At 39.4% G+C, this 252,821-nt stretch overlaps 1 protein-coding gene across 1 annotated transcript; it reads left to right on the top strand.

The window, feature by feature from the left end:
- The first annotated feature begins 34,158 nt into the window (after positions 1-34,158).
- On the top strand, positions 34,159-239,181 carry LOC127569064 (glutamate receptor ionotropic, kainate 1). The gene is made up of 16 exons (XM_052013359.1): positions 34,159-34,231; positions 155,608-155,775; positions 156,580-156,837; positions 160,516-160,697; positions 166,534-166,587; positions 172,347-172,520; positions 184,360-184,503; positions 186,448-186,555; positions 192,876-192,989; positions 193,373-193,576; positions 198,800-199,023; positions 206,443-206,561; positions 211,062-211,279; positions 222,625-222,850; positions 229,119-229,369; positions 238,915-239,181. Exons 2-16 carry the CDS (start codon positions 155,655-155,657, stop codon positions 239,068-239,070), a joined length of 2,553 nt encoding a protein of 850 aa, XP_051869319.1. The 5' UTR covers positions 34,159-34,231; positions 155,608-155,654; the 3' UTR covers positions 239,071-239,181.
- Positions 239,182-252,821: the final 13,640 nt, after the last annotated feature.

The raw sequence follows: 252,821 nt of genomic DNA, 5'->3' as shown, positions 1-252,821 counted from the left end.
CTTAATAAACACAGCACCTTGCCACAATACGATTTCCTCTATTTGCAGTGCTATGTTTTAAGACATCAGCAATACCAAGTATAGTAGCTCAGACATTCATAATGTGGGGCATGTTTAAATGCACTTTAGGATTGAATTGAGGTGTAAACTTGGATGCAGAATGCACATTGAAACTGTGGTTAGATTGTGTGCAGGACATCCTATGCACAAAAGATGCCAGGCAATTAACAGTGACGTGAATCAACGTACAAGGCACTTTTGATATCACCACTGCCACATTGGGTGATGGTTACATGGTGAAGAAACACTGCAGGCTATGAATAGAAAAGTAAACCCTTTTTGATAAAGTAGGCCCATTTTTTAAAGGAATACAGCTCACCTGCCATTTTTGTTGAGGGGACAGAAAAAATGGATATGAGGGATGGTGGGGGGGGGGAGGGGAGAGGGGGGAGTGATGCCCTTATAGATCTGATTTCTGATCATTATATGAAGTCATTTTTTTTTGGAAGTGGTTGTGGCACTAGGTGCTCCAATCCTTTGCTCATCTCCCACGGACTCATCCACTGTGCACACCACTGTCACCACAATCCCAAATGCAACATCGGAGAAGTGGGGAGCCCGTTCCATCTTGACATTTTTCCTGGTAATTTACCCCAACATGCTCTGCTACTTATAGAAGAGATCCTTGTTGCAATTGATAGGAGAATTTCAGTCACAATAGGATACAGTGTTGGTGAGTTTACAGTCACAGTTAATCGCCATTCTGCAAAAGAAAAATCACAAAAGCACCACGTACATGCAGAACTCCTTGCACAGAGTGTGCACATGAAGAACATTCCCTAGAGACGAACAAACAAGCTGGCACAGGTCCTGAGTACTGCACCATTTTGCAGTACGTTTCTACAAATGTGAATTTGTAGAAAATTATGTGGAACACTGCAGGGATCACATTATATAATCACTGAAAAATATAAATATATTATATTTATAATTGTGTAAGGAGAGAATAATTCAGTCAGAGTTGTGAATTTAAAATTAGTGTGGTTGCTGCATGTCAGCAATAAATGAGATGTCAAGATTTGTAGTGTGTTTTACTTTGGAAGCAAGTTAAGAGTTCAAGTCCCACATGGGGAAACTGAAGTTGATACTGATTCCTCAGTGGAATAAGCCACGGTCAGAGCAGTGTCTTCAGTAACGAGGCTTTCAGGAGTATTGCAAAAAGTGCAGTGAAATAGAATTTGGTGCCAAAGGGCACCAATCTCAAAATGAAGCAAGAGAAAACTGCATACACGGAGGTCATGAAGCAGCTGCAAGTCCCTGAGGTCGGTTGTATTCAGGAATTAATGAAAGCAAATTCAATGGGATTGGAAATACCAAGGTGAGTGCAGGCACCTTTGTGTACCTGGTTAATCAGCAATGCTCTTTTGCTGCAGGTATAGCAAGATGATTGGCAATGCATTTATGCAGGATTGAAATAAAATAAAATTGCAAGAAATATCCAGTGGGGCAGCATTTGTGCAGGGGGGAAATGCGTTAACATATCCAATTATTGATTGTTCAACCAAAAGGTCAGGGACTTCAAACATTAATTGAAGCAAGTGACTTTAGATGCTGTCTGACCTATTGAGTTTTATCAGCCTTTTCTTGTTTTATTTCACACTTCCAGCAGTTTGCTTTTATCTTACAAAATTGAATCCCTTTTAAAATTCACATTAACACTGCAGAGGTTGCCTTGGACATTCCAAGCTGGAGACAATAGAAGCCTTAACAGAACTCCTCACCGTTTGCTTGCGGAAGAGCACAAGCAAAAAAGCGCAGTGCAGTTTCTATAACAGGGGTATTAAATCCTGCAGCTCTAAGCAACGTTCTGTCACAAAAAAGTCCAATCAAAGCTGCTTTCTTTCGACTACATCCATTTGTATGTGCATCAATTGGAAAATCTAGGTTTTAGGTTCATATTATTGACAATGTTGGCATTAACACTATTGAACTGCAGATTTACCACTGCTGCTGGCCTCTGACGAATATACAGGCAGTCCCCAGGTTGACAGGGTTCTGTTCCTGGAGCAGATCACAGAATCAGGCACGGAAAGAGTGGCCGCCAGCCGGCCTCACTGACTCAGTGAGTGAGTGAATGAGTCTGCTCAGCATTCCAGCTCTGCTCGGCTCGACCCAGCCCCGATTGTTATGGTGCCTGGGGAGGCGGGTGTGGGAGAGAGAAGGCCCTGTTCCCACCCAGCAGAAGATGCCTGCAGCCCCGCAGCAGTCGGCAAATCCATCCCCATCCATCCCGTCAGTCTCCCAAATGCTCATTTGTATGTACAGGTTGGCCATAAATCAGGCTTTTGTAAGCTGGGGAGGATCTGTATGTGGAACGAGGGCAGGATGTATCTTGCAAGACATGGATTGCTCGATCCAACTCCAGAGGAACCCAGCTCTATTCCATTTTTTCCAGGAACATTGAGATTATACCCAGTGAGCTAAACTTAATACACATAAAGGCTGAAGTAGGACACACCTGACCTTTTAATGTTTACTTTCATGATTTTTTTTTACTGCTTCCCCTTTACCTCTTCCTGGTTCTTTCCTAACGTCATCACTCTGACCCCTTCACTGGACACAGCCAGAGACACAGATTTTATGTTCTGGAATTGCTCTTTTAAAATTTCCTTGCCCTTTAGAAATAGGTAAAGTAGGATGGAGTATCAGTCTCGTTATCACAAATAAGTAATTTTCACAAATGCTTCTTAATAGTTAATAGCTATAACTTGTACTGCTCCTTAGAAACCAAGAAGTCATATTAATTGTAGAAACCAATTGGTGGCATGATTGCACGAAGTTACAGATTTTTAAAGGTTAATGCAATTTGGTTCAGTTAACCGGAGGCATCAATAGAGATGCTAACAGGACAGCTGAATTTCGCCTTCAGGACTTGAGCACAAAATCTAAGGAAATTTCACTGCAATCATGAGGGAGCGCTTCATTTCAGATGTGTCATGATAGATTGGAAATCTGTTTGTATTTGAAGGTTGGAACCTGAGACCATAGCTGTGGCATCTTTGCGATCAATATTTGTTTGACAGTCTCTAGCCAGAAGCGACTTATATGGAAATGTGACATGCTTTTTCCCCAGATTTTGCTGTGCTACACTTTGAATCTTCCTTCAGTTGTTGAATATTAAAACAATAACGCCTAACATTCTACCAATCTACAAATTTTCCCTGACCTGTTGAGTTTTTCCAGCATTTTCTGTATTATTTCATATTTTAGCATTTTGCTTTTGTTTTACGTAACTGAATCTTTTTAAAATTTGCATTAATACTACAGACGTTGCATTGGAAATTTTAAGCAGCGCATCTAGAAACTTTCAGGCAACTCTTGACAGTTTACTGGCAAAAGAGCATGAGCAGAATGCAGATTCTATAAGGGGGTATTTAAATCTCCTCGAGGCAAAAGAGGATTTTGAGTTTGCCTTTCTTACCTAAGAAGTCTTCCATTATGGACTTTAACTATTTGAAGGACAACATAGTGCTGGAAATTGATTCTTGACATTAAGGCCAGGAGGGTTCTTGACTTTAAGGCCAAGAGGGTTCTGTGACCCTATACAGAACTCAAAATATTTGCAGGGTGAAATTCCTAATATTCTGTGCCTACTCCTGGTAGCATTCAGGCTTGTGTTGTTGAGCTCTTTTTGGAATGATGCAGAATATGGCTACAACAGGGCCTGCTTTCTCTGGGGAGCTCTGCAAAGAATGGGCTGAGGTTGCAATCAAAAGTTTTGTCCAAAGTTGCCATGGTGATAATGATGATAAGTATATACAGCGAGAACATACAATTGTGATCTTATTATTTGGTTTTGGCAGCACTTTCTTTGGACAGCTGGATTCCATGCTCACAGTCATGTCGACATAATATTGTGAGTCAGCAGTCAATTGCCAGTGGAATGGCTCCCGACAATTTTCCTCTTTACCCCTCCCTGGATTATCCTGAAACCAATAATGTTGAGGAGTTGATTCAGGGGATTATGCTTTTGCACTGGCATTAATGCTGATTTTGTGCAATGCTGTAAAAAGAGCAATATTATATCACATGCATGTTGTTTGTCTTTCTTAACATCCGTTTCCATTTATTTTTCGGGTGAAGTCTCCTACCTGCTTTCACTTCTGGATCAGCTTGCTGTAATAGAGACTAAATGTAGGCTTTGACCTGGCTTCATCAGAGAAGTATGGTAACTATTTGCATTTATATAGCTCCTTTAATATAGAGAAATGCCCCTAGGGCTTCACAAGATCATATTTGAGTTAAAATGACTGATAAACCAATTAAGTAGGTATGACTAAAAGCTTTGGGAATGAGGCATTTTGAGGAGCCAGTGTTATATTCTTCAGCTATCATGAAAGCTGTCATGAATTTCTCGCTCTCCTCTTTTACTCTGGGAAATGAAACGTAATACGACTGCCTTTGTCTGGTATTATAAGCTAATACACTAGTGACCAATAGCTTCATACATTACCTCCAGAGGACTTAGTGTTCTCAGTTCTCCATTAATAATTGACTGGTGAGCTACCGTAAATTGAAAGCCCTCATACTAGTGTTAATATAATTTAGTCCCAATGAATAGCTTTTACTCTAGATTGGTATTAGAGTTGTCACTTGCATTAGCAAGTTGCATATTTTAATAAAACTCTCCTACTAAACAGAATGAAGAAGGTATTGTTGAGATGAGCATCAATTGACACAGAGAAAGTGAAAAGCATTGAAGTGAATGCAATTAGTAACTTATTTATGTTTGACCAGAAGTGTGTGACCTTGAGGCTGAATGTTCTTCAGTTTCCCAAATTTCTGAGGTAGTGCAAAGAAAGAGAAAATGAGAAATATGCAGTAATCATTTCAACAGTTTACAGAAAAAATTACAATGGTTCCCAAATAGCACTTAAGCTTCAGCAAACCCCAAATAATGAAGAAAGTAAAAGTAACATTTTACAATTTTAACAGCACATTTGCAGCCAAATTGGACTTTCTTAAAACGTAAACTGATGTCAAAGATTTGAAATTATAGCTTTGACTTCTATTGAAGGATTTGCTCTACCGTTGAAGTACATATTGAAATGTAATGAGAAAGAGAACAGACTGCTGATGTTCTTTTCTTCATTATCCTGCAATTTAAGGCTTATTACAATGTTATATATAATATTCTACAGGTTTCTCCTTACATCAAGCAGGAACAAGATGAGGTCAAGATATATCTACATTGTATATTGTACAATGTATAAGGACTAACTTGTGAAGTTAACTTTTCAATTAAACCTATGTGTGTCTAAATTGGGTTCAACAAATCTAAGGATTTTATTTTCCAGAATCAATAGGTCCATCATAACAAAGTCTTCACAAAGGCAAATGTGCAGAAATATGGGTCCAGAGCAATGAAAGTAATTTCTTTAAATTCCTGGCATTTTTTTTGTTTATTTAAACCTAAAGTAACTGCATAAATAGTACTTGGTAACAGCTTTTATATCCAAGGTAGCACAAAAGAAGCTAGCTATGTCTTTTTTAACTCCATGGAACTGTCAGTTTGAAAAATATTGCAAGGTATAGTTTTGTTATAGTTCGAGGTACAGTGGGGTGAGGTGCTGCAAACAATGATGGTAAAATAACCCCCAGGCATAGCTGAAGTTGACATGGTGACACCTTGATTATTCCTTATATAAACACTGAAATGTGCTCAATACGTGCTGGCTGCTATGTTTCAGCAATACTAGGAAGAGTAGTTCTGGTTTGAACATTGTTGACTATTTTGATCCAATTGGAATTTCTATTCTTTATTAAATGTTCTTTGAAAGCATTGCACAAGTTAGACTATTAACAATAGGGAATTGTGAATAAGAATACAGTATTTCAACTACAGATGCACACATGAAGTAGGTAAGGTATATGAAACCCATGTTGTGGCAAAATTATGATTTATAATTAAGGGTGCAGGAAAATACCAGAGTTCTGAATTAATAAGAAGAGGTAGTTTAGAATGTCTGGACAGTGGCCTAACAGTGCAAAAATAAGTCAGGAAGAGAAAGATAGGTGGACACAGAGTCACAGACCCAGAGTACCATTTGGGATCTTTTCCTGCTGGGGGGAGCTGTAATCTAGTTTGCATTAATAAGGGTGAGAGATCATAACAGTTTTACATAGACTACCGATGTGCCAACAAATACATTAGGAATGAATATTCACGCTGTGTTGAATATAACAGTTTTCTTTACTGCACAGAGTCTGACATTTATCTTTGGCAGACACAAGAGCCTGCAGATGCTGGAATTCAGAGCAACAAACAATCTGCTCCCCACCTGGCTCGATCTGCCCTTCATCCTTCAACATTGCCTCCACTCCCTCGGTTAAGCAATTACCTCCCACCTCTTGTCTCACCACTCCCCCCACCCCCCCCCCCCCATACTGCTGCTTGAACCGCTGAGTTCCTGCAGATTGTTTCGTGGTTCCATTTTTCTTTGGCAAGCAGAAGTGAAGAGAATGTGCCAATAATTTCAAAATCACTAGGTTTCTGGACTACATGGGAGTTGAAGTTAAGAAGGATCAGGCAGGAAAGTGAAGTTGTGGAGTCATGGAGAGACACCACATGGAAACAGGCTCTTTGGCCCATCGAGTGGACACTGTCCATCACGAACCCATATCTACACAAATTGTACCCTTATTCATTTTATTCTCCTCACATTGCCATCATCTCCCCAGATTCTACCACTCACTTACACACTAAGATCAATTTACAATGGCTAATTACCTGCCAACCTGCCACATCTTTGGCTGTGGGAGGAAACCAGAAGCACCCAGAGGAAACTCACACGGCCACTGAGTGAACGTGCAAATATACAGACAGCACTGGAGGTCAGGATTAACCCCAGGTCGCTGAGTCAGCAACTCTACTAGACACACCACTGTGCTGCCCCTGAGTTGGGGCTAATGATCAGATTACTGAAAAGTAGATCAGGCTCAAGGGACTGGATGACTTGCTGCAGTCCGTATTCCTCATGCTGGATGATTTTCTGTTTTATTATGCAAGGGGACTAAAGATGAACTGTAACCTTTAGGAAAAGTGGGCTTCAAATAAGGCAAAAAAGAAAGGCAAAGGGGATGGCATGAAGGAAAGTCTGGTGCACAGACTGTTTGAAGGCATTGGATATCTCAAGCAGCCTTATTTAGAGCTATAAGTATACACAGATGCTTCACCACCCCGCGCCCCCGCCCCCCCACCCCCCCCGCCCCCAGATCACACCAGGAAACAGTGGAATGGTAAGTGAAAATCAAAAAAAATGCAGATGCTGGAAATGAAATAAAACCAGAAAATTCTGGTAAAGCTCAGCAGGTCAGTCAGCATCTGCGGAGAGAGAAACAGTTAATGTTTCAGGCTGACGACCTTTTGTCTGACCACCGGGTTCTTTGACCTGAAATATCAACTGTTTATCTTTCCCCAGATGCTGCCTGACCTGCTGAATTTTTTCCATCATTTTCTGTTTTTACTTCAGTGGCACGGTGAGGGCTGGTTCCAGGCCAGGTAGGAGGAAGAAGGATCCCATTGGAAGGCCACAGGAAGTCAGTGGAAACCATTCTCAGGGCTAAAATGTGACCTGAAATAGGAAACAAGTTTATAGCATTAAATGTTTTACCTTAGGCTGATTCTGCTGGAGATCGAGGGGTCAGCTAATTAGTGTAAAGCTGGTGGAAGAGATATGGCTCCAATAGCTTGGAAACCCTTCAAGAGATTTAGAAAATTGATGGGGATGCAGTGGAAAGTGGAATGTGTTGCCATTTCCATTTGAGCAGTAATTAAAGTTGTTGATTGTTAAATCAAACAAAACACCCAAATTGGTTGCAATCAGACAGATATCTTGTTTTCAGCCCGTATGGAATATTTCCATCATAGAACACTTGAAGATATCTTGCTAACTCCCATCAGGAGTCCACCTTTTGCACACTTAATGACACATGAGTAGTGTGCACATTATCTGTAGACAGTGAGAGGAGATGGCAGCGGTGATCAAGAGGTAAAGAGCTGCCAGCTTTACTAAGTGGAGCATTTCTTAAATGAAGTAAGCTGAACGAAGGGTGCACAATTTGGTTAAAAAAATCCTGCTTGCTGCACTGCACAAGCTATTTGTAAGGAAGTAGCATGAGCAATAAGTTGAATATCTTTAATCAGAAGGTCATACCCACATCCTTGCTGAAAGTTCAGTGTTCTAACAGCAGTAACAAGGGTGGCTTTTATAGCCAAATGTCAAGACTAATTAGTATGTTCACACCACAGAGACAAGTACTGTGCACTGCACGCCATAACTAACATAGCAGCAGATACTCTACCACCTGGTTCCCTGGATAACCTGCTCAATTATCAACACATGCCTGCCTTCTCATCAGCTTTCACATCACCATTCCCTAACCACTGGAAATTTTCCATTCCGAAAGTGAATGACCTCTGAAATTATGAAGGAGCGAACAACAAAGTTTTAACTCAGTTGACAAAATTGCTTAAAGTGGAAGTGAATATCAGGTGACAGACAAAGACTTTACCCTCTACAGTGGGAGAACACTGAGGCACTGACAGCTAAGAGTGTGTAACGCTGATGGAAAGGAGATATCCAGATAGTTCATAAGGCCTTTCCCACACCATGATAGCCGGAGAGTTCTGATGAACCACTTCCACACACTTCTCTCCACTCCCTGCAACCAAGTCAGGTTTTCAGTCACCAAACCATTCTCATTGTCCATTTGCAGTTTTTATTACCCTGAACTCTGTAGGCAATTCATCAAAGATTTGTGACATAGATTGTGGTTTGCTGTGATTTACAGTTTGGCCTGTCATGAAGACCCCAGTGGTGGTCACACCACCAGAGAACTCTGCTGAATTGGTTTTGCACAGAGCAAGACCCGTGTGTCCTCTGTGTAGAACCCATTCAGCAGGGTTTACTGTCGATGAGGAGGTGTGCAGACTATAGGCTGTGTGACAAGAACTTGTTTGGTGATGTCAACCTTCATTCCTCAGGCCAGGACTTCACTGTGTGGTCCTGAAGTAAATCACAGTCGGTGTGGTGATGGTGGATGTACAGCAGGTGGATTTAAAAGATTGTCATGCTGCAGTGGGCTGGAATAGGATTGGATCTACCCTAATAACTTTCTAGTGGCAACTTCCTGTCAGATATCAGGAAGAAAAGTGGAAGCCATTGTAGAAGGTTTGGTTGAAGAGTTCCTGAGATGATTCACATCACAGAAGGTAACTACACACAGAAGGCCCAGTCACTTGTCTGGAGGTTCATGTCTTGCAGTTTTCTTCTTATTGTATGGCATTAGTAGCAACTTATATATTAATGTACAGGTGTTGGGGAAAATTATGGCAATTGGCGTGGCGATGTGAAAATCAGGCATTGGAGGGACCAGTCTTTGTTCTGGTTCCATTGCTTAACTTTCATTGCTGCATTGTAATGAGAACTTGACTTCCATCAGTGTAAGAGATCGATAATGTCTGCCTCATCTAGTCTGCATTCATTTCAGGCATGCCCAAATACTGCATGGAAGGTCTAGTTCGTATACTGTTTTTGCAGGGTTTTTAATGAGATTCAGGCTGTTCTCACTTTACTGAGATTGCCATTATTCCTCTTCATTAAAAAACATGTTTTGTTAGAGCCTATTCCACGGTAGTGTCCTTGATTTGAACTATGGCCTTAGCATCCTGCAGGAGATCAGGTGTGATGCATTCACTATTTCTTGAAATGGTAAGCCAATTTTTTGACGTTACTATTTTGAGAGTATTCAAGCTTAGAGTAAATCCAGGGCAGGAATCCTCAGCAGCTTTCTTCAGATCATTGCTTGAAAAGTTTTTCACAAGGTCAAGAGTAAGTGCAAATCCTTGAGACAATCCATTTGTCTATCTTCAGGTACTTGTCTCCTCACTCATGTGCACCCTGAATTGTCTGTTGTGGAGGAGAGATTTGGCAGCATTGGTTGGCCATGCAGGTGGAACTCTTACTTTCTTCACAAGTAGCCTGATCCGTTAGTTGGTGTTAGGAGTTGCTGTGAGATCCAAACATACCTGTCCTGTGATTCCTTTGAAAACCATTTCCAGTGAATGTTGTAGGCACAAAAACTTGGTTGCACATCAACCAGATCAGAAACCTGCTTAATTAATTTACAGGATGTTGCCAATGTAACTACATAATTTCCTGTGAGAGACAAACAGGCAAAAAAATAGTTATTGAGTTAAAAATATATCCTGTACAACTCCTCTCTGACCTCCTCCTTGATGATCAAGACCACTCCAGGGGCTCAAAAGGACAGGTGTTATTTATAAAGATGGTCTCTTAATGATGCAGTCTTTTTGCAACTGGCAAAATCTGATGCATTGTTCTCTAGAAGATGGTCATTCAGCCAAAATAATAGATGCTTTGGAGAATAAATTTGTTAGTCAAGGCCTCAGAATAATGGTGCCTGTTTAAATAGTGCACCTTGATTTTGATGGAGCCAAGATTCAATTTTTTTGCTGTCTGCTTATTTGCATGATAGCTATGTGCAGCTCGAGCTAACTGTGCTGTTGCTTGGCTGGATGCACCAGCAGAGGAGGTTAATAACAGGCAAATCCAGTCTGTATGGCTTGGAGGTAGCTTGCATCACTTAAAGGGAAGTGCCAGTGGTCATTCAGGAATTAAATCTGATTGGGAAAGAGCAAGGAATGCCACAATGTGGAAGAATGTGAACCCAAGGTTTTTGGATGATGAAATAGAGGATTTGGTGGAGGAGGTGTAAGGCAGGAGAAATATCCTGCAGAAACAAGGGGCCAGAACAGCTTCCAGGCACAGCTACAGAAGACAATGGGGGTGGAGGTCAATGGAACATCACAGCAAGATCTGTGACCTTCCAGACAGGTTGTCAAGCTCAGTGAATGCATCTTCCTGTGCCGTATCCTATCCTCAGCACCAATAGTCGCAGACACAGGTCAACTCAATGAACCCCAAATACTTAACACTAGCAATTGGAATTTAGGTGAACTTTTCAAGAGCGGATCCAATATAATGTCTCATTAGTTGATAGCAATGGAAAGTGCACTCATAGCACTGGTGGGAACAGGGGAATGGGGAGAGCAGCACAGGCAGTGGAATGGGTGGTCTGAAGGATTGTGACAAAGAAGATGGTTATTACAATAAAGGAACAGACAGGGAAGAAGGAGGTAAGAAGTTGTTGGGGGACGGGAAAAGATGGGATAAACTCAAGTCAATACCACAGGCACTTTAGGAAGCAAGATGTGGTACCATGCTAGTGGGAGAGGGAGTGAGGATTTCACAGGGAACAGAGTAAAAGCAGAAGAGCTAAGGATTATTGTGGTGCATGGCCAAAGGTTGGGTAATGGAGTAAGCTGAGGGAGAGTGTTTTTTCTTGTTCCACAAATGATAAAAGGATTTCCTGGTAACTACAGGCTCTCAGTCTAACATCGATGGTGGGTAAGCTGTTAGGAAAGCTAATCAAGGGTAAAAATGAAGCACTTGGAGAAGGTTGACTTATTTAAGAAGAGAAAGCACAGATTTGTAAAAGGCAGATCATGTTTGATGAATCTGATGAAATTTTTTTATGAAGTAGCAGAGAAGGCTATGGAAGTGGATGTTGTCTATATGGATTTTAAGAAAGCTGTTGATAAAGTACTGCATGAAAGACGGGTTAACAAAACTGAGGTGAGTGAAATAGAAGGGTCAATGTCATCCTAGGTAAAAAAAATGGCCTAATGATAGCAAGAAGAGAGTTGTGGTGAATGATAATTTTTTGAACAGAGATGGTACACAGTTGTATTCCCCAAGAGTTCATGTGCAAACATCTTTGACAGAGAAGAACATATTAAGAGAATTGTTAGTAAAGGATGTGGAATCTTAAGCTTCATAAATAGAGATTAGTATTGGTATTGGTTTATTATTATCACTGGTATTGAGGTACAGTGAAAAACTTGTCTTGCATATCGTTTGTACAGATCAATTCATTACAGAGTGCATTGAGGTAGTACAGGGTAAAAACAATAACTGAATGCAGAGTAAAGTTTCACAGCTACAGGAAAGTGCATTGCAGGTAGACAATAAGGTGTAAGGTCATAACAAGGTAGATTGTGAGGTCAAGAGTCCATCTCATTGTATAAGGGAACCGTTCAATCGTCTTATAGAAGCTGTCCTTGAGCCTGGTAGTATGTTCCTCAGGCTCCTGTATCTTCTGCGTGATGGGAGAGGGGAGAAGAGAGAATGACCCAGGTGGGTGGGGTCTTTAATTATGCTGGCTGTTTCACCAAGGCAGCGAGAAGTATTGACAGAATCCATGAAGGAGAGGCTGGTTTCCGTGATGTGCCGGGCTGTGTCCACAACTCTCTGCGGTTTCTTGTGGTCCCAGGCAGAGCAGTTGCAATACCAAGCCATGATGCATCCAGATAGGATGTTTTCTGTGGTGCATCGATAAAAGTTGGTGAATGTCAAAGCAGACATACTAAATTTCTTTAGCCTCCTGAGGAAGCAGAGGCATTGGTGAGCTTTCTTGGCCGTGATGTCTAGATGGTTGGACCAGGACAGGCTATTGTTGATGTTCACTCCAAGGAACTTGAAGCTCTCAACCCTCTTGACCTCAGCACCATTGATGTAGACAGGTGCATGTACACCACCCCCTTTCCTGAAGTCAATGACCAGCTCTTTTGTTTTGTTGACATTGAGGGAAAGCTTGTTATCATGACACCATTCACTAAGCTATCTCCTTCCTGTACTCCGACTCATTGTTATTTGAGATACGGCCTCCTGCGATGGTATCATCTGCAAACTTGTAGCTGGAGCTGGAGCAGAATCTGTCCACGCAGTCATGAGTATATAGGGACACCAGTGTTGAGAATAATCCTGCTGGAGGTGTCGCCGCCTATCCTCACTGATTGCGGTCTGTCGGTCAGAAAGTCAAGAATCCAGTTGCAGAGGGAGGTGTTGAGTCCCAGGTCTCAGAGTTTGGTGATGAGTTTCCTTGGAATTATACTATTGAAGCTGGAGCTGTAGTTAATAAACAGTAGTCTAATGTAGGTGTCTTTACTGTCCAGATGCTCCAGAGATGAGTGTAGGACCAGGGAGATGCGGTCCGCCGTAGACCTGCTTCAGCGGTAGGTGAGTTGCAGTGTGTCAAGGTTGTCTGGGAGGCTGGAGTTAATGCGTGCCATGACCAGCCTCTTGAAGCACTTCATGATGGTGGACTCATCAAGGTTGGCAGCTGAGTCTTTGAACATGGACCAGTCCACTGACTCAAAGCAGTCGCATAGAAGCTCATCTATTTCCTCAGACCGGCACTGCATGACTCTCTGTAATGGATCCTCCCATTTCAGTTTCTGTTTGTATGCAGGGAGGAGGATACTGAGATACTGAATACAAAAATACAAAAGTCATGCTGAACCTTTATTAGCCTTTATAATCTGGTTGCTTAGGCTATAGATAGATTATTACCTCCAATTCAGGTCACCATACTTCAGGAAGAACATGAACATCCTTGAGAGGGTGCAGAGGAGACTGACCAGAATAGTTCTAGGAATGAGGGATTTTAACTACAAAGTTAGGTTGAAAAGCTGGTCTCTTTCTCCTCGGAGCAGTGGAGGTTGAGGGGGCATTTAATAGAAATACATTAAAGATGATGAGAGGTTCAGATAAGCAAGGATGGTACAATAGGGGAGACAGCTTGAAGAGAAAAAGGAGAAAATTAGGAAGAACTTTTTTATACAGCAAGTAATAAGGATCTGCCTGAGAAGGTTGTAGACATGGAGTTGATCAATGATTTCAAAAGGAAATTGGAAAGGGACTTAGGGGAAGCTAATTTGTGAGTCTATGGGGATAAAGCATGGGAGTGAATTGCTAATGAGCCACATGGCCTTCTCCTGTGCCACAATGGCTATGAATCTGGATGTAGAGGTGGAGTCAGTAGAGAATGAAGATTTCAATTGAAAAGTTAAAAGATTGGAATGAGGTCAGATATTTGAAGAAGGATATATATTCAGAGCTGTTGGGGAGCAGGAGGGAGATCCAGATGTGGCATGGTAATGAGGAGCATGCTGTACAGTTTGGTCAAGATGGTTGGTGGAGAGTCAGACCAGGAGGCTTCCTGAGGGGAAAATATGGGCCACTCATGAACCAAGGATCAGTCATTGAAGAGACATGTTTTACTTAATATAAAAGCAATATGTTAACCCTTTGAATTTCTAAAAAGATATTCATTTTATGTCTTCATTTTAAAATGCTTTTGTTTAGTAACTTAGATTTAGGATTTAGTCCAATAAACACACTGTGAAGGAACTAGCCTGGGGTAATTGCTTTTGTCTGTTCTGTTTATTTTGCTACAGTGAAACAGGGCCAAGTTTGTCATCTTGCAACTACACTATTGTGTGCTGGCATGTTTATAAAGGGCTGAGTCGAAATAAAAGCAAAACAAAAACAAAGCCGCTGGAAGTGCAAAGTGTATCAGTCAGCTTCTGAGAAGGAAGGTTAGGTTAACCTTTTTAGTGAACAATGTGTGAAAGTATCCCTTTAAATTATTGTTGGAAGGCATGCACTCACTTCTGAGGTGTTAGAAATGGCAGTACATGCTTAGCAATTGACAACTCCCTTTAGATGTCCCATGGTCTTTTGGTGTCCTAGTTAACTTTGCAATGATTGAACACAGTTATATCCTCTGGATGGGAGTTCTTAAAGTACACCATGAAGTTCAGTCAATTCATCTTTAACTATGGCAGCAATGAAGCAGAATAGCAAACTGGAAGATAGAAAATATGTAAGTTAGTCAGCATGTAAAATGGAAAGGTATGTAGATATCACTGTTAAAATATTTCACCATTACTGTTTGGAATCAGTTTACATTAGTTGAGGCTGTGATCATAGTGATGTTCTGAAACTTTTTTTTTCATTAAGAAGAATTGTCCCAAAAGAATATAGTGTGCAAAAAAATCCCAGGACTAGTAAAAAGTGTAATATCTTATGGAAGTGCACATCTTAAAACTTCATATTTCAAACTTAGTATATTTTTGTTGACATGCAACCCTGTCATGTGCAATTGTGTCCTTTTGTTTCCTGCACTATAGTAGTGATTACACTAAAATGCTCAGTAATATCCTGGGTCATGTAAGGTGCTAAGTAAGAGCAAGTTGTTAAATTTAATAGATGGGGGGTTATGGGTCAGATACCTGTGATTTCCCAAGATGCAATCTCTGTTAGCACAGTCCCATTTGGCATCAGATCTCAGGGTCACCCCTTTTATTCATGACATAATTAATATCACAGCCTCGAAACATGAACGAGAAAAATAGTTCCTCAGAAACCATGGGGATAGGAGATGCCTTTCAGAAAAAATAAGAATGTCATAAATTAGGCCAGTCCTGTTACCCTGAGGCTGCTGGAAGCCTGAGATACTAACTTGCGATTGGTGAAAGGTGACTGCTGGCTTTGTGGACTTAATATAACAATTTTATCTGGAAATTATATTTGGAATAAGTTCATTTCTGGAAAAAAACAAGGTTCTCTAATAACAGACAAAGCAATTGCAGTGAAGAAGATGGGAAGAAAAATTGAGCATTGTAGTAGTGCAAATCAACAAAACCTTTCTAACATTTAAAGAAAATCCTTTAAATGCACAGGAAAATGGTATCACCGAGGAGAAATAAAATTATTCCAAATTTGCTGATGGTCTGTTAATCACTCAGGCATCTCATCGACATCACTACACTACTGTCAGCTCCAACTTCAGTAACTTGTGGCAGGAAAATTTCATAAAAGATGAAGTAAGATGTCATGGGGCACGATACCTATCCCCTGGCATGTTCTGGGTCTATAAGACTTTTGGCTTTGTAACCCTTTATCAGGTGAGATGTTGCATGAAATTTAGAGAGTCTTTAGAAGAACAAATGGACATACCTGGGTAATTTTTAGGGCTAAATTTTTGTTATCAGTGATATTAAAGCTAGCTGCCCACTACGATGTAGCAATCTATGTGACATGCAACCCATGTATCTTGACATTAAATTCATGCTTGCATAAACTGTAGTATCTCTGCAATTCAGCAGCAGTAATCAAGCAAGCGGAGGAGTTAATCACATTGAAGAATTCTCACAGAAAGTAAATGAGATTAAATTGAAAGTTGAAATACTATAAACCAACTTTTAAAAATGACCATCACTTTTCTTATTTCATTATTTGTTTTATTTTTAAAATGAAGCAAATTTGGAAATAATTTCTCTGAGAGCATTAGACTCCACACATAAAATTAGCTTTTTGGGGCCAGAGAGGTAGTTCAAGAGTAATTATGACTTGGTATGCCACTTAAAAATTCAATTACATCTCATTGGTTTTAAAAGTTTGAATATTTGGTAGAGTGAACTTCTTATTTAATTAAAACTTTCCAATTAATTCTATCTATGAGTAATGCAACAGTGCATCTTTTGGGAAAGTATGGTATCATTGACAATAACTTCTGGATTGGGATGTTTAATTGTGGTAAATTGGTAAACTGGTAAATTGGTTTATTATTGTCACATGTACTGAGGTGCAGTGAAAAACTTGTCTTGCATACTATTCATACAGATCAATTCATTACACAGTGCATTGAGGTAGGACACCGTAAAACAATAACAGAGTGCAGAATAAAGTGTTACAACTACAGAGAAAGTGCAGTGCTGGTAGACAATAAGGTGCATGATCATAACGAGGTAGATTGTGAGGCCAAGAGTCCACTAGGCAACCTTTCAATAGCCTTATAACAGCGGGATAGAAGCTGGGCTTGAGCATGGTGGTTCGTGCTGTCAGGATTTTGTATCTTTTGCCTGATGGGAGGGGGGAGAAGAGAGAACGTCTGGGGTGGGTGGGGTCTTTGATTATGGTGGCTGCTTTACTGAGGCAGCAAGAAGTGTCTGCCGTGATGCCAGAATCTAAGAGATGCCGTCAGTCCTGCAGAGTGAAAATAACAAATGCTGACACTTTTTCCATTCTGAAATCTACAAAGTCAGGATCCAGTTAATGTTGTCAAGTCAGTTTGTTGAGTTAGGCAATCTCGGTGGAGATTGGATGCTGACTTCAACCTCCATAGTCTAAAGAAGGAAAATCCATCAAAATTCATGTTCGTTTTTTTACTGTCCTGTTAATTTTGTAGCATCTGTGATGTTTGTTTGCATCCAGATGGAATAATACTGGGTTAGGTTTGATTCAGTCTGTGTTAAAGTAACCTGCATATTAACTATAACATCCACGTGTCCACCAATTCACCTTGTTTGTACTATGTTGATCCTCAGCTGATAATTAATATATTCTTTAAATGGCTTAGAACACAAGCATATAAGAAACAGGAGCAGGCCAGTCAGCCTATCGTGCTTGCCCTTTCATTCAATAAGGTAACAGATGATTCACTCTTGACAAAGTCATTTTCCTGCTCTTTCTCTATGCCTCTTGAGTGGCGGGTATTTTAAATGTCTGTCAATTTCTGCTTTGAATCCACTTTTATTTCTGGGCTAGAGAATTCCAAAGATTCCTGATCCTCTGAGAGAAGAAATTTCTTCTCGCCTCCATGTGAAATAGGTGACATCATTATTCTGAAACTAATCCTCTAGTGCCAGATAACCCCAGTAGAGGAAACATGCTCTCAGTATCTACACTGTCAATCTCCCTCAGAAACCTATGACCACCTCTTATTTTAATAAACTCCAATGAGCATAGACCCAACCTGTTCAACCTTTCTTCCTGCGTCAACCCCTTCATCCCAGGAATTAACCTAGTGAAGCTTCTCTGTACTGCCTCCAGCACAGGCACAATTTTCCTTAAATATGGAGAGCACAAATGTCTGCAGTGCTCCATGTGTGATCTTACTCAAGATCTGTAAATATGCATCAAAAATTCCCAATTATTACAGCCCAAGCCCTTTGCAAATAAAGACTAATATTCCATTAGCCTCTCTAGTTAGTTGATACACCTGCACACTAACTTTTTGTGTTCCATTTTCCAGGACCTCTAGATCCTTTGGTTGCATGACATTTTGTAGCCTCGCTCCACTCAAGTATTAATTGGCCTTTTCATTTCTCCTTCCAAAGGGGAGAGCTTCACATTTTCCCACATCATGCTCCATCTGCCAACTTCTTGCCCACTCACTTTATCTATATCTCATTGCCTGCTCCTTGTGTCCACCTCATAACATGCTAAACCATTTATTTTTTTGTATCAGCAGCAGCTTTGACTACAGTACATTTAATCGCTTCATCCAAGTCAAATATATAGATTATAAATGGTTGAGGCCCCAGCATTTCTACTCAATGGCAGCCCATTAGTTATTGATTGCCAACCCATATCCGACCTACTTATCCCAGTTACGTTAGTTGCAAGCACAAAAGTAGGAACCAAAGGTTGTCAAAGGAATTCTAAATTATTTACCTATATTGCCGGAATTTAAATATATTTGAATGAAACAACCTGTAAATGAAGAACCAACAAACTTGTGCTTGTCCATGCACTAAGAAAACAAGACACTGTGCAAAAATAAATTACATAAGAATAGAGCACGAGTCTTCTCTCAACACTGTAATTCAGTTTGAGAACTGCACTGTAAATTGCAGGAGTCTTTTTCCCTGAAATACTGCACTGCCCTTCAATTTTTATTTTCCAGCTATCTTCATGAAACTCTGCAGTTAGCTAAAAGATGGACATTGAAGAGGCAACCTTTATGATTTCCTGTAACATCAGGAGAGAAAGCTGCTATAGTTACACAATGATAAAAATAAACTTTTTTTAACAATCGAATATGGAGAGTAGAGCACGTAAAAATGTTTTCAATTTCTTTATCCTCTTAAACATTATTAATATTCCATTTAAAATTCTACCAGTGGATATCTCTTTGTAGTTCTTTTTGCTTCTATTATACTATCCAAGTAGATGTATTTTAATCTATTAATACAATAAAACATAGAACACAGAACAGTACAGCACAAGGACAGGCCCTTCAGCCCACAATGCTGTGCTGAACTATTTAAACTAGTAATTAAATGCCAAACTAAACTAATCCCTTCTGCTGAACGCATCATCCATATCCCAATCCAAAATACTTCTTTTGTACCGGAATTGCAGTTCAGATTTCACAGTGGAAGAAACTAAAGGTAAACCAATGAGTAATTTGAGGATGAAGTTCTAAAAATCCTAACTCTTCTTAGGTAGCTTGTGGCACTATCTTAATGTTCAGTGTAATTTCTCCCTATTTTTAATCCTGTATTATCCAGCACAAGGTTCAGATGTAGGAACCAGTTTTCCTTGCCTTTTTTTTTGTACTGACTGTTTGGGAATAGCAAAGTATTTTTCTTTTGGTGAGAAAATTAAGGTGGGCACCCTTCACTTTTAGAATGTTTTCCCTAAATTTCCTTATCCTCAAAGTCACCATTGGTCTCAATTTCATTTGCCAGGAGCTGGTGTAATTAGAATATGTGAGGTTTCCGAAACTGCGGAACAGAACTGGATGTGGCTGTGTTCATCTGTCCCAGGGTGAGTAGCCTGCCAACAGTCTTTGCTGATACCAGCGCATGGAGGAGAAAACTTGGTTATGAAATTAGTAGGTGGTAGGTGCCAAAACATCGTACCCAAATAGCAGCCAGTAACTTTAGGATTAGAAAGGAGAGAACATTTCCAGTGATTATGCAGAGAATAATGACTAATCCTACAATTTTAATTAAGCGTGATTTGAATCTAATTTAAGGAGTTACATTTAATTTTGAAATGATTTATTCACATTCATTTTCAGTTCCAATTTTGCCCATGTCAGCAGTTTGATAAAAGGATGGGTTTCTGAGGGAACCTCAGGGCTGTACTCATTCTTTCACTCTTTTTATCTATCAGAATTTCAGCTTGGTGTTAAATTGTTTAAGGGGAATTTGTTACCTGTGTGTATTTTTTAAGTTCAGAATAGATTTGCTGTTCAACATATAAATCTTTAAAAATGCGTGAAAACTAAATATATGAATCCTTGTGTAAAGCTTTCAAATGTAAAAGGGAATGGTGTAAGATGGAAACTCGAGCCAATCTGGTTATTATGTAACCCTTGTAGTCTATGATAAAGTGTGTAAGCCCTTCAGTTCTTTTGTAAAATGGATGGAAATATTTATCAGGGCAATACTGTGTAAATTTGGATGAGAGCAAAATGGTACCCACTTAAAACAAAGCCACATGAAAACACAAGAAAACAGACAGGTTCAGATATGCATGTCACTCTGGCAGACCTTCTGGCACCATGAAAGACAATAAAAGTCTTGTTTGATGAAGTAGAGAAAGATTACAAAATCATTTTAGTCCAGCTGATTTGTAGGTCATAGAAAATTACAGATTCTGCCTCAGGAACCAAAGGTCGGGAGAGACCATTACTAATTATATAGTGGTGTTGGTGATTCTATTGCAGCATTGTAATTTTGGCACATTCTGTACTGGGAATTTGGGAACATGTTTGTATGCTGTTTTAAAAGGCAAGTAAATTCAATTAAAATCATTGAATTTGTGATATTTAACATTTGTGCAAGCAAAAACTAGCCACATTGATGGAGGTGGCTTCTAAAAATACCACAGGATTTCAAGTCTATGCATAATGTTAATGTTAAAGCAATGTATGTCCAAATCGCAGTGACAATGGTAGGTGCTTCAACACTAAGTCTGAGCAATGAGAGAAAATGTGGCATAAGAAGCAAGAAGAAGCTGATATCATTGCAATAGAGATCAACCATCAGCCAGAGTGTATGGTATAGCCTCAGTGTGTATGGCTAGGCTTAGGATGACAAGCCTTGTAAGTTTACATGATGTCAGCCATGTAAGTTTACAGCATAAGGGCAGCACTGATAACAGAAAGCCACAAAGGTTAGGCTCTATAACACTGAAGCTGATTAACAGCTTGAAGAATGAAACTTAAACAGCATATATGTCACTACTGACAAAAATAAAAAATGCAATGATTTTAGAAATAAGAAGAAAGTTAATTATCAGTATATATTTATATGAACATCAATACAGCTGCTGTCTGTTTGTGTACATCAAAGTGCCATTAATGCAAAGTATGGTTTTTCCTATTCTGGTGACACACCCTTAAGTGTGCTCTGAAGTGCAGTTTCCCATAATGGTCAAAAATTAAGCTACCAATCACAGACCAATTTTGTAAGGAAAAGAATGGCTGAAAGAATTAAAAGTGGATTGGAAGAATGCATTCAGTGTGTGAGCACTTTGCAAACACTTCTATATAAGCTTCTAGATCAATCTGCAGAAACATTCAAGGATAGACCAAAATGCAGGGACAAAAAGCCTCCACGTACATTAAGACTGACAATTTACTGTTGACTTAAACCAGTACCTTACACTGAAGGCTCAAGAACAGGAGGAGCTAAACAACCAAGGACACCACGCTAATGGCACCCGATGCTGCAGTGAACAAAGCTGACAAATTATCTAACCCTAACCCTCAACCAAGCCATGAAAGATGAAAAAGACCCTTTGCCACACTGTGGGATCTTTATATATAGGGTGGCCACAGGGTGGTGATGGGTAGATGCAGGTAAGAGATAGTGATAGGCAGATGCGGGGGAGGAGGGGAGAGCAGATCCACTGGGGGATGGGTCAAAGGTAAGGAGAAAGAGGGAAAAAAGGTAGAAAAAAAGAGGCTGGGAAAGGGAAGCAGAGAAGAAGCATGGTGGGGGGGTGGGGGGGTGTTTGTGGGGAAGTGGGGGTGGGGATTACCTAAAGTGGAAGAATTCAATATTCATGCCGTTAGGCTGCAAGGTTTCAAGATGCTTCCATAGAAGGTTCCATCTATGTCAGATGTTTTGATATCAGTTCCATAGCAGGAACCGTCTCTGAGTACCTGAGTACCTGAAGAGATGTTCAGAATGTTTCATGAACATGGCACGGTAGTGTAGCAGTTAGCATAACTCTATTACAGCACCAGTGACCCGGGTTCAATTCCCGCCGCTATCTGTAAGGAGTTTGTACGTTCTCTCCGTGTGTCTGTGTGGGTTTCCTCCAGGTGCTCCAGTTTCCTCCCACATTCTAAAGACGTACAGGTTAGGAGCTGTGGGCATGCTATGTTAGCGCTGGAAGAGTGGCAACATCTGCGGGCTGCCCCCAGCACATTCTCAGTAATGCAAAAAGATGCATTTTACTGTGTGTTTTGATGTACATGTGACAAATAAATATCAATCTATGAGCAAAACATTCAGCTCCAGAAGAGTAAAAGTCTTAGTAGCTAATCCTTTCTGGTGCACCATGATACCACTTGTACACTGACGCCCACGTGATGTCTCTATGGATATTTATAAGCCATATCACTAACAATAGCCAGAAAAATCCATTGCCTTTCTTTTGTGCACACAAAGAAAGAGCAAGAACAACTTTCATCTAGAAAAAAGGGTACTGGCAGTTACATCTGGCCTCAAAACATTTCACCAATCCTTGTTAGGTTGATAATTCACCTTGATCACTGACCACGATGTTGTTGCCCATTCTTGGACCCAAGTCCACAACTCCCACAATGGTGACATTGGATATTAATCATCCAAACACAATGGCAGAGCAGATGCATTTTCAAGATTGCCAAATGAAGATACTGATACAAGCATAGAAAGTGCAATGTGTGCTATACAGTAGAGGATGACTTTCCTATAGTAGTGGTGGGATAGCAAAATTATTGCAGTTGGATCCACTATTAAAGGAAGTTTATGAACATACTTTGAGTGGATGGGCTGATTCAGACACAGGTTTAGATGAGACTAAAAAAAACCTTTCAGTTATAGATGTTATAAGCTGTCTTCAAATCACATCTTCCTCAAATGGGGTCATGGAGTACAACAAAGGTAAAAAAATGGAAGAATTTCACTCCAAAACATTTGGTATTGTTAACACAAAGACTAAAGCTTGTACTTCTTTCTATTCATCTATCACAGACCTGGAAGAGCTTGCAAGCAAATCTACTGTCGCAAAAACTGCGGATCACAGTCACTGAGAGAACCACTCCAATTGTGGAAATGGTCCAAGAAGGCATATGGTGGCCTATGTAGACTACTGTGAGAAATGGGTGGACAGCCTCCTGTCATTGGACAGCAACTCAAAATGGATTGAGATAAAACATACACTAATGTTGAATGCACTATAGAAGAACCCTGATCCATTTTACTGACACGTGGCCTTTCTGAGGAGATTGTATCAAATAATGGTTTGCAACTTCAGCCATTTCAGTTTGAGCAGTGAAATTAACTGGCATCTAATCTCTTCTTATCATCCGGTCTCAAACAGAGAAGCTGAGAGATCAGTAGGTACTGTGAAAATGGCAATAAAGTAGCAAATGATGCAAGGCAGATCATATCTTACTATGAAGCATTAACTTGTAGATTTTTTTTTCTGAGCTTTATCAGTATCTGTCTCCATGACAGATATACTTTTGCAGAAATGTTGATGCAGAGATGACTTAGGACATGTTTGATACTGTTACAGCCAAATTGAGAAGGAAATGTAGAAGAAAGGCTGTTGAAACAAAGCAAACATTGAGATATGTGCTATAAAGCAAGGATGGTTCAGATGACATGATATGTGCTAAGACCACTGGATAGGTTGGAGATGAGAAAATAGTATATTCAAGAGATATTCCGTTCCAAGAATTATTTTGTAAAGGATGTGCGAGTTTCAGGAAAGTTCACGTAGACCACTTGATCTTAGTGCAAGAATCCCGAGAGAGTAATGAAGGTACAGTATATCCCAAAAGTGAGTCCTACAATTGTTGAAGAAGAGTTAACAAAGGTCATGATCAATGAGTGTCAAGAAGTGACAGCTTCAATGAGTCCAGAGATAGTTGTTGCATCACCTAACAACTGTTGAGACTCCAAGATCCACAAGAGTAACACCATTTGAAAAGCAAAAGTAACTTAAAACTCAATGAATATGTTCACAATTTAAATGTAGATATTGTTAAATTAGTTGTACTCTAAAAAGGGAGAGGCAGTGTAGTATATGTAATATACAGTAATGTTGCTCCATAACAAATGTGATCATTGTGTATAATTGTACACATGTACACAGGCTAACAAGAACCTTGAAAAGACTAGGCACATGTTTAAGAGCTCCCTGAGCTTTCCACATAGTAATCTGTACAGTCTGCTGTTTACTTCACTCAGGATCCACAAGGGAACATATATTGCAAGATTGAGAATAGAAGGTGAAATATTATTAATAAATTAGACGTAAGTAGATCTTTTGTTTTAAAATTTGTTAAAATTAGAAATATAATTAGTTTTTTTTAGGGCTAGAGTGTTTCCACTTGAGAAGAATGTAAAAGGCACAACCTGTGGAGGATTGAAAAATTACCAACAGCAATTTTGGGATGCGCACCTTAAGTGAAATATGCAAAGAGATTTCAAAGTTGCGATCAGTTTCATGGTGTAATGATGCCAGACATCACTAGTTTTGTTAGATACAGCTAGTTCCTTGGGGAATAACAAGATCTTTGGAACTCTTTCATTATTTGTGAGGCAATAGAAGTGAAATAGATAATTTTCGTTTAACGTTACTGTTGCCGCCACTTTTAGCTTAGCTTAGAAAGAAAGGCAGTCCAAAATATATTTACTAGGTTCATTCTTGGGATGAGAGGATTGTCCCATAAAAACAGGCTAAACAGGTTGGGTCTGTATTCTTTGGAGTTCAGGAGAATGAAGGGTGATCTCACTGAAAAATATAAGATCCTTAGGGGGAATTGAGGTTGATATGTTTTCACTTATAGAGGATCTTGAATGAGAGGACATCATTCCAAGGTAAGGGGCTGTACATTTAAAATATGTTTTGGAAGCAAAAATAATTGCTGGAAGCAATAGAATTTCTTCTCTAAACTTTCCAACTTGTTGCCTCTCATTCCGCTTTTAGAACACAACACGAATCTCAAATCTACTTCTGACCATCTGCTTCTTTTTGGTTTGGTGGTAAGTCTATGAAGTCCTTTGGGACTTTTTTGGTAAATGGAAGCTGTTATTGATGTCATTGTAAGTTGCAACGAGTGTAACTCAATTCTCTGAAATTCTAAGTTGGTTTAGAATTAATTTCACTTGGCCAGGCATGCTTACAAAAGATGTCATCACAAACCCTGCAACCCCCACAGACCTTTTCCACCTTGCCCCCAAACAAACAAACAAACAAACACACACACACACACACACACACACACACACACACACACACACACACACACACACACACACACACACACACGTCAAAGTAACTACTTTTGGCAATCGCACCTCTTTGGGAGTGTTGAAGGAGATTGTTTCTTGCAAGCATAGACAACACCAAGCACACCTTAGAATTTTTTATATATCTAAAAACAATTTTCTGGTAAATAAATTAATGTATCACAATGCAATTACTGTTTCAAATGAGCTTGGTTTTTAAGCTAAACAAAATATTAAAATAACTGCAGATCTGGAAGTCTGAAGTAAAACAGAAAATGCTGGACAAACTCAGCAGGTTAGGCAGCATCTGGGGAGAGAGAAGCAGTTAACGCTTCAGGTCTGGGACTCCTCATCAGAAATGAGAAAGAGAGAAATAATTTAGAATAGGTAGCGGAGAAGGTGGGGGAGTGGGATGGGTGGAAGAGATGGAATTTCTCCAATAGGGTGAATTAAAGTGGCAGTTAAGGGGTATTTAAGTTTCTTTGTGTAATGCGTTGCTAGTATTATATAGTCTGTGTGATGTTGTATAGCCTGGCCTACTGGGACATACCCAACAAGCCAGACAACACAAATCAAAGTAAAAGGAAAAAAATGGATGGCAGGCAAAAATGGCCAGTCCTCATACAGACAGAATGAAAGAGCAAGTTCTCTAAAGTTGGAGAGTTTGATACTGTGTCCTGTCGACTGCAATGTGCCCAGGCAAAAGATGAGGTGTTGCTACTTGGAGCTTGTGTTGGGGCTTGTTTTAACAGTGCAGGAGGCCACAGGCAGAAAGATCAGAGTGGGAGTGGGTTGGTGAGTTAAAGTGACAGACAATGACCATCTGGGTCACTGCTGTGGACTGAGCTCTGCAAAACGATTGCCTCATCTGTGTTTGGTTTCTCCAATGCAGTGGAGGCCACATTGTGCAACAGAAGTGCCAGGCAATGACCATTTTCAACAAATGGGAATATAATCATATATCAACGGTGTTACCATCACAGAGTCTCCTGCCATCAGTATCCTCTGGGGGATTGCAATTGCCCACAAACTGAACTGAACCAGCCACATAATACTGTGGTTACAAGAAAAGGTCAGAAGCAGAGTATCCTGCAGTGAGTGGTTCACCTCCTGACACCCCAAGTCCTTTCCACTATCTACAAGAGTTGGGTAAGGAGAGTGATGGATTATACTCCCAGTGCCTAGAGAGCAGATCCAACAAGTCTCAAGAAGCTTGATACCATTCCAGGAGAAAGCAGCCCACTTGACTGGCATTCCATCCACCACCCTGAACATTCATGCTCTTCACCACCAGCACACCTTGGCTGCGGTGTGTATCATTGACAAAATACACTGCTGTTACTCACCCAGGCTACTCCAACTGCATGTCACAAACTCGTGACCCCAAGAAGGAGAAGGGTAACAGGTGCATGCAAACACCACCATCCGCAGACCTTCCTCCAAGTTGCACACCATCCTGACTTGGAAATTTATCACTGGTCCTTCATCATTGCTGGGTCTAAATCCTGGAACTCCCTACCCAATAACACTGTGAGACTTCCTTCACCACAAAGGCTGCAGTGGTTCCAGAAGGTTACTCGACACAAACTTCTCAAGAAGATTAGGCAATAAATGCTGACCTTGAAAGTGATGCCCTAATTCCGGAAATGAATTATAGAATGTTGAGTGACTGATGCTGATGCTGAACACTCAGCTGTTTCCTGTGGTCCATCCAGCTGCAACACTCATGGTCACATCAAACTGAAAGCATTGTGGGAACCTCTTAGGAAGTTTGCATTAATTGCATTGTTTTCTAGCAGGAATTGTGTGCTATTTGCAATTTTATGGGGTAACAATATCTTCTATTTAGTTATGCAATAAGATTATTTGTTGCTGCATGAATCCCATATGAAAGTTGTAATGATGCCCTTAAGAAAGCCAACAAGTTGGGTGGTTGAGTTAATTGTCCCTAATGTGTCGGTAGAATCTGGATAGTCGATGTTAATATAGGGAGAATAAGATAGAATTTGTATAGGATCAAATATGTAGATGTAAATAGGTGCCTGATGGTCAGCACAGACTTAACGGGCCTAAGGACCTGTTTCCATGCTGTATGATTCTATGACTCTGTGCTCACATTGAAAATAGTTTTAGCTGCGACTTGCATTGTTGGTATGCATGGATCAATGTCCATAGTAAGAGATTTGTGTTATGGAAAAGAAACCAAGTCCTGGAATGCCTCGATCAATATGGGGAGTAGAAGCTGAGTGGAAGGGTGCCTTCATTGCAATAGATTGTGCAGTGAAGATGGTGTAATGTCCCTATAGAACTTATTTTCAAATTAGTATTTTATAATTCTGTTTGTGTCTGTCCAGGCAGCTGATTTAGTCTGTCTGCTGAACAATGGGATACTTTGAGATAACGACCATCATCCTGCCTTGGGACAAAAAGTTCTGTACATTACTCACTTCTCTCATTATTGTGCTGGTCCAAAAGATTTTGCCTTGATTAAGTTTTTTAATAACATGATTGTCCTCGAACAAATATAACTTTTTGATTACCTTTCACAGATCATAATCCCGCAGATATTTTTAAAAGAATTGCTTGTTAGCTAAGAGTAAGAATAAAAAGATGATTTTAGCTAATCAATATTTATGAAGTAATTTTGGATTAATCCTGTATGTCCCATTAGGTGCCCATTAAAGATTCTATGGCACTTGTTAAAGTTAGAGGAAATGTCTTGCTCAATTTAGCCAACACAAGAACAGTGGACTAGCCAAAGATTCCCCTTCTGTTCAATAGATCTTTCTGGACACAAATTGTCTGACATGTCTGATATTTTACAATTGTGATTACATTTCAAGCATGCTTGTTTGGCACTCAGGGACATCTGAGAGTGTGATAAGAGCTAAATATTGGATACAAAATTTACAGGGCTTTTGGGAATAAGCAAAGGAGTGGAATTAATCAGGTAGTAAAGGGCAGCCACAGGCACAGCAGGCCAAAAGGCATTTTTCTGTGATTCTGTAATATAAATTCTTTCCTTACTTTTGGTCAATGCATTTCAATATGAGACAAATCATCTTCTCCATTTTGGATCATTGCAGAATTTTTGAAACTATACAGTCATTTTTTTCTGTATTATGTATAAGTTGTCTCTTTATTTAGTTTAATGATCAATTTTTTCTCTAGGACATCTCTCTAAGATTTTCTGGATTTCCTAACAATATCACCTCTATCACTGATTCTGCAGGGCACAGCTTTGGAAGTTATCACTTTCCATTATCCTTGTTGGTGGAATCGCTGTCATTTCTGTCTGGATGTATTAAGCATAAACTTATCTCTAATCTGTTTGTCATTTCATTCATATCTAACGTTGAAAGGTTGATACCTTGAAAAACCTCAAGTTACTTGGACTTGAAGGAAGCCCTGAAGTTAGGTTGTTGAGGTTATTTCTTCATTTCCATGGGATTAATATACTGGACAGAACTGGTTTCATCTTATAATTGTAATGTTGTATAGCTTGGAGAGAACACTTTGGAAAGAATGGTGAAAGAGACAAGGGATAGGCCAGCTAGCTTCTTCAGTACCAATCACTAGAACCTCACTGAGGAGGTGGACACTTTGAGAGAAACCCTTCCAGTTAAAAATAAGGAGGGAATGGGAGGAATCTGCCTGGGAGGTCAATGTATGGTGTGATGCCCCCCGAAAGTAGTTTCAGTGCCGAGTGAAATTTAATGTCCTCACATGTACAGTTAATCTCAGTAAACATAAAGTCCTTCTACCAACAACTATATCAATAAATATACAGCTCCATGCACCACACCTCCAATCGCATCTAACATCAATCTCTATCAATCAACATTCCCACCTAACATTCAATACATCAATACACATTGACACACTCCACACTACTTCAAAACATATACTTGCCACACAGATTACACAAACTCCTGACTTTTCAACAATGGCAGGAATATCATGCAGACACATGGTAGCAAATACATTTCCCTTTCTCTTGTACGACAAGGTGGTGAGTAATCATAGACTGGTGTGGGACTCTGTGGACCCAGGTTGCATTGTTTCGAAGAAATGATTTTGAGAGTCACGGGGTTGGAGCCACACCACCCACGTCAGCAGTGAATCCTAGATCGCGGAAAGGGATGATATATCTGTATCTAGTTTTCCTTCTCGCACTTCATAGCTCTTGTGACGCTTCTGGTCCACTTTTGTCCCTTCTCACAATATAGTTGTGACTATTTTCTTTCACGTATCCAATAAATCCCATCTGGCATGACCCTAGCTAATTGGCCTCAAAGTTGAAGAAGAAAGCATGTTTCAGACAGCCTGACATTTGCTGCTACCAGTGAGATGGGCACTCCATTGGAGAGTATAGGGTAACTTAGAGATCTGAAGCTGGTCCTAAAGTTCTAGAGGTGCTCACAACCATCCTTCTCACACATCTAAAGCTATCCCGTGGCCTGATTGCATCCAGTGAGGGAACACTGTGTAGGAGTAACTGGATAGGCACTCGGAATGCACAAGGTGATAATTCAACAAGCGCAAAGTTTTGGTTTCGATTAGATGCATAAGCTAGTTTACTCAATTCTTACATTCATGACTAAAGCTCATGAATGCTGCAATGGTGTGCAATAACTGATAATAATATGCAAATTCTGTCAAGCTAAGGATTTGTATTTCTCTTTATTCATAATCTCTTGCTGAGAGGTCAGCATATATTGAGTGACCCTAATTATTGGGCAGTTCTGACATCATGAATGTGAGAGCACACCATAATATCTGACCTCATGTCTTCCTCTTCTCACTTTGATATATACTTCCATGTGAGAATGGTATATGACTTGGAAGTCCACCTTCCAATAGTATCCATCCAATAGCCACTCTAGTTCTCCTGGGTGTTAGGCTTTTTCTAGGTTGGTTAGCAAGCCTTGATAAATTGTCACCATCCATTTTATACATAGTGCACATTAGCGTTACATCATTGTTAGACTTAAATTAACATTCAAAGTGGTTGATGGAGATGGCAGAGGAACAGACTGCTTTCTGACGAATGATCTAAAACTTCTGCCCATCCAGGCAAACAGAGAGCATTGTTTTATGCTGCTAACTTGTACTTTGCAGATGGTGGAAAGTCTTTGAAGTTCAGAGTCTAATCCCTAACTAAAAAACAGAGTTTAGAAGAGTATATTGGTTTCCTCCAATATACTCTTCTAGCCGCAATAGTTAAGTGCTTATCCATGTTACTTTCGAGCAATGGTAGCCCGCAGGATTTGATGGGTGTTGGGATAGGTGGTAATTCTGGTGAATGCCAAAAGGAACTTCCTTTTGCTGCTTATTGCCATTGTCAGGCATTTATCTGAACAGTGAAAACTTGACACTTATCATTATCACTATCATTGTTGGAAATGTCCTCATAGATGTGGTAGAGACTGCCTGCTGGTAATTTCTGGAGGAGGAGATAGTGATTCCCCGCCTCCTTAAGAAGAGGGCTTTTGTGAAGATGCAGTGGAGAGGTGGAAACTGCAGATGTGGCATATGTCAGGCTTTATTTCAGCTGTGGCAGCTGGGTTCAGGACCACTGAGATCTTCACCATCACAGGCAGAGCAGTCTAGGTACCAATCTGTTGCCAGAGCTCCATCAATTGGAGGCAGATCTCAGACAACACTTTTTATCAAATCTTCAGACACAATTACAGATAGAAGAGCTGCTCCCTTCATGGGAGCATGATGTGCCTTCATGGCAGACCCCTTCCCCTCTTTAGCCTTCTCTGGCAAGGAGTTCTGGAGCTTGAACTGTCTCCTCTTCCTCCTGTTCACCTTCCCTGAAATCCACTGCACCCATATTCAACCAAGATATCATATCTTTCGCCTCACTGTTAAACCATTATAAAAACCTTGGCAGCACCAAAGAATGGGCCAGTAGAGTACTACAAACTCTCTCTCCTAAGTCACTCCACAACAAACCTGTTAATAATTAATGATTCTCTTAATTAGTGCATGTATGAGAATTCCACCAAGTGGTTAGACTGGATTTCTTGTGCGTGACCCACACCACATGTTATTTGTTTATGAGATGCAAATTTGATAGAACATGTCTCAAATGAACATTGCACCAGGATTGACTTCTCTCCTAATCAAGCTGTGTGCTTCAGGCACATGCACACAATCTACATGGAACCATGAAATTCAGCCTTACAAGTTCCACAAAGTACCCATTAAAATGGTGATCATAAATTATGATCATATTAAACACCAATGAGGACCTGTATTACACAACAAACATGTGCTATTTACATATACAAACATGTTTAAAATTTTACCCTATTTTGTCTCCAGTGTCTAATGGTGTCCTCTCTTTATTTCTCAGGGATCATACAAAAATGAGACAAGCATTCTATGATTTCCTTAACCTCCTACCGAAACATTCTAGAACAGAGTTTAGAAATTTGGGAATTTCATCTTATTCCCCTCTTCAATTTCCTGAAGTGGCCATGCAAAATTGCACCCGAAATTGAACACGTTCTGTCAATCTTAAATTACTCTCAAATATCCTGCCAATTTCATTAGCATGCTAATTCATGCCCATAAATGGGCATGAATTAGCATGAATATTTGACATCCAAGGGAAGAAGTGAATTCACTCCAGATTTCTGCTTTAAGTATGAAAACTAAAGTTTCAATTTGTCTGCCCGTTATTTATGCACATTTAGCACAGCATGTTTAAATACTTGCTATCAGGGAAGCTTTTCACTTCTTAATGTCAAGTATGATTTCATTGTTTAATATACAAAGAAACAGAAAATGCAGACTCGCTTGTCATGAGGATAAATTTTAAGAAAATACCATAAAAAAACTCCGATAAAAACATCAGCAACATGACTTGTGCCCTGCTTGTCTGGAAATCTGATATAATTTGAAGAACCTTTGAGGTACGAATTTGTACTCCACTGCAGCAGTTAAATGTGTAATATATCTGAGGAAACAAGGTGGGGGAGGTAAAGCTGAATACCACTGGCTGCGTGTTACGCTCCACTTTTGAAATTTGCTTTCTATGGTTTCAATTGAACCAAATTTGAAAAGCAGATTACAAGGCACAGGACCTACCATATTGGATATTTGGGACCACTGTCCAAAGATGAATTTCTTCTCCTGTGTATAATTACAGTCATCCAGTCCATACATATCGGACTTGGTAACTTCGGGGATGAACCCTTTGAAATGGAAAGAGAGACCTTTATCTGAATAGATAATTAAGATAAGATACCTTTATTAGTCACATGTACATCGAAACACGATTGTAAAAGCATTGGGAAATTCTACTTGCACATCTATCTCAGGGCCAAACCAGCAGCCTGCAAAATTTTTGAAGGGAAGAGAGGTAACATATGGATCATGAAATCAGATCATATAGCCAGAAATACTTCTTGGTACCGGCATGAGCGGAAGTTAGATTATTTTCATGTTGCTTACTTGAAGAGGCAACTAGAATATGATACAGAATTTATTAAGGTCAACTGTTGGAAGAAATACTTGACATAACGTGATTAATTATAAAACATATCCTCGTAGCTATAAGTACTGGCTTGTTGCTTAACAATTGGGGGAACCAGTGATGGGCTATTTTTTCCCAGGAATATGTACGTTCGCTTGCTGCAGAATCCCGCATACTCAGCATTCGGTAAAAAGAACAAGTTATTAGAGTAGTTCGTAAACAAAATATAACACAATGAAGCTGTAACTTCTTAAAAAAAAGACTGGAACGTGTTATCCAGCACACCGATTTCAGTCCAAATGTGGAGGAAGCCCATTCCTGGGTTTAGATTGACTCTCACCCTACACCGACTAATTACCGAACTTCGGGAATACTTTTGGAATCGTTACCTACATATAAAAAGCTCAAATCAGTGGTGCAGAGCTTGATGCTGCAGGGATACATTATCATTTCTGGAGTTTAGTGCGGCTAGCTATGTTCTCCAAACGCACACTTCATATTATAAAACAGTGAACTTTAGCATCCCGTTTAAACAAAGTATGTGAAATTGAAGATAATGGGGTATTTGACATAGGTGGACGAGAAAGGAACAGAGGTATCGCCACTTCAGCATAAGGTTCCGAGTGTTGCAGACGCTCGGTTCATTCAGTTGGTTCAAAGACCAGTGCAATGATTTGGAACCCTTTCCCTTCCCTCAAAGACCCCGGGAAATCCAAGGAGTTCAGCTGGGGAACTAGTAAAGATCACAGTAAAATCAACTTCATAAAAAGGGTAATGATTTTTTAATACAAAACAAATAAAGCTGAGTATTTTCAGCATTTTCTGATCTTATTGCAAAGTTCACATCGCCAGTTTATAACATCATTACCGACGGGAGATGTGAAAGCCGTGGCGTCGCCAGTGGGAATAAGGATTAGACGTGAGGTTGGGATTTATCTCTCTCCCGCTGGCTGCTTTCTTCGTATTGCTGCTGCACGAGTCGAAGGCTGCTGAGCGTGGACGCAGCGACGAGACGAGTGCTCTCCGACCGTGTGCGGTTTCTCTGCCTCTCACACACACACACACACTGACAGAGTCAGCTACCGATTCGTGACGCTAGCCAGAAGTCAGCTCTAACCCAGCGGGATACGGCGCAGTCCAACACCCAACCCAGGAGAAGCACAGCGCTGGTCCGTGTCTATTTTAATTCTGCCGACTCGGACTGAATGTGTTGTGTTTGGCGCATTAAGGAGGAGGCAGGCGACAAAAAAGGCTGGGATTGCTCGACTGGGTACTCGGCACTGTAACCTGCTATGGAATGGGGAAAGAGCCGCCGAGTGCTGGATCCCAACAAGCGCCGTCACTTGATTTAGTGGGAAAGAGAGAGAGCGTGAAGGCGCTGGGAGCCACCATGTGCTGCGACTCGACCGCGTTACCGAGGGATAGGAAGCCTGCACTTTGGCTCCTGTTGTATATATTCATCGTGACCTCGCAGAGTTCTCAACAAGTCCTCAGGATCGGTAAGTTTCTTCCAACTTGTATTCACTGACCGTCGGTGGCTCCTCGTGATCGTTGCGCCCCGCGTCAATGCCCGCAGAGCGGCTTTCTGTAATTTAAATGTTTTTTGTTGTGTGTGTGCTGGATGGAAACCAACATAAAGTGGGAGCTGTGTCTGTGTGTTGGTGAAGCCCCGAGAGCGGGAATTGAACGCACAGGATGGGCGGCAAAGCGCTGACTCAGAGCTCGAGTGTGCTTCTTGGAAAGTTGGGATCAGAACAATAGATTTGACTAGATTTTGTTTTCGGACTTGGTTCCGAAACCACCTCTTACAAATGCAAAATACTGAGAAACCTGGAAATCGGAAATCCAACCAGAAAATGTAAGTAGAACCTGAAATAGGCAGCATCCGGACAGAGAGTTAAAGTTTCAAGTCGATGACCTCTCAATAGAACTAGGACCACTTATTTTAAGCCCAGTTCTGGTGAATGGTCTTCGGACTGAAATGTTAATCGCCTATGCCTCTCAACTCCTGTTGAGTGTTTCTGGTCTGTTGTTCTAGCTACTTCATCCCATGAGAATGTAAATCACGGAAAGGACATCTCCGATGCATTGACCGGAGCTTGTATTCGTTCCAGAATACAAGACTTCCACTGTGAGAACAGGCGGGCATTGGCCGCATTTCATAGTAGTCCTGCTTTATTTTTAAGCAGGAGTGTGTTTCTGTGCGTGACAGCAGAATGCTGTTTCTCCACCGAGTTATTTATAAAGATCTGCGATATTCCACACGCCGTAGTTGTACTGAAGCCAGAATTTAGCGGTTTTTGTTTAAATTAGCAGGTGTCTTTTAGGAGCTGTGCATTCCAGAGATTAAGAAATTAGTGCATGCGTACGAATCACCAGTCAACGTGGCCACACATTTCAATTAAGCGATTGAAGCCGCAATATTTACTGCTCGAGCGACTCGCTCAGGTGGTATCTCTCTCGCACCTCACCTGTTACGGATATTGGCAGCCGCCAGAAAAGATTGCCGAGAATGTGTCTCAATTAAAGCTCAATGTTTTCTTAATCATTTCCCCGCCCGGATTTCCCATTAGTAAAATCTGTTAAATATGTCACCTCTCCTGAATCGTGTCCCGTAATCTAAATCTGCATCCCAGATGGCTCTGACTCGAATTGACATGCCCCACTTATTGATTTCGGACTCTGCTTTTTGATCTCGGTTGATAACACGTTTAAATCTTTTGCCAAGCTGTTGGAGCAGTGCATGTCATCTCCTTTCCCCAAATGCCTGGTGTGACCAGAAACTCTTGATGTGACTACCTGTCTTCTAATTTTGTCATGAAACGAGAGTCCATCCACACGCCGGACCAGGAGGATTATTTCCATTCAGTTCAAGGCATCTGCGACCTCTTAGCCAATGAAATCGAACACCCAAGCGTTCAATTGAGACAGTTCTGTTTTCTCTGAGCTCGTTTATTCAGCGCTTATTTAGTAATAAAGGTCAGGAGAAACTGCAACTTTTGTGCCGCTCTGCAATGGAATGGAAAATGTTGAAGCGGCGGACTGAGGCAGTGTGACCTTATCAAACTCAATACAGGGATTTCACTGAAGACTGTCGATCAGTACTCAACCCTTAAGTGTATGTAATGGGCAACCGTTGATGCGGAGGAGGAACTTCTATTTTATGCTTATTTGCATCATAATGTTTTTTTCCAAAGAGTTAACACATTGGAAGGATGTGAATTTTCCATTCATGAAGCTCATGTTAAATGTGATACCTAAAGAAGATAGAAATAACACTATGATGCTGGAGGAACCCAGCAGGCCAGGCAGCATCCTCCAGCATCATAGTGTTTTTCATCTAGATATTTAACATCTGCAGTCCTCTGTTTCTCTAAGATGGAACAAATATCACTGGGTTGTCTTTAAGTTAGAATTTTGAGTGTTGCTGCCACTATTTTAATTTAAGATCTAAAAGTACATTGGCAATCAAATCTAATTCCCATGGAAAGGTTGTTCATTTAAAAATACATATCAGATTTATGGACCCATTCCTGAGTTAGTTCACTTCTGATGTTCTCACATCGACATTCAGCTAAATTGGCAGGTCCATTATTTTACCTGTTTGCTATTCAGGGGAGCGACATTATTAATGGCAGAATGGCTGGGTAGTAGTGAGCTATCTGGCTCAGCTTTTGAAAAGAGGGTCGTGATTAATGGTATTGAATAAAGCCCTCTAAATTTGCATTGTTTATAAGAGAAACACCACAGTACTAGTAGTAGGCTGCAGGTCTTTCCTGCCTGCAGAGCTGCTGATCTTTGCTGAACTGTGTGGAAGATGCTTACCTAGGCATAGGTTAGGGGAATAACAAACCCAGTGCTGCCATTGTGATGAACCCAGCAGATGGAGCTCCTGACCTCAATGGAGCTGGGGGAGGGGGGGGCGGGGGGAAGGTGGTTGGGAGTGTAGTTGTTGGTGGGTGGGGAAAGGAGTGAAAGGGGGAGGTAAATGGGGGTGCTTCCTTGGGTCTGGGGAAGGTGGTGGTGAGATATGATGGTTTGGGATAGGGATGGTAAAGGAATCCTGGGGTAGTAATTTCCCAGCTGATGATGCAAAAAGATTGCACCAGACATCTGCAGGAAGATCAGCTTAATTTGCAGAACAACCGAAGATCAGGAGGAGGAATGAAACAAAAATATGTTGGGGAATGTTGCAGATGCACGTAGCTGATTGGAGATAGAACGATTGTGCAGGTGGAATGGAGGGCTACAACCGAGGGAACCACAATCAGTTTTGTAACCACGCTGCAGTGGGAAGCATCTGGTGGAGGAAAGTCCTTCCCCACTGAGATAGCAAAGAGACTTAGTGGGAAGCTGAGCAGCAGTGCTACTGGAAACCTAGGTTTAGCAGGTTAATCATATGCTGGAGGCAGAATATGGAAGTAGGAAATAATGGAGGGAATAATCTTTGAAAAATAAACTTTCAGGTACAGTTGGATGTTAATGGAATAGCCTGTAATTAATCCTCAACAAATAGTTCTCCAGGAAATTGTAAAATATTTCTTTCAATAAAGGTGACTGATGTGATCAATTTGCTCTTTCAATGAGGTAAGTTTTAAGTCTCATCCTTTCACTGTTTAATTGTAAAATGTAACAAAGAAACCAGAGTCACCTTCTGTTATATTTTATCCCCCTTTTCATTTCTTGTTTGCCTTTATTCTTACAGGCAAAGGCAGATGGTTGATAGTCATGAATCAAAATTCTGGACAATAGCTCAGAATTCATAATGCATTTAATTATATTTCTATCTTTCCTTTCTTGTGTTACCACTAACCAGTGAAAGGCAGTTCAGAAAAGGACACTTACTGATTTTAACAATAAATTTTTATCCTGCCAGAATGAAATATTATTCCCATTTACACCTCCTCTGGACCCATTTTTTTATTTCTTTACTTTACCACCCACTTCTACCTTGCAACATCATTCGTTCTGTGAATAAATATTTCCTGCCTTTCACCATAGTGCAGGCCTCAGTTTTCTTTGCTTGCATTCTCCATTTCCCTTCATCTGAAAGTTTGTTTCATCTCCAACTTTCTCCATTTCTGATGAGAACCTTTTTCCTGCTGTACTGTGTATTTTCAGCTTTTACTGTTTTGATTTCAGATTTTCAGCAGCAGCCACATGATTCTGCTTTTGGGGGAAATTTTACTGAATCATTTCTGGCATAAAGCTGGATGTTTTTTTTCACTTAGTCTGATTTTGCTATCCTGCCCATTTAAAGCTCCGTTACCTCCAAGCTTCCCCAATTCAGTCCCCTATGCCCTCAAGTTGCTGCCTTATTTGATGATTGTGTCTTCTTGGTGGCGATCAGTTCTGTTTTTGCCAGATTTTGCGTTTGTGGCTAATCATAATGAATGTTAATTTCAATCTGTTCTTGCTTGTAATGGCAAAAACTGAGAGATAAAATAGAAGAAACATGTAGACTAAAATTAGCTTTGTACACACACTAGACAGAAGGATGAGCAGAAAGGAATATCTTAAATATTTTTAAAACAAAAATGATTTTTTTTTGCCACCTGTGCTGCTTGTACATTTTGATTTGAAAAGGGGAATTTGATTCCTCTTAAAACAAGGTAAATGCATTAGACTGAGTCAAATTAAGTTTTGGGTATTCTCTTGATTGAATTAGATTACATTGATATTCAGCTTTCATGGTTAAATTGCAAAGTGACTGATTAAATGTGGTAGATTTTATGTATTCATTGTCTTAAATGGATATCATGTCATTAATTAGAATTTTTAAAATGAAATTTGGGTAAGACAGTTCCTCATACTAAACAATCATTTTAAGTAACTGGATTAATTTGCCTCCTTTCCCTTCAAAGAAAAACAGCGGAGAATAGATTGTGTTTCACCAGCTTGGTATGATTAGAGTTCAGTAGTATTTCACTGCACATTGAAAGAATCGCTAACTAAGTTCCAACTTTTCAGCACTCGTTACATTTCTAACAGAGACAGGAGAAAGCTACTTATCCCAACCTTTTGAAAGATTTCAGAGATCCAGTTTAGAAAAATTTCTGTGCTATGTATGCAGAAGTAACTTGGTATTTATTAAGCTGATTATTTTTCTACTGAAAGTGGGGAAGAGTGGTTTCCCCTTCTTCATTTTCATCCAATGCTTTGATAGCAATGCAACTGATGTAAGCTGGGGACTTAGGCCTCTAGCCCTGGGAGTAGGGTGACACTGAGACAGTTCCCAGGTCGGGAACAGGGTGGCAGTGAGTTGATCCCAAACTGGGAGTAGGGTAACATTGAACTGGGCATAAACACTACCCTTGGGAGCCAGGCTTTCAGCCCTGTGAGTGGAGTGACATTGAGCCAAACACCAGGCCTCTGTCACTGGGAGGGGTGACATAGAGCTGTCTACCAGGCCTTTCAGTGGATGGTGCTAGGAAGAGACTAACTGCTCCACTCTCCCCTTTGTTCAGAGAATGCGGTAAACTCTGCATTGAAAAATAACACACAATGTAACATTTAAAAACACGTCATTTCTGAAACCTCTGATTCTGTGATGGTGTTTGATATAAAAACATGATTTTTTTTAATGGTTAGTGTGATCTCTGGGATTGACCCCACTTTGCCATCTACTATCTTCTCATTTTGGCCCTTAAACTTTATTCTCCCTTCTAAGAATTTATCTTGTTGTCACAGGCTAGAATTCAGGATATTTCCAGGTATAGTTAGTTGACATCTATGAGGGAACAAAGAAATTATTTTTATTAAAAATTATCTGCCACCAAAACGTGAACCCACGCTTTGTGCAACTATTAAATGAGTCATTTTTGGGAGACTCCTGATCAGAAAAATAACATTGTGCATGGTTACAATGAAATCAGTTGCATGGATGAATATTAATCTGAAAGCTTTTTTTTCTGTTGTTCCTCATCATACGGGTTTACCGGCAAGATCAACACTTCTTGTCCATCCCCTAATGAAGGTGGAGGTGAACAATCTTTAACTGCTTCAGACGTTGTGGTGAAGGTACTTGGCAGAGCTGTTGGGCCACATTGACCTGACTGACAGCCAGCAGTTCCATGGGAAATAGCTTGTTGTCTGCGGGTCGTCCATAGCACGTCTCCACCTTCTGCACTTACTGGACCAAATGTGGAAGTCTGAGGTGAGCTGGAGGTCTGATGTTGGTGTTTCTGAATTTGTGCTCTACCAGGGAACTTGCCATCCACTTAGTGTACAAATAGTGATCCCATTTAATTGAACAGGATTGACAATCCTTGGAAAGGGTTGATTCAAGCAAGACTTTGGGTTCTTTTAGTTTAATTTTATTATATTTTAATGTTTTTATTATGATTTTTGTTTAAATGTTTTAATTATTTTATAAATCTAATTTGGTAATTGGTTTATTATTGTCACATGAACTGAGGTATGGTGGAAAAACTTTGTTTTGCATGCCATCCACACAGATCATTTCATCACATCTGTACGTTGAGGGAGTACAAGGGAAAAGCAATAACAGAATGCAGAATGAAGTGTTATAGTTGCAGAGAAAGTGCAGTGCAGGCAGATAATAAGGTGCAAGGCCATGACAAGGTAGATTGTGAGGTCTGGAGTCCATCTTATTGTACAAGAGGTCCATTCAATAGTCTTACAACAGCAGGATAGAAGCTGTCCTTGGGTCTGGCAGTACATACTTGCAGACTTTTCTATCTTCTGCTTGATGGGAGAGGGGAGAAGAGAGAATGTCTGGGGTGGGAGGGGTCTTTGATTATGTTGGCTTCTTTACCAAGACAGTAAAGTATACACAGAGCCCTTGGAGAGGAAGCTGGTTTTCATGACATGGCCACAACTCAGCACAGCTCTCTGCAGTTTCTTGTGGTTTGGGCACAGCAGTTGCCATAATAAGCTGTGATGCATATGGATAGGATACACAGTCCTACTTCCAGCTCTGTGGTACACCTATTAAAATCGGTGAGGGTCAACAGAGATGTGCCGAATTTCTTTATACTCCTGAGGAAGTAAAGATGCTGGAGCGCTTTCCTTGGCCATGGTGTCTACGTGGTTGGACCAGGATGAGCTATAGGTGATGTTTACATCTAGGAACCTGAAGCTCTCAACCATCTGTACCTCAGCGCTATTGATGTAAACAGGAGTATGTGCACGGCCCCCACCCACCACCACCAATTCTTGATGTCAATGGCCAGCTCTTTTGTTTTTCTGACATTGAGGGAAAGGTTGTTGTCATGACACCATGTCACTAGGCTCTCTATCTCCTTCCTGTACTCTGACACATCATTATTAAGATTTGGCCCTGAACTTGATATAAATATTGGGAAGAGGTAATTAAAGTAAATAACTTGAGTTAACTCAATAAAATTTTTCAGTTTGACTTGTCATATATATCATGTAATAGTGATTCTGCTTTAAGAAATTATTTGTTATTTCCTGAGAAGTTCTGTTTAGACACCGTAACAGCCACCGTATGGATTTTGTTTGGATTTTTTGATACTCATTAACACTGGGTATGAAGAGAATACTTCATGTTCTTCCATGTTCTATAGGTTGGATATCAATGAAAGTTTAATGTAAATGGTTCTCATAATCTTGAACCATTTTAATATTAAGAACCCTAGGTTTGTACACATGGAGTAGACCATTCAGTTCCTTGAGCTTGTTCTGCAATTTCAGTGGCGCTTGTCTGATCTGTTGCTGCATGGCAGGTCCAATGATGAGGAGGATCACTAAGGTTAAAAAGATTCAGAGAAAAGCTGAATAAATGGGGAAGGCAACCAGATTGAGCTTTGATTTTGACATTCCATTGAGAGCACTTTTGGAGCTCAGCAAGAACAAGAGGAAAAAATTTTAAAGCATATTAACTTTGTAACTGTAGAGACATAGCTTTTAAACAAAATGTAGTTGGATTGGAGCTGGAAGTAGGACTGTGTACTGAATAACAATAATATTATATATTTTATCCATGATTGTGAGAGAGGAGTTTAGTTTCCCTTGACATAAAAACAGCACTTAACTCTTGAATAGTATTTAGAATTTAGTTCTGAAGTGCAAAATGCATTTTGCTGTGAAAGTGGAAACTTCACTGAAGATGAGTTTCAGGTTAAATCAATAGAGACTGAGAGGCCAAATTTGTCACTTGATCAGTAAGGAGGTGCTATCAAAGGTGAGATGTGTTACTTATTGAATGAACTTGAGAAATGGCAACTGTTTATTTGAAGCATTAGTTGGCAAAGTGGCCGTGTTAATTACTAATAATCCAGACAACTTAAATTCAAATAACACTTCATCAATTTCATTCTTACTTATTATGGAACCACAATGTTGTGATTCACTCTTTATTGCCTCTGTAATGGTCTACTAAACCATTCTGAGTACAGATGGCAATAAATGTCAGCCTTGCCAGCAACTGTTACATCCCAGGAATGAATTAAACTTTTATTTAATGATTTTTTTGTTCTTTGAACTTGGTATAAATATTGGAAAGAGGTAATTAAAGTAAATAACTTGATTTAATTCATTAAAAATTTCTAGTTTGACTGTTGTCATATTTTATAGTAGTGATTCTGCTTTCAGAAATTACTTTCTGAGAATTATGTTTAAACACTGTAACACCTACCTTATGGATCTTGTTTGTATCTTTTGATGCTCATTGACACATGATATGAAGAGAATATATCATCAAGCTCTTCCATGTTCTATAGGTTGGATATCAATGAACGTTTAATGTACATTGTTCCCATAATCTTGAACTATTTTAATATTAATGACCCTAAGTCTGTAGACCAAGATGTTTACTCCCTAGTCAAGGAAACAGAAAGTGGGGGATAAAAATACTGTGAATTGAACTATGCCATTGAGTTCAAAACAAAGAGAAATGCTTTTCTCTAAAGCTGGCATTGCCATTTCCCAAACCAGTTTGGTTCTTGAGAGTAATTGAAACATGATGAATGTAACTGTTTAATTTGACATTTACTTTAAAGAACGTGTTGCTTTTAGAAACGTAGTCAAGTAGAAAATTTTTTAGATAAAGCTCAAAACAGCATATAAAATTCAAATTAAGTTGAAATTGGATTATCTAACATTTGGGAGAGGGAAGTAAAAAAAACAACCAGTCCTATTTAACCTTAAAGTTGTTCTCCCAAGTTGTTCCATATATATCTGATGCCATCACAACAATCCATGAGTGTACCATCAATCTTTTGATTCTGCTGAAAGAAATTATGCGATTTGAATGATTTATGCTGTTTTTGATGAGCAAGTCAGTCAGGAACTTGTTTTGAAGAAGAGGTGCTCTGTGAACTGTGAATCACCACAAATGAGTTGTTGATTTGTGTGCCTCCACGGTTGGCTTTACCGAAACAGCATTTCACATTGTACCCTCCCATGATTTTCATGAAGTTGTTCAATTTGTGCATTAATAGCCATTAAACACAATACAGAAACTTAACTCTAGTAATTATCAGCATAAGTACCCTTTGAATGATGTGAAAATTGTTAATGACTAGCAATCAACCTCTCTTACCCAGAAAGTGAATGATTATTGTTGTCATTCATTCAGTTGCAAGTTGTTTTAAAATTATATTATCAACTTCTAGATTCTCTCTTTTTCTATTTCATCCCTTTTGTTTTAACATTAAATGTCTCAGTCATTGTTCACCAAATCTCAGGTGCTCTGTTGCTAATTAAAGAACTATTTTGTGGGAAAGATTTAAGCATCTAAATATGCAAATATAAGTTTAATGGCGAATGGATTCCCCATGCCATCCAAATCTGGAGGCTTTTGTTTTACAGTGTAACAACATGAGAAGTTTAAGACTATCAGGCAAAGATACTCAAATCTAATTTACCAGATCTTCATAGTGGTGTGAATTCTATGATTCTAATTTGCATGATCCCTCAACAATCATTAAAAACTTTTTTATTGCAAATAAGCAAAACAATGTCATGGAAGTTAGTGTTGGTGATGATGGCTGATGCACTTGGAGTACTCGGGTGCTGTTAATTCTTTTAATTTCTGAGTTAATGCTACCAACTATGTGTTTCAAGATTGAGAGTACGTTCTGGGTTCAAACCCCACCCAGAAACTTGAGCACAAATATCTTCACTGATACTTCAGTGCGATACTGAAGGAATGCTGCACTTTTGGAGGAGTTGTTTTTCGGATGAGATCTTAAATAAGACTCCATCTGCTCTTTCAAAAGATCGCTGGTATTGCTTTTGGAATGACTGTGTGCATGTTCATCTTCTAATCCAAAAAACGCAGAGTATGTAGAGAAACATGAAGAGACCTGGGGTGCTGCTAGAACTGGTGCAACTATCATACTCCATGTGTTATTCACATATGACTTGCATATGCTACAAAACTTTCCATACTTATTCACCTCCAACAAACTTTCCATACTTATTCACCTCCAACAAACTTACCATGGGAGTGGAGTTAATCCTCAGAATTGATGGGGAAACTAATCGATCACTGGTGACTAAGGTCCAGAAACAGAGCTGCGGAATGTACACAATGCTGGTGCTTGTGTGTGCTTGGAGGCCAAGCTCCATGGCTTGTTCACAAAAGCACATGAAAGAATGGTTGTTGCACCCAACCTCTGCAAGACCAATTTGCATCTGCTGCACCATACTGTCCTCCTATAATAGAGATTCCTGGTAGGAGCCTGGAAAACATGTACTATTCCCATACTTTGGGAGGCATCTCCTGGCTAAGGCAAATATTGATGATGACATTCACCGCTGTCTTCAATGGACCAGCACTATTGTTGGTCAATGAGAAAAAGGGTATTTGAAGATCAAGACCTTGGACCTAGTACAAAACGTATGGTCTACTGGGTAGCAGTATTCCTACCCTTATAAATGTTTACGAGACCTGGACTACCTATAGTTGGCATCTCAAGGCATTGGTATAATACCACCAATAAGCCATCTGCAAAATACTCCAAATTCACTGGAAGGATGAGCAAACCAATGGATGCATTCTCTCCCAAGTCAACATCCCCACCATTGAAACTGCAGTTATACTCAATAGATTACACGTGAATCCGCTGTTCTGAGTTCTATGGGAAGCAATTAATAAACAGAGAGAGAGAGGAAAAAAATGCAAGGATGTGCTCAAAACTTCCCTTATGAAATGCATCATCCCCACTAACTCCTAGAAAGGGTATTCAGAATAGTATGGAGAACCTTGAAGTCGTACATGGAGAGCACACAGAAATCCTGAACAAGCAATAGAAGGAGCACACCACCTCGCAAACTAACATCTGCCCGCTCTGTCAGCCATCTCCTGTCCTGTCATGGGAGGAGTCTGCATTTCCATATTGGCCGCATTAGTTACCTCAGAACCCACAAAACCAGACTGGAAGCAAATCATCTTTGATTCTGAGGGACTGCTGAAGAAAAGGAGAAGACGTAGATTTCTCCTTTTTGACGAGTGATTGAACTCATTGACAAATTTATTGAAGCACCTTGATCTACTCAGGAGCTTGTGTTGTATCCACCTCTTGTCCAGAAGAAAGTATCTTAATTCAGTAGAATCATGTGTCACTTCCAGTAGATCAATGTTTGGAATACGCTCATGACCATTTAACCTTTTTATCTTCTTTTGAGCATCTCTTGATTTATGTGCACACTTCAAATTCAATCTCCTGTTTTTATTATAATCAATGTATATCCTTTGGAAAGATCTCATCGGCCATTTCAAACACTATAAAGGTGGTCTTCTTTAGCTGCAAGCTCAACAGTATGCCTATCCACTCATTCTTCAAGACTTTTCATTAAACCTAGCCAGAATCAAAACTTCTAACTATTTTCTTAATGCTCGTGATATCAGAATGTTCAATCTCAAGTTCTTCCAAAACTGATCTTCTCAGTTCATTCAGTAAGACAACTCTGTCCACCTACTCCCCATCTAATGCAATTTTGTTCTGTTGACAATTCACACTTTTGGTTGTAGAACAGTTTGTCATTTTTTAAAAAATATGGACATTTCTGATTCAACCCAGCTTTTTAAAGTTTTTCAAAAACTTGTTTTAGAACAACTTGTGTCCTTTCAGTTATTTCATTGCTATAATTGGAAAATAATTATTTTGAGATTCTCTATATCTGAATTCTTATGGTATTGGTTCATTATTGTCACTTCTACCACGGTACAGTGGAAAAACTTGTCTTGCTTATCATTGGTACAGATCAATTCATTACACAGTGCAGTGAGGTAGTACAGGGTAAAAACAATAATGGAATACAGAGTAAAGTGTCACAGCTACAGAGGAAGTGCAGTCAGGTTTCAAGGTCATAACAAGGTAGATTGTGAGGTCAAGAGTCCATCTCATCGTATAAGGGAACTGTTCAATAGTCCTATCACAGTGGGATAGAAGCTGTCCTTGAGCCTGGTGGTATTATGTGCCCTCAGGCTCCTGTATCAGCCCCTTATGCAGTTACTAGGACAAAATATTTGCAATAGCATGTAATTGTAAGCTTTTATATGGCCCATCTTTGCATTCTCAATGCAGCCATTGTCAGTACTGCAAATTAGGACCACGAATTCCAAAGGCGTATGGTTTGTGACTGCAATAAAATGTCTGCCTGATGGAATTGATGAAACTTTTCTTCAATCCAAAGATAATTCCTGATTGAGCATATTTTCCTTTTATTCTTCGTCAAATATACAATGTGCAAATGTAATTATTTTTTTTCTTGTCAATCATTAGAGCTTAAAGCTCCCATTCAATTTAAAGCATCACGTGCAAGTTTTAATGTACATGTTCTTTTGTGGTGAACTAAAAAAGATTCATTTTCCAGACTTTCTCATTTGCCATTTGCTTTCCTTTGCCCTAATTCACTTTTTCACCTTTCAGTAATTAATATAATGACATCAGTACTATTGCCAAATCTGGCAAAAATCTTGTATAAAACTGTTCCATGCCTCAGAATGACCTTAGTTCTGCAATGTTTTCCTGTTTTCATGCCTTCTCAATTGAGTTCACCTTTGCTTTGATTGGTTGCCATCCATTTGCATCTACTTTTAGCCCAGGATAACTGCTTCTTTCTGCATAAATGCACACTTCTTTTGAGCTTTACATTGTGCTTGTGTAGCCACCCGAACACTTCTATTATTTGAAGATTTTCTTCTTTAATACTTGTGGCTATTAGTGTATCATATTGATTGCACGGACAATGATCTATATCCTGTAATATCTAGTCCATGGTAGCTTGAAAGTTGTTCAGTGATGATTTCACCAAAAGATAGCTTTGCGTAGGCCTTTGTGTGTATTGGTTGTCAAATGTTACTGCCTTTCCTTATACTTATTAGAATATGTATATATGTGTGATGGATCAAGCCTGTAGAAAACTTCTGAAAGCTTTGCAGACAGATCCTGTGAGTGGACAATGGTTACCTGCTCTCCCTTTGAACTCCTGGTTCACTGGAAAATTCATTGCACTGCTGTGTAACATTTAAAAAAAATGAAGTGAATTAAAAGTGTATTTTTGTATTAGTAGGAGCAATAGCTAATAGTCTGGAAAATCTGCTGATCTGGCACCACAAAAATCCTGAGATTGCCATATTATTGGAGTTTGACTGTACTTTCCCAAAAGACTAATAAAACCTCCATTTTTGAAGCACCCATGCTGAACACATCTTTCTAGTCCAGCTTCAATGTTCTTTGTTCATCAATGTAGCTCAATCAATTTAATCAGCTGCAACCACTGGTAGTTCTATAACAAACATTTCATCTAGATTAAAGTCTTTTTAAAATTCATCTAAGTATATTTTCAAGTTCATATCCTCTTCTGCAGTGGAACTCAGCTGAATTTACTTAGATATGCATCTTTGCCAGTAATCAATGTACGTACTGCTGTGATATCGATGAACTGATTACATCTTTTTAAACTGAAGCTATTCTGCTTGCCACCATTGCTGGTGGTGTAAATGCTGCCCAAGCCCAATACTAAGACACAAGAGATTCTGCAAGCCAAATACTCCATTGTTCACCCTTGATTTGCTCCCTGTGGCTTCTTGCTGTGTAAACATTTTTTTGTGTAGAAATCACACTACTAGAAATGCTTTGATACAATAGCTTGGCTTTGCATTTGCATTGCTGAGAATATGCACTCTTCTGATATATATAAAACATTTCCTATTTTAAATTGACATGCATGCAGGTGGATGACTTCCATTGCATCTATGACAGCAGTTCATGTCCATTTCACCCACGTACTTCAGAACTACCAGTCTATAATAATAAGCTGCCATCACATTGGTATTTTGCATTGCATAGCATTCCTCAATATCATCTCCATATATATTACAATTTTGCACCCAATCTCTAATTTTAACTTCTCTGCTTGATAACTTTTATTGCTTTTGCTAACTGATTAAATTACAAACAGGCTTCTCATGCATCCCATGGTCCAAGAAGGAGCTAAAGTTGGACTATCTGGACATTTCCTTCAATGAGACATTATTTTTCTTGACAATCTCACATTGCTTCCGATTCCTAGTTCCAAATGTAATTCTCCATAATTTCTGATGCTTTAGGACTAAAATGATCCTGTAACATTGGTGTAGAAAATCTTTTCTTTCCAATGTGTGAAAAGATTTGCTCATGTAGTATAGAGGCATGGATCATTCGCAATATTGTGTGTTTTTTTTAGCAGACACATATCACCATCAACTGTTACCATCAATTTCCACTGTGGTATCTACATAAAGAAAATTTCCATGCACTCTTTCTATGAACTGGAAGATTCATGCACCCAATCACTGCACTTCCAATGTGACTAGTCTTAATCTTGGCAGTATTTGACCTGTTCTCACTCTTACAGTTGCACTGTTTCTACTTAAGGACTGTTTTGCATTACGTTGCTATTTTTCCTGTGCTTTTTATCCAATTGCCTCACAGTGGGATACAGGCTTCCAGGCTCATCCCACAATTCCTTTGCTCCCACTTGTTGACTGAGAAAGATGTTGTCTCATTTTGTTGATCATCTGTTCTCGTCACCAACTTGGGGATATGTTTCTTCAAACCTGAGCAATGCAGAGTATACAAAGAAATATGAAGAGACATGGAGGACTGCTAGAACATGTGCAATTGGTTTATTCAGTTCTCTTACTACATGTATGTACATGTTGTACATATGCCAGGTATTCACGTAAACTACAGTTTTGAGGAGTGGAAGGGTTACCCTGGTGTCCTGATATTTATTCCTGTAGTTGTCATAGTCAACAGATTATCTGGTCATTATCAACTTGTTATTTGTGGGAGCTTTCTGTGTGTAAATTGATTGCTACAATTACTACAACAGTGACTGTACTTCAATATATGTCATTGGCTGGAAAGCACTTTCAGATATCCTAAAAAGAACATGAAAGACATTATATAAGTACAAGTTTTCATTAATATTTTAACTTTACATTTAACGATAGGCAAGTTGCTGCTGCACAGCTGCTGTTTGCCAATTATCAGTTCTATGAGGTAGGAACCTGGACCACTGTTTTTCAGGAGGGTGTCATGTTTCACTGAGAGTGAAATTGTGCCCTTGGTTCATCATATTCAAAAGACAGCACCTCAGTAATGGCTGGTGAGCTCAAATCTCTGGAATAAACTTGTTTGTGGTTTATTCAGAGGCAGGATTACTGCCACTGGCCCACAATTGCAACTTTGAATCTAACTGTGCCTAGCTCCATTATTAAGGGAAATCTTTGGATTGATATATCACTACATCTCCTTCAGAGCAAAAATATTTAACTTTCCATCACCTGCAAGTCATGCTCCATTTCCATTTGCTTAGTTGGGTGCCACTGCAACAAAACTCAGGGAAAATCAACATATTGGACAAGCATTTTGAAACTCCATATCTAATCGTGATGTGAATCTTCTCTACTGCACAAAATGAAGACTTGAAGCTTTCACCTTCTCAAGGGCTGTTGGGTTTAGAAGTAAATGCTGTCCTGGCCAATTAGCCTATTTCCAAGAGTTAACCAAAAAAACAATCTACTTGATAGTCCTGTAATATATCTATATCATTATAAAGGACATCGCATTACTTAGTGAAATAAATTATTTACATAGTGTTGTATCCAAAATTGCAACTGTTTGCTCATCTCGCTCTCTCTCACTCTCTCTCATTGTTGCCTTTGTAGTTTATTCTATTTCACTTGGCTGTAAATAGGGTTTTAAATCTGTTGATCTCTGATGTATGAAAGAGGAGAGTGTTTAGTCAGACATTGATTTCTTAATTTTGTTTTCTTTTAATTCTCTAATCTGGTGCTCACTCTGCTAGTTGGTACAGCATTCATCTTTGAACGAGAAGGTTGTAGGTTCAAGACTTGCTCAGTAGACTTGAGCACTTAACTCTATGCTGGAGCTGGAGGGATATACTGAGGGAGTGCTGCACTGTTTAGGATGGTGACTTTTAGATCAGACCATTAAATAAGCATCTGTCGTCATGTGTGAACGTGACACTTCTACCCAGTAACCTGGCTCATATTTATCCCACAGTCAGCATTTTAATAGTAATTGCTTTGTATTGTATGGGAACATGCTCTGTGGAAATTACTTACTGTACCTCTGACAGTGATTACATTTCAACAGTACTTGAGTTTTTTTTAAGTAATTTGGGATCATGAAAAATGGAGATTCTAGATCTTTTTGTCTGGTTTATTTTGAAATATGCAGTTTTTATCAAGTTAATTATTGATGATAGTATAAAATTTACGGTTGGCATAAAAAAATTTTTTATTGGCCATCATTCACACAAACACAGTAGTAAAGTTTTTCCAAATTTAACGGGGCACACATTTCCAGTTGATCAGTCACTACAAGCCATAAGGAGGAAAATATCTGAATTGTAATATGTTATACCCATTTAGCTTTGGTCATGGTTCATTATTTAGAAGTCTATATACAATGTAAGAAAAAAGACAGGCCTAGGGATATCCACAAATGTTCACATTCTGCTTAAGTATTGATATATGTCAGGTCCCCAATGAAAATCAACTTGCAAGAATGAATTGAAGGGTAGGGAGAAACAATCTTGTTGGAACAGGTTCAGTGAAATGAACTTTTAAAGAAAAATATAAACTAGACAAACTTCCTAACTTGATAGCCAGGGAGGGGTGGGTTTTGTTTCTTTACATGTGCAGTAGAAAAGTCTTAATGTTGCCTACAGGTATTTAAATTGAGTCCTTTCTTTAAATACAAGAAGTTAGAATCCCTATTTATGAGCAGAATGAAGATGTTACTTAAATGAATAGATAAGTTCAATCACAATAAAGTAGAAGTTTCAGAGTGTTGAAAATCTGAGCCATTTATATTTAGAGTTTGGGGAATAAAGGTGAATATGTTCTTCATAAATTGTATTGTAGTATTAGAAAATGGACAGTCTTTGAAACACATAATTCATTCTGAAATATTGCTTTGTATTCATCAGAGTGTAAAATGAAAAGTGTTGAATTTCTGCTTTTAATCTCCAATTACTGTCATAATTCCAACAGAATTGGTGAAACCCCAGAAAAATGGCACAAGTAGGAGAGATGGAATTTTTTTAAGAGACCTGAGAAATCCCCAACAGTCACATCTACAGTAAATGTGTGTGTCTTAAACAACTTCAGCTCAGAGTAATTAACTTGAGTGTGAACTGCAGACATTTATGTAGCACCAGGGAGGGTTCCTGGCACACTTAAATTCAGGAGATGGTCACACCCCTTTAGTGGCTTGGATTTGGTCAAAGGGCAGGGAATGTAATTATGATTCAGGTGAGTAAGGCGACCCAGGATGTGGTAATGAAGGAATTTTTTGACCTTGTCTCCTTATGCAGATGGAAATAAGGACTACGGAAAGAATGGGGTAAATGAGCATAGCAATCAGGACTGGATATGATACAGATAGGTTGTATGAGCAGCTCTTGTTCTCTGCTCCCTCACTGATTATCCCTTCCCAATGAGCTTAATGAAATCTGTGCATGTTTTGAACAGAAGGGGATTGGAATGTCACCACCCACCCCAACAGCCTCCAATGCACTTGAATCCACAGTCACCGTTGTGGACGTAAGATCAGTCTTCCGGAGAGTGAACCCATGGAAAGCAACTGGCCCAATGGTGTCCTTGGCTGTCCTCAGATCCTGCGCAGATCAGCTGGCGGGGGTATTTGCAGACACATTTAACCTCTCCCTGCTTCAATTTGAGGTTGCCACCTGCCTTAAGAAGACTACTATCATCCTGGTACTTAAGAAAAACAAGGTAACATGCCTTAATGACTACCACCCGGTGGCTCTGACCTCCACCATCATGAAGTGCTTCAAGAGGCTGGTCATGGCACGCATTAGCTCCAGTCTATCAGACAACCTCGACCCACTGCAATTTGCCTGCTGCCAAAACAGGTCTACGGCAGATGCCATCTCCCTGGCCCTACACTCATCTCTGGTGCATCTGGACAGTAAAGACACCTATGTTAGACTATTGTTTATTGACTACAACTCAGTCTTCAATACTATAATTCCAAGCAAACTCGTCTCCAAACTCCTAGACCTGGGACTCAATACCTCCCTCTGCAACTGGATCCTTTGACTTCCTGACCAACAGACCACAATCAGTAAGGCTAGGCAGCTACACTTCCGCCATGATTATTATCAACGCTAGCACCCCACAAGGCTGTGTCCTCAGCCCCCTACACACTCATGACTGCATGGCCAGATTCTGCTCTAACTCCATCAACAAGTTTGCAGATGATACCACCGTAGAGGGCCGTATCTCAAATAATGATGAGTTGGAGTACAGGAAGGAGATGGAGAGTAGAGTGACATGCCGTCATGACAACAACCTTTCTCTCAATGTCAGCAATGCAAAAGAGCCAGTCATTGACTTCATAAAGGAGGGCGGTACACATGATCCTCTTTATATCAATGGTGCTGAGGTCGAGAGGGTAGAGAATTTCAAGTTTCTAGGAGTGAACATCACCAGTAGCCTGTCCTGGTCCAACCACATTGACACCACACCCAAGAAAGCTCACCAGCGCTTCTACTTCCTCAAGAGGCTAAAGAAATTTGGCATGTTCCCTTTGACCCTCACCAATTTTTACCAATGCATCATTAGAAAGCATCACTGGATGCATCACCACTTGGTATGACAGCTGCTCTGCCTATGACCTCAAGAAACTGCAGAGAGTTGTGGACGCAGTTTAGTACATCACGGAAACCAGCCTTCCCTCCATGGACTCTGTCTACACTTCTCACTGCCTCAGTAAAGCAGCCAGCATAATAAAAGACCCCACCTACCCAGGACATTCTCTCTTCACCCCCTTCCCATCAGGCAGAAGATACAAAAGCCTGAAAGCTCATACCACCAGGCTGGAGGACAGCTTCTTGACTATTATAAGATTATTGAACAGTTCTCTATACGATAAGATGGACTCTTGACATCTCAATCTACCTCATCGTGACCTGGCACCTTACTGTCTATCTGCACTGCCCTTTCTCTGTACTGTAACACTTTATTCTGCACTCTTATTGTTTTACCTTGTACTACCTCAATGCACTGTTGTAATGAACTGATCTGTATGAACAGTATGCAAGACAAGTTTTTCACTCAGTACATGTTATGTTTGTTCTTCATCACGAGACGAACTTGGTGTGGGTTTGACATCGGAACATTTATTAAAACAACGAAACAACAGACTGCACGGACTTACAACACCAGGCTGGCTGGCTTTTCCCGCTCTTTCCAGCCACCTCCTGTTTCCCCATGTGACCCCTTGCATTGCCTACTGGGAGCTGTAGTTTTTTATTATAACTACATTAATAACACATAATAACACATCTTCCCCCTTTTTTAAAAAAAAAACAAACTCAATACTTTGTCCTTATAAACCTGCCAAGAACCCTTGTCCACTCAGCAGCTTTCAATCAGTCTCTGAGGTGGTTTTATGGCCCTTTTTGGTCTGGTACTTGTTTCCACAGGTGTGTTGCTTTCATTTGCTGCATTGGTGTTTCCTGGGAACTCTGATCCACATGTTCATTTTCTCCATATGCTGGCCCCTTTGGTGTACTGACAGGAGACAGGTCACAGCCATGGGTTGGAGCTTGTGGTTGTAGATCCATGCGGTTCCTCCTCAGTGGTGTCCCTCGCTCCATCTGGATCTGGTTATGAATGTGGATTTACTTCCTCTTGCACAACTCCTTGCATGGATCATGTGTCAGAATTGTGATCTCGGATTCGCACTTGATCCCCAGGCTTCAGGACTGGTAGGATTTTTGCTGTTTTGTCGTGATTTCGTTTCTGTTTCTCTTTCCCTTCCTCTTTAGCCTGTTTGACCTTGTGTGCTCCCCAGGTGTCAACAGGTTTTCATGTATTGGAAGGTTAGTGTGTATGCATCGACCCATCAGCATTTGGGCTGGTGAAAGGCTGTTCTGCAGTGGTGCACTTCTGTAAATCATTAGACTTGTATGGAAATCCTCTTGTCCATCTTGCGCTTTCTTCATGAGGCCCTTCACCACCTTACCTGAACTCTCTGTTAGGCCATTAGATTTTGGGTGATGTGGGCTTGAGGCTATATGTTGAAACCGCCCAAATAGCGGCAAAGGATTCGAATTCACTACTCAAATTGTGGACCATTGTCTGATGCTACTTCACATTGGAACTCCATGCCTCACAAACACAGCTTTCAGGAATGTGATAACTGCTTTGCTGGACGTTGATTGCAGTGTTTCAACCTCTGGGTAATCGGAAAAGTAGTCTGTTACAACAATATGGCTCTTCTCATTACAGTCAAACAAATCCACTCCAACTCTAAAATACGGCCTGTCTGCTACAGGGTGTGGTGTAAGTGGTTCTGCTTGCTGCTTTGGTCTGTAGGCAAGGCATATTTCACATGAAGCAGTAGTCCGGCTGATGTCTTGGTTCATTCTTGGCCAGTACATCACTTCATGTGCTCTACGTTTACATTTTTCCTCCCCAGGATGCCTTTGTGTATCTTCTGGAGCATCTCCTTGCGTAGTGACACTGGAATCACAGACCTGTTCCCTTTGAAAACCATACCTTTCACTACTGACAGTTCAGCTCTGTATGCCCAATAATCCCGAATACACATTGGACAGTCATCCTTTGCTGCTGGCCAACCTTTCCATATCGTATCCTTGAGTACTTTCATTGTTTCCTCTGCCTCTACTGCTTTCCTAATCTGCTCTGTTCTATCCAGAGATACTGGAAGAGAGGTGACAATCATGTCAACATAGGCCTGTATATCTGCATTAACCTGTTGGTCTCTTTTTTCTGTCTTGTTGACTGCTCGAGACAGAGCATCAGCAGCAAACATATATTTTCCTGGTGTGTAGATCATCTTCACATCATATTTCTGCAGCCTTATCAACATGCGCTGTATCCTCATGGGACAGTCATTCAGTGGTTTGGAGTGGCGAGAAGCTCTTTCTCTATTTGTGCATAGTTGGCTTCCGCACTTGTTAAAGCCCTTGATGCATAGGCCACAGGTTGCCATTTGCCATCATGCTGCTGCAGTAGTACCGATCCAAGGCCCTGCTGGGACACATCAGCTGATATCCTGATTCACCTTTCTGGATCATAAAACTTCAGCACAGGGTCTTCAGTTAGGACCCTTTTCAACATCTGAAAACACTCTTCTTGCTCATGAGACCAAATGCATTCATTTTGTTGCTCAAGAAGTGACCTAAGTAGTGCTGACACTGTTGACAGTCGAGGGATGAACTTGGCCAGGTAAGTCACCATCCCTAAGAAATGTCTCACCTCCTCTTTGTTTTGAGGCCTCTCCATGTTTTTAATGGCTGACAACTTTCTTGGGTCAGGCTTCACTCCCTCTTCAGATATGACATCTCCTATGAAGGTCAGTGGTTTCACACCAAACTCGCATTTCTCTTTAGTTAATTTCAAATTGACATTCCTTGTCACGTCAAGCACTTGTCTCAGTTGAATATCGTGTTCCTCCTTGGTGGACCCCCAGACGATGATGTCATCCATCATGGTCTCAACACCAGGTATGCCCTCGAAAATCACGTGGATGGTTTTATGGTAGATTTCTGGTGCGGACAGGATCCGATATGGCAGCTGAAGATAGCGAAATCTTCCCTGTGGTGTGTTAAAAGTACACAGTCTCGAACTTGCTTCATCTGCCAAAATCCAGATGATGCATCGAGCTTGCTAAACCACTTGGCACCTGAAAACCGGGACATGATCTCCTCCTGTGTTGGCAATTTAAGATGCTCTCTCTTGATGGCTTTATTGAGATCTCTTGGGTCTAGACATATCTGCAATGCTCCACTTTTCTTTTGCACAATAACCAGTGAACTCACCCAATCTGTCGGTTCTTCAATTTTTTGTATGACAATCATTCGTTCCATGCGTGCTAGTTCTTGTTTATCTCTAAGTTGAAACGGAACTTTCCTGGATACATGGACAACAGGAGCCACTGCCTCATCTATGTGAATTTTGTGTACACCAGGTAAGCATCCGAGCCCCTCAAAGACATCTGCATACTCTTCCATGAGTGTTGTGAGGTCATCTTTGGTATGTGAAGCTACTATGAAAACTTTTTTCATGAGGTTGAGCTTTTCACATGTGCTCAGACCTAATATTGGCTGCACTGTCTTTTCTACAATCAGTAGATGTGATTTTAAGTGCTGCCCTTTGTGCTTAAAGGTCACCATACAGCCCCCTTTTACTGGAACTTTCTCTCCAGTGTAGCCTGTCACTTCTAACTTCACAGGGTAAATCTTACTCTTTACTGTGAGAGTCTTATAATCATCCATGGATAACAGATTCACCTGAGCTCCGGTGTCAAGCTTGAATGGAATTACTGTCTCATTCACAATCCATTCTGTTTTACCAGCAGCCACAGTCTGTACAGAATCCACACAGAATTCCTCCATTTTCTCATCAACTGTGTGCACTTCTCTTGTTAACCCCAGCTTTGCAGCACCTCGCAAAGTGATTCTTCTTCCCACAGCCATTGTAGGACTTCCCATAAGCAGGGCACAACTTTGGAATGTGTTTACCTCCACATTTGCTGTTTGAGCCTTCCTCTTTGATTTGCTGTTGCTTTCGGAAATGCCTTGGGAGCTACTTCTCTGTTTTCACAGCATGTACTGTTGTGTCTGCTCTGTACAGCTTCTTAGCTTGTGCTCGTGTGGTTTCTGCTGACCTACACATATTCACCGCCTTTTCCAGGGTCAAATCTTTTTCACGCAACAGTCTTTCTCTGAGTCCATTATCTGGAATTCCACAAACTATTCTGTCTTTAACTAGTGAGTTTCTCAAATCTCCAAATTCACAAGACTTAGTGTGTGAAGCTCAGCTAAGTATTGGTCAAAGCTAACACCTTGTTTCTGGTCACAGGAAAAGAATTTATCTCTCTCAAATGTGATGTTTTTACTTGGGATAAAATACTCAAATTTTTCCATCAATGTGCCCAACTCAAAAGCTTTCTCATCAATTTGAAAGCTGTTATAAATGTCCAAAGCATCTTCGCCAATCACGTGCAGAAAAATAGAAGCTTTCAATTTTTCATCGTTCCTTCCCACTCCACTAGCATCTAAATATGTGTTGAATCGCTGTTTGAAGCATTTCCAATTATTGGTTAGATTGCCAGTAAACTGCATCGGCTAGGGAGGACTTAGCTTATCCATAATGGGAACTCTCGGCCTCTCACCTGAATCTCTCTTGGCAAATCCAGTGACTGCTGAACTTCAGGAACAATGTGCTCCTTCGCCACGCTGGCCAGCTTTTTCTCCGTCTTTTTACAGCTTTTCTTTCGTATTCACTGAGTCTCTTTCTCAATTGCACACAGTGTTTGTTTACTTTCCTTGTTCAGACTTCACACCAACTTCTGACACCATGTTGTGTTTGTTCTTCATCACGAGACAAACTTGGTGTGGGTTTAACATCGGAACATTTATTAAAACAACAAAACAACAGACTGCACAGACTTACAACACCAGGCTGGCTGGCTTTTCCCGCTCTTTCCAGCCACCTCCTGTTCCCCCATGTGACCCCCTTGCATTGCCTACTGGGAACTGTAGTTCTTTATTATAACTACATAACAACACATAATAACACGTGACAATAATAAACCAATTTACCAGTTAAGTCCAGACTTCTCTGCAATCATTTCCACAGACTGCCTCGTAATCTCCTCCTGTGAATGAGCTCAGAACAAAGTTGTGTTCTTATCCTTGGTGAATTACTGAAGAGTGTTTATATCCATATCATTTGTGAAACAGGATATTATAAAACTGAGAATATTTTGCTTATCTAACTTTATTGTCCATATTTCGCTGCAATAAGAATGGTCAGTTGATTAAAGCTTTAACTTCAATCGTGTTATCACTCTTGATTTCTGGATGCTATCGGGTCATTTTCCATTAAATAATTTAATCTCTATGAGCATCCTTGAGTTTTTGTAATGATTCCATCTAAATTGACTTATGATCATTGTAAACCTGATGTCCATTTCTGTTTCTCTGGTGATGGACATGATCTTAAAGGGGTCCTGAAGAAGGGTTTTGGCCCGAAACATTGACTGTTCATTTCCCTCCATAGATGCTGCCTGACCTGCTGAGTTCCTGCAGCATTTTGTGTGTGTGTTGCTCCAGATTTCCAGCATCTGCACTCTCTCTTGTGTCTCCATCTTAAAGTTTCTAGTGTTATACAAAGTTTGCAATTTCTTTTTGTGACATGACCTTGCTATTGTTATGATCTTCCAGGTCACCACCATTTCTACTCCAAGTGATTTCATTGAGAAAATAGAGGTTGTTACTCATTTTGCTTCAGGCATTGCCATCATGATCTCTTCTACTTATTTCTATCCCAAATACCACTCAAATAAATAAAATAATGGATGTTTCAGATATTCTCCTGGATTCAGTCCATGAATTTATCTTTATGTAATGATTTGTGAAGGTGTGCAGTTGTCAGTTGGGCAGAGAAATCTTCATGATTTGTCAGTTCTTATTATTGAAAACATTTTCAGTGCAATCACTTCTGTGAAGAAAATGGAAATGTCACAGGTCTGCAGTCCCAATTGATCTACTGCGGTTAAAGTAAAAACAGAAACTGCTGAAAACACTAAGCGGATCCACAAAAACAAGCTGTATTAATGTGCCACCTTTGACATAATAAAATATCTTGAGGAGCTTCTCATTAATGTTATCAAACCAAATTTGACACCAAATCATGTAGGAGATATCCAGCGATGTAACCAAGGGAGGAAGCTTTAGGGGGCGTCCTAAAGGAGGAGAGGGAGAAGCTGCACAGAGAGGCTTGGAAGAGGAATGCTAGAGCCAACCATCCAAAGGTATGGCTGCCAGAATAAGCCTACTAAATTCAGGTCATGGATGCAAAAGCAGAGAGAAAAGAAGTCAGATATGGCAGAAATCTGAAATAAAAACAAAAAAATCTTGGAAACATTCAGCTGGTTTGGCAGCACTCATGGAGAGAGAAACAGAGTTAATGGTTCAAATACATGATATTTCAAAAGTGCAAAGAGTTCTCTATCCTACTCTTTCCCCCACCCCACCCCCTCTGCCCTTTCTTCATCTTTAAACATGCTCATCTCTAACTTTTCCCAGTTCAATACCCAATACCCAGACCGTATAAGGCACGGAAACGAATTGCATGGATCTGATGAAATGTCAACCAGAAAAGTTAACTCTGATTCTCTTTCTGTAGATTCTGCCTCGCTTGTTGAATATTTCCAGAATGTTATTATTTGAACTAAACTTGGGGATGATCAAGAGGCCAGAATTAGAGTAGTGAGTTGGGAAAGAGAGGTTTTTATTTGCAGAGAATGAATAGAGGAAAGTTCTGTGATCAGGTGGAGGCAAGAGGGATTGAATGTCAATAATTTCTTATGGAACTTGCACTGAGCAAATGCGTTCTTAGCTGCTGAATCTCAAACTGAACCAGGTAGCTTCTGACATCTCGGTACAGAACTGATCTGGCAGTGATGGTAGTTTCAGACTGTAGCTGGAGCAATCCACATTTGGTTTAATGCTGAACTCATTAGCATCCATTAACATTTGGATATTCAAGGCTCAGATGACATAGGTTATGGCCCATATTTACCCCTGCTCAAAGGAGAGCATTCAACGATACAGGTCATAAAATATATTCTTTTCCCAAACTCAAAAATCCCAATGCCAGAAATTTTGTTCAAAATGAAATCAAGTAACATTTAAGATTTAGTAACATTTAAGTAATATTTGTTTATAACTATTAAGAATTTAAATTGTTAAAAAATGCATTCTTTTCTCTAATTTTAAATAGTTATATTCAAATGTTACTTAAGTTTAGAACTGGATGATGCAGTGAAGTATTCTTTCAGATGCTTGGGTCCTGAATATCTCCATTCAGCCTGCATATGTGACCTTTGAGATTCTAGTTGCCTGTCACTTGAATTCTCCATCCCACTTCCACACTGACTGCTGAATCCTCTGCCTAAAAGACTGCTCCACTGAAGGTCAGTGTAAGAACATGGGACAGTATAGCACAGGAACAGGCCCTTCAGCCCACAACGTTGTGCCGATCTAATTAAAATAGTAATCAAATGCCCAACTAAACTAATCATTTCCTGCGTGTTCATGAGCCTATCTAAGAGCCTCTTGAACATTTGTATCGTATGTGCCTCCACCACCACTCAAGGCAGTGCATTCCAGGCACCCACCACTCTCTGTAAAAACAAACTTTCCTCACACATCTCCTTTGAACTTGCTCCCTCTCACCTTGAATGCATGCTCTCTGGTATTAGACAAAGATATGGAAAAAGATTCAGGCTGTCTCCTCTATCCATGCCTCTCATAATCCTATAAACGTCTATCAGATCTCCCCTCCACCTCCGCCGTTCCAGAAAAAACAACCCAAGTTTGTCCAACCTTTCCTTATAGCATATGCCTTCTAATCCAGGCAGCATCCTAGCAAATCTCTTCCGCACCCTCTCCAAAACCTCGACATCCTTCCTATAATGGGGTGACCAGAACTGAATGCAATACTCCAGATGCGGAATAACCAGAGTTTTATAAAGCTGCAACATAAGCTCCAGACTCTTGAAAATTCCTCAACTAATAAAGGCAAGCATGTCATATGCCTTCTTTACCATCCTTTCAATCTGTGTAGCCACTTTCAGGGAGCTATGGACTTGAAGATCCCTCTGCACATCAACACTGTTAAGGGTCTTGCCATTAACAATATACTGTTTCTTTACATTTGATCTCCTAAAGTGCAACAATTCACATCTGGCTAGATTAAACTCCATCTGCCATTTCCCTGCCCTTACCTGCAACTGATCTATATCTCGCTGCATCCTTTGCCAGTCTTCCATGCTATCCACAGCACCACCAATCTTTGCATTGTCTGTAAACTTACTCCAGCCAGAATAAGTCCCATTGACCACTACCCTCTGTCTTCTATGGGAAAGCCAATTCTGAATCCAAACGGCCAATTCACTGTGGATCCCATGCATCTTAATCTTCTGGATGAGACTCCCGTGAGGGACCTTGTCAGACGCCCCACTAAAATCCATGTAGACAACATCCACAGCTCTACCTTCATCAATCACCTTTGTCGCCTCCTCGAAAAACTCAGACAAGATAGTAACACATGACTTGCCCACACAAAGCCATGCTGACTGTCCCTAATTTGGCCATGGTTTTCTAATTGCTCATAAATCCTATCCCTATGAATTCTCTCCAGAAACTTCCCTGCCACTAACGTGAGATTCACAAGTATATAGTTTCCAGGATCATCCCTATTTCCTTTCTTGAATAATGGAAGGACATTAGCTACTCCTTAGTCCTCCGGGACCTTGCCTATAGCTAGAGATGACACTAAGATATTGGTCAAGGCCCTAGAAATCTCATCTCCTGCCTCTCTCAATAACCTGGGGACTTATCCACTTTAATGTTCCTTAAGAGACCCAACACGATCTCCTTCTTGATCTCAAAATGCCCAAGCAAATTAGTATGCTCCACACTGATGTTACTATCCTCCATGTCCTTTTTCTTGGTAAATACTGATAAAAAGTACTCAGTAAGGACCTCACCCACATCCTCTGCCTCTGAGGATATGTTCCCTCCTTTATCCTTGAGTGGTTATACCCGCTCCCTCGTTATTCTCTTGCTCTTGGTGTTTGTATAGGATGTCTTGGGATTCGCTTTAATCCTACTTGCCAAGGACTTTTCCTGGCCCCTCATGGCTTTCTTAATTCCCTTCTTGAGTTCTTCTCTGGCTTCTTTATAATCCTCAATGGCTCTGTTTGATTTTAGCTTCCTAAACCTTACATGCTTCTTCTTTCGACATCCAAGGTTATCTTACCTTGCCATCCTTGTCCTTTCCTCTTACTGGAACACACCTGTCCTGTATTCTGTGCAGATGGTCTTTAAACACCCTCCACAAGTCAGATGCAGACTTGCCCAAAAACAGCTGTTCCTAATTAACTCTCCTTAGTTCCTGCCTAATACTCTCGTAATTTTCCCTGCTCCAATTCAATACTCTCCCGCAAGGTCCATACTTATCCTTATCTATAGCTATCTTCAAACTTGAGTTGTGATTACTGTTCTCCCACTGAAAAGTTAGTCACCCAGCCAGGCTCATTACCCAACACCAGATCCAGGACAACCCCTACTCTTGTTGGACTATCTTCATATAGATTTAAGAAACCCTCCTGGATGCACCTAACAAGCTAAGGAGCAGCACCTCATCTTCTGCCTTGTGGAATCAACATCCGGATGATCCAGAATAATTTCATTCAGAGAGCCAGCATTCACATCTTTTTCTTCTTCAGCTAATTTCAAATAATTATTCTTTCCCCTATTTGCACTCCTTTCAGAATGACCTTGTCATTTCCTTGTTTTACTACTACTTTTTCACTTTGCACTATCACTTCACCTCTTTGCCTTTTACATCATAGACATTTTTTTATTCTCTTCCCCCCCCTTCTCCCCCACTCATGCAATTTTTATCTGCATTTTAAAACCAGCTTACTTCTAACTTTTTTCTTGTTCTGCTGAAACGTTATTTGTGTTTCTTTTTGCAGAAATCTGCTTCGTTTACCAAGTGTTTGCGGTACTTTCAGTTTATAGTTCAGGTTTTTCAGTACCCACAGCATTTTGCTTTTGTAACCTTTTTGATACACCTGTTTTTCATTCATTGACAGTTATCTAAGAAGTGTTATTATAAAGCAATTATTAGTTAAAGACATCCAAAACTGACACACAATGTGATTGTATTCCTATGAAAGAAATTATTTGAATTATGTACCTGCCATGTGTGGTCAAAATGTTGTTATTATTTTTGTCTATCAGAGTATAAAGTTGTAAATCGAAATGCTTTGGGTTTAAAAAGCATCTGCCCTTTGAAAAAGATGAAATAAATCAAGAATATAAATAATTGGTTGGAGTAGTTATAACCTTGTCTGACTAATGAGCAAGTTTTCGACTACAGATTGTTCTAAGGTTCTAGTGTGAAATGCAATTCAAAGTGGTGTCATTTAGGATGTCAATACTTGTCCTGAGAATAGTGATTGTGTGAAATGGAAATCGTCAAACAATTGCAGAAGGACAAATTGTGTTGAGAGTGGGATTCTAGCATATTCTTAGGAAAGAGCAGAAGAACTTTTATTGCTGAATCACAGACCCGAGAGTGCAAATTGTTGCCAAGAATAGACCAGTTTTCTGTAAGCAGCATTTAATTTTCCAACCTTAACAATAAAACAATTCATCCAAAGTATAAATTTGGAATTAATTATTTCTAAGTTTTATCACAAACTCTCTACCTAAGCAGCAATTAACTAAGCTACTCTGGGGAAATCATGACAGTTTAAATATTCATTATTAATCTGTCATCATAATAAATTAATGATAAAATGATTACATTATTTTCTATTACATTACTTAACTAAGGATCATAGCCAAACTGTATTTTTGCATGAAACTGAAAAGAAAACTGCAGATGCTGGGAATCTGAAATAAAAACAAAAAATGCTGGAAACACTCAACAGGTCAGGCAGCATACATGGAAAGTGAATCAGAGGTAATGTTTCAGGTCAAAGACCCCTTCATCAGAACCAAGAACAAGTTTGTTTTAAGTTGCAGAGAAATACAGATCAGTGCTGTAGGACATCCCTAGCAGATCAGGCAGTTTCAGTGATACAAGCTGAGAAACAGATCAGTTTGATATTGATTCTGGAAAGTTGCAACATGCTCAAATGGAAGATGAGATGCTATTCCTTGAGTTTATGTTGGGCCTAATTTGAATAGTGCAGTGGATCACCAACAGACAGATGCAAGTGGGATGGAGAATTAAAGTGACAAGCAACTAGAAGCTCAGAGTCACCCTTGCAGACAGGTGCTCTGCGTAATTCCTAGCTGCAGTTTTGTTCCTGTTCAAGAATTTTGAATCTGATGGAGCTGACCCTCATACAAAGCAGCTCCTTTCTAACGCTTACTAACTTTTGGCTGAGAGGAGATTTGATTATACAAGAATCAATTGTTCTTGGCTTTTGTGACTAATAGTTCATTGTGGGTATTTATTTTACAAACCACTTAACACAATATTGTAGCCTGTTATTTTGGTAAAATACAGGCCAATATTTTTATTACTGAAAATGTGAAGTATGGACGAAGCACTGGGAAATTGCACATTAATGCAACATTCAATGGCAGCTTCATAATATTTCCCTACATGTCACTTAGTGTACATCAAATGAACAGATAAGGATGAGGAAAGAATGATGACTTTCAGTCATGGGTACAAAATGCATGGACTGAAAAGGTGTGGGATTTTAGTTTAGGATTTCCATAGATAAAGTGGGTACACCAATGGCATTGACAATACATTGCTATGAAACCATTTGTTGGGGTGCTCAAAAAATTCTCTTGATTTTTTTTCCATAAGGCCAGCTGTCCTGCAAGTACATATTTATTTGTATATAATTGGCTGTTAATAGTGAAACAAAAGGCATTCACCATTATTTATTTATAGACACTGGTGTAACTTTAGGTGAGGACAGATGCACAACACAAATATCCAAATGGGGGTCCCAAATGCACTACTTTCTAATTGGTTTCACGAGAAAGAAACCTCCCTTTTTTGGTTCATTGTTGAAATGCACTGAATGGAGACAAATTGTTGCACTTGCATTGCACTGATCCCACCACACGCACACGTGTATTTGAAAGGGAATTCTTGATTCGGAGATAGGGAGGAAAAAGGTGAACTAAATTATCTTTACTTAAGGTTTTGAGTTAATTTCTCAATATTTAATGTTTTGAATCAAGGTGTCCCTGGGATGAGGGTACTGTTTGGTCTCACTGTCGAACTGAAGAGACACCCACTCCTCCCTCCCCTCCCCCCCCCCCCCCAACCCCTCAACCTTCCCTAAGGGGGAAGTAAGACCCGGGGGGGGGGGGGGGTGGGGCGGGGGGGCAGCTGAACCATGGCACGAGTCCGTGCAGCGGTCTAATTCAACTCCATTCGGCGGAATGTCTGTTTCAGTCCATGCCCTTTAGATAGCGTGAGTGGTTTTCTGGCAGTAATTATCACCTACCTGGCAAAGAAAATGAGTGCATCTGTGGAGTCTCAGCTCTTCAGGTTTGATGTAATTTTTAAAAGAAAAACTTAATGATTTTATTTCTCACTTGCTTGATCTTTAATAACTTTTTTTGTGGCCATTGTGAGATTGCACTAATTTATACAGCAAAATGATTTAGAAAATAAGTTGCACATTTCTTCAATGTTTTTTTGAGGAATGCTCAAAAGAATAGGAGCAGGAAAGGTTACTTGGCTCCTCAAACCTGTCCTGCCATTTCAATGGCTGATCTGCCCCCTGGCCAAAACGCCTTGTTTGAGCCAATTCCACACTGTCCTCAACTCTCAATCTTTCTTTCAACGAATAACCAACCCCCTCTTTAAGATGTGTTCTAGCCTTCACAACCTTTGGAGTCGAGAATCCCAGAGATTCACCAGTCGTCATCATGTTCGCTAAGGATCTTGAGGCTTGGTTTTCCTTGCCATAATGTTATTATTTCGTACTTCCAGCATTAACCATGCAAACATCTTAGAAATTTAAGTGTGCAAAGGCGTAGTTTGGTGATACAGAGTATCAAATGGTAACTCTTATTACTGAAACTATGAGACAACAGATTCACGAAAACTCTTTTTGTACCATTGGTGACGGGGAAGGAAAACCATTTTCTGGACCAGTCAGTAATAGCCACTGGTAAACTGGGTGATTACCATACATTATACTAAAGGATTTTTTTCCCAGTATTCCTACAGTTAACATATTATCTCTGCTCATATGGGATTAATGCTACATTCTGACTTTAGTGCCATTTGGTGACTATAATGCAGTTTGTGCCTTGCAATATACTCCATACTCCAGGGAGTGAATATTTCATTAATACATTGATTATCCTGTGGCAGGCAAAAAGGCCAGGAACACTTTGTTTTTTGGATTAGCTCCTCCTCAACATTGAGGCAGAGAGACTGCCAGTAGACAAGAGACTGCCAGCAACTAATGTATGCATGGGGAATAGTTCCAGATGATGACAGTATTTCCATATGAATGCAGGATTAACAACTGGTTCATTCATTGAGACCACGAATAAGAATCTCATAAACTGTTCAAACTACTTGCAATTCAATATTAGTACATTTTCCTTTGAAATTGTGTCCATTGTTTGTAGGCTGTTTAGAGTTGTTGCTTATTATGGCAACTAACGAGTTATCAACAAAATATTATTTATTGAAGGTAGCAAACAAAAACAACAGTGTCAGGTACAACAATGTATCAAAAGTCATACCATGCACTTAAAAACACACAAACTCATACTTTACTGGATATTTAGTGCTACGATATGGAAACTTGTCTTTACATTGACCAGTATTACTACACAGCTGTGTTTGCAACAAATAGAGCCATAGAGCAATACAGCAAGGACCAACGAGTCCATGCTGACCACAGTGCCCACACAACTAGTCCCAATTTCCTGCTTTTGGCCCATATCCCTCTAAGCCCTGCCCCTCCATGTACCTATCCAATTGTTTCTTAAATGGCACGATTGTACCCGTCTCAATTACTTCCTCTGGCAGCTCGTTCCATATACTCACCACCCTCTGCATGAAAAAGTTGTCCCTTCCTCACCCTAAATCTATGCCCTGCTAGTTTCAGACTCCCCTCCCTTGGGGAAAAGACTGTTACCATCCACTTTATCTATGCCTCGTATAATTTTAAACATTTCTCTAAGGTCACCCCTCATTCTCCTACGTTCTAAGGAATAAAGACCTAGCCTGGCTGACCTCTCCCTATAACTCAGGCCCTCTAGTCCTGGCAACATCCTCTTAAATCTTTTCTGCACTCTTTCCAGTTTAACCATGTCTTTTGTATAACAGGGTGATCGAGACTGTACACAATACTCCAAGTGTGGCCTCACCAACGACTTGTACAACTGCAACATAATGTCCCAACTCCTATACATAATGCCCTGACTGATGAAGGCCAACGTGCTAAGTGCCTTTTTCACCGCCCTGTCTACCTGTGATGTGGCTTTCAGTGAACTACGCACTTGTTCTCCTTGGTCCCTCTGTTCCATTACAATCCCAAGTGCCCTACCGTTCACAGTACAAGTCCTACGCTGGTTTGACTTTCCAAAATGCATCACCTCACATTTATCTGTATCGAAATCCATTTGCCACTCCTGGGCCCACTTCCCTAACTGATCAAGATCCCCCTGTAATCTATCACTATCAACAACGCCTCCTAATTTCATATCATCCGTAGACTTACAGATCAATCCTTGTGCATTTGCATTCATATCATTTATATAAGTAACTAATAACAAGAGTCCCAACACCGACCCCTGCAGTACACCACCGGTCACCGGCCTCCATTCTGAGAAACAACCTTCAACCACTGCTCTCTGCTTTCTACCTCTGAGCCAATTTTGAATCCACCTAAGTAGCTCTCCCTGGATTCCATGGGACCTAACCTTCCAGACCAGCCTACCATGCAGAACCTTGCTGAAGGCCTTGCTGAAGCCCAAATAGACAACATCCACTGCCTTACCCTCATCTACCTTTTTGGTTACCTCTTCAAAAAACTCTGAAAGGTTTGTCAAGCACGACTTTCTATGCATAAAGCCATACTGACTCCTCCTAATGAAACTCTGTCAATCCAAAGGCTAGTGGACCCTGTCCTTCAGAATTCCCTCCAGTAATTTCCCCACTAGTGATGTCAGGCTGACCAGCCTGTAGTTCACTGGCATGTCTTTGCTACCCTTCTTAAACAACAGAACGACATTAGCCACCTTCCAGTCTTCAGGAGCTTCACCAGTGGCCAATGATAAAGCAAATATCTCCACAAGGACCTCCGCAATATCTTCGCCAGCCTCCCACAAAGTCCTAGGATGCACTCGGTCAGGTCCTGGGGTTTATCCACCTTAACATGCTGTAAGGCTGCAAATACCTTTTCCCTGGTAATACGAACATCCTCCAAAACATCACCACTTGTTTCCCTTATCTCTTGTGCAACAATGATTTTTCTCCTCAGTAAACACCAAGGAGAAATATCCATTTAAAAATCCCACCCATTTCCTGTGGCTGGAGACATAAGTGGCCCTGCTGATCTCTGAGGGGACCCATTCTCTCCCTAGCCACCTTTGTAATATTAGCTATAGAAGCTCTTGGGATTTTCCTTAACCCTACCTGCCAGATCTGACTCATACCCACTCTTTGCCCTCCTGATTTCCCTCTTAAGAGTATTCTTAATCTTTTAATAGTCATCAAGGGATTCACTCGTCCCTGACCTCCGAAACCTAATGTATGCTTCCTTCTTTTTCTTCACTGGAGCCTCAGTATCTCTTGTCAGCGAAGGTTCCCTAAACTTACCAGGTCTACCCTTCACCCTAACAGGAACATGCTACTCCTGGACTCCTGATATCACACTCTTAAAAGCCTCCCATTTGCTATTTGTTCCTTCAAACAGGCTCACCCAATAAATCTTTGCTAGATCCCCCAAAATTAGCTCTGCTCCAGTTTAGGACCCTAACCTGTGGGCCTGTCCTATCCTTTTCCATCACTACCTTAAAACTAATAGAATTATGGTCACTAGAGCCGAAGTGCTCCCTGACTGCCACTTCAGTTACTTGTCCTGCCTCGTTCTTTAAGAGAAGGTCCACTATTGCACCGTCCCGATTAGGGCCCTCTATATATTGACTCAGGAAACTTTCCTGGACCCATTTCACAAATTCCACCCCTTCCAGCCACTTAACACTCTGGGTAGTCTAGTCAATACTTGGAAAATTAAAATCTTCCACTAATACAACCCTATTATCCTTACAACTATAAGCAATTTCTCTGCACACCTGTTTCAAGTTCCTGGTGCCTACTGGGGGTCCATAATACAGTCCCACTAGAGTGACTCTCCCCTTTTTGTTTCTAAGTTCTACCCATATGGCCTCACTGGACAATCCCCCAAGAAAGTCATCTCTAAGTACTGCTGCTATGTCCTCCCTTGTCAAAAATACAACACCCCCTCCTTGCTTACCTGTACTTCTGTCATTCCTGAAGCATCTGTATCCTGGAATATTGAGCTGTCAATCCTGACCTCTCAGCCATGTTTCGTTTATGGCTATAACATCCCAGTACTCAGAGCCAATCCACGCTCTGTGTTCGTCCACCTTCCCTGTCAAATCTCGTGCATTGAAATAAATGCACTTTGAGTATTCCTTTCCCTGCCTTTTTATTTCAGAAGAGTTGTTACTATTTTATATATGATGTACTGAATCTTAAAGCTACCTTAAGTTTCTTGATCTTTGTGGCATTTTTCAAGTTATTTGAGATTTGTTCTTTTTCAGTTCTGGTGGAAAAACTGAAAAACATTGGAAAATTGTTCACACTTGGTCCTATGTCAATTAGTAAAACAAATAATGGGCAGCAAGAATATTTAATAATTTAAAGAACTCTCACATGCAATATCTCCCTCTAATTTGATTAAATACCACTTAGACCCATTATGGCCTCCAAAAAGGAACAATTTTGAGCTTCTGGAATATGATAGGTTCAAGAAATAAGTTTATCTGGTATCCTTTCCAAAAGAATTGTTCTTGCTTAGAAATACAACTGATAATAACTGGCCATTCACATTGATTCAAGTATATTTTCTACCTCTAAAATAACATATAATTTTCTTGCAATTCAGATGGACTGCTTTAATTAAGAGGTTTATTGTGGGATTTCAGCGACATCAGAAACTTGGGGTGGATGCAGTGCTGCTGGTTGGAATTATAGCAGCGAGACATTTCTTATGCACTCGCTACTTTGGCAGTCCTTTGGGACTGAGAATGACTTCCATTCCAGTTCTTATCTAAGCTGATGAGGCCACCTGCAGACTGTGCTGCAAGAGGTGCTTGACGGAACAGGTGGGTGTTAGTTTGTGAAATGATGTGCTACTTCCGCTGGGCTTCCGTGTACTAGATACCTTTGCCGAATTACCATCTTCGACACTGAGAAGCATTGTCCTGTTAGTGTGAAATTCAAAATGCCTTGATCAAGGTTGTGGAGCCAATGCCATCTCTGAACCTGGAAGCAAATGCACTTCAGGTGGAATGGAAGAGGTATTAGATTTGGTGCGATATACCATCTGATGTTTTCTTTACAGTTATCATCTACTTTTTAACCTGGTATATTCAAAAAGAAGGTAGCACAAGAATCATTTGTGACCTTTTATCTTACGTGAATTCAGGATAATGCTATAGGACTGGCTTTATGTCTATCATCATAAATATTAGAATCTGAACCAACATGATTAGCAGAAGATTTGTGCATGTACTATGAGCATTCTAATGAAGAATGTAGGCTTGATCCAGTCGGAGTCTGATATTTGGATGTTAGATGCAAATCTAATATCCAAATATCAACATTTCTTTATGGTCTTGGGATGAGGCAGAATATAATCATTCAGAAAGAATAGACTGGAGACGCAGTCCTCTTAAGGCCTGGTTCTGCAATGAGGACAGTGACTTTGAAATTTCTCCATAGCTCTCTAATGAGGGGAAGTTTTTGCATGTTCTATCAACAAACTGCTTGTGTTTTATCTTTATTGGTCACATTGTTTCACTCATTCAGTAACAGAATATAGTTCTCTAAATCAGATGGCAGGCCAGGTTAGATGCTGTCATCTGAAACAAATCCCAGTACAGATGCAAACCCTGTTAAGCATTTAGATAGTGAGTTCAATGAATTTTAATGTTTTATATCTGTGCATTCTTGTCATTAAACCTATAGAGAATAGTTTATATGCGACAGTATATCTGGTCTGAGCCAACATTGTTCGCAGAAGCACTTGAGGGAGGAGGGTTAAGCACAAATCACAAGTAAGTGGAGTTGACAGCAAAGGGATGGGAGGTAGCTGGTACAGTGCCACTTGCATGTGGGACTGCAGCCCAAATATATCTGTATTCAAAAGGAGTTAACAGGTGAGCACAACCAATTTGTGATATCTACTTGGGTTGTGTGGAGCACTCTCCAGGGCTTGTTGACTGTAGCATCCCTACAGCATCATGTAGCACAAATTTATAAAACAGCTGTGTATCTGAATTATGGTAACTCCATAACCTCCTGCGGGGTCATCTCCAAGGGTAGAGAAATTCAAGGCTTTGTTGATTTTCTTGTTTAAAGGAGGCTTCGTTTCTGAGATTTAGCATGTTATTGGCTTGTTTAATTGTGTCCATATGTATGAAGTGTTAAAATAGCTAAGCACAGAAAGCATGCATCTCAATTCAATGATAAATGACTGCAGATTTTAATTTGTTGCTTGAGGAAAGGCTGTTCATTTGCAGTAAAGGCATCTTACGAGATGTTTAAATGTATGCTTGGCAGCTTTTTTTTAAACTTAAAAATTTGCTGAATTCTTTTCATATATTTGATGTTATTCATCAATATCATGATCAAATCAGAATGTACCTCCAGACCGAAATAATCAGGTCAAGTAGCTTCTGTAGAGAGGCAGTAAAGGAAGGTAGTTGGTGTGTAACTAATATTCTGAAACATTCTTCAGTAGGACATTTGAAAGTGATTTACAATTTTAATGCTACAAAAGTAGTTTGTTGGATTTGAAAACTGCAAAATGTGTTGCTCCCGCAGGTCCTTTTCTTTTTGCTGTTTAATAAATTACATTGGATAGCTAAAGCCAAAGTTGCATTCTGGTGTAGAGTTCTGTCTTTGCAGAACAGAAGGATCACCTGAGGTTGGTACCCCAATAGAAATTCTCTGTTTCTTGACAACTTGCACATTTACCCAGAAGTGTGGCCAAGTGCAAAAATATTCTGTGGATCACAGAAAGCTTGGGCTGCCTTCCAAGATTAATTAGAAAATGCGGAAGCAAAAGTGACTTGAGTAAAGAATGTCTCCAGAACAGTTCTGACTCCTTTGGGGTTGATTTTCACCTTCTGCTTTCCTGAGGCTGACGGGAAGAGACTGATTGATTGAAATATGGTTCCCCATTTTGATTGTGTTGATGAGCTGGCTAAAGCATTTTTTTTGGAGGTTTTCAGATGCCTGTTGCTTTGGTAGAGTGAGAAATCTGTTGGAGCAGCAACAAGTGGTCCAGGTTGAGGGGAAGTGGCTGGACCAATTTCAAGGGGGTGGGGGGAGGGGAAGGCATTTGGCCGTGGCTTCAGGGTTGAGGAAGTGGTAATGCATTAGTATAGTGGAGGGGGATAATGAGCAAGAAAACGTACAAATGGTTAAACCTATGCCACCAAGTTGTTTCATTTTTAACACTGCTGGGTTAATGTTGCTTGGCAAGCTTTGTGATGCTTATCCTGTCTATTTCCTGCTCCATGTGGGTACAGCATGTTTTGGCTCAAGGCACAGTACAGTATATAGAAAAGTTAGAAAATGCATGAATAACTGAAAAGGTGTTTGTGTTCTCCCACTCTAATGCCAGTGAAACGCAGTTCTCGTGTAATGTAAGCACATTGCTGACATGGCCAAGTTTTGCACTTAACAATAGCTACAATGTAAAGCTGCAAGAAGGGGCTTGGAAAAACCCACTCATTCACCTTCTTTCTCTCTGTCTTCCCCTCAACCTTGCTGTTTGCTCTCACCTCAAAAATGAGTTACTTCACAACATCCTACAGCAGAATATTGGATGAATCATCCTTGGACTTGTAATGCTCCTGACATACCTGGATAATATTCATTCCCATCTAAAGAGCAGAGCTGAGAGTGAAGTCAGGTGCACTACAGGTGCACATTGTGTCCAAAGAACAGTGGCTCAGATGGTGCTGAGTGTGGCTTATTTTGATGGACAATAGAACTGGTACTAGAATTATTCCAGTGTTTTACAATAATCACTGCTGATGTCCAATTGGATCCCTGCTCAAAATTGTAAAATTGACCAAAAATGTTTTTAACAACAGCGATCTATAGCTTGGCACCTTGAACTATCTGCTGAAACACAATTGTTCCCACAGGGAGCTCCATGCAAAGCTTGGACCTTGCCAGGAAGGTTGTTATACTAATGATGGCTATGGAAGTGAGGGAAAATGTTGGGGAGGGGACTCGTAGTCATCTCTTTCTGTGGGAATCCCTCATGCAGCCATCTTCCTTGATCGAGTCCCAGGTTGAAAGTGGCCTCACAACACTGGAGGGGATGGGTTAATCAAGGGTTTGGGGAGTATGGAAATTATAGCATGCAGCTCTAAAGAGAAATGTATGAAAAGGCTACGCTGAGCAAGCAGTGAGGAGATTTCCATTATCCTGAGCATTGGAGCTGTACATTCTGGCTTTAAAGATGTCAAAGCCAGAGGGGAGACCTTTTTATTGATGCCTTATGAGCAATCTTAACAGGATAGGCTCTGAGGTTTTTTTGTAAATGTTCAAAGAAGGTCACAGATTGGAATTTCTGGGTGCAATTTATGCTGTAAAGGAAGAAAAGTGCAGCATGCAATGCATGAGTGAGGTGTGTGAATGATGCCAAGAAAACATCCGATGTACTAAGCTAAATTGCTCATGACACTGCCCAGGACATTTTTCCTGACGCGCTCAATTGCATCAGGATTAATTGTTAGTGTGATCTAACCTGGATGGAATCAGTTTTATGGTCTATTCGAGCATTAAAAAAAACTGGGGAAAAATAATCCAATTTCTGGTCTAAATTGTATCAACAGAAGCAAAAGGAACCTTCACAACTAAACCGTTATTTTGTCGGTCTACAAGACATTTTGCATCCTGCAGAGCTTGCAGATCACAGAAGCATCACTGGGAAGGCACTGTATTGTTACTTGAAGGGTCTTTAATTTTGTATTTGCGTCCTCTTTCCTTAAATTTAGGTTGCAGATTAAATAGCTTGCAATTATCTCAGCAATTTAACCCAGGATGTGGTGATGCAGTTTCACCACCGCTGCAGTGATCCATTGGCTAAACCGTCCTGCTGGATTAAGCAGTTGAACTGCTGCTGCTGTATTGTGATTGGCACATTTTTGTTACTGTTTGCATTTCAGTCCAGTGGATTAGTTGATGTTTGAAGGCAGTTTAATTGATTTTTTTTTTAGTTGAAGATGTGACAGCACTGACAAGTAGAGTATTTCTTGAGATAGATTGAATGCATTTTGGGGAGGTTTGGGGAACATAATTTAGTAGCCAAGAATAATACATTGATCACTCAGTGCAGGCTGCACCTCGCGTTTCAATTTAATTCAAAGTTTACTGGTCCAAGACATTGTAACTAAATCTGCAAATCTGTTCGATAATTCAGTTTTTGGTTTGTGCTGCTTGATGCTGACAGTTATGTCAGATTACTAGCAAAATCATGAAATAGAGACGAAAAATGGTAACTATTTATTTCTCCAAGCTGCAAAACTGTTCACTGGGTTATGAAGAATCATGTCCTGAATGTAACCCAGTGGACTCTAATTCCTGTTTAAATGTGCCATGTTGCTATTTCAATTATGACAGGATTTTCAGAGGGAAAGTTATGTATCCAGTAGAGTAGACTATTCAGCCCATCAACCTCTCTCCAGTGATTGATAGCAACAATAGCATTTTAATCCTCCAATTTCCCGCTCTTGCTCGTCACAATAACCTCCTAATCCCATTAATGCACAAACATCAATCACTCAATAAACATCCCCATTGATTCTTTAATGGTCCTCTGGGACAGTGTTTCAGCCCTAGATACCAGAACCTGCCAGCTCTTCTATATCAACTGCAGGTTTATCTTCTCTGGATTCACAGATGTTTTCCAAAACGTGTTCAGATCCAAAATGTGAGGCATTGCCTTGTGTGTCTTAATGCCTTTTGTGCATGAATGGTGGGGTTGCAGGACAAGACGATGAAGTAATTGAAAAGACTTTGAGAGACTGTAAGCCACCCTCTCACCAGTTTTGCTGTCTTTCAAACCTGTCAAGGACTTTAGGTCTTTCTAACATTTGGAAGCATTTGAAACTAAAATTAAATGATTAAAAAGTATTAAAAAATAACTTTTGAAGCAAACCCAATCGGTGTCAGTGAACTTGTACTTGTTCCTGCAATCTGGCATGGATACAGCACACAGATTCACACATTGAGCTATTGAAGAGTCAATGTCAGAGCATGGTCAGGAACTTGCCAGCAAGCAAAGTTGAAATGTCCCGCATTTGTGTTGAAATTTTGAACATGGTGGCACATGGTGATGCCCACAGTTCCTAGCTCATTATGGGCAATCACACTACTGGTAATATACTGTGATGATCACAAGGAGACAGCAGAGGAAATATTTGGGTTAATTTCTGAAGCAAGAAATTAAGTGGAGCAGTTGTAGCATTCAGCTACCCTAATAATAACTAGGAGAGAATTGGTGTCAAAAGTTATAGAATTGTTGAAATTAAGTCAGGCAAACATTCAAAATGTAGGAATGTAATGAGGTGGTGGGGTGGGGAGCAGCACTTAACTTGGTCATGGAGTCTTCCAGCATGGAAACAGGCTCTTCGGCTCACATAGTTCCTGTGGATCATCAGGCACCCATTTTGTATTAATCCTACACTAATTGGTATTGATTTATTATTGTCACATGTGCTGATATGCAGTGAAAAACTTATGTTTGCATGTCATCCAGACAGATCATGCCATGCATAAGTACATCGAGGTATCAAAAAGAAAAACAGAATACAAAATATAGTTTTGCAGTTACAGAGAAAAGTGCAGTGCAGGTAAACAAATAAAGTGTTAGGGCCATGACGAGGTAGTTTGGGAGATTAAGAGTTCACCTTTTAGGATATGAGAGGTCTGTTAACAGCGGATAGAAGCTGTCCTTGAGTCTGGTGGTACATGCTCTCAAGCTTTTGTATCTTCTGCACGATGGGAGAGGGGAGAAGAGAGAACAATCTGGGTGGGAGAGAATCATGTTGGCTGCTTTCCCAAGGTAGTGGAGACGGAGTTGATGGAGGGGAGGCTGGTTTGCGCGATGGACTGGGCTATGATTTCTTGCAGTTTTGGGCAGAGCAGTTGCCATACCAAGCTGTGGTGCATCTGGAGGATCCCATTTTTATTCTCTCCACACTGCCTTCAATTCCCTCCAGATTCTACCACTCACCTACACACCAGGGGCAATTTACACTGGCAAGTTAACCTATCAATACACACATCTTTGGCACATGATCACAAGGAGAATGTACAAACTTCACATAGACAGCACTGATGGTCAGGATTGAAGCTGGTTTTCTGGTGCTATTAGGCAGCAACTTTCTTTCTTCAATCTTTTTATTAGTTTTCAAATTAATACATATTAATATATCAATGCTTATACATGTAATGCAAAGAGATCAGGAGAACAATCATGACATGGATAATCATAAAGAACAATAAAGTATAAAAAAATCTGTAGATCCAACAATCTGTTAGTGAATGAATATAATATAAAAGAAAAAGATTTATTATAAAATATAAAAGAAAGAAAAAAAAATCCCCAAAACAAAAAGAAAAATTATAAACAATATATCAAACCAAACTAAGCTAAAGAAAAAAAACCAAAAAAAAACAGAAAAAAAAACTGGACTAAAATTTCTCAATAGAAACAGAGCAGGCAGCAGCTTTACTATGTCACTGTGCCACCCATAACATCATTATCGTAATGAATCCTGAAAATAGGGAATGAAATAAATAGGAGGAGGATTGATCAGAGAGGCTTTGGGTTGTAGCAGTTCTAAACCATATCATGCTTACGGAAAAGGACAAAGATAAAACAGAAATAAAAGTTCCTGTACATGGTCAATATCCCTCAATTCCCCATCTGTTCATGTGCCTGTCTAAGTGCCTCTTAAGCATTGCTATCATATTTTGTTTCTACCACCTCCCCTGGCAGTGCATTCTAGGTACCTACCAGTCTCTGCAAATTCAAAACTTGTCTCACAAATCTCCTTTAAACTCTTCCCCTCTCACCTTAAAGCTATGCCCATTTCCAACCTGGGAAAAAGACTCTGACTATCAACCCTATATATACCTCTCATAGTTTTACATACTTCTATCATGGAACATAGAACAGTACAGCACAGTATGGGTCCTTCAGCCCACGATGTTGTGCCGACCTATATAAACCTACTCCATGATCAATCTAACCCTTCCCTCCTAAACAGCCCATAACCCTCCATTTTTCTCATCCATGTGCCTATCTAAGAGTCTTTTAAATATCCCTATTGAATCCACCTCTACCACCACCCCTGACAGTGCATTCCAGGCACCCACCACTCTCTGTTGCCCCCTCAGCCTCCGATGCTCTAGAGAAGAAAATTCAAGTTTATCCAACTTCTCCTATAGCTAATACTCTCTAATCCAGGCAACATCCTGGTGAACTTCTTTTGTACCCTTTCCAAAGCCTCCACATCCATCCTGTAACAGGATGACCAGAACTGCACACAATACTCCATGTATGGCCCAACCCAAGTTTGACACAGCTGCAACATGATTTGCCAACTTTTATCCTCAATGCCTGACCAATGAAGGCAAGTATGCTGTCTGCCGTCTTTACCACCCAACCTACTTTTGTTGCCACTTTCATGGAGCTACGATGTACCTCTATACATCAATGCTCCCAAGGGCCCTGCCATTTACTATATACTTTCTCCTCTTACATTTGACCTCCCAAAATGCAATATCTCATGCTTGTCTGGATTAAACTTCATAGTGAGCAAGAAAACATTAATATTTAGCATTGCTCAGAGCAGATAAATCATTGGATCTGGAAGAAATGTATTCCATGCTGTTAATAGAAGCAAGGGATCAAATAAGATGTTCTGACTCTCCTTTTCTAATCATCTCTGAATATAAGAATCATGCTAGAGAACTGCAGATCTGCTAGCTTTATACTGCTGTTTAAAAATAGGGGAAGGATGACCAGGCCAAATAGCCTCATCCAAGCCGTAAATTTTTGTGATTGGATGATTAATTAAAGGGGTTCCTTGTAACAAACCATCAAAAACATTTCACAGGTTTTTGTACAGTATGCAGTAATTAAGTTCCATTTAAATTTTAATAAAAGAGTAGGTAAAGTCTGGAGTCATATACTTATAAGGGAAACAGCAATTAAGCTAAATAATAAATAGGGATTTAAATATTTTTCTACTTGAATTCCAGTCAAAGTTCTTTTAATTATACAGTAAAACCATGTCTCTAAACTAAAATTTCTATATCCCAATGATGCTCAACTACCAGCAGTTAAGAGATTTTGAGAGGTGATCAACGTTCTCTCAAAGTTCAAATGATCTTGTTGCCACTTCTGAATTAAGTAATTTTCCACCAATTTTCTCCTTGCCTTTCCTGGTAGCTTTTGTTTGAATGGGTCCTGTTGTCACCAGCATCTTCAAGTGAGGTACTGAAGAGCTTTTGTCTGTGGAATGCGTTGGACCCTACAAAATAAGTTTTCACAGGGTACTTCATTGGAGGATATCAATAAATTGCCTAATCTACACTTAAATGTACAAATCACTAAAGACCAGAAGTTGGAATCTTAAAAAATTTATTGGCTTGACCATGCTGAAGTTTTGACTGCAATCAATTAAGTGAGAACTGACTGAGAATCAAACGTGGCAAACTGGTGAATGATTATTTTAAGGAGAAAAAAAATGAAACTGGACACAAAATCAATAACTAAAGTAACAGATATCTTGTAGAATTTGTATTATCCATGTCCTATGAACAAAACTGAACACATTGATGCTCTGAAAATGTAAATAAACACTATATTTTGAAATAAACCAGCTTTTTGCTGATATTTTCAACATTACAACAGTGACCATTTCACATTTACTAAGACTGTAAAGTGTATTGGGGCATCTAATAATCATGAAAAGTGATTTATAAATGCAAGTCTTTTGTTTAAATCTCATCTCTTCATATTGCAGTTACTTACTCAAGTTTTATTAACCTGACAATGTCCTAACCTGCTGTGGTTATTGTATTTTTCTCTGCTGTGCTGTTTTCTCCCAGCCTACATGCATAGTGATGGATGGAACGCAGATGACTGTTGTTTAGGTGAACTTTGTGGAAAAGGCTTCTTGTGCATTGTTGGTCAGCATTATAATAGGAGGAGATTTCCCACTGAACAGCTTGAATGTAGACTTATTTTTATTATTTTAATTTCACTCATAAACTTTAAAGTTTGGATGCATGGTATTTTTTCTGTGGAGCAGCAGTTTCCTGAATTTTGCACTAGAAATAATATTGAGGCTATCTGCATTTACTATAATCAAATCTAAGTGGCAATTTCTGGCATCCATAAGTGCATCTAAACATGGAAATCAGGAAATTCCCTGATTCTCAACAGTTTTTACTGCACAGGTGCCTTGTCAAGAGACTCAGCACCCTCACAAATGGAGGAGAACAAAGATGTGGTTCTTAATTGATAAATGTCCACTTAACATATCTGGAAAGGTTTCTTCATTTTTGATGTGTGGGATGTCTTAATTACTGCCAAATCTTTCTGGCACTAAGTATTCACTTGCAATTATCCTTTGGGTTAGTACTATTAGAGGTTTAATTTCTTTTTTGCTTTTATTTCTTTTCTCTCCGTCAGTCTAATCTTTCCCTCTTTTTGCATTCTGTTCATGATTTGGCATTGAAATAATCATCTTGTGTTTCCTGATTTAGACTCTGTGTCAGAATTCTTCAATCCATTTGGTTAAGAGGATACACAGTGCTTTTCTTTCCCTGCCACATAGACCCTGATCACGTTCCACTTCTGAGTTCCATGCAAAAGGCAAGTGAAATTGTACGTGCCTTTTTATTCACTACAGTTGAATCTGGGATTTTATATCACTCGTGGCCAAATTACGTGGTTAAAAAAGTTGTCTTATAAATAAAGATATGTATAAGGCTAGATAAAAACCTAAATCAGACATTCCTACTGCATTAGTACAGTTCTCACACTTTTATTTTTGCCACTTAAGTCTTAAAACCTTCTGCATCAATTCTGCGTAGAGACCATTCTCTTAACTCATTACAAAACCACAAACTAGAAATTGAAAACAAGATTAGAAACAAATTTGCACCAATTTGTTTGAAACTGGCAAATGTATTATAATTGTTGTTGAGAGATAGCAAACCTAGGAATAGATTATAAATAAGTTATGGTAAGAAAGTATCATGTTTGCATGCCAAAACTCAAGCAGGAATTGATATGACTGTCAATTTATGGGGATAAAAGGATATTAGGTGTAAGCCTTAAAAAGATGCAGCTTTCTGCATCCATTACTTTATCTCATATTTAACTAACTCTGTTTGACTTCTGTAAACATTGAGGGTTTCTTTGACATTTCTCTCCCTGCATGAAGAAGGTTGCACTGAGTTTCCTGAAAATACTTCTATTTGAACTGGCTCTTGTTCATATGTAAATACAAATGCATTCCAGGACTTGATAAGTGATCTCCTTTCCCAATCAGTAAATAAGGTTGGAGCTGCCAAGGCCAGCTAGTTCATTAATGGGCTAAGCATTCAAATAAATTGGTAAGTCTGTGAGTTCTTGCAACTTGGTATGAGACTTTGAAATACAGCAGAACTGCCTCTGCATTTATATCACAGTGGCACATTTAGAGCCAGCACTGGGGGAAGCATATCATTGCTGAGTAGTATTACTGTTATTGCTTTTGAGAATAAAAATTACATCCCTCTAATCTGTAAAGATAGCCTCAAATCATAGTATAAACTTCACACAGCATGGTTCTTTATTTCAGTAGTCAGTCAAATGTACTGCCTTATTAGAGCTATTTTAAAGCAACACTGGAAATGCTGGAAACAGTCAGCATGTCAGGCAGCATCTTTGGAAAGAGAAGCTGAGTTAATGTTCAGGTTGATTTTTAAATTACTGCCTTATTAAGGATATGTTAGTTTCTGCATTTTCTTTTTTCTTATGCATGATTATAATTCCCTGCTGAAACCCAATCTAATGATTGTAATTTTAGGTGATGCTGGAGGGACATAACTAATGTCAGATTTAACTGTGATAGATATCACTGGTTAAAGTGATATCTTGACTTATTGACTTTAAGACTGAAGTTGCTCTGAACTGTTTCAAAAGCATGTCAAAAGTTGCATGTGTTTGGTTGTGAGTAATCCTTTTAAAATATCAGTTGATCCCTTGCATGTGAATAGCATTTGTATTGCTCAGCAGTCAAGCAGGTATATGGGAATAGAGGGAGGGAAAGAGTATTGAAGATGTATGGAAGAGCAGAGTGGACCAGTTGGATAAAATGGTCTGCTTCTGGGCTGGGGATTCAGTAGGCTGAATTTTAAGATCTAGAAGTGGGTGAGGGTTGAGAAATGAGCGAAGGCAATTTTTAAAAAAAAGTTGGAAATTGACAGTACTTAGAGTAGCCAGCTCAAAGCTACACTCTTCTGTATTTGACTGGCTTTTCATGGGGCTCTGTGCCAGCTACTTCTCAGAGAGGTGGTTTGTCACAGCTTTGGTGGTCTGGTTTTTACCTTCAAAGAAATGCTCTCGGTTCTGCCTGGAATTGTTAACAATTGCCCATGTCGGTGGCACCAAATTCCTGCACTTGAAAATGCAGAAGTTCCAAATCTGCTGTGTTGTGCCGGGGAATCTGATTGTAAAACAAGTTAGACATTTGGGGTCTGGGCAGTATCTCCAGTCGTTTGTATGGCCAGGAACAGCAGCAAGGGAAAGGTAAGTATTAACGATTTACATTTTTTGAATCAAGTTAAGTTAAATTTTCTTTTTTTTTAACAACGCACAGGATACTGATAAATATCCTTAAGTGTTCTGAATGTTTTAGTTTTTGGTTTAGAAATGATTGGTGTTACAATTAAAATTTAATTTTAAAAATGTATTTGTATGTTGTCATTTTGGAACCAGTATTTCAGGAGGTTTAGGGACTTGTGTCAGAAGAACCACTGCCAAAAAGACTCGGTGACCCTTCTTTGACCACTGGTTATGACAATCACTATTGCACTTTATTTCTTGGCATTCACCAGAGACCAATATAGGATTGCATTATTAGTAACCTACATCTACATCTGAATGGTGATTGAGAGCTTGTTTAATCTGGGCAGGCTGTGATGCACAGTTTCTCTGCAATGACACTAGTCAAAATGAGCGAGTGCTCCGGTTTCCATTTCTGGCAGCTGCAGAGCACTATTGACTGTAAGGATGTGATCAATCACAAGAGCTTACTCTCCGTCAATGTGCAGACGGTATGAGTACACATCCCTGCCTTGCAACATTCACTATAAACAACCAATTATCCCTTTTCACAGCTCTCATCAATTCACCATTCATCACATGACACATTTGCTTGCCAGCCAGCTACCAAAAAGAGAAAGGGGGTACAATTGAATAATATTTATGTGGCTTGAGAATATAATAGAAATTTGACAAGGTAATATTGTGACTATCTTGAATGACTTCCAAGGACTGCCCTCTGGCTTCAGAGCTTGAAGCAGACAACCCCTGCCTATTCCAACTGCTGAGATGTTCTTGGCCATCATTCTCTGTGTCTGAGCCCTTGAAGAGGCCACAGAAACCTGCTCCCTCTGCGCTTGTGCACAAATAGACCTGGACATCAAGACGTGGGATTTGATGAATTGAGAGGGATGGCAAAATGGAAGGTGTAGAAGTACTCACTTTTTGCCTTGCACTATCACTGCTCTCATGATCCACCTTCGGTCTCCTGGCAACAATGGCTGCAAATTGCAGGGTGATATTTGTTTGACTGATGCTTGGGTATCCAGGTTATGGTGGCAATTATAGTGTGCAAGTACTTGTTGGAAGCCTGAATCAAATCCATTTGATTCACGTATTTGATACTTCATGCAGTGAGCTAATCTTTCCTTGAACCATAGAACCATGGAGACATAATTGCAAAGGCCCTTGACATGATGGTAATTGTGCTCAAGACGGACTCCAGTCCCTCCGCAAGAGTGCAGTGTGTTTGGAATGTTTGCCGTACATCACACTTTCTTTGCTGCTGCTCCTCTGTATCCTTTTGGTGATTGGGAGTACAAGTTCTACATTTAGCTTAGTAGGGCTTGGGGCATGTTGTGCCTTTTAGACACTGTCTCCATTGTACTTCTAATCTTAGTTACAGTAAAAGTAAATCTTCTCGATTAGTCACCTGGTTGCTGGTGTCCTGAAGGGAAGGAAGTCTACCATCCTTACTTGGTTGAGCTTGCACAGATCCAAACCCACTAATGAGGTTGACTCTGAACAGCCTCCCGGGGGTAAGTAAGGATGTATGGTATGAACTCTTGAGCATTGTGTATCTGCAAATTCTTTCTGCCCAGATGTACCACCTTGGTTTTACCAGAGAGTTTAATCCTCCCATTCCCAGGGAGCAGTATCTCTTTATGAGACTTGAGAATTTCCAGCTTCAGAGTTGCAACATGACCTGTTTCTCAGTCTGCAGATTTTGCCTGAACTGCTGAGCATTCCCAGCACACTCTGATTTATTTCAGGTTTCCAGCATCTGTAGCATTCTATTTTTGCTTGGTCTACTTTCATTTCAATGGAGCATAATAATATGACTACATATCGTGTTGTCTTTAATCAGGTGGAGCAGAGATGATTGGGTAATTTCCAAGTCAATCAAGCTTGTTGACTAATTGAGATTGGTTTTGTGTGCATGATTTATATGCAATAGTCCTCTCCTTGCTACTTTATTTATTGGAAGAAATCACTGCAGTTCCTGTTTCCATTGCTCAGAGACTCGGTTTTCTTAGTAAATTGACTTTTGTCTGGTGTACAATGGACTGTTTATTGTGAGGAGAACACTGTGTCTCACCTCCAACTCATTGGTTGGCACAGTGTTGTCAAGATTTACTATGCAAACGCATTTAATAGCTTCTTGACATTTGAAGGAATTCACTGCACATGTCTGTAAATAATGTTTGCTCAGAATTTGTTTCATCTCACCAGCAAGTTACTTAAAACTCCAGCTACAAATTGGTACTGCTGGGTTTTAATGGCCTAAAAACTCATGTCAAAAAAGGAATTTACAAAACAGTAAAGGAAACCAAAGAGAAAACAAATAATGTTTGCTTTGAGTTTTCATTACACTTTATAGGTTCCAAAACACAAATGATATTTGTGCTTGTTACATTATTTAAAAGGAAGGTGAAGGAAAAAAGGCTTTGAAAGAAGTATGAATTGCACATTGAAGGCCCAACCTCCCCAAGGGATTTTATTGCTGTCTTATAACTGTCCTTGTAAATAAATTAGTCTTTCAACCACTTTTAGAACTTACAGCAGCTTCTTTTATTCTTTGTGTTCTCTGGTGACTCCTTTTAGGTTTTAAGAGGTAATTGGGTTTGGGCAGTGAGCCGTTGACATGCAGTGCTTTATGGAACAGGACAAATTTATCAAGGAACCCAATAGTATGCAACTCCCCTCATCTTGAGCAGGTTTATTGCAAGTACCAATGCACCTACTCTTTATTATGTCTACTGGCTGCCAAATGTTCCTTCTGCAGTAATATACATCTAAATAATCTGTGTGTAGGCAAACAAACAATGCAAGTTGTTTAGGGTTTGTGGAGCATTTGACACAGAAGTGCCATTCTGTAGTGAGCAGTCATATTTTGTTTGTCTCGGTGGATATTTATGGTCTCTTTCATTTGCAATGGAATATAAATTTTTGTTCCCTGATTGTTCAGTCAATTTGCTGAGTTTTTGCATGCGACTTACAATGGCAGGAACGCCCCTGAGTTTGGTCACCATCAGGGTAAATTGAAGAGAGCCCTAAGAATAGACATGAGTATCCTGAGCAAAAAGCAAACTGCTGATGGAACTCAACAGGTCGAGCAGTGTGTGTGTGGGTGGGTGGGTGGGGTGGGGTGGGGTGCGGGTGGGGAGGTAGAATTGTCAACGTTTCGGGTCGATCCTGCATCAGGACTGAGAGTGGAGAGGGAAGACGGCCAATATAAAGAGGAGAGAGGGAGGGTTGAGACAGGTGATAGGTGGACCAAGGTGGGGTGAAGGATGCTGGGCAGATGGAGCTGGGAAGAGGAGGTGTGGAGCCAGAAGACAGAGGCGGGTAGGTGACAGGTGGAAGCAGCTGGATATGCAGTTAACCACTGCTCATTAGACTTGATTCAGTTAGCACACAAAATTATTGCTGCCTACCTTTTGTAATAATTTTGAAGTCTCACCAATACTATTTGCTCTGTTCATTGGCTTATAGCCTCAGTAGGAGACTGATCCTGGACATAACTAGCAACAGTTATTCTTCTCTACTTTGAGATGTAGATGCGGTTTAAGGGGAAGTACAAAGGGCTGCAGCATCTGCTGGCAAGTAGTCTGGAATTGAAACCGCCCTGGGATGATGCTACATAAGGGAGAGCTGGCTCTATGGTTCTCCAATGCTGCACTGGAGACCTTGGTGCAAGGTGCAGACAGGAGAAGAGCTGCCTTATTTCTGCAGGGACTTTGTGACCCTCCAGTCACAAAGAGGAGACAGCTGTTACAGTCAGTGTGAGCAGTTGAGCCCCATGGATATGCCAGGAAGTACAGTTACCTCACACACTGTCATTGATCAGTGAATGCATCTTCCAATGCAATATCCCATTAACTGCACCAGTAACATCAACCATACTCAATGCACCACTTGCAATCAGCCCTACCAAACCATATCAAACTCTCTATGACTCCAAGCCAAACACCTACATCTCACGACCTGCGTACACCACTGGTATTCAGTCACAGATATATATTTGGCTGATGGGAAAAATTAGAGTTGTACTACTATCATTTTTCTCCAGGGTGCTCTGGAGTTTCTTGACGTCAAGAAGAGTAGATGAAATTGGTTGAAGTTTGGAGTTTTGAGACACTGGTTTTCAATTTCTTACTATGCTAACATAATTTAACCTTGTTCCAGAAAATAAAAATGGTATAAATATCAGTATCTGTCGTATTTGCCAAATCTTCTATGATCTCAAATTGGTGCCATTGAATTCTATTGCTGGCCATGTCTGTAGATGGTTAGCCTTTATTTTTGAGTGCACTCAGTGACACTGCTGTGGTCAGCCAGAGTGGAGATGAGTAATTTCTTTCATGACTCAAGCTTAGTGAGCACACTGCTTTAAGTGACTGAGACTGATTTTAAGCACACAATTTATAAGTAATTACACTTAATTTTTTTTCTGGAGAAATTTCTGTTTTAATTGGGAAAAGTTGCTGCAGTTTCTACTTCATTGACACTTTAATAGACTTTTGTCTACTGAATGAATTGATTTTGTTTGCCATACCATCGGCTGTTTCTTTGAGTCATATATGCAACACACCTCCATCTCGTTGGCTGATGCAATCTTGTCAATCTATACTGAGTTTATTTTCTTCATACTTAAAATAAGCAGAGACTTTGTGTAAAAAGTCACCATGAAATGTTTGAGTTAGCATGAAGATCCAAATCAAAAACTCATAGTATTTTCGAATTGGATTTCTAAAGCTATGAAATTTAAAGAGTTTATTTGTTTTTGGTAATATAAAATATTTTTTCAGTTTATCTGCCTGAGGTCCTTCTTCCATTCATCTGAGCAACAAATCCATAATGGAAAAAAATCAATTACATCTTATTCGATCTGAGAACAAAAAAAAACTGCAGATGCTGGAAATCTGAAATAAAAGCAGAAAATGCTGGAAACACTCACTCCAGCAGGTCTGGCAGCATCTGTGGAAAGAGAAACAGTTAATGTTTCAGGCCTGGGACACTTCATCAGAACTGAGAAAGGGAAACAAGCTGGTCTAGTACCAGAGAAGGTGGAGGGAGGATGATGGGTGAAATAATGTGTCAGTTAAAGGCAGTTGAGATCAAATAAAGTTTCTTTGTCTTTGTAATGTGTTTCTGATATTGGATTGTCTGGCTGCCTTGGACATGCCCAGCAGGCCTGTCCATTACAAAAGAGAAAAAGGGAAAAAAATTAGCAGGCAAAAGTGATCAGTTTTCATAAAAAGAGAAAGAGGGAATTATCTAAAGCTGGAAAATTTGATACTGAGTCCTACAGGCTGCAGTGTGCCCAGACAGAAGATGAGGTATTCTTTCCCTGAGCTTGGGTTGGGCCTTGTTGTAACAGTGGAGGAAGCCACAGACAGAAAGGTCAGAGTGGGATGATGAACTAAAATCCATCACATTTTAAAGTAATCTTTATGCAAAAATATTGTCATAAAAGATTTATAAAGATCACAGGCAGAAATTTTTATGTAAGATATTTATTAGTCACATGTACATCAAAACACACAGTGAAATGCGTCTTTTTGCGTTACTGAGAATGTGCTGGGGGCAGCCCGCAAGTGTCGCCGCTCTTCTGGCGCCAACATAACATGCCCACAGTTCTTAACCTGTATGTCTTTGGAATGTGGGAGGAAACTGGAGCACCTGGAGGAAACCCACACAGACATGGGGAGAACGTACAAACTCCTTACAGACTGCAGCAGGAATTGAATCTGGGTCAATGGCACTGTAATAGTGTTACATTAACCGCAACACTATTGTGCCGTTTGTGTTTTAGATGATGACAAATTTGTTCCTGTCCATAACTGGGTGTCACTTAAGGAATCTGACCAAGCTGTGAGGCAGTGGTGGAACTCTGGAGCTTTGGAGTGTGTGCATGGAAACTGATCTTGTATGTGTGTAGAGCTACACTTGGAACACATCATCTGGTCAGCAAGAGGAAGGTTGTGTCTTTGGTTTAATTCAATGATAATGGTGCAAGGGTGGAAGGAAGGTCTATTTTTTAGAAATGCTTTGCCCAAGACGGAATAAGTAATAGTGGAAGTTTGTGATGACAGTCTCACTGTCCTAGAAAACAGAAGAGCCATTGAAGGAAAGGGTGGTCAACTATATCTTATGTGATAAGACAGGCATTGCAGCCCAGAAGTTAGTGCAGCTCCATCATGGTTCCAGGGTCCTGGGTTCAATTCTGACCTTGGATCCTGCCCCTATGACCAGTGTGGATTTCCCCCAGGTGCTCCAGTTTCCCACATCCCAGAGGTTAGCAGATTAATTGACCACTGTAAGTAGCTCCCAGTGCAGGTGGGTAGCAAGAAAATCAGAAGGGAGTTGATGAATGTGTGAATGAGAGCAGGTTAGTTGGAGGTAATTGGATGAGTGGAATTTATGGGATTGCTCTGAGAGCCAGCATAGATTCAATGAGCTGAATGGCCTCCTATGGCATGAGAAATGTGAAGTTTCAGGGAAATGAAGCAATTGCAGTCATATCGGGTACAACGTGTAACTATGACGAGGGCTTTTTCATTGTTTTGCCAGAGATAGAACCTCACCAATCATATTTCTGTTGGTGTTTTGCAGGAAAGGTGGGTGTAGATTTGGGTGACAACAACACATTCAAGAACTCTGAAGAGGGAAAAAAGGTTGACAATGTTAGAATGGTGTTATCTGATTATTCCCCCAGGAGTATGGAAGAAGGCAGCATCAGTAGAGAGGAAGATAATCTGCCACTAAACCAATTTGTACAACAAAATATGATACACTTTGATCTAATGACATGATAAATCTCATATTGATGAGATTTGTCACCAGGCTTGAGGTGATAAAATTATGTGCATGGATTATACATAAAAATTCATTAAATGAGGCTGAATCATGCTGGCTTGGGCTAGCAGCTGGGGTTCATCCACTGGATGACAGATGCTGCCGCACTTGTCACTCTGCTCCAAATGTGTATTTAATTTTATATTCAAAACGTTTCAAATGTTTTTTCAGTTATTTAAATGGATCTTAATAGTATATAAATGTTCTGACATTAGAGACATTTAAATGTCATTGCAACTCCTGGACTGCTTTAACAAAAGGCGAGGTTGTGCCCTCCTCCATGCCTCCTGACAAAGGCTTTTACAGTGTTCTGGGTCCTTGGATGTTGCAGAATGCTGCCTGAGGCCTGTTTGCAATTGATGCCTCATTACGTGTCCCAGAATGAACCCCCTCCGCCCCCGCCAATCTTGCCAGATGCAGCTTGAGCAAGTGGATCTGCAGGTATGATGGGTCAGCTCATTTGACCTATCACATCAAGCCCAGGTAAGCATGAGCAAGTGGGTTTGCAGGTATAAGACTGAATCCTGCTCTTTCAGCTCATTGGTAATTTAACAAGAAAGAAGAAAGGTGTTTCATCTTGTTTTGAAATGTAAAAAAATTATATAATAAACTTAAGTTGTTTTATATGTTTATGCTTGAACCTTTAGACAAATTATGGACACCCAGTAGCTTTGGTGTTCTGCATTAATTAAATTCTGTTGCTGTTTCTATAACTCTATGTGGTGATTCATCCTTGAAACAAATGTTGAATGGGTCCTTGTGGTCACTTCGCGTTGATGCTGATATGAGGCTCATTCGTGTAGAATGGAATTTGACTGTGCTGCTGAAAGTTGGGTGATGTCCATGGAATTGTACAAATATCCATTACAAGTTCAAAATTTTCTGTTCTGGGAAAAAAAATAATTGAGATGTTCTAGTTTTAAATAAGTGTTGAATTCTGCGTAATTAAAGGGATAACATATTGAATCAAGTGTGAAACCCCCAACAAACTGCAAAAATGGTGTTGGTTTGGGGGGGTTGGGGAAGGAAGGGAACTGTGTAGTGATCTGCAGAAATATTGTCACATTTTGGGGATCCCAGCAAATGGAAAGTAAAACTTAACTGGTTCGGTGAATGCAGCCATTACCATCTTTAGTAGAGAAGTGGGTAAAATGTAAACAAGACTGAAACATTTTTTTGACAAACTGAGATTCTTTGCAGGATATTTCTCTTAAAATTACTTAAAAGCGCTCAACACTATTTTGCTGTGTACATCTTCTATTACTGCTATGATTTGTGGACATCAATTTGCAGTCAGGAGTGAGCTGCCCACACTGATCTCTGATTGAAGTTCCCTCTGTTGTTTTTCACATCATTTTGAGAGCTTGCTGGACAAAGATGGCTCCTGCCTCTTCAGTGAGATCCTGTTGTGTGGTGTGTGGGAGCCCGGACAGAGGATAAACCTGGGCTGTGAAACTGCCAGGAAAGCTGACAGCCAGCTCTGGCACCTATGCAACTTGGTTAAAGTTGTTGATAAACTGAATGTTTCTGCCACTTGGAATGTTCAGAATCTTTCCAAAATATTGAATAAAATCATAAGATTGAAAAAAAATTAAGAAAACTAAACTTCAAAGCACAAAGATATTAAAATAATTCAAAACATCTAAAAATCCCAACATCTTAATCTCTTGTGCTGGCTGCTTGAACCAGTTCCTCTGTGCCCATGCTGGGAAATTGATGTATAAAGCATCCAGTAGCAGAATGTAATATACAATTGCTGGTAAATGGCTGCAGAGGAGCCCTTACTTCTCCATTTGCATCCAAATGTGCAGGTATCTTGAAATGCTAGCACTTATGTACTGACATGCTTGCAGTTCTGTACATAACCATGCCTTTTCCCTGCAAATCTGACACATCATCTTCCACAAGGGTTTGATTTAATTTTGAATGTAGAATTGTGGAATTGCAAATTTTTATTTTATGCTTGCTGTTACGAACTAGGTTACTATTGGTGAATGTCCCTTTAAGATAGAGCATAGTGGTGTGTGTGTGTGTGTTGGCGTGCTTACGACAACAGAAGATAAAGAACGTAATGATGTTTTTGAAGCAGTCAGTCTGGAGAGAGAGAGAGAGAGAGAGAGAGACACCAGCTTGCTAGTCTCTATCGATGGATGAAAAACAGTAACTGTGCCTGTCACTAGGACCCACGTATGGATTTTTGGAGTAATCCGGTAGAGTCCACTTTGTCGTTAACCTGTGGAGGGAAACAGGTATTTGTGTGGACGGCCACATCTCGGATGCTCTTCGGGGTGGCAGATACTTCGGAACGAAGCAGTGGAGTTCACTTTGTTGTTGACCTGTAGAAGGAAACAGGTATTTGTGTGGATGGCCACGATTCGAGAGCCTTTCGGGGGGAGGAAAATCCGGTGGAGTGGTCACTGCTGAGTAAATACTGAGGTGTCGTTTGGGTTCCATCGTGGAACATTTGAATTTCGTAATTACTCTCCATTTTCTCTCTACATTTCCTCTTCAGTCAACGGTGGTTGTTGAAGAAGCCTTTGCTCATGTTTCACCTTACTGCTTGCTGAACTGAACTTTAAGAAGCATTCCTGGACTTGGAGTTTGGGAATTTGCCACACACACACTATGAGTTTAGTTTTTGGGGTTAATGCTTAAGATTTAACATTTTTACTTATAACATTCTAACATTTTTACTTTTATTTTTTCTTATTATCATAAGTAGTTATTAATAAAATAGTTTTTAACACTTATACATATTTTGGAGTGTTTCTTTTGTTGCTGGTTCATGATACTTGCCCACATGAAAAAATAAACAACACATTGAATAACAAACTTTTCCTGGCAATCTGTTTGTGAGTGCTTATCAGAAGCTGTAAAAGGAACCGTAATTATAGGATCTCCCTCTGATATGAGGCATCTGCAAAAATGGGTGCAGTGTGAAGGCATCATAAAGCATCCCTTTTCCATTTTACCTAACAGCTTTAAAAGAGAAATACTTATTTGTGCAGTCAGACATTTTATCAAACTAATTAATTCCACTGATTTTGTTCATGCATTCTTCCAAGAAGTTCTGTGGAAGTTTTTCACATTCAAAAAAATTCTTAAGCATCCTGCTCAGAGTGAACAGTAGAAAGGCAGATTTTTGCCACGATGTGGTTTGGATCTATGTATGTCAACATCTTGCACCAGATCTTTACTAATGATTTACAAATTATCAAGAGATGTATTGTTCCTTTTTTTCATGGAGTGCACCAAATCTTGCCCTGCTTAAGGTACATAAATCTATTGGTTTTCTCTTTCTATTTTATTCAAAGTTCTTTTCTCCTTCAAAGCATGACTCCTGCTAAAGTTTGATTTCTTGAGCCTCCTTCACTCCCCCTGGTATGTTCAGTTGTCTTTAATGATCGGATGTTAATGAACTGCTTAACTGTGGGGAATATCATGGCTTTCTATTCTGACGCTGTGTCCACATTTTTGTTTTGAAAAGCTGATAACAAACAGTATGGAGAAACCTTGTTAATATTTGTTTCCTCTAGTACAGAATTTATCAGGCTAATTTTGGGTCTAGCAGGCCACTTGTGATAAAAGTTGGGGCACCTGATCTGAATTGTTAGAATGCTCAAAACTTAACCAGTCGTTCAGCTGGGGAGCCTGGCTGATTCTTCAGCAGTGGGTTTAAATTTAGTATTTGTTTCATGAGACCTATTTATATTAAGGCATTGGTGTTGAGATGTGGTGTTGCCCAAATGCTAATGACTAACGAGAGAGACTCCTTTGCTCTTTGAATGAAAGTAAAGGGCTTGCATCTATATGTAGCCTTTGTGATGAGCAAATAATTGGATAATCTGCATTAGTGTTGCTGATTGAGGGATGAATTTTGACGAGGATATCTCCCCTAGTGGTGTTTGAGATGGCGACATAGGATCTTTTCCACACACCTGCGAGGGCAAATGGGGCATAGGTTGAATGTCATAGCTGAAAGATAGAATCTCCAAAAGAGCAGCACTTGCTTGTAACTGCACTGCATTGTCAGTTTTGATTGTTGTGTTCAAGCACGACCTCCTAGTTCGGAGTGGGGTGCTATCTGCTGAGCCACAGTTGCCCCAGACAGCCAGTCGATTATTGCCATGGATTAACATGTCTGCTTGAAAGGACATAGTACCTTAACCTAACCAAATATCCTGGGATGATTACAAATTTGCTTCAGCATGTATCATAATTTTGGAATTACATTAATATCCAAATCTGAGCCTGACTTCATGTTCAAAGCAGAAATGTAAGGAAAGCATATTTATTCTTGTAACTTCAAATTCAAACATGGATAAAATTGCAGGCTTGAAATTTTCATCTTCCAAACAGAATTTTATCTGAGAAATTATCAGTTTCCAAACAGTAAATTTCACATGCAATTTTGGAAATTGTAATCTGATCCTCCTTGTGACTTCATTCAGTACACAACAGATCACTGAGGATGCTGCTTGTAACATTCTAGCAGGCAATCAAACACTGCAAATGGCACAGGGCCAAATGGGAGGGTGAAGTTGGCTTCACTGCCCTCTGCCACCCTAGCCTCTGTTACAGATTCTAACACTGAGGCAATGATGATTCAGTCTGGATGGCCCTGAGATTGTCCTCCTTGTCAACAGAGCACTATAACCAGAAATAGCAGTTGCTGCCTGGTGTACCCCTCTGACAACATGATGTCCCATTGTCGAGCAGAGACATTTAATGTCTAATTTCATCATTCATCTGTTAGGCATGGATTAAACTGCCCAAAAGAGCCACTATAGCAAGAGTTCAAGCAGCAACATCTGCACTTCTGATGCAACTTTGATACTGATGTGTGCTTTGTCAGTGACTACATATAGAACCATAGGACGATACAGGCCCTTCGGCCCACCATGTTGTGCCGACCTTCTAACCACACCTAAGACTATCTAACCCCTTCTTCCCACATATCCCTCTATCTTAAATTCCTCCATATGCTTATCTAACAATCTCTTGAACTTGACCAACGTATCAGCCTCCACCACCACCCCAGGCAGCGCATTCCATGCACCAACTACTCTCTGGGTGAAAAACCTCCCTCTGACATCTCCCTTGAACTTCCCACCCATTACCTTAAAGCCATATCCTCTTGTTTTGAGCATTGACGTCCTGGGAAAGAGGCACTGGCCGTCCACTGTATCTATTCCTCTTAATATTTTATATACCTCTATCATGTCTCCTCTTATCCTCTTTCTCTCCAATGAGTAAAGCCATAGCTCCCTTAGTCTCTCCTCATATTCCATACTCTCTAATCCAGGCAACATCCTGGTAAATCTCCTCTGCACCCTCTCCAGCACTTCCACATCCTTCCTATAATGAGGCGACCAGAACTGGACACAGTACTTTAAGTGTGGTCTAACCAGAGTTTTGTAAAGCTGCATCATTACTTTGTGGCTCTTAAACTCGATCCCACAACTTATGAAAGCTAACATCCCATAAGCTTTCTTAACTACCCTATCCACCTGTGAGGCAACTTTGGTGATCTGTGGATATGAACCCCCAGATCCCTCTGCTCCTCTACACTGCCCAGAATTCTGCCATTTACCTTGTACTCTGCCCTGGAGTTAGTCCTTCCAAAGTGTACCACCTCACACTTCTCCAGATTGAACTCCATCTGCCACTTGTCAGCCCAGCTCTGCATCCTATCAATATCCCTCTGTAAGCTTCGACAGCCCTCCACACTATCCACAACACCACTGATCTTTGTGTCATCTGCAAACTTGCTACCCAGCCTTCCACCCCCCTCATCTAAGTCATTAATAAATATCACAAGAAGTAGAGGTCCCAGAACCGATCCCTGTGGGACACCACTAGTCACAGCCCTCTTGGCATTGCACATCATGTGCTTTATAATATTGATCCCTAGACCAGTGCTGCTTTAACATGAACAATTTTCTTCAATCAGTGGAGTCGGATTTTTAGCTTCAGAGCAATGTTTTGCATGCTAATTTATGATTTCCCAGCTCTCACTATTTAGCTGGTAAATATTCTCCCTATGTATCACAAAGGAAGTGAAAACAAGATACAAAGAAAGAGAAAATGAGATCATAATAGACGCTAGACAATTTAACAATTCCAATAAAAATGGTCCCAGAGCAAATGTTTGTAAATCACTCTATCTGTTCATAGTAAATTGTTTTCTGTGAACACATTCAGTTCAAATAAAAGGTGGACTGATAGGTGCAATCCGAGGCAGGCTCTATTTTGGACTTCTGGTTAATGAATTAGGAAGTGCTCCGAGGAAATAGTGGTTGTTTTGCTGAATAGATGTATTTGTTAAATGTGCTACTGTAAAGCGCTATGCAGCTTTTATTTTGTTCCCTCTAAGCGGTGTCAATTTCCTTGAATTATTATCACAACTTATATTTTTCATAAATAAAAAAATAAACTTGCCATTTCTTCCAACAATAGGGCAAAGTAATCAAGTTATGCTTCCATTTAGATATTCAGATTATAAATTTGTCCTGTAACCTTACCCAGATTCTCAGTGAAATTGTAAATTCTCAACACAGTGAGAAAAAGAGAAAATAAAAATTTTAGATTTCAATTACAAATAAATTTAACTACATTTTTTCATGATGAAAATTACAACTGCTTCAGCCTCTCTTGTCATGGTTGATGGCTGATCTGTAGTTCAACTCCATTTACCTGCCTTTGCACCATATCCCTTGATACCATAATCTATTAATCTGAGTCTTGAAAGCTCTAATTGATCTTGCATCCAAACTTATTTTATCTTTCACTGAAGAAAGTGATTTCACTGCTATTATATGGGTTAGCTCAATTTCGAAGTTTGTTCAGGAATCGCCCACCAAATGAAATTGTTTATTTGTATTTTTCTAATTAATCTTGCCCAGCTTTCCATTTAGCTGGTAAATGTTCTTTTGCATACTTAAAGACAGTGATTATTTTAACCTGCACTATGCTATCAAATTCATGATACAACCACGTCTATTTGACATATTATTCCTGAGCCATTTAAAATGTCTCCATGGAGGAGGCAAAATGATCCAAGGAATTTGTGTGAAACCAGGAGAAATGTACATCTCTTTAGAAATATTATAATTGGCAGGACCCTTTGTGGCTGTTTTATGTGTGATTTGTAATAGCCCTTCTGAGGGTCTTTACTTAGGCCACTGAAGATGTAATTCAACCTTGTGGACATTGATCTGCTTGTTTGAGTCTGAATTTTGCAGTAGAGTCATGCCCAGTGTTTCTGGTGCAAGGGTACTTGCCCATCTACAGATCTTTTGGAATATGACATCTTTATTGACCTTGGTTCACAATCAGGGTTGCCATCTCCAATTGGAGGCATTCCTAGAGATCTGATCAAGTTGAGAGTCTGATGAGATTGTTCCTATAAATCTTCTTGCACTTACAAAAGCTAGTTCCCTTGCCATTGAGTACTTGGGGGATGTCCACACCATCGGCAGTTGTGCGAGATGTTCCAAGATCCAGGAGGCCACTTATTGGTAGACAAATTGGATCAGAGGCAAAACCCAATAAGTGAGGAACTTTGATTCTACTGGTAATTAATGGTGTCCCACTGTAGTTTCATTGATGACAAATAGCAGTACAGTTAAGATTTTGATTTATTCTCTTAAATGACACTAATACAATAAGAAACAGATGTGATGTAAAATAATCCAGTGAATGTTTCCTTTGTTCTACCCACCCACCTTCTCAGCTACCTAAAACCAACATGTTTCCTCTCTTAGTACTGTTGAAGGGTCCAAGACATGAAAGATTTCACTGTTTCTCTTTCCACAGATGCTGCCTGACCATCTGAGTGTTTCCAGCATTTTCTGTTTTTATTTCAAATAGCCTAGTATCCTACCTGAAGCCATGATGTGCAGTCATTCAACATGAAGCAGTAGTGAGAACAATTTCCCTCTCGTATGTTACCATATCAAAAGTTGAAGTGCAAAAACACTAGCCAGGAACCCAAACCATCTTGACTCTTTCCATTTTGGAATAAAGAGTGAGAGTGGTCTATTTAGACGTATTCCACTATTAAATGTGGTCATTGTTAAACTGTGACCTAACTTCATAAGCCTGCCTTTTCCTCAATTAATTTGATAATTAATTTTCCAGTGCTTGAGCATGTAACCCCTTGATCTCGTTTTAAAGAGTCTGCACTTGCATAATCTTTCATGACAGATGCAAAATTGCTGTTTTAATATCATTTTATTAAATTAATTTGCACTTTTCCTGGTGCTCATACTGTATGTCCTTTTTATAGAATACAAAGACCAGAACTGTCCGGACAGCCAATTGTGATTTAACAAGGTTCTGTTTTTTGCTTTTCAATTGTATCAGTCTCAGGTGAACTCCAAATATCTGTGAGCTTTAGTTTTGTTACATTATGAACTGTTTTCAGTAATTTGTGTATCTGTAACCCTAGATCTCTGTTTCTCTACCCCATTTTAGATACTCTTTGAAAGAATGGAGTCATTGACTTAACACAAAATATGCCACCCTTAGATTATTTATATTGAAGATCTTTAGCTAATTACACACCCACTCAGCAAGTTTGCCTTCCTTTATTTTAGTTTAATTTTCCTCTGCATTACCTACACCCATCCACTCAACCCCAGAACAATGGGATATTTACAAATTTGTAATTTATCCTTCAGATAGCTGAGTCTAAATTGTTTATATATATATATATATATATATATATATATATATATATATATATATATACACACACACACACACATATATGGAGAAAGCAGTGGTCCCAGCACTAATTTTAGTGGATCACCTCATCCCATCATTTTCCAGACTAAGTAACTAACTTTTTCTGTATCCATCCTGTTACCTGTCTCCTAACTTGGAGATGAACCTTATTGAGGTGAGAACCTTGCCATATGATGTCTAAAATATATGTGACCATTGCAACTACTTCAGGGAATGGGTTTTAAATATTATGGCACCTGCCATGCTGCATGATGAAGGGGCTTTTGTGATCTAAGTGCCATTTCTTTTTATTCCACAGCAATCACAGCCTCGTTGTTACATAACGTCATTCCCAATTTAAATGGATGAATTTTGGTGTTTGATACATGCTATTAAGTCACAAGAATGATACTATGTACCAGATTTTGGCTTGCATAGGTTTTGAAGATAGATTTGGTGATTGTTGCTTGTGGATTCATTTGGCATGATTGCAGCCATTTATATGAAAGGGCAAAGAATATTGAAAGATTATTGGCAGTGGAATCATTTAAATTGAATAATAGAGTCATACAGCACAGAACCAGGCCCTTCAGCCCACTATGTCCATGTTGTCCATCAAGTCCTATCGATACTAATCTCATTGCAGGCACTTGGTCCATAGCCTACTGCATCTTGGTGATTCAAGTGCTCATCCAGATGCTTCTTAGCATTTTTGAAAGTATCTGTCTCCACCACCTTCTCGGATCCATTTCCCTCTATGGCTCTGAAGCACAAATTGTCAACTTGATTGCCAGAATTATGGTTTTTTGTTTCCCAGTGTATATAAAATTTGAAGATATTGGAATTTAATATTTTATTTTCCATTTTGCTTTGTATTTTATATTCCTTTTTTTGCGATTGTAGGTGTCGCAAGCAAGGCCAGTATTTTTGTCCCAAATCTAATTACCCTTGAAGTTGTTGGTGAGCCACTTCCCAGAACTGTTGAGTCTTTCTGGTGAAGGTTCTCCCATAATACTGATGGGTTAAGAATTCCAAAATGTAGACCCAGCCATGGTGAAAGAACACCATAGATTTCCAAATCAGTATGATACAAGTGGTGGTGTTCTGCACATCTGCTGTCCTTCTCCCTGTTATGATAAATGCCACAGATTTGGGAAGTGTTTTTGGAATAACCTAGGCGAGTACTGTAATCATACTGCATTTTATAAATGCTACACAATGCAGTCCTAGAACATAGAACATTACAGCACAGTACAGGCCCTTTGGCCCATGATGTTGTGCCGACATTTTATCCTGCTCTAAGGTATATCTAACCCCTCCCTCCCACATAGCCCTCCATTTTTCTATCATTCATGTTGCTATCTAAGAGTCTCTTAAATGTGCCTAATGTATCTGCCTCCACAATCTCTGCCGGCAGTGCGTTCCATGCACCCACCACTCTCTGTGTGTAAAAAAAAAAATTACCCCTGACATCTCCCCTATACCTTCCTCCAATCACCTTAAAATTATACTCCTCGTGTTAGCCATTTTCTCCCTGGGGGAAAAAAATCTCTGACTGTCCACTCCATCTATGCCTCTTATCATCACTGTGTACTAATAACATTCTTTGATCATGATCACACTATTCCATGTGGGAGCTTGCTGTGTTCAATTTTGGTTCCTGTTCTTCCAACAATACAACAGTAGATTTATTTCAAAAGTCATGAATTGGTTGTAAAACATTTTTGGACATCTGAGGTAGTGGAAGTGTAATAAAAATGCAAGTCTTCCTTTCTAAGACTGCTTCTGCAAACACGATGGAAGAGTCATGAACCAATGGCAACGTGCTTTACTAATTCTTCCACTGTACATGAAAAGTGTTCTCCCATGAGGATCACCAAACTGATTGTAACAGGTTGTTACATTGAATGCTGGACTTGGGCGAAATTGATTATGTTTATTTTACAGGCTTCGACGTTACTAATTCTTTTAAAAAAAAATATATATACTGAACTTCAGAAAAGTCATCAAGTGATGCAAGCTGTTAGGTATGTGTGATCCAGTGGCCATAGGAGTCATTGATGGAGTCTACATTGCATGAGCAAGGGACCAAAGCCCTGTGGTATGGTGGTAGTTGCACAACACGAAGTAGACCTTGCACCGTAACTTGAGGTCAGCAAACTTAAATAGAAAGATTGGTGCTTGCAGTCTATTTCCAGATATAGAAATAATATGATGGAATGATAGAGTCATGAGATATACCTCCACTGCAACTTCCAGGAATTGGAAGGTTTAACATGTCTTTAGTGCTTACCCTTTATAAATAAACCATCATTTCTTGATCCATCATGCACAGCTGGAGTCTCAATTCCATCATAAGCTGCCCTTGACGTGTCTGCAGTGAGGATGAGACTGTCCTCCATCTCCTTTAGGGGTGTGTGTTTGCCAAGAGGGTCTGGAAAGGGATCCATTTGTCTGCATTGAAGTTCATCTCAAATGGCTGCGTGACATGCGACTCTCTACTCCGTAGACTGTCCCCATGGGTGCCTACTGAGAAAAACATCGACTGATACTGGACAATCATCAACTTGGTGAAAGACCCTCTTTGGTCTGCCCAGTGCTTGCTGGTCTTCCAATGCAAGAGGTGTCTGCAGCCAAATGCAGCAGATTAACCCACTCCAAGTTGCAGGGCCACATGCTAAGGGACACAGTGGAGCTTGGTCCAGCCACTGCAAAGTCCCTGGGGGAGAAAGCCACCTTATGAAGTCCTCCCGACCCACTCCTGTCTGAACCCCTGGGTCCTGTGCAATAACTACTTGAGTTTATTGCTGATGGAATGTTTGGGAATGAAAAAAAAATGCCATGTTGGAATAATATAAGAATTATAAGAAAATGCAATGATATGCTAGGTAGAGTGAATAAAGGCAATGTAATGTCCCATATTGTATAACTGTAAATTTATTGAATAAAGTATATTTTTGAAAAATAAATTGCTTCTTTTGGTATTCATCTTAAGGCCAAGTGTATTTGTTGAGAGACTACAGCTCGTGAGTTCACGATGCACTGGGAGAACACAGGGATCAGTGGGAGAGGAGAGGATTCCATGGCAACACAAAGCGCGCTGTATTGGCACAACAGTACCATTCCAACATGCTGGTTTGAGAAAACACAGGGAAGAGTTTTTTTTTAAGAGTGGTGTAGAGGGAGTGAGGGGACCAAAACTCTATCATTCAGAACAAATTATCCAGGAATTTTCTGGTCTATAGATATTGTGAAAAGATGATATTTACACGTGTGACAGATGCATATGAGTTAAACACAGGAGTTTTGATTCTGGACACAGCTGTTTTGTGTAAGTGATGCAGTCACATTTTGACCTGCTAGAATAATTCATATAATGTAATCATATATGGCTCATTAATGGTATTATATCCTTAAGCTTAAAATATTTGCTAATTTAATGCCAATAATCCTTTAAAGCTCAGTGTTGTAAATTCAGTATATTAGCTAAAGTTTCTGCAAAAAGTAATTGAACTTAGTGAAATCTTATAAAATGCTTCAATTTGCCAAGGAAGTTTAAATTTGCAAAGTAGCTTCATTTAATGGGGTTGTTAATGGATAATTTAATGCAGCCTTATGTTTCAAAGAATGTTCAGTAGCAGCTGTGGGCTCCGTGGAAATCTCAACAGTTTCTTGGCAAATGCACACAACGTAATATTTTTCAGTTGCTGTTCTGATGGTTAGTGAAATTTGTCGTAAAGACCACCTGCCAATGATATGATAATTGTCAGTCTTGACAATTGATCACCCAACCTGGTGAGATTAAATGACATAAACAAAGAAGGAGGCTTGATATCAAAGCCACTTCTTCTCCAGGATCATTATGGATGTATTTCACTGTCTGTGTCAGATAGGTTGTGGCAAATGATCCATGACTTATCATGGTGAGGTTGTTTCTCCCTGTGAACTATATACTTTTAATTCAACATTAAATTGTAAAATACCATAAATTAGACCAAAGGTGTGAGTATTTTATCCATACAAGATTTGCTGTTTTGGTTGCTTTTGGTTTGCGTTTTCTACTTGTTAGCAAAATGTTATTGAATGACAAGTAATAGAACCAGCTATCAAAGCAATGTTTCAATATCACTGTTTGCTTTTGTAATATATATATATTTCAGGCCCTAAAGCGATTTAATTCTTCCTGCAACAAATGAACTGGATTTCATTATTGGTTGCATGCAGTGAACTCTAACTGCTGGTAAGCCAGATTCACTGCAGATTCAGAAACTGATTAATTAAGAACACATAAAGCATAAGAAATAGAAGGAGGAATATGATCACTCGAGCCTGTTCCACTATTCAAAAGACAGTAGCTGATCTGATCTTGGCATGAGTTCCACTTTCCTGCCTATTCTCCACTGACCAAAAATCTGGCTATCTCAACCTTGTACAACTGCAACATAACACCCTAATTTCTATACTCGTTGCCTTGACTGATGAAGGCCAGCATGCCAAAAGCCTTCTTCACCACCCTGTCTACCTGTGACACCACTTTCAGGGAACCATTTACTTGTACTCCTTGGTCCCTTTGCTCTACAATGCTCCCCAGGGCCCTGACATTCACTGTGAAAGTCCTATCCTCATTTGTTTCACCAAAATGCAGCGCCTCACGCTTAAATGAATTAAAATCCATTTGCCATTCCTCGACCTACTTACTCAGCTGATCAAGATCCCTCTGTAATTCTTGATAACCATTTTTGCTGTGTACAACACCACCTGTTTTAGTGTCACCTGCAAACTTAATAACCATGCCTTGTACATTCTCATCCAAATCATTTGATATAGATGACAAATAGCAATGGTCCCGGCACTGACTCCTGATGTCCACTAGACACAGACCTCCAGTCCAAAAAAACAGCCTACCACCAGCTCCCTCTATTTATTTCATATTATATTTCTTCTTTCCTTATGACATAGAAGGAGATCAGTCAGTCCATTGAATTAATGCCAGCTCTCAGAGCAATCCCATCTGTCCCATTCCCCTGTAAACTATTCTTTCTTGCATGCCCAAGAAGCCCTCTTTACACTGCCCCCCCCCCACTTCCCACACCCATCTCACAGGTAGGTGGGTGGCTGGAGATATTTATAGTAACTAGTTAATCTGACAATCCGCACATGTTTGGGATATAGGAGAAACCTGGAGCACCCAGGGGAAATCCACACAGTCAGGGACAGAGGTCGGATTTGAATCCAGGTTGCTGGAGCAGTGATGTTGTGCCAAACTAATTAAACGAGTAATTAAAAACCTATTAAGTCCCTTCTACCTACACAAGTCCATATCCCTCTATTCTCTGCATCTTCATGTGTGCCTATCTAAGAGCCACTTAAATATCTCTATCATATTTGCCTCCACTACCACCCATGGCAGCACATTCCAGGCACCCACAACTCTCTGTGTAGAAAAAAATCTTGCCCCGCAGATCTCCTTTGAATTGCCCCATGTCACCTTAAATGCATGCCCTCTAGTATTAGATATTTCGACCACGGGGGAAAGAGATACTAACTGTGTATCTTTGCCCCTCATAATCTTATAAACTTCTATCAGGTCTCCCCTCAGCCTTTGCCACTCCAGAGAAAACAACCTAAGTTTGTCCAACCTCTCCTCATAGCACATGGCCTCTAATCCAGGCAGGATCCTGGTAAACCTCTTCTACACTCTCTCCAAAGACTCCACTTCCTTTTAATGGGATGACCAGAATTGAATGCAATACTCTAGATGCAGCTGAACCAGAGTTTTATAAAGCTGCAGCATAACTTCCTGACTCTTGAACTCAATACCTTGACTAATAAAGACAAGGATGCCATATGCTGCATTTACTACCCTATCAACCTGTGCAGCTACTTTCAGGGAGCTATGGACTTCGACCCCAAGATTGCTCTGTAGATCAACACTGGTGAGGGTCCTGCCATTAACTGTGCACTGCCCCTTTTACATTTGTTCTCCCAAAGTGCACCACCTCACACTTGTCTGGATTAAACTCCATTGCTCTTTCTCAGCCAATACCTGAAACTGATCTACGTCCTGCTATATCCTTTGGCAATCTTCTACACTATCTAAAACACCACCAATCTTTGTATCGTCTGCAAACTTACTAACTGACCCATCCAGGTTTTCATCCAAGTTATTTATATCTATCACAAACAGCAGAGATCCTAATACAGATCCTTGCGGAACACCATTAGTCACAGACCTCCAGCCAGAATATGTCCCATCAACCACTACCGTCTGGCTTCTATGGAAAAACCAATTCCGAATCCAAGTCACCATGGATCCCATGCATCTTAGTCTTCTGGATGAGTCTACCATGTGGGACCTTGTCAAACGCCTCACTGAAATCCATGTAGACAACATCCACAGCTCTACCCTCATCAATCACCTTCATCATCTCCTCAAAAAAACTCAATCAAGTCAGCAAGATGAGGCTTACCCTGCACAAAGCCATGCTGACTGTCCCTAATTAAGCCATGGCTCTCCTAATGCTCATAAATTGCATCCCCAAGAACCCTTTCCAATAGCTTCTCTACCACTAACATGAGACTCACCAGTCTATAGTTACCAGGTTTATCCCTATTTCCTCCTCTCAAACAATGGAACAACATTAACTACTTGCCAGTACTCCGGGATCTCAACTGTAGCTAGGGAGGACTCAAAGATCTTAGTTAAGGCTTCAGCAATCTCATCTCTTGCCTCTCTCAATAACCTGGGATATATTCCATCAAGCCCTAGGGACTTATCCACCTTAATGTTCTTCAAGAGACCCAACATTACCTCTTCCTTAATCTCAAAATGCCCTAGCATATCAGCACACACCACACAGATCTCGCTATCCTCCACTTCATTCTCCTTGGTAAATATTGACGCAAAGTACTCATTTAGGACCTTGCCCACATCTTCTACCTCCAAGATGTTCCCTCCTTTATCTTTGAATGATCCTACCCTTTCCCTAGTTATCCACTTGCTCTAAATGTCGCTGTAGAATGTCTTCAGATTCCCTTGCTCCTACTTGCCAAGGACTTTTCATGGCCCCTCCTGGCTCTCCTAATTCCCTTCTTGAATTCTTTTCTAGCTTCTTTATAATCCTCAAGCGCCCTGTTTGAACTTAGCTTTCTAAACCTTGTATAGGCTTCCTCTTTCGTCTTGACTAAATTCACCACCTCTCTTGTAATCCAAAGATCCCTTTCCTTGCCATCCTTATCCTTACTTACTGTAACATTACCTGTCCTGTACTCTGTGCAGTTGGTCTTTAAACACCTTCCACATGTCAGATGTGGACTTGCCCAAAAACACCTGTTCCCAATTAACTCTCAGTAGTTCCTGCCTAATACTTTTGTAGTTTGCCCTGCTCCGTACTTGCCTCAAGGACCATACTTATCCTTATCTATAGCTATCTTCAAACTTAAGGAGTTGTGGTCACTGTTCCTTAAATGTTCTCCCACTGAAAGGTCAGTCACCTGGCCAGGCTCATTTCCCAATACCAACTCCAGTATGGCCCCTCCTCTAGTTAGACTACCTACATACTGACTAAACCCTTTTGGGTGCATCTAACAAATACTTCCCTGTCTAAACCTCTTGCACTAAGGAGGTCCCAATCTATATTGGGGAATTTGAAGTCACCCACAACAACAACCTTGTTGTTTTTGCACCTTTCCCTAATCTGCCTGCACATCTGTTCCTCAATGTCCTGGTGGCTATCAGGGGGTCTGTAGTATAATCCCATCGGAGTGATTGCACTTTACTTATTTTTGAGTTCTACCCATAGAGACTCAATGGATGAGCCCTGCACCATGTCCCCACTGAGTGCAGCTGTGATGTTGTCCCTTATTAATAGTGTAACTCACCCACCTCCCTCTCTATCTTTTCTAAAACATCAAAACCCTGGAACATTAAGCATCCAATCCTGTCCCTCTCTCAAAGAAGTCTCTGCAATGGCCACATTTCTCTTTGCAGAATCTTTTTGTTACACAACTTGCCACCTATGTTGGTATTGGCAGCAAAATTGGCGACAATATGTTTGGTCTCTTTATCTAACTCATTCATATATTGTAAGTGGTTGAGGGTCCAGCACTGATCCCCATGATGCTCCACAAGTTATAGCTTGCCAGCCTGAAAATGATCCATTTATTTTGGATCTTCATTTTCAGTTAGTTAGCCAATGCACTATCCAGGTTAATATCCAGATTAATCCCCATGGACTGGGCTCTTACATTATACATTATACTGTTCATCTTGTGGAAGTGTTAGAATGTGGTTTCTGCATTGATGAGCAAGATAATTGCTGGTGGAAGGTGTCCAATTTTCAATTTTGTTTGCAGAATACAAGGTCCATCTTGAAGCAGTAATCATGTAAGACTTGTAATTTGGACTCAAGACAATATGCGGTTTAAAAAAAGTTGTGTAGTTCCAAGATACATGAAAACTATCACTGAACACTGAAGCCTCCCCAATTCCTTTAAACCCTTTTTGCCTCTGCAAACAGACTGTTTCTCAACCTGCACCAGGCCCTTACTTGGCTCACAAATGTGGCTATCATCTAACTTAACAATATGACCAAAATTTTAGGCAGTATAGCAATGTAGTCTTTTTTTGGAAATTAAAACAAAAATTCTTTCTACTAACTTGATTTCACTGAGACTGCTTCTTTGTGGCATAAAAACTTGAAAATCTGGCTTGGTTAAACAAGTTGTGGAAAAATCCATCCTTGACCCCCTGATGTTAAAGGCATGCACAGACCCTCCATTTTACTCAGTTTGTTAGGTTGCATGGACTTCAATTGATTAATTGACTTAGGTTAGCCTTGATGGAGCTTTCTGTTGAAAGTGCAGTCTCGGAACTTAAGTGGCTCCTGCCTGACTGCTGTTTTAGTACTTTTCTACCACTTAAGCTCAACAAAACTCTGCACTTAACGTAGTTGCCTCTTGCATTTCATTTCAACCCTGCCACACTATTACTGTGTTATGTGTGTGGATCATGTGCTTAAACAGAGAAGCAAGTCTTTTTAAGGCACAGTGACCCCTGCAGGATTGTTTCTACAATGTTTCCCATCTGGTATTGCCACCATTTACCTGTGCTGTAAAGGAATTAACGTGAAATGAAATTAAATTCTCCCAGGCTGGAGTTACACTGAAAATTGTTGAGAATTTAAGGACCGTTTGTTCAATTGGGAGGAACTTTGATTTGGATTCATTCATTGGAACCATAAGAATCTGTTGGGATTCCATTTTAGTTTCCTGCCACTGGCATTAGTGTTGATAGCCCAGCTGCTTCGCTTGTGTCACAGGCCATGCTTGAAGGATTGATCAAACGTTACAAGTGGAATGGCTGATAAGAGGCAAATTCAAAGTGGACTGGGAAGGGGAGGCTGAACTGTAAATCTTCTTATAACAAATTCTGCATTAATCATCTATACATTTTGTAGATGGATATTATCCAGGTTGAGCAGAAGCCCCAAAAAATAACCTATACAGTTCCCTCGATGATTACAAGGATTATCTTCAAGTGTGATGAAAAAGAAGTTGCATCCTAGAAAATGATGGAAGTCAACAGAAAAATTGGAGGAAGTAGCTCTCCTCCTGAGGTTGAGGATCTGAAAACTCTGATCATTCTGAAAGGATTTGTCTATTTTTAAGTATTTCTGAGTTCTGTTTAGCAACAAGACAAAGTTGCTTAATATAAACTGGAAATGGAATATCTGGATTAATAAAAAAAATCTCCTTCAACAGTGCATCGTGTTCTTTTGTAATTTTCCCTTCTTATTGCATAAAGGTCATCTTTCAGTTCTTTCTGCTTTAATTAAAAAATAAAAAATAAAGTTATTTTTGAGTCGGAGGGAGGTGAGGTCATAGCACCTATTCTTCAGGCTTCTGTTGTCACCTGGTAGTTATGATTTGTGTTTTGCAGAGATAGGAGAGATTTTTGATGTGTTGAACGAAAACATCCACAAGAATTTGGCCTAATTTCAAATGAGGTAGAAAGGGAAATGCAATTATTTATACATTGTGAAATGTGCAAATCCAAAAATTGTTGTGGGTGTTGTCCCACTCCATTGTTTACTTTGCAGGAATGGAAGTATTTACTCAGGAGGTTTGAACTAACTACAGCTAGTTAAATCTTGCCCATTTCTTTATGAATACCCTTTTAAGAGCAATTTATTTTAATTACTGCCAACCACCTCTAGCACTGACAATAAAATACTATAAGGATGCAAGTCTAGTTCCAGATTCAAGTCAGATTTTGATTGAACGTTTAAAAGATAAGATGTTTTTGCTAATTTTCTTTTCTGCCTTCTCTTTCTCTCTCTGCCCAGTCTTTCTTTCTTCTCTCTAAATTTAATCGCCAATCAGGTACTGAAAAAAGATGCACTCCCTCTGCATGGCATTTCCTTCTCAGTCCTTGCACCATTTACAGGCTGTACCCGGGTAACCAATGGGTTCCATTTTTACAGAAATCTGTAAGTCGATTTTGTCCATAAATCAGAAAATACACAAATTTCATTCAACAAGGTAACCATACTTCCACAGTATTATAATGAATGGCATCAAAAGCATGTAAGACTGATAAGAAAGAATGCTCACTAAAAGTGGAGAGAAGGGGAAACTAGTTCTGCCACTCGTAGGAATGAACATATGCTCATACGTCAGACTTTTGAATTTAATAATATTATGGGAGCTCATTCATAGGTAAGGGTGTTCGTAAGTCAGGTGTTCTTAACCTGAGGTTAGCCTGCATTGCACAGTCCTTTAATCAGATTGATTTAAGGAGAATTCCAGTTGCTTGTCTATTCAGTCAGATGCTTGATTTCCCTTGATGTGACATCATTAACTCACGTTTCTGGCAACTTGCAGAGCAAAATATAATTCTAAATAAATAGGCAGGACAGGTTTGCCTCAAGACAGATACCGTTTATTGCCCTCCCTAAGTAAATTATTGACCGTTGGTTAAGGCTAGTAAGGTATCCCAGCAACAATGAGGGGAGGTGGCTCTGAGAACTAATTCTCAGGTGATCAGCATGTAATCGGAAACAGATCACCATGGAACAGTTTTGAAGAGAGAACGAAATACTTTACTGTTTGTAGCCAAGTGCTGTAATGGGATTACTGTCAGACCTCGGGGGAATGCAAGAACTGAACATCTAATGTCATCACGGACGCTTGTAAATCCACCTGAAGGGGTAGACAGCAGGTCAATGCAAGATTTCATCTGAATGATCATCCTTAGCCTAATATTTCACCCTGGGTTAAATGCTCGGTTTGGGACCTCCGACTCTTTGTCTCAGAAATGCAAAATGTGACCACTGACGTTTGAGAGGAGATTTCTCTATCACAACAGTGACTAGTTATGGTTGCAAAGATCTTTGGGATAAGCTGAGGCTGTAAACTGTGCTTTATAAATGCAATTGCTATTTTCTTCAAAACGATTATAGCAGTAGTTTATTGGATTGTACTGTTTTTATATATTCTGCTTTTACAATTTACAAAATACAAAGGCTTCATTTAGTCATTTAAACAAGTTAGGAATTTTTTAGGCTGTTGATAAACATTTTGGCTTTTTAATGTGGTCCACATGTATTTACCTCAATATATAAATTGTCTGCCTTATTCATCAGTAATAGTTTTATCTGATAGATGGTTAAGGTGGGAATTGTTGAATTTGAGATTCCCAATGTATGCCAATGTTATTGTATGCAAAGTGTGGTATAATTTGAAATAAGCAGATTTAATAGCTAGTGTACCTATCCCAGTTGTGATAAGTAATTGTAAGATATAACTCTTTGCCTGTGATGTGTTTATGCTCTCCAAAGTACATAACAAAGAAGAATGATACCGAATGAGTTTAATGATGCCAATGAATTAGTCAACTGTTCATCATTGAGAACAGTTTCTGTTAGCACAGAGCCATTTATTTAATTTTTATTGCTGTCTAGTACTTTAATCACATTGGGTTGTATCTTAATTCAAAAAGAGGTGGTTTGAGGTCATGCTTGAAGTGCAAAATATCTGAAACAAGAACATAGCTTGGCAGATTTTAACAAATGGGTTGAGGGGAGGGCAGCTCTGGTCTTGTGTATTTGCCAATGTAGCTACCACTTCACTGACTCATTGGAATCATTCTGACCAGAGATGCAGCAGAAACTACTGAAGTTGTCATGTACTTTATCCAGAATCTTATTTCAAATGATTGGTAATGGAGAACCAGAAAGCCCCGGTGGCTGGTGTCACCATCTGCTCATCATTGTCAACATCAACATCAGCATAGTGCCCTCGATGTCAGCGGGAGATGGGAGAGGTGGGCGTAGAAGGGCAAAGCGCCTTTTCCAGCTCTTGCTCCCCTTGGAATTTCCCCATGCTTAAAAACAATTGAGGAGGTCTGCAGGAATCAGGACATAACATTGAATTTTGGCCGGCTTAATTTACCCCAGGAATTTATGAGCAATCTTGTTGGAAAAATTCAGTCTAGTTTCAAATGCACAATGTCTGCTTGATAGAATTGTGTGAAGTTCACAGGAAATATTATTCAGATATCCCAAGGAGTTAATAGATTATATCCAATTCATCAGCACAAGTTATCCTAACATAATACTGTGTTCAAAATGGAAGAAATTGAGAGAAACTTTTGAAGTTTTGATGTACAGATACTCGCAGACAGTAGCCAGCATTTAGTCTATATATCTGACGTACTTCCTTCACCTTGTTGAAGTAAAAGTTATCTGGATGGACTGGAACAGCCAAGGTTGTGTGGAGATCTGATAGAAGTATATAAAATTGTGATGGGTATGGACACAGTAGATAAAACAAACTCTTTCCATTGGCGGATTTTTCAAGAACCAGGGGATGAAAATTGGCAAAAGAACTAAATGTGATAAAGAGGGTAAAAAAAAATTATGCAGCTAATGGTTGGGGTCTAAAATACACTGTGAGGGACAGTCGTGGAGATCTATTCAACAAGTGTTCAGAAGGGAGTTGGATAAATATCTGAAAGAAAAGAACTTGTGGACCTATGGGAAAAGGGCAGTTTGGATCAGCTGGATCCTCTTGCATAGAGCTAGTTTGGACATGGTCGCTGGATGGCCTCATTCTGTGCTGTAACCATTCTGTGATTCTGGAAGATCTTTCACTGGTGCCTTGTGCTATACAGCAGTCTTAACCAGCATGGATTCTTTGGGCCAAATGGCAGCTTCCAGTTCTGTAAATTCCCAAAATTCTGGGAAGTCAGATTATGTCATGACTATGAACACAGACTTCAAGCAAATATTATATGAAGCGTGTTCTTTCCTGTTGCAAATATTGCTTGAATTTTGATTTTGTTTCATTTTAAACTTCGAGTGCTTTTATAGACAAGTTAGTCAAGGAACAATGTTAATGCAGCATTGGGATTTTTAAAAAATTGGTTACTTGTTTATTTTAAATACTGGGAAATGCTCACTCAATTTGCAACTTAATTTGAACATGTAAATGAGCTAATTATTTGAATTTACTAAGATATCACCCTGGTCCCTTGAGTAAATTTTACTTTTGTTTACTTACTCTGAAATAAAATAATTTTAGCCAAAGACCAATCATCATTGCTTCCAACTAGAATATGCCCATAGGCATGATGTAAAGAAGAATGCATGGAGGATGGAGTGAAATGTACCTTTAATCAGCAGCGAGCATCATATCCAGTTGCACCCTGAAAATAATGGTGTTAAATAATACATTTACAGATGTGCAAATTAATCCTGATGTGTGATTAACCAAGTTCATTTCACATAAATGTTACTAACTTTTATTGCATCATTTGTAATACTGCTTTACAAAAGAGATGCTATTTAAAATATTTTTCCCCTCAAAGAAATGTTACATTTTCATATTTTGTCAAACTACAGCCGTGCATTTTGCGAGCATGGCATGAAATTTTGTATTGTTTCTGAAAAATGCTTATTTGTGCATGAAATTCAGATGATTGGGATTTGAAGTTCTTTTCAGTCCTAGCTTCTTCCTCATTAAGTCTAATTGGCACCACTCATTAATTGGTTTATGTGTATTTTAGTGTGTAATCATGAAGTCGATAGTATTTTTTACATTTTACAAGTCTATTGGAGCAAAAATTAAGCATTTAATCTTTTCAGTATATATTGTTCTGATAACAATTTAAATTGATCTCAACAATTCTGGGACAGTTTTTGCAATCTGTCTGCTGAAATCCTATTTTAAATATAAAAGGAAATAAAATGTAATTCATATTCTGTGCATTTTGAATGTATAATTTTTATTTCTTTAATGCAAAGATTTGCCAAAAATGTAACCTTTTATGTTTAAAGGAAATTTATTTAATATTATTCGAATCCTGTCTGACTGATGGGATGAAACTCTCAATCTTGGTCCTCAGGATTATTCTCTACAGTTTTAATCCTGTTCGTGCAGTAATGGATCACGTGGTCGAGAACTAGATGATGAGTCCTTTGTAATCTCACCCTTGGTCCCTTGAGTAAATTTTACTTCTGTTTATTTACTCTGAAATAAAATAATTTTAGCCAAAGACCAATCATCATTGCTTCCAACTAGAATATGTCCCATAGGTATGATGTAAAGAAGAATGCATAGAGGATGGAGTGAAATGTACTTTTAATCAGCAGTGAGCACCAGATCCAGTTGTGTGCTGTGTTAATGTTTCTGTTGTATAACTTGCTTGGCTGAACTACAATCCAAAATCAAGGCTTGAAATTGATCTTCATAGCACAGTGACATCCAGTTAGAGCCTCATGAAAATCTTGCTCCAGAGAGGATTGGAGCCTCAGCAAACTCATTCATTCCTAGCAGTCAAGACACTTCTCATAAGTAAGAATACAAGCAAAATGTTCAAAAATGTCATGCTGTATTCTATAAATTAATATCGTATATCAACATAATGTTAACTTAAAATCTAACTTGAAGAGAAAATTCTATCTGCTTGTTTGCAGATAAGATATTGAAGGGAGGGACGATCTTGGCATGCAATGTGATGACTTCACATTTAACAGTTGTGTTACAGAGCGCTTGATGGCGAGTTTAGACTTGTGGCTGGCCACACTTCAAGTCACTAATCGGGTCTGAGCCAGCTGTGCGGAGAAACTAACCTGCAACACCTGTGGGAGAAACTGTGGAGTTAATCAAGATGGCATAGTTTTTCTGAACAGCTATGAAAAGAATGGCTTTGGGCCAGACCTGAAGAAGCCAGCTGTTCACCCTTCAGATCAGGGACTGTTTGTAACGAGAGAGACCAAGTCCAAATAAAATCAAAGTAATTAATTAATGTTTTTTTTAAATAGAAAAACTAGGTTGTCTGTAATGGGAGAAGTATATAAAGTATTAAAAGATAATGAAATTATTGATAATGCATTAGCACACTGCACAGCATGTTTAAATAGACAATGTCCATAATTTTTTTTAAAGAATCAATATTTATTCTGTTAACTTTATACTGTTATAACAGATGATGGAAGGTTCCATATTTTAAGCTGCCTCTTCCATTGCAATTCAAGGGGAATGAAGTATTTATTTTAGATCTGAAATTTTATTGGTTATACAGTCTTGAAATGAAATTACTGCTGATCTCTGGCAATCTTGTTCTTGGCCTGATCTAATTTCAAGGGTAAGCTGATGTTATTGAAAACTTCTCCCATATTGTTCCTGGGTACGGTTCAAATTGTAGAATTGCAGCTTAAACATCTTGGGTGGGTAAACCTCCAAGTGTGACTCTGGAAATTTTAATCTACATAATGATTAGATGAACCAAACTGGTAAGGATATCATAAAAGAATTTGAGGACTGTATTAGGGATTGCTTCTTAGAATACTATGTTATGGAACTTACCTGGGAATAGACTATTTTAGATTTGGTCATGAGTAATGAAGTAGGATTAGTAAGAGATCTCGTATTTTAAAGATTCCTGAGGAGGTAGTGACCCACAATATGATAGAATTCCAGATACAGCTTAAGGGTGAACACCACTGGTCCAAAACACTGTCTTCAACTTAAATAAGGGCAGTAGTGATGGTGTGAGGGTGGAGTTGTCAAAGGTGGACTGGGAAAATAAGCTAAGAGACATGTCAGTAGATGAACTGTGGCAGATATTTAAAACAGCTGGTCCATAATGCTCAGCAGGAATTTATCCCATTTAGAAAGAGGGACTTCATGAAAAAGATGCTTACACCCAAAGGTTTTAAAGGAAGTGGCTGCAGAGATAGTGGACCCATTGGTTGAAATTTTTCACAATGTGCTAAATTCCGCGAGGGTATCAGAAGATTGGAAAACAGCGAATGTGACTCCCTTGTTCAAAAAGGGAGGAAGACAGAAAGTAGAGAACTAAAGGGCAGTTAGTTTAACATCTATTGTTGGCAAGATGCTAGAGTCAATAATCAAAGATAAAATAACTAATCATTAAGGAAAGTTGAATATAATCAAACCTAGTCAACATGGATTTGTGAAAGGTAAATCATGTTTGACAACTTTGCTCAAATTCTTTGATGGTGTGATGGGGGGAATTGATAGAGGGGTATCTCTAGATGTAATGGGTTTAGATTTCCAAAAGGCATTTGCAAGGTGACACTTAAGAGGCTGGAGCATAAATTAAGAACCCAGGGTACTGGAGGAAATATGTTAGCATGGGTTGAAAACTGGCTGTCACATAGAAAACAAAGAGTTGGAATAAATGGATCCTTTTCAGGCTGGAAGAATTTAACTAGTGGAGTTCCCCAGGGATTGGTTCTTGGCTCTCAGTTGTTATTATTTACATTAATGATTTAGAAGATTTTCATTTTGTCAATGGTCCTAAAATAGGTGGAAGGGTATGTTGGGATAAGGAAATTGTAATTCTACAATGCGATTATAGATAGATTAAGTGGGTAAAAACCTGGTGAATGGAATTTAATGTGGGGAAATGTGAGGTCATGCATTTTGGTAAGGGGAAATCAAAAGGCAGATTACTATCTAAGTGGAGAGAGACTGCAAATGATCCTTTCAGAGGGATCTAAGTGTTCTAGTGCATTAATCATAAAATGTTGGCAGGCAGGTTCGACAAGGCAAATGGCATATTGGCCTTTATTGCAAAGGGGTTGGAGTTTAAGAGGGAGGGTTTGTTACAGTTATATAAAGTGTTTATGAAGCCACAGCTGGAATACGGTGACCACTTTTGGTCCCCTTACCTAAAAAAATGGATATAGTAACATTGCAGGCAGTCCAAAGGAGATTCACCAGGCTAATTCCTGGGATGAGAGGGTTGACCTGCCAGAAGAGGGTGGACAGGTTGGGTCAGTATTCCTTGGAGTTTAGAAGAATAAGGGATGATCTTATTCAAACATTAAAGATGCTAAGAGGGCATGACAGGATAGATGTTGAGATATTTTCACTTGTGGGAAAGTTACAAACAAGGGAACGTAACTGCAGGATAAGGGGTTGGTCTTTTAAAATTGAGGTGCATAGAAATTTCTTCTCTTGGCAGGTAGTGAATCTCTGGAATTCTCTGCCACCAAGGGTGGTGGAGGCCAGATCATTAGATATATTTAGGATGGAGATAGATAAATATTTGGAAGATCGAGGAATTAAGGTTTATGGGGAACTGGCATAAAAGAGGCCAGCATAGGTCAGCCATGATCATGTTGAAAGGTGGGACAGGTTTGAGGGGTCTAGTGGCCTATTCCTGCTCCTATTTTCCTGTGTTATGATGGGAATTCATTGATGAAGTGTATGAAAATGGTTGGGCCTGGGACACTGCCCTGAGTAGCTCCTGCAATGATGTCCTGAGGCTGGGATGATTAACCTTCGATAACCACAACCATCTTGTTTGTGAGATATGACTCTAACCATTCGTTGGAGTGTTTTTTTTCCCTTAATGCCCATTGACTCCTATTTTACTTGGGCTCCTTGATGCCACAATTCGTCAAATGCCGACTTAGTGTTAAGAGCAGTGACTCTCTGTTCACATTTAGCATTAAGCTCTTTGGTCCACCATTTGAATGAGGTCTGGGGCCATGTAATCCTGGCAAAATCTAAACTGGATATCTGTTATGACATATCTGAATCATTCCTGGGGATGGAAATTTCAGCTGCATGCTTGAGGGATTACATGAGATATTACTTGGCCTAAGACTCGAGCTCAAAGAAAAGTGGTAAATTGTATATGTCATGTGGACCTGCACTTTGATGTTCATTCATCACAAATAGATTTGCTGTCTGTCACTATTTGTATTCTTTGCATTGTTGTTTTTTAAAGCCAGGCATTATGTCTTTTGGTGAGCAGTGGAAGAGGCGCAGTGTCAATGGGAGGGTGGAACTCAGTATTTATGTGTGCATATCTGCATATAACAGTCTTAAGTACCCTCAGAGGGTGGATGTTTTACCTTTTATGTTTGGGCATTAAATATTTCCTGACAGAGTGAAGACAAAAGTAGTGTAGCAAGGATTCAATTCCATTTGCAGAGCCTGATTGATTTTGCTTCCCTTTTAATTTGGAGGACTCCATTACTATTGTGTGCGCTCATTCACTTGATTGTTCTGCCCAAGTGTTTGCTTAAGATCCATTTGAAAATGAATGTTTAATTTTCTTTTTTGATTTCCCTTTACCAACATTCAGTGTCTCTGTTTTACCATTTTTACATATTAGCTGTTAATCCCATCTAGGAAACATAGTGAAGCCTATATTATTAAATTATCTTGTGGCTTGAGTTCATGATAGTCTTTGCTGGTTATTTGTATTTTCCTAGTTATTTACACAACATTGTTTGTCACTGAGACCTCTAGAAATCAAAAGCAGACCACATTTGAAAATAATGAACAGATTATGCTTTTCATGTTCTCCCTGAATAGAAGCTGTGCCCTTTGTTAGATGATTGAAAGTCATTAAAGCTTTGAAGCATGTGCAGAATTTAAATTGGTTCTTTCTTTTTAACCAGTTGTGGGTTATTCACACTTATGATTTGTGGATGAATAATCGAAATTGTAAGCAAGCAAGGTGTTTCCTTTGAAAGTTTGCTGTTCCTTTGGTGGAGGTTTCCACCCACAGATTAACTTGTTAAATAGGGAATTTAATAATCTGCCATGGTCTGGATAGCCTGCATCTGAATTGGAGCCAGAAGCTAAAATGTGGTGAGTTTGAGGTTCCATTTAAAGTGCTTTCATTGTTCATGTTACAGTTCACAAAATCAAGGGGCTAAAATGGCAGGCTTAAAATAATGACTTGGCTGATGCATTGACAGTAATAGCAGTTTCATCTCTGAAGAGAAATAAATTAGCTTGATTTTAAATATGAAATGAAAGGCTCCCAAGTGTGGTTCAGTCATGAATGACCACGACATTCTTAGTTACAAGGCTAATATGGAAAAATTCAGCATGGCAAGGTACTTTTTCCTTACCATTTAATGTTAATTTGCTGCTTAGTGTCACATGACGTTTCATATTACTTATTTCCTTATGACATGGTTGAGGCCATTCAGCTCATTAAGTCTATGCTAGCTCTCAGAGCATTACCTCAATTCCATTTTGGAATTGATGGAATCTTCAATGGTTCTTCAATTCTAGAAGACCTGGTTGGGGTTTGGGAGGGTGGTTGGAATCATAGGGAGACCATATATCAGTATTGGAAGTCAGAATTGTGTCACTGGGGCTGTAAGACAGCTGCAGGACCTGTAATGCCATTATACCACCCATCAGGCAAGTAACTCTCAAGGCAATCTGGTTCTCATGGATATGTGAAAAAGAACTTGAATTTTAGTTCTTTCAAAACCTCAATGTATCTTAAAGTTGTTTTGTACTTTTGCATAACAGTACTTGTTACCAATAATATTACATTGATGTGAAAGCTAAACTTTATCAAAATATTGAGAAGAAGAGGATCAGCTTATTAGGTATGTGGTTCTGGAGAAGTCTGAATCAACCATTCAGCCCTGAGCCAAATAAAGCTCATTGGTTCCTTAGAGGTCAGATGAAAATGACATTTTGGACATAAAAGAAGACATTAATATATTCTTGCAGCATCTTCAAAACATGGTTGGTCATAGATTGTCTTGGAGAGGGTTGGACCATTGGGCCACCAAGAGTTGTCACTGACTTGTTAGTACTTGATTGACTAATGTTAAAGTGGAGTTACAGTTGTTTGAAGCGAAACTCAGGGGCCATTCTCCATGTAGTAGAGCCCCACAAAGAGCAACAGGAACTACCCAGATAACCCGTTTTATAATGCTGGTCCAGTGATGAACATCAGCAAGGAAATTAATAGGAATTCCTCTGATTTTCTTCAAAGTAATGCCATGTGAAGTTTTATGCCCAGCAGAGAGAGCAAATAGATTTCTTTTTAATGCCTTATCTGTTAAATCTCAGTATGATTGAATAAACAGCAATCCATGGCCTATCTAAATCGCATCAAGCAAGTGCGGCATTATAGACTATAGATGACATCTTGACTAATATCATTAGCCAAGCTAGCAAGAGATTTCAGTTGAATTTGAAGGGCTTTTATCCTTGCACACTATTACACACTTTGTTAAGCACTTGTTGAAAGATCTATGGTTCAAATCAATTTTGCCACTAGCAAAAACTGTTGCATGTGGATTGTCTAATGCACATATTGCATACTACACTAACAGAGGGGTCTCTCTAACATCCTTAGATAGTTATGTAATGTGGAAGACTCTACATGAATATTAAACTTGCATGAGGTCATAAAGGGGATTTTAATTTGTGCTGATGCTGAACTTAAGTTAATGCCTAAACTGACTCTGAAGTGCATTGAGATTTTCACTCTGGTTTGTTCTACTTCACGATTGAGTCTGCATTTACACTTAAGTTGAGGCTTGGTGTAAAGGAAAAACATTTAACATAGATTCTGCAGCTGTAATGAAAATAATTCCTTCCACAATTGGAAAAGCTAATTTACAATGTAAAATTAATTTCTTCAGTATGTATTGCTGTTACCTTCTAGTCATGTAAATTGAAAAAGGAAATTTTGGATCTTTAATGTGGCATAACACAAGGTACAACTACAATGATGTTGTTTATAATATAGAATTCACCATATACTGTATATTCTCATCACAAAAACCATCCTAAAATATTTTAAGGATGAGATTGATGAAATCCCACTTTTTCCATTCAACAGGGTGTCTTCTAATCCTACCTTGGATTGATTTCTTGAGGTTATAAAAGTTGATGAAGTTCAGTTAAATACATTTTGTATGTAACAAATCCATTCGTAGTAAGTTGAAAGTTGTAAGTTGCAACTTGTGCTTATTGTCCGAATGCATTGTGGATCCATCAAATATCTAACCCAGTCTAGTAATGTAAATAATTTTATTTTTTTTGGTAAGGCTTGAGCTGCAGTAACAAAAAGGGGATTAGGATCTGCAACAGGCTATGGGAAATTTGTGACCACATTCTGCAAGTGCTTCTGTGCTCTGAGTCAAATTCATACCTTGGGATTTTGTTTTTATTCTCTCCACTTGCAAAAACTAAGCAGGGGTACAATTAACATTCCTCATCCCTGAAATGAGGGAATGACTGATTGCAATTTTAACCTGTTCTACGACAATGTTGGCTGCAGTTTTTTTTCAGGCATCTGAAGGATTAAATGACTGAGTTTCTCATCAGGTCAACCCAGCAGCGATGCAGGTTAGAATTGGAAAAGTTCCAAAAAAAATTGAGCAGGGAGACAAGCCCAGCAAACAATTATGTCACTTCCTTGCTGTTATTAGGCAATTTCCAAGCTTTGGCATTTTCTGCCACCTTCTCTCATGGAATGGATGGCAAGTTGCCAGATGTAATTTGTAGGGCCCAGCCAGTGAAGTCAACACTCTTAATTATTCGCACTGGATTGGTGGATAGGAAGTTATTTTAGTAGTCCAAGTTCCTGCTAGAAGCAGTTAAGCAGATAAAATCCAGAATCTGCTGTCTGTAATGGCAAAACCAAAAAAAAACTTTTTAAATTTTCTTCTTATGTAAAAATATTTTGAGGATGTGCCTGGACTGGGGAATAGACTATCTCTATTCATTTGCGAATGAAAGTGGTGTTTTCTATACAGCTGGCCCACAGCAACTTTGGAAATGAGTTATCCCATCTTAGACCTGTCAACCCTCAAGTATCCGAGTGAATGACACAAATCAATAAATGTCTGTTTGACCTGTCAAAAGCTCATGGGAGTGGAAAGGTGGCCTGAGGTGGTGGTGGCATCTGTCTGTTCTCAGGCTGTGCTATGGAAGAAAAATTTTGTGATCTTGCAGAGATGAACTAATCCAGAGGCAGGTGCTCTCAAGGGAAATGCATCAGTAACTAGTGTCAGTTTGACATCTCTCTGATGTCTGCTGACACAGGAGAGTATGGAACAGTGATTTCATGTGCTTTCATGAATAAACACACAGACTCCTTCTTTCTCTCTCACTCTTACATTACAACATAGAATGGGGCCATTTGGCCCATCGGCAATATGCCAGTTCCCAGTAGAGTAATTCCTTCAGTCTCACTCCCCCTGATTTTTCCCTGTAGCTCTGCTATTTTATTCTATAACTGCCTATCAACTCCCCTTTTTGACTCTTTTACCACTTATCCATGCAAAGGAATCATTTACAGTAGTCAGTAAAACTACTGCTTTCTCTCACTCTGGCATTCACTTTCCTTTGCACACTTGGTCTTGCTTATACTCGCTGGCTCTTTCTTTCATTTGCTCTTTCTTTCCTACACCTTGAATTATGAAGTTTTACATCAAATTAGCCTGAATTCTCTCTACTGTGGGGGGGGGGGGGGGGAGACCAGTATCCATCAGTACTGCCATTTAAGTTGAATGTCAGAAGTTATAACAATTACAAAAGACATTCGTATATTTCCTACACATTTGCATTCAGCATGGTGATAAATTGCTTTCAAAGTGCTTATAATCCTTGACAATGTTCTCCAAATTTGTCATCAGTATTTAGTAATATTTAATCTGAAAAATTAGTGTTTGTTTTCCTGAAATGTACAACATGTGTAGTTGTCATGAGAGGAAGTAAAATGTACACATTGAATTTCTAATCAATTTTAAATGTATCTAAAAACATGTTAAAGTTATTGACATTAGAGTTTGTGGTTCTGTTCTCATGACATTTCATGTTCTGCAGGATGAATAATGTCCAGACTGGAAGATAGAGTATTTTTCTTTTCACAGTCAATAATAGCACCATAAATCCCAAGGAAAGTCAGGAATATTTATTCAGTGTTAAATACAGAAATATATATGTTGCTCCCAACGTGGCTTAATTTTTTCTGAATCGAAATCTAACCAGTTGCCTAATTAGAACAATGATACTGTTGCATCATCTCTCTCAATAGGCTGACTGCACGCTGGACCTTCCACTCCAGCACTAGACTTGCTTGATTATGCTCCATCTGAACAGCTGCCAACAATCATCCATCCACAACACTAAACCAACAGCTGCACTTGCCTGTAGCAGTGTCCTGGGATCCACTCTAGTGGAGGTCTCCCCTCTGTGGCCCTTCAGCGAGGCAGAGGGGGCCACATGGTAACTAGGCTTTGGGCCACAGAACCTGAAGTTCTGCCCCAGTATCACATTGATGGCTTTAGAAAGCTTGCTGCTGCAGATGGCATCTTCCACTGTTTATTAAAATGTCTGATACTTAGAGAATCTAAGCACAGTTTTAATCAATTAATAAATTGAAAAAAGTAAACGTATAAAAGTACTGTAAATAAAGTACAAGTTTAAATAAAAATAAACATAAAAACAAAATGAGCTTTGCTTTTTAATGGAAGTTGGTGAGCTCATTCAGATGAATGGGATTGTTACTCATAAATTGGCAATGCCTGTATTGTGTGAAAAGGTTCTTTTGGAGTCCTAAAGATTAAGGGCTCTGGACACAGGCTTTGGATTTTAAAAATAGTTTAATCGCAAAGGCAAACACAGGGACAGAATGAATGGGACCAGATGCGTTCTCGCGCACACACACGCAGGAGACTGCGAACATGAGGGGGGAATCGCAATGAGGATGAGATGCGCGCACACACACTAACCCACAATAAACAAGGTACAGCTTATCAAGGGATATACACTTCAATGCCTGAATACCTTGACCCAAATAAGCATTGGCCCTAACACTCCCTGGAATCTGACTAAGATGCTCCCAAACCACATGGTAGTGCACACTCTTACCAGTGGTCTCTGCAGTGTTGTCTCACTATTCCTGGGGAAGTTGAAAGAGGCAGACCAGGGGATTGCAACACTCTTTATAGTGCTGGAAGGGTGGGTGGAGCCTGGCCAGGTGATTTAGACAGGCCAATGGTTTGGATGCCAAGGACAAAGGTGCCTGCCATGGCCAATGGTCAGACAGGTTCAGGGGCAAAGGTGCCTCTCCAAAGCCAATCCCTATGCCCACACCTGATGGGTGGGGTGGAGCCACACCTTGATTTGACAGTGGTGTTTCTTCTGACCTGAGGAGCAATGCTGTCCTCCGACCAGCCATGTGCTCTCCTACTACAGCCTGGTATAAAGTTAAGAGACTGGATATGAAGTACATCTGTTCCCCTTGGCTCAGAATAATCCAAGACCACCATTGGATTCAAAGGTGGCATCCAACCTTCAGTGTGCCCTCTGCACCTGTGTGCACTGACATAAAAATCAAAGTAAAAGATACAATGGAGGTGGCAGGGTGGGCAGGTGGTGGTTCCTCATCACAGTTCAATTCAGCCTTTTGAGTTCAGTGACAGAAATAATTTGCTTGAGAGAGTCTGGATGCATTTTGCATCAGGCATGGTAGTGTAGCGGTTAGCGTAATGCTATTACAGCGCCAGCGACCCAGGTTCAATTCCAGCTGCTGTCTGTAAGGAGTTTGTACGTCCTCCCTGTGACTGCGTGGGTTTCCACCAGGTGCTCCGGTTTCCTCCCATATTCCAAAAGACATACAGGTTAGGAAGTTGTGGGCATGCTATGTTGGCACCGGAAGCATGGCGACACTTGCAGGCTGCCCCCAGAACATTCTACGCAAAAAGATGTATTTCACTGTGTGTTTCGATGTACATGTGACTAATAAATATCTCTCTCATCTGGCCCCTCAGCTCTATTCCAGTGAGGGCTGACTTATGGACGGTGGTCTCACATATTCGAGAGGTATAGTGTATAAAAGTAAGGAAGTGTTGATGAGGCTCTACGGGGCACTAGTGAGGCCTCATTTGGAATATTGTGTGCAGTTTTGGGCCCCACATCTTAGGAAGGATGTGTTGACATTGGAGAGGGTTCAGAGGAGATTTATGAGGATGATTCCAGGAATGAAAGGGCTTATGTATGAGGAGCGTTTGTCGGCTCTTGGACTGTACTCACTGGAGTACAGAAGAATGAGAGGGGACCTCATAGCGACATTTAAAATATTGATAGGAAAGGACAGAGTAAATGTTGCTAGGCTGTTTCCCTTGGTGGGTGAGTCCAGGACCAGAGGGCACAATCTTAGAATTAGAGGGTACAGTTTCAAAACAGAGATGAGGAAAAATTTCTTTAGCCAGAGGGTGGTGAATTTGTGGAACTCCTTGCCACGTACGGCAGTGGAGGCCAGATAGATAGATATCTAAATAGTCAGGATATCAAGGGATATGGGGATAAGGCCGGTAATTGGGATTAGAATAGTTTTTTTTCTTCCCCCATTCCTCATTTCTCATTTCTATTTCCCTTTCCTTGGAGCAGACTCGATGGGCCAAATGGCCTGCTTCTGCTCCCTTGTCTTGTGATCTTGTGAATGGGATTGCTGACCTTGTGAGGAAATAGTTATTTTACTCTGTTAATTTTAAAAATTACTTTTAGATATGTTAAAGGAAATGTATTCATTTTTAAAATATTTGAATTATTTCAATTTGTATTAATTATTATAAAATATTGGAATATTTTTTGAAGTCTCTGCCTAACAAATTTAAATTGAGCAAAAGCCTTTGACAGCTGGCAAGCCTGGGGGCAGGATCTCAAGGATATGAATGCTGAGGCCTAGTTGCATCTGGGTTCCTGCTTCATCCCTCTGTCTGAGTCCAGGCTCAGGAGATTGGATCCATATAATCCATACCAAATTAGCACCGGCATGGTGAGACTAATGAACGAGTAGGAACCCATTAGCTTCAGGCTCAAGCCATGGATCTTCATTGAATGAGAAGATCACATGGATTGTTATTTTCAGTTTACCACTTTCGTCCTCACCAGATGATGTATAAGCACAAGTTAATCATTAGAAACTGCTTGTGGGAGAAATAAAATTAAATGTTTAATGCATTGAAACAAAGCAATCTGCTAGTGTCTTGGGAAGCTCAGCAAGGACTGAGGCAGTGTAGTGTTGTTTTATCAATACAAGTTCAACACTTTGATTTATTTTCTTCAATTCACAAAAGGAATAAGCATCAATAAATTTACCATTTACATTACCACTTCTGGTAATGTTTCACTGCCGGAAATCCTTTTGAACTGTCATGGAGATTTTCCTCTCTACTTGGAATGGACAGCCATTAATTGAAAATGGTTCTCCAATCAATCAGAAATGAGACTTGCCTAAACCTAAATTTTATACTTAAAGATATTCACTAGTTGCTATTGTTCCAAAAATTTACCACAAATAATTGCTTTGAATCCGATGCATATGCAGTGGAGAATAATCTTTCTTAGAGCAATAAGTTAAATAGAAGGGAATTTTGGCCATCTCTCAGTAGCTACTGAGAATACACAAATGGCATGTTTTTGAAGAATCTTGAAAAGGACTTGAAGTGCATCCTGGTTCAGAGGACCTGCATGTTCACTCCATTCATGGAGGAGAGGAGGGAGAAAGGGAATCACGTAGGCTTGTATTAGACAATCTACTTCCTGCCTGTGACTCTATTTACTTTCTTTTTAGGACATCAGGGACAATCCTGCATTAACATTATATTCTTCATCATCTTCTCCCACGTTTTCTGAAAGATGTCTTTTTCTTTGAGCTCTGATCTTGGACAATTATCATTTCCTTTGGCTGATCATTGAAGATCAAATCCATTATGTATGTCACCTAGTTTACAAACTACAGACTCTTCCCACTGGTTCCATTACAATTCCCAGCCACACTCTGAACTATAGTGATTACAACCTTTGCAACCAGTTGATGTCACAATGAGTTGCTGACCCCAGCTTCTTAACATGTACTATTTTTATCTGGAGTGTTGCTTTCAGACCTTGGTGTTGTAGTTCAACAAAATATATTGGCCTTGGAGAGAGGTGCAGGGCAGGTTCATCAGAATGATGCCAGGGGGAAAAAAAATTAATATGTCAGTTGCTTAATAAGTATAACAAAATATGTGGTGATCTAATTGAGATTTTTTTCAGATGTTTTAAAAGGTCTCATAGGCTAAAGATAGGTAAACTATTTCCTTTGCTGGGGGAGTGTTGTATGAAGGGCATAACCTTGAAACTGGAGTTTGATTATTTGGAAATTCACATTGGAAAGCAGAAATATGAATTTGTCTGCTCTAAAATATTATTGTGTTTGATTTATTGAAAATTTCATAACTGACTGATGGACTTTTAAAGGCAAGGGTTTCAGATATATGAAGCAAAGACCAGAATTGAGATACACATTGGCCATGATCTAACTGAATAGATGCTCCATTCCTTGCTCTTGCTCTTGCTCCCCTTTCGCTATCATGAGTGATATAATATTGCCTGCCTGAGCATGTCTTTCATCTTCAGGCTGCTGCCCATTCCAAAACATACAAAAGAAATGTTTTTAAAAGAAGTATTAACTAAAAAAAATTAATTGAAATTAAAATTAATTAAAACCACTTGAATAAACATAGTTAATGCAAACAAATGTAAATTCCCTGAAACTTCCTGGTGTAGGTTCAGTGGACAGACATCACTTGGCAAGTGGTGGGGAATTATGGGAACTTGACAACACTAGGAGTCCAGTGACAGAGCATAGTAGAGAAACCATGGGATTCAGCGAGCAGGAAGTTCAGGACTTCCATACTTGCATGCAAGGAAATCCCAATCTACTGGGCACTTGCATTGAGAAATTCTGGTAGTTCCAATTTTTCAAGAAAATCCATGCTGTATTTCTAGCTGGCCTTGCCTCCTAAGTGATTAATATGTTCCAATTAAGTGACTGTTTTAAGAACTAGCAATTTAATTTATTGTGCATCTCCAGAGACAGGCTGCATGAACCTGAACATCTTTATACATTGTTTGTGTGACACATTGATTAACTCAAGCATAGTTTATTAAAATGCATTAAAAATAATTTATTATTTCATTTTGGCCCACAATTTTTAGGGTAACTTTCCTCACATACAACATGATCTTTCACTTCCATTTTCCTGAGAGCTCTTAATTTGCAGAGCTCTTTACCTCCTTCAGCTGAGAGGATTACAGGTTAAGGGTAGGCAACCTAATGCAAACCTTTGCAATATCCACCATGAACGTATATCTAGGAACCTTTAATTCTCAAGCTCCTCCACCTGCCCCCAACCGACCTTCCTAGGGTGAAACAAATAAATTCCAATCAATAACTACCTGAAGCTGAGATTGAATCTCTTTGTGGCAACGAAATTGGACCTGAATGGGATCTTGTAGAAGAACCAAGGATTGGACAGCGACTGAAGAAATCAGTCTCTGGATGTGCCAATGAGTTGGCTGTCACTGAACTGAGGATGCTTATTATGATTCACCAAGGTACTGACCACTGCCAAAGTAATACAAGGAGATGTTCTCTTGTATTGATCAAATGATAGGAACGTTTGTTGTTTCATTGCCCTTCGTGTAGCAAAGTATTGCTGTCCCAATGTATTATTCAGTTGCTAATATAAAAAGTGGCTGGCTCTTTTAAAGATACAGGATCCAATTGCTTCATAGGGGCACAGACTAAGGTCTATTGCAAGCATATTTGTAGGTTTGTCCTGAGTCTGTTTATGAAAGGCAATTGTTTCCCTGTATATGGGCAGCTTCTGACACCCTCATAAGGTGAGGGAAAATGCAGGAAGATTATGGCAGCATTTTCTTTTTAAATTTGTAACAAAATGTGACTCACGAAATAAAGTGACATAGAGACAACCCAGCCACGGAGCTTTTTAAAAATGTATACACAGTATATCGGATTTTCATTTGTGTTACTTAGACAAAACAAGGCTTAAAAAATACATTTATTATCAAAAAATTTTCAGTGATTCAGATAGATAAAATTGTTCCAGATTTTTACAATAATAAGCACGCTGGCTTAGATTTTGTAGGGTACAAACATTCTCTGTTATAGCCTACTGTACCCTTCAGTAGGGTCTAAGGCCCAAATGAAGTTGTGGTGGTGGGAGGCCCTCTCTGGTTAAGCTATTGTATAAGCCTGACAATCTGTTGAGGAACCCAAACCACTGACATAGGACACAAACAGAAGTAGTACCTGCCTGCTTGCAGCAAGGAATGATAAGTGGCAAGTTACTATCATGCCAAACCAATGCTTGTTGATGACCAGCTGCATCATGTGAAAGTTTCAACATTTCCCCTCGACATTAAATGTCTTTGTCTATACCTCCATAAGAAAGATCCTGGTGATCACTATTTACTAGAAAATTGCCTGAATCAACCACTGAATTACTCTGGCTTCAAGAGCATGTGGAAGCTCAACTCCTAACTTTGATGTCCTACATGCTGCAAGGCTTAGGTCAGGGCTGCAGGAGAACTTCACTCCATTCCTGGAGATATCAAAAGATGCTCTGTACTTGAATTCATGGTAATGCACTTGAAAAGGAAGAATTTGGGGAGCTGTGAGGAAAAGGGAGTGGCACTAATTGGATATCTCCCTTAAAGAGCTAGCACAGGTATGATGAGCAGAATGCCCTTGTTACATACTATTGTAACTGAGCGATTGAATCAGAAAATTCCAAGCTGTGCCTCCAGAGTAAGAGGGAATGAGTTTTGCCTTCACCAAGGATGTCCCTGTGCCGATACACTTTGTAGGATTTGGTTGATTTGCAGCTGTGTAACCTTATTGGGCTTTTCTGCCACATTTAGGAGGCCAGAAAATGCACTCTGAGAAATGGGAGGTGAGAGGATCCACTTCCTGAAATGGGCAATCTGACTACAAGGCCTGCAATCCCATCTTAGAAATCAGGTGGACCGGTTCTAATATCAAATTCTGTTCACTGTGTCTGTGCCAAGTATCCAATTGGTGCTGTTCCTCTACCCATCTCTCTGTTAGACCTGTAATTGAAACTGATTCCACCACTCTTTCAGATGGTGCATTCCAGGTCTGTTAACAAGTTCATCCAAAATTCTGCTGCCACCAACACTAGTTCCCAGTCACCCATCATCTCTGTAGTGCATTCATTAGCTCCCACTTAAGCAACCTATTGATCTCCAAATGTTCACCCTTGCATTTATTATTTTGATCCTTGGTACCCCCACCCCCACTCATTCCCCAACTCTGAAATTCCCTTCAGTTATGCAACCCTCTAAAGGTATATGTGCTCACTATTACTGAGCTTTTGCATATCCATGATTTTACTTGCTCCACCATTGCCAACCATCTCTTCAGTTGCTAGGGTCTCATGGTATGGAATTCCTTCTCTAACCCTCACATTTCAACTTCTCTCTTCCTTTAATGTTTCATTGTCATTAAAATTTGCCACATAAAAGAAAGTTTCTCCTTGTCTCATCAATTATTTGAAGTACCTAGCCTCTGGCTATGACTCTTCTGTCATTACAGACAGTTTTTCCTAATGTGCTCTCAAAACCTTTTCGTGACTTTTGAATGCCTTCTATTATATCCCTGCTTTAGCCTGTCTCCTCTAAGGAGAAAACCTCCAATATCCTTCGTCTCTTCATATCAGTATTCCCTTTAAAAGTTGAGTCTTCCATTTTTTTCTTGCACGTTATCCATGGCTATGAAGCCAAGAATCAGAATACTATTTTAAAGCCTTTTGAAGTTGTCCTGGCACCATCAAATGTCAGTGTACAGCTAACCCCAGGCTTCTCTGTTAGTGTGCCTGCTAAGTTTTGTACAGATGTACCAAATTTTGAGAGAGACTGTCAGGAGTTTGTTTCCTCTAGCAAATCTAAAACCAAGAGTAAGTATCAAGATATAGGGTTAGTCATTTAGGATGATAGAGGAGAATTTTTTTTAAATGTGGATGGTTGTAGCAATTTGGAGTTCTTTACCTCTGAGGGCTAAGTATATTCATGTCCAAGATTGATAGATATTTTGGACATGAAATCAGGGATTATTAAATGGACTGGGAAAGTAGACTTGAGACACAGAATTAACTGTGATGGCAGATTTGAGAGCCAATGGCCTATTTCTATTTCCATTTCTTATTGTACTAAATAGTTTATGTTCCTTCTTATTTTGCCTACCAAATTAATCCTTTCACATTCCTGAGTTAAATTGCACCTGCCATATGTCTTCCAATTTAAGCAGTCTTCCTTGATATCTATTATGTTCTTCTCCCTGTCTACTACATTTGTGAATTCCCATCTTCTGGAAACTTAGAAAGTATGTCCTGCTTGCTTATGTTAGTTCAAAAACATATCACAAATAATTGTGGTTCTAATACAGTCTCTTAGGGGAGTACCACCATATGCATCACTCCATTCTGGAAATTATTATCACTACCCACAATATTAGCACAGCTTCAATTTAATCCATGGCATTTAATTTTATTAATTAATTTATCATATAGGGCTTTATAAATGGCATTTGAAAGTCCATATACACAACATGAACATTCTCTGTTTTTTAATCAAATAATATGATCAACTTTATTAGCAGAATTAGTCCATAACAAATACACCAGGTGGCTGTCATTTATAAACCACCATTTTTTCAAGGGACAAATATTGTCATGGATGCTTGTTCCTAAAAGTTCTCCTTTGGTGACAATGTAACATTTGAAGTCGTTTAATTCTCTGGCACTGTATCCACCTGTAAGAAGGAGTAAAAAAAACATGGTCAGTGCCTTCATTATTTCCATCCTTGCTTCTATCGGCAATCTGCATATTTTGGCCAACGAGGAGGTTTAGTCAAGAGAATGAGACTTTGGTGACTCCAGCTAGCAAGGGATAGGAATTCTGTGCTTGGATCTATTTGGTTATTCTTTTCTCATTGGAATATACTTGAACAACATTGGAATTACTGCACAAACACATTGGTTAATGAAATAACTTTTCTTTGAATGAGGTATATTGTAAAGTTAATGAAAACCCTAACGTGTAGAGTATGTAAATTTTAGTGTAATATTGGGTTGTTGTCAAGTAGTGTGAAAATAAATTTGTTGTGGTAGTCTTAAATTAATTTTATTAATAACAAAATGACTGAAGAATGCAAGAAACTGCAGTCATTCATACATCCCTCTATAAGTCGTATCTTCCGCAGCCATTATTTAGTGATCTAATTCATTTCTAACCAGATGTGATGGTTTAATAACATCGACATTTCTGTTGTTAGGTTGAGCAAACTATTAAGAGCAAACTATTGAATCAAGGCCGTATTTGGTAGAATGATCATTATCACCACTTGCTTGCTTCTGTATAGTGCTTGCAATCAGTGTTTAATCTTAATGCTGTGAACTGTGATTCTAACATTAATTGAGATTTGTTAGCTCATGGATGTGTTGTGAGATAGCTCATGAACAGATAGGAAGAGAATGAGATTAGGTGTGTTGAGCATTCTTTGGTAAAAGAAATGGAGTATTTTTTGTTTAAAAAGTTTGGGTGTTGGATTGGGGGTGGGCTGGTTAGGGAAAGGAAAGAATTACAGAGAGTAATTGAAAGATTGAGTGAGAGATTGAAGTTGGGATATTTAGCTGGATAACTGAAACGTATACCACTACAGGTGAGCAGCAAGACTCGCCTTTAACAAATCCATGGATTCTGTCATTTATGAACCTAATTGGTTCCATTAAGTGGAAGGGACTGTTGTGTGTCAGATACACAGCTGCAGAATTTTGCAGAGCTGTAATCAATGCCTTGGAGATTTCCTTCAAGGGAAAGTGGCAAATTGGTACTTCCTTTGCTGAAACTTGTTTTCAGAAAACTATCTTGGATTTACCAGCTAATTTATGCAAGGACTGAATGATGCTTAAACTTCGCTTGTTGAATTGTGTTGTGTCCACAATTCAGTTTATATTAACATTTGAATAATCAATCCCCTATAAGGATCAACATAACCAGTAGATGACAATGTCTAACATCAATATGATTAGTGATATTGATTTAGAATTGAGCTCATTGGAAAGCTGACAATAAATTTTATCATGTATGCAGGTAGTTATCAATGTTTTCAAATAGGACCTCGCCTTTGTGAGCTGGTGTGGTTTAGCCACCACTGAGAAGATGATGCTAGCCTTCTGAGATCCATATAGAGGTCACAGTTCCTCCTGGATTACTTTCCTTTCGATTCACTGTAACTATCCTAAATCATGCCCCCCTTGATTTTGGGGTAACTTCTTAATCCAAATGATGCATTTTGCAACTGCCTGCGTGTAGCTTGTGTCATGTGATTTTAATTTCTGTAACATCCTTTGAAAGGTAATACTAAATGAAATTGTGCATCTATTCATCATAGATTTGTTATAGAGCTTTTGCTATTTGATATCAGGTGAAAATATTGTGTTATGTGGCTTGTATGCAAATTATGGTTGCTGTTGTGTAGAAATGCGAGAGTTCAGGACATGAACAAATGACTCAACTTTAAAGCCATTATCCTGTTGTTTGCAAAAACTGTTTGTATTCTGTTTGCTAGACTGAGATTGATGAATTTTCCTTTTCCATCAGATGTGAGTTTATTTCTCCAGACTGGCTATAAGTTTTTGGTTCTGTTTTATTGTTTGATAGCCATCTTGGGTACACTGCACAATGAGCATTTACAAAATGGTGTATTCCACATGTTAACTCACCATTTGAAATGCCCACTTTGCATTCTGTTTACCAAGGCAGGAGAGAGAGAGAAATTACTCAATTCCACAAAACTGCAACCAGGGAAGACTGCTACTTAAGAAATAAAAGGATTCCATGTGAACTTCCTTTTATAGAGTAATTGTGATGCATGATAGGTTATCTATATTTTCCCAACTGTGAATCATTCAATTGTGAATCAATTTAGTGGTAGCATAGATTTGTAAAGTGACCCAACACTGCAGTGTTGTTTGCTCTTTGGAATGATCAGGCTATCATGTTGTGATTTAACCAGTTTCTTCAATAAGCAATTTATTATCGTTGGGATCAGTGGTTTGAGAGAGGCAAAATTAATTCTGCTTAGTAGAGTGGAAAAACATCAGAATTTTTTAAAAATAATGTGGTCTTCTTATTGAAATTATCATCAAGTCTTTAACACAAAAAAGGCCATTACCAGTCTATTTTGCCTGCATAACAATGACCCTGAAGAAGGGTTTTGTAAACATTTTTTGTTACATAAGGAACATGTGTCAAGGTAAAGGCTTTGATAAATGCATATACCCAAACTGAATAAGGGGGAAAATAGCAACAATAATTTCTGTAGTATCGATATATTGAGACATTAATACAGATGATCAGTTATAGCTTCTAGCACAAGTAAAACTGAACTGAAGGATACTGCTCGACAAGTGTGTGTGCATCTGAATAGTAATACCTGGTGTTTAACAGTCATGGTTACAAGCTTTTGTTCTGCTTGAATTTTAGAAATGATAAACTCCAGTATTTATTCTTCTACTGTCCTTTTAAAGTTGTGTGATACTCTGAGGTTGAAGTACTTCTACACGAAAGATGGGAACACTGCCTATACCTTTTCTTCCAAGTAACTTACTTAAGTAGATTGATATATTGTCACATATGATTAGCAAACAATTACTGACATGTTTCATTAATGCAATTAACACACCGATTGCATGGCTGATGAGCACATCAGAAGACTGATTGAAACAATTATTAACTGTATAATAGTGTATTACATTGGTGAATGAAGATGAACGTTGAACAAGATGCATCGGAATTTTGACAGGATATTGCAATCTAACCTGGCCAGTTACACTGCACTAGTGCACACTTGGTCACTTGCAAACTGTTAACACTGCTATTAAGCAGCACTCACTCATCAATAACCAGATCATCAATGCTATCTTGGCTCCAAACCGCATTCTGTCTTGGTTCCAATAATACCAAACGGACTGAATTCAAAGGGTTTGATTAGAGCAACTCCTTTTGACATCACAAGAGCATTTGACAGATGTGGCATTAAGGTTCTCTGGTAAAATTGAAGACAATAGGAAAAAATAAATTTCTTCACTGCCTACAATCATATCTCATGCTAAGGGAAATGGTTGTTATTTGAGATCAAGCTCAGTACTGGCATCGCTGAAGTAGTTCCTCAAAGCAGTGACCGAAGTCCAGTCAACTTCAGCTTCTTCATCAATAATGTTCTCTCCATGATAAGTTAATATTGGGGATGTTTGCTAAGTGCAACATTTAATTTCACCCTCCATTCCTCATAATCAAGCGCATGCAACAAGTCATGGCAATATTGAGGCATGGACTTGATGACCTTATGCCAGGAAATGGCCAACTCCCCTTTCAGTGATTGACCAGAAACTCCAACCGGACCAACTACATAAATACTGTGGCTGCAAGAGCAGGTCAGGGGCTGAGTATCCTGTGGCAAGTGACTCACCCTTTGACTCCCCAAAGCCTTTCCAACACTGACAAGGCATATCAGGACTTCTGTAAGATGCACAAACTTGCTTGAATGATTGCAGCTTCAGTGGCACAAGGAGCTTGATGCCAGACAAAAGAGAATCAGAGTCAGGTTTATGATCACTGACATATGTCATGAAATTTGTTGTTTTGCAGCAGCAGTACAGTCCAAGACATAAAAATTACTAAGTTATAAAAATAAATAGTGCAAAAGAGGAATAACAAGGTAGTGTTCATGGGTTCTTGGACCATTCAGAAATCTGATGGTGGAGCAGACGAAGCTGTTCCTAAATCATTGAGTGTGGGTCTTCAGGCTCCTGTACCTCCTCCCCGATGGCAGTAACGAGAAGAGGGCATGTCCCGGATGGTGAGGGTCCTTAATGATGGATGCCACCTTCTTGAGGCTCCACCTCTTGAAGATGTTCTCAATGGTGGGGAGGGTTGTGCCCATGATGGAGCTGGCTGAGTCTACAACCCTCTGCAGCCTCTTGTGTTCCTGTGCATTGCAGCCTCCATACTAGGCTGTGATGCAACCAGTCAGAATGCTCTCCACTGTACATCTGTAGAAATTTGCAAGAGTCTTTGACCCCTTGGTTGGCATTCTATCCACTTCTTTAAACATTCACTGGATCCATCATTGGTGCCCTGTTGCTGCAGTGTTTATCATTTACAAGAGGCACAGCAACAACCCATCCAATCAACTTCTAGAGCTTCTATAGAACTTGCATCCTCCACCACCAAGGAAAAAACAAGGGCAGCCAGCACATGGAAACACCATCACATTCAAGTTCCCCAGTTGCACGCTGCGGTCACTTAAAAATGTAAACGCATTCTTTATTCATTGTATATCAGAGCTCTGAAACCCAATACCTAAATATAAATATTACTGTAGGAATGTACTTACACAGGCTGCAGCAGTTCATGAAATCAACTCACCATCAGAGGGTGCCAGCTAGGTGAAGCCACAACACACGTCTATGTGTATATTAAATGGTGAAAGCAGTATGCTGCAGAGAGCTAAGCAATCCCGTAATCAACAGATCAGGTTAAAGGTAATTAGGAATGGGTGATAAATGTTGACATTCCAAATGATATCTGCATCCCAATAATGCATAAGTTTCTAAAAATGGCTTAGTTTCAGTTGTTGAAGTGCATGTTAGCAACATTTTTTAAAATTATGTAAATTACTTCTAGCAGTGGATTAGCTTGCTGGAATGTGAGTGGGTCTGGAGTTGAGGGTTAGTGGGCAGCTTGTTGCAGTATATTGCGTGGCTTAAAAATTGTTCATGTATCTTTTTACTCAAATTGTTTTTCAAAGTTCATGTGTTGCCAAAGTGGTTATAAAATGTGACATAAAGGACATCAAGGCTTTGTGTTTGCATGACTCCAACTTTATTTATATAAAGAAAATCATTTTCTCAGTGAATGTCACTATCAATAGGACTGTTGCTTTAAATTTCCCTTGGATAACATATTGTAGCAGATTGTCAATAACATTTAATATTTTTCACTTAAATTCCAGATCTGCTAACTACTTTAGTCTTTAGTCACTTTAGTCAATTTGTGTTAGTCAATTAAATATGTATCCATCAGAGTCTTGTATTAGCCAACAGTAAAATTCCAGTAAATATTTGACAAACTTATCACAATTGGCTCACAAGGCTTTTAATGACTTTAATATTTAAAGTTCTCAGCAATGATTCTAGCATTGATGCAGTTTTCCCAGGCTCTTAAAACTGGTTCATAATATTGATAATTTTTTTTTAAATAATGACTGATTTTACAAATTTCTAGTGAATATTTTTGAAGCTTCATTGTGAAGCTCCATTTCATGCAAGCAACAGTCCTCCAACTCCAAACATGGTCTGAGAGATTTAGATCTTTGACTGAATTTGTATTAAACCCAGTCGCCACAAAGTACTGAATCTTTGATGAGAATTTTTATGATGTTTGTGAAGATCTGAATTGGCTTTTGCAAATGTCAACCTGCTTTATCAAGAGAAATGGTGTACTGTATAAGGCCTGTGCAATTTCATCTTAAGTGAACAGTTGGTAACAGCGGTTGGACAATTGAGTTCAACTTGCACTGCAGGTTACATCATAATGTTATAAACAAAGTTGGTGCTTATGGTGGAAATGAGTCATGGAAATCACGAAAGGTACCAAATAAAATTCAGATTTTGCTCATTTCAGGGGCAGTAATTTGTTATAATTGATTATAGGGAGGGAAAAATCAGCAAAGTTTCCTGCCCCTCATTGCCACTTAAGGACCTTTCCTGGATGAAGGATTCATCTGCAATGCACCATCTGGGACCAATAACCCATTGACATACAGCACAGTCTATGATAGCACTTGATGAAAGGCCAATTGGGCAAAGTATCGCTCAATCAAGGAACAGTACCTTCTCTGAAGGAAAGAATAAAGTGGGTAGGGGAGACGGAGAGGGAAACTTGTCTGAATAATAGTGTACTATTTTGTTCATCATTAATGGCTCTTGTGTAGACAGAATGTAATATGGGTATAATGTTGATGTGCTTCAGCCCAATACTATAATTATGCAATATTTTTAAAATAAATTCTAACATTGAAAATCCCAGTCTTCCAAACACAAAAATAAAAATTAGCATCAGATAGCAAATCATAAATAAGTTGTCGAGCAAAAGTATTCAATGTAGTACACACTCCCGCTGTGCATTCTGTCATTACCATATCATGTTTTAAAAGGATTTTACAATGCCAATTTTACAAGGCAGTAGAAAACAACAAATAACAAGCTTAATTTTAAGAATTGCTTAATTTACGGAAGTAAAATATTACCTGAATTTCTGAACCAACATCTTGATATTGTTAAACAATTTTCCCTTTGAATAATATGCAAATATCAATTAAAAATGAGCTCTTTCATACACATCTCTACATTTGCATAGTATAAGGCTAACTTGGGATTTTATTTTTAATGTTCAATGCTATTTTTTCTATGGTCATGTGTAATGAGGTAGGATTAATAAAAATATGTTGTTGTTAAGGATCCCTTAAGAAGTAGTGATCATAACAAGCAAGAATCCAGGATACAGTTGGAGGGATTAACACTCAGGTTCCACAACCAAAGTCCTCAACTTAAATAAGGATAGTCACAAAATAGGAATATGGAGTTGTCTAGAGTGGACTGGTAAATAGGTTAAGGGATGGGTCAGTGGATGAACAGTTGCAGATATTTAAACAGCTGCTCGTAACACTTGGCAGAAATTTGTCCAATTAGAAAGGGGAATTCCATGAAAATGATGAACCATCCACGGTTAACAAAGGAGATCAAGGAAAATATGAAATCAAAAACTAGGCATACAAAGTGACAAAGACTAGCAGCAGACCAGAGGACTGGGAATTTTATCGGGACCAGTAGCAAGAGATTAAAAAGGTAATAAAGAGGGAGAAAATTAATTGAGAGAAGATTGGCAAGTAATATTAAAACAACCAACAAGGGCTTCTATGAACGTGGAAAGGAAGAGAATAATTTAAGTCAATGTGTGACGCCTGGAGATGAGATTGGAGAATTAATAACAGGAAACAAGGAAGTGCCAGATACATTAAATCACCATCTAGTTTCAGTATTTATGGTAGAGAACACTACAAATATCTCTAAGATGGGTGAGTTATAAATAGCATGGAACACCTTTTAATAAATCCTATCACAAGGATATGGACGATTGTAATGGGACTAAAGGCAGACAAGTCACTGCGACCTGATAGTCTGCACCTGAGAGTTTTAAAGGAAGTGGCTGCAGAGATAGTGGAGCCATTGGTTCAAGTTTTTCAAATCTCACTGAGTTTCCAGAAGGTACTAGCTGATTGGGAACACCACAAATGTGATTCCCTTGCTTAAGAAGAAAGGAAGACAGAAATGGGTAACTATTGGACTGTTAGATAAATATCTGTTGTTAGAAAGATACTTGTATTTGTTACCAAGAAAGGAATAGCAAGTTATTTAGAGAAGCTTAATGTAATCAAATCAAGTCAATGTGGTTTTATGAAAGGTAAATTATGTTTGACAAATTTGGTGAAGTTCTTCAAGGATGTAACAAGTAGAGTCGGTAGAAGGGAACCTGTAGATCAAGTGTATTTGGATTTCCGGAAGGCATTTGACTTTTCCAAAGACATTTGACAAGGTGCCACCTAAAAGGCTAGTGTATAAAATCAGAGCTCAATATATTGGGCAAAATGTGTTAGCATGGATTGAAGACTGGTTAATGTGTAGAATACAGAGAGTCAGGATAAATGTTTTTTTTCCATACTGGAAGGATGTAATTAGTGGATTGTCCCAAGGATCAGTTGTTGTACAGCACAGCAACAGACCCTTTGGCCTATCATGTCTCTGCTGACTATTTTGCCCACCTACAATAATCCCATTTGTATGCACTAGGTTTGTATCCTTTTAAGCCTTGCCAACTTCATTGTCTGTCTAGATGTCTCTTAAATGCAGTGATTGTATCTGATTCCGCTACCTCCTCTGGCAGCAATCACTCTCGGAGGGTGGGGGGGGGGGGGGGGGGGGACTCTTTTCCCGTAAATCCCTTTTAAAACTCCTTCCTCTTATCTTGAATCTGTGACCTTCTGTTTTTAATACCTCTACCATGGGAAAAAGATGCTATCAACCTTGTCTATGCCTTTTATTTTATATACCTCTGTCAGGTCACCCCTTGGCATCCTTTGCCCTAGGGAAACAAACTCGCATAACTATGATCCTCCAATCCAGGCAATATCCTGGTGAATCTCCTCTGCACTCTCTTGAAAGCAACCACATCCTATAATGTGGCAATCAGAACTGCACAATACTCCAAGCATAGTCTAACTCCTGTGTCATAAAGTTGCAATGCAATGCCCCACCTTTTATATTCTGTGCTCTGACCTATGAAGACAAGCATGCCGTATGCTTTCTTTACCACCCTACCTGTGTTTCTACCTTCAGGAAACTATGAATTTGAACCCCAGAGTGCCTCTGTTCATCAAAATTCCTTCAGACCCTATGGGGGTAGGATATATAGTCTTAATTCCTTAGGGTATATATTCTACTCCTGTTTGACTTCCCAAAATACATCACCTCACACCTGCCAGGATTAAATTCCACCTGCTAATGCTCTGCCCAACTTCCCATCTGATCTGTGTCTTGCTGTGGCCTTGGACAATCTTCATTGCTATCCACAACACCACCAACTTTCATGTCATCCACAAACTCACCAATCATACCTCCTTGGCCCTCACTTATTTAGTATTTATATTAATGATCAGGAGGAGGAGGCTGAATATAGGATATCCAAGTTTGCCAATGACAGGTCACATTACATTAAGGGTATTTGGATTCTGCAGTAGGATATCAGATTGGCGGTGTGAATGGGCTAAAACTTGGCAAATGGAATTCAATATGGGAAAATGTTAGGACATGGATGCTGATAAAAAGAGTTTAAAGGCAGAAAATTATGTAGATAAAGAAAAAATGTAGGTAAGTGATTTCAGAGGGATCAGAGGTTTTTGTACACAAATTGCAAAAAGTTTGCATGCAGATGCAGCAAGTCGTTATGAAGTCAGACGTTTAAAGTTTAGAAATAGGGAAGATGTCTGGGTAGATGTTGAGATGTCTCCACTAGTGGGAGAATCTCAAACAAGGAAAAATTGTAACAAAGGGACAGTCATTAAAAACTGAGGTATGTAGGGACTGCACCTCACAGTGGATGATGAATCTCTGGAATTCATTAGAGTCATAGAGCAATACGGCACGGATACAGGCCCTTCGGCCCAACGAATCCATGCCAACCACATTACCCACCTAGCTAGTCCCAATTTCCTGCATTCAGTCCATATCCCTTCAGGCCCTTCCCCTCCATGTGCTTCAAATACTTCAACCATTTCCTCTGGCCGCTCATTCCATATACTCAGCACCCTCTGCATGAAAAAGTTGTTCCTCAGGTCCCTTTTAAATCTTTCCCCTCTCACCCTAAACCTATGTCCCCTAGTTTTGGACTGCCCTACCCTAGAGAAAAGACTGCTACCGTCCACCTTATCTACGCCTCTCATAATTTTAAACACTTCTATAAGGTTGCCCCTCATTCTACTACATTCCAAGGAATAAAGACCTAGCCTGGCCAACCTCTCCCTGTAACTCAGGCCCTCTAGTCTTGGCAACATACTCATAAACCTTTTCTGCACTCTTTCCAGTTTAACCACGTCTTTCCTGTAACACGGTGACCAAAACTGTACAACTGCAACATAATGCCCCAACTACTAAACTCAATGCCCTGACTGATGAAGGCCAGTATACCAAACGCCTTTTTCACCACCCTGTCTACCTGTGATGCCGCTTTCAACAAACTATATACTGTTTCATTATACTCCCCAGTGCCCTACCATTCATAGTACAAGTCCTACACTGGTTTGACTTTCCAAAATACATCACCTCACACTTGTCTGTTTGAAATCCATTTGCCACTCTACGGCCCACTTACCAAACTGATCAAGATCCCCCCCTGTAATCTATGATAATCTTCTTCACTCAACGACAGCTCCTAATTTCATGCCATATGCAAATTTGCTGGCATCTGCAAACACTACCCCAGAGGATTCTGGAGGCTGAATCACGAGGTATTTAAAAAGTTATCTCCCTCAACTTTTGAAAGCAGGGAATTAAGGACTGTGATGAACTGGCACAAAGAGATGAGATCTGGGGCATATCAGCCCTGATCATATTTCACTTTGTTCTTATGTTGTAATCAGTCTGAATTACCTGCAAACATGAATATAGTGGCAACTTTGAGTTATTGACAACCTCTTGCTCTCCTCTATTTTAATTGCTCCACCATTAGTGGTTGTGCTTTCAGCTGCCTTGGCCCTCGGGATTGAAAATTTCTCAAAGCTAAATTTCATCACCTCTCCACTTCTCTTTCCTTTCCATTTTATAACCTACATCTTTGATAAAGTTCTGGTCACTTTTTCTGATCTATCCTTGTGTGGATCAAAGTTGTTTTTGATAATGCAATTGTGAAACAGCTCAGGGTGTTTCACTGTGTTGAAGATTTATAAATGCTGCTGTTCTCTGTGGTGTGCAAGTTAGGGTCAGTCAACAAAGTGGTCTTATGTAGTCTTCAACTAATTTCTTGACCAATTACTTTAGAAATATGTATAAGGCAGCACTCTTCCCATTCTTCTCATTCATGAAAAAACTATGTATTTCCAGCTGTCTTTTTGGAGAGGGATGGTGGTGGGTTTAAAAAAAACAAGAAATTTTTTAATGAAAGTAATTATGCCAGTGAACATGTCTAACTGTACATGTCAAGTTAGGTAGGAGTCATCTTCTACTTTAGACTTGATTTCTTCACTGAAAGAGCAGACAAATAGGTAGTGAAATAGAATGATTGACTGCCTACTAAACTGTCCTTTGAAAGGAGAGTCTCAGGATTATCAAGCCAGGCCTATGGACTAGGTCTAGGAAGATCTGGCCCATTAAATCATGATCTGACTCTTAATGATATTGAAGTCAAGATATGTTTCTCACTCTGGGAGGCCATATCACATTGCTTGAGATTTATGTGATTCATAATAAACTTGGACCCCTGCAAAGCCATGGGTTAAAAAAGGTGCTTAATCATAAATTCCCAATTTAGAATAATTTTAATGTTAAAAAAGAAAAAATACACGTATGCTTTTTTGGCATTGTTTAGATGAACATAATTCAGTCAGGTGACTGAACAAGGATGAGCCAAGATGCTTCGTTGCTAACCTTAATTCAACTTGCAGTAGAGTGCAGCTGGGAGTACAGCTCTTGTGCACAAGCTATGAATTACGCTAATTCTGTTCTGTGAAGCAAGTATCTGCAGTGAAATATTTAACTTCTTAGCATTAGCCACTCAAGATAAAAACCCTGAAAGCCAGAGTGGAACAGCTTTTCCTCCTGGAGATAATTTTGGGCCATCCCGTAATTATCCCAATTAATATTACAGTCTTGCCCTAAACTCTGCTGACCTTATTTAAGATTCTTACAATTTTTCATAAACGCATTTACTGAATATTTTCCATGATACAGGATAAGCTGGATTTGATAGCTTATGAGGACATTATATTAACTTCAAAGATGTTCTGCAACCAGAGCAAAATGAAGCCATTCCTTATCAATTATATATTAATTATATATCAATTTAATGCTCATCATATTTGTGCCATTTCTGGTATGCTGATTAATGATAATATATTCCACCTATTATCCTTTATAGGCTTTAGGATTTTAATATCCACTTCAGTCATCCTCAATCATGAAGACACATTTCATTCTGCTCCTTGCCGTCCAAATGTTTAATAAAATCACAGCATGGATGGCTGGTAGTGCCTTTTGAAAGGTTTATTAGGTTTTATTTATTTTAAGAGTAATGTTGTTTTTCATGAATGATGGATGAAGCATGACTACTGTTGAAATTAGGATTGAGTGCTTTACATTACATGAAGGAGCTACGGTAGAGGAGAAAAAACACATGAGTTTTATTCTATTTCTGTTCTGTGCCTGTATCTATTGAGAAACATTTTACTGGATGCTGCACAGTCAATTTAATAGATTTCATTCCACTTAATAATCCATTTACTTCAGAGCAGAATCTGATGCACAACCCATAGCTTAAATAAGAAAGTAAGAAGACAGAAACTCAAAATAACTGTTTTGGACTGCCAGCTCCTTTCATGGTTTTGCTTAGTAAAGACCCACTTTGACATTCTCGGGTTTTTTTGGAATCCCATACTCCTTCAGTTCCTGTAAAATCTGAATCTGTCCTTTAATCTTAAATTGCTCTAATATTGGCTTGCCCAGATGCTTATATATTCTGTATGTTAGTAACTTCACCATCTTAACTTGCATTTCTCTTAAATGTTAAAAATACAAGAAATGGCTCAGAAACACAATTTCAGTTCTGTGCACACAAATAAATCTCCTTTGTTAGCAGGCATTTATCTGTAGTTAAAACTGGCATAGTACCATTTAGCATTCTGCAGGAGTACTACAGATGAAATGGCAAACTTCCACTCCTGTGTTTCAGTAATCCTTTGACATTTGTCATGTTTCCCTTGGAAACATGATGAGTGAGTAATCTTTGCTCTGCAGCATTCTTTTGTCTCTGGCATATGCTGGCTTGTGACTGGAAATCTGACATCTAAACTTTCCTAGTGTTGATAGTTCTGTGATCAAAAGACTGTGTCTCATGCCAGCTGATCGAGGTTGAAAGGAATACTGTTGGCCTTTATGGTCAGTACATAACAATAAGGAGAGAGATGCAATAAAAACAGAAAACACCAGAAATACTCAGCAGGTTATGCAGTGTCTGTGGAGAAATAAGGAGAATTAATGTTTCAGGTCAATGCCCTTTCCTCAGAAAAGTGAGAAATCAATTCAGTTGCAAAGAAGGGCTGCAGAGATTAAAAAGGAATATCTGTGATATGGCGGAGCAGAAGAGAAACTGATTGACGTGATGTGGTAGTGCCAGTTGAAAGGATGGTGAAGGTTTGTTACTTACTGCTGATCCGACTGAAAGAGGTGTAAACAGGGGATGAATGAAAATCAAGTAAGGGAAAGCTATGGTGGAGACCTGAATTTAAGGTACAAAATATTAAAAAAATGGTGACACAAGAAATTCTGCAGATGCTGGAATCTGGAGCAACACACAAATAATGCTGGAGGAACTCAGCAGCTCAGGCAGCATCTAAAGAGGGAAATAAACAGTTGATGTTTTGGACCGAGACCTTTCATCAGGATTGGAAAGGAAGAGGGCAGAAGCCAGAATAAGAAGGTGGGGGGAGGGGGAAGGGGAGGAGTACACGCAGGCAGGGGATAGGTGAGTTCAGGTGATAGGTGAGTCCAGGTGAGAGGGGGAAGGGTAGCCACTTGCTGCTTTTTTTAAAAGAAAATATTTTCTTCAAATTGTGTTATTGAAGCTCTAGCAGAAACATAAGTAGTTGAAGCATAGGTAGTCAAATGCTTATACAGTCCCCCACACATGTTCTGTCTAATATCTGTCCTAAATTCCTTATCCTGAGATTATGCCCAAGTCGTAGATTCTCCAACTGGAGGACCTAGTCTGTCAGCATTTATTTTAATTGATATCTTAATCTTTTATGTCTCAGTGAGATCACCTCCCATTCTTCTAAACAAGTGAAGGTCAATATGGAGTATAGGCCTAGTCTTTAAATTATGAGTTGTTAAACTTTGAAATCTGATCTTTTAGGAAATCCCACAGACTCCAATAGCTGTTTTGAGGAGAGAAAAGCTTATAAATCAGGGCATGTCTCAGGCTAAATATTCACGGAAATGCTAACAATTTATTACTGAAGTTTTTCAGTAATAATTAATTGGTTTAGTAGCACTTGGGGATGGTCTTGGGGCATAATATGGTGCTCTGTAAATCAGTATTTTCCATTTATGATTATGGTCTAAATCTTGTAACTCTTTTTAATGGCAGACCCAGTGATGGTCTGTTTCATTTATTTTTATTTACTGCATCTCCAAAAGGCTCACGGACGTTATTAGTTTTGAAATCATTGCAGTGTGGAATCTGTTTTTGACTGGCGGCCATATGTGCCTGCAATTATACAGCCTATAATCATTTTCTTAGTAGCTCAGTTGAGGCATGCAACATTTGAGTAGTCATGTCACATGGAAGTTTTCACCTATTCAGTGATAATGTTTTTTGTAGCTACATTTGGTTGCTGGCTCTCATTTTTTTTCAAAGGAGTACACATTCTGTTGCATATTAAAAGACAAAATTCTGGTTCTGAATAATGTGAAATCAAAAATATTCAAGATGCGATTGGGCAGCAGGATGTAAAGTATGTCTTCACTGTGGACTTGCTTGGTGGCATTTTAGAGTTGAGAGGTTTTTTTACTCAGGAATTCCAGTTCAACAAAATGTGCAAACAATAGTTTATTTCTTTTAAAACCTGCAACTTCGACAGTATAGATAGGACATTGGATCAGAGTTTCATTCGGTTAATTTCTAGAAGAGTAAAATGTGCTACAATCTATCTGGAATAAAATGTGGAATTGCAAAGATATTTCCTGCTTCAGATCTAATTCATTCAATAGTTAGCATGGATATATTTTCTTTTTATCTTCAAGCATAGTTATTGGCCATTTGAACTGATCATTCCCCAATTATGACTTTTGTGTGCACCTGAAAATGGATACAATGTAGTAGCAGCAGTTTGCAACTAATCTCAAATGATGTCAGATGGGATTATCTCTCAAATCTTTACATTTATTTGACATTTAAAGTCTTGTATGGAACCCAGAAAATTGAACATACTGGCAAAATTAATGGCAAATAACACTATATAATGTAAAATTGACAGTAACTATAGGTCTGTTGTAATTGCTGGGATTGACTGCATGATGGGGAAATTTAAAGTCGTTTGAAGGTCATTGCCGCAGCATCAACATGTTGCATTGTTGACTCGCACTGGAACAGTTACTGCTGCACATACTGCACATCTGGCCTGCGGTTCCCAGTGAGAGAGTTAAATATAAAGTGCATTATATCCATTAAGCTGCTGTCCAATCTCTGCATTCTCTTTTGTGTTTCACAAATAGATTGCATCGTTTCCTTGGAAACGTAATTATAAAACTCATGGCAAAGTTGCTATTAACTCAGCGGAACAGGTTGTACAAATTACCACAAATGCCCCTGAGAGCAGGAACCAAGATTTAAACAACCCCTGATTTCAGTAAAGCAAAATTACCTTTCTGGAATAATGGTATGAGCATGTCAGAGTTGGACAAGTAAAGTTCTTTCAGACAAATCAGAATTAGGTTGCATAGCACAGTATCATAGAGTCACATTGGCACAGAGCATGTCAGAGTTAGAGAAGTAAAGTTCTTTGAGACAAATCAAAATTAGTTTACATAGCACAGAATCATAGCGTCATATTGGCACAGAATAAGGCCAGTCCAGCCTTTTATGCCTTGCTAACTCTGTAGAGCCATTCAGTTAGTCCTGTTTCCCCACTGCTTCCCCATATCTCTGCATGTTATTTCTCTTCAAGTGCCTATCCAATTTCCTTATATAAAAAAAATACAGAAAATGCTGGAAATACTCATCTGGTCAAGCAGCATCTAAGGAGAGAGAAATGGAGGTAGCATTTCTGGTCAGTGATCTTCCTTTGGAATAGTTCTGGTGAAAGATCATCAATGTTTACTCTTGTTCTCTCTCTACAAATGTTGCCTGGCTGCCAGCAGCATTGCAGTTTTTTGCTTTCTTTTTTTTTGAAGTCCTGATTGAGTCTGACTCTGTTTCCACCACTTTACAAACTATGGTCATAAACGCTCTGCTTCAAATCTTGCATCTCCCCCCATATCCTTTTTGCATAATTTTAAATCTATTGTCTCTTGGTTCTTGAACCATCTACTGATGGGTAAATGTCTTTATTTACCCTAACATCGTGATCTTGTACACCTCTGTCAAATCTCCTTTCAAATTTCTTTGCTCCAAGGGGAACATTGTCAGCTTCTCCAATTAAGTCTTATAATAGAAATTCCTCATCCGTGCGACCATTCTTGTGTGTCTTTTCTGCATCCTCTCTAGGACTTTCACATGCTTTCTAAAATGTGAAAAGCAGAATTGGACCCAATACTTTAGTTGTGGTCTTAGCAGTGTGTTTTATATAAAGGTTCAATGTAACCTCCCACTTTTGCTTTCAATGCCTTGATTTATGAAGCATTGGATCTAATATGTTTCCTTAAATGGTCTACCAACAGAACCTATCAGCTTCAAAAATCTATGCACAAAAAGACTTGGGTCCCTCGGCTGCTACATACCCTTTGGAACTGCGCCAATTAACCAATATTATCTCTCCTTGTTCAGGATGCCAAAACATTTCTGTATGGTATGTTTCATCAGCCCATTCTGCCAGCCTACATGTGTTCTCTTAGAGTTTATATTTTTTATCTTCCTCGATGTTAACTAGAATACAAAAGTACAAGAAAATTGGAGCAGGAATGAGCCACCTGGCCCTTCAAGCTTGCCTGATCATGGCTGATCTGCATCAGGCCTCATTTCTTTTGCGTCATTTCCCCATAGCTTTCAATTCTCTGATCTTTCAAAAAGGTTATTACTTATGTTTATGTTATATTATATATTGTATATTTATGTTAAAACACTCAGAAGATCAAGCAGCACTTAAGGAAAGAGAAACAGTTAATGTTTCAGGTCAAAGACTCTTTTTACATAACATGATGAGATGCTGCCTGACCTACTGAACGTTTCCAGCATTTTCTGTTTTCATTTCAGATTTCCAGCATCTGCACATTTGATTTTCACTGATGACTTGTCTTAATTTACCCAGCAAAGCAGAGAACAAGCAAGATGGGAGACCTTAATATTTCTGCAAAGGCTTTGAATTATTAGTGCTTTACATACAGTTCTCTAGTCCCTGCTCATGAAATAGATTCAGCAGGGAAAACAATGGGAGATGATAGTTCAAAGTGGGATGGAATGAATGAGTCACTTTAATTCTCCTCCCAATTCCAACTCTGACATGTGCGCCTGGTCTCCTGTAATGCTATAACAGGGCCTAATGTAAAACTGAAGAACAGCATCTCATCTTCTATCTGGGCACATTTTCTCTTTCTGTTAGCATGTGCTGACCTGCTGGGCATTTCCTTCAGCTCTGTATTTCACAGCTTTTACACATTCCTTTGTGTGTGTGTCTTTCTTTTTCTCATCCTCATGGTCTTCATTAACTTATCGACCAGATGACTTCATCAACAGGTTGTCACAATGGCAACCTGGACCTCACCTTCTCAGAGATATTCGCCTTGTCCTATCCAACCCTTCCCTGCTCTCTTTGCAACTTAAAACTCACTTGTTTTCTCACTTTTCCAGTCCTGAAGGAGGGTCTTTGACCTGAAACGTTCATGTAGTTTTTCTTTCCACAGTTGTCACCCTATCTGTTGAGTGCTTCCACATTTTCTGTTTTTATTTCTTAAGAATTTGCTAATTTAGGATAGTGGAATTACAAAGAGAGATATTCCAACTATTGTATAATTGTTTACTGGTATTTTCATCCTATGAGAGGTAAATAAATGTATTGCCAAAGGGACTTCCATCAGCCAAATGACTGTGGTTGGATCACAGGTCTTGTTTAAAGAAAACAATCACGCTTGATTAAAAAGCCATAGCTTGTTAATTTTCAGATCTGCCAGCACTGATGCCAAATGAGTAAACAAACAAAGATTTGTTCCAGAAGTTAATTTGGAAGACAATGGACCAGTGGTAACTTGAGAGGGCAGTTTTACTGAAACCACAGGAATTAGTTTTAGTTTAAGAAAACTGCATTAGGGGTAAAGAGATGAGTTTGAAATCTTAAGTTTCAAAGGAATAAGAAAATGTTACTGAAAGGTATTGAAATCAATGGAAACAGAATTGTTATCTGTTACACAAAATGAGCAATGGAGCCAAGGAGAAGTAGATGGCAAGAAAGAAAGGTTCTGTGATTTAGGTAGAGGAAGTTGGAAAAATGCCACAGGGAACAGGCACAGAAGAGGAATTGAGGTCAGCATCAATCAGTCATGATTATTTTGAATGGCGGGGCAGGCTTGAGGAGCCTGGTGGCCTTTTCCTGCTCCTGCTTTCTTGTGTTCCATGTTTATATGCTGGAATATTTAATTTCCATCTTTTAGCTATGCTGCAATCACATAATTAGTTTACATCTGTTTACAACTTTGAACCGTTAATTCAGCCACCGTATTGCAGATGCAGTGTGGATTAGGATAGAGCACTTTTAAATTTGGCCCTTTAACACTTTTCAGTTTTCTGACTTTATTTGCCCACTGCCTTTTGTTTCAGTTGTTTATTTATTTCTGCTTACTACATTTATAATGTTCACCTCCAGTTTTGTTTCTTTCCTGGGGGAAGAGGGACAGAGCACCAAGGGTTATTGGAAGGGACATCGAAGATGTTGTAAATGAGACAGAGGCCAGAAAGGGTATCCTGTGTGCCATTAGAGTGAAAGGAGATTCACTAGGGCTGCTCTTCAATAAGTCTAGCAGGAGGTGGCTACTCTAATCTCTTCCAGGAATGAGAATCCCCAGACTATGAAGTAATGCCAGAAGATATTTCATGATCTCACACATTATGTCAATGTGAACTGTAGACCAACAGAAACACTGCTCTTTCATTTTAACACTCACTCTGCAGTCTGCACTCACTTGCACGCACACCGCAGTCCTTTATATTCAGGAAGTGGCACTGAGGTATAGGAGGAATACAGGTGCAACACCTGAATCACGTTGAGGAGACTAACCTGTGACTCATGCACAGTGGGGCAATCTGCCAGGTGAGCTCATTGTTTTGTTGTGATTGCTTTATCCCCTTTGGTATGATTGCCAGCAGATTCATTACCATCCACTCTGCTGCATGATCTTGAAGGTATTTAACCCGCTTCTTACTGATATAACTGCCTTTATGTTTTAGTCATTGATCCACAGTCATACAGCAGGGAAACAGGCCCATCAAGTTTGCGCCAACCATCAAGCACTCAGTAATGCCAATCCTACACTAATCCCATTTTATTCTTCTCATTTTCTCCTCAAACCCTGAGATTCTACCACTCACCCGCACATCAGGAGCAATTTATAATGGCCAATTAGCCTACCTTTGAGATGTGGGAGGACACCAAAGCACCAAGGGGAAACCCATGCAGTCACAGGGAGAATGTACAAAACAAACACCACAGACACACGCACACACGACCTGAGGTCAGGATCGAACCAGGGTCACTGAAGCTGTGAAGCAGTGGTTCTACCAGCTGTGCCACTGCGCTGCCCTCTTCTTTTGCCGGGTATTGGAATGGGCCACAAAGTCCACCCCCATGGCCCCAGAAGATAAGCTAAGATCTTTATTAGTCACATGTACATCGAAACACACAGTGAAATACATTTGTTGCGTAGTGTGTTCTGGGGGCAGCCCGCAAGTGTCACCACGTTTCCGGCACCAATGTAGCACGCCCACAACTTCCTAACCCGTACGTCTTTGGGATGTGGGAGGAAACCAGAGCACCCGGAGGAAACCCACACAGACACGGGGAGGACATACAAACTCCTTACAGACAGTGGCCGGAGTTGAACCCGGGTCACTGACGTTGTAATAGTGTTAAGCTAACCACTACACTACCATGGAGATAGAGCAGGAGGAAAGGAATGATGATGGTGATGATGACAAAGGGCATAATGCATCACTGTGCCTGGCACCCCACAGCACCACCTCCAAGATGGGCACTGCACGGGATCTATGAGAGATTGCAGATGCTGGAATCTGGATCAAACAACAAATTGTTGAAGGAACTCGGTTGGTCAGGCAGCATCTGTAGAGGGAAATGAATGATCGATGTTTCAGGTCAAGATCCTGCATCAGGACTGAGAGCATAGAGGGAGGATAGCCAGTATAAAGGGATGAGGCAGAACCTAGCAGGTGATAGGTAGAACGAGACCAGAGTGAGAGATCATGGACAGACAGAGCTGGGAGGGTGGAATCGAGAGACAGAGGCTGGAAACAGACAAAGAAGGAATTTGATTGAGTGTTTTGAAGAAATAACCAAGAAAGTCTATGAGGATAGGGTGGCAGATGTGGTCTATGTGGACTTCAGTAAGCCCTTTGATAAGATTCCGCATGGTAGGTTGCTATGGAAAGTTGGATCACATGGCATCCCAGGGAGAGCTAGCTAACCGGATACACAATAGCTTGATGGTAGGAAGCAGGGGGTGATGGTGGAATGTTGTTTCTCAGACTGGAGGCCCGTGACTAGTGATGTTCCCCAGGGCTCAGTGCTCGGCCCATTGCTATGTGTCATCTATCTCAATGATTTGGATGAGAATGTACAAGGCATGGTTAGTAAGTTTGCAGATGAGACTAAAATAGGTGGTGTCATTGACAGTGAAGATGGTTATCAGGATTTACAGAGGGATCTTGATCAGCTGGGTAAGTGGACTGAGGAGTGGCAAATGGAGTTCAATTTGGATAAGTGTGAGGGGTTGCATTTTGGGAAGACTAATGAGGGTAGGACTTTCACAGTGAACGGTAGGGCCCTGGTGAGTGTTGTAGAATAGAGGGATCTAGGAGTGCAAGTACATGGTTCCGTGAAAGTGGCCTCACAGGTAGACAGGTGGAGAAAGCTTTTGGCACGCTGGCCTTCATCAGTCACGGCATTAAGTATAGAAGTTGTGATGTTATATTGTGGTTATTCAAGATGTTGGTGAGGCTGCAGTTGAAATAATTGTGTTCAGTTTTGGTCACCCTGTTATAGGAAAGATGCCATCAAGCTGGTAAGAGTGCAGAGGAGATTACAAGGATATTACCAGGACTCGGGACTGAATTATGGAGAGAAGTTTAGCAGGTTGGGACTTTTTCATTGGATTGCAGGAGAATGAGAGGTGATCTTATAGAGGTGTATAAAATTATGAGGGGCATAGATAGGGTCAATGCGCAGTCTTTTTCCCAGGGTTGGGGAAATCAAGAACTGGAGTGCATTGGTTTCAGGTGAGAGGGAAGAGATTTAACAGGAACCAGAAGGGCAACATTTTCACCCAGAGAATGGTCAGTATATGTAGAGCTGCCAGAGGAAGTGGTTGAGGCAGGCACATGAACAACATTTAAAAGTTACTTGGACTGGTACATGGATAGGAAAGGTTTAGAGGGATATGGGCTAAACGTGGGGAAATGGGACTGACTTGGATGGGAATTTTCATTGGCATGGACCAGTTGGGCTGAAGGGTCCGTTTCTGTGCTGTATGATGCTAAGAGATAAAAAATTGCATGGGACAAATTGATTAGGTTAGAGTATCATGTCAAAGGGAGATGCACAAAGCAGGTGCGGTGCAGCCTAGCTAACTGGAAGAGTGTGGGTCATCAGCACGTATATGGTGTCTCAGAAAACTCAGCTGGGGATCAGAGTTCATGACAAAGCTGATGTTGGTTTGCAGAGAGTTGGTTAGTGAGCTGTTACACTGAATAAACATGACAAGGAGCATGGCGGAGTCCACCACCAACGTCTCAATCGAGATAGTGAGGAGTCGGGACTATGAACACCTCCCTCGAGGCCAGGCGTATTTTTTTTTCTGGGGATCAGTGACGATCCTGTCACAGTGTCAGCTGGTTCAAGTAACAGCTGTAGTGCAGGCACAGACAGGAGCCACACAAAGTCTTGCTGCTTTTATGCTGTCTCACACTGATCCAGTCAGAGACTTGATCTCTGTCACATGGGAGCAGCTTGAAACAATTCAGGAACAGTGGCATGCCAACTGGATCAGTTCAATGCTCTCATTGAGCAGAATCGCCTCTCATGAGTCAAGTGCTCTCTCATTGAGCAGCGAAATGCCATGTGTGAACAGATTGGTGCTCTTTGTGGGCACAGAGATGCAACCCATGAGCGGTTCATGGTTTTAAAGGAGGCAAGGGATGCAGCACCCGAGCAGATAGGCATTTTGTACATACTCTCCTGTATGAGCAGAGGATGCAATGTGATCAGATTGCACTTACACTGGAGCCGTGATAAGGCACTTGGTTGTGCCTTCTCCATAACTTACTCGTCGTGAGTAGTGCCCTACTCAGTGTGTGCTGAGAGCTGATTCTGAGGAGAAAAGGTGAAGACAACAGGGATCAGACATCTATGACTGGAGGTCTGTCAGCCATCTCAGCTTTGGAACAATGGTAGAGTGGCTGTAGTATGAGAGCACATGGCTGTCACGTGACAGTAACAACACTGACCCCTCTGGTCGGAGGACAGCATTGCTTATTGGATCGGAAGTGGCACCACTGTCAATCAAGGTTTGGCTCCACCCTACCCATCAGGTGTGGACATAGGGATTGGCCTTGGAGAGCACCTTAGTTCCTGAACCTGCCTGACCGTTGGCCTTGGTAAACACCTTTGTCCTTGACCTCCAAGCCATTGGCCTGTCTAAATTACCTGGCCAGGCTTCACCCAGCCTTCCAGCTCTATAAGGGGTGTTGCACGTTCCTGGCCCTTCCTCTCTTGACTGCCCCAGGAATAGTGAGACAACGCTGCAGAGACCACTGGTAAGAATGTGCACCACCATGTGGTTTGGGAGCGTCTTAGTCAGATTCCAGGGAGTGTTAGAGCCAATGCTTGTTTGGGTCAAGGTATTCAGGCATTGAACTGTTTATCCCTTGATAAACTATACCTTGTTTATTGTGTGTTTGTATGTGCGTGTGTGTGTTTGTGTGTATCTCATCCTCGTTGTGATTCCCCCCTCACATTCGTGGTCCCCTGTGTGTGTGTGTGTGAGAGTGTGCATCCATTCCCATCCATTCTGTTCCCTCGTTAGCCTTTGTGATTAAACTATTTTTAAAATCCAAAGCCTGTGTCCAGAGTCCTCCATCTTTAAGATTCCAAAAGAACCTTTTTCACACAACAGTGGCCCATATCAAGTAAAGTTTATTGTCAGGTGCACAAGTATGGTGAGGTATAGTGCAATGAAAAGCTTGCTCGCAGCAGTATCACGGGCACATAGGTAAAGACAACACACAGAATATAGATTGTACATATATTATACCATGCAGTGGAAAAAAGACTGTGCAAGAGCAAGACTTCAGTGCAAAATCAAAACCACAATGGAAGACAAGTCCATGGTAGTGTAGAAGGTGGTCTGTGGTGTTCCATTGCTGAGGTAGAGTTAGGGTTGTGCAGGTAGGTTCAAGAACCTGATGGTTGTAGGAAAGTAGCTGGTCCTGAACCTGGTGGTGTAGAACTTCAGGTTTCTGCACCTCCTGCCTGATAGTAGCAGTGAGAAGAGGGCATGACCTGGATGGTGAGGATCCTTGATGACAGATGCTGCCTTCTTGAGGCAGCTCCTCCTGTAGATGCTGTCAATGGTAGGGAGGGCTGTGCCCATAATAGACTGGGCTGTGTCCACAACCCTCTTCAGCCTCTTGCATTCCTGTGCATTGGAATTGCCTTACCAAGCAGGATGCAACCAGTGAGGATGCTTTCAACAGTGCATCGGCCGAAGTTAGAGTATTTGGTGACATGCCACATCTCCTTATGTTTATCAAATCTCCTTGTCTCAGCAGATAACTTCATTGCACCATTGTATACTCATTGCAATGGTCTTGCAAGAAGTCAACTGTTGTCCATATTCAGGCCATTGATGTTACACCTTGTGAAGAAATCAAATCGCTTCCCATCAGGCAGTACACTCACCCGTGTTCCACAGTCTGCCACACAAGATTGCTTTTACAGTTGACCAGCTTCAGCTGTCTGAAGTCAGTCCATCTTGGGCAAGTGCTTCTCATTGATCATCAGGACATTTTGTGGACTCAAAATGAAAGGGTGCATCCAACCAACACCCAAACATGGTACACTGTTATATAGTCTAAGACTTGGAAGCCCACAGGTAAAGTGGTGAAAGGGGAAAAGCACTAGAATATGTAAAATTTCTGAAAAGCTTTGTGATTTTTGAGATATGTAAACTTTGATATTTTTGTTTTTGCAAGTGATTCTGACTATTGCATTGCTGAAATATGCCCTCACCTCATTATGGGCAAATAACATCCTTCATTGTGCAGAGATGATTGTCATGGGGTGGTAACTGCCGGTATTGTTGTTGACCCTGCCATACATCAGCCAGAAACGTTGCTATTGGAGTTTTGCCAGTTGTATTACCACTTAGAGACCCATTGAATGTGATAACAGCTGGGTACTGAGATGATTGGGAGGTTGGGGATTGTTGGAGTGATCACAACGAAAACACTTGATAGTTTAGCTGATAGTTCAAGCACATTTTGGAAGGTGTTTGGGCAGTCTGCAGTCACTTCTGAAGGTGACCAATCAGAGTGTCCCAATGTTATTCGAGTGTCCCTTTAGATTCCAAATGCAACAAAATAGCTCCAATGTGCTCCCATTTGTTCTGTGATGTTCAGTGGTGGTTCCATCCAAAAGCTACAATTTATGACTGTCGGGGAAGAAATTTGGTATACATTGAGGCCATAAACATGTCTGAGGTGTTGGGATGAATTGCGCATAGAAGTTCCTTGACCAGTTTTTCCACTCTGCACAATTTCAGTTGGAAACGGTTGCAAGGATAATCTGCTTATGAGAAACAGGCACTAATAGATCCAGCTTCTAAACTAGAAATTTTCAGTGTCAGGGCAGCAGTAAAGCGTCAGTGATGTAGGACATGTCAGTTAAGGATCTTCACATTGTTAGGTGTGTACCTTTGCCTAACTAATTTCATCAATCCTTCAGGATGAAAGAAAAATCAATACAATTGAAAGCCTTGTGAACGGTGTGTCACATCTCAAATGGATAAGATAGCACATTAACTCTTCCTATTGCAGAAAACTGCATCTCAAATCACACATGCTAAAAGTGTGATGTTTTTGGAAGTGGAGTGCAAATCCTACATTTTATGATTGAGAATGAATCTTTTCCCAAGTTGTTCATGCATTTCTGATTAGTTAAAATATGGGACTTGCATCTCTCAATTCATTTAAAAAAAAAGACACTAAACAGATCCAGAAACACGGAATCTAGTCAGCTTTTTTCAGCCGAGTATTGATTAGTTTATTTTTTCAATGTAGAGATCACAAATAAAATTAAATCATTGATCTCAGTAAGGGTGGTAGTGATGGGAAGAAGTGTGGGCTGAAATCTAATGTGGGTTTGCGATATTTTCATGATATTTCTGCCTGTGGTGAGTGGTGTGAGGTTGGATGCTTCCTCCTCCCTCCCTCTCCCCCTCTCTCCCTCCCCCCCCCCCTCCTCTCATTGTGCAAGGAAGTAATCAGACTGGCGAATTAGGATCTGTTGGATTTTGTATGTTGTTGAGAATATTACTAGGATTCTTTCTCTTGTGGCACAGAAGGGGAAGTCTTGCTGTATCAGTTCTTTAACGTGAATAAAGGAATGCAACATGATCCATTCCATCTGTGGTTTTTGAATTTGCTTGGAAACTTCAGGTGTTAGCAGCCTCGAAGAATTCTCACATTGCATTAAAATAAAGTGTCTTATTTCCTTTGCAACATGTTGGAGATGGTGAAAGCTGGGTTTGGAAAAGCAATATGGTGGGTCAGGTTGTCCGCTGCAGTTTTCAGGCATGTTCGTAGCCCAACTTCTGTTACAATGCATATCCGTACAGTTTGTGTCTGGTAAATGCAGTCAAGGTATGTGGTACAAATGACCCTTCAATCTAACTGTAGCATATGATGAGAAAGAGAGAAAAATTGTTTCTCTGTTCTTTGGACTCCTTGATCAAGCCATATCTAAAATAAATGCTTAACAGTACATACATGTGGTGTTTTGAAAGAATATTATTGAATGTGAGCATCTTTCATACCTCAACCAAACTTCAACAACCATGCTGAACTGTTTTTTTTAGGAGGCATTTTTGAAACTACTGAAAATGAGCCAATTAGTATCGAAGAGATGGCCTTCAAGTTCGCAATCACCAGTATAAACAGAAATAGGACATTAATGCCTAATACCACGCTCACATACGACATACAGAGAATTAATCTTTATGACAGCTTTGAAGCTTCCAGACGGGGTGAGTACTATAAATTCCATTATTGCTTTCTTATATTATGGGCTGAATCTTAAATCTCAGCATTGAATGGGTTGAATTTGTATCAAGAGACTAAAATGCAAAAGTCTGAAGCAGAGAGACTCCACATACCTTATTTTTAACAAAAAGGGTAAGTGGCCAAACTACCTGTGGGAATTGGGTTGGACACATGTAATAATGAGAATACCTACCTGCTTTCATTTTAAATTGTTCTATATTTCAACTCATGTTGGATGGCTTTCCATACCCAAAAATATACCTGGCAGCAAACAACAAGCAAGAAGAGTTAACTCCATCAGCTGGGTGCCTTAACAGCACAATTTGTAGGTCAGAAGGACAAGGAATGTTTCTCCTCTAGGAGTACTTTCAAATTTCTGAAAAGTTTACTGACCATGAAAATGGGGGAAGGGAGGAGGGAAGAAAAAGGATTGTGTTTAATATTAACATTAAATAAAAACTTTTACTCAGAGTTCAGCTGGCTGAGCCTGAACTTCCACAATCCCATTCATACTCCTAATGCAGCTAACTGCTGTGCAGACTTCACTCTTGTGAAGCTTCATGCCTGGCTTGGGTCAGGAACTTCATTTGAAGAAGCCCTACATTTAAATTCAGTATATTCAGGAATCACATTTTACCAGGTCTACTGACCTCGCAACAGCTCTGTCATTCAGAACTTGTATCCAAGCTTAAAAATCCAACCCTCTGTCTCTTGAGTAAGCCTAACTTTCAATTCTAAAGTTTCTGCATTATCTTTATAATGTGAATTATTTCTTTAAAACCCACTAGCTTGTGATCAGCTTACACTTGGAGTAGCAGCTGTGTTTGGACCTTCCCACAGTTCTTCAATAAGTGCGGTTCAATCTATCTCTAATGCAATGGAAGTTCCACACATCCAGACACGTTGGAAACATCCCATACTAGATCAGAAGGATTCATTCTTCATTAACCTTTATCCAGAATATACATCTATTAGTAGAGCCATCCTGGACCTGGTGCAATACTACAAATGGAAGACAATTACCATTGTTTATGAAGATAGCACAGGTAAATATTCAAATCCCATTTTGATTTAAGTTGTTTCTGTCTATCATTTGCAATGTTAATTTAAGCTGATGTTAACTTATGTTTGTCATGTTTGTAATGTACTGTGCTGCTGCAAAAAGCTAATTTTCATGGCATTTATACCCTGCATATGTATGTCTATGACAATAAACTTGAACAAACAATATTTTAAAGCTTCAGTACTTAAGGTTAAATTACAACTGGAGCACTGCAGATTTCACTTGATGGGCACATGGCTTTGTCATTGTATGTCACATAATGCTCTACTTATTATTATATTGTTAGTTGCAATAATTGTTTTTGATGCCTTTGAGAAACATTGAATTATTAATATACAGTTAATTTAACTGGAAAACTAAAGGCCTGATGATATAATTGTACTGCTTGGAGTACAGCTAATTTAAACAGTGAGTTGAAGGATGATTTACTTTACTAATAAGGATTATAAGTGAAGTCCAATTAAGGTTTAAATGATGTGCTTCAGAGCCCACCTCATTTTCTTTCCCAGTCATCGTTATCTTCATTGAAACTGTTAGAACATAGAACATTATAGCACAGCACCGCCCTTCCGGCCCACAATGTTGTGCCGACATTTTATCCTGCTCTAAGATCTATCTAACTCTTCCCTCCCACATAGCCCTCCATTTTTCTATCATTCATGTGGCTATCTAAGAGTCTCTTAAATGTCCCTGTTGTTGAACTTCACAGTGTTGGGTGTAACTAGAATTTAATCCCTTTGTTCTGCTTCAAGTTTTCACACCAGATGTAACCCTAGGGTGATATAAGTTTGGCAGAAATTTAGTAGCATAGCCCAGCAGGATTTTATTCTGATATTCATCTCCAACAAGACATCACTGGTAAGTGGTTTGAGAGACACTATGTAATGTTCTCCTTTTATGGCAGCCAGCTAAGAATTACAGAGGGAGAAATAAGATCAGATCTTTCTTAATGTTGCTGGAATTAACCACTTGTCCATTTAGTTTTCAGTAAATTAGTTCTACTTCCTGGGGTGGAGAGTTCTAAAAGACCTTGCATTGAAATTAAATCTGTACTTTTTTTGGATAAGAAATACATCTCCTCTTCCTGCAGTAGTGCCTGAACCTGAGTCATATCTGAACCATCCTTCGTTAATTAGATATAATTTTCTGAAAAAGAGTAATATTCTGCCATTAACAGTCACCACTTAGAAATGATACAATTACAGATAGCATATCTAGGAGAGAAAGATCATTTACAGTTAGTAAAATCAAGATCATTAAAGAAGCAAGATGAATATTAAGGAAAATTAGAAAGGGTCTTGATCAAATACTCCATAAAGCAATGTGAATCATGAGGTGCCGAGTCTTTTGAAAGATATCAGGCTAATTATTTTTTTACTTATTTTGGTGGAAGTGTGAAACTATGCCATGCCAAGAGACTAAAGAAGTCAGATATAATCTATGATGTAGCCAGTTGTATACCAGGTAGAGGGAGTGGATCTAAATGGACAAATAGCCTTGTTCCATTCATTTTTGTGCTAATAGAATCATGGAAAGTTACAGGACATTTGGCCCCATCTATGTTGAAGTTTTTCTCTTCATGATCTGTGGTATAATCTCACATCATCTGTACTCTTTATAATATTCCTCCTTTTCAGTGAATAATCTAATTTCCTTTTAAACGGATTTATTGTCTTGCTTCAGTGACTTAAGCAGATAATTCTACATCATAAACATCTTCACTGTGACGTTTTCATCTAGCAGTTTTCCATTTAAATGCCTTATAGTTACCATCTTGATAACTAGTGGGAACTGTATCAAAATTTCATTTTTCTGAAGACCTAAAACTTACCAGATATAATGGAAAGAAAAAGTAATTTGCCAGTCTAAACCTTCAATTGCAGTGACATTGGAAAAATTTTTTGCTGCATCTTCTCCTTTATCGTCCTTTTCATAAATGCAAAACATTTTGCACAAGATTCCAGCTGCAGACTGGCTAACCATTTGGTGTGTGATCAACCTTGAAACCCTGATTTTTGTGTTCCAACCCAGTACGTAGAACTCCAATGAATGAATTTGTATTTTTCCTTAATTCTTGGGGTCTTCTGATTGTTCTTGCCCAGCAATTTTTTAATGACTTGTGTATCTTTTTACTTTTGGTTCTCCTGGTCCTCTTCTACATGTAAATTGTTGCTGCTCAAGGTCTATTTCTCATAGAATCATACGGAATAGAAACAGGTCATTTGGCCCAACATATAGACACAACCAGTGGGCACTCTTCTGATTAAACCCAATTGCCCAGCACTTGGTCTACAGCCTCTATGCTTAAGTGTTTCTCGTTCTCATCTAGACCCAGCTTCAACCACTCTCTCAGGCAGTGCATTCCAGGTACTTGCTGCTGTCTGGGTGAAGAACATCCCCCCCTCATGTCCTCTCTGGATCTCTTCCCCCCTTATCCTAAACCTATGTCCCCCAGGTTTATCTGGTCACCCCATTATAGGAAGGATGTGGAGACTGTGGAAAGGCTGCAGAAGAGGTTTACCAGGATGCTGCCTGGATTAGAGGGAATGAGCTATAAAGAAAGGTTGGACAAACTTGGATTGTTCTCTCTGGAGCATCGGAGGCTGAGGAGAGACCTGCTAGAGGTTTTTAAGATTATGAGAGGCATAGCTAGGGTTGATAGAATTTTTTTCCCAGGGTAGAAATGTCAAACACCAGAGGACATGCTTTTAAGGTTAGAGGGAGGAAGTTTAAGGGTGATGTGAGGGGCGAGTTTTTTACGCAGAGAGCGGTAGGTGCCTGGAATGGGTTACTGGGGTTAGTAGTGGAAGAATGCAGTTTGGTGGCGCTTAAGAGGCTTTTAAATGGACACATGAAGGGAACGGAGGGATATGGATGATGCATAGGAGGAGGACATTTCGTATAAATTGGCATTTCTAAATCCTGTAGTTAACTCACATATACAGACTTCCCACAAATGGGACAGGTGGGTGGGTGGGTAGTTCTTAAGGTGGTGCATTCCTTCCCCTGCTTACCCAGGAACTCAAGGTTCTCATACCACACCAAAGGGTTGTTTTCCACTTCGAGCAGTTGTGGGCCAGATATTCCCAAGAATAAGTGGGGATGTTGCTGTTTCAAGAAAATTAAAAACATAAACATATGCTTTCCACGAACTAAAGTTGTCAATGAATATGGAAAATGTTGAGGCGTAAACATAGAATGTTGAGAGCTGAGGCATAGTTAATCTGCTGGATTGCTTTCAGGGCAAAGGTGAAGCCCTTTACTGCTCAGAACAGGATTGCAAAAGAGCCTCATGCAGTTAATGCAAGGGCCGCCATTGTGTTCTTACATGGGAGACCTTCCTAAGGTTATATCAGTGAACTATCCCTCAACTATTGACACAGATGCTATTAGGGTAAATTTTGGACTTTGGAATGCTGGAGAGGCATTTGGCAGAGTATTTAACTAATGGTTGGATCGGCCGATTGTTGTTAGCAGTGTGTAGTAGAAATATTCATGGGTTTGAATGCCCACAGGCAGTAGGAAGTTGTAAAATGATCACCAGTGTAAGTTGTATGCTTTAGAAATACAAAAATTGGATTATTAATTAGAAGATAAAGTGGAACTTGAGGTTTGTGCAATTATGTAGTTATAGTAAAGTATTGTGCTTTTTACTTCCTAGGTCTTATTCGATTACAAGAATTAATGAAAGCCCCCTCCAGGTACAACATTAAAGTTAAAATACGTCAGTTGCCGACAGGTAATAGAGATGCTAAGCCTCTTCTGAAACAGATGAAAAGGGGGAAGGAGTTCTACGTGATATTTGACTGCACATACTCAACTGCAGCCCAAATATTGAAACAGGTGATAGAAGCCTTCTATAGTCTGCTTCCTTTAGCATATCTGGAAGATTTCTTGAGTAGTAAAATTACTGTCCTTTGACTGTACACACAGAATGAATGTATATATTTTATAACTTTTTATGATAGCTGCTTTTTAACACTGAAAGTCAGTCTTGCATGTGTGTATATGTATGTTAACTAGAGGATATAGAAATGTTGAGTAGAATCTTTAATGAATTGTGTTCTGAAAAAATGGACTAGCATTGAACACTGGCAGCTAAACATAAAAAGTTCAATGAAATATTATGTGTTTCCCATTTTCCTAAGCTTTTTGGAAAAGTGCTTTATTTTATGTTTCCCTTGACCTTTTCGTAACAGTATCATAACAAACATATTACTCACTTTGATTCAGTGAAGGTTTGCAGAAATCAATATTTCCGTTGTGTATATAACTATGATTCATTCTCAAAGATGAGAGATGGAGAGGAAGGTCTGAAAGATTGAATTTTACAGATTGAGGTGGGAAAGTCATGGCGGAAGGTAGGTGTTACAGAAGAATGTAGGGGAAAGCCAGAATGGGTGGCCATCACACAGATCAACGTAAAACTATGAACCTGGAAATAACAGCATTATACCGGAACAGTGCTGTCAGACTTGAAGGAAAGTGCCAAGGTGAGAAATGAGAATGTATAAATAAACTTGCCATTTGTCAAAATAGCTATTTATATGCAGGTCATTGAGTCACAGAGTGATTGAGTTCACAGCATGGAAACAGGCCTTCAGTCCACAAAGTTTGAGCTCACCATCAACCACCCACTTACATTAATCACATTTTTTTATTCTTCCCACATTCCCGCCAATTACCCTCAGATTCTACCACTCAGTAAGGTGATTTACAGTGGCCAATAAGCCTACTAATTTGAAATCTTTGGGATGTAGGAAGAAATTGAAGCACCTGGAGAAAACTCACATAGTCATGGAAACTCCACACATACAGCACCAAAGTTCAGGATCGAACCCAGATCGATGGAGCTGTGGGGCAACAACTTTACTAGCTGCGCCCTTTTATTGCCATCAGGTAGCCAATGTCTGCACACAGGGTTCAGATAATGTCTGATCTGATTTGATTCGCAACCTTTTACAAATTTGACATGGGGAAAATAATGAATACGGTGTAAAATCAAGACTAGCGGGAACAAAACAAGAGAAGTTTGCAGAAATAAAAGTTGAAAATACTGAAAACCCTCAGCAGGTCAGGCAGTGTTTGTAGGAAGAAAATCACATTTAACATTTCAGGTTAATGACCATTCATCAGAACTGCAAATAATCTGTTTCATCTGCAACTATTCCCAACTCTGATGAAAGTTCATTGAGCTGAAATAGTAACTATTATTATCTTTGCACATGCTTCCTGAACTGCTTCTGCTTTTTCCTGTTTTTTTATTCTCCTCTGATTTCCAACAAGAGCAATATTTTGCTTTTATGATGAAGCAGGATGGAGCTGTAAAACATGGAAGATTAACTATAATTATTCATGTGCACAATTGACAATCATAGAGCATTTGATGAGCCTCAAACATTCTCATTTTCAATATTTCGATGCAGGCTATGGATAGGTGATAAAGTTCCGCTGCTTTCTGAAATACCTAGCACTTCATACTTATTCATTCGATAACTCCTTCAATCAAAGTCAGTACTGATAGTCAAACTTAGGTCAAACTCCTCAAACATTTGAAAGATGCCATCACAAGTGTCATTGGCATAAGTGTGGTATGGATCATGTGCAGCTCACGTATCTTCTCTGCACAGATTCCTTACAGCAGCTATAAAGCAGTGATGAAATGTTGCAATACTGTCTATACAACTTCAGCATATGTAACTATGGTCATTGACTTATTGTGCCCATTTCTTCTTGTTACAGAAATGCCATAACCTTGGGAGAAGCAATTTGGATCCAGTCCGCAAAAAGCCTCTTATGACGACATGTATTCATTACCCCTTGATTTGTAGACCAGAAGGGTTCAGTAATACTGAAAGGGGAAACACAGAGTGAGGTCATTTCTCATGGATATGGACGGAGGCTGAGTGCTCCTGAGCAGAGACATGGCTTTGCCTCAGGGTCTTTTGAATGATTTTATGCAGCTAGATCTGAACAAGCAGCACTTCATGAACAGCAGCTGCTTCACCCAAGCAGTACACTAGACAGGCCATTCTGTGGTTCCTAATTAACGAGTGATTTAACATGGCCAATGAAATTCTTGTCTGCTCTATAGACTGCATCAGCTGCATGAGCAGGGGACCCTCAGGCATATAAGCAATGAATTCTGTTGAAGATGTTCTCAAGAATTTCTCACAGGCAATATCGGGATCGTGAGGTGTGCACTACCTCAGCACCCACTTAAATCATCTAATTTGAGCAAAAATGTTTCAAATGTAGAAACACTGACTGACTTCAGCATGTGGGGACAGGCTCCAGGAGTCCATGTTAGTGATAGATGACAGTCTTCCCAATGAAGAACAATCAGTCACTTTGACCATTAAAGTACCAACTATTAGCACTCAGCATTCGTTTTATAGAGAGGTTCAGGTATCTGTATTAGCAACCAGAAACATACTGGACAAAGCAGTGTGAAGGGAAAGCTCACTTCCTCATGCTGGTTTGGAGGATGTAGAAGAGGATTTTCAACCCCTGTTTTTAGAAGAAGAATTTATTTGCCTCATCATCAAATGTTCACTAACGTCTCTGACTAGAATAAACATGTTTGGCTTGTCATACGTTGCTCCAAGTATGACAGTCAAAGAGGGATTGACAGTGGATGTTGATCCAGGGGGAAAAAAAAAGTTTTCCATGGATGATTTGCTGCTGAAGCGCATCTAATAGGATAGTTGGCCCTGTTGGATCAGGCTATTTTCGAATCTACAGGTTCTTTCAGGAGTACAGGATTGAGTTGAAAACAACTTGGTGCTTCACAAAGTTTTATTGGAAAGTTTAAAACAAAGAAACAGTCACAGAGCACATGGCACTAGCTTTGAGCCGAGACAAAGGGAACAAAAGAAAGCTCGGGCTGGGAGGGAGGAGAGCAAGCGAGAGATTAACAAAAAGTGACACCTTTTATACCTGAGATAAGAGATGCTCTTTAGCTAACAATTGCCCAATCAGGAAACCTATTAGATACTTGTGGCCAAATCAGCCAATGAAAAAACCACATATTCACCTGAAGGATGAATCAATAAGCTAGCAAGTGGCCATTCCTTGTACGGCCACTTGAGGTGTATTAAACACTATACATGTTAAAAAGCTAATTAAAAACAGTCAAATCCAACAGCCCTTAGCTTTTCCTCATCATCCTCTGTTTCTTTCTGTTCTTCAAGTTCTTGGTCTGTCTGTTTTCTTCCACAGTTGACTCAATGGGATAGACTGACTGTTGCAAGGTTGTGTAGGATCTTACAATTAATAAGATCTGGGAGACTCTTCAGGGCAATTGCAGGAAATCTGCAGAGTTATTTAATCAAAGGCATGTGTTTGATTACATCAACTCTCGGCTGCTGTCTTTGGGTTCCTGACAGGTGCCGTGTCATGAACCTCTTGCTAAGCAGCCAGCCTCTGGTCTCCATTAGTCTGCTTGAGGAATAAAAAGCAAATTAAGATTTGAATAGGACAAAGGCATAATGAGAGATACAGACAATGATGTGCTGGCTGTGGCTGCACACCAGCTACATATTTAGCAAGAGAGATTCCTCCCTGTCATGAGAACTGCAGGGTATTGATTTGGAAAAAGTAAGGTTATGTGCAGGTAGTTAATAGAGTTGGGTGTCTGATAGAGGATTGGATTGGGCTGAGTAACCTATAGTCCCAGGAAAATCAGAGTCCAAGCTACTAGCTTTGCTGCCTCTGCTGAGGAAATATTGCAGGTTCTGATGGACAGAGCATCCATCACCTGCAGGCATAACCAGCAGACTGACTAATGTTGGTAATATCATCTGATGCAATCTGGAATGAGGCATAAAAATTCAGGGCTTTGGTTCAGTGATGTTGCAGATTAAATCATCTCCTCGTACACTGCTGCTTGCTGAACTACAGGTATAATTTTTTTGGCTGTCGGCTTCAGGCATGAGGTTTCCTTTGAGTTTCTCTCTAATCCCACCCCCCCCCCCCCCCCCCCCGCACATGTGTATCTCTTTGCTTGCTGCTGCTGTAGTCACAATGACATCCTCGCCACCATAATGCTAACCTGATATTTGTCTGAATTCCACTGAATACTCAGTGAGATTACTCTCTGGGCAGTTTAAAGTCAATGCCCAGAACAACAATTCACCTGCAGCCTATGTAAACAAACCAATGATTTAACTGGGAGTGGCTGATGATTCCTGTAAATCACACTGGAAATGGTGCTCTCTCCTGAGTTCGTTTCCTTGATTTGTGAGTCTGTTGTAGCACTGCAAGTGGTTCTGAAAATAGCCTTTGAGACCAGAGCTTAATTTTCATAAAGACGCCTTTCAATTCCTGCTAGACGCATCACCCACCTGAGAGGAGGCCTGGCAAAAATAATGACGGGCCTGAAATGGTCAAACAAGGCCAAGAACCTGTTTTAGAATTCTGGTGTCCCTCTGAAAGATGTAGAATCGGAAGGTAGCCTTATCGACCATGATGAGGCAGTCCTGGCTGTTTCTGATATGAGCGCAATTGAGCCTCTGGCAGTGCAGGTGGAATATTACTCACAATTCCAGGACAATTATACCCTCATTCTTATAATTCCAAATAAGTACACAGAATAATATCTGAAACAGTCAATATTTATCTTTGAAATGAGTAGTTTTATAATGAACAATGCCACTGAGGAGCAATTGTTATGAAATGTATTTAAAATGATGAATGGGTTGTAATATTTCAAACCACATGTTAGGCTCTGTCTATGGGATAATTCATTATAAATATGTCAATATTTGGATGTAGTGCCAATTATGCTTGTAAACGATATTGTAATTGGATTTTCCAGTGTTAAATGCCACAACTGTTGATTTTGTTCGCAAAGATAATCAACAGTATATTGGACTTCAGATCATAAGTTGGTTTAGTTGTCCTGTGGTTGCAGTGCTGAATGTGAATCAGTCTCTGTGGCTTCGCTGCAATTTCCAACAGTCATAACATTTAAGGCAGGAGAAGAGGTTAGCACACAAGGTTAATTATTCAGAAAAGATTTACCTCCCAAACACTTCATCTCAGATTTACTCTCACCCTAAAGTATTGGCTGTTCTCTCTTTCTGGCACACCTTCTCTGAGCCAGCCACTCACCTGACCTACACCTTTGCCCTTAACTCATGCCATTCCCCCTCCATATCTTCCTACAAATGTATGAGTTGCCCAGTATACTTCTCCACTGTAGAACACCCACCGTCACCATCTTTCATTGGACACCCGCAGCCTTTTCACTGTTTCTTGCTTTCCCAATTTGAGCATCATACTGCTGCAGATGAAAATAACATTCCAGCAGTTTTGTGCATCACGACACTCAAATGAGTCATTAAACCAAGGCCCCATCTTCTAGCTCCAATATATGTAAAAATAAAGGCGACAAATCCTTTTATGTAAGAAGTGTGGGTGAGTTCTCTCATTGTTTTCGCCAAAATTTATTTCTGGTTGATCACTGCCAAAACAGAGCTGGTCATTTATTGCTGAATGTGGCATTTGTAGTGTGCAAATTGCACTGTTTTTCGATATGAGGAGAGTGACTAAGCTACCAAAGAAACTCATTAGTTCTGAAACACTTTAGAATTTAGAATATCCAGAAAGTGCAGTGGTTACTACATGTATACAAGCTTCCTATTTTACTGTTAATGCTGGTTTGTTCCCTTTGCAGATACTTTCGATGGGAATGATGACTGAGTATTACCATTACTTTTTCACCACACTGGTAAGGTACCATTTTAAAGACAGTAGCTCTGCTTTAGAGGCTGTGACTGATTTTGATTTGTCTGCTACACTTATGGAAGCACTGAATGAAAGACATTCATTGCCCAGTCGCAGTCCCTACACACTTCTCTGTGTGAAGTGTTTTGTCAAGAAGACAAAACAAAAAGTGCAGATGCTGGAACTAACACAGAAAGTGGCAGGTATACTCAGCAGGCCAGGCAGTATCTGTGGAGAGAGAAATAAAAAATAATGTTTTGTGTTGATGACCAAGTTAGAAATTAAATATAGTTTAAATTGCAGAAAAGAGGGAATGGTCAGAGAACATGGATAGGGTGGAGACCAAGAGAAATTGAGTGACAAGTGGTAATGTTGAGAGAGTTTGTTGAAGGCTTACTAATCAGCTCATCTGTCTGGAGGAGGTATAAATAGGAGATGAATAAGAACAAATGAGAGAGAAATAAAACTAAGAGATATAAACACTACAGTTTCTGGAAATCTGGAAAAAAAAAGTGATGGGAATATTCAGGAAGTTGGGCAGTATCTGTGGAGAGAGAAAAATAGAGTTAACATTACAGGTTGAGGATTTTTCATCAGAACTGACACCATTAAGAAAGTTTGGTGTTCTGCAATTATTGAACTTGGTGGTGCTTTGAGGGCTGTAGTTGCCTAATGGAAAGATAAATTTCTGTTCCTCAAGCTAACCCTGGGGTTAGTTGGAACAGTGTAGCAACCAAAGGATGAGAGTGAGATGGAGAATTAAAGTGATATGTGACTGGAAGCTTGGGGTCATCCTTGGGGACTGTATTTTGCAAAGCAGTCCCCCAATCTGCATTTGGTTTCTCCTGTATTGAAGGAGACCACACCATGAATACTGGATAAAATAAACTGGAAAAAAAGTACAAGTAAATTGCTGCTTTACCTGCAACCACTTTTTGTCCCTGGAAAATGAGAAGGGAAGAGATAAAAGGGCAAGTGTTGCATCTCCCATCATTGCATAAGAGGAGTATGTGTTGGCGGAAATGGAGGAGTGAACCATAGAGTTATGGAGTGAATGGTCCTTTGTTTGAATACCAAAAGAGGAGGGGAGAGAATTCCACTGATTTACTGGATTTAAGTATCTATTGTCCACATTGGAAATGATCTCTAGTCATGCAGATAACTGAGCAAAATCCTCCTCTGAGGTAATTAGCTTATCCCCCCACACAAAAGGCAAATATTGAATCATTGATACTAAATTAAATTTAGGTTCGAGTCCTGGCTATAATGCTGCTGATGCTGCTTCTACCCTTTTTCTTGTCCACCTTGGACAATATGAGTGTCCATAGCTGTGGTGCTTTTCCTGGATTGCAACACTTACATGGTTCAGGTGGACATCAGCACCATTTGATAACTTTTAGAAGCTGGGAGGTGTTGCCAGATTTTCTGATAGACTGACAATTCCCCAATTGTAAATTATCACTTTGCAGCAAGGAACTGACTCTAGAATATGTACCTAGTGTTCTTTGTTAGTGATGGTAAGCGACCGTTTTCCCTCATTTGCTTAGAGCCATTATGCGCCCAACCAGTCATAACCCAAGTCCTTCATTAATTCTTATGGGTGCAATAGTGTGCCTGAGTCCAAGCTCAATGTTTTTATCCTGACCTGTCCTGTTTTATAATGCTGATTTTAGAAGTAAATTCAGACCCCTTGTAGCTAGTTATTGCACCCTTGTAGCTAATTATTGCATGCAAAGACATCCGTAAGTTTGTTTCACAAGACAGAGTTGCTCCACTTTTATCACAGAACCATTTTAGCCCTGCTTATCATCAGGTAAGCTAAACATAACAAACTTCCCAAGAATTATACAGCTATTTCATTTCGCTGAGCATCTCTTACTGTTTTAACAGTCAAGGCAATAAATAATGATGGCTCTCTCGCCTTTTGCTCTGTGATTGCAAGCCCATCTTCAGACCAGAGGCAACACTCACAGTAGTCACTTTAGACAGATAAGCCATCTATTTCACAAAGCTTGCATCAATGTGCACAATCTTGATGATTGCAGTTGTATCAACATATAACACTGCCATAAGATGGATATGCACGTAATCCCATCGTCATTCTGAAATTGAAGAAGGCTGGGTTTGTTTATTTTTGTTATAAAAGTTATAAATCATTCAGAAAATTTAATATTACATGATGTAATGTAATATTTACCGAAGTAGCATACTTTATGCATCGGATCTCTGGCACCGAATACTTGAAAGTTCTAAACTAGTTTTGCTCTTCTAGATTATAACTGGGAAGTTGAATTGGCATTAATTTTGGAGTGCATTACTTTGGGCAATAAATAACATGCAGTCAAGCTGCAGCCCATTGTGTGCACTGTAACTGCTAAGTGTTGATGATGTATTACTGGTGCATATGTTGCTCTTAAACCTATTAGTGTGATATATTGACACTCTTCTAATCATCAGCACAGGCTCAATTTCTCCCTCTTTAATAAATCACTTAGAATGTCAGTCCAAACTGTAGAAAAAACATAAATAACCTGTAGTCCCGTCAAAATGTATGAAAATTGCAAGGTGGTTCTTGTTTATCGTTCATATTTCTGTATCACTATCAACAGCTTATTTTAGCTTTTGACACTCACTGCTGGTATTTTTCACCAGTAATCATAATTCATTCTTAACCCTTTGAGGGATGGAGTACCATTTCTGATTTAAATTTTGTTGTGACATAATTTCCAAGAATACAAGAAATTGAATACTTAAGAACTCTTTACTGTTGCCAATGCACACAAAGCATAAAAATCTAATTTCTGCACATTTTGATAATGGAAAAAGAATGTTACGTTGGTCTTGAGATCTGGATGATAAAGCGTTGGCACACTGCCCTTTTATTTCTGCAATCTGCATTTGATTCCAGCTGAAGACTGATGAGTTGATTATCTTCTGTTTCAGCCAGCCATAAGGATTGGAAGTGAAACTAATCTAAGCACTCTCCTTGTAGGTGTGAGTCCACAGCTCAAAACTGCACAGAATCTGTCACTCAGTTGACAGGCTCACAACTGAGAGGCCACAAGATTAACAGGAATGATTCATGGAAATAGTTGTCAGGATTTTTTTGCTGCATTGCTTATGCTTTTGAGCCCATCACTTCAACAGACTGGAGGTTGCAAACTATTGATCACAGGAGATAACCCGGACAGTCACACTGCTGTAACCAGGCTGATAATTTAGATTTAATGAATATTGGTAGATTAGAGCAGAGGAGGCTTTTGTGGTTAATTTTACTAATCTGTTAGTAATGAGTGTTTGATCCTGGTGCAATTATAAGAACAAATTCTGTTTTGTCAGGATTGACATCTTACCCTTGGGGATCACAAAATTTACAACCTTTATCCAAGAGGAAAATGATCTTTCAGTAAAACCAATGTTTCTTAAAATTCTCTTGGCTGAGCTGATACTTTTAGTTTCTAGACATTATGGTTTGTTTAGCCAGAGGAAGCATCACTCCAAAGCCAACATTTCCTCAGGCTGCAATCCTGATGGTCCTAAAATTGCACCAGCTGGTGCCCTCAAGCGCTGAGCCTGCAGGAATTTGCAGGGAATGTGAAAGAGCTCACAATTAGCCCAGGCAATGTTATGTGTATAGCGCCATTGTCAGCCTGCTAACGACCCTCAGATCCTTACCAACTGTCCAACATTCTAGAAGGGGGATTTTGACTAGGTCCTTTTAACCTTCCTGGACAAAACTTGAAGACTGTTAAATGCATAAATGTTGCTTTCTTGGTCCATGGAGCCCTGTAGCTTCCTTTTTCTGGGGTTACTGTCCTTCATGGATGCACTTGGTTCCCATTGTGTTACTGAAGTTAGAATTCCCGTTTTATTGAAGTCAGCTCTGCACTAAAGATATTCTCACTGTCAGGGATTGATTAATTTCCACCAATATTCTGGGAAGGCATATTGACGTGTCCTGGAAACTACTGAAACTTGGCACAATGCTTATTTCCCACAGAATGTGGCCAGTCTCTAAAATCGAATAGTGCCTGAGGCTGGCAGAAGCTAGTAGGTGATAATGGCCCAAGTAACTAATAATGTAGGACTAAGTGAATATTGTAATTACTGTTCACTAAGCAAAGAACATGTCAGTACTTTTGCAGAATTTGTCCCATTTGCCATCCTTCTTAATAATACTGGCATTCCACTAATGCAGAAAGTGCCTTTCCTGCAAAAAAACGAGCAAGGGTGAGATCCATATAAACTGATGTACCAAACTGCCCTTGACCAAAGGATGTGGACTGAGGTTATTGAACAGTTGACCATAAAATCCAGAATCAAACATATCAGGATGTCTGCCACAAAATAAATATACTCATGCACATAAAAGGACCAAATAGAGCAAACTTGTGCATCATGAAATGGTACCTGCACCATGATTTATTGGCGAGTGATTGGATGTTACTGAAGACAATGATTTTGGAGAAGTTACTACCTGATCCATTAAGTGCGTCAAAACACAATGATTATTTTGTAATATATGAGGTTCAATGTTTATGACACCCTGTAACAATCAGCTTTGATAAGTATGAGATTTGGGTCATAAAGCAAATCATTCTTTGTTGGGGACTTTTTCCTTCACAGGTTAGATGGAACCACTGAGGATTCTTAAATTTTACTGCAAGTAGTTTTTATATCAGCAGTGCAAACATTCACCACAACAACACCATCTGTTCCCAAGGATTTAATGCCGTAGAGAAGAAAATATCTTGCAGTCCTTTATTTGAAATTGGAAAGTGAAGGGAACGTGATGCAGAAGTGAAAAGGAAAATAAATGAATTCCCACAGTTCTCCCTTCAAAGAAAATGTTAAAGTTGCAGCAATAGGACTTAAACAAAAGCATTGAGGATCTCCGATCTTTAAAGCAACACGGCATAGAAGAAGTGCCATTTGGAGCAAGAGTACAGCAAACAATACCAAACAGAAAGGGATTAGAATTTCTCCTGGCAAAAATTCTGCCCACTGAACAAGTCAGTGCAAATAATGTGTGCGTAGTGTTGGAATCAGTTATGCAGGTTAATTTAATTGATGTGGGGGTTGGTTTACAATCTGTTCTTGTTGTTAGATAAAGTAATCCAAGGGTTGAATATAATTTCCATTCCAATCTAGTTTGGTTAACATAGCAGATGGAATAACTTCAATTTGGACTGTTGATGTGACAGCAATTAGAGAGGTCTCTGCAATCTGCATAGCAGTGAAAGTCATGCATACCCCCCCAAATGCTGAATAATTTGATTTGGAACCATTTGGACAGGAACTGGCTAATTGGTGTTATTGCTGCAGTGCCAAATACAAACTAACCTTCAACAGTTAGAACGTAGAGTAATAAGACTATTCGTGGAGCTGGTGATGTTGTCCTTTGTATTTATCCCAAACAACATACTTTGGGAACTGAATGCATCCACTGTTCCTTCTCCAAAGCCTATTGGTAACAATCATCAGACAAGGATGTAGTTGGTGGTAGGCACATTAATTCAGGTAAATAGATTTACATTAGAAATGTAATTTGAATCCAAGCATTAGCTCTTGGTGACTTGTATATGTTTAGGTAAATTTATGAAGCCTGTAACCTTGCTGAGGGCATGCACATATATTCTGTAATAAATATAAAGTAAAAAAAAATCTGAAATAACTTCAGTTGGGTCATTCATCAATTACTTAAGTAGAGTGAAAAATGATAACCATCAGTTGAAATTCCAGACTTGTGGCTTATCTCTGCAGGATCTCTTTGCATTGAACTTGGAACCTTATCGATATAGTGGTGTCAATATGACAGGGTTTCGCCTCCTAAAGATTGACGACCCACATGTTGCATATATTATTGAGAAGTGGTCCATGGAACGACTTCAAGCGCCACCCAAACCTGATTCGGGGCTCCTGGATGGGATGATAACAGTATGTATCTATCGTGCACTGGAAGAAGCTAAGCCTGCCATACTCATCAATCTAGTAATGTAGACAGTGCTTAGGAAAATAGTTTTTGCAATTAATAATTCCATTTTTCGCACTAAGGTACCGATTACTGTAAACTCTGATTTCTGTCACATTGAAAGAGATAACAGCATTTTATATTGAGATGGTTATTTGATTGTCCCTTTTGTCAAGTGAAGATCATTTCATCGCTATTATGCGGCACATATTTTAGTGTTCCATGCAACATTGCTGATGAAACACCTATTCATTTGCTATGGTTAAGTTGAGTAGCAAAAAGAGTGAATATGCTCACTTATGATGAGATTCAGACATAGATGCTGCGTTAGGCTGCTGCATCTGATGAATAGTAGAATTGGCTACCATGAAAATTATGCATTTTGATAAATGAAATTAATTCTGTTTGCCTAAGTCATAATGGTGCAAATGAAAGAACAAAACAACTAGAAAGGTCTAATGTACTTGTTGAATGTGAAACATATGGCATTGAAATCCAAGAGATTATGTAATGTGGTATATTTGACACATTAAGATCCATGATAGAATGTTACTTCCGCTTGGAATCTGAATTGCACCTATTTTTGGTCTGCTGCCTTTTAACATCTAATCAGGTCCTCTGCAAACAATCATGAAATCGGTCAAAAAGATGTTTAAAACACCAGTAGGGTGGTTTACACACATAAACAAATGCTAAAGTGGGACCTTCATACTCCCTAACTCTGCTTCTGCTGAAACATCTCTGCACAGCATATAAAGGAGGGCATCAGCCCATAAAGGCATACTCCCAATGGCAGCTCAATATCAGCAACACCACCTTGACTGCAATGAAGGAGACAGGAGCTGCAGGGAGAAGGAGACAGCTCTCGCATTCACTCAAAGGGGAATGCAAGTCCTAGTCCTGAGGGCTGGTGGGGATGCAGGAGACCACAAGGCCCACCATGAGAAAACCCTGACGGGGAAGTATCTCATGTAGGAGTGACAATCTCTGCAGAATGAAGCAATGCAGATGACATTGGCTACAGTCTTTGCTAGGCAAACTGGCGGAACATGTGGCAGACTTGGAAGTCCTTGAAACCATTGGGCATGTCCTGCAAGGTGCTTCTGTATTAATGAAGGCTATGAAGTCTCATCTTCATGGGACCAGTGGTTTTTCTACTTGGTACCTACTGTATGTGGCTCTTGTTATATCTCACTCAGCTGTAGTTGGAGAGTGCACTGCAAGGACTGGCCAGGGAAGTCACCAGTAACCCTTGTCCCTTGGTTCCATCGCTGTGGGCAATGCCAGCTGCTGAAATTATGTGTCAGTGCCAGGTCCCTGAGGATTGGCATCGTTTGTGCTTCCTAGAAATGTGGCATTCACCAGAGGGAAATTCTTCTCATGATTCACAACATGCATGTTATGGGAGTGGTAATCTTTTGGGAAATGCCAGATGCAGGTTATTAAGGGGAACCCTTGTGAGCAAGTGATTTGAGTGAGTGGCTGCCTGTGTTGTGGGAGGGCAGCAAAAATGGCAAAACCCAATGCCTGAGAAGTCATTACCTTCTCACTGAAATCAAGGTAGATACATTAGGACAAAGCTAGTACTTGGGTGATCTCTCTAATGCAGCAGTGAGCAGCAGATTTTATTATTGCAATAGACATGGCAGAAGTCTGCTGTGGCTGCTTGCAAAGATCCTGTTGTGAGGAAATTGAGTTTCAACATGATCCTGACCTCCATGGAGAGAACAGTACAGGAAAGAGAGTGTTCCCAAAGATCTTTCTGCAGTTCCACTACTGTGAGGATGACAGCCTTGGAAAAACTGACCATGCAAATGTATGGCTCATCAGCAAGATCCAAGCAGGATGTGGTGTCTCTGACGACTTTGTATGAGTATGCTCTTCACAGATGGGCATGTCTCTGCCTCCCATCATGAGGTTCCCATCCCAGCAGTGGCAAAATGATACTTTCCATGATGGAGGGCAGCCAGTTGTGTTACTTTGAAATATCTCAGCAGCTAAATGATGGATAAAGTATTCCCTGCTAATTTGAGGAGATTCTGTGGACCATGGAAAGTCATTGCTTAAAAATAATGGGTTGTCTTTATAGGTGAAGAGGGAAATTTTTGTTTGAGGATTGAAGGTCTTTGGAATTCTATTCCTCAAAGGCTGTGGAGGCGGAATCTTTGAATATTTCTAAGGCAGATTCTTGATGGGCAGTTGGGTAAAAGGTTACTGAGAGTAGGAGGGAATATGGCAAGGAGGTTCAATTCAGTTCTGCCATGCTGAGCAACCTGAAGTTCCCTATGTCACCAGGATGCCCCTTTAAATAGTGAGAAAAGTAATAAACCTGTCTGATGTTTTCCTGTTCTATTGACACTGTTTCCATGACTGATCCAGTATGAAGTTTGCTGTTTCAATTTATGTCAGTACAGATGGAAGTGAACATTATTGGAAAAGTGGTGTCATTTAGTTTCTCTGACGCCAGGGTAAGGTCAGGTACACTAATATAGATTGTGCCCAGAAATGCCCAGTCTAATTTTGTGATTGGTGAGATTCTACCCAGAAATAATCACCAGCATCACATATATTGAGTAAAATCAAAAGTGGATCTCCTGACATTTAAGAAATGAATGTGTCATGACCTAATAAACAAAGTTTTTGTTTGAAAGTTGAGTGGTAAACTACTGATCTATTAAAAAATAGCAGTAAGTCATTTGGTGTATGTTTCCTTCAGATAAAATGCTAATAAGGTATATACTTTCCCAGTTGAATATTAGCTCAAATAGTAGTGTATGACACAAAAAATATGATTAGAAATGAAAGCACAGATGTGAAAGATTGTAATATACACTGGATGATTTGAATAACATCATTGAAATAGAAATTCTTAGTTAACTATTAGAACAGCATTAACAAGGCAGAGACACAAAATAAGGGAAGAGGAGAATGTGGAAGAAGAGAAAGGGAAAAAAGCTCAGTTATATATCAATTTTCTTTTGTTGCCTCTCAATCAGATACTGTTTTCACCAGCTTGGAAACTGGTAGCCCTATTGCTTACTGATGATTCTATTGTAAAAACGGGAAAGCCAAGTTCTCCATTCTCCTGAGCTGTCAGCAACCACATCAGTGAGCACAAAGAAAAGGCAGTCATTTGAGGTTCACACAACACTTTACAATTTATGTCTGCAGCTAGGTCCTTTGGACTACAGAATTGGGCCAAGCAGCATCATCTGACATTTTATAAGAAAGCCTGAATTCATGAAAGAAATACAATAAGAATGCAAAATGAGCAGAGATATTTTGAATAAATATGGAATAAAAAGTCATTTGTTACAGTGAATAGAGAACCATTTTCTGTGATATCTAATTCCTATTTGTTTTTACTTACGAAGGACAGCGAGGAGAATAATAATTCCTGATTTTAGCTGCAAATATTGCAAATTTCAAAGCAATATTGCACCTTCTCCAAAAATCAGCATGAATTAGAGTTGCTGGGTGAGAAATTCTATCCTGTTGCACAATGTGTTTGTGCCCTATGCAATACAATTTCCAGGAAAGAAACAATCATTACAGAAAATTATTAATCCCAGATCTTTGAAGTGTCTGATCCTGGTAATGCATTAAGGCACCTGGAAATGCACAGTGGCATCCAAGAGTTGCAATGCATACGTGAATGTCACTTCTATGATTTTCATGCACATACATATGGTCCTGAGATAGCATGAGCCTCTCATGTTGAAGCAGGACCACAACATGTGAGGCCTGCTTCATCATTCGTTTAAGGGATCTGCCATTTCTTTGACCATGGAGTCCAGCGCTTGCAACCTACCTTGTCTTAAATTCTTGCTCCTCCTAATGGCTGCCCTGCTTCCTCCTCATACCCAACAGCCAATCACAATGTCCTCCCCAGGGCCTGAACTGACCCTCATCGTCCTGCAACCCCACTCTTCCATGACTAACAATGTAGTTTCTCCCTTCTCAGCCCACAAGTGGGTCACATGACTTGCCTGCTTTTCTTTTCTGCACTCTAGCTTTGCTCGAAAATTGTAGCACAAGACTTCAGTAAAAAAAAAACAAATATTCTTTGATCCACTCCACATTTCCAATTTAATGCTCGTTTCTTGGCATTTAGGAGCTTTCAGATCAGGAATCTAGGTGGAAAACAGTGGTAGTGCCTGGTCAAATTTCCAGATTTGCATGATTTGATTTAAAATTGTCAAAGTCAATGTTTCACTCCTGGAATTAAACTTTTTTCCTCACACACAGCAACTGAAAATCAGTCTGTTTTCCCACATCACCCTTTTCAACTGCCTCGCTGTTGATTGTTCCCGTCCTCAGTTGTCTTCAGAATCAATTCCAGTCCCTTCCTGACTCCTGACCGATACTCTAGATCCATAACCAACTCCACCTCAACCGTCCACCCTGCCCCCCCAACCCTCAAACCGCCCTAACACTCTGCCACTGCACCCAAGCCACTTTTCAGCCGACTGTTACTGCAGGCTCTGCAGTCATGGTTGCTTTTGTGGTTGAAAGAAAGGCTTTTGTGCACACAGTGTGGAAGTCCTGTATTATTGTGCACAGCACCTTGTGCCTCATGCACAATGAAATATTACCTGAGGGGTCTCTCAGGAAATTGGCACAAGTTGCTGGGCAACACCACTCTAACATACTTCAGGTGCACAGAGGTAGTGGAAAGAACAATGGAGAGCGAGGAGAATGGGAAGCAATGGGAAGGTCTGTAACAGATTAGAAAGCAGGAGAAATTAAACAAATGGTAGAATAATTTCTAGCAGCTGCTGTATGAGAAAATGGGAGCACTAGTCATGATCTGAAATGACTGAACTAAGGGATGTTATCACTGTGGACTGAGCAGCCTTTTCAGAATCAGAATCGGGTTTATTATCACTGACTTGTATGTCATGAAACTTGTTGTTTCGTGGCAGCAGTACAGTACAAAGTCGTAAAATTACTATATATTACAACATCAATAAATAGTGCAAAAAAAGGAATAACAAAGTAGTGTTCATGGGTTCATGGGCCATTCAGAAATCTGATGGCGGAGGGGAAGAAGCTGCTCCTGAATTGTCAAGTGTGGGTCTTCAGGCTCCTGTACCTCCTCCCCGATGGTAGTAACGAGATGAGGGCATGTCCCAGATGGTGAGAGTCCTTTGTGATGGATGCTGCCTTCTTGAGGCGCCGCCTCCTTGAGGCACCACCTCTTGAAGATGTCCTCGATGGTGGGGAGGGTTGTGCCCGTGACGGAGCTGGCTGAGTCTACAACCCTCTGTGGCCTCTTGCCATCCTGTTCATTGGAGCCTCCATTCAAGACAGGAGACCATTCCAGACAGGAGACATTCCAGACTCCAGAATGGAGCCTCCTTCCCACAATCAATTCCTTGGTCTTGCTGACATTGAGTGCGAGGTTGTTGTTGTGACACCACTGAACTCACTTCTGTACACCTCCTTGTCGCCAACTGAGATTCTACCAACAACAGTGGTGTTACCTGGGTCCATATTGGGCCGTATATTTCTCTTCCTGACTGTACCACTGTTGACACTTTATGTTCCTAGTCCATGAATCAAGTTAATACTTTTGATCATTGACTGTTTTTTTTACATAATTGCATAAAATATACAGCAGAAAAAATCACATTGTTGCCCTGATGATCGGTTTTATTAGCACATTGCAAGAATCTCTTCCTGTTCCATATACCTCATCGCAGCCTTTCAGGGTATCACTCTTTGCTTTTCACTCTCATTTCGTCTCAGTCTAGTTTCCTTTTGAAAGCAAGTAAGCCAATTGATTGTTAATAAAAAGCATGCTGGTATTTTCGTTATGATAATTTAACATGTGTACAAAGAGCAGAGTGCTCAAACTCTGCATACTCAACAAATAAGACTGAAATATTTACTGGGTGCTGTGGCAAACTGAAAGATTTATTTAAGTTAAACATGGTTGGAAAAACTATTTATATAGTATAGTGATAAATTTGCCAATATATTTCATTCCAACTCACACTGGGAGAGGATTGGATCCTCCAGGTCTTATGTTGTATAAAGAATAGTGGTTGCCATAACTTAACTCATACAAGACAGGAGTTATTTGTTTAAGTGCATTATAAGATTTGATCGGTTGCTTTGTCCTTTCACAATTTTTAAAATTGAAAATTGGATTGGAAAGTGAAAAATCACTGCTTTACTGTGCCCTGCTGATCATTTGTATTCGATTCAATGCTTTGAATGTGTAAAGTCTTCTGATCTCATGCTGTTAGGCCTTACCCCATTTGTTTTTCACTGAAACATATTAAGACTGCTTTAATTTTCAGCCGATCCATGACTACATGTTCCACTAGTGCTGGATGTCAAAATCAAGCCTAATGATTTTTTTTAGGAATTTCTGTGTAGTCTTCTTCTCATAAGCATTTTCTACATATAATAAAAGAACTACTTTATAATCCCGTGGGGCACACTGCTGTTCACCAACGTTGAGCTCTAAATATACAAATCTCCTTTAGAAGGTGAAAAATGAAATCAGGAATATATAATTTTCATATCTTTTTAGTACCAAACCACTGTATTTAAATAGATTTGCAGAATGGCAGCATGAACTTAATAAAAACATAATGGTAATAAAATTGCCATCAAAATTGTAATAAAATTGCAATAAGTAACCATAGTAACCAGATACAAGGCAGATAGATCTTACTTATTTGTCAGAATTAATTGGATATGAACCAATATCATTCTGTTTCAAAGTCTCCATATATAATGTACATTTTCCTAACTTCAAGTTACTCAGAAAATAAATTTCTTGTCACTTCTGGAAATTGCTTTTTTAAAAAAGAAAATACATTATGTTTAAGTTAACTATTTTCTGCAATCACTTGGAACTTAAACTGCAGAGTTTTGTTCAAAGCCTGGTCTTTTTTTTAACCACTTTCTAATTTCTGCCACAGCTGAGTGTGACCAGCGCCACCAGTTGAATGCTGATATGAGCAGGACCAGCAGCTGGCCTGTACTTCCAGCCCCACAGAGCCATCCTTCATCTGTGGCAAGCTGGCAGGTGCAGGAAAGTTGGCTGTGAAGAGTAGTCTAGCTGAGCTCTCCTTGTCCTTGCCTCATTACTGACCAGTGTGCATAACAGGGAAGAAACTCGCATCTTTTAATTCCATTCCTTATAGCACATTTTATTTTACACCTGCATTGTCATTTTGGATGTTTTTCTACTATGCAATAGATGTTCAATTACTGTTGGGACATTGACAGTGATCAATTCAATCCTGGAAAGAACAGCTTGCCTACACTCTTGAATGGATGTAGATTGGCTGTGTTTCATTACAATTTATGTACAATGATGAGACATCTGATTTGCTCACTGCCCACTATCTCCCTATAATGTCCACTGGATTGCCTTTTGTTCTGACTACGTGGAATTGTCCTCAGTTTTGTGAAGTGAACATGCCTCTAGTTATCAACTAGGACTTCCTGCTCACCATCAGAAATCATTTGAAGGCAACCAAATCTGTTAAGTGACTTTCAACCCCCATTACCCCACTGCGTCACTGAACACATTTGGACTCTTGCTATTGGATTTCTTACTTCGGCAACAGAAATACCTGTTGTAAACACTTGATGTTGAGAAAAGCATTTCAGCTGCCTGTGAATGAACTTGTTGGGCCTAAACTTTGGAACAAAATTTGGACATCTAGAAACAAAATGGCCAGCGCCAGCTGGAGAGCAGAGCAGCAGTGTATTTAGAACGACAGTCTGGGTTCATTTATAAGAATCTGTAAGCAGTGCACATTTTATAACTTGTTGCCTTAACAAATTGGTTTGAAAATATGTGACACCTTTGTGATGGTGGCATACAAAAAGCATTTGTGTCATAATTTAGTAGCAAGATGATGCATTGCTATCAACTCTGTTCTTAAATTCATTGGAGCAAGAAGGCACAGTGGTGAGCAGTAATATCCTTTCACCTTTTGTGCCCTATGTTGAGACTAGGATGGCAATCTTTTCTGTCTCCTATCAGTGGAATAAGTCTAGTCCATCTCAGTCCACATCTGAGGGACCAAAAGGGTTCACAATGTGACAGTGTCATTCACTGGCGATCCAGCTCAGAAAAGAAATAAAGATGGTGAAGAATGATTTGACTCGTACCTTGCACAAAGGAAGATGGTTGTGGTTTCTGGAGGTCAACTATCCCAATCCCAGGACACCTTTGCAGGGCAGTGGCTATCTTTAGCTGCTTCATCAATAACCTTCCTTCCATCGTAGGGTCAGATGTTCACTTATGATTGGACGATGTTCAATTCTATTCACAGCTGCTCAGCAAATGATTGAGTTCTTGCCTTAGTGCAATATGCAGGCATAGTCTGATAAGCTGAAATAGTATTCTTGCCACAGAAATGTCAGGTAATGGCCATCTCCACCAAGAGAGGCTAACCACCTCCATCCTTGACATTCAGTGGCTTTGCCATCAATGATTCCCGCACAATCAATACCCAGAGGTCACAAATGACCAGAACCTCACCTGGACCAGCCACAGAAATACTGTGTCCACAGTAGCAGGTTGTGTGTTCGGTAATGTGTCACTTACCTCCTGACACACCAGTGCCTTTCCATCATCTACAAGGCACCATTGAGGAACATGATGAGATACTCTCTGCACTTGCCTGGAGAAGTACAGGTGCAACCCTTGGGTAGTACATCCAGGACAAATAAGCCAGATTGACTGCAACTCCATCCACTTCCCTAAACATTCATTTCCTCCACCAATGGTGCACAGCAGCTGCTATGTGTAATATCTATAAGAAGCTCCATAATTACTTATCAAGACTATCCTAACAGCAGCTCCCAAACTATCGACTTCTACCATCAAGAAAGACAAGAACTCTGGGCATGGGAACACCTCCAACTACAGGTTCCCCTCCAAGTAGTACACCATCCCGACTTGGAAATTTATCACTGGTCCTTCATCATCACTGGATCTAAATCCTGGAATTCCCTCCTTAACAGCACTGTGGGAGTACCTTCCCCAGAAGGACTGAGGCTGTTGAAGATGGCAGCTCACGACCAAATACTCAAAGGCATTCAGGGATTGGCAATAAATGCTGGCTTTCCCAGCAATGTCCACATCCTGAAAGAAAAATAAAAGGAAGTATTTTATTGGTCTAGTGAGGAATGATCAAGATATATTGCACATGCTGAAGGGAGCTTATCCCTGCCATGCAGTACAAATACTGCACGTCATAAATAAGGAAGTGTTGCAATACTTTGACCATGCCCTGATGGGCACAAGGAAGCAGACTGAAATATCAAAATATTCACATAATGCATAAAAGTGGGAATGAAATAATTGCCTGAATAAACATTGTAAAAGTTATAGAACAAGTAAGAGGGGCAACTGATTGGGTGTCTTATCAGTAAAACACTGGCGCGTGAGGAGAATGTTCATACTTATTGCTGTCATGACAAGAACAAGTTTCAAAATATATATCAGTTGTAACATTTGAGAGTAATCTATAGTGTAGGGTGTATTTGATTTGAAATATAACATGGTATGAAGATTTGCTCAACTGGAATACTTCCTTGTTCTTGACTTGCAAACACTTCTAGTGTAGTTTATGTGTTTTACTTAGTGTTTTTTAATTTTTAGCATTTTATTTGGAATATTGGAATTTTATACTGTTTATTATGACTATTTAAACATCTGATAAATTGCTTGTTGTAATTACACCTCCCAAACTTCAAAGAAATTCTAAGAGCTTGTCGCCTTTGCCATCCTTAACTAGCTAGCCTTTTAGATTAAAAGGTGAAATGATTTGGAATTAAGGGTTGCTTAAGGTAGTGCCCATATGAAGGGAATATTTACAAAGCACTCTCCCAGAATATTTAAGATTAAAGGGGACTTTCTGCATTCAATGCATTTTTGATATGCATAATTTCTGTGTATTTAACATTCATACTGCTGCCTGTTATTTGAGTACAGGTGTAAGGTGGACCCAGCTGACTGGGTTGAAGTATGTTGTCACCAGCAGACATTTATGGATCTATTTTCTTACATCTTCTTTGTGTTTTATGATGTCTTAAGTTACCTGTTGAATTTAATATTCTAAAGAAACTGAGATTATTCTCCATCAAGAAGAGGAGGTTCAGAGGAAATTTACTGTGAGGAGTTTTAATACGGGTACAGAGGGAGAAACTGTTTCCACTGACATGTGGCTAGGTAACAAAAGGAGACAAATTAATTATTGTCAAAAATGTTAAGAGAGGAAAGGCAGATGGGGAGGTGGGTAGAGGGAGCAGGAGCAGGCTGGGATATTAGAATTTTTAAATTGTGGGCATTCCTATACTTACAAATGTTCTCTTTAACATTTTTGCTTCTTTGGGGTACAAATTAATTTTTTTGCTTTCACAAATCATGCCTCAGTCTCCACCCAGAGGAATGCACTGCACCAAGTTATCCACAATGAATTTTGCCCAGCTTTACCAACTTACAAAATTTTGTTTGATGAAGTATTTTCCAGGAAGTATATCCCTTTCATAGATTGAAGAATGGCTATAGTGAGATGAGTATAATGCAAGCAGTTTCAAATAGGAGTTTTCACAAGGGCATTGGAGACGTACTTAAAAAGGGAAAAAAAATTGCAGGGGAAAAGGAAAGAAAAGTGAGTGGGCCTAATTGGACCTCTTTTATACTGCATGATCCCATTTTCAACTAATAGCACTAATGAATAGGCACTTCAGGGAAAATTATTTTGTACGGCAATGGGGAAAGAGAAGGGCAATGAAATGGAGACTTGGGCATTATTTTTCACAGATATGTGTACTACTTCAGGCTTCTGCAGGTATCTTAGTTATATCAAGTGGAAAGGGAAAACCCCTGGTGAAATTAAAAATTGTGGTCCAATCTGAAATTGAAATCCAGTCCAACTTATCAAGTGAAAATTACATCTGTTCAGGCTAATACTTGAAAGAGAGGGGGGGATTTTTAGTGCAGTCACAAATCTGAAGGGTCAAACAGCACAAAGATATTAACGACTTGTGATCTGACGATCTAGTTTAGAAAGACCAAGGTGATTAGTTTTGGAAAATCTGGAACATTGCACCAATGTAACTGGAGGTGATCTTTTACATTTGATTGAGGAGCATTTCAAGAATAGAGATAGTTTTTTTCTGTAAATAATTCCACTCTCCTGAGTTGTAGTGATTCATGCAGATAGGTGCTCGGAACAGGAAAGTGTTCTGTTCTTCAGTATTAACACATTAATATCACTCATGATGATAAGCACAAAACCCACAAATATAAAAAAAAGCAATCATAACATGGAAATATGAAATTACATAGAGTGAGACTGATCTACAGTTTTACATTGTTGGGAACCAATAACCCAAAGAATAGCAGAGCATCATGTAGGCAATGGGGAGCTGCAAGAGTCTTGCCACATATGTGGAATATATTTGTAAAAGAGCTGCTGGCATTCAGATATGTGGATGAGCCACAGGTGTGTAGCATTGGGTATTACTTGTTAATCACAGGATATATTAAAATAATTCTTGCACTACATTGTTTAATCGTAATGAAATTGCATTTCTTGCTAAATCTGAAATTGTTAAACAAGTGATATAAAACGTAAAGTGATTTACTTTAGAAAGTGATACTTCACACTGTGGATATGAAGGAATATTATGGTCTTTTTAATCAGATACAGCAGAGTGGAAGAAATGACCTCTTTCTGGTTTCCGGCTATATCTTCTAGCCCAACATTTACTCTCTATTTTGTATCTACTGCTGATTCTTGCTTTGGTATTTTCTGGCAGACAGATGCAGCCCTGATGTATGATGCAGTGTACGTGGTATCTGCAGCCTTCCGACAAGCCTTTCAAATGACTGTCAGCTCCTTGCAGTGTCACAGACACAAGCCCTGGCGCTTCGGATCTAGGTTTATGAACCTCATCAAAGAGGTAAGAAAATTCCTCTCCAATGATTTTTATGTGGCCATTTGTTTTCCACCTTGCTTAAAGGAGTTAGAGGAATAGTATTGAGGGATATCTCCAAGATTAACAACTTTGTACTTGCAGCATTTGTGGGAATATATGAATATACAGATTATTAATGTACATTTTTATTTTGATGTATTAAGGATGTTACTATTGTCCTGTGAGAACACACCACAAAGCACCACCCATTATGCATCTCTCCTGTTTTTATTTGCATTGACTACTTCTTGTGCCTTAACTAAATTTACCCAGCAATATAAACTACTCAGTGTAAGTAACTGGAAGGAGGTATTTTGGGGAAGGAATAACAAAATATCTCGAGCAAGTAATGCAGTGCGGTATCTAACAAATATTATTGATATTATTGTAAATTTTCTCCTCATGATGCTCAAATCCTAGGTGTGGTGAAGAAGAAATATAGGTAGAGTGGTTTTGCAGCAGTTTACGCCATCACTGTGTCCCCATCCCAGGATTTTTGGGAGTGGCTGTGGCCTGTGTGGGAAGGAATACACCATATCTACAGGGGTTTAAATGTGGGATCTTCTGGCCTCGTTTTCCTTTGAGAATACCCAAAATTGAGAACACCCAAATATCCAAAAAAAGGTTAGCTGTAGGACGAATTAGACCCTTGTGGAACCAAATGATCTGCAAGGACACTTCAACTATAGAACCTTGAGGGTTGATTTCCTTTCTTTAGTGAAACAATCTTTGGAGTTTGGGGTATTCTGGTAACCCTGTCTGGCAGAAGACTGTAATAAAAGCATCCATGAGCATGGAGGTGAGCATTGCAGGTTTGCCTGTATCTGCACACCCCCCACCCCCCCCCACCCACACACACCCACCCCAACCCACTGTCCCAACACAAGACCCTTGTAGCAGGAAATAATGTCTTGCCTGCTCACATTATGAGTGTAGTGGTTTGTAAGATTTTGGTTAAAACAAATCATCAAACATTGTCCTTGAGTGTAATCCTTTAGGCAACAGTGTATGGAACATTATGTCTACTGAGGACACGGGCCTATTTTGTTCTGTATTTGTTTAAAGATTGCACCATCATAATGTAAGACATACAGGAGATCATAAGATTTAAACAGGAGTTGATCTTTTATATTGGGTTTTTCAATTTTGTTTGTGTCTTCATTTAAATTTATGATTATTTCTCGGGTGTCAATAAACATAAAACACAAGTTAGTAATTCTCATGCTGGAACAGAAAGAAGACATTCAGTGTCCCACATTAAAGAGTGCTTTATTTTTCGGTGATAGCTTAACCTTTTTAACAGCCTGATGCTGTTGGTGTTATGGGCACTTTATGCAGTTCTGTTATGTGATGGGCATTCAAACTTAAATGTCTTGATAAATTCACTTCCTTTCAGGCTTCTGTATAACTTGTGCTGCTGAAAGGATTAAGGACAGTTGAAGTAATGTATAATGTAGATGGGTACCAATAAAATCACTTAAAGCATTTTATTTCTATTCTGTTTGAGATGAGATCTGCAACCTTATTTTTTGTTTCTTCAAGTTCTCTCATGTGGCAAAGTTGGGTAATGCAAGTAAAAGACAGCTTATCTAGCCATTCATGGGTAAAAAGAAAATGATGATATATGCATTTGAACATTGTAAATAGCTTTCAAGATTTGACTCTGGCTAAAAGTTAATGTTGGAAAAATTAAGCGAGTTGCAAATTTATCAAGCTAACCTCCCTGAATTGACAGTTCCCACTGCCTTTGAATGAATGCATGTGCTGCATTCTAAAGTGAAACCGTCCTTCAAGGGTAAATTGATCCAAATCCAGAGCCTACAGTATATGCTTAAACAGACCATGCATCTAAAGGATGGCTTATGCTACTTTTCAAGCTAGTGGTAATGGAAGTGAAATTTAGTGTGTTTTGTACTCTTGTCCTTTTAGACTCAGTGGGATGGCCTAACAGGTCGGATTGCCTTCAATAAAACTGATGGAATGCGGAAAGATTTTGATTTGGATATTATAAGTCTAAAGGAGGAAGGCCTGGAGCAGGTAAACAACAGTGTTGCACCAACTGGCTAATTGTAAGAAAAAAAAATCATTCTTCAATTTCTTTCGTTGATTGAAAACCCTAGGCTGCCAGCGACATCAAAAGAATATTGATCAATGCCAAAAACGTTGTAACCTTCAATAGAGTCTTGGTTTCAGTGATCTTGAAAACCTTTCTTGCCTGGAAGGATATTCCTTACAAGTAGTCTGTGAATGCATGCCTGTGTATATCAATTTGTAACACTCTTCCTTCCATTTCAGCAGCTTGTGGGATTTTGAGCCGATTGGTTTTTCATGAATGACAAACGAGTGCACACAGAGGGATTACTGCATTATCAATGTGCTGTCAGTTGAATCAGCCATTATACTGAGCCCAGTGGGCCTCTTTCAGAGGTCTAGGAAGATGCTATTATCCCACATTGCCAGTGAAAGAGCTGTGTTCTAGCCAAATGGACGATTTGAACACTACCAAAAGTGTTTTTTAGAATGCCACTGTGAGGTCTTGCACATGAATTACACAAATTAAGATCCTTAAGTGTAAATTATTGCACATCAAATGGTTTGAATCATTTTTCTGGGACGTGCTGAAGAACTGATGGATTCTTGACCTCACAATCTACTTCATTAAGACCTTGCACTTTATTGTCTACCTGCACTGCACTTTCTCTGTAGCTCTTGCACTTTATTCTGCATTCTGTTATTGTTTTACCTTGTACTACTGTTGTGAAACAGATTTTAGGTCTCGAAGGACAAGGACTCTGAACACAATCTTAGAGATAAATGATTTATTTACAAAGACAAACGTGGGGAAAAGGTAACGGGGGCAACACACATGTGCACCGGTGATAGCGAGCATGGGAAAATCACAACAAGACTAACTTAGAGCGCTCCTAACCCTGTTGAAGTGCACACCTTACCAATGGTCTCTCCAGCGCCATTCCACTGTTCCTCGGCCTCGGATGAAGCAGGATGAATCCCTCGGAACAATCAAAGAGAACGAACTGGGCACATGTGGAACTCTTTATAGTGCTGGAGGGCTGGGGGGGTCCAGCCCAGGTAGTTCAAAAAGGCCAGTGGCCCGGTGCCAGCAGGGGCTAATCGATCACAAAAGGCCAAGTACAAAGGTGCTTAAAGGGGCCAATGGTCAGGTGTGCACTGATGGGTGGGGTGGAGCCAGACCTTGACTGACAGTGGTGTGTCTTTCGACCAGGTAATGGGCAGTGCTGTCACGTGACAGCCATGGCTCTCCACAATACAACTACCCCAATGCACTGTGTAATGAATTGATCTGTAGGAACAGTAGGAGGGACAAGCTTTTCACTATACCTCAGTACATGTGACAAAAATAAACCAATTCCAAAACTGCAAGGTTTGCATTTCTCCACGTACAATAATCCTGTTTAGTTATTAACACTGTGATTAATTAAAGCATTTTTGTTTATTAATAGACCACTACTTGATAGCACCCATGAGGTTAAAGTTAACAACAATTAATTGAGTAGTTGATCCAAAGATAATGTGTTAAATAATCTGTTGCACCAAAAGCTTTAATAGACCATTCCTCTGGAACAGTGTGGGTTTACTAATTGCTTCAAACACAAGTCCTACAGTTCTATTTGGTCCAGAGTTGGCTCCATATTCTAATAAAAACAATGCTGGAACTCTTTGTCAATCTAGCAGTATCTATAGAGAAGAAAGTTGGGTTAAAGTTTGACGTTGCCATCAGTGTCATGCAGTCCATTGGTACAATACAGGGGAATTTTAATGATGGGTAATACAATATAAAAAATTAACCTAAGGTTCTCCTCTCCACTTATCGTGCATATTCCCAGCATCTTCTGCTTTTGTTTTAAGTTTCCAGCATCGGTGGTATTTTACTTGTCCCCAATAGTTGGTTCGGATAAAGTGAATTCCTTGTGCATCATAATTTGGGCATTCCTTTGACTGGTAAGCATTCCTTTACATGGATGTTATTCTCAAATAATAAGGTCGGAGGCTATATTGCTGTACCATTACCTGAGTTCAAGTTTTATGAGCAGAGTAGGCTATGATGGATTGTCATGTGGCCAGTAAGCCCTGAAGTTGGGTTGATATTTAGCAATCTACTTGATTCTGAGTCCAAGTCTGTCAGAGATACCAGACTAACTAGTGAATTTCTAGTAACAATGAGCTCAGAAGAAGAGTATGTGTTTCATGAGGTCACTTTTATTTTGCAGGTATTTGGATACCTCTGTTTTTGGCAAATCATTGTCCATTCCTCCTCCTTTTTAGAACCTGCCTTGTTGATAAACGCACTTGTCAGCACAACAAACTTCCTAGTAGCAATTGCCTGTCTGAAGATGAACCAGACTGTTCACAGTCTAGGCTTTCAATTTTAGCCTGACCTCCACAGCTTTTTTTCTGCCTTCACCTCTACCCTGTGCTGCTAGAGCATGCTAAAGGAAGAAGGATAGTTAGAGATGGCTTAGGGAGTGAATTCTAAAGCATTGATAGCTGAAAGTATGGCCACCAAAGTGATTAAAATTGGAGATGCTCCAAAGTCCGGAATTGGAGTAGCATGGGTAACTGAAGGTTATATCTGGAAGTTACAGCAGAGATGAGAATAGGCAAAGCCATGCCAGGTTTTAAACCAAAGATGAGAATTTTAGAATCAAGAAGTTGCTTATCTGAGAGGTAGGTATCAGTCTGTGAGCACAGGACTTGGTGCAAGTTAGGACATGTCCAACAGAAATGTGGATGACCTTGAGTTTATGGAGAATAGAACAAGGAATGGCGAGGCAAGAATGCATTGGAATTATTAATACTTGGAGTAGCAACAGGGTGGGTAAAGATGTCAGCACCAGATGAGCTCGGGCCGAGACAAAGATTACTGAGATTATCAGTGAGATAATTGTGCAGATAAATGGTGTGAAGAAATAGGTACATCCTTCTCATCAAAGTTAACAGTGCAGGAAAGGGAAGTGAAGCAATTTCAGATGACTTTCTGGCTATGCTAATAAATACATTAGAAAGGTATACGTGGTCCCATCAGGCTGGATGATGGTGGAGAGGTGCTCTAAGAAAATGGTGTGGTAAACCATTGTCAAAGACTGCACGTTACTAAGAAAGATTAGATGACCACAGCTGCACATAATCTCATTTGTGACTTTGTTAAGAGCTCTTTCAGTACTGTGGCTGGGGCAGAATCCTAATTGGAGGAATTCAAACATGAACCTCTGTCACAAACCAGCAACAAAAGAAACACACTGAGCATGATTTAGTGTTAAAAACTATTTTATTAATCACTACTTATGATAATACGTAAAATAAAAGTAAAAAAAAAATGTTAGTATGTTAGAATTCAAAAATGTTAAACCTCGAACGTTAACCCCAAAACTAAACTCTTCGTGTGTGTGTGTGACAAAGTCCAAAACTCCCAGTTCCTGAATGGTTCTTAAAGTTCAGTTCCGCAAGCCATAAGGTGAAACATGAGCAAGGGCTTCTTCAACAACCACCATTGTCTGAAGATAAGATGTAGATGTAGAAAAACATAGAGAGAGTACATACGAAATCCAAATGTTCCACGATGGAACCCAAACGACACTTCAGTGTTTACTCGGTAGTGACTTCCTCACCCCGAAAAGCATCCGAACCGTGGTCGTCCACACACAAATACCTGTTTCCTTCTACAGGTCAGCAACAAAGTGAACTCCACCGGATTACTTCCAACTTCCATACATGGATTTCAGTGGCAAACACAGTTATTGTTTCTCATCCATCGATAGAGAAAACAAGCAGGCTGGTGTCTCTCTCCCTTCTCTCTCTCTCTTTCTTCTTCTTCTGACTTCTTCAACAACGTCATTACGTCCTTTATCTTCTATTGACGTAAGCACGCCCCACACACACATACACACACACTCTCTATCTTAAAGGGACTTTCACTGAGTCCGTAACACCTCCAAGAAAAACCTGCAAAAATTTAGAAGGTGACAAGATGCTCAAGGACTTTGAAGAGGAATAGGGGTTTGGTGTTGGGATGGAATGGGTCCAAGGCTTGTTTATTGCAGAGAGGGATGATGACAATAGTGTTGAAAGGAGACAGTACCTGGAAAGAGAGAGAAACAACAGTATCATCTCACTTGGGAGCCTGGAGAGGAACCTAGTTGGCCAGCAATTTAGTGGGAATAGAACTGAGAAAACAGGATGAAGTTCTCATGGGTAAAATGAGCTTGAAAAGATCATAAGGGGTGATAGAAGAGAAACTAGTGAAAGATGCAGGCTTGGTTCTAGGATAGGAGTGTGGGCTAGTGTCATTAGGGAAAGGAATGGAAATATCAGAAGAAGATGATTGGATGCTGTCAGTCTCAGTTGGCAGAGATGGGACAGATGTTTAAGAAGACTTAAGATGTTTCAATAAAGAAAAAGTAACAAGAGTTATCTCAGCATTCGAGTGTGATCCTAGAAAGTACTGGATGATACAGACGAAACTATATGTGGAGAGTTCTGCAAGAAATAATCAGAGACATTCTTAGCAGTGATTGAAACAATAGGAGTAGTAAATCATGTGAAGGCAGATAAAGAAATGATTGTGAAAAGAAGCTGGGTTGTTACTTAGGTGAACAATGAAGGAAGAATGGAAGGTCAGCAAACTTTAGGAGAGACCATGATGACTTGAGATGGTGCTTGAAATCATCAAATCATTTGGGGCAGAGACAGAGAGTATTATATGGACAGGAGTGGATAGTAAATGATAATTTTGGATAGAATTTTAGAAAGAATGCTGCTGAATAAGAGCAATGTTTGGTGCACAAAATGTAATAGACATAAATGCTAATAGCTTTACTTTAGAATCCACTTCACTGATGAATGTAACAGAGGTTCCATCATTTTCAGAAAACACAAGAAAATGCAGCGTGAACAAGATGGCTTCTAGATTGGTTGATATAAATTATGCCAAATCATTTACTATTCTTTCTTTGGTTTTATTTTAATACATCAGTAAGATTTTGATTTTTTAACAAAATATTTTATTTCTTACAAGCCTTCTGGTGACACTCCTTATTACTACAATAAAATATGGCGGAAGGTTTGCATCATTTATTTTATTTTGTGTCGTTTATATAAGTAGTTGTGCTTAGTTTAGTTCCGATGTGAGGGTTTTCCCCCATTTACTGTAATATTTTATACTTGAATTCAAGAATAAATGTTACACTTAATGAAAAAAATCTTGTCTGTTATGCACATACTGACTTATTCCTAGGATATCTCTAAATATGTCACAGCACTTCCAAAACATTTCACTGCAGGAAATGTACTTTCAAGCCTGTTAACATTTATTCTGGCTGCCTACTTTATCACCATTCAGCTTTGATGGACTGAAAAAACTCCTAAAGAGTGAGGATGTTTCATTCCTCCTTCTCTATCACTGATTATTGTATCTAAATAGAAAACCAGCAGCCAGTGTTCCATGCCCATGTCTGAATAAATGATCTGATGTCTACCTTCCAGGGATCAATGGCAATACTGTTTAACTAATGCCTTACTTTAGAATTAATCTTAATAATAAATTGGTGTTGCTCTAGTTGATGCATTTTAAGAGTAGTAGAACATATTCAGAGGAGAGCTTTCAGTAGACCTGTTTCCCAACCTATTTGCAAAACAGAAGAAAATACCATCTTGTAATTCTTTTATTGGTTATGCAACAGGTTGAATGGATTTCTGGCTGGGATCTCGCACACTCCAGTCAGCTGTACAGAACCGGAACAATACATTTAGCAGTGTTAGTCTGCATTGTTAATGAGTCAAACGGTTACATGTACACTTGTCTGCCAGTCAATCCATCAGTTGAATGCTGTTAAATTGGTGTTAACTTCTGGTGACTTGATGGACCAGCTCTCTCCAAGATGGTTATCACTAACAATGTCCCAAAGTTGCTAAAGGGCCATACCAGTTGCTTCTTTGATCTCAAGCATCCACTTGTTCACTATCATCATCCTTTTTTTTTCTACTTATAATTATTTTCTCTATTCTATTATTTACCCATATAACTTGTCCAAAATATATAAGCTTTTACTTGAGTAGCATAGCCTCACGGGAACAAGACTGAAGGATTGCTTCTCCTTGCTCTCCATTGTATTTTGAGGAGTCTTCTCCAGCACCACATGTCAACTGAGTCAATTCTCTTGCACTCTCTTTCATGAAAATCCAGCTTTCACATCTGTACCGCTTGAACTGAGGCCAAAACAGATTAAAACTTGTTGAGAATCATAGTGGGCAAAGTACATTTCAAATAAAAAATATTATTTATGGTTTAACATGAAGATTATATTGTCCTTTGGTTATAGATTGGAATTTGGAATTCAAACACAGGACTTAACATGACAACCAGCCTGAAGGACAAGCCCTCCAACATCACCGACTCATTGGCCAATAGGACTCTCTTGGTTACCACTATTTTGGTAAGCTTTCTTTCTTATTGCAAAAGTACTTCAAAACTACAAGGGCACGTCCACACAAACCTAACAATCTTATGAGAGTTATTGTTGATAATTTCCACTTATAGTTAGGTTAAAATCTACAACCATCCTTTGGGAGGGAACATCATCCAATAACTATGAAGTTCTGATGCTATGTAAGTTATAAGAGGTAAAAATAGAATTTTAAATGTGGATACAAGACTGTGATTATCAATCATTAACTATCATCAGACCTGATTTAATCTTCAATAAAAAAGCACAGCACTTTTTGTTCCTTTGTTACTATTGCCCATCAGAGGAAATAGATTAATTATAATTGTCAAGTAATATTCTAAAAGGTTTTATTCATTGTTTCTGTTCTGTAGGAAGATCCCTATGTGATGCATAAGAAATCTGACAAGCCCCTTTATGGGAATGATCGTTTTGAAGGTTATTGCCTTGACTTACTGAAAGAATTATCAAACATTCTGGGCTTTACTTACGAAGTTAGACTGGTAGCTGATGGAAAGTATGGGGCACAGAATGAGAAGAGTGAGTGGAATGGAATGGTTGGAGAACTCATCAACCATGTAAGTGAATATATTCAAAACCATTTAAATTTGGAATTGCACGGACTTAATATTGTTATTTTGCCCTTTTCAAATCTGTGATATCCTGCAACCTTTACTAGAAAAATGGCTTCCCTCTGCCATTGTTGACAGAGCTTTCAGCTGGTGTCTCCTCTATTTCCTTCTTCATCCATTCTCCTCCCAGCCAGAACAAGGATAAGGCTCCCCTTGTCCTTACCTTCAGCCTCACTAGTCTCCACATTTAATGTATCATGCTTCTTAGTTTCTGCCAATGAGATTCCACCAAACACATCTTCTCCTCCCCTCCCCTTTCAGCATCTTGAAGAGACCATTCCCTCTGCAACTCTCTGTTTCAATCTTCTATTTCCAACAACCACTCCCCTCCTCGCAGCACTTTCCAGTTGGTGTCAGGAGATGCAGCATCTACCTTTGTTTTTCTTCCCCTCCCACCATTCAGGGACTTAATCAGTCCTTTTATGTGAAGCAGCGATTCACTTTCAATTAGTGTACTGCATTGGGTGCTACATTGAAGGAACCAAACACAGACTGGGTGACTGCTTTGCACAAAGCTTCCAGTTTCCTGTCGCTTTAGTTCTTCATCCCACTCCTACCTTGATATCTTTGTCCTCAGCCACCTGCATTGTTCCAATGATGCCCAATATTACAGCAAGGAACTGTACACACCAATCATCTGGGTATATTTTTGAATTTAACAATTTTTGGTAGCCTCCTTTTTCCCCACAGATGTAGTAGTATTTTTCTATTTCAATTTTTGTTCTCCATTTGCAGTTTTTAACATAATTGTTGCCTTGACAAGTTTGATCCGCACCCCTATCAGAATCATTATCAGGGTTCTCTCCATCCACCCTCTATCTCCTTTTCCAGTTCTGATGAAGAGACCTTGAAATGAAACACTGACTGTTCCACTCACCTGCCCTCCCCCAACACACCCTGACACTGCCTAACCTGCTGAGTGCTTCCAGCACTTTAAGTTTAATGTACCTTTGGAATGTGTCTTGAAGTATTCTCCAATAAATGTATTATTCTTAATAATCCTTTCTGCATGCCAACTAAGTAGTTCCTCCTAAATAGCAGTTGGGGATATGTCAGCTGTGCAGTGATCTGTGAGACACAATGAACATACCTTGTCAGAATAACTGTCGTTTTATTTCCTCATCCTAATGTAACTCTGAATATGCCAATTGCAGGCTTTGCTTGTGGACTATTAGATAGGAGTTAATGAAATCTGAAAGGAAGGTGCTGAGCTTTTTTGTTCCTGGAAATGGTGATGAGCAATGTCCTGTAGTGTGAAAAATTTATGAAAGAAAAGATTCTTATTTATAAATTAAACTGTTACTAATCAAATAGGTTTATCAAAATACAGTGCAACTTTTAGTAAAATACTTGAGCATCAAGAACTATTAACAACCTTGTATCTTAACGTATCTTAACAGATCTGGTTCTTGTGGAAAGCAGACTAATATACAGTGGTGAGATTCCACTCTTATTCATGACTTTTTAGTTAATACTCAAATTATTTCTGTTCATCAGTTTATTTTACATTAAATAGTTTTCTCAAAAATAATCTAGGTTAAAATTTACTTCATAATCACCTTCCTTTATGGCTATGAAATTGTTCAACAGTGTAGCTCATGAGAAGACCTAAATAGACACCAATGGGTGGAGACATGTACCATTCTAGAGTGGTGTGATATGTATTCCCATTATAAACCAACTGGGTATTTAATTGAGGCACTGTAATACAGAAAGCAAGGGCAGCAAAAAACCACTTGGTTCATTGAGGCTCTTCTGTCCTAAGCTGCAGCAGTACCCACTATTACCTACCACCACAACACACCCTGATAGCCTTCCCCCTGATCATACAGTCTGCTACAAGGAAACAAAAGGCAAGTAAACATAGAAGTAAAATTCTAAGATATTTTGGACACCTGAGGGCAATTGAGTCAGTTCTACGGGGCCATTCCCCCATTCCTATCTACTTTATATACAAGTTGAACCACAGCTATAACTTGTGCAATGCAACTGTCTCTGTCTCTCTCACTCACACTCTCTCACACGCTCACATTTTTATTGTTTCTATCGTTATGCTCTATGATCTTTGGTGTTTCTACATGAACTTTAGATCAAATGAAGTGAATAGAATTATGATTTACATTAGATAAAATCGTACATCACAAATCTTTATGATGGCTTTGCAAATTTTCATTTTCTTCTGACAATATTGTGCAGTTGTTTCTTTGAATCTACTGGAACATTCCCATTTGAAGTGTATAACTGAGTCACTTTTAATCATTGAGTTACTTTCAAATCAGTGATCACGAAGCATAAATGAGGGAAGGAAGGCAGTCAATTCTTAAATAAATTATAGGTTTTGAAGCAATATCTGTTTAAAAGGCCTAGAGTTGAATTTTCTACATTTTGTTTTTAAAGTTCCTACCTTTTTTTGATACTACTGTCAAAATCTTGAAAAAAGATATAATTAATCATTCAAATCAGCCAGGGGTGGGTCACAGAAGTCCCTGATCCCAAGCTGGTGTGAAATCTACATGTCGATGGAAAGATAGAATTGTATCATACCAAAACCAGAAAGGAGCTTTATTGTTTAGCTCTAATATCATTTCATTTCTCTTTGCCTTAAAGATTGATTGAATAAATGGTATGGCCACGTATGAAAAAAAGATTACTTCTGAGAACGGTTTGATTGAAAATTTCAAGTTATGGTTTAAAACCCCTTGCAGCATCTTCGCTGCAATGTAAAAGGGATCACTTTGTTAACTACATTCAGCTGTTATTTTCCATTGGATAGTTCTTATTTTTTTTACCAAATGCACCAGTGGGTGTTGGTTACAAAGCAAAATATGGCTGCACACTGATAAGTAAGATAAAGTGATGGTACATTAGGCCGTGTGGTTTCTGTTTTATTGAGGCAGAATGCAACCTCCCAATGTTCCAACAAAGTGCACTTCCACTGAAAGCATGTTGTCTGCCAACTTGATGAAAGCTAAAGAAAAGCTGTCCTTTACCTTGGCTGAAACATTCTTATTGCACCAGGGGTTGTCCTCCTAAAGTTCACAAAGTTAGCAATGTGGTAAACTAAACATCAATTAAATGTCCATAATGCTAATTTAGTTGTTCCCAGCATATTTGCCCATTCTAAACATGATTACGTTTCGGCACTGATTTAAGTTGTTAATTTCAGCACACTGTCAGCATGTAGAAGCTGCCAACATGTCAAACCATGCCTGGGCAGTTCAGCAGGGTTACCAGCACCATTGTCAAATGGCAAGTTTTTGTAACAGCCTATTGTATATTTAAGATCTGTCACAGATGAGGATTAATAGCAGTAATAACATTGCCATTTTATCTTGCTGCCTGAAGACCAACAGAACCGATCAAAATCTTTCTGTAGAAGTATATTCCGCCAACAATACCATTTCCTTAAAGTATGATTGAATACCTAATATGGCCATTTAAGGAAAAATATACTTCTGAGGAGAGCAGGTTGATTGAAAGCTTTGAATTATAGTGCAAAGCTCTATACAGCCTCTTCACTTCTTTATAATCCATTGTAGTCCAAATTGTCTGTTGCTATTTAACTCAACAGTATGTAGATGTGATCTGTTTATTTACATTGTCAGTCATGGTTCATTTGGTAGGACTCCTCTGAGTCATAAGATATAGGTTCCAGTATTAGTTCTGAAGCATGAGTACAATAGACAGTGGTGTTGTCTTGTGGATGAGATATTAAACTAAGGCTTTGGTTGTCCTCTTACATGTAAGAGATTCCATTGCACTATTTTGAAAAAATAAGCAGAAGAATGCCTACAATTTCTTAGCCAATACTTCTTTCTCTATAAACATCAAAACAATAAATTTCTGCTTGTGGGAGCTTGTTGTGAACAAATTGGCCGTACCTTTTCCCATATAAAGTAGTGACTGCATTTTTTTTTAAAAATGCTTCATTTGGAAATTTTCTAAAGACATGAAAACCACATTTTAATGAAGTTTTTTTCAAACTGTAGTTGAAATTCAAATAATTATTTCTCCACAACTAGTCAAATATTTTTATCTAACTCTCTGCCAATTGTCATCCTTTACCTTAAATTACAGATTTGAATACGGTGTGGATCGTGTTTCATTTCATGATCAGGTTGTTTGTGAAAGTCTTGCTTTGTTGTCAGTGTTCCTTATTAGAAATGTGCTACATCTCCTGTGATGACAGACTGGCCTCTTAATAGCAAGTGTCACTGAATTTTAGATCACAGCACATTTGTGTTATGACAGAAACACATTTGTTTCTTTCCCCCTACTTGTGCATCTAATTAAGCAGAGTAGCACAGTGGTGCTCTTCCTGTAAAGCAGATGTTGAAACAAGATTTTTCTGATTTGACATTCTTCTATGTGAAGATATATTTAGGTTTATATGATTGGAATTAAAAATATGCTGCTTTTGATGCATCACAAAGCACTGTTTCATGAAGTCAGTTTAGTGATGGCCGTACTTAGGTTCTGTAGATATTATAAAGGCAGAAATTATTTTTGACTTTGTTTTAAATATTAATGGAATTCTGTTTTCCAATAACCAAATTAACTCAGACAGCTAGATTAATTCAATTTAGTAAAATTGATTAATCTGTTATCCCTAATGACCCAACAGTTATAGTCAGCCTTTGTAAAGAGAACATTTTGTTTTCTGGGATGCCAATGGGCTGTGAAAATATCATTCCAGCTTTAATTTTTCTATTATCATGTCGTCTCCCATTCTGGTTCAAAGAAAAATCTAAGATGAAAAGTGATTATATGAAAAATAGAGAGCATCATCTCAATTCATATTTGTCCTTTACAGTGACAGGTCTTGTTCATTACCTGCACTGTATAAGAACACAATGCAGACTGCTTCTTCATTGTGGATGGGTGCTATACGAATTACTAACCATTACCACTTGCTATTGTATAAAGATAGCTGCCTACCTATTTTTTCTAGCCAATCTCAGTAAAATATAATACAATATCATTATGTCACAAACTTCAGATAGCAGTGTTTTTGATACTGTACTTTCAGTTCCAGGCAGTTATCTAGCTATTTCTTGTCAGAGTTGACCTTTTGAAGTTATGCTAAATTAAAAATATTGCTGAATAGACTATTTTTGTTCTTTTGGCTCTTATTTGGAACAATTGTCACTTTCTTCTTCTTTCTTGCAGAAAGCGGATTTAGCAGTTGCTCCTCTAACTATTACCTATGTGCGGGAGAAAGTGATTGACTTCTCTAAACCCTTCATGACTCTGGGCATTAGTATCCTCTACCGTAAACCCAATGGCACAAACCCCGGCGTTTTCTCCTTCCTGAATCCATTATCCCCTGATATTTGGATGTATGTGCTACTGGCCTGCCTTGGGGTCAGTTGTGTGCTGTTCGTTATTGCCAGGTAAGGTGTAACGATTGTGATCTTGGCAAGCAAGTGGAAAGAGAATGAGAAACATTGCTGTAATAATTAAAATTGATTTTCTCTCTCAAACAGTGTTACGATGTATTTGACAAAGGTGATTTTTTTTAATACTGTGATGGTGTTCTCACTCCAATCTATTATACTTTTTTCTTTTTCTTGTTATTTACAGCCTAATTAATATAACAAACCTTTGTAGCTTGACGTATGCAACATTTGAGTAATGTGAAACATCCTCTACCAGCAATAGTAGTCTTGCTTTGACCTTAACATTGAATGATTTTGCTAAGGTTTACCCTGAGAAATTGAGATGGATTCGTGTCTAAGTCCAGTCAACCCTATTATGTGTTCTATTGAGTGCTCATTAGGACAAACAAAGGCTATTGCAAAACTAGGGGAGACTGGATAGGCCTGGTTTGCTTTCCTTGGGATGGAGGATGCTGGGGGGGGGGGTATGAGCTGTATAGAGGTATACAAAATTACATAGGTATTTTAGATATTTATTTATTAGTCACATGTACATCGAAACACACAGTGAAATGTGCCTTTTTGCGTTACTGAGAATGTGATGGGGGCAGCCCACAAGTGTCGCCACTCTCCCAGCACCAACATAGCATGCCCATAACTCCTAACCCATATACCTTTGGCATGTGGGAGGACACCAGAGCACCTGGAAGAAACCCATGTAGACACACGGGGAGAACGTACAAACTCCTTACAGACAGCGGCGAGAATTGAACCCGGGTCACTGGCTCTGTAATAGTGTTACGCTAACCGCTACACTACCAAGGGCATAGATAGGGTAGAAAAGATTTCCCCTTAGCAGAGGTATCTAAAACTAGAAGGCATAGATTTTGGGTAAAGGGTAAGAGGATTTGAGGGGATCTAAGGAAGAACTTTTTCTTGCAGAGGGTGTTTCCAATCTGGAATTCCCGAGTGCATAGGGGTAGTGGGCACTCTCACAACATTTAAAAATGATCTGGATGAGTACTTGAATCATCAAGACATAGAAGGCTGCAGACCAAGTCTTGGTAAAGAGGATTAGCAGATATAAGTACTTGATGGTTGGCATGCACACGGTGAGCCGAAGGACTTGTTGTGTGCCTATTAACTCTGTGATTCTATGACTAAGGAAGGAATGTGGAAATTGGTGCCTTTGTAGCTGATGTGCCATGCCGTTGTGTTGCAGACGCATCCTTTACCTTTGTTAATATCTCAGTGAAATAGAACATTAATACTCGTCATTCTCCTCTAACAAAGGGAATTGAGATGACTGAGGTCTTTAAAATATCGGTTCACAAATGTAAGGCATGCAGTTTAAATGCGCTGAACTGAAATGGTAAATTTTTCTTTGGCTTCAAAGACATAATTGTAAAGCAGGATTCAGAGCTAAATTGTACTTGTAGACTTTATTACCTCTATTCCTGCCACTGGAATGGGTACACATTGGAACTGCTGATGATATAAATTAAATTCTTTAAAGAATTTCAATAATGAAGGTAGTGGATTTTGCACAAAAGATATGTAGACCTCTTTCTGTATAACATGATCCCAACTTTAATCAATAGTTCATTCAGTTGACCATTCCCACTCCTCCATCTGCTTATGCAGTACTGAACTTGGTAAATATTTTTAAGTGCATTGATAAATGTTCTAGTGCTCGGAAGAAGTTCTGTATTTTGAACTACATGAAGGCAGAGGCCAAGGTTTCCAGAACCTAAAACTTAATTTTTTTATGCTTTTGGCAAAATGACCTAGCTGAAACTTTTAAAAACTGTGTTAAAGATGTTGATAATTTCTACTTTCCTACTTCTGAGTGCTAACAGACAGTAAGCAATTTCTTTAGAATAACTTTAAAGAAAGAAAGACCTGCATTATGTGGTCCTTTCATGGCCTCTGGTCTGCCTAAAGTACACTACAGACATTGAATTATGGTAAAACTCTAATAATTCGTTATCCAATTGCGCAGAAATCCCGGCGATGTTTCCCCCCACTCCCTTTAAATTAACCAGGTTTTGTTTCCCATGTTCTTTTTTAACTCAGCTAGTTCACTGAAAAATTGATTACATCACTGAGTAACATCTTAAAAAAAATGAATTAAAAATGGATAAGGGTATTAAAAGAGTAACATCCAATGGTCTGGAAAATCTGACAGTGTGGGATTATCAGAGATTTACTGTATATGTTTTTGAATGATGACATTATTATAATGAGGAAAAGCAGATGTTAATTTGGGCACACTAATATTGACTAGGTTATCTGTCAGATGATTAGTTCATAGAGGGACAAATATTGACTGGGTTCCCTGCCCTTCCTATAGTGCCAGCAGAGTGCTGAATGCACTTAAATCTGAAGTGTCAGACTGGATTTTGTGTTTGCTAGTGGGATTGCCAGAATCTCTATAAAACAATACTTCTAACAATAATTCACTTCTAAGAATAATTAAATTAATTTCAGATGTTGTTCATGTTGAAATTTGATAGAACATTGAACTTTCTTAAAGTCAGTCAAAAGTATTAATAGCATTCTTGCCTTACTGTTCAAGATCTTAAGATTTTGCACAACATCACATTCTTCTCAAAATGCAAACATTTCCACTCATACAAGATGCTCTTCTCTTGACTTAAATGTCCAGACTACTTGACAATGCGAAATTCTACATCAGAACTAAATTTTGATGTCACCTGATGTCTGCTGGCATATACATTCCAACAGAAGCCACAGGATAGTGAGCAGCAATGACAAGCAGGCTTCACTGAAAGTGATGGGCTGAGTTTTGCTGGCTAATGCTGGCAATTCCAAGCAGAACTAATGCTATTTAACCATTTAAACAGGAGTAAGTCTGTCTCTTCTGCATATATGCTGTCGAATCTGGAAGCCCCAGATGTTGACAGATTCAGAGCTCATGGCGTCCTGCATCAGGGCTGAGATTTCCCATCACTGAGCATTCAGATCTCAGGGCCTGCGTAAACTTAAACCTGCTACGTGATTCAAGACCTCATTGAATTCAATGGGAATTGTAGGCCTGTGCATTAACAAACAAAGGTGAAGACAATGTTTTTTAGTTTATTTTAAATAATTTTGAAGTATTTTAGGTAACAATTTTTAAATGACTTTTAATACCATGTTATGTTTTTAATACCATGTTATGTTTTTAATCATTTTCCTCCCCTAATAGTATTTAAATATCTCAGAATATCCAAGAAATATAAAAACCTTCATAGCTCTTACAGGCAACAAAGCTGGGAGCAAGTTAGCAGAATCTGGGATGCTTCAGGCCAAAAAGAATGACCCTCTTCATCAGGACCAGGCAAGGCAACAGACTGCAGTGTTGGGAGGAACTATGTCAGAGAGATGGCTTTGAAATTAAGCAGTCCATGAAGGTCCCATCCACCAGTTAAGCTGGATGTAAAAAAGAGCAAGAGAGTTTCCTTAGCCAATAAGGAATTAACCTGCAAAACAAGATGAATTTATCTTATTGCTGTGTGTGGGACTTGCAAAAAACCAACTGCTTTTCAAAAGTATTTCATTAGATTTAAAGGCTTTTTGGATATCTTGAAGTCTGAAAGGTGTTATTTAAATCTTGTCCTTTTTACTTTGTATGTGCTAAACTGACAAGAAAGAGCTCAAGTAGCATATCAGAGTTTGTTAACCCACAATTACGGTGTGTACATACAAAGAAACTTTTTCTTACTAAGCCAACTAGTATGTAATTGGATATTGTGATGAAAAGAAATTAGCTTTATAGGAGATCTGGTAAAAACACAAATTGGCCAACAGTCCAACAAGTTAGCATGGCTGGGTTATGAAAGACCTGAAATTGTCACCATTAGTTAACACCTGCTTGTATTTTGTTTGGTATTGGCTGCAGTCGATATATACTGCCCCTCAGTCGGTTTTATATTGTGATCTTATTGATGCATTTGAAAGATGTTAATGCTGGGCATTCAAAAATGCTAACCATATATGTGAATGAATATAATTAGTGTATGACATGATGTCACAGCATATAAGATTGTAATGAGCAAACCCAGGTGAATACCCAATGATACTTCATACAAGTAACATACACTTAGGAAACTAATTTTGGTATTGGTATTGGTTTATTATTGTCACTTGTACCGAGGTACAGTGAAAAGCTTGTCTTACAAACTGATCATACAGGTCAATTCATTACACAGTGCAGTTACATCGAGTTAGTACAGAGTGCATTGATGTAGTCCAGGTAAAAACTATAACAGTACAGAGTAAAGTGTCACAGCTACAGAGAAAGTGCAGTGCAATAAGGTGCAAGGTCACAACAAGGTAGATCATGAGGTCATAGTCCATCTCATTGTATAAGGGAACCATTCAATAGTCTTATCACAGTGGGGTAGAAGCTGTCCTTAAGTCTGGTGGTACGTGCCCTCAGGCTCCTGTATCTTCTACCCGATGGAAGAGGAGAGAAGAGAGAATGTGAAGCAAATGAACTTGAAACTGGTTTCAAGTTGACCTCTTGTCTGTGGAGAATTTTATGTGTTCAGTTGGTTCATATCAATTGATTGACAGATGGTTTCAAGCAATAAGTCAGCTTAAAGAAGGACTGTTAGAGGAAAAGGGATGGTTATGCAGATGGTATGATTAATCACTTTAAGTGGTGCAACAGCTGTCCACCATTTTATTGAATTTCTCAGTCCAGGGTTAAAAGACTATTTTCAATAGCGACAAATTTAAATTTAATATCTTTTAGCTTGGGTAATCATGATATGATGTGAAGCATAAAGAACCAGAAGGCTCTTTCATTTTCTGCTGTGTGCCAGGTCACTTGATCTCACTTAGGCCATTGGTGAGAGGTCATGGATGCCAATCCTTCTACCTCCAGATAGGAGGAGGGGAAAAAACAGCCTGTCTTCTACTGATCATTACCTGGTTGCTTCTGTGGCACATGCACAAAGGGGAAAATAGATTTCTTCTTGGCTGGGAAGGTTCCCCCCTCAGTCGCTTTCTCTAGTTCCTCCTGGAAATTAAGTAGCTGTAAGAAATCCCAGAGGTTTATTGGCACCCATTCTATCTTAAGTCCCAGCTTTGGTTTGGATGGGAGTGGTAAGGGTGTTTTATTTCTTAAGACAAAGGCTTTTTGCTACCGTTGTCAATGATTTTTCTTTGGAAGGAAGCCCAAATATCTTAATAACAGTAGTTTTGGCTTTTGAACAATTATGGAGACGAATGGAAATTTAAAATACTCTGTTCTTCATTAGTAAAAGAATACTAAGTCCTCATGGTTAAATGAAGAAGGTGTCAGTCGATTTATGTAAAGTATTTTAGAAGTACAAATACCACAAGGATGCTACCGCATTACCAAAGTGCTCTCCCAACCTTGCTAGTAATGGCATGTTTAGTAGAACAGCAGAATTTGGAAAGGATAGAGAGTCAAATATATTTCAGCTTTTTTTAAGTCAAAATCTTATTACTGGATTTTCAGTTAAGATGTACAGCCTCTTTGAGTCTTTTAGAATGTGTTTCAAATGTCAATAACCCAGATTTTACAAAACTAATCCCTCAAGAATCTAAAGATGAACACAAATTTGTGACTCCAGAGAGTTGCAGTGGAAAGGATGAGTTCATATGATTTACTGTTTGGGATCATTCTTGTTGGTTATCATGTCCATGTCACAATTGATTACAAATTTACAGTTCGCACTTCACCTGTAATCACTGAAATCAATTACCATTTCAGTATTTGGAGCGTTTTGAAGATGTATATAATTCATTGTACTTGGGCAATCCAGGGCTGAGAACTGTGATGAGTAAGCATCAGTTTTCTGAAAGTGAGCTTGACAAATGACCCAATTTGCAGAATTTCCCCTTGTAGTCCTGGAACAGTCTGCTTTTCTAGAATGTATATAAGGTTGAAACTGGAAAAAGCATGCTTTTTGGTACTGCAGTTCTTGAAACCCATATTTAGCAGCAATGTTGTTTACTGTCTACTTTATCCCTAATTGGGACTGTTTTGCCTAGAAAATGAATTTCACTAAAACGGTATGCTAAACAGATGATGCATTTAGCTCTACTGCTCAATATAGTGAACTTCATAAGGATAGTTAAACTCAAGTAATTTACTATTTCAAAAATAGTTAGGCTATTCTTTTCCCCCCATTTTAATGTCCACCTGTGGGATTCCTGACAGCATTTGCCCAGGGAGTTTGTAAATGCTGTATCAGTGCTATTGGGGATCATGGAAAATGTGCAGAACCTTAAAGTACCTTCTTCATAGCAGCCTTTTGCACATTGCAGAGAATGGAAAATGCAGAAATGAGCGGACATAAATTTTCCCTCCATCCATTGCTATCATGCTCACTCATTCATTCCAGTGCTCTTAGTGGCCTCAAGTCATTTTGAGGCACAGAATCGTAATGCAGTCACAAATCAGTGATCTCTGCAGTGAAAAGCTGCTGTAGTCTCTCAGATATACTGTACTTATCTGCTGCATAATAGGGCGGGCACAATGAGGGAATAAAACATTGGTGAGTGAAACATGTCATTAATGGAGAAATGAGCATGGTGCATGTTCATGATATTCTCACGTATAAATGATACTGGGAAAATTAGGTGAATTGTGCCCATTCTAATTTCCTAGTGGGTGGGACTTGCACCAGAAATGAGTGCAATTATGTTAACACATGAGCAAAATGTTTTTTGTGTATTTTCAAACAACAGCTGGTACAAATGGTTTCAATTTCTAAGCATTTTCTACTGCTTTGAATTTTTGGAATGTATAGTGACAATAAGCTAAAATATAATCTACACACTTTAGATCACGAAGGTGGTAATTTTGCATGAATGCATTTCAGAATAGAACAGTCTCACTTATACCTGGATAACACAACCCAAAAACGTCCATTAAATCAATGGAGATTTAGCAGTTTATTTAGTGCGCTGTTGCATTGTCAATAGAGACTGAAATCTCTGTTGTGATCATATTGAATGGTGGAACAGCCTTGAAGGGTTGAATGGTCTCCTCCTGCTCCTAACTTCTACGTTCCTATCTCACAACATTTTACATACCAAATGTCACTTGCAAATGCACTTTGAATCAGAAAGCAATGCTCCAAATGACCTTTCCCTTAATAGTTGTACTGGAGCCTCAAGCAACTTATACAGAATACAAATACTTGGGGGCAAAAGCTATTGGGAATACTTCCTGACCTCTATTCTCAGTGTTAAACACTACACCACAGCGGCAGAGTAAATACAGCTATAAATCTATTCAGGTATAGTAATGAACAGTGTCACATTTGAGTAGTTCATTGACTACTAATCCATTTGTTGATTTTTTTTCAGCACTGTTGAATGTTTGACAGGTTTGCTGGTGCACTGTGCATTCATGTGATATTTGAAGACTATTTCTGTTAATTACCACAGGTTTACACCATACGAATGGTACAATCCCCACCCTTGCAATCCTGACTCGGATGTAGTGGAAAACAATTTTACTTTACTAAATAGTTTCTGGTTTGGAGTTGGAGCTCTCATGCAGCAAGGTACATAGGTCACACACCATTCCTACACACATCCCACAGTGTGCTGGGGGCCTTTGTGCCTGGTAAGCTCCATCCTCAGCAATTATGCTCCATGCTGTAAAACCTAGCAGGGATTAAAAAGAATAATTCTGAATAGTACAGTATGTATACACTTGATGGTACAAAAATATAACAGACTACAAAAAATAACAAAGGACTTGTGTCTGAGGATGAGTAGGACTGAAACCTGAAAATGCAGTAAACAGAAGATGCACAACTGTTGTACCAGAAGTTAAAGAGGGTTAAAGTACTTTTAAAACTCTGGTGAGGTCTAGGTTCATTTTGTGCAGTAATTTGAATGAACTCCATCAACTGATGTATAAATTGCATACCTGTGTTTTTTTTTAAACGCCCTGCTGAGAATGCCCTGCATTTGAACCTCACCTTGTACAGCTTAGTGTTAACAAGTTAAGTTTTAAACAGGGGCCCCAATTTTACATGGATAGAACTTCAGTTTTAACTTTCATGAAGTGTGCTATTTTATGAATTGAATTTGGATGTACATTGACCAAACGTGATCTGTGAAACAATAAGAGACATTGAAAAATTAGATATTTCCATATATATGTATCTTTCTCTGGGGAAATTCTACTTTCTATTGGTACTCCTCCCAAAATTTGCTATTTTAAATAACGTCTGCCTGAAAACTGCTATAAATATTGTATGGTTACAATATGTGCTGAACATACACAATAAGCAATTACTCTAAAACTCAAGGATGTGCAACCACTATTGGGAGGTTATTCTACATGTTTGGTCCCCTCAGTTTTACCAGATTTGAAATTTTAATAAATAAATGAATCTTCTTGGGGATCTCCTATTCAAAGTGCATTCACATTACTTTCCTGGGGGGGTGGGGGGGTTGCAGCCTTGTCTAGTTAAGGTAGATGATCAAGAGAAACCTTGGGGGTAATTAGCTCAAGATGGTTGACACAAATCAATAATAGTTAGCTTAATTAGGATGTGCATCCAAAAAAATGAAGCTATGGTGTGTCAGTAAATGAAATAAATCAAATTTAATCCCCAATATCCAATATTTAAAAACCAACATACACAGCGACCTTACAACATCTGTAAAGAGAAAAGGCCATTTTAGCATTCTGGGAATTGACTCTCCATCAGAACTCCTGCATAAAAGAATTCTAATTTTAGAAGTGAAAATAGATGCACAAGAATTAAATAAATGAGGCTGATGCATTAAACAGTAATACTATTTTGATATTCCATGTTGAAATTCAAGAAAAAGTAATAAACATAACTATATTGTATTTTACTGACAAAATTGATTTCTTGATTTCAGAATAAATTTCCAATAACTAAGAAATAACTAAACTAAGTATCATTTACTACTCATTTACTACTCACTAAATGATACTTCAACAGCCACAAGATGAATAAGTCTCACTGGGATAGACAGTAGGTTTTGGTTTGAGGCACTCTTAGCTGTCAAAGATGAATTAAACAAACATTATCCTCGGGTTTTACAGTATAGCATCTGTGTGTTTGTGATGGTTGGATGTGTATGAATGCTGATGAAAGCTAGTTTTATTTTCCATTAACAATGGTGGCTGGTAAACTGAATGTATACCAGCCACTCATGACAAGCATGCTGGAGTTTACCATCATCCACAACAAACTGTGGGATGTAGTGTCTGATAGTTGCCATTACCTTGGATACATGACAGTCAGCCCCAATCAGGCTCTGCTTGATTTTTTAAAGAGAATCTTAAACAAATGTTTACACATACAAACTTGTGGTACTTGCAGACAAAAGCTTAGTTTTTACTAAGACCTGCAAAAAAAAACTAGTCGAATGCCAACATCTGTGTGGAAAATCTGTGATCTTTGCGCGAGAGCCATCTGTTTGATTTTTTTAATGTGATGATCAGAGTTTCTCTTTCCTACAGACCATGAGCAAAGTCTGGATCAGGATTGGCTGTCATGTCTGCCCTAAGGCACTAAAGAGACTTCAGCAAGTATTGTCTCTAAGCAGATTTTACCCTAATTAAATTTTAATTTGCTGACTCAACTAGAATTCAGTCATGCCAACAAATTGTCAAATGGGATGAATTTTTGCATTAATCATCTTAAAACAAATGTATTTGGTGAGAATAAAAGGAAACAATTTCAATACTAAGTGTAAAAGATAACTATGTAAAAATCCATGCTGATGTTGAGCCTTCAAAATCTTGTTAAGGTGAGAGAAGAAATTTTTAAACCATTCAGTCTATAATCTTAAACAAAATGGCAACCATCAAAATCTGACAGCACGTTTCGGTGCGGGTTTTATTGTATAATGCTTTCCTTATGGCTGTTGTGGATTACCAAATATGGCTGCTGTCTGACTCTTTAACACTGAATCAAATATCATGGTAATAAATCGCCCAGTGCTGCATAATGCTTGCATTTTACATATCCTGTTTATTAATCAATCCAGGTTTAAGATTATAATTGAGTGTTAGCCTTTTATAGATCTGTAAGTTTAAATTATTAAGCATAATTGAGATCTTGGAAGTATAAAAGCTTTGCCCCAAACCACCTTCTGCAGTGTTAAGTCGTATGCAACTTTGACTCAAATATTAAACCTGTATTTATTCTGGTTTACTGTAGTCCACTGGAGCAGATTGTTGTGGTTTGAAGCCATTGTTCAGCTCCCTATTGTTTGTGTCATCTGGTTTACTGAGCTGTCCTGTTTATTGTAACTGTTAGTGGGCATTTCTGTTTAAATGGGAGAATCTGATGAGCATATTTGTAGAATTATATGTTTGGGTCCAAGAGAGTTGATATTGCCTGTTGTGTTATGCAAATGTGAGGTTTCTGGGCAATCACTGATTATGATTAGTTGGTGAAATTATTGCCTGATGAGTTACTGCGCTGCACAGAACAGGAAGCTTTGGTCTGTTTGGAACTAGCTAATTTCATTAGTGCCATTAGCAAGAGTGCTCCATTTGGTCCTGGTATTTCTGGGCAAGAGGATGGTGAGAGTTCCCATATCTGACCACTAGCCAATGCCTCCAGCTGGGAAATGCACAAATCTTTATATTGGGATTGAATTTGGCAGTGAAACTTCTGATTTCTAATAGCCTTCTAATTGTCTACTGACTATATCTGCATATGAGGATTGAACACTTGGGAAAGGTACCAGGGATTATCAGCAGCCTGTGAATCTGAATCTCAGCAAGAGTCACCACCTTCAGGGGAACAAAGTAAAAATTGGAAGGGAGGAAAAGAAAAAGGGTGATTTGTCTGTTTCACAGGGTAAGTACATGCACAATCCTTGAGTATAGATAATGACTGGCCAGAATATTCTCTCATCTGGTTGCCTTAGAATTCTCCAGGACTGAATTGGCCTTTGCAACAAGGTACTTAATGTGTTTTTATTATTGTTTTAATATAGAAATAAACTTTCAGCCCATCGGATGGAAGATAAGATGCAATAATATGCCTGTTTTGTTTGATTCAGTGAATGAAGCGTCCATTTCCTTTCTTTGCGTTCCAAATATCTCTGTGCTGTTTAATCTTTGTATGTGTTTATTATTTTTGTAGATGAACCTGTTAAAATTCATCCTGTTTCTGTCTTGTGCTTCCTTTTTTATATAAAATTGTAAAACGTATGATGAAGCTGGTGTAAAGAAATTAAAAATTCAGTGGTCTGAAATAGAATACATAGTTGATGCCCAGCAGGATTTAACTTGATGCCTTTTTAAAACATGTAAAGTTGACTATCCATTTTTATAATTAATTCATTTACTTCCATTTCCCATGTAACACTTTGCCTTGGAGCCATTGCAGTTTACAACATAGAAAATCTTTTAACTCATCATATCTGTGTCCATTCGTTTCAAGAGTAATCCAGAATTAAACTTTGCTCCCCAACCCCCATTGCCCTGTGTCTCACTCTGCTTGAACTACTCTTCCATATTTCACTTGTTTCAATGGTCTCTACCTATAACAAGTATCCAAAGCACCACAAGCCTCTATATGGATATATTTTTGTATTGACCTCCTTCGCTTTGAGTAAATGAGCTATTGTCAACTCCCTGACTGGAAAGAATAGTCACTTCGAAAATTCTCTTAATTTTCAAAATAAATAAATCACCTCTGCTACAGTGCAAGTAGTGCTCAGTATCCCAAGCCTCTCATAACTACACTTCAACGATCCTAGCATCATCCTGTGGAATCAAGACCCTTTTTGCCTGTGCTTTTGATGCCACACAAATTTAGTGTATTCCTCAGTAGTGTAGTCACTTGAACCAGTACTGAATTGTCTTCAGTGACAATATTGATCATTTCTGTATTTCAAGTAATTAAGTTGATTGTGTTCTGTGCTGCCTGGCCCATCATGTTTTACATGAGCTGTGGGTTCTGTTTCTCTGTTCGTAGGTGGATCAGTGTTTATATGTCCAGCAGCCTTCAATCCATGAACTTAATGATATTTCCTTATTGCTGCTGTTGTGACAGGATCAGAATTGATGCCCAAAGCTCTCTCCACTAGAATAGTGGGTGGAATCTGGTGGTTTTTTACATTAATTATAATCTCTTCATACACTGCCAACTTGGCTGCCTTTCTGACTGTGGAAAGAATGGATTCTCCCATAGACTCGGCTGACGACCTGGCAAAGCAAACCAAAATAGAATATGGTGCTGTCAGGGATGGATCCACAATGACCTTCTTTAAGGTAGGACTTAATTGTTTTTCTATAGCCTTACCAAATGCAGCCTCTGTGGTCATTGAAAATTATACTGTACCAATCCAAATGCACATCAAACATTTAAATGTCTCTTGTCAGCTGATTGTCCATAGGTTGCAGACAGGGGGTCTGATGTGAACTGGGACTTGCGGCTTAAGAGTTTGGCTTGTTATTTGTTTTAAGATCACTGAGTAAAAGTTATAAAGAAATGGAACATTATTCCTGTAGTCAGCTCTATGGTTTGCTGTTCAGTTTAATAGCTGCCTTGATTGATAACTTGGCGGTTCTTGATGGTGATAGCTTGTTTGAAACATTCAGAACATGCTACAGATCTACGATATGGTAAATAGAAATTACTGTTACAGATAGGAACAAACAAACTTTTAGCACATTTGTATAATAATCCTCTGTAGATAAAACAGAGAGCTATCTGTCCATTATGAATTGGTTATTTGCTCCACAAAATAATAGACTAAGAATGTCTTAAAAAATACATTGCTAGTTCATTAATAGTACCTGGGCCATAAATTAAGATATATTGTCACTTTTGTAGCGGTTGCTACCGCGGAATAAAACAAGACTCTACTCGGAGGATTGCCAAACGGAACTGGTTTATTTTCCCGCCTTGTGCGGGCCCTTTAAGGGAGAAAAAACTCCCGCCCAAAAAAACCGGCAATGACGTAAGTCCTACGTCATCAGGACTTTCCCGCGCGCGGGTTCTCCCCGTCGCTCGGAAAGACGAGGCCCGCCGCCATCTTGGGCCTCGTCGCTCCGACGCCGCGCGACCCGACTGCCGAGCCGGTTCGCCCGACTAGACGGTGAGTCGCCACACTTTCTATTTCTATATTATAGTAAGAAAAACTTCTTACTCCAGACACAGAATATCATGCATAGAGTTCATATCACAGAAAATCCAGGTTAGAGACCAGTAGCTTTTGCAATATTTTCTATTTATTTTGTAGAAAATCCTTGGATGGCTGGTGACTTTCATGCCCATGACACAAATATATTTGGAAAGCCATTTAAAATAATTGCTTAAAATATCAAATGCTGATCATATTATATTTGATATAAAGCAAATGAAAAAAAGTACTCAGTGCTCTATTGTGATCCTTGCATAATACCTGTACGCACACTTGTCCAGCCATAACTCCCTTCACTCGAGTGTTATACGAAATATGGATATCAAACTTGCAATTTTGGAATATTTATGGGTATTCCTCTTCATTTGAGCATACAGAGTTTAAGTGACTGTTGTCTTTTTGGTTGGCACTTTGTAGCTGTATTCATTGTGCTGATATAGTGCCTCCTTCAGTGTTAGTGTCACCTAGAACATTAATCAGTGCCCAAATATCTTCAATAACATTACTGTGTCTACAGCAAAGATCATTCCTGTATTTGTGATGAGGTGGGATTGACTGCCTTTGACATCAAGGCAGTACTTGACTGAGTACCCGGCCCCAGGATATCACTGCTGGAGTTCCCAGGCCAGTGTCCTTTGTCCAACCATCTTCAGCTGCTTCATCAATGAGCATCCTTCTATCATAGGATCAGAACTGGAGATGTTCACTAATGATTGTGTAATGTTTAAATTCTGTTTGCAACTCCTTAGAAAATGAAGCAGTCCGTGCCTTTAGGCTGCAAGACCTAGACAACATTCCGGCATTAGCTGATAGGTTACCAGGTAACATTAATTTCCTCCACCACTAATGCATGGTGGAGGAAATTTACAAACTACACTGCAGTTGCTCACCCAGGCTATTATGACAGCACCTCACAAACCTGCAATCTCTGCCTCTGCCACAAGGAGGACAAGGGCACTAGGCATAAAAGGCATATTAGCATCTGAAGATCCCCCTCTGAATGACACACCATCCTCACTTAGAAACAGGTAGCTGCTCTTTTGCTGGATGTACGTCCTGGAACTCCCCACCCAACAGCACTGTAGAAGTACCTTTGCCAGAGGGACTGTAGAAGTTTAAGGAAGCTTACTATCACCTTCTCTCGGGCAATGAGGGATGGATAATAACTGTTAGGCTTGCTGGTGACATAGATTCCAAAAATAAATGTATATATAAATAAAAAATTGATTCCTTTGTGTTGCTGCTTGCTGTAGCAATTAAACCAAGGTATACATTTAAATAGAATTCTTTACTGAAGGCAGTAACTCTTAAATGAACAGTATTATGTCATGTGACTCTTGACAAATTGATAACATCAATTTATCAAGAGTCACATGACATAATACAAACCAGTCCTTAAAGCTGCCCCTTACAAACGACAGTAAAAGTATCTTTGCTCAGTATGCGATAACATATTGCACATACCTAGTTAATCCATTTATATGCATTGTCTATACTCAGGAAGCTGTCAGTCCCTGCAGAGTACACTAAGTACAAGATTTCCACTGCACCTGTTGTTAAGAAATGATTACCAGAGTAAACTCTCTTAAGCTTTCAAAGCACATTTTGTGAAAGCTCTAGGGGTGATATTACACAGGCACAGTTTACTTCAAATCACAAAGATATCACACGTTAACAAAGCTAAATATTGTATACAATTATGCACCAACTGGTAACATTCATTTAGATAATATTGCATTAATTAACAAAACATGTCGCTGCATTCTAGTCGTAGGACAAAATGTTCTTCCTAAATTGAGATGTCTGCTCTTTAAATGTTCTATGCTCTGAGAGAAACCTAAAGGGTGACAACGCGATGAATGCATTGCCCTCTCTTGAGGCTTTGATTAATTACTGTAAATTGGAACAGTGGACAGAAAATCTGATCTATAATGGTTGTGTTCAAAGCCTCAGGCAAAATAGAGCCTTGGAGAATTTATCTTTCTGCCTTTTGTTGCAAGTTCTTATGCGACTTTGGGTCTTACACTGTAACAGAATCTTTTGGTTATTATTAACCCATCTTCCATTTTATAACCTAATTCTATCCTCCTTTTCCTCTCCCAAAATCCTCACATGTAGAAATACTTCCAGCTCCAGTGTCTATCTGCTTCAACTTCTTTTATAATCCCTTCCATCTGGTTCATGACACTGATTGCTCTGAATTGCAACCCCCACCAACCCCCTCCCCCACCACTCCATTTGGATTCTATGTACTTAAACAACTCAGCCACCATTTCCTGTCCCATTTCCCAATAATCCTTCATGCAACCCACATTGAACTGCATTAGTGTCCTGTCCTTCAACACAATAAATTTAAAATCTGGCTATAGCTTCATTACACCCATGGCTGCTGCCTCTACCACCATTATTTTCCCTTCTGCATCTTTACTTTGGTCATTGTGGACTTCAGGAAGGGAAAGTTAGGAGAACAAGCACACCAGTCCTCATTGAGGGGTCAACGGTGGAAAGGGTGAGCAACTTTAAGTTCCTGGGCGTCAACATCTTGGAGGATCTATCCTGAGCCCAACACATCGATGCAATCATAAAGACGACCAGTGGCTCTACTTCGTTAGGAGTTTGAGAAGATTTGGTATGTCACCAAAGACTCTTGAAAACTACTATAGATGTACAGTGGAGAGCATTCTGACTGGTTGCCTCACAGCCTGGAATGGAGGCTCAAATGCACAAGATCACAAGAGGCTGCAGAGGGTTGTAGACTCAGCCAGCTCCATCATGGGCACAACCTTCCCTGCCACTGAGGACATCAAGAGGCAGTGCCTCATGAAGTCAGCATCCATCATTAAGGACCCTTGCCATCTGGGACATACCCTTTTCTCATTACTACAATCAGGGAGGAGGTACAGGAGCCTGAAGACCCACACTCAATGATTTAGAAACAGCTTCTTCCCCTCCACCATCAGATTTCTGAATGGTTCACGAGCCCATGAACACTACCTCATTATTCCTCCTTTTAGCATTATTTATTTATTTCCTAATTTACAGTAATTTTGTGTCTTTGCACTGTATTGCTGCCACAAAACAACAAATCTCACATCATATATCAGTGATAATAAACCTGATTCTGATGTATCTCCCTTTCCCCCATCAATGGTAGAAATGCTTTCAGCTGCCTCAGCTTTCTTCTTGGCTGAGCTTCATAAACCCATCTGCTTTTCTGTGTCTTTCCTGATTATCTAAAGCCTTCTCCATATTATCTCTGTGGCCACATTTGATTAATTGTATGGAATTTTTTTTTTATATTGAATGGTCATTCTTATTGTTTCTGTCACTCTGTCTACTTATCCATTTATTAATTTGCCTTCTCTCCTTTTCTTACCCCATGTGTCCCCACCTTGTAAACAGCCTGATATTACTTTCTGTACTGAAGGGGTTATTTTTGTAACTTTTTGCTGACCGATTGGCTGAGTTAGAATGTATCTGAATTCCTGTTGGCCCTTCACTCCATTACTTTTAAGCTTAAGGGCCACCAACATTAGAGACCCGGACTAATCTCCTGCATATCCCATCAGACTCTGCATCAAAAGGCACTCAGTTTCTTTGATGAACCAAAGATCATGGATGTTTCTGAGGTTCTGCCCACTGCAATTCCCAGATAGGTGACAGATGTAATTGAATATAGAAAATCATAAAAGGGGAACTTTATGGTCAGTAGAACAAGACTGCAACAGGCTGATCTGGGAAAAGATATGGTTTTTAAGAAACAAATGATATACCAGGCTGCATCAATAGAGGGATGGAATATAAATGAGAATGATCCTTTAATACAGCATTAGGACTGACACAGTTCTGGTCACTTGAAGGAGAACAGTATTGATATTCAGAAAAAAATACATATCAGGATCAAAAATTTAAGGTAATGTCTTCTCTTATCTGAAGAAATTAGATAAGAAAAGACATTAATGTGCTCTCATTAAGTCTTCAGTAATATGAACGGGATTCATACAGCTGATCAGGGTTAGTTATTGGTTGTGGACAAGTTTTCACCAACCCTTTGGGAGAGGTGGGAAGATAGGGGCAAAAGTTAAAAATTAGAAGTGAAAAGCAAATCAAACAGAACCGTTTCATCTGAACAGTAATAGAGTTGTTCAGAGAGAACTGTTGAAGGCAATTTATTCCTTTCTGGTGAGAGAGAAGCTTTTTTCTATTGTCTCATGGGATATCAGTGGGGTTGAGAAGGCCAGAATTTATTGCTCCACTCTTCTTGTCCTTAAAAGAGTGGTAGTAAGGCACCTTTTCGAAGTACTGAAGTGTTTGTAGATGAAGGTCCTCCCAATTGATTGAAGGGTATTATGAGAAGGTAAGATTGTCTTTGAAAGAAAGGTTGGGCTGTATTGACATTTATCGTACTGGCAAACTCTTAAGGTGATTAAAGAATAACAGGTTTAGGTGAAATTGATGGAAGTTAACAAAACTCAGTTTAGTATTTTACTCAAATAACTATGTTCTGTAGAACTTAACTGATTCCCAAACAAAAACTCAGCAGCCAAAGGCAAAAATTTTGAGTTGAGATTTTACAGGGTTCAGGTGTTCTCATGTGGAATGCAGTACTATTCCAATTTCAGGTTAAACCCCCCCCCCCCACCCCCACCGCCCCACCAGTGTCCCTTTCCCACTCCTATCGGTCATCTAGGTTCTCTTCTCCCTTTGTTCACAATTTTCATTACTCCCCCCACCCCATTACCTATATTCATTGTCTACCACCCACACACCTGTCCACCTGCATTTCTTCTCCCTTGGCCTTCCCGTTCCCTCCCCAATATGGTTCCATCTGTTCATCATCCCTCCCTTATCTGTTTCCACCTATCTCCCACCAGCCTCCGTCTCTAAACTACAACCTTCCTGCCACCTCATCTGGTTCTAGTTATCACCTTCCTGTCTCACTCTTCCCCCTCACCTCTTTATAGTGGCTATCTTCCCTCGACACTCAGTCCTGAACCAGGGTCTCAACCTGAAACAACAATCATTCCTTTGCCTTCACAGATGCTGCCCGACCCATTTGTTCCTCCAGCAGTTTGTTTTTCACTCCAGATGTGAGCATCTGCTGTCTCTTTCGTCTCTTGCAGATTGTGTACAGCTTTGGCCATTGTACCTAGATAAACATTTACTTCCCTTGGAGATGGTGTAGTATAGATTCACTGGATTGATCCCTGAGATGAGGTCATAGAATTCTACAGCACAGAAAGGGGCCCTTCAGCCCACCATTTTCATGCCATACCTATCTACACTCATCAATATCCCTTCTATGCCTGAGTTACACCCTTAAAAATAGAGATTGTATCTAATTCCACCACCACCAGCAAGTTCCAGATATCAACAACTGTGTGTGTGTATATGTGTGTATTATTAATTTATATATAATCTCTCTCTCTCTATCTCTATCAATTAAAATATATATAAACTTTTCCCTAAAATCCCTTCTTAAATTTCTTCCTCTTTTAAATCTATGCCCTCTTGTTTATGATACTCCCTACCCTTGGGGGATTAAAAAGTTTATCTACAGTATCTGTGACTCTTATAATTTTATATACCTCCATCGGGTCACTCCTCAGCTTCCTTTGCTCCAGGGAGACAAGCCCAGCCCATCCAATCTCCCCCCAATAACAAGTTCTCAGATCCAGGCAGCATCCTAAAGAATATCCTCTGCACACCCTCTCCAACACAACCACATCCTTCCTATAATGTGGTGACTGGCACTCACACAGTATTCTGTGAAGTTAACCACCGTGTCATAAAGATGCAACATAATGCCCCAACCTTTATATTCTGTACACCACCCTACAAAGGCAAGCATGCCATATGCCATCTTCACCACCCCTGAGCATGGCAGAACAGGTAGACAGGAACTATGGACATGAATCCCAAAGTAGATATTTATTAAGGTATTTATTAGTCACATGTACATCAAAACACAGTGAAAAGTGTCATTTTGTGTTACTGTGAATGTGCTGGGGGACAGCCTGCAAGTGTCACCACTCTTCTGGCGTCAACGTAGCATGCCCACAGCTCCTGACCTGTACGTCTTTGGAATGTGGGAGGAAACTGGAGCAAACCCACACAGACATGGGGAGAACGTACAAACTCCTTACAGACAATGGTGGGAATTCAACCCCGGTCGCTGGAGCTATAATAGTGTTACGCTAACTGCTACACCACCCTCTGTTCATCAACATTCCTTGGTGCCCCAGCATTTACGTTCTACCTGTATTTGACTTCACAAAATGCATCATTTCACCCTGTTAGGGTTAAATTCCTTCTCCATTGCTCAGCCCAGCTTTCCATTTGATCTATATCCTGCAGTAGCCTTAAACAATATTTTCTGCTATCCACACCACCACCAAGTTTCATGTCATCCACAAACTTACGGATCATACCTCTGACATTCACATACAACTCATTTATATACATCACATACACGCTGCATACACCACTGGTTGCAGACGTCCAAACAGAATAGGGTGATTCCACCACTGCCCTCCACCTCCTATCACCAAGTCAATTTTGGATCCAATTAGCCAGTTTGCCTTCGAATCCATATGCCTTAACTTTCTGGACCAGCCTACTGTCCAGGACCTCGTTAAAGGACTTACTAAAGTCCACATAGACAACATCTACCTTCCCACCATCAATGTTCTTAGTTACCACCTCAAAAAAAAACTCAATCGTTAATGAGGCACAATTTCCCCTCCAGTGCCATGCTGACCATCCCTGATAAGCCCCTGCGTTTCCAAATATGCACAATTCCCAAACTTTAGAATTTTCTGCAATAATTTCCCTACCACTAACATAAGGTTCACCTGCATGTACTTACCTCCTTAAATAAAGGAATCACATTAGCCATCCTCCAGTCTTCTGACACCTCAACTGTGGCTAACAAAGAAGCAAGAATCTCTATCAGGGCCCCTTGCTTCCCATAGCAACCTGGGATAGCTCTCATCTGACCCTGGGGATTTATCAATAAATGCATCCCATGACACGTAACACCTCTTCCTCCTTAATAATGACTTGCTCCAGATTATCCACTTACCCCTCCCTGAACTCAGTATCTTCCAAGTCTTTCTCCTTGAAGATGATGAGAAGTATTTACTTAGGACCTCACCCACAGCACCTGGCTCTGCACAGATCACCCCTTTGGTCCCTATGGGGACCCATTCTTTCCCTGGATACCCTCTTGCTCCTGATATATTTATAAAATATTGTGGGATTCTCCTTAATCTTGGATGCACAGATATTATGGCCTTTTTTGCTCTCCCAATTTCTTAAGTTCTCTCCTACATGTTCTATATTCCTCAAGAGACTCCTTCAGTCTTATTTACCTATACCTGCCTTATGCTTCCTTTGCTTTCCTGATTAAATCTTCAATATCCTTCGTCATTCAAGGTTCCCTAATGTTGCATCATTGCCTTTCACCCTTAACAGATCATGCTGGCCCTGAACTCTTACTAACCCACTTTCAAAAGACTTATACTTATCAAGCTATTCTTTTACCCACAAGCATCTACTCCCAATCTACTTTCACCATATGCTGTGGAAACCAACCTTCCCTTAGCTTAGGTCCTGAATTTAAGGACCAACCTTTATCCCTTTCTATAACGACCTTGAAACTTACAGATTCACTGTTCCCAAAGTGTTCTCCCACCAACACTTCCATCTACCCAGTTGAATTTCTTAAAATAAGGTTAAGTACTGCCCCATCTCTCTTGGTCTATCTACACATTGTCTCAAAAATCTTTCTTGGATGCACTTAACAATTCTGTCTAAGCTGTTTGCACTAAAGCAATCCCAATCAATATTGGGAAAGCTAAAATCCCCCATTACTATAACCCTGAAGTTATACCACTCTGTGTTTTACTTGCCTATCTATTCCTCTACTTCCCACTCACTATTGTGAGACATGTACTTTAATCCGAATAAAGTGATCACTCCTCTCATACTCCTAGGTTCTACACATACGGCTTCATTGGATGATCTTTCCAAGATATCATCTCTGAGTAGTGCTGTTCTGTTCTCCCTAATCTGTAGTGTGACTTCCCATTCTCTTTTGCATTCCCCTCTCTCACGTCTGAAACTTCTACACCCCAGAACATTAACAAAAAGAAACTTGGATGAGAATATATAAGGCATGGTTAGTAAGTTTGCAGATGACAGGAAAATTGGTGGTGTTGTAGACATTGAAGATGGTTATCAGGAATTAGAGGGATTTTGATCAGCTGGGTAAATGGAGTTTAATTCAGATTAGTGCAAATTGTTGCATTTTGGAAATACAAATCAGGGTAGTACTTTCACAGTTGGGACCTTGGAGTGCAAGTGCATGGTTCCCTGAAAGTGGCATCACAGGTAGACAGGGTGGTAAAGGTTTTTAGCACACTGGCCTTCATCAGTCAGGGAATTAAGTATAGAAGTTGGGAATGTTATGTTGCAGTTGTACAAGATGTTGGCAAGGCTGCAGGTATAGTCACCATCCTGCAGGAGGTGCATACCACTGCCCCAGCTTCCATATCCTTTATCCCTAGTGTCTTCTACTAAGAAACTGAAAGAAAAATAACTTCTTACCTGATCACTACCTGCCCTCTTCACTGAAGCCCAGTATTCAGTCCATACTTTTGACCTCAACAGCAGCAACACAACCTCCCTCAAAATGGCCTCTCCCAAGATGTAATGGTAGTCTTATGAAGAGAGATTATATAATATAGCCTAATTGGAATTTTGAGAATGAGAAGTGATCTCATTTGAGATGTACAGGTTTCTGAGATGGATTGACCTGATGGAGCAGCTTCTCAGCGTCTCTCTGGCTGAAGAATCTAGAACTGAGGCAGTACTCAGGATAAGGGTTGGCACATGTAGGAAAGAGATGGAAACTTTCTTTAAATGCATTGTTGTAAATCTTTGCAATTTTCCACCGTGAGAGAGCTGCTGTTGCTCAGCCATTGAGTATATTTAATACTGAGATTGGTAAACAAATAAAACTGCAGATGCTGGAAGAACTCAGCCAGTCAAGCAGCATCTGTGAAAAGAGAAACCCATTAATGTTTTGGGTTAATGACCCTTCCCTTGACTAGATTCTCTTTCCACGTATGCTGCTTGACTGGCTCAGTTCTTCCAACATTTCTCTTTTTGTTGCAGAGTGGTAGGTTTTTGGACTCTGCAAAGGTCAGACAAAAAAAATATTTGCAGGACGTGATCGTATTAGAAAGCTTACCATAAGGGCCTTATCTCCATTGACATTGTGATCTTGCATCTAAATTTAGTTTAGATATTTTCTACCAAAATAATGGAGGTGAAGGAGACATCTTGAGACAAAATTTCTGATCAGTGAATTAATGCCCCCATTTGTTATATTGCTGTTCTGACAATTTAATTTTTAAACTTGTAATGTCCTATACTGTGGCAATAAGGACTTTAATTTAAGTGTCAAAGGTGTCAGTTAAGTGGCAGTATCCTACTGCAGCGACTGTGCTTCAGAAGTACTACTTTGGCCTTAATGTGTGGGAATGACATGAGGTTGTTAAAGAAAGTTTTACTGCAACTGAACACATCTCCCTGCACAAGGAAGGCCATAATTACCTGCAACAGGAGCAGCACAAGTTCACTTGATTCATTCTTGAACAAGGAAAGATTGAGGAAAGTAGGTCTATAACTCAATAGGGTTTAGAAGAATGACGTGCTTCAATAAAATTACATGTAAAATTGTAAGAAGGGTTTACAGGGGAGATGAGAAATTTGACTGTTGTGAATGCGTACAATTCTTTATCCCAGTTGTCAATACAGTTCAAGCTGAGAATGAAAGATTTTTCAACTTCGGGAAATCGAAGAGCTGGTAGAAACACAAATATTTGAGGAAGAGGATCAGCCGTGAACTTGCTGAATGGTAGAACAGGCTGGACGACTTTAAGGCTTGCTCTTGCTGAAATTTCCAAAGTTCTTGGTAATGAAACTGTTATAAATGCAAGCTTGTTTACATAGGGTTGTGGAAGAAGCATTTGTTTGCTGCAAGCAGTTGGCCTAGATTGGGATTGTCAGCCTCCCTCTGAAGCTGCTATTCCAGGTGTCAACTGAACAACTAGAAAGAAATGCAAAAGAAAAATCACCAGAAGCTGACCAACATGCTGGTTGATTTGCCAGATGCACATCAAATGAAATTTAATGCAGAAAAAGAATGAGCCACTATATATACACTGGGGGGAAAGTAAGAAAAACAGTCACTATACTTATGACAAAACCTTTTTAAGGACAGTGGAAAATCTGAAAAATTTAAGCACAGAATGAAAAGAAAGTAGATCATAATTACCTGATGCTGGAATGAGGCGCATTGTTGAAGCATTGAGGAGGAAAAGGTGATTCCTAGTATGTTGAAAAAATTGAGGCTTAGCCAAAGACTGGGGCCTCGCAAATAAACACTACTGTGTTTTACAGAAATCAAAAATTTCAACCTACGAGAAAATGTGGGCATTCATGAACAGTCGAAAGCAAACTGCTTTGTTGAAGAACAACGACGAGGGAATTCAACGTGTTCTCACCACTGACTATGCTCTTCTGATGGAGTCAACCAGCATTGAATATGTCACTCAGCGAAACTGCAATCTAACACAAATTGGTGGACTCATTGACTCCAAAGGATATGGCGTTGGAACACCTATAGGTAAAACAAATGTTTTAATCTTTTATATTTCTTATGATCTAAAAAGTACAGATTCACAATGCCATTATTTAAGAAAAAACTCGCAGGAAAACACACACACCTACTTATTTTCCAAACAGCAATGCTGTTGATGGTCTTGCATTCAGGCAGGACACGGGATGTCTGAGATTAGACAGACAAGTACACCAGGAGTGGTCAGATGATTTAAAAAAAATGTGCTTTCCTTCCAGAGAATGACTGCCCTAATTCTTGTTGTGCTCTTTCAAATTTCAGGCCTTTTAGCCATACGTGATTGTAAATAGTATTGGGGTATTCCAGTAAAGGGGACTCTGTATTCAACCTGAAGTAAAAGAATGCAGAACCATTGACTTTAGATCAGGATATCCTTTGAATCATTTAATTCATCAATTCCTCTCAAACTGGATTATTTGTTCTACACTGTCAGAGTAAATTTTACAAAAATGGCTGCTCCAAGCTGAATAAAGAGAACATTGTTCTTGGTATAATCATCCCTTGAGTATATTATTATAGAATTAATATTCATCAACAGCTCCAGCTGTTTTTGACAAGTTATGTTATGCAAATTCCTGGTGCTAATTTTGTTTCTACTGATGGTTGGTCTGCCTTTTTCTATCTGGGGAATTTTATCTTAAATTCATGTTATTTATCATTGTTTGTTTTAATTGAAAATTAGGTAGAATATAATTGCAGTCACAGGCATTTAGTTTTGCTCATTACTGAAAAGAACAATTAATGAAAATTGAGGAATTAATACATTTATTACTTAACCTTCTCTTCTGGCAATGAAGTAATTTTTTTTATTTATTCGTTCATGGGTCAAGGACACTGGTAATGCGAGCACACAGTCCGTCCCTAATTGTTCTTCAATTAAGGAAGCAATTAAGAGTTAACCAATTGATGGGTCTGGAGTCACATATAGGGCAGAGGGGTAGGGGTGACAAAATATCTCTGTAGAATATTGGTGAACTAACAGCTTTATTGTTAGTATTAGTGACACTAGTTTTGAGCCTAGGTTTATTTAATTACATGAATTTAAATCCTGGTTACTATAGTGGGATTCAAACTTGCATGTCCAAATGAATGGTCCAGGCTTCCAGCTACTGTTCCAGTAATATAAAAACCAAGGCAATCACATCCCTAAAGAACAAATATACTGCCATTTAATTTTTGGTTAGACAAAAATCTACATTGTTGGAACCAATATTTCTTGAACCAACTTAATGTTTTCAATTGCATTAACAATTTTCTTGGTGGAACAATTTCTCTGTGCAGTCTTCATTTTATATGATTTTTGAAATTAAAAGCCTAAATAGTGTTCATTGAGGCATTGTCACTGAAATTTCATTCCAAGTGAAAATAGAATTTAATAGCTTAATTACCTTTCATTTACCAAATCAGTTACTATATAAAGTTGGTTTCAGTTTGTTGATTTTTATCAGCTGAGTTCTGTAGATGGTGCAGTATAGCAGAACTTCATATTTTTTTGTTGAGTTTTTTTCCCACGGGCGAGAAATTGATCAAAGAATATTGAGATTTAGCATTCCATCTCATTACTAGATGTTCCTTATGGCTTTCAGTAAGCAAAACTGTAGTGTTAAAATGGCAAAGACAAGACAGGCTAAGTCATTCATTGCTCTCATGCTCAGCATGGAAAAGCCTGAATTTTAACATCTTTGTCTTTGTTTTCAATTTCTCCATACTCCCACTTTTCTCAGTTTCTGTAACCATCCCTAACACGACAGTCATTCAAGTTTTTTGAATTCCTCCAACTCTGCTCTGTTACTTGCCCCAATTTTCATAGTTTCAACACTGGCTGTCACCTGAGGAACCAAATACGTAAATTCTGTCTCACTGACTTCATTTCCTCCACCAAAACACTTGAGGGGCTAAACTGAATAGTACTGGCAATCAGGCAGAGTGATTGCAGTGCACAATTAACTGCACCATTTGATTTGCTGCAAGGTACAGGCAAAATTTATGCTATAACATCATTTCCACTAATTCCATGTCTGGCCAGCAGCAGTTCAAGCAGGTTAGCATTGATTGAACACTCACCTAGATTTCTTAGAGGGGATGATTTATGACAGGAACTGGTGGAAGTTATTCAAGAGACCTTGGCACCTTGCTTGGAAAAGCTGGTGAGAGCAGTCACTCTGATCTTCTGACATGACTCTGGAAGGCAAGGTTAAAAAAAGTTTACCTAAAGGAAACCAGGAGCCCTCCAAATTGGAATCTCGCAACAACAATTGAGAACAAGTGAAATCCAGCTCAAAGAGTGTAGGTGCAGAATCACAAGTTTAGTTACCTCACACATGCAGCCAAAGTCAGTGAATACATCGGCACATACCTTCTTCCACCACTGTGACAGTTTTCGCTCACTTCCAATATACCCCATCAGTGCTAACTACTTTTGAACTAGTTCTGGCAGCTCATGAAATCTGGTATTGTGGACCCATGCAAAGTCAATAAGCATACACTTTGAGCTATTCCAACATTGTAGGCACATCACCCAAACACACGACAACACAGTTTACTCTTTGTTCCTGGAGACAGCAACATATATTCAGCACCACCAGTGGCAGTCAAGGAACAACACTTCAAGGACAATTACTGACCAATACTGCAGAATCATCACAAAGGCCATGGCCAGCTGTGGTCCAGAGAACATTCAAGATCACAATATGTTTGTACCTCATCCTCCTTCCCACTTCCCTGTCATCCCATATGTCCTTCTGATTCACAAGCTGCAGATGGTGTAAACATGCAAATTGAACACAGGGCATCCGCTAGCTGGATTGCCAAAGTCATATTTGGCAACATTTGGATCACATCAGCATTGCACAAGAATTAATGTCACAATCTGTCTACTCAGCATACATCTGTTGTGTATTAGCATCCAACACTCCTGCCTTTTGCATATGGCAGATGGCGCCATCATGCTAAAAATGTACATGTGCACATTGCAAGTCAATCCTACACTTGTAGCACCAAACAATAAGCCCCACAGATGCCCATAGGACACCTCACAGCAATAAAAGCACTGTATAATTGCAGTTCTGTGATTACCCAGTGATGTTTTAACTTTCCACCTCATGAGGAATCATATGCTCAGATAAATCAAATCATCCAAATGGAAGAAGTGGGGTCAGTGCACCTTAGATTTTCCAGATATACTTCCACCACCTACTGACGGGGAAAAGGCTTGGAAAAGGCAAAGCCCAGGAATGGGATAATATTACAGTCTGGTTTTCTTTTTCAAACATTAGATCATAGCCAAATGGAGAGCCAAGTGATATGCTGATAAAAGTTGGCTTTTTTCTCTATGGGAAATGGTTATGACATGGAATGCTAAAGTACCATGAAAAAAAAATTCAGTCAGACCACTTTCATCTTTTTGTTCCTTTACTCTCAGCTGAATTAGAACTGACCCAGTTCTCCTCCAAATGTGCTGCAGGAGTTGCCAGCCTACCTGATAATTCTTTTACAAATAAGTAAAGACAAGTAATGAGTAGTTCATTCTAAAAGCATAGTTTAGCTGTTGGCTGCTTTGAAGTCTAATGACATTATGTAGTGGTTCCTTCTTACTTTACACAATGGACTACCTAACATACTTCAATTAACTTTACCTGACATGAAACCACTTCTACCTGATCCACTTTACCAATGCTTCCCTTTTCTAAGGCTACTTTCTTTAATGTGTATCCATTTTCCATACCTGCATTTTACCTGACTCAAATCCCATTCCCTATTGTACCTAATCTACTTGCCCTGCTTAACATTGACTTTATATTTTATCTAAAATTCTGCTCTTCCTCATTATCTTTTTTGAGAATGAGTATTGTTCCCCTGGCCTTAACTAAAATATGGACTTTCTTTGCTGACTCTTCTGAAAACTATTGTCCATTGCTTTTTAAAAACATTCCTTGTTTCCTCTGAAAAATAGATTTCAGGGTTCTTTCCGTGACATCTGACTTCCTTCTTTTCCAGCTCACCCCACAGGCCTGGAGCAGATCATTTGAATGGTGAGGCTGGTGTGAGGGGCCAGGTGGCCTACTCCTGCTCCCATTTTTCTTAGGTGCTTTTGTAAAATCAGGAGGTTGAAGGGTATGCAAGGGAAAACCTGTCACTGGGCAAGAAAAGAGGAATGGAGCTTTTGGGATTGCTCCTCTTCCAGCTCACCCCAGAGGCTGGGTTTATAAACTTCTTGCATCTAATCAGGTGGGCAGCCTATTCCATTATCAATACCACGACTGTCACCTCTGGTGCTCTAGCAGCAGTGAGTGAGACAAGTAGTGATCCCACTTTGATTATAGAAAAACTTCATTCAAGGAATATTATTAAGATTAGGAAATCATGATGCAACTCAAGCTCCAACACACACAATCAATATACTAATTAGGGAATTATAGTACATTTTCCAATCCCCTCAGAACATTTATTGTTATTTTCTCCAGAATTTTTTTTATGTTCAAGTTTTATTTTACTCTAATATTGTTAAATACATTTTTAACCAAAACTATCCTTTACAATTTGGATCTTAGCATCTGTAAAATCAGCTTCCTGAAACCTGGTGTATTTTACTTCTACATTATGGTCAGCAGCAGCTCTAACACCGATTATTGATTATTTTGAATTCCCGTTTATCTTGGTTTACTATGAAACACCAAATGTTCCTTCAAAACACATTCTATCAGGGTTTATTTCTCTACAGATTTCAAATCAGCCTCGATTTAGGGTATTGAAAATGTTCTTTAACTTTTGCTTTCATTTTTTTTGTTACTGACTCTCCATTTATGCAAGTAATTTCCTGTCAATTTCTTGGGCTATGGAAGTTACTGGTTATCAATTACCTCCACTTTGCAGTTTCTGCATTACCAAGTGTCAAAGCTAATAAACTTCTAATAACTTTCAAATCCTTCATCAGTTTATTTCCACAACTCCTTATAATTGCTTTAAATCTATTTTCCAGTTTTAATCAGTTTTGATTTTTTTTACCTAGACCAAAGCTGCAAGTTACCAGTTTATTGCTTTTTAGGTCATAGAATCATACAGCATGGAAACAGGTCCTTCACCCCACCAAATCCACACTGTCCATCAATCATCCATATACACCAAATATTAATCCCATTTTTTTTGCTCTTCATCTTCTCAACTCTCCACAAATACTACCATTCACTCCCATACTAGGGCAATTTACAATGGCCAATTAACCTACCAACCTTTGGAATGTGGGAGGAAACCAGAGAACCCAAACAAAACCCACATGTTCAAGGAGAACATGCAAACTACACAGTGACACCAGGATTGAACCCAGGTCTCTCGCTCTGCAAGGCAGCAGCTCTAGTAGCTGTGCTACTGTGCCTCCCATAGACTAAAACCATTTGGTTTTTCAGGGTTACAGTAATCCTCACTAATCATTCACAATTTTTTTCTTATCGTAAGTATTTATCCCAAAATGTCTTTGTTTTAGAAACAGTGGATGCCTTTTTTAAAAAAAAATCTCATCATACCTTGGGCTTGCGCTTTAACATTGTTCTGTGGCCTTGATGCATACTAGTGCAATTTAATGCATTTTACTACACTGCTTCTTGAGCAAAGCTTTGCCATCGTTACTCAATCATTTCATTACAATGTGGTTACAGATAATTGGTCATACTATCATCAAATTAATCCTTAATTATCCGCACATTATACGTAATATACTATAATCGGCAAACACAGAGTATGACTTTATTTAATACTTATTTTAAAATCAAACACAAGAAACAAAAATATTAGAACCAGTTTATATTGTGAATATGGCATCAAGTATATTCCTCTTTAGGGAGACCAGCTAATTAAGTTCTATTAAATTTGTCATTCAGAACCTTTTTATACAATTTAAAAAATAACAATTCAAGATCTCCTATTTGTTAGTGCCATTTTTCAATATGTAACAAACTCAGTTCCTTCCACATTTTATCTTAAAGTTGTACCTAAGCCCCAACTTGGACACGTGACCTGTACTTATTCAAATATTTCCAAAGCACGTTCCATTTGCCATCTATTAAGTGATTGAAGGAAAATGATTTTACAGCATATTTTGAAATAAAAATCATAATTTCAGGAGAATTAGGTTCGACAGCTTAATGAATAATTGCCTAAACAATTACAGAAATTTAATTTCTTGGCAGTTCCCTGTTGAACTGCTCGACGTTCTATTTTTATTGCGGCTACTTCTGTTTGACCTGTGTGTTTATTCTTTAAGGATCTCCATACAGAGATAAAGTCACAATAGCTATCCTACAGCTTCAGGAGGAAGGAAAACTGCACATGATGAAAGAGAAATGGTGGCGTGGCAATGGCTGCCCAGAAGAGGATAACAAAGAAGCAAGCGCCCTTGGTGTTGAAAACATAGGAGGAATATTTATTGTGCTTGCTGCAGGGCTAGTGCTCTCAGTCTTTGTAGCTATCGGTGAATTTGTATACAAATCCAGAAGAAACAGTGACGTTGAACAGGTACATTGGTGCTTATGTTATGTTTCAATATGAAGTGTGCCGTTAAAACATTTGCAACGTTCAGCAAATAAATACAAGTAATTATCCACCCTAATGTAAGACAGGGATACAGGTCAGGCTCTGTTCAGAGGTAGTTTATTAAAATAAATGAGGAGAACATCAGAAAGGAATGAAAATAGAATTTAACCCACAAACCCATTCATCAGGCTAGATATGCTCTCATTCACTGTTAGGTGCAAAAGGGTAAGGATTTCAATGAAAGGCGAGGTAAACTGATGTAACTGATTTTTTTCAAATTATTCTGCAGCATAAAATGTTATTAACTTATTTATGATTTATAAATACATTGGGAAATTATGCATCATAAAAAAATTTGTACATGTAGTCCCTTTTTACAAAATACTGATGTTTTGAAAGAGTAAACATCTAACATGCTCTAAAAACTTTTATAAAGGAAACAAATTGGTTTCAATAATCTCATTTCTTAGGAAACAGTAGAAAAAGAAAACAAATTCCTTTTACATTTTTTTAAAATTGCTAAATGATTTACAGCTCTAATATTAACCTGCACTTGTTTTTTTGGTTACAACTCCACTCATGTTAGGAATGACCCTGCTGTCAGTAGCAATCACTGAGAATAGAATAGGAGGGCAACAATTGTTAGTGCAAATGACAATGGAACTCTAGTCTTGAAGGCTTCTGCTTTGATTTTGTTAACATCACAATTTTTCTTTGAAATTCTGTTAGAAGAAAAGACCATCTTCTACTCGTACAGCCTCGTATGATGTTGTCTTTCTCCTATGTTTATCTGTGTGAATTGTGAATTGTTCATGGACTTTAGAATAGGTTTAAAAGGACTCAAAATAACCAGGTCAAAGATAAGCCATTTTTGTACTACCAAACATTTATGCTCGAATGTCTTGCAGTATTGTCTCTGTCTCTCCAACTGTTTCAAAATGCTTGGCGATATGGAGAAATATTTCAGTTTCTGTGTGATATGTGCACTAAAATAGTTGTGATATGTACTGAGTTGTAACATTGTAACAGTATTCAAACAACTTTTGTTCTCCCAAATGATATGTTGGCCTCATTACAGTTATAATTAATAACTAAGAGAAATACTGAAGAGGGTGCTATATATTATGGATTTCACAAACTGTTTCAGCAATACAAAGTGTGCATTTTAACTGCAACTGATGTGAAACAAACCTATCCACTTTAATATTAATTGTACAACATATAACACAAAGCTTTGCATTTCCTTGATTTGATAGCACTGCTGTCAACTCTCAGTTTTTTCTAATATGTAGTGAATATTCTCAGATGGTACCTCCAGATTATAGCAGCTGAGTGGTAACAGAGAAACAGTTCCAGCCGAGAACCAATACTATAAGTAGGGGTAATCTAGTGAAACAGATTTCTGTACTAGTCAAGCAAAAGCCAAAGATACTCATGGAATTAACTTTCAGACAACATTCCAGTCATATCCATCGTGATCCCTCAGTATATCCCCACCCCATATATCAGTGGAATGTACTGGGGAAGGAGTCCAGAGGATATTAAAAGTCTTCACCATTATGCTCTGAATCTCATGCAGTCACTTAGTGTCAGGTCACACATGGACAATGTCACTCCTGCTGATGAATGAACACTTTGCCACTTTGAACACTACTTGAAACAGCACCAAGGACAGCAAGAGCACATAATGAACTGAGTGGAAGGCTTTAACCTCCAGCACCGAATGCCTCAGAAGAATCATTACGGACTGACCTACTGGAAATGTATCTGTCTACATTGTAGAGAGTGACTACTGCAATGTCTTCCAAAGACAAGGAGGGAGAAATTTTTCTTTGGTCATCAGCACTAAACAAGTGCTATCATCTGGCCTGCACATTGTACTTCCCTCCCAATATCGAGTGAAATGCCTTCAATGGAATTGCACATCATCCTAATGTCACCACGCACCAATACCAAAACAGGAACAGTCTCCTCAATACCATGACTGCAAGTAAAGGCTGAATGCTGGGTTTTCTGCTGCAAGTGAATGACCTCCTGAATCAACAAGGCACGAGTGAGGAGTGTAATAGAATGCTCTCCACTAACATGAATAGGTTCAACTTAACACCACTCAAGAAAATTTAGACATAATTCAGGAAAAAGCAGCCCACCTGACTGGCTCATCCACCACCCTAAGCTTTCATTTCATCCAGTCACATGCCTGAATTACATACAATTTCAAAGAGCTATAGCAGCAATTTGCTGCATTCTCTCAGCTTCATCTAGATTTTGAAATATCTCAAAATAAATTGCTGTATTTTCATTGCAAGGTATTTAAGATTAAATGCATACTAATTGTTTGAAATGTATATCTGCTGGGTTGCCACATAATTCATCACCACCAATCTAATGTGTTCATTTATTTTACCTCAACCTTGAGTTAAAGTCATTCATTATTTATTTTTGCTTTTTAATTTAATATCTTTGCAATTTCATGTGATTAAAGCTATTTCTGCACTTTTTTTTATTGCATGCAAGGCCTTTTGTTTCTTTTATGGATCACAATGTAAGCAACCTCATCCATGCTACTCCACCTCTGGAACCACCCTTTCCACTGAATTAGAGTGTGGCAAACTAATCCGGGAGGAGAGGGGAATACGACAACAGTCCTCCGTCCACACTGTGTAGATAAAGCAGTAAAAGGTTTGTGCATAATGTACTACTTACAGTCAGTAAGAAACTTTTGTACATGTTGTCCTTCAGGCAGTTTGTTTTACATATGGTTTACAATGCAGTTTCACTTGGTGGATCAGAGTTAATATTGATAAAAAGAATGCTTTACCATCCAAATCAAATTTTCTCAGGTAGCTTACTCCAGCTGCTCTGTCCTTATGGTCACCATCATCACTTCACTGATTTTATTTTCAGCAGGTGGTTAATTTATTTCCAGCTAGTGGTAAAACTAACAATAAATGACTGAATGGCAGCAGTGGGTTCAGGACTATTCTCTGGGGCTTTATGAGGAAGGATATATTTGGGAATTAAAAATACCCGCAGAACTCAAATGTAAGTTTGTGAACCTGTTTTTCAAAAAATGAGGTGCATTGTCAAAATTGAGTAACACTGCAGCAGTTTTCTATGCCTTTACTATTATTGTGTGTAAAATAAATATTTAAGATTTGTTGTTGCAAGGATTGAACCAGATGCATGTTGAGAAAAGATCCTTCATGGGGTGCTTTTTCCAATATTAATACACAGATTTAAATGAGGATAAGTTGGTTGAAGTGAGAGAATTCCATTTTGAGAGTGTATTTAATTTTCTGAACATGTAATTCTGTGCACTTTAACACAATTACTGGTATTTAACATAGTTAAACTAATGAGTGCATATGAACTATGGGCAATTGGCCCATCATGCCTATGCCACTCCTAGTTCTTCCAGAGCTGTCTCAATTTCCTTCATCCTTTATATTCTTCATATATTAAAATGTATTAAGATATTTCTTACATGTAGTGTGACGAAGTTAATCTAAAGTCACTTGCTATATATGTCATGCTGTTTTGAACCTTTTTCCTGTGTATGTGACACAAGAAGGTCACAGAATGCATGTTTAGTGTCACTTGTTCTTCTGAAGCCCTTAAACACTTCATGGTCCATCTATTCCTTCTGCTAGCTCTGCAATGGTGGAACTAGTGGAGGCAGAGTCTTAATACATTTTCACATGCAGGGTTTTTCTGTTATGTACAGCTTGAATCCACTGCACAAGCACTATTTAAATGTGCCACTTTAGGCACAGAAAATGTGTCTACTAATATTTTACATTATGGAAATGCTAGCTATGATAAATATTCTTTCCTCATTTCCCTTCACTGAATCTTCAATTAAATAAATCATATGGGCAAACACTGAATTTTGTAACCGGGTATTAGTACCCACCTCACCCTCTCTGCTTGCTTTTTGTTTTAAATCTTCTATCTCATTATTCCATTGAATCTTCTTTGTAACCTTTCCAAACTGTGACATTCTTTGTGTAGTCTTTGAAACTGCATCTAATACTCCAATGACATTTCTCTGCTTTTGTTTTGAAACAGCCTTTAAATGCCAGAAATCTATATGCCTTTTGTCCTTGTACTCCCATTACTATTTATTTCTTCCACCACCGCGCCCCCCCCCCACATTAAGAATTTTATCAATTTGAATACACTTCCCTTTCTGTGGTATTAAATGGAGTAGAAAATGGATTTGTCCTTTATTAGTTGAGCAGCTTACAATTTCACCTGTTTCTGAAGTGACCTTTGTAGAGAATATATTGCATGGAGTCATTTAAGCAAAATTACTGTATCGATCATAAAAAAGGGATGTTTTTGTTAGTGCTGATCTTTCTTCCCTGTTTAAAACAGACTTGCATAACTTGTTTACTACCAAGTCCTGCACTTAAATTTTCTTAGAGGAAAAGAAAATTCTATAACATCAGCTTACAACCAACTGGTACTTGCAATGCCTTTATTATCTGTCCGCAACTTTGCATCAAATGATTTCAGATCAAAATGCCTGAAAGGTTATGAAAAATCATAAACTTCAAGGAAATACCTCTTCCTGAATGACTTCAATCCATCAAGTGTGAAGGATAATACCATTTATCCTTTTTGTTTCTTTAACCACATTATTCTCAGGGCAAAAATCCTGAGCTTATAGAAGAATAATCACATTTACAATGCCACACATTGCCCCTTGCAGTTTTGTTCCGCTGAACAGAATAGTTCACTCGTTGCTGCTGCAGTAATCCATCGACTTGGGTCATCAAGCTAAAGTTGCTAAAGGAACAAGCGTCACAGGCACGTATTCCGATTTCAAAGGACATTGATAGTAGTAACCACCAGAACCTCAATAGTGGTCAGCACCAGCAAGTTTCTATGATTTGGTGAGGAAGGTGATGGTGCATGCTGAAACCAGACTACCAGGGACCACTTTGCCAATTCTAGAAAAGCCTGGATTGCTAGACATCTGCTTACTACCCATTGTGCTAGGCAAGTCAAGCCCAATTAAATTAGTTTATAGAATAATATTATTCAGAAATTACATTCAGCTGGTGTTGGCTTGTCCAGATTGGACAGTTCTATTCTGTAGAAATGGAAGGGAGAGATTCCAGTTCACAGCTGAAGAAATTTCAATAATAGCAAGCTTAGGAAAATACTACACATTCAACCGTCAAGTTACAAAAAGCTTAAGACAGACATCCAGAAAAATAAAGTCTTGCATTTACATTAGTGCCTTTCATGACCTCAGATCATCAAGGCATTTTACAGTCAATTATGTACCCTGAATGTAGTAATGGCAGCTAAGGGAGGATAGGGAAGAGATGTTCTGACATAATCAATCCTAATGCAGAAATGATTTCCACAGCTACTAATTGTATTCATATGCGATAAAATAGAAAGAACCAGAGTCAGACTAGCTGCAAAGATCACTTAATAGTAAATTTTTCTTAAAATGTTCCAACAAGATGCTTCTTTTACTGCATCATTTAGTTAGAGTATCCAAGGCTTAAATAGACAAGTTTAAAATAATTACAGAAAACCAACCGACTGTCAGCAAACAAGAAAGGCAAAGTTTGTGTTTCATGGATATACATATTAGACCTTTCCAACTAAACTGGACAAAGGGAAGCTGCTCAATACAAAAAAAAAGCTACAAGCATTTAATAGAATGACTTTTGAAAAGGAATTTGACTGTTAGCTGGTACCACTTTACAAACATTCACTTACCCAATGCTTTTGGACAGCAAGGCAATAGTAACTAAATGAAGATAACTCCTGACAGCACACATCTGAGGTAATCACCAATTGGGCAATAGATGAAATACAACAGAATATGAATATTTTAGAACTCAACCCTAATTAATATTTGTCAGAAAACCTAGCACAATCCTGGCATTATCGGCTGGCATTTTATTGGGCAAAATGCCTTCTAATCACATTTTAAATATCAAGCTGTGACAATGAGGCACTGTGCTGATCTATCAAAACTCATAAGGATGGAAGTTTCATTTGATAGGGTAAGGCTTGAAGGCCAAGTGGAAATTTTAATTCTCTGCCACCTGCAATGTGCATTATCCCTCCTCTTACCCCAACTCACATTTAAACCCAGGCATTTGCTTTCAAGTATAAAACTAGGAATGGGTAATTGCCCCCCTTGCATGTTTATTCTAATTTCTCAAGGATATTTTATCTTTACTGGTGCCGGCCACTTTAGTTTGGTCCACAATCGTTTTCCCTTCTCATCAACTGATTTTTTCCCCTCTTTTCATCAGCTTTTTGAAATAGTTCCCTTGTGCTGCAAGTTTAGAATTAACTGATAGAATGGATTTGTAAAACAGAAATCTAAAATGAATATAAATATATTTTCATAGTTCTTGTTTCCAAAAAGATTTGTGCCTTTGGTGTGATTTCAAAGTGTATTATGGTCAACAGTTACTTTGGATGTGCAGGCATTGTTGTAATATAGAAAATATGGAAGCATACTTATGTACTGTAATGTCCCATAGGCAGCAGTGAACTAATAACTAGATAATCTTATGTTGGTTAAGGACATAGAGGGAACTGCCCTGCTCTTTTTTGAAGTATTGCCATGGATACTTTGCATTGAATAGAGAGAGTAGATTAGGCCTTACTTCAGCATCTCATCTTTGTTACCTCCACCTGCGCAACAGTCCTTTTGCACTGCATTAAGGCCCCAGCATCGACTTTGTGGCAGTGTCTGAAGCAGGGATTAAACCCAGGCTTTGATTCAGAGGCAAGTGTGCTAACAGTGAGCCCAGAAAATGCAACACACACATACTAAAATTGTCACTTAGCACTTATGTTTATGTGTTCTCCAAATACATATCCTTTGTTCATTTGTGTTTGATGCAATATTTCTGTGTTCACTGACAAATGTGTCAGCTTACCTCATACAAGTCAAATATTGCCAAAGAGTAACAAGAACGAGATTGGCCATATGATGATTTAGTGCAAGAGTGCAAAAAATTATTTCTTTAAAAGTTGCTAAACCCCGATTATTTTTTGTACTTCCTTAAACAATCTAACCATGTTAACAAACAACATTTGATTTTGTGTCAATCTTTGAAGTGATTTTTGTTTTCTCCACCACTCATCTTCAAAGAAATCCATCATCTGACATGCAGAAGCACAGTCAGAACTTGTATATGTCCCAACAGTTATAGGTCCTCCTACCTTTTACTTTGCCTCCTTATCTGAAATTATATTAAGCACTTAATTATAAATCAATGCCAAAATGTCAAGTTCATAATGATGGCAATGCCAATAAATATTCCATATTCACCTCAATGATTTTACAAAGAAAAAAATTTGACTTTGAATAATAAGTGTTGACATAACCACTTATTCATGCCTTACAAGTCAAACATTTTCATGACTCTTGACTTTTAGTTCCCAAGTCAAGGATTCAAATCTCATGCCAGAGACTTGAGCCCAGAAAATCTGGGCCAACAGTTCAGTGCAATACTAAAGAAATAATTGATGGTTGGAGATGCCTTCCCTCAGATGATACCTTAAACTGACGGCCAATTGGCACTCATATGGAAGAAGAACAAGTCAACAATCACTGGTGTCCTGGACAACATTCAATGCTCAAACAAAACCAAATAATATGGTCATAATTACATTGCAATTTTAGGAGCTTGCCATGCATAAATTGACTGCTGACTTTCCTACATTACAACAGCAGCTATATTTCAAAGTATTTTGTTATCTGAAGTCCTTTGGGACATTCTAAGGTGATGAATGGCAATATTAAATGAATCAGGTGGTACAAGGATTGTCAGAAAAATGAACTTGAGGCACAGGACTAGACATGATGTTACTGAATCGTGAAGAAGGGTTGTGGAGCCATAACTCTGCTTTTATTTCTTATGTTATGAAAACTGCAAGTGTTACGAATAAATATTTTCCTCAGGAGCAGCCTTTTGCCCATGGCAAAATTCTCCAACCAATGCACTAAATACCACAACAAATCCTAGATTTCACCACCCCCCCCCCCCCCCCCCAGACATTCCTGCTCAAGATTTTCTCATGGGATTGGGGTGCAGCTTTCAGCCATCTTAGTGTGTCTCATTGTGCAGAAGTGAAAACTGAACAAGGTAGACCATTTTGCTGTATTTCCTGAACGTGATCGCTAAATGGTCAAAAGGATCAGCTTTGGTGTATTGGTGGTATTTGTCTGTGGATTCACATTACTGTTCCAGGACAAGATGAACAGTGAGTGTGAGAATAAAAGGAAAAATGAGCAAGATCATTGTGGGATTCTGCCACAGAAATACTGATATTTTCTCAGATAAGTATTTCTGAGGTTCAGACTCTTGTATCAACACACAACCTAGACATACATGCCAAGCTGTACATCACTGCCTGGTGGTTGGGCAGGAGCTTACTGAGATTACACAGAACATACATTCAGAAATATCCTCATGGATCCTGTGCCAGATTATCCCCAGTGCAGGATCCACAAACCTATTTGTTTGAATGGGAATTGTAGGAAAGAAAGGGATGAATAACGTATTATGAAACATTAATAATTTTCAATTTAAAATTAGTTTGCAGTGATTTTATTCTTTTACCTTTCATCATTAATTTTCAACTGTTTTTCAGGACTCTCTGAATGTCAGATAATCAAAAACGTTGAATGCTTTGACAGACAGCAAAGCTTTTCTGGCTGTCAAACCTTTGTGGTTGGGGGTGGTGGGGTGGGGCGGGGGGCTTGTTCAAGCTCAGCCATCTCACCCTATAACCCTGGCCCAAATCAGACTAGTAACCAGACCTTAGAATGAGAACAAGCCACGTGCCCCACTCAAGAAAGACAATGTCCAGATTAAACACTGCTCTAAACATTTTATCTAAAAATACAAAACACATGCAGACCTTCTCTTTGTATAACTATTTAATTGCTGCATTATCAATGTTTTATTTCATCCTTAAAATATCATGAACTGCTTTGAATTGCTTCATTAACAAATAATTCTTTTTTCATGGAACATGTCTTTAGCCTAATATAGCAGAATTAGGTACAATGGAGAGACTGACCATCCCACACCCACCAGATGCAGGCATCCACCAAACATCAACTCAGTATTCTGAGACTGGAATTCTTGTCTCCAATATAGCACCATCTGGAATGAGACTTGAACATGTAATCATCTGGCTAAGAGCCTGGAATATTGCCACTGAATTAAGGCCCGTTACAATATTCTATCTTTAATTATAAATGCTTTACAAGAAGCGTGATTTTATGTGATTCTAGTCGCTAGAAGTCATGATCAGGAATTTGTCTGCAGTCAAAGACTGCGGAATTAGGATGTGCACCACAGTGCCAACGCAAGTAGGAAAATTTACTTACACTTTAGATACTCTGCTTTCAATAAAGTAGTGGCTATGGATATTTGTAATAGAATAAATAGATGAGAAGTTTGTGCAGATGTAAGACTTGCTTTACAAAGCCCTACAAAATCATATGTTCCTACTTTATTTCCTAGTGCTTTACATTCAGCACAGTGATTGAGGAGCTTCGCATTTCACTTCGCTGCCACAAAAAGCTGAGCAAAAATTCTAGAACTAGGAGAAAATATGGACTGTCAAGCATCCTCATGTGTCATCAAAGGCGAATTGTGCGAAAAGAGACAATAACATGAAGTTGACAACTGCACTCTGAGTAGCAAAGACTCCTCAATGCTGTCTGCAATTATGCTTTTACCTCATGGAAAATATACCGGATTATTGAACTTCCTGACAAAATGCAACATTGGGAGTTAAAAAAACTTTGAACTGATTGTTTTTTTTCTAATTAATGGTATGATGGTGAAAAGTTGTGATCAATTGTTTCTTCATCCATTTGCAGAATTTGGGGGTTAAGTGATGCCTTTGTATTTAATTGCTGTAAAGGGTCAGTGCAGCTGAAATAGTTTCTTGCAAGTATCTTTGTAGCACGAGAATCTGCTAAAGAATAGTCATTTCCTCTTGGTGCTTATTGTTCAACTAAACACATTTATTAAAGTCTAAGTGGTGAAACATCTTAAAAGATCAAATTCTTCCCGGTAATCATTGCTACCCTGTAACAGCTGCAGCAGATGGTTGATTAAAAAAAGCAGGGCTTTACTCATTTAATTTATAACATTTCCTGCTGAATTCACCACTTAGTCAATCATTTTGCTACAGATCATTGGACTAGACAGTTGTACTCCATGACGTTTGCTAAATGCAATCTCCTCTTCTGTTTCTCCCCCCCCCCCCCCCAAGCAGAATGATTTGGGTACTCATCTTTTGCCTCTGGAACGCACACAACTCCATGTATGGTACTGTTGGAAGCCCTGTGTTGTGATAAATAGGTCCAGCAATTTATTGGACTTTATTTCATTGTGGGAATTTGTAGACAGTGAATAAGCAACATATAGATTGACTCATCTGCTCTGCGTCATTGATTCATTTTAAGTTTTTCTTTAAAATGTTGAGGGACCAGGAGTGATCATTTACATGTTTTGGCAGTTCTGCCATTTAAGCCTTGGTTTAAATCTGTTTTTATTTGGTTCATGAATAAAACATTGACAGCTTTTCAAAAAATTGGCTGCATTATCTCAATATTCCCAGAACTTTATGAATGAACACAGGATCAGAGATTACTACAATATCAAAGGAAGGTGTTTATTGAACACTTAATCCAGAAAATAAACATCAAAATGAAACGTATTCTGAATGAGGTCAGTTGTCTGCATCACTTCCTTCACAATGACTGAAATGAATTAGAAAGATTCATTTGCCTGAGGATACAGGAAAGTGTGTACTGGACTGGAGTAGGTAATGACCAAAGTTGGAGAGTCAAACGGTTTAAGTTTGCACCTTATTTGCAAGTGGAGAGTTGTAGGCATTCAGCTGTGGTGAGAGGATACAATACTGCCCAGTCCCTGTATTAAATCAGCCAGCAAATCAGTCTGGAGATGGAGGGAATGAGAAGCCATTCTTTGCATACAAGTGCAAGCCAGCAGTAGATCTATAGAACCTGTCCATTTCTCAGTGAAATTTAAAAAACAGGCTTGGGTCTGAAAACCCTCAGCTTTCTGCTCAAATCAGCTACAGCTATTTGCTCACCTATTTTATAGACCCACTTAAAAATGATTTCCAGCAAACCTCAGGTATTTATCTTCCACAATGTGGTCTGTTGCTGCTTAGTTTGTGTTCATTGAAATAAAGTCACAGTTCAGGATTGCAATTCAACTCCTATTTAACTCAAACAAGTTATCAGTGATTCTAAATCCTTTTTTTTGCAGTAACATTTTAACATAAGAAGTAGTACTAGTGCTGCATAACCACTCCTGCTATTCCTGAAGCTACTTAATGTGCTAAAGTACATTCATGTTGGCTTGGTAACCTGCACAGATAGCCTTGGTAATAAAAATCCCCAATACAATGTAACAACACAATGACCAAACAAAAAGGTCCAGCTGTTTGAGGACACTGTTTCTAATAACAGTGTGCCATGTTTTGTTTTCAGTATCAAGTTTTTAGATGTAGGATTCTTAAAGCAGTTAATCATTTGCCATCTTTGAACTTAGATCAGATTGCAAGGAAATTGAGATACACATCAGCCTCACAGCACAACTGCTCCTCAAACTGAGCTCAAGGCTCTAGAGAGGATATGGCTGCATACATAACACCAGGCTCGAAGATAAAGCAGACGGTATACACCAAAATGTGGAATCATCTCTGCACATGCACATAAACACATTATGGTAAGCACTAGATACCAATTTCTGTTACCAAAACAATTGCATACTTTCTGGCATTTTTAAAATTTAAAAACTCAAGAGTTCCTATTTTTATTCCTGCAATTTTAGGTACTGGCTGTTCAAAAATAGAAAAAATATCTGACCTTCAAGAAATTTCAACATCTAAGGTTTTAAACAAAATATTTTTTGAAAATATGTACATATTTCACAAGCACAAGCTTATCCATTCTCTCTTCTGTTCTGACTTTTAATATCTTCATCACAATTATTTACTTTAAAACTCATCTGAGTTTGTGGTCTGTTTTGATTCTGTCAGCTGAAAGCAAATTGTGCAACTTGAACACATTGAGTGCACCTAATTACTCAGTACATTTTAGTCATTTGAACTCAATGAATTTGTGTCATCAGCTTCCAACAATTTCTGCTTGGTTGACTTTTAAAATCATTCAAAGATCATGCTTGAATGTTAAACATTTCTTCAGGTAATTGATGTCAGATGCTTGTTACTAAACAGATTGTGAGAGATTAAGGGCCAGATCATTCAACATACTGAATGAAAAATTATGGCAATAGCTGCTGAAATTTTGGGGGGGGGGTGGAAGAGGAGGAGGAAATTGTTTTTGTATTGTCACATGCCTGCTGTCCCCATCTCTAGGTGGGAACAGCCATGAGTTTGGAAAGCAATGGTGAGTTTTGAGAATTACAATTAAATGAAGAAAGGCATTTCCTTTTACCTTTCCGAAATGCTTAGAACAGAGGGAAGCATGCTTTGTTCTGCAACCCATCCCAGATCTTGTGGGATCCTCACAGATGGAATTCACCAGCCCAGCTCATTGTTAAATTCTGTACCATGTGCCTATTATTTGTATGCTTTGCATATCATGCGAACAGTTATCAAGCCTGCTTAATGACAATTTCCTTCACTTCACAAGTGACATTTCCCAGCTGAGACTTTTTTTTAAAAAAGGGATAGAGCATGGGTAAAAGGACATTCATTCCTCATGCAGAAAAATAACCAAGTGGGGTGTAAAGTGTAGAGTGCAGTCCAGGGATCACTCTGGATTAACTGGGAGGAAAAGGGAATTTAAAAGAAAAATTAGCTGTTTGTCTCCATTGGTTACATATACTATAAAGGGTATTCAAGATCTGATCATGGCTGGTGCAGAGCTCTTTAGTGATTACAAAGAAGCTAGCAAGATGTCTGCTGATCTCTGCACCAGAATCTGCACTTCTGTCCTCCACCACCTCCCCAAGTCCCAGACCGAGCCAGAAACCTTGGTCCTTCTTAGACTCACTCAGCTGGAGGATACCCACCATTCAACAGTTCAGGTGCTCCAAATCACCTTGGTGCTCCCTGGATCTCTGGGAACAGAGGCTGCCCCATTGATGCAAAGGTCAAGAGCTCCGCAGCAATGGGCCAATATGAGGTGGTTGGAAGACTGGGGGAATCAGTGCTCACTTTCCCAGTGGGTTGGAGGATCCAGCCCATTGTTCAACACCTACCTTACCTTTTTTCTGTTTTACAAATTTCAGAAAAATGTAAGGAAAGTGCCTTTCCTCATTTAATTGCACCTATTTTTCAAAATGCTCTGCAGTACTCACCAAGGCTTTCGAAGCTCCCAGCTGTTCCCCCCTTTACTTACAGGGATAGCAGACACATGGGAATGCCAAAATAAACAACTTCTGTCTGACGCTGCTTTATATTGCAGTTCCTACATCTTTGTTGTTTCAAAATCCTGGAAGTCACTACCTAACTATTATGGGAGTACCTTCACTACACAAACTCTAACTAAAGTGAAAACAAAAAGGCAGACAAAACAAATGTTCAAAGACTGATGAGTAAAAAGGCCACATTCTCCAAGTGACTGTGTTCTAAGCCAAAGGCAACCTACTGACAGTGTAAAATATTTACTAGGACCACAGCAGCGTAAAAGGATACACTCTGACTGTGTAAAAGGATATTCTGTCCCTGTCAAATCATGGCTACTAACTATCTCTTTAATGATTTTCTCAAATTCACACCAATACAATCCAAATTGGAAAGTTGATATCTTTACAAAATTCAAAATAGTAGAATGTAATCATATTGAATTTTAAGTTCTCTACATTCCCCTGATAATTTTGTCAAAATATTTCTCAACATTCAAGAAAACCTGTCAAGTCAGTTCAGATGTGTGTTTGGATGTCAATTACAAGGTAATGGTTCCTTGCATAGATTGTCAACTGGATAGAACAGAGAGCATAAAACATAGTATCAGGAGTCAGCCGCACATCCCCTCAAGTCTGTTCACCATTCAATAAAATCATAGTTCATCTGATCTTTATCCCAAGCCTATTTTCCTCCATGATCTCCTTAACCCTCAACTCACCAGTAGTTCAAAAATATACGTATCTCAGCCCTGAATGTGCTTGATGATTCAGCATCCATAGGTCTCAGGGGTAATGAATCCCAAAGATTCAATCTTTTGAGAAGAAAATCCTCCTAGTCTCACTTCCAAGTTGTTAACCCTCTGTCCAGAGACTCTTCCCGTAATTCGAGACTCACCAATCAAGGGAAGTGTCTTTCCCTAACGAAGACCCCCAGAACCTTGTATACTTCAATGAAATCATCTTTTAACTCCAGAGTGTGTAGGCTTAATCTGTTTAATATTTCTCATAGGACAACCTCCTAGTCTTAGGAATAAAATCATGAAACTGTTGCCATCCTTCAAATAAGATCAAAATTGTATGATCAAAATTGTGTCACCAGAATCCAGTATTTGTAGCAAGACTTCTTTACTGTTGTTCCCAATTCTTCTTCGCAATTTCCCCTTTTAACTTGCATCCTGTACCAGCATGCTAATCTTTAGTGTTTTTCCTGCCTCTTGGTCCATCTTCTTTGCAATCTATGAAGCTCAACCCCATAATCTCTTATCTTGTGCAGCAGAAATCTTTTATATGCCACCTCATAATATACTTCATGGAAATCCAAATCCAGTACATCAACTGGGTCACATTTATCCAACTTTCTTCTACTACAGTCTAATGTGCCTTCAACTCCTTCAGTTAGGAATTTGCTGCCTCTATTGTTCTTTTGTTAACTGAGTAACAGCTTTATTATTTGTACATGAATTATTGTTCATTACAGCCACAGGGGATGATTTTCATCTCACTGCCATCTTATTTCCTTTTCCCTCTGCTTACAGACAAATAACAGTTTGCTTCTGAATACTTGCTGTACACTTCGATTAACAATGTTGAAACAGAGGGGTAGTGAATTGAAGTATTGAGATGGGTTGATTGATTTGTCAGTACCTCCTACACATGCCAGTCAAGTCTACTGCAACTACTTCCTCAATGTACCCCAGAAGCCACGGGTGGTAGAGATAAAGAAGCACTCACATTTACAACACTGCTAGACAGTTCATTTGTTATTAGAAACCTGGAAGCTGGGTCTGGTACTCCGGTTTTAAATCAAGAAAGAATCGCACTTATATAGAGCCTTTCAAAACATTCTCAAGTGCTTCACAGTCAACAAAGTGTGTTTGAAGTATAGTCATTGTTGTAATGTAGAACTTATGCAGTTCACATGCACAAAGCAAGTTCTCTCAAACAGCAATGTGACAATCGTCATATAATTCCTTTGAGGAATGCTGATTGAGAACCAGGATAATTTCCATGCTTTTCTTTAAAATAGTGCAGTGAGACTACTCACATCCACTGAGAGAACCATGAGGTATAATGGCAGCTTTAAAGACACTGCAGCTTTCACTTGATGTTGTACCTGGTCTTCAACCTAGATTTTTGTGCACAAGTCACTGAAATGGAACTTAAATCCATCTACCTCAGAGACAAAGGCACTGACAACTGAGCACAGTTAACACAGCTTTCTCTTGTCCCTTTGAAAGTTTTGAGTCTCAGCAACTTCCTTGGCCCTCTAAATGTTCCCTGCGGTTGCAGTATGTTACTTCTGTCCCACCTACCCCCAGCCCCATATCTCAACATGTTGGCTGCCTTCCCCTTGAAGATGCTGATGTGGGCTCATGATGCAACTTATTCACCCACACCCAGGCAGCTGGCAGCTCCCACATGTAGAAGAGACCAAAACCAGTTGTGCCTACCACCAATGCCACTGAGCAGACAGAACCTATTTCAACGTCCAGCCAATACCACTCATTACAAATATTGACTCCATTATGTTTTAATGTCATACCCAACTAATGCAATGAGCTATTTATAGATTTTATTAAAAGTGTTCTTACTCATTAAATTGCTTCATTAAATTCAAAGATCAGTAAAACTGGAAAGTTATCACTTCATAGCATTGTATGAAGCCAGCAGCACAGCGAGATCTGAGAAGCCCAATTGACATTCTAATAAATACACATTTTATGTCCTATTACCATTCCCTTCCTGTTTGTTTCCATCCCATTTAGTTGTACTGGACCTTTGATACTCCAGTACTTCAGTAAGCTTTTTTGTTTTCTGTGAACATAGACAAAGTGTTTAATTCCTCCACTAGTTTGTCTAAATCCTCTTTCTACTTGTCTAACTCCACTTGGAACCTGTTTGCATCCTCATCACTACTCACTTTCATACATAGATGCTTCTGTCTTTATCTGCAAGGGCCCACAATAAAGAGGAGAATTTACAATGGGCACCTCAGAAACAGTGAAGGAACTGAACAAAATGAAATTAGCATTAGAAATACTACTGAAGAAGCTAATGAGCCTGAAAACTGACAATTCCCAAGGGCCTGATGATCTGTATCCTAGGGTTTCAAAAGAGATGAGAAAAGCAAGGTAACATGCCGTAATGACTACCGACCAGTGGCTCTGACATCCACCATCATGAAGTGCTTTGAGAGGCTGGTCATGGCGCACATCAACTCCAGCCTCTCAGACAATCTCAACCTACTGAAGTTCACTTATCGCCGAAACAGGTCTACAACGGATGCCATCTCCCTGGCCCTGCACTCAGCTCTGGAGCACCTGGACAGTAAAGACACCTACCTTAGACTATTGTTTATTGACTACAGCTCTGCCTTCAATACTATAATTGCAAGCAAACTCATCACCAAACTCTGGGACCTGGGACTCAACACCTCCCTCTGCAACTGGATCCTTGACTTTCTGACCAGCAGACCGCAATCAGTGAGGATAGGCAGCAACACCTCCAGCACGATTATTCTCAACATTGGTGCCCCACAAGGCTGTGTCCTCAGCCCTCTACTCTACTCCCTATATACTCATGACTGCATGGCCAGATCCTGTTCTAACTCCATTTACAAGTTTGCAGTTGATACCACAGTAGTAGGCCTTATCTCAAACAGCGATGAGTCGGAGTACAGGAAGGAGATAGAGGGCTTAGTGGCATGGTGTCATGACAACAACCTTTCCCTCAATGTCAACAACACAAAAGAGCCAGTCATTGACTTCAGGAAAGGGGGTGGTGTACATGCACCTGTCTACATCAACGGTGCTGAGGTCGAGAGCTTCAAGTTCCTGGGAGCGATCACCACCAACAGCCTGTCCTGGTCAAATCACATAGATACCACGGCCAAGAAAGCTCACCAGCACCTCTACTTCCTCAGGAGGCTAAAGAAATTCAGTTTGTCCCCTTTGACACTCACCAACTCACCATGGAAAGCATCCTATCTGGATGCATCACTGCTTGGTATGGCAACTGCTCTGCCCAGAACCACAAGAAACCACAGCCCAGCACGTCACAGAAACCAGCCTCCCCTCCTTGGACTCAATCTACACCTCTCGCTGCCTTGGTGAAGCCACCAGCATAATCAAAGACCCTACCCACCTGAGTCATTCTCTCTTCTCTCCTCTTCCATCAGGTAGAAGATACAGGAGCCCGAGGGCACATACCACCAGGCTTAAAGACAACTTCTATCCCACTGTGGCAAGACTATTGAGCGGTTCCCTTATACGATGAGATGGATTCTGACCTCACAATCTACCTGGTTGTGAACTTGCACCTTATTGTCTACCTGCACTGCACTTTCTCTGTAGTTGTGACACTTTACTCTGCACTGTTATTGTTTTTACCTGTACTACCTTAATGCACTCTGTACTAACTCAATGTAACTGCACTGTGTAATGAATTGACCTGTACGATTCGTACACAAGACAAGTTTTTCCACTGTACCTCCATAGAAGTGACAATAGTAAACCAATACATGGCCGCTATGATTAGATGTTCTGGTTATCACCTTCCAAATTCTTATAGGTCCTGGCATTGTTTGTGCAGGTTGGAGGGTAATAAGCGTGACGTCACTAATTTAAAGAGGGAAAGAGAAAACAGGGAACTATCGATAGGTTACCCTGACATCGGTGGTAGGAAGAATACAGGGATCTAGAATGAAGAAAGTTAATGCTTACACTCTTGGAAAATAATAAATTGAACAAAGTCAATACAGATTTATTGAAAGTAAAATCCTGCTTGATTAATCTACTGGAGTTCTTTCGGGATGTATGTCATAGAGTAGATGAGGTGGTATCAGTGAACATGGTGTTTGGATTTTCAGAAAGCTTTCGATAAAGTCCTGCTTGTGGGATTCTGGGTAATATGCTAGCATGGATTGAGACAGATAGAAAGCAAAGAGTGCAAATAAACAGGTCCTTGTCACATTGATAGGCTGGACTAGTGGGATATTGCAGGAACCTGTGCTTGGCCCTCAACGATTCACAATTTATATCAATAATTTGGCTGAGGGGACCAAACAACATTTTCAAGTTTGCTGATGACAAAACTAATTGGAAACATGAGTAGTGAGGAAGATGCAGACTGGCTCCAAGAGGATTTAGACAAGCAGAATGAGGTTTTAGACAAGCAGATGGATTTCAATGTGGAAAAATGCAAAGTTATCTACTTGGGAAGAAAAGAAAAGCAGCAATGCAAAATAGTCCTTAAATGGTGAGAGATTGGAAAAATGTTAATGTTCAAAGGGGCCTTGATGTCCTTCTACATAATTCATTGGAAGCCAACATGCAGCTGCAGATGGAATTGGGAAGGGAAATGATATGTTGGTTTTTATTGCTAGAGGATTTGAGTACAAGAGTAAAGATGTCTTACTTCAATTATATACGGCCTCAGTGGGACTACACCTGGTGTATTGTGCACAACTTTGGTCTCCTTTCTTAAAGCAAAAGAGGAAGCACAGCAAAGATTCACCAGACTGGTTCAGAGATGGTGGGTCTGTCATATACAGTGATTAAGCAGATGAGTTCTATACTCTTTAGAGATTAGAAGAATGGAAGATAACGTCAAAACACACATTCTTACAGGGCTAGACAGGGTATAAACAGGAGGATGTTTTCCCTGTGTGTAGAACCTAAAATTAAGAGTCACAGTCTCAGAATTAAAGGTAGTGGCATTTGTGACTGAAATAAGAAACTTCTTCACTCAGTTGGTGGTGAATCTTTGAAATTCTCTACCCTAGAGGGCTGTAATGACTCATTGGTTGCATTCAAAACAGCAATGCGTCTCCCTGGAATTTGAAGTTCCACAATAAGAGCTAATACAAAGTAATTTTCATTCCTCAGTTTTTGTGCACATAAAGAACCCTCAACACTATCCATAACATTTTAACTACGGACTTCACCCCATGGCATTGGCAGGTAAAGTCAGCAGAAACTTTCAACAAGGTGGAAGATAAAGGATAAAGAGATGGTTATAGGGATGTTTCCAAAAGGGGAACAAGTAAAATCCTGTTTATAGAATTTCAGCCAAAATAAGCAATCACTTTGTCATATTTGGGAAGAGAGAAAAAAAACAATTTAATTTAGACTATTTGGAGACAAACTCAAAGCTAGAATAGGCAAACAGTCCCTGGCATTTGGTTTGACAGGTTTTCCACATTCTATAATAGATGAGGGAAGCTAGATAGTTACACTCAAATCAAGAGATGATTTAATGATTGAACACGCCCACTATTTTAATAGGAAAGCAAACTTTCCTCCTTTTCCAGATGTGTATTCATAGTTACCTGATTTTTGCTTCAGAATTATGTTTTCAACAAGAGAGAATCCTTGGTATTCAAATTACACTCTTATATCCTGAGGGCCACCAGTGGTCAGAAACTCAATTGGACCAGTCACATAGATATTATGACTGCAAGGTGAGGGCTGAGGCTGTGTATCCTGCAATGAGTGACTCACCTCTTAACACTCCCAAAGCCTTTCCACCATCTACAAAGCACAAGTCAGGTGAGTGATGAAATACTCTCCGCTTGTCTGGGTGAGTGTCCCTCCAACAGCACCCAGAAAGCTCAACAAAATCCAGGACAAAGCAACTTACTTCATTGGTACCCTTTCCACTATCCTAAACATTTATTCCCTCCAGCTCACCAGAGCTGCGACATCTACACAATGCACTTTCACACCTAGGCTGCTCCTCACAAACCCACAACCACATCACCAAAGACAGGGGCAGCAGGTGCATGGGAACATCACTACCTGTAGGTTCCTAAGTCACACACCATTGTGACTTGGAACTGTATCATTGTTCCTCCATCGTCACTAGATCCAAATCCTGGAACTTCCTACCCAACAGTACTGTGTAGGCACCTTTACCAGAGGGACTGCAGAAGTTTAAGGTGGCTCACTGCCACCTTTGAGGGCAATTAGGGATAGGCAATGTCTTGGCCATGCTAAAAAGAATACATTTGTAAAAATGGATGTGATTATTTTTATGTTCCAAATCATGTACATGATTGAGATTTTTACAACTTTCCACATTTCTTGCCTTTACGACTTTCTCCTTTAAAAAAAAAGAAAATATTCCAAATATTTTCAATTACATAGCCATTTAGAGAACCCTTCTCAAAAAGGTTTACCTAGTAATGAACTAAGTTGGCTAAAATCACAGAATAGTCATAGCCGGAGGTTGATCTGATATTACAAATGAAAGTCAGGTTCACTGGGCAAAGTCCAGCATCAGTAGATTATAGTGGAACCAACATGTAGATGGGTTGGTATCATAGAAGATAAATGTTTCTGGAGTTCAATCAAATATCACTGTATTTATCCAACAAAGAACCTGCCAAACCAAGTCCATGGTTCAGCATCCTTCCAGGCTGCTAGCTGCTTGTATCAACACTGCAATAGCCATATGCTGATGATGCTTCAAAAGCTTTACATGCAGTCTGCCAAACATTTATACATTTCATCTTGATGACAACTCACATTTGTTCACTATTACAGTAACAGTTTGCATGCAATAAAATGGAAAAAAGTTTTGATTGCTAGATTAAGCAAATTAATGTAGCAAATTGTTTGCTCTGTTACATGCAGCATCATATTATATGGAAAACAGCACATAACTGGAGGCCTTTTGATATTTGCTAGTTTATAGTGATTTCTGACCATTGTAAATACCAACTCCTCTCCCCTGGACTTGGAATAGAACCTGGGCACGTAGTCAGTAAAGTTTCAACTGTCGAAAGCTCATAGAAGGTAATTTACCTAAAAAGAGATGGAGGTGTCTTTGATATCAAGCTACCATATTCTACTGAACATAGCACTAAAGGTCCCCAGCAAAGTCACTGGGGAGTCAAAGGGACAAGTCATCAGATTATCCTTGACAAAAAGGAATATGGTTGTGGATGTTGGAGACCGGGTTTTAGAGCAAGGATCCCATGCACTTTAAACAAATTCATCAATGACCCTCCTTCCATCATAAAGATCATAATTGTGGCTGTTGACATTTCTAAAATTTGTTTCTATGTACATGTCCTCTGATAATGACACAATCCATTCTAGCCTTCTGCAGGAACAACACACATTCAGATTCCAGCATCAGCAGAATCTCATGTAGTCTTCTGCAGGGCCTGTATAACATCCAAACCAAGGGAGATAACACTTGTTCCATATCAAGTGCCAAAGGATGACTATTTCAATCAAAATCAATCACAGGCATCTGATCTTTCTCCTCAGCAGCTCCACTGTTGACTAGTAGCCTTCCAGAAGTACCCTGTGGTGGGGTTGGGAAGGGGGAGACAACTGATCAGACCTACACCATCCATATCAACCACACGGCTCGGTAGCAGGTTAAATGGTGTCAATAGAGTTTAATACTGAACACTGCGGACCCTCTCACTGTGGCTGAGACATGCACCATTTACAGAAACACAAAATGTTGCAGGAACTCAGCAGATCAGGCAGCAGCTATGGAGGGAAATAAACAATCTACGTTTCAGGTCAAGACCCTTCATCAACTTCCTGATGAAGGGTCTTGATCCAAAACATCGACTGTTTATTTCCCTCTTTAGATGCTGCCTGACCTGTTGAGTTCCTGCAGCATTTTGTGTGTTGCTCCAGATTTCAGCATTTGCAGAATCTCTTGTGACTACTTGCAGAAGGCACTGTAGTAAACTCATCAGGCTTGGATGAACATCATCCCCCTCAGTGACCTCAGCTACTTGACAGACATGCAGTAATGTTATGAGAAACCAGTCTTCTGGAAACAATCAGGTCAGGCAGTATCTATGGAAAAAGACACAAAGTTAACACTTCAGGCTGAAGACTCTTGACAGATCTGATGAAGGGTCTTTAACCTAAAATGTTAACTCTGTTTCAGATTTCAGCACCTAGTGTTTTGACTACGGTTGGTCTTCTGTATTTTTCCACTGCATCCAAAACTGACCACAATACTCCATCCTAACAGCACCTCATATATATGTGTGTGTATGTGTGTGTGTATATATTATGTATATACACACACATATATATATATATTTATTATATACACACACACCCATATATATAAAAACAAAATCTTCAAAGCAGCACCAAGGCGTTCTTGTGTGCCATTTTAAATGGCTTGGATCTCCTTTGCTGAATTTAAAATCTCATTAAAGTACAGTTCCTTATCGTCAGAATGTCTAACTTTGCACGTGTGCGTTGAACAGCATCTGGCATCTGTTCAATACTATCCATCAAATGGCATCTTCACTCAGGGCGGCAGTTCACCTCTGACTTTAATCAAGAACCCAAGGCCCACTTACAATGGAGTGTAAACTGATAGCTGGCCCCAACATTGAGAGAATGTTGCATTGTTGGAAGGGTTGCAAGGGACATTAAGCTGAGCTCTCTTGACTTAACTTGAGAACAATGGAGTCACAAGAAACTGCAGATTCTGTAATCTACAGCAAGAAACAAACCGCTGGAAGAACTTAGCAGGTCAGGCTGCATCTGTGGATGCAGAGGGATGGTCCACCTGAAAAATCCTTCTGTCTCCACAGATGCAGCCTGACCTGCTAAGTTCTTCCAGCAGTTTTTTTTGTACGAGACAAAGAACACATGGCAACACACAAAATTAAGTGGGGAAATTCCCCTGGAATCCTAGTCACCATTCCCTTATCAACACAGAGCAAATTACCTGTCTGTCGACTGTTGCAATTTGCTTCACTGTTTCTGGACACCAATTGTACTTGTTGGCTGTGAAACATCTTGAAACATTCTGAAAAAGTATAAGTGCATTTTCTTTCTGTTTAGGAAATGCTGTGATCATTGCAGTTATTGGCACAATCCCCTGCAAATTCCAGTGCTGGTCTACACTTTTGTAAGATCAGAAATAGACCAAGTATAAACTACTGTAAACATTGCTAATGTCAACTTTTCAATTGAAGACATTTTTAATCCACTGTATTCCATTCAACCCTATACATTTGG

This window comes from Pristis pectinata, chromosome 4 (assembly GCF_009764475.1).
Source record: "Pristis pectinata isolate sPriPec2 chromosome 4, sPriPec2.1.pri, whole genome shotgun sequence".
Taxonomy (NCBI): Eukaryota; Metazoa; Chordata; class Chondrichthyes; order Rhinopristiformes; family Pristidae; genus Pristis; species Pristis pectinata.
Note: the sequence above shows the minus strand (reverse complement) of the source record. Positions and strands in the feature narration are given on the sequence as shown.

Coding starts and splice junctions, on each gene's coding strand:
- LOC127569064 (XM_052013359.1), top strand. CDS start 155,655: ATGGCCTTCAAGTTCGCAATCACCAGTATAAACAGAAATAGGACATTA. Junction 155,776..156,579: donor CTTTGAAGCTTCCAGACGGG/GTGAGTACTATA, acceptor AAAACCCACTAG/CTTGTGATCAGCTTACACTT. Junction 206,562..211,061: donor TGGAGCTCTCATGCAGCAAG/GTACATAGGTCA, acceptor CTGTTGTGACAG/GATCAGAATTGATGCCCAAA.